Genomic DNA, 288,358 nt, shown 5'->3' with positions numbered 1-288,358 from the left:
TTAAGGCTCCCCCCTGGGGGTTTGGGTTTTCGAGGATGTGTGGCATGGAACTGCCTGATGAAGTTTTTATAAAGGATATTGGTGGCAGGCTCCCAACTGTTCTCTTCAGGCCCAAAGCCCTCCCATGACAAGAGATATTCCCACTTTTTCCACGTTTCCTCACATCAAGGACATCTTGGACTTGGTATGTGATGTCTGCTTCAGATGTCAGTGGTTGACACTCCAGTGGTTTTTTGGAGAAGCAGGACAATACCAAGGATTTTAGTAGCAATGTGTGGAAGGCATTGTGGATTTTGAGAGAGGAAGGCAGCTGGAGTCTGTAGGTGACTGGACCTAAACGGTGGAGCACTGGAATGGGACCAATGTACTTGGGTGAAAATCGAGCCGAAGGCAGCTTAAGTCGGATAAACTGGGTGCTGAGCCACACCTTGTCACCCAGTTTAAACTGGGGGGCTTCATGATGGTGTGCATCAAAGAATCTTTTTGACCTTTGGGCTGCTTGTTGTAGCAGCTGCTACGTGCTGTTCCAAAGTTGATGCAACTCCTGTGCGGTCAACTGTGCCACTGGTGAAGGCAAAGATAGTGGAAGTGGAAGCGGTGGCAAAGGCTGACGTCCATAGACCACCTGGAAGAGTGATGAGCCAGTGGATGCGGACTGATGAGAATTCAGTGCGAACTCCGCCCAGGGAAGAAGTTCAGCCCAATCATTCTGCCGTAGATTAACGTAGGACTGTAGAAATTGTTTCAGAGTCCTATTCGTTCTCTTTGTTTGTCCACTGGCTTGGGGGTGATAAGCTGAGGTGAAATCTAATGAAATGTTAAATTTTTTGCAGAGAGATCTCCAAAAGTGTGTATTGAATTGGAATCCTCGATCCGAGAGGATATGTTTAGGAAGTCTGTGGAGCCGGAACACATGATGGATAAACAATCTTGTAAGCTGGGGTGCCGAAGGGAGACCAGGCAGAGCACAAAGTTGGCCATTTTAAAAAATGGTCGAAGGTGACCCAAATGGTGTTGCCGCCGAAGAAAGGAAGGTCCACAATGAAATCCATCGCGATATGGGTCCATGGCTCACTCGGAATAGGCAGCAGTTGCAAGAGTCTCCAAAGACACCCCACAAGAGGCTTATGGCAGGTGCAAGTGGGACAAGACTCTACATGGGAGGCCACCAGTAAAACCGCTGGAGTATAGAGAGAGTTCTATCCTGCCCTGGCTGTCCTACAGTCAGGGAGTCGAGAGCCCACCGAAGGACCCTCCGTCATAATTGGCAAGAGACCACAGTCTTTCTAGGTGGCACCAGAAACGTGGCAGACCAGGATGACCTTAGCAGGATCAATTATGTGCCATGGAGTGTCGGGGACATCCTCTGCGATGAAGGATCTGGAGAGAGTATTGGCTCGGCAGTTTTTGTTGGCGGATCGGTAGCGCAGTAGGAAATTAAATTGGGTAAAAAAAGAGGGCCCAATGGACCTGACGATGGTTCAAGCGCTGAGCACAGTGTAAATACTCAAGGTTTTTGTGGTTGGTATACACTGTGATCTGGTGTTGGGCTCCCTCGAGCCAGGGACACTATTCCTCAAAGGCTAGCTTAATAGCTAGCAGCTCCTTATCCCCGATCGTGTAATTTCATTCCGCTGGAGAGAAGCGTCTGGAAAAAAAGGAACACAGGTGTAAGGTATGGGTAGTCGAGTACTGGCTTAGAACCACCCCATCTCCCATGTTGGAGGCGTCAACCTCGACAATGAATGGGCATCTGGAATCCAGATGGTGGAGACACAGCTCCTGGAGAAAGGCGGTCTTAAGATCCTGAAAGGCGGTCATGGCTTTGGGTGACCACTGGGAAGGATTGGTGCCCTTGCGAGTCATGGCTGTGAGTGGTGTGGTCAGAGTTGAATAATGGTGAATAAAAGACCAGTAGTAATTGGCAAAGCCAAGTAATCTCTGTAGGGACTTGAGGCTGTAAGTTAAGGCCAATCACGAATAATTTTCAACTTCTGGGGATCCAGAGGTGCTCAGTTAATTGTTTTAGAATAAAGTTCCCACCAGCTCCAGAGTCCAGAGTGTGGAACTCCTGATTGTCCAGCTTGATTGTGAAGGGTAATGTCAATGGAGGAGAAGGCGAAGTCAGGCCTAGGAGCAGTCCTTCTGCTGAGCCTAGGCCTGGGAGTTTCCCGGACAGATGAGACATGTGGTTATGGCATGTCCGGATTTGCCACAGTATAGGCAGAGACCAGATTGCTGGTGAAGACATCATTCCTTGGGAGAAAGTCTGCTCCAACCCATTTGCATTGGCTTATCCTCAGCTTTGCTCTGGCCGTGTTCAGCCTGGGTGAAGATGAATGACGAATTCGGGACAAGCTTGGTGTAGATTTTCTGGATGCTCTAGACTCCTGTGAACGCTTCTGCAGGCGACAGGCTACGTGACCAGCAAGGTCTATCAATGAGTCCAGGGATGCAGGCAATTCACGAGCCACCAACTCATCTTTGATCCGGGAACTCAGTCCTTCGAGAAAAATGGATCATAAGCAGTCTGAGTCCGGTACTGAAGTCAGGCTCACTGGTCTATAGTTTCCCGGATCACCCCTGGAGCCCTTTTTAAATATTGGAGTTATATTGGCCACCCTTCAGTCTTCAGGTACAATGGATGATTTTAATGATAGGTTACAAATTTTAACTAATAGATCAGAAATTTCATTTTTGAGTTCCTTCAGTACCCTATGATGCATACCGTCCAGTCCAGGTGATTTGCTACTCTTTAGTTTGTCTATCTGATAGGGATGTGAATCGTTTTTGAACGATTAAAATTATCGTCAGATAATTTTAAAATCGTCCTAAATCGTTAGAGTGCACGATACAATACAAATGCCCCCGATTTATCGTCAGGGGCATTTGTATTGTATCGTTAAATAGGGCACGGGAATTATTTGGGGGAGGGCGGGAAAACCGGCACACCAAAACAACCCCTAAACCCACCCCAACCCTATAAAACCAATTCCTTACCCTCCCCCACCCTCCCGAACCCCCCCAAAATGTTAAATTACCTGGTGGTCCAGTGGAGGGGGTCCCGGCGCGATCTCCCGCTCTCGGGCCATCGGCGCCATTTTGGCTGCCACTAATTAAAAATGGCGCCGATGGCCCGATAAAAAAAAACCCCACCCGACCCTTTAAATCGACTCCCCTTAGCCTCCCTCACCCTCCCGACCCTTTTTTTTTAGGGAGGCCTGCGCCGCAAAAAAAAACAACCCACCCGACCCTTTAAATCGACCCCAACCCCCCAAAACCTTCTAAAATTACCTGGTGGTCCAGGGGGGCCTCAGGGGGCCTCAGGGAGAGATCCAGGGGGGCCTCGGGGAGAGGAGAGATCCAGGGGGGCCTCGGGGAGAGATTTCCTGTTCCCAGGGATCAGCTGTTCTAAAAGAAAATGGCGCCGATGCCCCTTTGCCCTTACCATGTGCCAGGGTATCCGTGCCATCTTGGCACCAGCCATCCAGTGCTCCTACCATGTGACAAGGGCCGGCCAATGGCACGGATACCCTGTCACATGGTAAGGGCAAAGGGGCATCGGCGCCATTTTTTTTTAGAACAGCTGATGCCTGGGAACGGGAAATCTCTCCCCGAGGCCCCCCTGGATCTCTCCCCGAGGCCCCCCTGGACCACCAGGTAATTTTAAAAGGTTTTGGGGGGGTCGGGAGGGTGGGGTCGATTTAAAGGGTCGGGTGGGGTTTTTTTTTTTAGTGGCGCGGGCCTCCCTAAAAAAAAAATTAGCGATGTGAATTGGAATCGGAAACGATTCCAATTCACATATCTTAACGATCAGATTCCCCCCCCCACCCCAGCCGAATCTGATCGTTAAGACGATCTGGTACACGATTCACATCTCTACTATCTGACCTACTACATCTTCCAGGTTCACATTGATTTGGTTCAGTTCATCTCACTCATCACCCTTGAAAAGCATCTCCGGAACTGGTATCTCCTCAACATCCTCATTAGTAAACATGGAAACAAAGAATTTTATTTAGTCTTTCTGCAATGGCCTTATTTTCCCTAAGTGCCCCTTGTCTTTCTGCAATGCCCTTGACAAAATAAGTAGCTAACCCCTATTCACTAATGTGTTAATGTAGCCCCATAGTACCATGCTAGGCTGAAGACCTTGAAAAGACAACTACGTCACCAAGAAAGAAAATTTAGGAAACAAACTCCCTGAAGTCCAGGAAAGATTACAGCAAGATACTAAATATTATCTCTTGGAAGTTAAGCAAGCTAAAATAAATTACTACAATAAACTATTAAACAAAGCCAAAAACAGACCAAAAAAACTCTTTCTGCTGGTATTTCATCTTTCTGGCACTAACTCAGAACACTTGCCTGGTGCAACTACTTTGTCTGCAGACAGTTTCACACATGCTTTTTATTATAAAATGAATACTTTTCTTGCTGACTTTTCTCATACTGGGTCATTTTTATCAATAGCATCTCTCTCCTCCGATGTTCTTTCAGTTCCCACACTTCTCCAAATTGTATTGCAGCAAACTGACTTCTTTCAATAAAATTGCTGTAGCCAGTTTGCAGTTGATCTTCAGACAAATAAATGAATGCTCCCTCGTCTAGCATTGACCATCACACCTCAAATTCATCAAACATGCAGCAGTAGGATTTCATTCATTCCTGCTGATCATTATCAATACAAATTTAGAGCAAAGTATACTATCTAAAACCCTCAAAACCACCACTGTCCATCCTATTTAAATTCACCCCCCCCAAAAAAAAAAAACCAAACAAACAATGTTTGAATCAAGATCAGCCAGAGAATTATTGCCCAATCTCTAATCTGCCAGTATTGTCAAAAATCACTGAGAAAGTGGTTCAGGTACAGCTTTCATGTTTTCTGGAGAAAACATTTGTGCTTCATCCCAGACAGTCTGGTTACAGGAAAGGTTTCAGTACAGACACAGCTCTTATTGCTCTTACTATATACATTTCTTTGCATCTTGATAAAAACTGTACTGTACTGCTAGTCAGTAGAGATGTGAATCGGAACCGGAATCGGTTCGGATTCTGGTTCCAATTCACATATGGGTTTTTTTGCATCGGGCCCGATCGCGGTTTTGTATATTGGCTGCGCCAGAGCTGATAAACAAAAAACCCACCCCGACCCTTTAAAACTAACCCCTTAGCTTCCCCCACCCTCCCGACCCCCCAAAAACATTTTACAGGTACCTGGTGGTCCAGTGGGGGTCCCGGGAGCGATCTCCCGCTCCCGGGCCGTCGGCTGCCACTAATCAAAATGGCGCCGATGGCACTTTGCCCTTACCATGTGACAGGGTATCCGTGCCATTGGCCAGCCCCTGTCACATGGTGGGAGCACTGGATGGCCCGTGACATTTTTAAAGATGGCACGGCCGTCCATTATGGCCGGCGCCATCTTTAAAAAGGGTTGGGGTGGGTTTAGGGGTTATTTTGTGTACAGATCAATATCATAGGGTTTTCCTATCGTTTTGGGGGAGCCCCCGATTTCTGACGATTTTGAAAATATCGTCCGATATTTTCAATCGTCTGAAGCCCGATTCACATCCCTACTAGTCAGTCTTGATGTGACTGCAGCTTTTGACACAGTCGATCACCAGCTCTTATTGAACAGACTGGTTGATATTGGCTTAGGGGTTCAACTACTGAACTGGTTTAAATCTTTTTTCAGAGGACAGAGACTACCAATTAAATTGGAATTCTTCCACTTCTCAAAGTAGCAAATTATATTGTGGTGTTCCACAGAACTCTGTGCTATCTCCTGCTCTTTTGAACCTTTACCTGGCACCATTAACAACATTAATTCAAAGTCTTGGGTTCTTTAGTTATCTGTATGCTGATGATATTCAGATTCTAGCCTCTTGTGATCTCCATCCTACTGACTTTGTGAAATTTCAATGACCGTTTGACTAAAGTTGCGAATTGGTTAGCTTCAGATTAATCCATCAAAATCAGAGGCCATTTGGTTTCTTAAGAACAAAAATATTAATCATCTTCCTCCCTTTATGGCAGGAAATTCTGTTCCAATTAAAGAGTCTATTCATGTATTAGGGATCTGGCTAGAATCATCTTTGAGCTTTTCTCTTAATGTAACCAAGGTTATTTAAAACTAGTATTGTTTTTTATGGTTTCTGTGTCAAATTAAACCATATTTAACATCTTCAGATCTCAAGACTCTGACATGCTCATATTTTAAGTTGTATCGATTATTTTAATGCTCTGGTACGTGGACTTTTCTCACAGCAGTTCAGATGCCTTAAACTAGTATAAAGCACTGCGGCAAAATGAATTTTTGGAAAAAAGAGGTATGATGATGTCACTCCTTTGACGCAAGATTTACATTGATTTCCAATAGCTTTACATTCAATTAAAATAGGAAGTCTAAAGTTTTATTCTCAGGTGTTTCCCACTACCTCACCTGTTTTATTATACCTCACTGCTCTTTGCATCCACACAGATCCTCTTACCCTCCCCAAGGGATATTAGATTAGAAATGACCAGAGAAAAGTTTCTCTTAACTTGCACTTAGCCTATGGAATTTCCTACCATTGGCTATTTGGCTAGAGAAGGATTACATCAAGTTTAGGAAAGCATTAAAGACTTTCCTTTTTTTAAGGTCTATGACAATTGTTAGTTTATCTTTTATGAATATATTTCTGGTTTTTTATTAGAATTTGTGTTATCGTAATTTTTATATTATTTTAGATTTACTCAGTTTTATTTTATTTATGATTACTTTTAATGTTAGTTTATGATATATTATTGATTGCAATTTTAAGAATTATCTGTGATTTCATTACTTTAAATTGTAATTTGTAATTTTATTAATTTCATTGCTTTGATTTACTTTTGTAAAATTTTGCGATTAAGAAAATAAATAATAATAACTTTCAAACATTATATGCGATCTCATATTCGCACACATATAGGCTCATTCACTCATCAGCATGTATTTTATAGGGATGTGCATTCATTTGCAATGAAATAGGAAATAAAGATGATATTTCCTATTTCATTGCGTTTCAGGGAGGCCGACGAAACAATAGGAAAACCCACAAAATTTTGTGTGGTTTTCTTATCATTTTTGGTGGGGGGGGGGGTGAGAAAGGGCCATAAAATTCCCCCCCAAACCCACCCCAACCCTTCAAATTTAATTAATTGCAACCCCCCACCCTCCCGACCCCCCAAGACTTGCCCAACACCTCCAAGACTTACTAAAGTCCCTGGTGGTCCAGCGGGGTCCCGGGAGAGATCTCCCCCTCTCGGGCTGCCACCTAGCAAAATGGCACCAATGGCCCTTTGCCCTTATCATGTGACAGGGGCTATTGGTGCCATTGGTTGGCCCTTGTCACATGGTAGGAGCAATGGATGACCTGCACCATTTTTTTAAGATGGCACCGGCCGTCCATTGCTTCTACCATGTGACAGAGGCCGGCCAATGGCACCAATAGCCCCTGTCACATGAAATTTCCCACGGCAGGCCGATAATGAAGGCCAAACCGAAAGGTTCGGCCGAATCACATCTCTAAGTATTTTATATCATGTACAACTTTAACAAACATGTTGTGCGTGGATATTTGTGAACATTTGTGTGTGGTTGCACATTGAAACACAACTTTGCAGATACAACATGCGTGACGCACAACTTCTGGTTTTTCCAGGTTTATTCAGCCACCAGCGAGGCAGCCCAACCTCATCACTAGTGACACCCCCTACCTGTCAACTCTGGTGATAGAGCATGAGTGGAGCCTGTTCCCCAATCCCCGGGTTTCAGCAGAACCTGTGCCATAACAAGGAGGCCTGGCACCTCCTTAGACATCTATTCAACCAATGAGCTGCCTACCCACATAGGGTAAATAGAATGTGGGTATTGGGGGTGGGGACAGGTGACATGTGGGGGCACTAATGGGGGTTCTAGGAGTGTGAGGATGTGAGGGCAGATTAGGGTGTGCATGTGGGATTACAAGGGATGGCCCAATGTGGCCTGCAAATAGGAACAAAATTGGTTTACTCCTATACTAGGTATAAGAACAAACCACTTTTGTTCTGGGAGGAAACATAATACAAATAGTGTAGGTGTATGATTTGGTTTCATTTAGTACTATGGGGAGACTAGGCAGTTCGGAGGAGAAAACTACATGGAGAGATAGGAGATAAATAACTGTGCATTTAAACAAATATCTAAAAATGGATTTCACTTTTAGTACTTTACCCACATTGGGAGGGAAGTATAAAACTTACCCTTTGCCAATGGGATGGGAGAAACATCAGATTAAAGACTAAGTCAATTGGCTTTAATATCTTAAACTTAAGCAAGACTGTGAGAAGTCACAAATTCATTTAAAGCATTTGTAACATCGAAAAGTGAACTGAGTCACTGTAAAGAACATTTTCATCATTTCACACTATAGAAGTAAAAATGTTGCTGGAAACCAAAGTCAGCTTCCAGTTTGCTTTTGCTGCAAAGTGATTTTAGTGCTTATCTGTGCTGTATACAAAAACTGTGACCTGGGAACTAAATGTTACAAGGTGAAGGGTCTTGAAAGCTATCTTTCCCTCAACTCAGGGAACCCTGGAGTGTAAGACATTTTAATGTTATGAGCAGTTTACCACCTGAAATTGTGATTTGACATATGGCCTCTGATACCACTATCCGAGTACAACTAGCCCAGGGGTTACATAGGTCAAGAGTTAATAGGTATGTCCGGATACAGTAATATATATACATTCCATTAACAGCATGATCTATATACATGTGTTGCCAATGTAAAATAAGGCAAGAGTGAAATTGCTGGCATAGATGACAACTTAAACCAATATTCACAAGTATAGTAAAAGTGCAAATACAAGCTTCCTATGGGACATGTCATATATTTAATAGTGGCCCCCAAAAGCAGAGAAAATTTATGGCCTCCTTGTAGATGGGAGAGATATGGTCCTGTCACCCGATTTCTGTTACTCCCCAAAGCTATGAGTTCTATGGAAGCATTGGCTGTATTGCTTCTGTATGTCAGGCAATTATTCTATAGCCTTGCTACTCTAGGCCAGGGAACCACTAGGCGAACTAGGCCTGGGCCTAGGTCGCTGACCATTAGGGGGCACGAGCCATGTGGGGCCGCAAGTGGTGGCACCGCCACTCACGGCTCCACATGGCTCACGCTCCCTAATGGGGGTGGCGGTGCGACTGGGGGGGAGGGCGCAAGGCAGAAGGTGTCTAGGGTGCCTAATTCCCTTGCATTGGCCCTTTTGAAACCCCATATATGATGTGGGTGTCCTTTAGCTAGGAGCACTTCCCTTTGCCTACACCTCTCCCAAAAAAGGAATGCCATCTGCATGTATGATCATACACATCACACCCTGGAACATATGAGCACACAAAATGATACACATTGGCTTTTCTCTTCACAGGTGACAACTCATCATTGCTGTCAGAGGAGGAGGAGGCAGAAAAGGAAGAGGAAGGCAAGGTTCCTGCCACTTCTGATGCCACTGCTGAGGAGGAGCAGGATGATCCTGCCCCACCTTTCTGCAAATGGGAGCCCTGTGGTGGCTGTACAGCCCCTACACCCCCAACCAGTATGCCCAGGTCCAGAAGAACACCTTATCTCTATCCCCTACCATGTAGGGCATTCTCTCTGTTCTGTCCCAGAATTTAGGGATATTGGGAATTAGATTGGCCAGCCCTTGCTGCCCTGCCAGGGGCTCCTAAGCCTGGCTCATTGTCTGCAACACCTACTCCAGGTGATGAGCCAGTGACTCAATGGGCTATTAGGGAGGGCATGCAGATGATGGTGGAGAAGATGAGAGGAGGCTGCTCGGTATGGTGGGATGCCTCAGTGAGACTCAAGAGCACCTCATGGTTGTTGTGCAGTTCCTTGCCATGAGGCTTCCACCACACTGGTTCTCGAGCCCTCACCCCATGGAACAATCACTTACTTTATCCATCAGGTATCCAATGGCCAGGCCAGGTCCCAATGCCTGGGCTTCGGCCTAGGCCAGAGCATGGACCCAGGCCTGTTTCAGTGACCTGGCCCGGAGGCTGGGTCTTGATGCAGGACCTCTGACTGGACCCAGACCCAACACTGCAACTCAGCCCTGAGGCAGAGTCCCAATGCTGGGCCTCGGCTGGACCAGGTCTGATGCCAGGACCCAGTTCAGAGACTGGGTCCGAAGCCTGGGCCTTGGCCTATGGTCAGGCCCAGGCCCAGGCCCAGATCCCAAGCCTCGCAGCTTCTTGGATGATGTCCTCTTCCTTTTCTTTCTTCTGACACTGGGTGTTGGGGTCGTGCCAGAGTTAATTAACTCCGGTGCATTCAACCCAGCAGAAGGCACCATTTTGTTGTGTATTAATTGTACAGTAATGCCGCACATCAAAATGGCAACATCTGCTGTGGTGAATGCCCGGAGTAAATTAACTCTGGTGTGACCCCTGCAGATGGCAATAGTTGAAAAAGAAAAAAGTGGATGAAGGATATGCTTTGAGGCCTGGACTCCGGGCCTGGGCCTAACCTGAAGTCAAGGCACAGGCATCGGGACCCTAATGTTAGTCTGTGGGTGGAAGCTGGAATTCTGGTGTCCGGACCCGTAATTAAGATTTTATGTGCAGAAAATATGCTTTGTGCATAAACCATATTTTTCTGTATACTGTGCCTTTTCTTTGCACACATTTTCCACTTCGTGTGCATTTTTTAAACTCCTGATGTATTAGCATGCCATTAGCTTATTGCATTGGATGTTTAAAAAAGTTAGCTTGTGTGTTAAAAAACTGTATGCTGACTTTCAGTGCACAGTTTTAATGCTCAGCTTAAATGCTCATTGGCCCTCAAGTCAGTAAACTACTTTCCCTGCCTGTGCCAGGGTTAAATCTTGTTACAATATTTGCTTCAGCAAATACATAAACTGCTGTTTTTAATTTACATACTACTAAAAACAGTTCCTCTTTAAAGTGGGAGCACTGAGAGGAGAGGATCACCTTGCCGGTTGCTGGAAAGAATCAGTAGGTACTGCTTGGAGAAACTTTTAAAACTTAAAAGAATTGGGGAGAAGTAAACTATTGGGGTATATTATTTGGTGTGTTTGTGTGTTTTGTTTTAAATAGGTAGTCAGAAAGTCAGGCAACAAACAGAAGTTTGTGTGTTTGTATTTACCAACCCTCCCACCCACCCTTAGCTCACCCTTTAATTTACAGGTGTTATGATCAGGATTGTGAACCCTTGGACCCATGGGAGGTTGAATCACCTTAGGAGAAGGCTCCTTAGGTTCCCCCGTCGGGTGGTGAGGCGGAACAGAAGATGGGACTGGCTGACCCTCGGCACTGAAGACTGCGCCGGTCGTTGAGAGAGCGAAGGGTCGTGACGTCGGAGCAGAGCCCACTGGATCTTTGCCACTGGAAGCCCACGGTCCCCCCGGGAGGAGCCCGTAGGGACCCAGGCCACTGGGACTTAGGTGGATCTTTGAGAGGTCGAGGAGTCGTGAGGTCGGTGCAAGGGCCAACTGGATCTTCGCCACTGGAAGCCCGCAGTTCCCCCGAGAGGAGCCCATAGGAACCCGGGCCACTGGGACTTAGGTGGGCCCTTAGAGACGATGGTCCAGAAGACGTCCGAGGTCGAGTACTAGAGGGTCATCGCTTACCAGTCCAAGGTCACACGCCGAGGGATCACCACTTGCCAGTCCGAAGTCAGACACCGAAGAATCACCAAGAAGATGCAGGAACCAGGAATCAGGAACTCGAGGAACCAAAGGACTCACCGAAGCAAGCAGACTCGAACAACAATGTTGCCAAGTCAAGGAGTGAGTGGAGGAAGTCTCCTTATATACTTCCCCTGGTCTGGTCCATTGGAAACAGGTGCAGGCAATTAAAGGGACAAGGTCCCTTTAAATCAGTTAAAGAGGCGCAGCCTCACGCCTAAGGGCAGGGCGTCCATCTTGGATCCTTGGGAGCCCTGCCGACCGGCCCAACGCCGCGAGGGGAGGTCTGGGGCGTCTACCCTGCCAGCCATCGGTGCAGCAGGGTGTGGGGCTACCCGAGCTGGGTTCCTCTGCGCTGCTGCGGCGGCCCGACGCTGCGGTTCAGGTAGAGGGTCGAGGCTGCGGGCGGCCGTGGCACACAACAATAGGCAGGTGTCACTTTCACACTTTACAAATAAAAAAAAAAAAAAAATCAGCCTTTTAACTTAAACTCAGAAATTCCCCATATCTTATCAAGCGTTCAATCATTCTCATGTAGGTTACTACCAGATATATAGTGGCAGATTTTCAAAGACCTATGCACGTAAATCCAGGAGGATTTACATGCGTAGGGGGGTTATGCGCGCTGGGCCTATTTGCAAAAGCCCCGGGACATACGCGCGCCCTGGGGCTTTTCTGAATGGGCGGGACGGGGACGGGGCAGATGGTCCAGGAGGCGTGGCTGGCGTAACTTCCAAAACAAAGGTACGGGGGGGGGGGGGGGTTCTAGGGCTGGAGTGCAGGACAGGCAGGGGAAGGGAGGGGAAGGTGGGGGGGGGGGGGGGACGGGGAAAGCCAGCAGGGCTCCCCGAGGGCTTGGCACACGCAATTTGCACAAGTGTGCACCCCCTTGTGCGCGCCGACCCCTGATTTTATAACATGCGCGCAGCTGCGCACGCACGTTATAAAATCGGGCGTACATTTGTGCACGACGGGTTGCGCGCACAAATGTACGCCCACGCGAATGTTTTAAAATATGCCCCATAGTGAATACACTAATCCATTTAAATGACCCTAATTTGTATGCAATCCTATACCCATGGCAACCTAAAACTTAACTAGGAACTGAACAAATTTAAGATGAAGGCAGCAGTCCAGCAGCAAGAGGTAGGGTATCCCAGTCTTATGCATCGAATGATACATGTATGATTTTTTACCCGCCAGTGAGAAATTGTATATGTGCATCCGATACAAAGAGCTACTGTCTCTCAGAGAATGAGTGGATATCTGGCGGTTAGAGTGGCAGACCTGGAGGAGCTGAGGCCGACAGAAAGGTATATAGATGAGACCTTCAGGGACATAGTGGCCAAGACCCAAATCCAGTCTGGCATCCCTGGAGCTGCCTTGGAGGAGGAAAGTCTCATGATCGGAGAGCATCAACCTGGTGCAGCAGGAAATGATCCTGTAACAAGGATCTGCTCTTCAGGTGGTGCATTGTCCTCCCACACCAAGGATGGGTCTCCCAGGGCTTCTGCCAAGGAGGGAAGGATCAGGTTGGCCGTCATAGTTGGTGATTTGATTATTAGTTTTGTAGACAGCTGGGTGGCTGTTGGGCATGAGGATCGCCTCGTAACATGCGTATCTGGTGCAAAGGTGGCCGACCTTACGCATCACCTAGATAGGATTTTAGACAGTGCTGGGGAGGAATAGGCTGTCATAGTACATGTGGGCACCAACACAGGAAAATGTGGGAGGGAGGTTCTGGAAGCCAAATTTAGGATCTTAGGTAGAAAAGTGAAATCCAGAACCTCCATGTTAGCATTCTCTGAAATGCTCCCTGTTCCACATGCAGGTCCCCAGAGACAGGCAGAGCTCCGGAGTCTCAATGCGTGGATGAGACGATGGGGCAAGGAAGAGGGATTACGTTTTGTAAGGAACTGGGGAACCTTTTGGTGAAGGGGGGAGTCTTTTCCGAAGGGATGGGCTCCACCTTAACCAGGGTGGAACCAGGCTGCAGACACTAACCTTTAAAAAGGAGATAGAGCAGCTTTTAAACTAGAACAAAGGGGAAAGCCGACAGGCACTCAGCAGCGCATGGTTTGGAGGGAGGTATCTCCAAAGGATACGAATGAAGCATTAGAGTTAAGGCACCCAACAGAGAGGTTCCACTAATAAAAGTCCTGTGCACATGCTAGAGGGATTTCTCTTGGTGGAACTGTTTACTGCATTGTGAAATCATCATTGTGGCTAAGTATTTTCTGCTTATTTTTGCTTATTGCTCTGAAGTTGTGTAGAAAGCTTGTGTAGAAAGCTTCTGTGATTATTTCCTGTCTGTGTTTTAACTTTCTTTATAGTCTGTTTCATTTCTTATAGTAAGTTATTATTCTAGTAAGTTTTGCTGTTTGCTGAATAACGTTAGAAAAGAAAAAAAAACCCACAAACAAAGCTATCAGCTTTTAAACTGGTAAAATCTCTCTAGTTTGGGGTTAGCTGGCACAAACTAAAAAATTGGGGCATAAAGACTGCGAGGCGCCGGAACCCTCGCTGAACGACCTCCTGCAGTCGATCTCCTGCCGGCGCCATTTTCCGTACGAAAACGATTCGCGGCGGGAAATCGCTCCCTGACCCCCGCTGGACCTCCAGGAACTTTTGGCCAGCTTGGGGGGGGGGGCCTCCTGACCCCCACAAGACTTGCCAAAAGTCCAGCGGGGGTCCGGAAGGACCTCCTGCCGTCCAATCGTGTTCGTCTATGGCCGCTGCCATTTTTCGGCGCCATTTTGGAAAATGGCGCCGGCTGAAGACAACAAGATTCAGTAGCAGGAGCCCGTTCCGGACCGCTGCCGTTCCGGACCGCCACTGGACCCGCAGGTTATTTAAGTCATTTGGGGGGGGGGGGGGTTCGGGAGGGTGGTGGATTTAATTTAAAGGGTCGGGGGTGGGTTTTAGGGGGTTTTAATGTGCCGGTTTTGCGATTTTACGTTTTTTCGATTTTTCACGATTTTTCACGATATTTTACCCCCCCAAATGGCAACAATACGATTCCCTCCCCCTCCCAGCCGAAATCGATCGTTAAGACGATTGAGGACACGATTCACATCTCTAATATGTAGACCAAGTGCCTATAATTAAAAACTCACCTGAGCTAAAAAATTCCAATTTATCCCTGTCAACTGAAAAGCAGAATGTAAATACAAACAAAAAATACACTTTGAAATATTTGTATGGTAATGCCAGAAGTCTAAGATGTAAGATTGGAGAATTAGAGAGTATAGCAGTGAATGATGACATAGACTTAACTGGCATCTCAGAGACATGCTGGAAAGAGGATAACCAATGGGATATTGCTATACCAGGGTACAAATTATATTGCAATGACAGAGAGGAGCATCTTGGTGGTGGGGTGGAGCTTTATGTCCAGGATGGAATAGAGTCCAACAGGATAAAGATCCTGCATGAGTAAATATACAATGGAATCTTTATGGGAGAGATCTCTTGTGTGTTGGGGAAGAGAATAGTGATAGGAGTGAAAGGAATAGTGATGGCCAAAATGGTGAGATGGACAGAGAAATGCTAAGAGAAATTAGGGAAGCTAACCAAACTGGTAGTGCAGTAACTGAAGAGTAGTAAATCACCTGGACTGGATGGTATACACCCCAGGGTTCTGAAGGAATTAAAAAATGAAATCTCAGACCTATTAGTAAAAATTTGTAACCTGTCATTAAAATCATCCATTGTACCTGAAGACTGGAAGGTGGCTAATGTAACCCCAATATTTAAAAAGGGCTCCAGGGGTGATACAGGAAACTACAGACCAGTTAGCCTGACTTCAGTGCCAGGAAAAATAGTGGGAAGTGTTCTAAATATCAAAATCACAGAACATATAGAAATACATGGTTTAATGGAACAAAGTTAGCATGGCTTTACCTAAGGCAAGACTTGCCTCACAAATCTGCTTCACTTTTTTGAAGGAGTTAATAAACATATAAATAAAAGTGAACCATTAGATGTAGTATATTTGGATTTTCAGAAGGCGTTTGACAAAGTTCCTCATGAGAGGCTTCTAGGAAAAGTAAAAAGTCATGGGATAGGTGGCGATGTCCTTTCGTGGATTACAAACTGGCTAAAAGACAGGAAACAGAGTAGGATTAAATGGACAATTTTCTCAGTGGAAAGGAGTGGGCAGTGGAGAGCCTCAGGGATCTGTATTGGGACCCGTACTTTTCAATATATTTATAAATGATCTGGAGGGGACTGAGAGGAGAGAGAGAGAGGTAAAGGGATCCACAGAGGCCTTTCCGGGAGACCAGAGCTGCCTATCTGGTCCCCGACTGGGCTCGTTGGAGGACGTCCTGACGTCTGACATCATCAACGCGAGACCATCAAGGAGCTTTAAAAATTGCCCTATTGTGGTGAAAAGATGGGACTGAGAGTAGAGAGAGAGGTAAAGGGACCCGTCGAGGCCTTTCCGGGATACCAGAGCTGCCTATCTGGTCCCCGACTGGGCTCGTTGGAGGACGTCCTGACGTCTGACGTCATCAAGGCGAGACCATTGAGGGGCTTTAAAAACTGCCCCATTATGGCGCCCAGCTGCCGCCGGCACATGCCGAAGCCGTGCACCCCCAAAGGGACGCGCGGCTTACTCTCATTTCCCCTCTACCAAAACAGATTTCATCATTAATGAATATTCAACTTCTTATTACATCGATCTTCTCAAGTAAGTGCAACTGTCTCTCCTCATTTCAATTGTTAAAACTTTCAAGTACGTATGGGGAAAAAGAGGAAAGGAACTGTACGTGTGTTTCCCTCCAAACCTACAGTACCTCCTTTAAGATCCCAGTCGACTACTGAAGGTTTTATGCAATAAATTACTACCAGCACACCTTCAGGAATGTTGGGAATTGGCTTAGAATCATCTATGCCTGCATCCCCTGGGAATTCTATCTCCCTCAGTCCTGAACTCTGCCTGCCACCAAACCAGGACCCTATGTTTTTGCAGATCTGCAGGAGGGTCAACTGCAGCCAAATGGAGCTGCATTAGATCCCCCAAGGGAGGAGGATACTGCTACATTGAATCCCCAGGCAAATATTGAAAGGCCTGAGAAACCATCGGTGATAACCTTGGAAACACTGTGGACTGCAATAAAAGGCCTAGAAGCTTCTCTAGGGGTTAAAATTGAAAATATTAATAAATCTGTTGGCATGATTCATTCTCAGGTTCAGGGGCATGACACTGCTTTTAAGAAAAATATTGAATCTAACTAAATTGGAGAAGCATTGTGACAATTTGGGGAAAACTGACTTGGCATTGATAAAAGGTCAAGAGACTAATTCACGTAGATTAGAAACTTTAGAGAATTACTCCAGAAGATTAAATTTAAGGATATTAAATTTTCCTAAATCATCAAACATCACTCCTGTTGATATGTTAAGGAAATTTTATGCTGAGACACTTAAAGTATCTCAAGAGGCTATTCCCCCTATAACAAAAGCATTTTATATTCCTGTAAGAACTACAGAAAATCAAAGTATTCCCCCTATACAAACAAATCTGTTAGAAAATTTGACAGATTTTCTACAAGACTCTCAAATCAATATTGAGAGTCGTGCTACATTACTAGTAGTGTTTGCCCTTGAACCAGATAAAATATGGACAATGAAATTGTTCTTTCGGGCTTCAGAGAAAAGGTTTCTTGGTCAACAAATTACAATATTCCCTGATCTTGCTAAACCTACACAGATGAGACAGAAAGCATTTCTATTGAAAAAACAACATGTATTAGATTTAGGTGCTACATTTTTGTTACAATATTCTTGCAAATCCTTGATAAAATTAGGCTCTACTAAATATATTTTCTTTGATCCAGATCAACTGGAAGGTTTTTTACAGAATAGGATAACCCCTATAAATATTTCCTCATAAATGTGTTACCAAGTGTTTATTGGAATAAGAAAAATAATGGATATTGATTATAATATCTGGTTTATTTCCTAATCTCTATTATAAGTATATTAACAGTCCCCATTTGAGGTCTCTTTTAACTATTTCCTAGGTTATTGTAAGTGAACAAGAAATTGTTACATTCTTCTAAATGTTCAACATTTTATTTACGTCAATGTTGTTGGCTATAAATTGTAAAAACTTTGAAAATAAATAATTTTAAAAAAATGATCTGGAATGAAATACAACAAGTGAGGTAATCAAATTTGCAGATGATAATCGTTCAGAGTAGTTAAATCAAAAGCAGATTTTGATAAATTGCAGGAAGACCTTCTGAGACTGGAAAATTGGGCAGATGAAATATAATGTGGATAAGTACAAGGTGATGCATATAGGGAAAAATAACCCATGCTATAGTTACACAATGTTAGGTTCCATATTAGGAGCTACCACCCAAGAAAGAGATCTAGGCGTCATAGTGGATAACACATTGAAATCGTCGATTCAGTGTGCTGCGGCAGTCAAAAAAGCAAACATGTTGGGATGTTGGGAATTATTAGAAAGGGAATGATGAATAAAACGGAAAATGTCATAATGCCTCTGTATTGCTCCATGGTGAAGACCGCACCTTGAATACTGTGTACAATTCTGGTCACCACATCTCAAAAAAGATATAGTTGCGATGGAGAAGGTACAGAGAAGGGCAACCAAAATGATAAAGGGAATGGAAGAGGTCCCCTATGAGGAAAGACTAAAGAGGTTAAGACTTTCCAGCTTGGAGAAGAGACGGCTGAGGGGGGATATGATAGAAGTGTTTAAAATCATGAGAGGTACAGAATGGGTTAATGTGAATAAGTTATTTACTCTTTCGGAAAATAGAAAGACTAGGGGGCACTCCATAAAGTTAGCATGTAGCACATTTAAAACTAATCGGAAAAGTTCTTTTTCACTCAATGCATAATTAAACTCTGGAATTTGTTGCCAGAGGATGTGGTTAGTGCAGTTAGTATAGCTGGGTTTAAAAAAGGATTGGATAAGTTCTTGGAGGAGAAGTCCATTACCTGCTATTAATTAAGTTGACTTAGGGGTAGATTTTCATACTCCGCGAATAGGCCTACTTTTGTTGGCGCTCCAGGCGCAAACAAAAGTACGCTGGATTTTAGTAGATACGTGCGAAGCCGCGCATATCTGCTAAAAACCTGGATCGGCGCGCGCAAGGCTATCGATTTTGTATAGCCGGCGCGCGCCGAGCCGCACAGCCTACCCCCGTTCCCTCCGAGGCCGCTCCGAAATCGGAGCGGCCTCGGAGGGAATCCTCTAACGCCCTCCCCTCACCTTCCCCTCCCTTCCTCTACCTAACCCACCCGCCCGGCCCTGTCTAAACCCCCCCTTACCTTTGTTGGGGGATTTACGCCTCCCGGAGGGAGACGTAAATCCCTGCGCGCCAGCGGGCCTCTTGCGCGCCGGGCCGCGACCTGGGGGCGAGTACGGAGGTTGCGGCCACGCCCCCGGACCGCCCCGGGCTGTAGACATGCCCCCGTACCTGCCCCCAAAACGCTGCCAACACGCCCTGAAAACGCCACGCGGTTCGGGCCCGCCCCCGACACGCCCCCTCTGAAAACCCCGGGACTTACGCGAGTCCCGGGGCTCTGCGCGCGCCGGTAGGTCTATGTAAAATAGGCTTCCCGGCGCGCAGGGCCCTGCTCGCCTAAATCCGCCCGGATTTGGGCGGATTTAGGCGAGCAGGGCTCTTAAAATCCGCCCCTTAGAAAATAGCCACTGCTATTACTAGCAACTAGGGATGTGAATCGTTTTTGAACGATTAAAATTATCGTCAGATAATTTTAAAATCGTCCAAAATCGTTAAGAGTGCACGATACAATACAAATGCCCACGATTTATCGTCAGGGGCATTTGTATTGTATCGTTAAATAGGGCACACCAAAAAAGCCCCTAAACCCACCCTGACCCTTTAAATCGACCCGACCCGACCCATCGCTATTTTTTTTTTACGGAGGCCTGCGCCGCAAAAAAAAAACCAACCCATCTGACCCTTTAAATCGACCCCCCCCCTCCCGACCCGACCCATCGCTAATTATTTTTTTATGGAGGCCCGCGCCGCAAGAAAAAAAAAACCCATCCGACCCTTTAAATTGACCCCCCCAAAACCTTTGAAAGTTACCTGGTGGTCCAGGGGGTCCTCGGGGGGCCTCGGGGAGAGAGCCAGGGGGGCCTCGGGGAGAGGAGAGATCCAGGGGGACCTCGGGGAAAGATTTCCCAGGCATCAGCTGTTCTAAAAAAAAAAAAAATGGCGCCGATGCCCCTTTGCCCTTACCATGTGACAGGGTATCCATGCCATTGGCCAGCCCCTGTCACATGGTAGGAGCACTGGATGTCCGGCGCCATCTTTACTCATCAGTCCCTATTATACTATGGGCTGATGGCCGGCGCCATGTTTAAGGATGGCGCCGGCCATCTTTACTCATCAGCCCATATTATACTATGGGCTGATGAGTAAAGATGGCCGGCACCATCTTTAAAGATGGCACCGGCCATCCAGTGCTCCTACCATGTGACAGGGGCCGGCCAATGGCATGGATACCCTGTCACATGGTAAGGGCAAAGGGGCATCGGCGCCTTTGCCCTTACCATGCGATATAATTTGTACCCCGGTATAGCACTGTCCCATTGGTTATCCTCTTTCCACCATGTCTCTGAGATGCCAATTAAGTCTATGTCATCATTTACTGCTATACATTCTAATTCTCCCATCTTACTTCTTAGACTTCTGGCATTAGCATACAAACATTTCAAAGTTTGTTTTTTGTTTGTATTTTTATTCTGCTTTTTAATTGATAGGGATAAGTTAGAATTTTTTAGCTCAGGTGAGTTTTTAGTTACAGGCACTTGGACTACATTTCTAATTATTGGAACCTCACTGTCGGGATGCCCTAATTCTAATGCATCATTAGTATCCTTTAAATATACATCTCTCCGAACCATGCGCTGCTGAGCGACTGTCGGCTTTCCCCTTTGTTCTAGTTTAAAAGCTGCTCTATCTCCTTTTTAAAGGTTAGTGCCAGGCTAAAAGAAAATTTGAAAAGAAGTTGGCCATAGAGACAAAAACTCACAATAAAAACGTTTTAAAATATATCCAAAGCAGAAAGCCTGAAAGGCAGTCACAGTTGGACTATTGGATGATCAAGGGGTTAAAGGGGTACTTAGAGAAGATAAAGCCATTGCAGAAAGATTAAACAATTTCTTTGCTTCACAGTTTACTGAAGAGGATCTTGGAGAGATACCCATTCTGGAGAAGGTTTTCATGAGTGATGATTCAGATCAACTGAACCAAATCACAGTGAACCTGGAAGATGTGATAGGCCTGATTGACAAACATTTGCTATCCTCCAGTCTTCAGGTACAATGGATGATTTTAATGATAAGTTACAAATTTTTACTAATAGGTCTGAAATTTCATTTTTTAGTTCCTTCAGAACTCTGGGGTGTATACCATCCGGTCCAGGTGATTTACTACTCTTCAGTTTGTCAATCAGGCCTACCACATCTTCTAGGTTCACCGTGATTTGATTCAGTCCATCTGAATCATTACCCATGAAAACCTTCTCCATTACGGGTACCTCCCCAACATTCTCCATTGCAGCTATATCCTTTTTGAGATGTGGTGACCAGAATTGCTCACAGTATTCAAGGTGCAGTCTCACCATGGAGCAATATAGAGGTATTATGACATCCTCCATTTTATTTACCATTCCCTTTCTAATAATTCCTAACATTCTGTTTGCTTTTTTGACCACCACAGCACACTGAGCTGACGATTTCAATGTATTATCTACTATAACACCTAGATCTCTTTCCTGGGTGGTAATTCCTAAGATAGAACCTAACATTGTATAACTACAGCAAGGGTTATTTTTCCCCTATGTGTATCACTTTGCACTTGTCCACATTAAATTTCATCTGCCATTTGGAAGCCCAAACTTCCAGTTTGCAAGGTCCTCCTGTAATTCATCACAATCCACTTGAGATTTAGCTACTCTGCATAATTTTGTGTCATCAGCAAATTTGATCACCTCACTCATCATATCCCTTTCCAGATCATTTATAAATATAATAAAAAGCACCAGTCCAAGTACAGATCCCTGAGGCACTCCACTGTTTACCTTTTTCCACTGTGACAACTGACCATTTAATCCTACTTTCTGTTTTCTGTCTTTTAACCAACTTGCAAACCACAAAAGGACATCACCTCCTATCCCATGACTTTTTAGTTTTCTTAGAAGTCTCTCTTGTGAGACTGTGGAGAAGCCTTCTGAAAACCCAAAATACACCACATCTACCAGTTCAACTTTGTCCACATGTTTATTCACCCCTTCAAGAAAATGTAGGAGATTTGTGAGAGAAGACTTTCCTTGAGTAAATCCATGTTGGCTGTGCCCCATTAAACCATGTCTATCTAAATGTTTTGTGATTTTATTCTTTATAACAGTTTCCACGATTTTTCCTGGTACTGAAGTCAGGCACACTGGTCTATAGGTTCCCGGATCACCCCTGGATCCCTCTTTAAATATGTGTTACATTAGCCATCTTCCAATCTTCTGGCACATTGGATGATTTTAATGATAGGTTACAAATTTTTACTAATAGTTCTGAAATTTCATTTTTATTTCTTTCAGAACCTTGGGGTGTATACCATCCAGTCCAGGTGATTTACTACTCTTCAGTTTGTCAATCAGGCCTATCACATCTTCCAGGTTCACTGTGATTTGGTTCAGTTGATCTGAATCATCACTCATGAAAACCTTCTCCAGAATGGGTATCTCTCCAAGATCCTCTTCAGTAAACTGTGAAGCAAAGAAATTGTTTAATCTTTCTGCAATGGCTTTATCTTCTCTAAGTACCCCTTTAACCCCTTGATCATCCAATAGTCCAACTGTGACTGCCTTTCAGGCTTTCTGCTTTGGATATATTTTAAAACGTTTTTATTGTGAGTTTTTGTCTCTATGGCCAACTTCTTTTCAAATTTTCTTTTAGCCTGGCGCTAACCTTTAAAAAGGAGATAGAGCAGCTTTTAAACTAGAACAAAGGGGAAAGCCGACAGTCGCTCAGCAGCGCATGGTTCGGAGAGATGTATCTTTAAAGGATACTAATGATGCATTAGAATTAGGGCATCCCGACAGTGAGGTTCCAATAATTAGAAAAGTAGTCCAAGTGCCTGTAACTAAAAACTCACCTGAGCTAAAAAATTCTAACTTATCCCTATCAATTAAAAAGCAGAATAAAAATACAAACAAAAAACAAACTTTGAAATGTTTGTATGCTAATGCCAGAAGTCTAAGAAGTAAGATGGGAGAATTAGAATGTATAGCAGTAAATGATGACATAGACTTAATTGGCATCTCAGAGACATGGTGGAAAGAGGATAACCAATGGGACAGTGCTATACCGGGGTACAAATTATATCGCAATGACAGAGAGGAGCAGTCGGGAGGAGGTGTGGCGCTTTATGTCCGGGATGGCATAGAGTCCAACAGGATAAACATCCTGCATGAGACTAAATACAAAATTGAATCTTTATGGGTAGAAATCCCTTGTGTATCAGGGAAGACTACAGCGATAGGGGTATACTACCGTCCACCTGGTCAAGATGGTGAGATGGACAGTGAAATGCTAAGAGAAATTAGGGAAGCTAACCAAATTGGTAGTGCAGTAATAATGGGAGACTTCAATTATCCCAATATAGACTGGGTAAATGTATCATCGGGTCACGCTAGAGAGATAACGTTCCTGGATGGAATAAATGATAGCTTTATGGAGCAATTGGTTCAGGAACCGACGAGAGAGGGAGCAATTTTAGATCTAATTCTCAATGGAGCACAGGACTTGGTGAGAGAGGTAACGGTGGTGGGGCCGCTTGGCAATAGTGATCATAATATGATCAAACTTGATTTAATGACTGGAAAAGGAACAGTGTGCAAATCCAAGGCTCTCGTGCTAAACTTTCAAAAGGGAAACTTTGATAAAATGAGAAAAATTGTTAGAAAAAAACTGAAAGGAGCAGCTACAAAAGTAAAAAATGTCCAAGAGGCGTGGTCATTGTTAAAAAATACCATTCTAGAAGCACAGTCCAGATGTATTCCACACATTAAGAAAGGTGGAAAGAAGGCAAAACGATTACCGGCATGGTTAAAAGGGGAGGTGAAAGAAGCTATTTTAGCCAAAAGATCTTCATTCAAAAATTGGAAGAAGGATCCAACAGAAGAAAATAGGATAAAGCATAAACATTGGCAAGTTAAATGTAAGACATTGATAAGACAGGCTAAGAGAGAATTTGAAAAGAAGTTGGCTGTAGAGGCAAAAACTCACAGTAAAAACTTTTTTAAATATATCCAAAGCAGAAAGCCTGTGAGGGAGTCAGTTGGACCGTTAGATGATCGAGGGGTTAAAGGGGCTCTTAGAGAAGATAAGGCCATCGCGGAAAGATTAAATGATTTCTTTGCTTCGGTGTTTACTGAAGAGGATGTTGGGGAGGTACCCGTAATGGAGAAGGTTTTCATGGGTAATGATTCAGATGGACTGAATCAAATCACGGTGAACCTAGAAGATGTGGTAGGCCTGATTGACAAACTGAAGAGTAGTAAATCACCTGGACCAGATGGTATACACCCCAGAGTTCTGAAGGAACTAAAAAATGAAATTTCAGACCTATTAGTAAAAATTTGTAACTTATCATTAAAATCATCCATTGTACCTGAAGACTGGAGGATAGCAAATGTAACCCCAATATTTAAAAAGGGCTCCAGGGGCGATCCGGGAAACTACAGACCGGTTAGCCTGACTTCAGTGCCAGGAAAAATAGTGGAAAGTGTTCTAAACATCAAAATCACAGAACATATAGAAAGACATGGTTTAATGGAACAAAGTCAGCATGGCTTTACCCAGGGCAAGTCTTGCCTCACAAATCTGCTTCACTTTTTTGAAGGAGTTAATAAACACGTGGATAAAGGTGAACCGGTAGATATAGTATACTTGGATTTTCAGAAGGCGTTTGACAAAGTTCCTCATGAGAGGCTTCTAGGAAAAGTAAAAAGTCATGGGATAGGTGGCGATGTCCTTTCGTGGATTGCAAACTGGCTAAAAGACAGGAAACAGAGAGTAGGATTAATGGGCAATTTTCTCAGTGGAAGGGAGTGGACAGTGGAGTGCCTCAGGGATCTGTATTGGGACCCTTACTGTTCAATATATTTATAAATGATCTGGAAGAAATACGACGAGTGAGATAATCAAATTTGCAGATGACACAAAATTGTTCAGAGTAGTTAAATCACAAGCAGATTGTGATAAATTGCAGGAAGACCTTGTGAGACTGGAAAATTGGACATCCAAATGGCAGATGAAATTTAATGTGGATAAGTGCAAGGTGATGCATATAGGGAAAAATAACCCATGCTATAATTACACGATGTTGGGTTCCATATTAGGTGCTACAACCCAAGAAAGAGATCTAGGTGTCATAGTGGATAACACATTGAAATCGTCGGTTCAGTGTGCTGCGGCAGTCAAAAAAGCAAACAGAATGTTGGGAATTATTAGAAAAGGAATAATGAATAAAACGGAAAATGTCATAATGCCTCTGTATCGCTCCATGGTGAGACCGCACCTTGAATACTGTGTACAATTCTGGTCGCCGCATCTCAAAAAAGATATAATTGCGATGGAGAAGGTACAGAGAAGGGCTACCAAAATGATAAGGGGAATGGAACAACTCCCCTATGAGGAAAGACTAAAGAGGTTAGGACTTTTCAGCTTGGAGAAGAGACGACTGAGGGGGGATATGATAGAGGTGTTTTAAAATCATGAGAGGTCTAGAACGGGTAGATGTGAATCGGTTATTTACTCTTTCGGATAGTAGAAAGACTAGGGGACACTCCATGAAATTAGCATGGGGCACATTTAAAACTAATCGGAGAAAGTTCTTTTTTACTCAACGCACAATTAAACTCTGGAATTTGTTGCCAGAGAATGTGGTTCGTGCAGTTAGTATAGCTGTGTTTAGAAAAGGATTGGATAAGTTCTTGGAGGAGAAGTCCATTACCTGCTATTAAGTTCACTTAGAGAATAGCCACTGCCATTAGCAATGGTTACATGGAATAGACTTAGTTTTTGGGTACTTGCCAGGTTCTTATGGCCTGGATTGGCCACTGTTGGAAACAGGATGCTGGGCTTGATGGGCTTGATGGACCCTTGGTCTGACCCAGTATGGCATTTTCTTATGTTCTTATGTTGTTATGCAGAGAAGGGCGACCAAAATGATAAGGGACATGGAATGGCTGCCATATGAGGGAAGGCTAAAGAAGTTAGGGCTGTTCAGTTTAGAGAAGAGACAACTGAGGGGGATATGATAAAAGTCTACAAAATCATGAAAGGACTTGAACAAGTTAACATAAATCAGTTATTTACTCTGTCTGATAATAGAAGGACAAGGGGGCACTCCATGAAGTTAGCAAGTGGCTCATTTAAAACAAAGAAAATTATTTTTCACTCGGTGCATAGTTAAGCTCTGGAATTCAGTGCCAGAGGATGTGGTTACAGAAGTTAGTGTTAGGGTTTAAAAAAGGTTTGGATAAGTTCCTTAAGGATAAATACATAAACTGCTATTACAGTAATTAATTAGCAATAGTAACTTGTGATCTATCTAATGTTTGGTTACTTGTCAGGTACTTGTGACTTGGATTAGCCACTGTTGGAAACAGGATACTGGGCTTGATGTTCCCTTGGACTGACCCAGTATGGCATTTCTTATTTTCTTATGTTCTAAGTAGTTATGCATGAGAGTGTGGACCAAAAAGGCAGGAGATGGTTTATGTACACGTAACTATTAAACAGAATTTATTTATTTCAGTTTTTCCCAAACCTGTCCTGGGGGAACCCGCCCAGGTGAGTTTTCAGGATACCATCAATAAATATGCATGAAGTAAATTTGCATGTAATGGAAGAGGTGCATGCAAGTCTATGTCATGCATATTCATTGTGGATGTCCTGTGAATGCAAATAGCTGGAGACTCCCCCACAAAAGGTTGGGAACCACTGTTCTTTTTCATCTTATTTAGTTGGCCACTGCCATTTTTCTTTATATATTGTTGTTTCAACTACATTGATCTAGTTTTATATTATTAATTATCATGTTTGCCTTTGACTTCATTTTCTACCCTGTAATGTAGAGAATTACTCATGTCTAGTGCGATCCTTGTGAATTCCTTTACGAGAAGGTACTGCTGTCTCCTATGAAAGCGTATCTTGTCACTACATTGTAGCCAAGTATTAAACCTCTGAGATACCCATCTGATTCTGCTTGGCGAATGCCTTTAGTCGTGTACTTTACCCATTACCAAGGAGAGGTAGAAGCGTTTCTCGGAGGCTCTCGGACCAGACACTACTGTCCTGGATCCTTGCCGCTCTTTAGGGAATATGTGAAGCCAGATCAGCCAAAGTTACATGAGAAATACTGGATGCCAGGTCAATGAAAGTATCAGATGACTTATTTTGCTTAGCTGTACTAATTTGTGTCCTTTCCCATCTGCCACCACTCACAAAAATAAAATAATTTTGTTTTGTATCATTATCATTTGAATTTTAGCCTGCAAATTTTTTTTTTTTTTTTTTTTAGCAAAAATGAAACAAGCACTAAAATGAAACAAGCATAATGATCCATAGTGGAAAATAAAACAATAGATATGCCATAAATCCAAATCAAAAAACATAATGAAATGAAACTCATTTTTTGTACATGTACATCCATATTAGTTGCTTATACAAGGAAATCATTGGTTTTTGCATAGTGACACTGAAGGACTGTCAAATAGCCCCTTTAAAAGCCTGTTCTTAATTTAGGGCACTTCTGCTTGTCCATCTGATAAATAATCTTTGGATGAATACCTTGAATATCCATGCAACAACAGATTGAACTCGAGCATCAAATAGCCATATGACTTTGTGTACAATGCTAGCCAAATTCTTCTTCTTGCAGAACTTGAACATTTTATTTTAGTAAACATGTAATGATGGATTACCTTTCATACCTTGTGTTTCCTTATTCAAAGGGAAGCATTAGTGATTTATTCTATTTATATCCTCCCTTTGAGTTCATGTTCAACTAATCACCAGTTCATTGCTGGCGCATGCTTCTCCATTTATAGATGGAGGAATTAATGTCAGAATTGTCTGCCTGTGCAAAGCAAACCCTACAACTGCAAATCTAATATTTCAAGGATAAGGTTTGCAAATGTGTTTGCGTAAAGCGGAAACTTAACCAACCCATCATGGTTTCCTCCCTCCCCATCAAGATTGATTTTGTTTACATTATATTAACATCCCTCTCTCCCTGTTCCACCAAGAAACAGATTCAAATTCGAAAAAACACAGTGTTGCATAAACTACATTCTGGAGCAAATTATAAAATATCATTTATGCAATGCAACTGACCATCAGACAATAGCAATCTTTGCTCTTATTTACAAAGGTATATTTTGTGTTAACGTGGCAAAACATGTGCTGTTTACCATGGGTCCTATTATTGTCAGTAAGGCTTATTCACTAAGAAAGAACATTTTGGCAAATTAACACTAAATGCACTTTCATGCATTTTTTTTTTTTTTTTTGCAATTTTTGCAATTTGCTGACATGTCCGAAATTCACTTTAAAGGTTAATCACTGACATTCACTACTACAAACCTCGGCTGTGTGCATGTGATTGCGCAAACATTGTTTGTGCTTAGATTTTATTTCTGATGCATCGAGGAGTTTTGCATGCAAAAAATGTGCGCTCAAACCTATGTAAAACTGTGTGCACAATTTGAATTCTTCCTTTTAAATTCCATGTTAATAAAGGCATTAACTAACTACTACACCCCAATGCATAGAGGTAGATAGGCTTAATGCTGGAAATTGAACTCCTGATCAGAGGTGAAGGAAAGTTAATCAGGCTGTTAGAAACGGGGGTGTTTAGTGTGCCCTTGGGCCTCAGCCCGACCCCAGACGGATCCAGGACCGAACTGAGGGTTGACTGCGTGTTCCAGCATGGCTGACGGTCTCACCCTCTGCCAGGCCTGCAAGCTCCCAAGGCCAACAACAAGATGATGTTGGAATGTGAATGGTCCTCCGACCATTCTGAGCCCTTTCGGACCTGCCGCTTGGATCGGCATGGAGCAGCAGGCTTGGCCTGAGGATGAGGACAGATGGGCCTTGACATGAAGACATGACACCAAGGTCGATGCTATGGTATCGCAGACGAAGACATGACACCAAGGCTGGTGCGGACTGCATCAGAGACGAGGGCTGGCACAAGACATGACACCAAGGCTGATGCGAAGACATCACGAACCAATGGTCAATGTGACGGTATCCCGGACCAGGGTCGATGTGACATCAGGAACAAGACGTTGAGGCGAAGACATGACACCAAGACTGATGCAATGGCATCCAGGACGAAACGAGGAACTTGACAAAGTCCAGACGAGATGAGAGCTGGGAGGGTGAACATTGGCACTGTCTCTCAGGGCACCCTACACAGTCAACCCGCGGGACTGGTCGCAGACCACCCTGTCCCACTGCACGCCCTACACAGCCCAAGGAGGCTGGTCACGGACCACGCTGAGAATGGGACAAGTGCAGGGAAGAATCCAGTCGAGGTGGGACTCCGACGACGAAGTCAGATGTCATCCGGAGCTCCACAAAGGCTGGCAGGACATGACGGCTCAGGAGCACAGGGACAAATTCCACCTGTAGGCAACTCCATGCTCAGGAAACACGACATCCGAGAGAGCAACGGCCTAACAGGAGCAGAAGGCTCAGGAGCGCTGAAGACACAGGAGCAGGACACCAAGGAACTTGGGACATCAGGAGACAGAAAATGAGACACCAGGACACCTGGACGAGGATCTCAGGCACGAAGACTCGACTTGACTTGACATGACAAGAAGATGAAACGAAGAGGAGCTCCACGAAGAAGACCTGACGGAGCTCTGGCAGGCAGGAGCCTCCAGAGTAAAGTAACTCTGATGCAAGGCGAAGACTGAAGTAATGGAGCAGCCCTTTATAGGGCTGGAGCAGGAAGTCCAATCAGAGGTGGGGCCAGCACACTTCCTGTGTCTGGCCCTTTAAATATTGAAGAGAGACGTGCGCCGACGCCTAAGGGGAAGGAAGTAAGAAGCTGGCTGTGCAGGACCGTGGACAGCGGCCTGCACAGTGTTAACGTCACAGACGCAGGGCTGGCCTGGAAGGCAGACCCCGAAGAAGGCAGCGGCTCCAGCCACTGCAGGAGACCCCGGGGGCGGCTCCAGCTGCCAATCGAACCCGGGGCTTGCGGCCTCCGTGCCACGAAGATGATGTGGACGTCGGGGGCGGCTCCGGCCGTGAAGAGGAACATGAAGCACGGCTTCTGGGCCGCGAGGGGAAATTAAGTCCACGGCTCCTGCCGCGTAGGCAAGCCCAACTTCAGCGGCGTCCGGCCGCATCGGGTGAAGGCAGCATGGGGGAAGGTGAGTGTAGCCTGCTTGCAGGGAGACCCGCGGGCAGCATTCCATAACACAGGCTAATGTTAGTCTATGGGGCTGATTGGAGTTTGTGGTGTGGAAGTCCTGTACTCACAATTTATGTGCATAAAACACAATTGTGCAAAAATATAGTTTTTGTTCATAAAGTGCATTTTATGTGCAGAGAATTTGCTTTAAGCAAAATTTTTTTTGCTGCCCACAAATTGACAGTAACTTTAAAATGAGTGCACGGGCGCCCGTATATGTGCATATGCACGCAAGTGCACATATATAGGAATTTTAAACCATGCACGCAATTGCATGTGTATGATTTAAAATACACCAAGTGCGAATATGTGTGCTTCTAATTTTAAGTGGTCATACAGGCAAAAAAGCACATCTTCATTAGGACCTCATCAGCTTTTACCATGCGCAAGTAAGTGGATTTTAAAACATGTGCACTCGAAGGACATTCCCAGTTTTACCAATTAGTCCACCAGTTTGCTCAATCTGTCTCGAGGTCATCAAGACCTCTCTGCACTCCCCCAGTTAATCAGACCCCTCACCTAGTCGTTTTATTTATTTATTTTATTTTATTTATTTAAAAAATGTTTTTCTATACCGTCGTTTAGTAATATACCATCACAACGGTTTACATTTCGGCACGAAATAGGTTGGTTTGGTTTCTAAGTTATCCATGGTGTGCCAATATTTTACGGTTACATAGTTCAGTAATATACTTTAAATGAGAGATGGGTTGGGGTTACCATTTATATGATTTTGGGATAATTATATGTGTATACTGTTTCAATTTAATATTTAATAATGGGTTACAAATAATAAAATTGTCAATTTTCTGTTTGTTGTTTTAGGCCTAAAAAGAGATTTCTGCAAACTTGCACCTCGTGAAGAGCAGAAATAAATATACATGGCTAACAGCTGCGATCACCAGATTTAAAATATGGATTTATGTGCGTAAGAATTGGCCCCCACCCTGGAACACCCCGACACACCCTGACTCCACCCCTTTCCCCTGTGTATTTTGTTGTTCATGCATGTGCATATACACACATAACTGGGCCATTTTAAAACGAGTTGCTCGCGCTCGGCCGAGATACTTGCATATATATAGGCCTTTTAATGTGAGTAACTCTTATAAAATTCATCCCATTGTATTTTCTTCTTCTTCTTAAGAACATAAGAAATTGCCATGCTGGGTCAGAGCAAGGGTCCATCAAGCCCAGCATCCTGTTTCCAACAGAGGCCAAACCAGGCCACAAGAACCTGGCAATTACTTCTTTCTTTTAAGATGTATATTCCACTTTTCTGCACTTCAAAGCAGATTACATTCAGATACTGTAGGTATTTCTCTATCACCAAAGGGCTTACAATCTAACTGGGTCATTCAATCTGTGTTAGGGCTCTAACACATGTTATATCACGTCTATCGTGTTTTATATATATATATATATATATATATATATATATATATATATATATGTATCCAAAAATGCGTATAGTGAGTTTCAGTGGAGATAAGTTTTGCAGTGAATATTGATCGCTGTACACAGTGCATTACTTTGAAGATTGATTGTGGCGGAATCTTATAATCCCTTTAATAGACCAAAATTCACAATATTGAAATATAGAACATAAACATTTCTAAGAAGCCCCTGACGCAGCCATTGTGCAAAATTCGGCCAAAGTTGGGCTCTTTTCAAAGTTTTATGAGCAAATAAATATCTCCTATCTAAGGCTACTGGTCTGCTTCGCTTTTTGTTTTGCCCTTGTCCAAATATGGGTAGTTTCACAATTGGCCCCCCTGAGCTAGATTGACAAAAATGTGCCACTCATAAACTGGCTTATTGATCTTTATTTCTAGTTGTAGGCACAATGTCACAAACTTCAGTTAGGCCAAGAGCCATTTTCTCTGAACCAAACAAAGAAAAACAGCCAGGACTTTGGCTTTTCTGCTATGCCTTAAGACTGGAAAATGCAGACGTTAAAGAAAAACAAATTTGGTTATAAATGTTATTGGACAAGGTTTCAAATTGTTTTAACCCATCATTGTCAGAAACAAAGAGCTAGGATACTGGTTGGACACTACTTATCTTAAAGCCATCCTAAGAACATGTGGTCATTAGGCAAAGATGAACTCTTCCCTTTTCTATAAATGAGAATCCTCCTCATCCATACGCATGCCCGATGTCTGTTCACGTCCTATCAAGTAAAGCACAATTCTGAGTTGCCTCCAGCATCAAAGCCCACTCTGATCATCATGAACCTTTTATCATCCTGGTGCTCAGCCAGTTCATGAACAGACTCTTGAGATCAGCATTGCCACTGCTGATAGTCAAACGCAGGAACTGCCGTGTTTGAAGAGAGACTCCCCTACATCGAATCAGTGAGCTAAACATTTCAACAGCATGTCAGCATCTCTGCTTATCTTCAGTGACAAGCCTACATCTGCTGACAATGAAATTCCTGTTCTCCTTGTCAATGAAAAGAGACTGCACCCTGCTTCAATCACTGATTGCTTATAAGTGTAATGAGATAAACTCCTAATTACGTTGAAATTTTCTGAGCATTAATTCTGAGAATCTGGAATTAGTTAGCCAGTAAGACTTGTGAAATCTGTGCAGACTTTCAGTTGATCGATCTATTAAATCAATTTAGATGTTGTGAAATAACTAAATAACTCTTTGAAGTATTATTCATGTGACAAAATAATAAAATGAATCAGTTATTTTTAATTGATAAAAACATTTGGAAATTTACTCCTTCATGCACACAAAAAGACTTGCTATTATATGCTGAAGGAAAGAGCAGCCACTTTTAATAACCTGGCAGCCTGGACACCCATGGGCTCTAATCCACCCCCACCCCCAGTCCCACAGGACTCCACCACTTACACACAAGGGAGACGCGGCACATAATTTGGATGCAAAGGCCGCAGCCATTTATTAGAATCCCTAACATGGGAGTCTAATTAGGTGCCGAGTCTGTTCCATAATGTTTACAAAATTGCTGCTGGGCAGATGCTGATAACTCTAATTTCTGCCTAAGCAGACCTGCGTGATCTCACACGTAGTGAGCTCCCAGAACAGGCGTCGTGACCGCCAAGCACTGGATGGGATCTCAACTCGAGCCACCACAAAGCAAGTCCCCTGCTGGAGCCCATCCGCTGAAGGGGATCCCGGCCCGACTGCCACAAAGCAAGCCTTGCCGGAGCCCCTCCCCATGTATCAGCCCTTGATCCATTGAGGACCTGAGCCCGGGCCCGACATTGATCATCCATGGCAAATAAGAGAGTGCCCTTAGGCCACTCATGTATATATCAGCACCTCCCAGCTTCCTTCTGAAGCCGAGGAAGAGGATGGACCAAGGAAAGCCCGTGAGATTTAAATTTCCCGCCGGCCACCCTCCCCCTGACATCACTGATGCGCACTCCCCCAATCCAATCGAGTGAACCTGCATTGGGACGCATCTTAATGATGTCACCACTCCCAATGTTGAGCCCATCGGGTGGGAGCGACGTCATCAGCAACGCTGCTGTGCCAAGGCACCCCACAACGCCGGTAACACAAAGCCGGCGCCATTCTCGTGGAGGAGATCTCTCCCCCCATAGAGCGGAGGTACGGCGTTGGCGCAGTGGGGGCGGCCGCCTGCATGGGTTCATCAGGTGCCCGGTTATTCGTGGCACCTGCACATCCGTGCAGAGGGGGGGCTGCCCATTTTTCTCAGCATGGGATAGCGGTGCAATCAGAGCCATTCTGCCCTCTTTGACAGAGGAGTTTTCTCTGAAACTGAAAGCACTAGATCAATTGATCTTGATTCTGTTATTACTCATCACTATAACATGCAAGGTAGTCAGTAAATCCTTGAGCTGTTTGGTGGAGCTAGCGAAGGTGAATGGGAAGTCAGTGCTGCACTGAAATGAATGATTAATACAGGTCAAACTGGTGAAATAAGTTGCTCCAAAGGGTATATAACCTAAGAAAGAAAGAAATAAGCCCCTGTTTTGAAGGGTTTCCACTCATTTCGCTCCTTTAAAAAAGAATTGCACATCCCTATTAACTGTTGTGTCAAAATCAAAATGTGCTCTCTTGGCTAACACTCACACAATAGTCTCTAGAAGTAGTCCAGGTGTTGGAATGAGTTAGGCCCTCGAGGAGCGAGTACCTGGTTCCAGGGAAAGCTCAGAGAGAGATGGTAACTCACTGGTGTAGTAGGCAGCAATGACTTCCAGGCAGAGTAAGTATTCCGCAAGCAGTCTGGGAACATGTGCCCTCGAGGAGCGAGTGCTGGTTCCTGACTGTGACTTGAAAAACAAAGAGAGAGCAAGGCCTCCGAGGAGCGGGTACCCCTGGTAAGTCCGAGGAAGCAGTGTAGCTAGGAGAGTGCGAAACTGGTCCTTGCTAACTCGATTAGTTAGCGATTTCTAAGACCTTATATATCTGATACTGCTGATGTCATATCAGGGGGATGCCCCTGAGGTTCGCGCCCTTGCTAGTACATCAGTCGGGGCCGCGCGCGCACCCTTAGGCCCTTGTGAAACATGGCGGATTGCAGCATCGAGCCGCTCCGGAGATGCCAGAGGAAGACGGCAGAACGACGCCGCGGCAGCCAACCCTCCACCCGAGCAAGAGGGAGTCACCAAGGAGGTGAGGAGGTTGGAGTGCAGACGTCGGGCAGCGACTGTCGCAACAGTACCCCCCTTCAAAGGGCGATTTCCTCTTCGGGTACTAGGCTTAGGTTTAGAAGGATGCGCGAGGTGGAACTGATGAAGCATCTCTTTGTCCAAAATATTGGTCTGAGGCTCCCAAGAGTTTTCTTCAGGACCGAAACCTTCGCACTTTAGAAGGTATTCAAATGTCTTGCCTCTTTTATGAACATCCAGGACCTCTTCAACTTTGAATTCTAAGTTGTCTTCTGCACTGAGGACAGGTGGATCATTTGGATGAAATTTCGCTGAGTATGAGTGGTTTCAGATGAAAATGTGGAAAGCGTTATGAATATCAGCAGCAGTGGATGAGCTGCTGGGATGTCACTGAACTTCAGTGGAAGTGGCAGTGTTGGGAAATGTCCATAGACCACTTCAAAAGAGGACACAGTAGTGAATCTTCCAGCTTGATGGAGGGACTCCTCACGTCTTCCACTAGACATCTGAAATTGAAGTTGCCTTCTGCCCCTGGGTCCATCGGGGCAGGAGTCTGAACCATGACCGGTCTGTGAGTCCAAGAGACTAGAAGAGAAAGCGGAGGAGTGGGCGTGTTATGGCCTAAGAATAGTCCTCCTGCAGGACTTAGGCCTGACCATTTTCTGGATGAATGGAGCATGTAGAGACATTATGGCCAGGCTTACCACAGTACATGCAAAGACCGTGCTTCTTCCGAAGTCTTCTTTCTTTGGAAGTTAAATGTCCATGACCAAGTTGAATTGGTTCATCTTTATCTACAGCAGGAATTACTGGAACCATCCAAGGTCAGATATGGCACTAGCCTGTTTCAATCCAGGTAACACCTTGGGCCGTAGTTCCTTCACCTTGTCCCGGAGCCAATGATCAATCCGAGTGGCTAAGGCTACTAATTCGTCCAGCGAGTCAGGTGTTCCACGAACAGCCAGCTCGTCTTTTAAACGGGTATCCAGGCCTCTGCAAAAGAGTGTCTTGAGACATTTGGGGTTCCAGCGAAGTTCTTCCGCAAGAATTTTGAACTCGATGGCAAATTCAGCCAATGATCTGCTGCCTTGCTTCAATTCCACCAAAGCAGAACTGGCTACAGCAGTACGAGCAGGGTCATTGAAAATGGATTTAAACAAGTCCATAAATCCTTCTATGTCCTGCAAAATGGGGTCCTTGTGCTCCTACAAGGTACATGCCCAAGACAAGGCCCTACCATCCAGGTATGAAAGGATGTAGGTAGTCTTGGAAAGAGCCGTTGGAAATAAAGATGGCTTAAGGCAAAGTGCATGCAGGACTGGTTTAAGAAGCCCCGGGCCTTCTGAATTTCACCGGAAAAGCGGATAGGAGCCACCAGTGGTACAGCAGTTTTTAAAGTTACCTCCTGTAACTGACCTTCTTGGTTGGAAGCTGTGCCTTGAATCTTCTGTGTGTGTAGCTGATGAAACGCTGAAGTAAGTTTCTCCAAGGCGTCTTGCTGCTCCACAATGCACTGGGCCAGGCCTGGTATGGCCTGCAAAGCACTGAGTTGTGCCGGATCCATGGAGTTAGCAATCTGTTGGTGTTTGAGATAGTTGTGGGTGGATCCTTGGGCCGGTGGCAGATGACCACGCCCCCGGGGGAAGATCCCGAGAGGGACCACCGGTCAGGCTCAGAGTATGGAGACAGACACACACTAGTTCTTTTATTAAACAGTATATTGAACCACTAAAGGTGGTAGAAGTGAGCTGGAAGAGCCCAGCAGGGCTGTAGTCCCTCAGGTACTGGAACAGCGATCCTGGATAACTGAACTGTAGAGAAACTGAATATAGTGAGTAGGCAGAGTATGCAGAGTTCAGGAACAGATCCTTGATGGTAACACTCACACAATAGTCTCTAGAAGTAGTCCAGGTGTTGGAATGAGTTAGGCCCTTGAGGAGCGAGTACCTGGTTCCAGGGAAAGCTCTGAGAGAGAGATGGTAACTCACTGGTGTAGTAGGCAGCGATGACTTCCAGGCAGAGTAAGTATTCAGCAACCAGTCTGGGAACATGGGCCCTCGAGGAGCGAATGCCTGTTCCTGACTGTGACCTGAAAAACAAAGAGAGAGAGAGGCCCCCAGGAACAGGTACCCCTGGTAAGTCCGAGGAGGCAGAGTAGCTAGGAGAGTGCAAAACTGATCCTTGCTAATTCGATTAGTTAGCGATTTCTAAGACCTTATATATCCGGTACTGCTGACATCATCTCAGGGGGACGCCCCTGAGGTTTGCCCCCTTGCTGTTACATCAGTCGGGGCCACGCCACGCGCGCGCCCTTAGGCCCTTGTAAAACATGGTGGATTGCAGAGTCAAGCCGCTCTGGAGATGCTGGAGGAAGACGGCAGAATGACGCCGCAGCAGCCAACCCTCCACCCGAGCAAGAGGGAGTCACCAAGGAGGTGAGGAGGGCAGAGTGGAGACGTCGGGCAGCGACGCTTGCAACAGTTTGATTTGTACAATGCTGCTTCTACTAGCTGCATTGTACAAATAACTCCTCTTGTTATACTTTTCATCCATTATAATGACTACAAATGTTTAGTGATGTCAATATTATTATGAATACCTCAGAATGTTTTTGTTATACCACCACCCCAAACCCCACCCCACCTTCTGAAACCCACCTCGATTTAAAGCGCCCCTCTACAATGATACATATATAGAATGTCAGACTGAGTCTTTCTCTCTCTCACTCTCTCTCTCTCTCACTAATTAGTGCACTGCACAAAAAATACTGCAGGTGTAATATATATCTATATCATACATACCCTAACCATGCCCCCTTTTTTTTTTTTATCACAGATGCTATTCTCTCTATATTTATAGCATTTTGATAAATGTAGGGGTAAAATTGGGATATCATGTGCTACTACCACCTGTTACTTTGGAACAGGGGCAAAAGGCAGAAGAGTCATTTGAGGTGGCATTAGCAAGACAGGGTCAAGAATAGGGGTAGCAGAAGTTAACACTCCAAATCAGTAACACATTCCTCCATGATTACTATTTCTGAGGTAATGGAGGCAGTTTTTTCAAAAACTGATTCTGAGGATGAAACATGTCTGTGATTCCCTGAATCAGAAGAAATCGAAGAGCAAGTAATTGAAGAGAACGTGGGAGTTCTAGTCAGTAGTATTTCAGCCTCCAGTAAGGAAGCAGGGAGGTAGAAGATACTAGAGGTGTGAATCGTGTAATCAATCGTCTTAACGATCGATTTTGGCTGGGGGGGAGGGAAATCTGATCGTCGAGTCTTTTTTTTCTAAAAATCGTTAAAAATCGTAAATCGGGGGAGGGCGGGAAAACCGGAACACGATAATTTTAATCGTTCAAAAACGATTCACATCCCTAGAAGATACTGATGGTATTGAGAACAACCCCCAGGAAAAGCAGGCAATGTAAGAGAGCATGAACTTCCTCGCCTTTTTCCTTATGGTGCACTTTCAATCTCAACTCTAGTGCCATCAGCAGCAGCAGCCCCAAGCATGTGAGAGGAGATTGTGAAAGTTATCTGTTGTATGAATGCACTTTAAAGTGAGAGAGGACCCACATTTTGCTCAGTTTATTCACTGCATCAAGGCCACCAATCAAGGGAAAATGCAGGGACATCTGACAAACCCTGGTATGCAACATTACCTACAGAAACTCCACCCACTAGCATTGTCATTAAGGGAAGGTGGTAATCCTGGCCTGGGGATTCTCTCTGCCATTCAAAGCATTGCACATGGAAGATCAATTTTCAAAGGGCTTAGGCTCCTAACGTTTGGTTTAGGATCCTAAATTTCAGATCCTAAAATGTGGGTGGCTATGGGGCAGAGTTAGGGCAGAGAAACAAAGTTAACAGCTTAGCACTAATTTTTAGAACTAGGCACCTAACTCAGGACCCTAAATCTAAGCAAATGAATAGCAAGCCTAGATTTTGGAGCCTAAATTTATGTTAATTTTCAGTTCAAAACTTAGGCCCCTTTCAGCTGAAAATAGGTTTCTAACTTAGGGGCCTAAATTTAGCAGCCCAGTTTTATTTGAAAATTGGTCTCTTATATATTTAAGAACACATTTAAATGAAGTCAAGCTGTGACTGAAGCTTAGGCAAGTGCTTTTTGGTTTCTTACTCATATTTCACACTGATATAATACCATGAGCACACTACTTATACTATCTTAACCCAGATGTTGCTGATGTCAGCAGAGTGAAAAGGAATAATGTGCCTTCTGGACATTGTAGGGAAGCTGATAATGTATTGTCCTGGAGAGAGGGCACTGGCCTAAAATACTGACTAGAATGGGTTGATTCAGATTTTCCGGGTTGCCAGCATCACTCAGCAGCCTTTGTCAAATGGAGGATCTAGATAAAGGTATTCTCCCAAGAAGATGACCAACTTTTTTTTGCCAGAAGCATTTTTAAGTACTAGTCAAGGATGAATAGAGTCCTCCCTGACTGCTGAAAAGTGAAATACTTTACATAAAACTAGTAGGGATGTGCAGAAGGAAATAATTTGTTTTGATATGGTTTTCATTTCGCCGGGACCTAAATTCGTTGCATTAGTTTCATAGGGGGGAAAAACCAATTTGTTGATTAGTTTTATTCGTTTTCCATTTTCCCATTACAGTCAATTGGGGAAGTATTTGCAGCCCTATTTTTTGCTGTAGAATTGGGGTTTTCTTATCAATTCTGATGAAACGTCTGGGGAGCAATCATCAGAATGAGAAAAGAGCGCCAAGGTACTTAATCTGTGGCAACGTGGCACCAAAGTGGCATGAATAGCCTAAGGCACTGTAAAGGAGCAAAGGGGTACCAGGAGTGGAAAGAGTGCTTTAACAGAGGTGCAAAGCAGCAGCGAGAGTGTCAAAAACACACCACAGCTTCAAAAGAGAGCACTGATAACTAGGGATGTGAATCGTGTCCTCGATCGTCTTAACGATCGATTTCAGCTGGGAGGGGGAGGGAATCGTATTGTTGCCGTTTGGGGGGGTAAAATATCGTGAAAAATCGTGAAAATCGTTAAAAAATCGAAAAATCGAAAAATCGAAAAAACCAGCACATTAAAACCCCCTAAAACCCACCCCCGACCCTTTAAATTAAATCCCCCACCCCCAAATAACTTAAATAACCTGCGGGTCCAGCGGCGGTCCGGAACGGCAGCGGTCCGGAACGGGCTCCTGCTCCTGCATCTTGTCGTCTTCGGCCGGCGCCATTTTCCAAAATGGCGCCGAAAAATGGCGGCGGCCATAGACGAAAAAGATTGGACGGCAGGAGGTCCTTCCGGACCCCCGCTGGACTTTTGGCAAGTCTCGTGGGGGTCAGGAGGCCCCCCACAAGCTGGCCAAAAGTTCCTGGAGGTCTAGCGGGGGTCAGGGAGCGATTTCCCGCCGCGAATCGTTTTCGTACGGAAAATGGCGCCGGCAGGAGATCGACTGCAGGAGGTCGTTCAGCGAGGGTTCCGGCGCCTCGCTGAACGACCTCCTGCAGTCGATCTCCTGCCGGCGCCATTTTCCGTACGAAAACGATTCGCGGCGGGAAATCGCTCCCTGACCCCCGCTGGACCTCCAGGAACTTTTGGCCAGCTTGTGGGGGGCCTCCTGACCCCCACGAGACTTGCCAAAAGTCCAGCGGGGGTCCGGAAGGACCTCCTGCCGTCCAATCTTTTTCGTCTATGGCCGCCGCCATTTTCGGCGCCATTTTGGAAAATGGCGCCGGCCGAAGACGACAAGATGCAGGAGCAGGAGCCCGTTCCGGACCGCTGCCGTTCCGGACCGCCGCTGGACCCGCAGGTTATTTAAGTTATTTGGGGGGGGTTCGGGAGGGTGGGGGATTTAATTTAAAGGGTCGGGGGTGGGTTTTAGGGGGTTTTAGTGTGCCGGCTCACGATTCTAACGATTTATAACGATAAATCGTTAGAATCTGTATTGTATTGTGTTCCATAACGGTTTAAGACGATATTAAAATTATCGGACGATAATTTTAATCGTCCTAAAACGATTCACATCCCTACTGATAACAGTTGCATGAACCCTCGAAGGCAGCACAACAGGCAAAGTGGCAAGACAAGTGGCATCAACATTCTACAGCACAATGAAGGGGGAACATAGCAAGCAGAAAGAGTGTCAGAAAAAACCACAAGGTGCCGATAAAGGGACAAAGCAGCAGAAAGACCAGCACCAACACACTGAGGAACCATGATAGTGGCAAGAACACCACAAGGAGTAGAGGGAGTCGTCTAGTGTATGGCAGCAAAGCAGAGTGGCAGAAAGTTGATAGGGGCAAGACAGGCTGGCATAGCGGAGGTAGTCTGGTCCCTGTGGTTTTGATAGGGGCAAAACAGGCTGGCCATGGGGACAATTCCCTTTCCTTTGTGCAGGAAAGGGCTCCCTAGAATGGGTTCGCCCCTAAAGTGGGGTGTTTCCATTGGTGTCTAGTGAACTCTTGCTGGTCTTTTAAAATCTGGTGGATGTAGCAGATATACAAATGAGAATTTTCAAGGCTGAGGTGGAGGAGATTTCTATTTGAACAGCGGTTCAACATGGGTCAGAGGGTGCTAAGAGATAGGTGGGCTACACCCGTGGAGAGTTCCCTTTCCTTTGTGCAGGAAAAGGCTCCCTAGAATGGGTTGTTGGCCCCTAGAGTGGAGCACAAGCCTTCAAGTGTGGCGAGTCGACATGGAGGAGGTTTCCATGTGAACAGCGGCTCTGATTCCACATGGGTCAGAGGGTGCTAAGAGAGAGGCTGGCTACACCTGGGGAGAGTTCCCTTTCCTTTGCATAGGAAAGGGCTCCCTAGAATGGGTTGGCCCCTAGAGTGGAGCATGAGCCTTCAAGCATGGCGAGTCGACGTGGAGGAGATTTCCATGTGAACAGCGGTTCTCATTCAACATGGGTCAATGGGTGCTAAAAGTTAGGATGGCTATACCCGGGGAGCGTTCCCTTTCCTTTGCGCAGGAAAGGGCTCCCTAGAGTGGGTTGGCCCCTAGAGTGGAGCACGAGCCTTCAAGCGTGGTGAGTCGACGTGGAGGAGGTTTCCATGTGAACAGCGGTTCTGGTTCAACATGGGTCAACAGGTGCTAAGAGATAGGCTGGCTACACCCGGGGAGAGTTCCCTTTCCTTTGCGCAGGAAAGGGCTCCCTAGAATGGGTTGGCCCCTAGAGTGGAGAACGAGCCTTCAAGTGTGGTGAGTCGATGTGGAGGAGGTCTCCATGTGAACAGCGGTTCAACATGGGACAGAGGGTGCTAAGAGATAGGCTGGCTACACCCGGGGAGAGTTCCCTTTCCTTTGCCCAGGAAAGGGCTCCCTGAAATGGGTTGGCCCCTACAGTGTGGTGGTTCTGTTGGCGTCTAGTGAATACCCAGAAGCTATTAACTGTACTTATCCACTTCAGTTGATGACAAAGGAATTTGAAGAGCTCTCAGAAATAAGAAAACTGCTACTCAAGACCAAATCTACAATATCAACCTATGTTGACTTTGTACCCTACAGTGCCTCTGTAAACTATGGAAACACAGGGGATGAACTAGAGTACAACTACCACCAGTTTTCTATTGTACTAGAACGATTAATGTTGACACCTAAGAAACATCTAGGGAAAATGGCCCATATTATGAAGATTATGAAAACTATTGAGCATATGAAATATCCAAGCTCCAAATATCTTGTCAGCTTTTTATGTTCTTACATTCCAAATGTTGCAAAACAGGAAAAAGAATACTCTGGATATAAGTGATGCACAAATACATGAAACTGAAATTAGAAATACTAGAATTTATTTATTTATTTATTTTATTTATTTAAAAATATTTGTATACTGTCTTTACAAACAGTGTTTAATCAAATCGGTTTACATAACTAAATAAAATAGACGTAAACAAAAATAAATTAAAAAACATAAAATTATAAAAGGCATAAAATTACAAAAAATGATCAATTGAAAATAAAAAAGTATCTAAAAATAATGGTTAATATAAGACAAATCAATATATAATAAATGTCATGCCATTTTATTTACAAGCATGGGAAGAGAGAGATTATGTTATTTAGTAAGTGATATATGAAATGCAGATTGAAACAGATGTGTTTTTAAGGATTTTTTGAAACGTTTTGAATTGGATATGGATCTTAGGGAGTCCAGTAGTGCGTTCCACAGGATTGGACCAATGACTGAGAATGCCCTTTTTCTGGTGATATCAAGACGGGCCTGTCGCGGTGATGGGATATCTAGAAGGTTTTGTTTTTTTTTTTCCAGAGAGGCACAGTGTTTGAGGTCAGGCCCTTGTAGGGACATATGGCCTGGACAGTGGACAGACTGGCACAGCGTTTCAGGTCAGTTACATGTGCTGATATTATCTGAAGCATAGGAGGCAGTTGGAGCTGCTGCAAGGCTTTCAATTATTTTTATTCATCTTGCCATTCACAGGGAAAATTTGGAAACCCAAGCAAAGGCAGGTTTATTTTCAAAAACAGTAGCATTTCCATCAACTTTGTTGACAGCCTTGAGCAGTGAGGGCTCATGATATCCCCTATCATTGAAAATACATGTTCACTGGGCACACTGGTTGGTGGACATGACAGATATCACTGAGCCACTTTGGCTAGGTGTGGCCAGACAATGTGTGCCCAATGTGCCAGCGGATCTGTCTGCATGTCCTCTGTGGGCTCTGAGAGATACCGTGTCACTGACATTTGTGATGGTGTCTCCTTTGCTTGTTCCAGAACAGATGATTTTTTATGGGCAACATGGCTTTGGCGTACTGAAGTGGAGGAGGAAGTACTTGCTGTCGCTGACAGAGTGCTGCTGTTGCTTGGGCTAGCTCTACTCTCTGAAGCGCCCACTGTTTCCTCCTCTGTTTCATGCCTAATCTGTCTCTGCCTATGGAGCTCCTGTTCTTGGACTTTTACTAACAGCAGGTCCTTCACCAATAGGAGACAATCGTACTGTAGGGCGAGTTTCCTTTTCACACGGGGATCACAGACTGTGGCGAGCATGTATGTGTGGTCTTCTGTTAAAGGCCTTAATCTCTCTTGCACCTGCTTCTGCAAAAAGTCCAGACAATGCAGCACCTCAGCTATCATTCCCTCTTCCTGTTTAAAGCCCTCCAAACTTTCCTCCAGAAAATTAACTATAGGGATGATGTCAGTCAAGGTGGCACTTCTAGAACTCAGCTCCTCCGTGGCATCATTGAAGGGTGCAGGATTTCTACCAGCTGACTCATGACTAACCAGTCATGATGCCCTAGGGGACTATGCACACACACACCTATCCCATTGCTGCAGAAAGTTCATGAAGGGGTGTCTGCTGTTCCACTAAACTCTGCAGCATCATATAGGTGGAATTCCACTGGGTGGAAATGTCTTGAATGAGAAGCTTGTGAGGCATCTCCAAATCAGTCTGCTTTTTTCGGAGAACCTGCCCCGCCTTCACACTTCTGTGGAAGTACGCTGGTATGTTTCTGCACTTGTGTACTAAGTCCTGCAGGTATTCATTCTCTTGGTGCTTGGACTCCAACCCCAGATCTGACTTCACTACCTGGTGCAGAGTGTGTGCAAAACATCAGATGTTCTGAAAGCCCCCTTCACATATTGCCTTTACCATGTTTGCACCATTGTCTGTGACAAAGAACCCTGCCTGAAGATTCCTGTCTCGCTGGTGTAGCTGCCAGCCCGCCAGCATCTGTCTGATGCATGCTAGAATACTGGCTGAGGTATGTTCTCGTCAGTCAGGTGGTTATGCAGTAAAGACCAACTCCACCCTGATACTTGTTCACTAATAGAGCTGCTGCCTGCCCCTGCCTCAGACAGGTCCCAGCAGTGTGCTGTCAGGGAGAGGTAAGAGTGTGCAGCATTCAGTGAGGTCCAGATATCACAGGTGAAATGCACTCCCCTATGCCTTAGCTAGCAGCGCTTGAATGTGGCTGCAACACTGGTTGCACAGGCTGGGGGTGACCTTTCTGCTAAATGTGGTTCTGGAGGGGACTTTGTAATTTGGAACTAAGATCTTCAGCAAATGCTTGAAACCCACATTCACCACTATCTGCAAGGGCTGGTCATCAAGGGCAATCATTTCCCCAATGCTCCTGGTTACAAATGTTGAGGCTGCCTGCCTCTTTCCCTGGGATAGTGTTACCGAACACCACCCCATTTCCTCCATGGTGGGTTGTCGCTTCTGATACATGGCAGGGGGCTGCTGGTCTGCCATCTGACTGCTAGAAGGGGCTGAGGGCGTGGGGTGACTCTGCTCCTTTTCAACCACTTTACGCTGTCTGGAAAAAGGGGTCCCCTGACTGGTACTACCACCATCCCCAGATGGCAGTACTGTTGGGTGTTGCTTCTGCATATGATGCATCATGCCAAAATTAGTTAGATGCCCCATTTGCTTGTCTCTGATAATAGCCCTGGTACAGTAATTACACTGAGCAAAACTCGGGTCCTCTGTCACTTTAAAGTGGATCCAGATCGCAGATTTCTTTCATGATCCCTTCTCTAAAGCCTTCGGGGTGGATGCTGGCACTGGAGCTAAAGTAGTGGGTGCACACTGAGAAGCAATGCCAGGGACATCTGTCACACTCTGTGCCTGCGCTGACTGCTCTTTCTCCTCATCATCATCAGTTTCATCTCTCCCCTGCAGTACTGAAGTGGAGACTAAGTCAGAACTAACTAATCCTCCTAAACCTTCTTCAGCTATTACTTCTCCCATTTCTGATGATGAGAATACCACACAAGATGATTCTTCATCGGAATCAGAAGCAAACAGTGCCTGCGCTACATTTTCAATGCTAAATTGAGTCTGCTGTTGCACTGCTGGTTTTGGGTCTCGCCCTTTTGTTTTGCATGACTCAGCCTCCCCTTCCCTCACCTCCAAAACTACAGGGTCATAAACAGGTGGTGGCGATGCATCATCTTTAAATTTCAGTTTTTTCTGGATGGAACTGCCTGCCCCTCCAGAGATTTTAGATTGGAACAGGTCCCTTTTTAACTTTAATGGGGGGCTGGCACTGCCTTTTGAAGTGCCTCCTCTGCCAGTGCCTCCTCTGCCAGTCCCAATCACTCAACCACGTCTAACTTTCCCTGACATCATGGATTTAATGTCACTGCCTACTAGGGATTTCAATTAAAAGAATTATTTCCAAAAGAGGCCTACTGGGGATTTGGCTTCAAAGAGCACCGCTGTCCCAATATATGTGAGTTTGTAAAACTGCCCACAGGCCCACGAGGCAGTGAGTGGATGCATACTACTACTGGGACTGCTGTATGTGCACACACCAAACTTGTAACTACTAAAGAGGCCTACTGGGGATTTGGCTTGAAAGAGCACCACTGTCCCAATATATGTGAGTCTGCAAAACTGCCCACAGGCCCATGAGGCAGTGCCTGGATGTACACTACTACTGGGACTGCTGTATGTGAACACACCAAACTTGTAACTACTAAAGAGTCCTACTGGGGATTTGGCTTCAAAGAGCACGGCTGTCCCAAGATATGTAAGTCTGCAAAACTGCCTACTGACACCAAGTGCACTGCCTTGTTGGCTTAAAAGAGCACAGAGAGACAGTCTGAGTTCAATAAGAAAAAACTGCAGCTAAAAAAAAGCCTGGCTTGCACAGCAGCAAAAACAAAGAAATATCTTTTTCAATGGAAAATTCTATCAAACTAGCTAGAAATTGAATATATCTCCCACCCACAACACCCAAATCCTGCTTGCAACCTACCCCAGGGGGTAAAATAAGCAGCAAAATGCCACTGCTAGCAGCTTGCTCAGTGGGACAGACAGCGAGACCATCTGAGATCAATAAAAAAAAGTGCGGTCAAAAAAAGCCTGGCTAGCTGGCACTGCAGCAAAATCGAACAAATATCTTTTTCAATGGAAAAAAAATCAAAGCAGCTAGCAACTGAATACAGATTTGAGACACTCAGACTAGCTGTGATTACAGCCATCTTCCCGGACCACCCCGCAAAGAAAGAGCATGGTATGTCGCGTGCTTAACGTATAAATAGTATAGCGTCACCAGGAAAGGTGTCACAGAACACTGAGTGAGAGTGGCAATTGACTGCATTAGAAAAATGCTTATCTCTGATAGGTTGCATTCTCGTCTCCTTGCCAACCTATCTGACCCACTCTATGACAGGGCTGTGAGGTCACTTATGACTCACAGGAAAGGGCTGGTTTTTGCTATGGATACTCCCACATGGCCTTCTCCTATTTCAAATGGCCGCTAAGAAATCACTGCAAACCAAAAGAATGAAACTAATATGATATGTTTTATTTGTGGGGGATTGCGATGCATTTCGCGAACCCATGAATACAACAAATAGGGACTTATGCGCTGCGGATTGCACATTTGTTGAAAACGAACCCTAAAAACCAGCTTTGAGAAGTTTCCATACAATAAACTACACAATTATTCCCAAATTGTACAAGGTCCATATTCAAAAACATTTAGCCCGCTAACTCAGATGTTATCCATCCAAATGAAGATTTGGGCATTTATGCTGCTAAATTCTAGCCAGCAAATAAGTTAGTAGACAAGACTTTAGCTGAATAAATTAGGGGTGTTCTGGGGGTATAACTGGAATAAGTTGAATTAGCCAGCCAAGTTAACTAGCTAACTCCAATATTCAGAGTTAGGTAGATTACATAGCCGGCTACGTCTGGTCAGGCTGAAGAGCTTTCCTAAACTTAGCTGGATAAAATTAGCCAGTTAACTTTGAGATAGCCGGATCTATTAAATAGTGCGGCTGCTATCCAGACAGTGACTGAATATGAATCTCTACATACCTGACAATTTATCAAAATACTTAATATGGACGGAGGACAGATTGCATTTTCCTTTATCTACCACTCACTTTATGCCCTAGACAAGAGCAACTCATTTCACTTTTTGTATCCAGTCAAGGATTATACATTTGTTGGGGTATGGACGTTCTAGCCATGATTGATCTTGTGCAGTGAACACAGTCACTGTACAAATATTGCTGCATCAAAGGTGTGGGTATGAAAAAGCCTATAAATATATGGCTAAAAATAAAAACATATCTTTAAGATTATCCGAGGACTTTTACAAAACATACTTAATTTAATCCCCCAAAGTCGTAATTAGGGTGCCTGAATTCGACTGGCATGCAAACATGTTTTCTCTTATACTTTGTCACATCATCCCTCTTGATTACGCTGGCTTAGTCTGTGAAACCATATGAAATCATAATGTTAGTATGGTAGTTTCAAGGAAACTAAAGTGATCATGTATCCATCCATCCTGTTTCATTATGGGTTTTTTTATTTAGATTTAGCTCATGCCTTTTAATTGGTAGGTTCAAGGCGAGTATTTCTCTGTCCCCAGAGGGCTTACAATCTAAGAACCCTATTTAATAAGCATTTTTCCCATAGACACAAAATGGTACAAATCCATTGGTAAATAGGCTCCTAAGTTTAGACCTAAAGCAATGGAGGGTAAAGTGACTTGCCCAAGGTCATAAGGAATGTCAGCAGGATTTGAACCCTCGCTGCCATGGTTTGCAGCCTGCTAACAATAAAGGGGCCGATATTCAATAAAAGAAGAGCTCCTATTTAGGCCATTTCCAGCCACATTTAAGAGCCTACTTTTTCAACTGAGCATTCACATAAATTTAGGCTCCCTAAATTTAAGCCTGCTATTCACTTGCATAGATTTAGGTTTCTAAATTAGATGCCTAGTTCTGAAAATCTGTGCTAAGCTCCCAACTTTGTTTCCCTCACCCAAACTCCGTCCCTGTAGCCACCCAATTTTTAGGTCCCTAAATTTAGGATCCTGATGAAACTAGGATGTATGCATTCAGCCCTAGTACATTTTCAAAAGGGCCAATTTAGGTGCCTGACTCCAAAAGTTAGGGTCCTAAACCCTTTGAAAATTGGCCCTGGAAAATTTGGAGCACTCAGTCTTCTTTTGCATCTGCCAGTGAGAGCTAAACAAGTCCTCCCTTCTTTTCTTGAATTCACTCAGTACATCATAATCTACCAAACTTTAGAAAATAAGCAATCATCCAAGAACAACATTGTCTAAATCATAATTATGTGTACAGAGGATTAAATCATTCCCATACCTCCATACAGCTGCGGCTTAGTCATTTGAGATGATCTGACCTTAAACTGAAAAGATTAAAATTAGTCAAATTACATAAGAGAAAAAATAGACTCCAGAATGTCTGTCTCAGTCTCTATCATTCACAAACACTGAAAGAACATAACACAATGGTTCATTCAAGGAAATGTGTATTGGAAAGATAGAAACAAGGAAAGAGAAGATATGCGAGTCCAGAGATACTATTTTTCATAAAAACGTTATCTGGCTAACTGAATATTGAGGTTAGCTGGATAACTTATTTGGCTTACTTAACTTTGCCTCAGAATACTCCTGGAATACTGCCACGTTAGTCAACAAACTTTTAGCTGAATAATGATTTATTCAGCAAAAATTAGCTTACGTTCCTAAATCTAGGCAAATGAATAACAGGCCTAAATTTCTGTGAATTTTCAGCTGAAAACTTAGGGGGCCAATATTCAATAAAAGCTGAGCCTCTACATTTAGGATCCCAAATTATGTTTCTAACAGGCCGATGCAGTAGTGGCACGCAGGAAATGGGCACTCATGATTGAGCGCCCGCTCTCCTAACGCGCACCGATCTACCTCTCCAGGGTGCCCGATTTAATATTTAAATCGGTTGCCGTGGTATAAAGGAGGAGTTGGGGGAAATTGTACCACCGAGTACCTCCTCGGCAGCGGGCACCCAGCAGAGGCGGCTGTCAGCGGGTTAGGAAAAGGGACGCTCAATTTCACGAGTGTTCCTTTTCCTAACTTGGGTTCAGCCACGGGCTAGATAAATGGACGCTCGTTAATTGAGCGTCCCTTTTTCTAGCCTGGCTGCTGGCACACTTTTAAAAAAAAAATTAAATTTTTTAACGTTCTCCTCCTTTTTGTTCCTTTGACTTAATATCGCCACAATATTAAGTTGGAGGAAGTACAGAAAAGCAGTATTTTCTGCTTTTCTGTAAACTTTGGCAGGCGTTAATTTTGGCGAGTAAAAATGTACACGTCGGGCGCACATTTTTTTTTTTTTCTGCATCAGGGGAGAATAGCTAATAGCCTCATCAACATGAATTTACATGTGATGAGCGCTATTAGCTTTGATGGGGGTTGGACGCATGTTTGGTCTCGCTAATCCCCTTATAGCATAAAGGGTTGTGGACGCACGTCCAGTCACTGGTTAACCAGTGCACCCGACTAAGTACACAGTATTGCATCAACCTGTAAGTTAGGAGCCTACTTTCAGGTGAATTTAAGGGACTAAAGTTTTCAGCTGAAAATTCACATATATTTAGGGGCCTAAAAGTTAGACCTGCTGTTCATTTGCCTAGATTTAGGCTCTTAATTTGGGTTCCTAATTCTGAAAATCTGTGCTAAACTCCTAACCTTTTTTTACCTGCCCTCACTTTTTATGGTACTAAATTTAGGCACAGCCCTAGTAAATTTTCAAAAGGGCCAATTTAGGATCCTAACTCCAAATGTTAGAAGCCTAAACCCTTTGAAACTCAGCCCCAATAAGACTAATTCTGAATCGGTGTGTATGAAATAATAAGTGAGCCCCTAGATTCCTTGGCACAGTTAATTGGCTAATTAGAATCAGGTGCTTAAAAAAATTAGGTAACGAGTAAACCACTCTGCAGAGTAAAGCTGCAGGACTTGAGTTTGGCATCTTGTCATATAAAAGTCTTAAAGGGTTTGAGTTTGGTCTTCACCATAAAAATTAGTGGGAACTCAAAAAAATGTCAGGAGACCTACAAAAAAGAGAAATTGATGCTCCTCACTCTGGACCAGATTACCAGACCATTCTTAAATGTCTGGGGCTCCGTTCATGCAGTGTCAGACAGATAGTCTACAAAAGGAAAACAGTTGAAGGCCGCAATGGCTCTAACCAGGAGCAGTCATTCTGCCAAGATCACCCCAAGAACAAACTAGAAAATCATCAATGAAATTACAAAGAACCAATGCTAACATCTAAAGATCTAGAGGCCTCTTTCACTGACACTGATTTGAGGGTTCATGTGCTAATCAGCTGGAAAAAAATAGATGGAAGAAACTGCTGCTCTCTAAAAAGAACATTGCTGCCCATCTCAGCTTTGCCAAAGAGCATCTGGATGACCCACCAGACATCTGGAATAATTTGAAGTCAAAATTTGAACACTTCAGTCACAATAACAAACTTTTTTTTTTTTTTTAAGGAAAAAAAGAAACATTGCCTTCCAATGTAAGAACCTCATCTCAATTGGTCTAGCAAATTACTGTATATAATCCAACATTATGTAGCCCCACCCAGAGAGGTGTGGCCTGTATAATAATGAACAGTGAACAGACTTCTGAGGGGAACTGTCCCTAAAATGAGTTTTCTAGTTATGCACTCAGCCCTTTACCTGTGAGCCAATGAACCCACAGGGCAGAACATGAGTGCAGCTATTATTATTACAGCATCACTGATGTTGGGGTTTGGTGTTTGACACCCAAACCCCAACATCTTCCAATTTTTCAGAAACCTTTTGCATGTAAAATTAAAAATAAAAATTACAGAGAGGTTGGACTACTTGTTTTACTGTTATACATACTGTCTGCTGATACTGTATGTTCTTGGCTTTTGTTGGATGTGTTCATATCTATGCAGTCTTGTGGGAGATGGGGGGGGGGGGGGGGGGGTGTCTATAAATTAGAAAATGACTAAATAAATAAGTAACTTGCAAGCTAAGTGACCAGAATGAAAAAGGTGCACCCCTACTATGAGTTTGGGAAAAGGAAGGAAAGAGAAGCGGTTTAGAAAAGTAAATAATACAAACGCTGCCCCAGTCCTAAGTGGCCGGCTCACCAATCAGATCGATGGGGGAGGGCGGGAGCAGAACAGAGCAGCAGGGACAGTGAAAGCAAAGGGTGCATCCCAGGGCGCAGCGATCCGTGAATGCACGGTTAGTACCTGCCTCAGATTCAGGTGACCACTCTCGTGCATGTCACGGTAACCCGGCTTTCCTTGTTCGCTTACACATGTGAAAACTGCAGCTGGATGGAACAAAGGTGAATTCCCCCACCCGACTTTATGACAATTCACAGTCTGCAGACAAGTTTGTAACATTATGTTTGCATGCGTGCAGCAATTAGGTCTGCAAGGTTGCCACCAGCCTTTGTGATTCTGTTTGTTTTAGCTTTATAGGGGTGGGCGCTTTCTCGGAATCCAAACCTCTGTAGTTTAACAATGCAAACTCTTGACCTTTAGCTCTCCAGGGGACCTTGAAAATAATACAGAGTCGGAAAGCCAACGTGCATTACAACTGCATACATAGCCTCTCTCGCCGCAAAAAAAAAAAAAAAAAAAGTATTTCCCCCGTTTCTTTCTCTCTTGAGCACAAATAATTAAATGCGTGCGGGGAGGGAGGGGGGCAGGAGCGGTGAGCACTGGCTGAACTCCCCTTGTATCATTTTCCCTTGCCCTACAATCCTAGGAGTAACGGTGCCGGCTGGAAGCTGCCTGCTCTCGCACTTCGCTCCGGCTGGCTGCGCCCCCCGTGGAACCTCCATCGCACTATTTACTTAGGGGCGGGGATCCCCCCCCCCCCCCTTCGCTCAGCAATGCGGGGACTGCTTGGCAGAGCACTTACGGTGGGGATACCGAGGTGAGGCAGACTTCTGCTGCCCCCATCGCACTGGACGATCGCTGCTGGAAAGTCAAGAGGCAGCAGGTCTGAGGTCAGCGGACAGTCCCTGTCCGTCGGCCGCTTCGCGCTGTTCCCCTCCCCGGCGGTGCTGGGTTACGCATCGGCCAGATTCCGCTCCCAGGGGCCGTGGGTTACCTTCTCCCAGCGCTTGCCTGGGGAGGCGCTTGGCGTTTGTTGGCCATGCCCTTGCTCGATGCTTGAGCTGCAGGACGACAGGCGCGGAACAGCTTCACTGCTGCCCCCCCACTCCCCTACCTCTCCATTGTACAGCAGCGGGCTGCAACTTTCCTCAAAGATGGCTTTCTAATTGCTCGGTGATGTCTATTTACGTTATCAAACTTCTCCGAAATATACCTGGTAAGTTGGGGGCTGGGGGAGGGGGAGACGGAATGAGGATTCCTTCCTTAAATGTTGAGGGTTTACTTGATAACAAGATAAATCAATGGACTGAAACTGTGCAGACTGTGATAGACGGAAATAATCATCTTTGTAAGAAATTCAGACTAAAGCTTGATTTCTTCCATAGACCAGCTCTGAAATCTGGCCACGGGACGCTGTTTGCCTCTCGCAGTTACATATCGTAGGTGTTGCACGCTCCTGAACTCACCTTTCCTCTAATAGCACACGCTCAGCCGAAACTCCATTCTTGTTGCAGAGCTTTTGCCTTCTGTTCAATCCAAGTTGAAAAGTGATGCTATAACATTGTATTGAACGCAGAGAGCCTGCTGGTTTCGGTGCTCGTTATAGCGCTTGACACAGCATTACATGACAGCAAGGAAACAGTGCCTGAAATCGCAGATTATTACTTTGTATTAAGAATATCATATTTTAGTAAGGCACCTACAGGTGGACCGAGCTGCAAAGCCCTTTTCTGGCTGCAGCTAAGGCACTCTTAATAACTGTTTTACTTAACATTGGTAGTGGAACTGACATTTGAAGTGCTTTCCGTGTCCTTTTTAAGTATTTTTTTTTTAAGTAATGTAATTGCAGTGCTCAGGAAAGTAAAATCTGATAGCACCAGTTGTAATCATCCTTCCAGAATAGAAAATTAAACAAACAAACAAACAAAGCAAAACAACACTTTTCTTGCTGGCTGCCTTCAGAGCCCCCGCTGCCCTAATTCCTAAACTTCTCTAGGGCAAAGACTTTGAACTGTGCCAAATCACAGATGATAGGTTTCAGTTGTCAGCAGATTTCTGCAATGAGCAGCACTGAGGCTGTTCCCGGGTTTCGCCAGTAGCCTTTACTCTCACTACATACTTGTTTAACTCTTGTTAGGGTGAGCTATGTCAGAGTTTCACAGAGGCAAGCTCTATATCAGGATGCCTCTTACTCCGATGTTAGGATTGCATGTAGTAATGTCTGTTATCAAGGACCATCATCCAGAGAACTGCAGTCACTAAAGAGTTTACATTGCTTGCTCTAAGCCTTCATCTACAGCTATTTAATGATCACAGAATGTTTTGGAAATCTACTTGAATTGTTCTTAGGCCTACTATTGATGTGCATGTAACAAATGTACACAGAGGGTTTGTTTGTTTTAAATAACTGTATCTTCTTTACTACACATTTTTAATACACAGGCATTCTCCAAACAGTCAAAGTTTTGAATGGACCAGTAGGTAGAGCAATTCTCCTGCAGAAACACACACTTTATATATATTATATATATATATATAATATATATATATATATATATATATATATATATATAAAGCTTAAGTGTATAGGGGAGAGAGAGAAAATTGTAACTGTGACTGTGTATTTTTCTTTAGTGTGTATGAGAACAAAATGTACACTGTCCAATGTTTTTCTTTATTGTAATGAAAAGTTTCAACATTAAAAAAAAAGGTCAAGTATTTCAAAATAAAAGATGTACATTAAAGTAAAAGATAATTGTTATGTGAAGACTTTCCCAGTATGGAAAAAAAAACCCATTGCTAAGTGTGCGTAGAACCAGTCACTAACTTGGGGGCCGTTGCAATAAAGTGCGCCCAGCTAGCAGACAGGTCTACACATGGTTGGACGTGCTAGACTAGTGCCGGGTGCATTAAGGAGATTGGCGCATCCAAAACGTGTGCCCTAACAAACATAAACCCGATAGCACCCGTCAGATGTTAATTGCATGTAGATGAGGACATTAGTGATTACCCCCTGGGTGCCCAACCTGCACTTTTTAATATGCAAATTTAATTCCACTCTCGGAGGTGGAGTAAAGTTAGCTTGCAGTCACGCGTTCATGACAAACATAACAAAATACGGTCCTCTGTGTGTCCTGCTACTTAGTATCATTGTGACGCTTAAATGCTTGTGGTGTTGGAAAATAAATGTATATTGGCTTGATTAAAAAAAATTCTTATAGGCACATAATTGAGATGCCCGTAGCAAGGGGTGCTTAGCTATGGGTGTCTTCAGTAACCTCAGCAAAATAATACAGAAATTGGCCTGAAGAAGCGGGTTAAAAATGGATACTCGTACTGCGTTGCAAGTGTGGGTGCCCAATGCATTTGAGCGCTATGAATGCCCAATTCTTCCCTAGCGCGCCCTTTTTTGCGCAGCCCCTCATTTAAATACTGCATCAGGTGCCCAGGGGATGTGGCTGTGTGCGGGTTAGGAAAACAGGGCTCTCAGTACAAGCCCCTGTTCTCAGCACACCTCTTATTTCATCAGCCCCTTGGTGTATTTACTGGAAGAGGAGTCCTGGTCATTGCAAAACAGTGACACCTAGTGACTATGCTCAGGGTACACACGTAACGGGTGCCAGAAGGAGTCAGTCTGTGGCTCTTGGCTAGGAATGTCGCTGGAAGCGGGAGAAAAGAAATAAACATATAGAAACATAGAAACATAGAAATGACGGCAGAAGAAGACCAAACGGCCCATCCAGTCTGCCCAGCAAGCTTCACATTTTTTTTCTCATACTTATCTGTTTCTCTTAGCTCTTTGGTTCTATTTCCCTTCCACCCCCACCATTAATGTAGAGAGCAGTGATGGAGCTGCAACCAAGTGAAATATCAAACTTGATTAGTTATGGGTAGTAGGGGAAGTAACCACCACAATAAGCAAGCTACACCCATGCTTATTTGTTTTACCCAGACTGTGTTATTCAGCCCTTATTGGTTGTTTTTCTTCTCCCCTGCCGTTGAAGCAGGGAGCTATGCTGGATATGCGTGAAGTATCAGTTTTTCTTCTCCCCTGCCGTTGAAGCAGAGAGCTATGCTGGATATGCGTGAAGTATCAGTTTTTCTTCTCTCCTGCCGTTGAAGCAGGATATGCATTGAAAGTGAAGTATCAGGCTTATTTGGTTTGGGGTAGTAACCGCTGTAACAAGCCAGCTACTCCCCGCTTTGTGAGTGCGAATCCTTTTTTCTTCTCCCCTGCCGTTGAAGCAGAGAGCTATGCTGGATATGCGTGAAGTATCAGTTTTTCTTCTCCCCTGCCGTTGAAGCAGGGAGCTATGCTGGATATGCGTGAAGTATCAGTTTTTCTTCTCCCCTGCCGTTGAAGCAGAGAGCTATGCTGGATATGCGTGAAGTATCAGTTTTTCTTCTCCCCTGCCGTTGAAGCAGGATATGCATTGAAAGTGAAGTATCAGGCTTATTTGGTTTGGGGTAGTAACCGCTGTAACAAGCCAGCTACTCCCCGCTTTGTGAGTGTGAATCCTTTTTTCTTCTCCCCTGCCGTTGAAGCAGAGAGCTATGCTGGATATGCGTGAAGTATCAGTTTTTCTTCTAAAAGTCCCTGGATAGCTGCAAAAGAATACTTGTGGTGCTTTTAGCCCCTGTTAGAGACTGGTTTCAATTCATCAGGATGCCCAAAGGAAGAGGGCTAGAGGAACAAAAAAATCATAATCTTAAACAAACGAAAACTCATATAAAAAAAAATAAAATTTACAATTTTTGCTTATTTCCTAATCGGCCTTATCATTTTCTGCATCCTAAAGGAAGCAGGGATCCTGGAAAGGAAGAGTTCAGAGTTGTACTCTCTGGCCTCACAGAACTGCTCTCTAGCACTAGATTAGTACATAAACACCTCTTTGAAAAGGTAAGAGGTGCAGCACCAATGCAAAACTGGATTGTGAAATGAGAAAATGGATGAGTAAAGTGACTTGCATGGTTTACAAGGTACAGAACTTTGCACATGGTTACGACAATGCTCGTAATGTGAATTTCTGTGCAATAATTAGTGCATCAGTAATCATTAGAGAACCAGGCAAGAAACAGAGCCAGCTACTGACCACAGGAGCTAGCCAATGATAGGGCAGCTTTTAAAGATGCCCAGTGTGAACCAATGGCACAGCAACTTTAAAAATGTTCAATGAGCGAGGGGGTGGGGGGAGAAGATGGGATGATCCAAGATGTACTGGTTCTGTTGACTGTTTATACAATGGTTTGTATGTATCCATTTATAAAACCAAATAAAAATATTATACAAAAAATAAATGTTTGATGACATGACATTGTGCTCTGACTTCCCTGAGATTTCAACTGCACTAAACTGGCCTGTTTTGCTACCGGGATATAAAGGAATTACAAGGGCCTGATTTACTAAGGCTTTTCCCATTCTTCTGTGTCTATGGGAGAAAAAAAAGTTTTGCAAATCAAATCCTAAACTGTGGGTATGTGAAAGGCACATGAAAAATGAGAGACAGGGGACACTATGGGCCAGATTTTCAAAGAGTTACGCGCGTCGCCGGGCCTATTTTCAAAAGGCCCGGCGACGCGCGTAAAGCCCCGGGACGCGTGTAAGTCCCAGGGCTTTACTAAAGGGGCGGGAGGGGGCGGGGCATGGGCGGGGTCAGAGGCTCCCGGCACAGAGACCTTTGCTGCTGTGGCAGGGATCGCGCGCTGGCAGTTGGCCGACGCGCGCAACTTACTTCAGCCCCAGGACTGAAGTAAGTTTTCTAACAAGAGTGAAAAAAAGAAAAAGGTAGGGGGGAAAGGGCGGGGGAGGTAGGGGAAGGGAAGATGGGGTGGAGGTAGGGAACGGGGGAAGGCAGTGCAGCTCGGCGTGGGCTCGGCGTGCACCCCCTTGCACGTGCCGACCCCCGATTTTATAATTTGCACGCGCCTGCATGCGCAAGTTATAAAATCAGGCGTACATGTGTGCGCACCTTTTAAAATCTACCCTTAAGCGCTCTATTATCTGTGACACATATTTGAGTGAAATTGGATGAAGGGTTCAAAAGTTAGGAAGCATAGATGCAATGGGGGCCAGTTTTCAAAGGGGTCAGTATTCAAAAGTTTTCCATTTCTCTAAGCTGGATAGACATATCCGACTAACTTAGATGGGATATTCAGCAGCACGACTATGCTTCTGAATATCCCCAGACAAATCACTACTTAGATGGATAAGTATTATCCATCTAAGTTTAGATCTGCTACTGAGCAGGTCTAACTTAGGTGGATAAGTTATCTGTCTAAGGCTGAAGATCATTACTTAGCTGGGTAACTTATCCGGCTAAGTAGTGCCACCCCTGATCCATCCATTGCCCGCCCACAGATTGACTGGCTAAAAGATAGCCAGATAAGTGCTACTTATCTGGTTATCTGCCAGCTGAATATCGGGCCCAAAGAGTTTAGGCTATTAACCCAGTATTAGGATCCTAAATTGGCCCTTTTGAAAATTTGCTGCCAAAATTTAGGCTCCTACTTTTATTAGAATTCTACATTTTGGATTCTAAAAAGTGGATGGTTACAGGGGAGAAGTTAGGGTGGGGAAACAAAGATAGGGACTTAGTATTGATTTTCAGAACTAGGCACCTAATTTAGGGCCTCATTTTCTAAAGTATCGCATAAAGTATGTGATACTTTAGAAAATTGCGCTACTCTGGGGCAGGGGTGCGGTCCTGTGCTAGTCGGCAGCGATCGCACCGTCGCGGTGCGATTGCTGCCGGCATCGCGCCCAATAACTATACCATAGAAGGTGTAGTTATTGGGCGCGAAATAGCGAGCGAAAAGGGCCTTACCTTTCCGCTCTGCGCGCTGTCCTCGCGGAGTCGGCCCCGGTGACGCCCCTGACTCCTCCTCTTCCGGAGCCAACTCCGCCCCGATTTCAGTAGCGCAGGCCTGCGCTACTTTCGCTATCTATCGCAGGCTTGCGCTGTTAGCGCAAGCCTGCGATAGCTTTGGAAAATGAGGCCCTTAGGGTCCTAAATCTAAGCAAATGAATATGTGACTTAAATTTAGTTGCCTTCTTTTGCAGCCCTTAAATTTATGTGAATTATCAGCTGAAAACTTAAGGGTAAATTTTTAAACCCCGGCGTGCGTAAATCCCGGGGTTTACGCGTGTGGCCGGACCTATTTTCAAATGGGCCCGGCCACGCACATAAACCCTGGTGCGTGCTTGAGTGCCAGGGCCTGAAAAGGGGGCGGGGCCGGGGGCGCTGGTACAGCGGACATTTGCTGCTGTGCCGGGGACGCCCGCGCCGGCAGTCGGCTGGCGCACACAAGTTGTTTCTACTCCAGAAGGAGCAGCAACTTAAACAACTGCAAAAAAAAAAAGGTAAGTCAGATTAGGCTTAGGGGGTGGGGAGGAGAGGGGGAAGGGGAAGGGCGGCTAGGGTAGGGGGTTGGGAAGTTCTCCTTAATTGGAGCAGACTGGGAGGAAACTAGGGAAAGCTGCAATGCACTGCCACGCAAAACTAGCTAAAATCTGTTCCCCCTTGCAGGCGCTGCATGCACATGTGCACACAGATTACAAAATCCGGCACGCATGTGCGCACAGCCCACCGGTTTTATAACATGCGCGTACTGGCGCACGCTTGTTATAAAATCACGCGTCCATGTATGCACACATGGAGGTGCGCATGTATTTTTTTTTTAAATCTACCCTTCAGGCATCCTCATTCCGCTGAAAATACATTCCTAATTTAGGAGCCTAAATTTAGGGTGTTCAGGGTTGTTTTTTGGTTTTTTTTTTTATATTGACCCCAGTGATCTTGTAATGCCAAATTCCCTATTGGAAACTAGGCTATAAATGCTATTAATATGGCCAATGACCTTTTTAAAAAAAAAAAAAAAAAATTAAACTTAGTATTTTATCTGAACTGCAATGCAGCACTCAGGTAATTTTCTTAACAATTTGGAAACAGTTTTCAAATAGATCTGAGGACTGGTACATTGAATTAAGTTTTATAGGAGTACATTTAAAACCAATATGAAATTGATTAGGCAAGATTATTTAAATGTGGGCTGTACTGAATTTTTATTTATTTTCTTTACGAAGGAATTGCTTTCCATAAAGCTAACCTGTAACTTCCACACAGTACAGGTCATGCCATTGTGTCATCAAGGCGAATCCCTTAATCATTGATTGCTAAAAGATTAAAAATAGAAAGACAAGTCAAGACAAATTGCTGCACTGATCTTTGACACAAGGCTAAAGATTGAAGGACCAAGTTTATTTCTTGCAGAGCACACGGGGACTTTTGCTCACTTGCCTCTGTGCTGTGAAACCCGGTGGTGTGATTAAAACCAAGTATGTGTCTGGATTTTGCAAGAGTTGTTGAATCTTTTTTTTTTTTTTTTGTTTGCTCTTGTTTTGTGATTTGATGTACCAAGAAAGAAAGTTCTATAGGTTTTTATTGGCTGATTTCACTTTTTATATCATTGCAAAGCTGAAGGGGCGGGAGGAGGGATTCATTGTACTTGTTAACTAGAAAATGGAAACTATTGTTTACTTTTTTCAGAATTAAGGTTATGGGCAAGTCAGAAAGTCAGATGGATATAACTGATCCTAATTCTCCAAAACCAAAGAAAAAATCACGATGGAGTGCCCTGGAAATAGGGCTTACAGTAGTTGTAGTTCTGCTAACGATATTGGCAATCACGATGATCATCCTCTATGCAACATATAAGGGTAAGTGCACACTCATAGTTTTCCCCACCTCACCTTCCCAAAAAAGGCAATCAATGCTAGCAAAAAAATTAGCAAATACTAGTAAATATATATATATATATATATATATACACACACACAGTATATATGTATTAACCTGAAGATAATGTGATTTGAAGAAAAAAAGTAAGTGAAAGAAGAACATGTAAAAGTAAGATTATTCTATGGGTGTAAATTCCATAGGAATGGGAGTGGACTATAATATAGCATTCACTATGATACACACACTAAAAAGTGTAATCGCAATACATTTATTAATACTGCTAGCACTTTCCTAATACTGAGAATGCTGAGAAATGTCATATTTGTACAGTGAAATCCTTTTTGAAGTGGGTTTTGCGGTAGTGAACTGCTTATATTTGAACACTTCATAAATAACAATTGTTTTCAGTGTGCTTTGCCAACGAGAAAAAAACCCAGCACGTTATGGCAGGTTTCTTTCAACAGAAGAAAAATTATATTTTCACTCGCTTCTGCTTTTCTTATAGAATTCTGCAAATTATAACTGGAATTAAAAAAGCAGGGTTTTCCACATTAGTATACATGTGCTACTTGTACCTTATTTACTAAAATGTGGTTCAGTAAAGCTGCTTATTCCTATTTAGTGAAAAATCTTCAGAGGGACAGCCGTGTAACAAAAAATGCCTAATCAGATTCTGACAAAGCACATACTACAATAAAGTGGTTAGTCTATAAGTGCCATGTGATTCCAGCCGATTTTGCTATTCCTATTTAACTAGTAATCAGGAAGAAAAGCTTTAGAGTGACTCTGGTGATCATTTCTGTGGCAAACAGAAGTTCATTATAATAAGGTTTCACATTGTTCTTGTACTGATGTATCTCAATATCTTAATCCAGTACAGTTTCATTCACTTTTTATTAACCTACTTTCTGAAGGGAAGAAGTATTATGAGAATAGATGTGTGTGTGTGTTTTCCCTTAGTAACTTTGATGTTTAGTGTTGTAGCCACACCAAATCTTCAGGGAGGACATGAGGGGGAGTGTTCTATTTCAAATCCATGCATTTGCCCAGACAGTGGATGTCCACACATTCCTGAACGGGGGCTCTATTAGTTCTGGATGGAACTTCTTGTTAATGATACAAATAAAGTGAAATATAGAATCCCTTGTTATGCCTGTGTAAAAATCTAGTTATACGTTTAAATAAATTGAAATTACTGGATTAGTTAACGGTTTGTTTGTTTGTTTTTTAAACATAGATGGTGTCTGCAAGTCTTCAGACTGTGTAAAATCAGGTACGTGACTATTAGTTTGCTACTGCAAAGTCATCTCCACTCCCATGTCTATCCTTTCACTGGGTCTTTGGGAATAATGTTGCATGAAGATACGAGCATGGAGACTTTTGGCACTTTTTCCTGTTTATCTGGGTTCTTGCACATTTCTTTAAAGCGTACCTGTCAGATGAGCCTTGACAAATTGTCTTTGGATCCAGGAGCCAGCCCAAAAATCTAGGAGCCACTAGACAGGAGGGATGGATGGATGGATGAGTCTAAAGAAAGAGCCAATTGTATAGAACTTTCTCAACCTCTCTCTCCTCATCTGTCACCCTCTCTCAATCCCACACCCTGTCCCTACTGGTCTCCCTATCTCTCACTCTCAAGTCCCTCTCCAGCCGTTTCCTTCTCTCTCTCAAACCCTGCCCTATGACCCCCAACAGTCTCCCTCTCTCTTTCAAACTCCCATTCCCAGCAGTCTCCCCATCTTTCTCAGTCCCCAACTCTATCTCCAGCAGTCTCCCTCTCTCTCAGTATCTAACCCTGTCCCAAGTAGTTTTCTTCTCTCTCTCTCTCTCTCTCTCTCAGTACTCCACTCTCATCCCAGCAGTCTCTCTTACCGCATTCTTCCCAGGGCCATCTGAAGAAATGGACTACACAGGCACCTACTTGGGGTGCCAGGCTGGGGAGAAATGCCATATTGCTACCACTGTCATTACAGCAGCAGAAGAAGCAAGAGCAACCACGTCACTTGAAGGGAGCAAGTTGACTGCCTGTGTCAACAAGATGGACCCCAATCCCCCTGGGTCAGCTGTGATATTAGAGGGGGGACTCACTGTCCTCCAACTGCCCAAAGAACAGGTCAGCCTGGTGCTAGTCCTGGCTTCAGCATTAACAGTCAGTAGTTCTGCTCCTTCTCTGGCCTGATAATTAAAACAGCTCTCTTCAGTCCGCACAGGCCACTGATGATGTCTGATACCTCCTTCTCTTCAGCCCAGGTGGGTGCTGGCATCACCACTGTCTCTTTTACTAGTTCCCTCTCCCATTGGCCTGCTTCCCTTCAGGTACTGAAGGATAATGACTTCCTCTTCAGCCTGCTCAGGTGCTCACATTATTCTATGCCTCTCCCCCGACCCATTGGCATGCTTTGATGCTGCATCCTCTTCTTCGGCCCATGCAGGCATTGACATCAGTGCTTCCTCTTCCCATAGGTTTGATCCTCTTCACCCCTCATATGCCACTGTTGCTGCCTTTGCCCATTCCCTGATCTCTGCCAGAGGTGCCATTATTCAATTTCTGGTCACCATGGTAACCTTGTGCCCGGGGTTTGTCAAGCCCTGCTTTAAGAAACATTACCATGGGTCCTATCTATCAAAACATGATAATGTATTAATGCAGATTGTTGTGTATTAATTCGTTTTGCTAAAAAAAAACAACCAAAAACCCACATCAGACTAATGGGATGTATTTAATAAGAATGTGTGTAGACATGGATTAGCTCATATTTATAAACAGTAGGGATGTGAATCGTTTTTGAACGATTAAAATTATCGTCAGATAATTTTAAAATCATGCAAAATCGTTAGAGTGCAGATACAATACAAATGCCCCCGATTTATCGTCAGGGGCATTTGTATTGTATCGTTAAATAGGGAGCGAGAAAACCGGCACACCAAAAAAACCCTAAACCCACCCCGAACCTTTAAAAGAAATCCCCCACCCACCCGACCCCCCCAAAATGTTTTAAATTACCTGGGGTCCAGTGGGGGGGTCCCGACGCAATCTCCCTCTCTCTCTCTCTCTCTCTGGCCACGGCTGCATTGAGAAATGGCGCCGGTGGCCCTTTGCCCTTATCATGTGACAGGGCAAAGGTAGCGCCGGCGCCATTTTGTTTCCTGGCTCCCGACGTCACGCCTGCTGGAGATCGCCCCCGGACCCCCGCTGGACCCCCAGGGACTTTTGGCCAGCTTGGGGGGGGGCCTCCTGACCCCCACAAGACTTGCCAAAAGTCCAGCGGGGGTCCGGGAGCGACCTCCTGCACGCGGGCTGTATTGCCAATCTTCAAAATGGCGCCGGCGCTACCTTTGCCCTCACTATGTCATACAGGCGAAACCGTACCCCCGCTGGACTTTTGGCAAGTCTTGTGGGGGTCAGGAGGCCCCCCCAAGCTGGCCAAAAGTCCTTGGGGGTCCAGTGGGGGTCCGGGGGCGATCTCCAGCAGGCGTGAAGTCGGGAGCCAGGAAACAAAATGGCGCCGGCGCTACCTTTGCCCTGTCACATGATAAGGGCAAAGGGCCACCGGTGCCATTTCTCAACGCAGCCTTGGCCAGAGAGAGAGAGAGGGAGATCGCGTCGGGAACCCCCAATGGACCCCAGGTAATTTAAAACATTTTGGGGGGGTTCGGGAGGGTGGGGGATTTCTTTTAAAGGTTCGGGGTGGGTTTTAGGGTTTTTTTGGTGTGCTGGTTTTCCCGCCCTCCCCCAATTTACGATTTTTAACGATTTTTTAAAACAAAAAAACCCGACGATAAGATTTCCCTCCCCCCCAGCCAAAATTGATCATTAAGACGATCGATCACACGATTCACACCTCTAATAAATAGGCCCCAAGTTTGCTTCAGTGAGACAGTCTGCCTTTCATTCTTTACATTAAGCCTCATACAGAGTCAGATTGTTTTCTGGCTACAAAGAGGCATTTTATGCCTTTGGAAAACCTTTTTATACAGGTGAAATACAATTAGGTAAAGAGTTGAATTTGGTTCTACACCCTTTCTTTGCCTACATTTACATCATTCCATAAACCTCTGTCAGGTTTTTCCTATCATCTGACGTGCTCCTTCTTCCATACCCTCAATCTTTGTCCTAACTTGGAGTGTACCACACCATAAGGTCTACATTATTGCTAATGCAGATGTTCAACCTGCCTTAGCATCCAGCTTAAGTAATGTGCCACCTCACAGATGTCTAATGCTCATCATATTGACATTAACACACTTGTGTTAACCCTAATATGGGCATTACAGTAATGCTAACGTCTATGTTAATGAGTTGATGCAATGCAAATGTATGTTAATCAAATCATTACAGATTAAAGCAGGATTTGATAATGCACATGAAATCCCACATGGTTTAACGCAGCCTTAAAATAATGGCAAAAAAGTATATACTTCAAGAATAGTAGTTAACGTTTTTTGCATTTAAGTATTAACATGGATTTCTGGACAGCTGTGCACATCATTAGTTAGTATATACAGAGTTAACTTGGCTGTTAACACACCAGTATTATTATGCTTTAGTACATAGTTCTGCCCCCTCCCCCCTATATATTGAAGAGCACCAAAATTACTTTATAATAAAAAACAATAAATGGATTGTAAAAAGACAGAGCTGGACATCAACATTTTTATTTTTATTATTTATTCATTCATATTTTATGTCTTACCTAACCATTGAAAGAATGTTGAGGTAAGTAATAATTAGAGATGTGAATCGGAACCAGAATCTGTTCGGATTTCAGTTCCGATTCACATCTCTAGTAATAATATCACTGGGCAACAAATTTTCACAAAAGTCATGTTATAGAAATGAAATTAGTCAATTCTTATTCTTTTCCATGTGCTAAACACGAATGTGACTGTGAAAATGCAAAATTGGCTCTAGTTTTTTTGTAATATGCAATAATATAATTACATCTTGAACTGTATGCCAATAGCTCACTGGGCAACAAATTTTCACAAAAGTCATGTTACTGAAATGAAATTAATCAATTCTTATACATTTCCATGTGCTAAACATGAATGTGACTGTGAAAATGCAAAGTTGGCTCTAGTTTTTTTGTAATATGCAATAATATAATTACATCTTGAATTGTATGCCAATAGTAGGAGACCTACGGTTAATACCGTTTGAAAAATGAAGTCATAGACTATGTCTTAGATTTCTTTGCTTGTCTCTTGTACACCTGTTCGGGAGCATCTCTGCGGAGTGTCCAGCAGTAGTCAGCCAGCATGAATATTTCAAATGCTCACCCTTTCTGACTGGGCTTCATATAGTACACTGCTGACGTCAGCTTACTCAGCAGCAGCATGGCAGTAGAACTGCATTGCATCAGAAAATGATGTAATAAACTCTGGATGATGTGTGCATGATGGTATTATGCAATATGATGCAATATTACATCATTCTGGGCTTATTTACAGTCCTACTGGATAAACTTACACGACTAAACATAGAACGTGAACTATAATAAATATCTTCAAAACGAGAGCCAATAAAAACTTTTCATGGTCATATTCGTGTTCAGCACATCAAGATACTACAGAGTAGGACCTTTTTAGGTCAGTAACACTTTCATTGTTGCCCAGTGTATTAAAACCATAAAAACCTAAACCAGACAGACAACTCACAATAAAACCAAGGACTAACAGCCATTAAAACACATAGGGGCGGATTTTAAAAGGGTTGCGCGCGTAATATACGCGCGAAACCCTTTTAAACCCCTTCTGTGCGCGCCGAGCCCGGGGGGTCGAAAAAAGGGCCAGGGCATGGCAGGGCAGGGACGCAGCCAGAGGCCTCCGAAGGCCCACTAGGTAGGTGCAACTTAAATAATAAAGGTGGGGGGGGGGGGATTTAGGTAGGGCTGGGGGGCAGGTTATAGATAGGGGAAGGGAGGGGAAGGTGGGGGGGGGTGAAAGGAAAGTTCCCTCCGAAGCCGCTGCAATTTCGGAATGGCCTCAGAGGGAATGGGGAAAGCCATCGGGACTCCCCTAGGGCTCGGCGCACGCAAGGTGCACAAGTGTGCACCCCTTGCGCACACCGACCCGGATTTTCTAACATGTGCGCGGCTGCGCGCACATGTTATAAAATCGGGCGTAGATTTGTGCGCACCAGGTTGAGCGCACAAATCTACGCCCGCACGTAGGTTCGAAAATCTGGCCCATAATGCATGGACCCGGAATAGGAATTTCTGTACGTGTTCTGTATTTAAGCAAATCTGCATTCTGACTGGAAATGCCTTTTTATTTTTTATTTAGATACTTTTCAGGCAAATATTCAGTTGTTGAGTGGCTGGGTAAGTTAGCCGGATACATATATCTGACTAACTTAACCGGGATATTCAGTGGCCAACTTTACACCTGCCCTAAGGCACATCTAGAGTTAACCGGTTAAGTTAACCATCTAACTCTGCTCCTCCCTGGAACACTTTCCTCCCGCCCTAGGAACTCCTCAGACATACCCGGCTAAATTCCTGCCGGATAATTCATTATCCAGCTAGAATTTAGCCAGATAAGCCTTTTAAATATGCGGCTAAGCCGTTTAGACGAATAACTTTCTCATTATCTGTAAATGGCTTTTGAATGTCTACCCCTTTTATGTTTAATGTTATTCAGACTTTACATTTATTTGTCCGATTTTTTTAAACAAATTTTAATTTATTTGGAGTATAGTGTTATGCGATATAATTTTTAAATGTCTATTGTTAGGTTATGTACTGATGTTCTCTGCTTTGGGCAATATGTTGCGCCGGGAGGTGGACCCTTGGCCTGGTGCAGGATTGGTACGGCCCTCTGGTCGGACCCAGAGAGCGCCTGCCACCAGGGGGCGGAGCACAGGAGGAGACAGAGGCTAGCTGGAGCTTCACCAATAGCAACCCGGGGTTCCCTCAGGTTGAGCCCTTGGATACCCGGGCCGCCTGGTCTTAGGTGGGCCTCACAGGATCTCTGAGAGATAAAGTTCAGGGGTGTGCCCACCACGAACAAGGGTGCGCGGTTGATGTTCAGGTCAGGGAGTCCAGGAATCAGAGAAGGCCAGAACAGAGTCTCTGAATGAAGAGTGATGATCAAGGCCAGAGTCAAGGATAGCATGGTCAGCCAAAGCAGGGGTCAATACCAGTGGTCAGTCCGTGGATGGTCAGTCAGGCAAAGGGCAGGTTCCAGGCGGTGGTCAGACGTGGTCAGTGGACAGGCAGAGGTCAGTTCCAGGCAGCGTGCAGACATGGTCATTGGACAAGCAGAGGTTAGTTCCGGGCAGCGTTCAGACGTGGTCGAGGAAACAGGCAAAGGTCAAATCCAGGCGATGATCAAATGTGGTCAAAGTAACAGGCAGAGGTCAGTACTGAGAAGACAGTCCGAATGGTACTACCTGGGGAGATGAAGGAACAGGAGGACGTTGGAACAAGACACTGGAACAGAAGACTGGAACAAGACACTGGAACAGGAAAGCAAACTTGCTATCACAACGTGATCGACCCGATTGCCAAGGCAGGGATCATGGGTCTGAGCCCTGCCTTATATACTGTGGAATGGATACGTCATCGAGGAGCATCAGGTCCTGGTTTCCTGCGCTTGGCCCTTTAAATGTCATGATGCTGGCCGCGCGTGCCTAGGGGCGGGGCCGAGGAGACGCTGGATGCGGAGCCCTGGCGGGAGCTCCACTGTGAGGCCTGTGATGCTGCCGGAGCCGCCACGAGTAGAGGAGAGCGACGGGGACAGCCGGGGCCACCAGCAGAACGGAGGCCTGCGCTTGTGGACGGCCGAGAGAGGTGAGCAGCCCCGGCCGCGGAGCGTACGTGGCCGGGAAGCGCAACACAATATCAAAAGTGAAGAAATAAAAAATGTTAAGTTTTTTTATTTTATTTAACATATCTGTGGTTCTACTTACTTCATTACTGCTACGTTTTTTCTCCCTTATTTCTTCCTTTCTCTCTGGTTTTCTAATTTATTTGATTTTACCAGATTATATGCTTGATATCCATCAGTCCAGAGACCTCTCTCACATATCTAGTCTACCTGACCATAGTGTAGTGACAAACTCTTATTTTCACACAACTTCTCCAAAGTTTAGGTGTTTTATCCTTGTTCTGGCTCATCTTCCTCCATATGAGCCTTCACCTTCCTTTCCACCTAATTGGAACCTGTATTAAACCCACTCATGATACTGAAGAAAAGGCCCCATTGGCCTTCATTCACGAACACCTGGGGCTTTCCTCAATTCATTCCTCTCTCCACCTTAACCAGAGTAGAACCAGGCTGCTGGAGCTAACTTTTAAAAAGGAGATAGAGCATCTTTTAAACTAGAACAAAGGGGAAAGGTCATTCAGCAGTGCATGGTTTGGAAGAAGGTATCTTTGAAGCATACAAATGAAATAGGAGAGTTAGGGAATCCCAACAGAGAGGTTCAAATAAAAACAAAAGTAGTCCATGTGCCTATAAGTTATGAATAGGAGAGTTAGGGAATCCCAACAGAGAGGTTCAAATAAAAACAAAAGTAGTCCTTGTGCCTATAAGTTATGAATCACCTGAGATAAAGAATTCCAAATTATCCAAATCAAATGAAAAGCAGGTTGTTAATACAAACAAAAAACACACTTTGAAATGTCTGTATGACAATGCCAGAAGACTAAGAATTATTATGGGAGAGAAGAGTCTATAGTAGTGAATGATGATATTGACATAATTGGCATCTCAGAGACCTGGTGGAAGGAGAATAACCAATGGGACAGTGCTATATCAGGGTACAAATTATATCACAATGATAGGGAGAATCAACTTAGTGGGGGTATGGCACTTTATATCTGGGAGGGTATAGAGTCCAACAGGATAAAGATCATATAAGAGACTAAATGCTCAGTAGAATCTATATGGGTAGAAATCCCATGTGTGTTGGGTAAGTCTATAGTGATAGAAGTATATTACCATCCACCTGGCAAAAATGATCAGACAGAATGTTGAAATGCTAAGAGAAATCAGGGAAGCTAACAAATTTGGCAGTGCAATAATAATGGGAGATTTCAATTACCCCAATATTGACTGGGTAAATGTAACATCAGGACTTGCTAGGACATAAAGTTCCTGGATGTAATAATTTACTGCTTCATGGAGCAATTGGTTCAGGAACCAACAAGGGAAGGAGCTATTTTAGATTTAATTCTTAGTGGAACGCAGGATTTGGTGGGAGAGGTAACAGTGGTGGGGCCCACTTGGCAATAATGATCATAACATGATCAGATTTGAACATGGGTAATTGCCAGGTTCTTGTGGCCTGGTTTGGCCTCTGTTGGAAACAGGATGCTGGGCTTGATGGACCCTTGGTCTGACCCAGCATGGCAATTTCTTATGTTCTTATGTTCTAACTAATGACTGGAAGGAGGACAATATGTAAATCTACACTCTAACACTCAGGGGCAGATTTTCAAAGGGGTACGTGCGTAAGATATGCGCGTACCCCCCGAAAACCTGCCCCATGCTCCCCCTATGCGCGCCGAGCAAGCCCCGGGATGCGTGTAAGTCCTGGGGCTTTCCTCGGGGGGGCATGTCGCGATGGCGCATCATCCAGGGGCGGGGCCGCGGGCATGGTTCTGGCCCGGGGGCATTTCGGGAGCGTGGCTGAGGCCTCTGAAACTGCTCCCAGGCCAGGGAGTCGCATGCCGGGCGGCTGGCCGGCGCGCATGAATTACGCCTGCCTTGGGCAGGCGTAACTTTTGCAATAAAGGTAGGGGGGGTTAGGTAGGGGAAGGGAGGGGAAGGTGCGGGGGTGGAAGGAAAGTTCCCTCCGCGTCCACTCCGATTTCGGAGCGGCCTCGGAGGGAACGGAGGCAGGCTGCGTGGCTCGGTGCGCACAGGCTGCTGATTTTGCACAGCCTTGAGTGCGCCGACCCCGGATTTTAAAGGATACGTGCGGCTACGCGCATATCTATTAAAATCCGGCGTACTCTTGTTTGCGCCTGGTGCGCGAACAAAAGTATGCACGGGCATACTTTTTTAAAATCTACCCCTAAATTTTCAAAAGGGAAACTTTGATAAAATGAGGAAAATAGAAAAACCTGAAAGGTGCTGCTGCAAATGTTAAAAGTGTACAACATGCATGGACATTGTTTAAAAATACAATCTTAGACATGCAGTCCAGATGTATTCCACGCATTAAGAAAGGTGGGAGGAAGGCAAAATGTTTACCGGAATGGTTAAAAAGTTGAGGTGAAAGAGGCTATTTTTAGCCAAAAAAATCCTTCAAAAATTGAAAGAAGAATTCATCTGAAGAAAATAGGAAAAAGCATAAGCATTCTCAAATTAAGTGTGAAACATTGATAAGATAAGCTAAGAGAGAATTTGAAATGAAGTTGGCCGTAGAAGCAAAAACTCATAATAACAATTTTTTAAAATATATCTTAAGCAAGAAACCCGTGAGGGAGTCAGTTGGACTGTTAAATGACTGAGGTGGTTAAAGGGGCTCTTATGGGAGATAAGGCTATTGCAGAAAGACTAAATTAATTATTTGCTTCTGTGTTTACTAATGAGAGTATTGGGGAGATACCAGTTCTGGAGATGGTGTTCAAGGGTGATGAATCAGATGAATTGAACCAAAAACACCGTGATCCTGGAAGATGTAGTAGGCCAGATTGACAAACTAAAAAGTAGCAAATCACCTGGACCAGATGGTATGCACCCCAGGGTTCTGAAGGAAGTAAAAAATGAAATTGAAGATCTATTATTTAAAATCTATAACCTATCATTAAAATCATCCACTGTACCTGAAGGCTGGAGGGTGGCCAATGTAACCCTAATTTTTAAAAAGGGCTCCAGGGGCGAACTGGGAAACTATAGACCAGTGAGCCTGACTTCAGTGTCAGGAAAAATAGTGGAAACTATTCTAAATATTAAAATCTCAGAGCATATAGAAAGACATGGTTTAATGGAACACAGTCAGCATGGATTTACTCAAGGAAAGTCTTGCCTTACAAATCTGCTTCATTTTTTTTGAAGGGTTTAATAAACACGTGGATAAAGATGAACCAGTAGATGTAGTGTATTTGAATCTGCAGAAGGTGTTTGACAAAGTCCCTCATGAAAGGCTTCTAAGAAAACTAAAATGTCATGGGTTGGTTCGGTTTCCTTTCGTGGATTACAAAGTGGCTAAATGACAGGAAACAGAGAATAGGATTAAATAGTCAATTTTTTCAGTGGAAAAGGGTAAACAGTGGAGTGCCTCAGGGATCTGTACTTGGACCGGTGCTTTTCAATATATTTATAAATGATATGGAAAAGAATACAAAGAGTGAGGTAATCAAATTTTCAGATGATACAAAATTATTCATAGTTAAATCACAAGCAGATTGTGATAAATTGCAGGAGGATCTTGCGAGACTGGAAGATTGGGCATCCAAATGGCAGATGAAACTTAATGTGGACAAGTGCAAGGTGATGCATATAGGGAAAAATAAATCATGTTGTAGTTACACGATGTTACATTCTGTATTAGGAGCTACCATCCTGGATAAAGATCTAGGCGTCATAGTGGATAATACATTGAAATCGTTGGCTCAGTGTGCTGTGGCAAAAAATCAGAGTGTTAGGTAGGGATGTGAATCGTTTTCCATATCGTCTTAACGATAGAAATCGTATGGCAGGGCAAGAAAATCGTGTTAGGCACGATTTTTTAGTTAAAAAATCGTTAAAAATCATTTTTTCCGATTAGTGCGCACTAACTCGAGTTAGTGCGCACTAACGGGAGTTAGTGCGCACTAACGGAGAGTTAGTGCGCACTAACTGAAAATGATACAATTTGACACTTTTCAGGTCAGTTAAGGTCAGTTTAGGAATGAATATGTATTCCTATTGGCTGCCCTCTTATTTATTCATGTTACCAAGCTTCCCACTGACAGTATATGGGGGATGGGAAATGGAAACAGTTGGTAGCTTGACAAAACAAGTAATGTGATCAGTCAATGTGACTAGAACTTGTGCCCTAACCCTGATACCAGGGGTATTGTGATCTTCCTGCACACAGTGCCCTATTCCTGATACCGGGGGTGTTGGGATCTTCTTGCACACATCCCGGTATCAGGGATAGGGCACTGCATGCAGGAAGATCACAACACCCCTGGTATTAGGGATAGGGCACTGCGTGCAGGAAGATCACAACACTCCTGGTATTAATAGGGATAGGGCACTGCATGCAGGAAGATCACAACACCCCTGGTATCAGGGATAGGGCACTGTGTGCAGGAAGATCACCCCGGAGGAGTGAGGGTCAGGCAGCTCCCCCCTGTCTGTGAAGCCAGCCTCTCACTAGTAATGCAGGGAGGGAGCTGTCTCAGACTTCACCATCCTCCTCCCCCCCCCCCTCACCCACACACCATTCACTAGCTGGGACATGGGGGAAGTCAGGAGTGAGGGTCCGGCAGCTCCCCCCTGTCTGTGAAGCCAGCCTCTCACTAGTAATGCAGGGAGGGAGCTGTCTCAGACTTCACCATCCTCCCCCCCCCCTCACCCACACACCATTCACTAGCTGGGACATGGGGGAAGTCAGGAGTGAGGGTCAGGCAGCTCCCCCCTGTCTGTGAAGCCAGCCTCTCACTAGTAATGCAGGGAGGGAGCTGTCTCAGACTTCACCATCCTCCCCCCCCCCCTCACCCACACACCATTCACTAGCTGGGACATGGGGGAAGTCAGGAGTGAGGGTCAGGCAGCTCCCCCCTGTCTGTGAAGCCAGCCTCTCACTAGTAATGCAGGGAGGGAGCTGTCTCAGACTTCACCATCCTCCCCCCCCCCTCACCCACACACCATTCACTAGCTGGGACATGGGGGAAGTCAGGAGTGAGGGTCCGGCAGCTCCCCCCTGTCTGTGAAGCCAGCCTCTCACTAGTAATGCAGGGAGGGAGCTGTCTCAGACTTCACCATCCTCCCCCCCCCCCCCCTCACCCACACACCATTCACTAGCTGGGACATGGGGGAAGTCAGGAGTGAGGGTCAGGCAGCTCCCCCCTGTCTGTGAAGCCAGCCTCTCACTAGTAATGCAGGGAGGGAGCTGTCTCAGACTTCACCATCCTCCCCCCCCCCTCACCCACACACCATTCACTAGCTGGGACATGGGGGAAGTCAGGAGTGAGGGTCAGGCAGCTCCCCCCTGTCTGTGAAGCCAGCCTCTCACTAGTAATGCAGGGAAGGAGCTGTCTCAGACTGGTATCAGGGTTAGGGCACTGTGTGCAGGAAGATCACAACACCCCTGGTGCCAGGGTTAGGGCACTGTGTGCAGGAAAATCACTTAAAATCTACACTTACCAACAATCAATTACATATATTTGAACTGTGTACAGTTCCAGCCAGGACCACCTTTCTAAAATGCACATTGATTGGCAAATTCAACATGCACTAGCATTTCAGGTGCCTGCTAACAAAAATAATAAACAAACAAGTTCTAGTCACGTGAGTGCTGATCATTACATTACTTTTTTTGTCAAGCTTCCAACTGTTTCCATTTCACATCCCCCCAACCATTACCTCAGTGTTATCCTTGGTAACATCAATAGATAAGAGCACAGCCAGCCAATAGGAATACATATTCATTCCTAAGTGACCTTTACTGACCTGGGAAGTGTGAACACTTTGTTTCATTTTCTGTTGGTGTTCGTTAGTTTCCAGTTCCATTTCCCATCCCCCCAACCATCACCTCAGTGGTAACCTTGGTAACATCAATAGATAAGAGGGCAGCCAGCCAATAGGAACACATATTCATTCCTAACTGACCTTCAGTGACCTGGAAAGTGTTTATTTGTATCATTTTCAGTTAGTGCGCACTAAATCGAGTTAGTGCGCACTAACTGGGAGTTAGTGCGCACTAACTCCCGTTAGTGCGCACTAACACGATTTAACGATTTTTAACGATAAATCGTTAGAATTTCTATTGTATCGTGTTCTATAACGATTTAAGATGATATTAACATTATCGGACGATAATTTTAATCGTTGAAAAACGATTCACATCCCTAAGTGTTAGGAATTGTTAGGAAGAGAATGGTGAATAAAACGGAAAATGTCATAATGCCTCTGTATCTCTCCATGGTGAGACCGCATCTTGAATACTGTGTACAATTCTGGTCGCCGCATCTCAAAAAAAGATATAGTTGCAATGGAGAAGGTACAGAGAAGGGCTACCAAAATGATAAGGGGAATGAAACAGCTCCCCTATGAGGAAAGACTAAAGAGGTTAGGACTTTTCAGCTTGGAGAAGAGATGGCTGGGGGGGGGGGGGGGGATATGATAGAGGTCTTTAAAATCATGAGAGGTCTAGAATGGATAAATATAAATCGGTTATTTACTCTTTCAGATAATACAAGGACTGGGGGGCACTCCATGAAGTTAGTAAGTAGTACATTTAAAACTAATCGTAGAAAATTCTTTTTAACTCAATGCACAATTAAGCTCTGGAATTTGTTGCCAGTGGATGTGGTTTTTTAAACCTAGCAATTAGTGTAGCTGGGTTTAAAAAAGGTTTGGATAAGTTCTTGGAGCAGAAGTCCATTAACTGCTATTAATCAGGCTGACTTAGGGAATAGACACTGCTGTTATTGGCATCAGTAGCACGGGATCTACTTAATGTTTGGGTACTTGCCAGGTATTTGTAACCTGCATTGGCCACTGTTGGAAACAGGATGCTGGGCTTGATGGAAATTGGTCTGACCCAGTATGGCATGTTCTTATGTTCTTATGATCTCCTTCCCCTGTAATCCAGGCATAATAAAGACAATCCTCAGTAAAGTGCCATAGAGAGTGGATTCTTTCACAACCCAGTGAAAATGAACTCCAAATCCCAATACTCAGACACTGGTTCAGGAATCAAACTCATATGTTCTGCCATTGGTGCACAGTACTGCAAGTGGTATATACTGGTTGTAATGTATGAGCACAAGTCTAACTATAAGGCTAGCAGCCCTACGTGTCCTTGCCTAGGAGCTCTGTCTGGAGTTGCTACCCTTCACCCCATCCCCAGATGGTCCTCAAAGGAAAAAGATCTGCTTTTATAATAGAGCCTTACCTGATCTCCATTGGGCGTGCTGATTAATGCTGCAATCTGTGCAGCGATGGCAGCATTTCTTTGGAAGAGGCAGTGTTTTAACCCATTCCTGACCCTTGGGGATATACAGTACTTCATTAAGCAGAATATTGTTCATGCTAGGACTTATGTTAAATAAACACCATGCAAATTACTTTATACTGCCGATACTATACTGTCCATCAGTTTTAATTATGTATGTAATAATGAACTATTTGAATTTTGTTTCTAGATTTGACAAGTCAACCAAGTTAATTATTTCTATGCCAGGGCATGGAACACAACATGTGGTAGAACACAAAATAGTCTTTTTTTTAATGTGGTGACTTGTGAAGGTTTACTGCTTTAATACTGATGTGGCAGTATTGGGCACTGCTGTGCAGGGGGACCTATATTTGATCCCCAAGTCAGTTCTTTTATTCCCTGATTTGGCTAGGGCTTTGAATGCTGCAGAGAAGGGAGTCTAAGCAATCCCTCAGTGGTGACACCCACCCCACACTGAACCGAATCAGGATATATACGCACTGGGCTCCAGAAGGCACCTGGCCATGCAGTGCTAATTCAATGGTACTGTTGCAGTCCTGGCCGCGAGCACCGCGGCCAGGTCCTTACCTCCTTGTTCCCGGATCTGCTCCCGCCTCCCGAGCCCTGGCTTGCAGCCTGTTTAGCAGCGTCCTCGCTGGGGCTGCGCCGCCGCGAAGGTGCCTGGGGACGCCCTGCTCCTAGGCGCACGCCACTTGGGTGCCTTTCTAGCCCGGTTCCCGCCAGTGGTGACTCCGCCCAGTTCCTGACATCAGACGCCGCGGCCTTGATAAGCCGGCCGCGGCCATCCAGTCCTCGCCTTGCAACAGGTTAGCTTCCCGGTTTCCTGTCGCGCTGTGCCCCGGAGTGACTCGCTTGGCTTCGTCGCTCCGTTCCTGCTACAGTACCCGCTTGGTTCCTGCCTGCCTGCTACAGCACCTGCTTGGTTCCGGTTACCTGCTACAGTACCAGCGTGGTTCCTGCTCGCCAGCCACAGAGCCTGCTTGGTACCTGCTTGTCAGCTACAGTGCCAGCTTGGTCCCTGCTCGCCAGCCACAGAGCCTGCTTGGTCCCTGCTCGTCAGCTACAGTACCAGCGTGGTTCCTGCTCGCCAGCCACAGAGCCTGCTTGGTTCCTGCTCGCCAGCCACAGTGCCTGTTTGGTTCCTGCTCGTCAGCCACAGAGCCTGCTTGGTTCCTGCTTGTCACCTACAGTGCCTGTTTGGTTCCGGCTTGCCACTTACAGAGCCAGCCTGGTTCCAGTACCTGAGTCTTGCCACAGTTCCTGCCTGGTTCCAGAATCCGAACCCAGTTACAGTATTGCTACTGTCCTAGTCTGGTTCCAGTTACCTGTCCTGATCCACAACCTGCCTAAGTCCCAGCGGCCGGGCCCCTACAGGCTCCTCCCGGGGGGGCTTCGGCTTCCAAGGGTGAAGCCACATAAGACCCAGCGGTTGGGCTCCTACGGGCTCCTCCCGGGGGAGTGCCAGCTTCCAGGGTGAAGAGCATCTACGTCCCGCCTGAACATCTGCCTCCCGGCCTGCTATTCATTAGAGACACTGACCATCTATTCCCAGTCTCCAGCAGGTCGGCCCAAGGGACCACTAAACTGAGACTCCCACAACAGATTGGGCTAGGTAAGGGTTAATAAAAATAGGGGATGGGGAACCCCAGTTGCAAAAGAAGCCTCATGGCACCATAATCCTGTAGAGGAGAGTTCTGAGTGAGCTGGAAGCGCAAAGAAGCAGGAGGAAAACTAGTGGACCAGAAATATAACAACCCCCTCCAAAAGCATCAGGGTCCATGGTTTTATTATTGATCTTTCATTCCTTTACCAGATTCCAACAATTTAGCATACATAAATAGCACAGACCTATTACTTATTACATGTATGAATAAAGGGTGGCAAAAAAAATCATTTTTTGTCATAAGTGCTGTTACGATTTGTGGGTGTGTAAACCCTTGGTCCGAGATGCGAGTTGTTACTGCCTGTGGGGAGGAGTCCCACAGGTCTGGACTGTCAGGAGGCGAGGTATAGGCACAGTGGGGAGTTCTGGGCACAGTGATGGAGAGATCCCCAGGGACCAGGAAGTTACCCCCGTAGGATGGCAGACAGGAGGCAGTACCTGGACCCTGAAGGGAGAGGTGCCAGACAGACCGTGAAGTGGAAGGCACAAAACTAGCCATGCAGAAGGTTCTCTGGAAAGGCAGCCCCGAGGGGCGGAGTTGTGCAGCGTAGTGGGCATAGATGTAGTGACGCAGGCCGATCCGCGGAGCAGGGAAGCCCGAGCCAGATCTCTGCTGCTGACGTAGGCAGTGACCCGAAGAGCGGTGGAATGCCGGCAGTCTAATGTAGACGCGACCCCGAGGAGCGGGGCAGCTGACAGTCACAGAATACATGAGAGCACAGCCCCGAGGAGCGGGGAAGCTCTGAAAGTCTCTTGAGCTTGTAGGCATGGCCCGAGGAGCGGGGAGGCACAGACAGTCTTGTGCAGGACACAGGCACAACCCCGAGGAGCTGGGAAGCCCTATCGTGGAACTTGCAGGTTGCCGCAGTGTTCCAGGGAAGACCCGAGAAATAGAAGGCCTTGCAGAGTAGGACCCAGGAAGTGTAGAGCCAGCCCGAGGAATGGGGTAGGCCAGGAGAGCAAGTCCCTGTAGAATCACACACTGACCCCCGAGGATCGGGTGCCAGACAGGGTCCAGGAGCAAGGGCAAGTAGCGTAGTCTCAGGAACATGAAGGCAGGAGTTGTAGACATGTATGGAACTTGTTGCCAAGTCGGTTAGCTGGGGTCGAAGGTGGAGCTTAAGTACAGAAGTCCGATGACATCATCAAACAGGGACGCCCCTGAGGTTCCCGCCGAAGAGGCTTCAAAGGCGGGGCCAGTGATGCGCGCTCGCACACCTAGGAAGGCCCAAAGTCAGTGTGGGAAGTGGCGGCATCCATGCCGCCATGAGGAGTCCCGGGGAACGCGGCGGTGTAGGCTGGCCCGTGCTGCGAGCAGACCCAGGGAGGGCAGGAGAGCGGTGCAAGAAGTAAGTACATGCGGTCACAGTCATCTGCGACCGACAGGCATAGCAAGTACATTACTTCAATAAAGTAATAATTTGTGTCTTACCAGCTAAGTTATTTTCTTTAATTACGCAATAGGACATAAATTGCAATGATTTTAGAAATCTTCATTTGTAAAGTAGGATTTACAGCACAAGTCTAATGGTCAACGCTACAATATAAAACAGGACGAAAGCTGCTCAGTGACCCAGTTCAAGGATATGGGCTTTTGGCCAATCCTGGTGTTTGAGCTTGCATCCCAGTGCATTGTGGTATTTGTAGTTCTGCAGAAACTAGCACTGCCGGCGCCATGTTACATCAGGATGGGGGTTGTAAGCATAGTTCCCTCTAAGCTGAGCGTGTGAGCGAATGCTCAAACAGATATGGAGCGCTAATGTTGGTGCTCAGAAATTATTGGTTTAAAATAATTGTTGTTTACATGAAAAAAAGATGTGCACACCTAGACACCCCTTCAAGGGAGCATTGGAGATATCTAGGATTGGTTTGAAGACCCCTCCTTGAAATGGAGCATTTGGCAGCTCTGTAAGAAGGTAACTGATGTTTTGATAGCTGCTCCAGATTTGGTTTTCACTGGTTTAATGATATTGTTTTGTATGCAAACATAATGGAATAGCTCTCTTCCAAATATTTGAAAAATATTAACTCCTATTTCCAAAATTGCACAAATTATTGGTAAGCAGGAGGCATAATCTGGCACTCAAAAGCTTTTCAAAAGAATATTTTTATGTGACCACTTAGAAATGTGGAAGAATTTGTTAGAATTCAGAAAATTGGGTTTACTCAGATGTAAAGATTTGTAAAGAATTTTATTGTTTAAAATAGGAAGAACATTTATGAATACATTCTTGAGCTTTTTCTGTATTTACAAAAGCATTTGCAAAATCAAATTGTATTTATGGGCATAGCCACACTTACGAGATGAGAGGCAAAGCAAAGAAAAGTGCAGCTTTCTCTCCCATCAATATGTACATCTTGCTGTGCATCATTGGGGGTCTGATAAATCCACTTTTTAGCCTCATAACAAAACTTGTTATTTCTGACCTGAATGTTCAAACAATACCTCAGTATTTGCACAGGATGAAATATATTTTCAAGCTCCCTAGTTCACTCTCTGGTGTGGACTTCCCAGAGAGTTAATCTCAGATTACAATGAGAGCATTCAAATGAGACTATTGCTTTTGTTCTAGCTCCTTTTAATGTTACAACTTATTTAAATCAAAGAAAGACTTCAACGCTTGCCCGCACAGAAAGAGATTTAGGAATGATAGATGCAATTATTTAAACAGGCAAGGCTCTGTTTCAAGAGAGATTCTTCTCTTCTGGTCATTGGCAAATTAGACTTCATAATTTTTTGTGGTAGGTTTAGTAGATTCAAATCTGCACTTGACAGAACAGACGCCTTCTTCAGGATTCCACTGAATACATGTATACAACGCTTTACTGACTGCTTAGTTTTTACATAAACAAATGGATTATTGAATGCAGTATTAGACAAGTAGCTGATTTCATTAAACAATGACTGTCCCTTTATCCAATAACAAAGAATACAAAACAGTACAACTACATTTTAGACAGAACTTTTCATACAAATGTATCCCAAACTGCTTTACCGAACACAACAGAATCATACCAATGATATTGGAAAACAAAATGACTTACTATTGTTTTGTTTTGGGAGAAAAATTATTCTTTTTTTCATATTTAATTTTGTTTAGGTTTTTTTTAAAATAGGATCTCATACAAAAAGAAGGAATGTGCGATATAAAGAAAGTGCTAACAATACTGTTTGTTTGTAAAGAAACAGAGAGATTTCCCCAGCAGTGCCACTGTTCTGGTATCTCCTTGTCTTCATCTGGGGAATTTGAAAAGTGGAAATGTTAATGCTTATGATTATATTTAGGAACTGTTAGGGCTTGTTTATAGCACACATTCATTCCTTTAGTACAGAGGTTTCCAAACCTGTCCTGGAGCACTCCCAGCCAGTCAGATTTTCAGGATATTTACCTATGCATAATGAATATGCATAGGTAAATTTGCATGCAATGTCTTCCTAACATGCACGTTTTTTCTCATCCATACTCATTATGGATATCCTGAAAACCTGACTGGCTGGGAGTGCTCCAGGACAGGTTTGGGAACCATTGGTTTAGTATGATACTCTAAAAAATAAAAATAAAACTAAAATAAGAAAAAAAAAAGTCACCTAGACAGGATTTTAGAGAGAGCTAGAGAGGAGCTGGCTGTCATGGTACATGTGGATACCAACAACATAGAAAGGTGAAGGAGGAAGATTCTGAAGCATAAATTTAGGATTTTAGGTAGGAAATTAAAATCCAGAACCTCCTGCTTTCTCAGAAATGCTCCCAGTTCCATGTGCAAGCTAAATTCCAGAGTCTCAATGCATGTGTAACCTCTGGGCTGTGGCTCTCATGAGGAGTCTATGGGCATAGAGTAAATCTTGGGGCTTACGTTACCTTCCAGTCCACATTATCCGCTAGCCCAAGTTTCTCCAGGATTCCCTGTAGGGGAGAGAATACTCTCCTAGGTGCTGGATGTTCTTTTGTGAAGCGGTAAAAATCAAGCTGGACTCAAGGATACAGTTACAACATAACTTTGCTGATAGGTTGTTGTGTAGTGGAATATGGTACTGCTAGTGCTTGCAAGACCTTTTCTTCACACAGTTCATAACAATTCTCACTGAAGGGAAATCTGTGACTTTGCAGCTCCTTCATTAATGCAGTTCCCCAATCAGATTCCCCAGCTTTGGGGCAGTTTTAAAGCATCCTCCTTAGGGATCTCTTGTTATGCGTCCCGTCCGCGCCTAGCCCGCGCACGGTCCTGCTCACCTTCATGGTTCCACGGCAGGTCCCGGGTCAGCCTCCCTAGTGGCTGTTGCTAGCATGTCCAGGCGCCGGCGTCCCGCGGTGGCGGTCGCCGGGCCTTCCACCGCGCACCAAGCCTCACGCCGGAGCTCAGCGGCCTCGGCTGTGTTGGCCACGCCCCTATGCGCGCGTGCGCGTGAACCACCGGGCCCCTTGTAGGGGCAAGGGCGGGTCCTAGTTTCCGCGGTGCGCCCTGATCGATTCCCTGTTATAAGGAAGTCATTGCATGAACTTCCTGGCCTTGGCATTCGGGTCGGCATTTGTGCTAGATTGTCACTGCGTGCTAGAGATGAGCTTCGTTTTTTCTACCGGGTCGTTTTTTGAGTCGGACGCTTCGGGGTAAAGTTCGTTTTCCCTCGGTTAGTTTTTTTGACAAACAAACAAAAAACTAAGAGGGAAAAATGAAACCGGTCCAAAAAACGACGTGGGAAAATGAAGCTAAAAAAACCCACCCCAAGCATTAAAACTTACTATAAATCATTAAATACCCCCCCCCCCCACCATCCTGATCCCTCCCCAAGACTTACCAACATCCCTGGTGGTCCAGCGGGGTCCCGTGAGCGATTTGTCCCTGGCAAGTCTTGGGGGGGGGGGGGGTCAGGAGGCCCCCCAAGCTGGCCAAATGTCCATGGGGGTCCAGTGGGGGTCCTGGAGCGATCTCCTGTTCTCGGGCTGTCGGCTGCCAGTAATCAAAATAGCGCCGATAGCCTTTGCCCATACTATGTCACAGGGGTTACCGGTGCCATTGGTCAGCCCCTGTCACATGGTAGGAGCACAAGATGGTGCCGATGGCCATGTGACAGGGGCTGACCAATGGCACCAGTAGCCCCTGTGACATAGTAGGTCAAAGGCTATCGGCACCATTTTGATCGAAGCAGGCCAGTCAACCCGATGGCTCAGAGGGAGAAATCCCTTGCGGGACCCCGCTGGACCACCAGGGATGTTAGTAAGTCTTGGGGAGGGATCGGGATGTGGGGGTTGTATTACAGTAAATTTTAATGCTTGGGATGGTTTTTTTTTAGCTTATTTATTTATTTATTTATTTAAAAACTTTTCTATACCGTCGCTAAGTTATATACCATCGCAACAGTTTACAAATAGGCACATAGACTAAGGTAAGTAAATGTAGGATATCGTACATTCTAACAGATGCCAATAAAGTTCGGTTACAATTTCATAAATAAAATCATTATTTGAGTAATGTTGGTCAAGTCCAGGTATATTATTGAGTTACTATCGTTTTGAAATATTACTTCTTAAATGTAGGATTGAGTAAATTCATTCTCATCTGCATCACCCTGTACTTTCATTCTCTACCCTCCACACTCTTTAGTGAAGGCTTTAAAGAGCCATGTTTTTAGATTTTTCTTAAAAGTTTTGAGATTATTCTGTAATCTGAGTTTGGGGGGCATTGTGTTCCATAGTATGGGCCCAGCCAATGATAAAGCCCTTTTTCTCACTTGGGTTAATTTTGCTGACTTTACTGAAGGGATTGTTAGTAGTGCTTTGTTTGCTGAGCGGAGGTTTCTTTGTGGAACGTGTACTCGTAAGGCTGTGTTTAGCCAGTCTGCTTCTTTATCATATATTAATTTGTGTATTGTGCATAAGGCTTTGTATTTTATTCTGTATTCGATGGGTAACCAATGTAAGTCTGCTAGAGTTTCGGTTATATGATCCCTCCTATTTTTTCCCGTTAGTATTCTGGCTGCAGTATTTTGAAGTATCTGGAGTGGTCTTATCGATGTGCTTGGGAGTCCTAGTAAGAGTGCGTTGCAGTAGTCAGTGCTAGAAAAGATAAGTGTTTGCAATACTGTTCTGAAGTGGGCAGGTGTGAGTAATGGTTTCAATCTTCTGAGGACCATAAGTTTTGCGTAGCCTTCTCTTACTTTTATAGATATGTGTTGCTTCAGGTTGATTTGTGGGTCCATTATTACTCCCAGATTCCTTACTTTTTTGGCTAGCTCAATTTTTTGGTTATTTCTTAGTGTTATCGGTGTTTGAATGATTTTAGTATGTTTTCTCTCAAGGTGAAGGAATTCAGTTTTGTCAATGTTGATAACCAGTTCCATCTGGTTTAGTAGTTGTTTAATTATGTATAGGTACATGTTAGCTAGACTTAATGTTTTTTCAATTGTGTCATCTATTGGTAGAGTTAATTGAATGTCGTCTGCGTAAATGTAATGTATTATCCCTAGGCCTGCCAGCAGATGACATAAGGGTAGCATATATATGTTAAAGAGGGTAGCAGACAGCGCTGAACCCTGAGGTACTCCTGTTTCAAGTTTAAATTTTTCTGATAATGTGTTTTTTATCTGGACTTGAAAGAACCTGTTGTTTAGGTAGGATCTGAACCAGTTTATTGTTTTGTCACATAATCCAATTTCTTCAAGTCTTTTTAGTAGTATTTTGTGGTTTACTGTATCAAAGGCTGCAGATAAGTCAAGCATTATAAGGATGTAATTTTACTGTTATCAAAACCTCTTAGTATGTTGTCTGTTAGTGAGAGAAGTAATGTCTCAGTGCTGTAGTGTTTTCGGAAGCTGTGTTGTGAAGGGTACAGTATGTTATTATTGTCTAGGTGTTCAGCTAGCTGTTTCTGTACTGTTTTCTCTATTAATTTAGCTAATAATGGGAGGTTTGAGACTGGGCCGTAGTTAATGAGGATTAATGGGTCACTGTTTTTCTTTTTGATGATTGGCTTAATGATTGCCCCTTTTAGTGTATCTGGCATTATTACTTCCGTTAGGGATAGGTTTATGATATGAGTTAGTGTTGGGGTTACTACTTTTGGTAATCTTTTTTATCTCATTTGTTGGTATTATATCGATTTTGTGTGGAGCAGGGTTTATATTTTTTATCATTGATTCAACTTCTTGTTCTGATATTTCTATAAATGAGGACCATATGTTAACATCTCTTTTTTGCATTACGATTGCATCGTTTTTTGGGCCGGCTTCATTTTTCCCTGTTTAGTTTTTGTTTGTTTTTCCAAAAAACTAACCGAGGAAAAACGAACTTTACCCTTAAGCGTCCGACTCAAAAAATGACCCGGTAGAAAAAAACGAAGCTCATCTCTATTTTCTTTTAACCAAGTCTAGTTTCCTGTATGTTTGGGATATGCACAAAACTGATGTCCCAAAGTACCCACAATTCTGGCACAATTTACACAAAACTCTGTGGGTGCTAATCTAGTTAAATGAGTAAACTTTTGAGAAAAATAGGCTTGCAGGACAAATTTATACTGTGTTTCCCATGAAAAGCAAGTTTGCTTACCGTAAACAATGTTTCCGTAGATAGCAGGATGAATTAGCCATGCTGTCATGGGATCTGTCAGTCAGGCCCGGGAGGTGGAGCTTGTCAAAGCAGAGAACAGAGCTTTGCTCTCTGCGGCTGCGCGTGTGTTCCCGCGCAGGAAAGTAACAGAATCTCCTCAGTCTGTGATTAAGCATCATTGTAGTCGAAGACTTGGTGACAGCCAGGGAGGAGGGTGGGTCAGCATGGCTAATTCATCCTGCTATCTACGGAAACCGTTTACGGTAAGCAAACTTGCTTTTTCCCGTCGATAGCAGGGCTGAATTAGCCATGCTGTCATGGGATTCCCAAGCTCCCGATCACTTCATTTATGATATATGTGTTTGTACGTGATCTTTGACAATGTGGCAGTCACCGTGGACTGGAGGATAGAGATTGCAGTATTGCATGCCCTATCTTCGCATCAGTGGCTGCTTGTTGGTCAAGGCAGTAGTGAGATGTGAAGGTATGAAGCGATGACCATGTAGCTGCCTTGAAAATGTCTATGGGTTGTACATTCTTTAGGTGTGCTCAGGAGGCTGCTACTGCTCTGACTTGGTGAGCTTTAGGAGTAGAATGTAATTGTAAATTCTGTTTATCATAGCAGAATTTGATGCACTGTACTATCCAGCTGGAGATGGTGCGTTTAGCCACTGGTAATCCAGGTGACTTCGGGTTGAAGGAGACAAAGAGTTGAGAAACACGGGAGTCCGAGTTTGTCCTTTCTTTGTAGTGTGTTAAAGCTCTTTTACAATCTAGTGTGTGCAGTAGTTTTTCCCTATCATTTGCGTGCGGTTTAGGGAAAAAAGTTGGTAATTCCATGGTCTGATTGAGATGGAATTGAGTAACTACTTTTTGTAGGAAGGATGGGTGAGTTTGGAGTACTACCTTCTGGTGATGAAATTGCAAATATAAAGGATAATGGACCAAGGCCTGTAACTCACTAACTCTTCGAGCTGATGTTACTGCAACCAGGAATAGCACTTTCCATGTGAGGTATTTAATGTGTGCCGAGTCCATGGGTTCAAATGGGAACAGCATGAGCTGTTCCAAGACTATGTTGAGGTTCCATGGAACTGGAGGTTTAGATACCAAAGGACGAATGTGAGTTAACCCCTTCATGAAACGAGTCAGTAATGGGTGATTGGATATAGGAATATCATTGATTGGTCTATGATAGGCGCCTATGGCGCTGAGGTGAACTATGATGGATGATGTTGCTAGACCAGCTACATATAGTGTATGAAGATAATCAATGAGCAATTCCGGTGAGCAGTCCAATGGTGGTATACCTTTGGAAGTGCACCAGGCAGAGTAACGTTTCCATTTATAGCTATAATTTTTCCTTGTGGAAAGTTTCTTGGATTCTAACAAAATGAATTGTGCTGAAGTGGAAACTCCTTGTTCTGTCAGATGGAGCCTTTCAATTTCCAAGCTGTCAAGTGTAGACCTGAGTGTAGCGGGTGTAGAAGTGTTCCTTGATCTTGGCAGAGGAGATCTTGTCGATTCGGTAATCGAATTGGATCCCTGATGGATAGTCGAAGCAGGAAACTGTACCATGATTGCCTCGGCCAGGCCGGGGCTATGAGTATCAGTTGCGCTTTGTCCGCTATGCACTTCTGAATTGTTCTTGTTATGAGTGGTATGGGAGGAAAGGTGTACAGAAGGCCTGTCGTCCACGGAATGAGGAAGGCATCTTGAGCGATCCTGAATTGGCTTGGTCTTATCGAGCAGAATTTGGGAACTTGAGCATTGATCTCTGTTGTAAAGAGATCTATTGAAGGTGTTCCCCACTGCATAAATATGTCTTGGGCTATTTCTGTATTGAGTGTCCATTCGTGGGGATGAAAGATGCAGCTTAGTCTGTCCGCTCTTGTGTTTGCAACTCCTGGTAGGTAAGTTGCTTGGAGATGTATGGAATTTCGGTGAGCGTGTTCGAAAGTTATCAGGGTCTCCTTGCAAAGGGACCATGAACCGGACCCTCCTTGTTTGTTGATGTAAAATATCGCCACTTGGTTGTCCGTGTAGATCATGACCGTGCGTCCTTTCAGGTGGTCTTGGAATACTCGTAATGCATTGCGAATCGCTCTGAGCTCCAGTAAATTTATTTGCAGGTTCTGTTCCGACATTGTCCATAACCCTTGTGTTTCGTAAATCTCGAGGTGTGCACCCCAGCCCTTGTGAGGCACATCTGTGGTTAGGACTGCGTTGTGAGGAGGGGGACTGAACAACGCTCCTTTGGACAGGGTGGGGTCTAGGAGCCACCATGTTATATCTTTTTTCATTTCGGCGGTCAGCGATACCTTCTGCGTCAATGGTTGTGAATGTTGTTTCCATTGGCGTTTTAGTCCCCATTGCAGGCACCTCATGTGTAGCCTGGTGTGGGGGACCGTGAAAATCGCAGCCGCCATGTGGCCCAGACTATCAAGACCTGTCTCGCTGGTGGTCTCTGAGTATGGTTCAAGGTATGTAGAAGGTGACGGAAGTGTGATATTCTGTCGTCTGGGAGGTATGCCCTGTTGCACATAGTGTCCAGGCATGCACCTATGAACTGTAACTGTTGTGTTGGTTGTAGGTGTGATTTCTGAAAATTGATCACTAATCCTAGTTCCTGTACACAGTGTATCACCCGATGGAGGTGATCTAGTAAGATGTTGGGAGTTGGACCAATTATGAGCCAATCATCCAGATATGGAAAGATGGTTATACCTTGTTTCCTGAGATGAGCCACCACCACTACCCTGCATTTGGTGAACACTCTGGGTGCAGCCGACAGTCCAAAGGGAAGAACTTTGTACTGGTAGTGTTGATGTCCGTAGCGAAAGCATAGATAACGCCACAAGGATGGATGGATTGGAATGTGTGTGTAAGCATCCTTCAGGTCGATGGAACACATCCAATCATTGGTTTGAATGAGAGGAAGAATTGACTTCAACGATACCATTTTGAATTTCTCCTTGGTGAGAAATTTGTTCAATTTCCTTAGGTCTAGTATGGGGCAGAGGCCCCCAGACTTCTTGGGTATGAGGAAGTATGGGGAATAAAATGCTGCTGATATGAAGCGTGGGTGAATTTGTCAAATTGTTTGTTGTTTGCAAAGCAAAGCAATTTCCTCCCCCAGTTGTGGATGGGGGTTGTGAATCTTGAGTGTGGAAAGATGAGGCAATATGGGTTTTGTGGCAAATTGGAGTTGGTAACCGTGACGTACTATCCCCAAAACCCATTGATCTGATGTTATTCTTTCCCAGGCTTTCAGGCAAGAACAAATTCTGCCTGGTGGAGCTTGATGTTGTGGTGGCGGCTGAGTAACTAAAAAGATGAAGTCGCTTTTGCTGCGGTAGTCGGCTGTTGTGCCTGCTGTCTCTGGTTACGTGGTTTACCTCTGCGTTGGTTTGAGGTATTCTGTTGTGGAGCAGGATGCTGGTAGGAAGTGTATGGTTGTGTACGAAAAGACTGATAAGATCTATAGGGTCTCCTGGCATATGATTGCCTACGAGTAGATCCGATATAACGACGTGTGGTCGAATAAGTAGGATGTGATGTTAATGATTGTACTGCTAGAGCTTCTTCCTTCAATTTACCTACTGTGTCCTGAAATCTTTCTCCGAACAGGTTATCTCCTGTACATGGGAGGTTTGTTAGTTTCTCGTGCAAGTCTTCACGTATCGAACTTGAACGTAACCATGCTAGTCTGCGGGCTGCAATGGCTGTTGCTGATGCCCTGGATGATGTTTCATGTGCTTTGTAGATTGACCTCAAAAGGTGTCGAGAACACTCTTCCATATCATGAAGAGGCGGAGGTATCTGTTCCGCCATTGAGGAAAGCATACCCTTCATAGCTTGCATGCACTCATATAGGTATTGTACCATGTAGAATTGATGGTGCATAATTCGGGCAGTCAACATCGAGCTTTGGTATATTTTCCTGCCAAACTCATCTAAATATTTGTTGTCTTTCCCCGGTGGATATGAGGAATGCGACTTTGTTTTCTTAAATCTTTGCATCGTCGACTCTACTACAGTTGAAGAGTGAGGTAATTGTGGTAGAGTGTACGGTGATGTTTTTCTCATACGAAATTTTATGTCTGTTTTCCTAGAAATGGCTGCAATTGCATAAGGCGCATCCTAGGACTTCTGTAAGACTGAATGCAGGAGCTCTTGTGGTGGAAGAGATGTTGGTTCCCCTGGAGTATCAAAAATCTTTAGGAGCCCAAGCGTTTCTGCTCTAGGGTCTGCTTCTTTCTGGACCTCTAGATGCAGTATTGTACCCAATTTTTCTAGGAATTTTGGGTATGTAAGGTCTTCCGGAGGGGAGTACAGTTCCTGAGGTTGTTCCTGCGGATCTGACGGGAATCCTGTAGATGTTGATGGAGATGTTTGTATTGAAGAGGAATCAAAAGATGTATCCTGTGTATGAGTTGGCGAGGCTGGTCGATTTATTATGGGAGATGTCAGCGGTTCTACTGACGGTTCTCTAGTAAGCTGTGCTTTGTGTTCCGGAGAACCGTCATCAGCAATATTAGTCATTTTGAATGATGACTGAAGCGTTTCATAAAAACCTGCTACAGATTGAGACAATTGATAAAATGCCTCTTTTGTATGAGAGGGCATTGTCATACGACCATCTGGTTCTCGTGAGACACCTGCTTTAGGGTGCATTGAGTTATTCTGAGGTGAAGTATTAGGTACCTTTCTGTCGTTTTGTATTTTATTGACTGATATGTTCCTCGAATCTTTTGAATCTGTAGAAGTGTTAGAGGAAACAACCTGTATTACCTCTCTTTGTGAGAAGGTATTGGAAGGCGGTCTATGAGATAATTTAGAAGTCGAAGGGCTTATTTCCCATGTAGCACTCCTCTTTGCCAATTTTTTATGGTGAGAGTGTCGTGAGTGCTTATGATAATAGTTAGACGACAAGTCTGTATGACTTCTTCATGAAGAAGGTGATCGTTTCCTACGTTTTTTTGTAACTTCTCTGGTATCAGCTCCGGAAGAAAAGGAAATCCGTGAACAAGATGAAGTTATTGGTGAAGAAGCTGAAGAAGAGCTTCGTGAAGGGTAACTCATTCTGAGTTGGAACGACGAGATGAGTAATTATGTCTTTTATGCGTAGATTTAGATCTATGCACGGATTTAGATTTATGCGCGGATGTAGATTTATGTGTGGATGTAGATTTGTGCACGTATCCATCTATTTCCGTGCGCACAAGGGTTATCGGCGCCGATGTCTTCGGCGCCGTGCGCGTAGATCTCAATGGAGTCGGCGTCGTATGCGCAGATTTTGACGGCGCCGTGCGCGCATTTGGTCTGCGCGATGGCTTCTTCTGCACCGTGCATGCCAGTTTCTTTGTGTTGTGCGCCGATCCCTCTTCAGGCGCCGAAATAATGTGCGCCGATACTTTTTCGTGCACATATGGCACCTTAGGCGTAGAAGGTGTCGGCGCCGAGATTTCTGGCGCCAATATGGTACGTTGCGGCTCTTCAGGCTCTGTGGATTTCTTAGAATCCATTGGCCTTTGTCGTTTTGCGTTCTCCTTACCTCCAAGAGTGGAGGATTGAGGATCTGATGAAAATGTTCTCTTTTTTGATGGAGCTGATGAAGTCAGTGGGCCAGGCGACAAATGAGCCTCCGATGGGTCCCTTGAGGCAAAAGGTTCCTGAAGCCTGTTGGCCCCTTTATTTTAGTGCTCTAGGTGACATCCTAGAGCAAAATTCACAATCTTCCCGATTGTGATCTGGTCCTAGGCATCTGTAACATCGGTCATGTCCGTCTGTGACCCACATTACTTTGCCACAACGACAGGGTTTAAACCTCGATTTTGACATTTTATTACTTTAATGCTGAGGAGAGAACAGCTCTGCGTGCGATCCCGCTCGCGGAAAAAGCAGACTGAGGAGATTCCGTTACTTTCCTGCGCGGGAACACACGCGCAGCCGCAGAGAGCAAAGCTCTATTCTCTGCTTTGACAAGCTCCACCTCCCGGGCTGATTGACAGATCCCATGACAGCATGGCTAATTCAGCCCTACTATCGATGGGAAAAGGACATTACCTATTATAGACTGTATCTTAATGAAGCAACTGGCATATTGAGACTGTTAAATCCGCACCCAATTCCAATTTCCAAGACCTCATCTGTTTTTAGTAATTTAGCATATAACGCAAATTTTTATTTTAATGTCTGAATGTTCTATGTTATTTTATTTATCATAATATGGAGTAGGCATTTGTCAGCAACAGGTCGGTCAATTTTGTTTTTAGTAATTTTATTTTATAGTGCTTTCAACATTTTTGTGTAACGTTTTCTCTGTTTTATCTACATAGTGTTTTTTAACCATGTCCTTTGATTTTATTCTTGTATTGCTGGGGAGAGGAAAGTATAGTCCTGATTTCTGTGGGATTAAGAGAGTAGATTATTGACCTTGGTCTTTACTTTATCCATTGTGTGGGCAGCAATCATGCCCGTCCCCAGAGAAGTTATTAAACATCTGGTATTCCTTTTCCTGTATCAAAGCTCTGTCCATCAAGAAAAACCATGATATCTTTTTCTCTTATCTTGTTGAGTTTCAACTAGATTTCTTTCAGTAACTAAAAGCTGGCACTCTGCAGATGATAGTATTTATTTATTCATTTATTTATTTATGTATTTTGCATTATTTAAAAACATTTCTAAACCGCTTTCTTCATGGATTTTTCAATGTGGTTTACAAGTAAAGTAACATACATAATTCTTATAAAATAATTAATAATAAGCATTAGATAAAGGAAAATTCAAATAACATACATAAAACATTAACTAGAACAAAATAAATGGACATAAAACTGCATCTGAAAATATGCAAAGTAAATAAAAATTCATGAATACTACTAGATAAAAAGAATACAATGCTGGGGCTCAATCAGCATATGCTTTCCACCAATACATATATGATAACTAAATTCTAACTCTTTAATACTGAGAAACTCCTATTAACGTGACTAATAAGGAGAATTCACACCTACTCATATGCTTGTTTAAAAAGATATGTCTTCAAAGTTTTTTTGAAATCTTTTACATTCCTGATGTCTCTTAAGGGGGGATATCATTTCAGATTTTGGGCCCAGGAACTGAGAAGGCATGATGTCTGGTGATATCTTATCTTGTTATTTTAAAGGATGGAATTTCAAGTAAATTGTATTTTGGGAATGAAATTGTCTGTCTGGTCAGTTTATAAATACAAAGAGATGTATATAACCAAATCGAAGATTATTTATGTAATACATTTAAAATTAAAGTGAGTATTTTATATTGGATTTTGAATGAGATTGATAATCAGTGTAAAGAATGTAACATCGGTGGAATGTGACCCCTCAGTCTTGATCTGGTTAAAATTCTAGCTGCGGTGTTTTGAATAAGTTGAAGAGGACAAATTGAATATGTAGGTAAACCCAAATATAGAGTGTTGCAATAATCCAGGTTATTCAGAATCAGAACTTGTAATACAGTACGAAAGTCATGTGCTTCAAGTAGAGGTTTCAGACATTTTAACAAATGCAGCCAGCTTATAAAAGGAAGATTTGACTACTGTGGAAATTTGACAATGTATTGATAGATTTGTGTCCAAGATTACCCCTAGGTTTCGAACTTTTTGAGTAATTGGAATAATCTTACCTTGAAAATTTAGGGAGGTTAGAAAATCAAGTGGTATTGTTTTATGCTAGATAAAAGGATGACTTCAGTATTTTTCTTAGGTTCAGTTTAAGTTTGTTGTGAGAAAGCCAGTGTTTAACAGTTAATATATAAGATGACAAAGGCTAAAGTGTCAGACCAGGATGGTTATTCCTACTTTCATACATTTAGGGAGATAAAAAGGTGAGGGGCAGTTCTCCTGATTTTTAAGAATTGGTTAAAAGTGTCCTTATTTGCAGAGGCCATTACAGATAGTTGTGAATCCTTGGTCATTAGTGTTGACTCATGGGTGCTTTTTCTCATTTATTGGCTCCTGTGTTCCTATGCCATCAGCCCTACCTCAATTGAGCTTTTTTCATCACTTTGAGGCACACTGAAGTGGTGTTATTAGTGGATTTTAATATTCATGAGGGTAATATGCCCAAATCCAGTGTGGTTGTGTTTTTTACTTTTCTTGCATCTTTGGGTTTGTCTCAGCTTATTGACACTCTGACTCATTGTGCTGGTCACATGTTGGATTTATTATGGGTTCCTGAGGCATGGGCCTCAGGTGAGAAGATGATGGTCTCATACTTATCCCAGTACCATGGTCTGATCATTTTTTTGCTTTCATTTTCTTTGACAGTAGTTCCTCAAGCCCAGTCATCTCTAAAACAGCAATTATATGGAAGTTCATGGGCCTATTGATATTTAACAATTCTCTTTAGAATGGGCAACAGTTCTATCAAGTTTGGACTTAAAGGTGTTAAGCGCCAGGCCATTCTTTATGACGCTCATGTCCAGGGATACAAGAACACTTAGATTTTGGTAGAAAATATAATTTTTTATTTATTAATATAAGTATTCTTGGGAGATGCTGATGCCATGTCACTGACAAACAGACCACCAGCATCTCCTTGTATACAGGAAGTGATCCTTCTTTTATAGATAACATACAATATTGTTGAAGATTCTAGTGTTGCGTGTCTGCTCAAAGAATCATTTACATTGGTTGTCATGTCAACAGCATGATACGATCATCCCTAAACTGTCCTGATTACTTCTCCTAGGTGGGGCCCATTTACCATCACTCTCTAGATAGTCCTTTGTTCTGTTAGAATCTTGCTGGTCAGGGTAATTAACACATCTGAAATTGTGTTTACAGATACTCCTGAGAATAGTGCCTCTTATTATGACAGTATAGCCTGAAGTTCCCACAGTTGGCTTCTGCTTTGTGTGACCCTATGATTAGGCATCACCTTATGGAGCCAGCTTAACTGCCTGTCCAGATGTCCTAGGAATTCTGCAAGTCATGCTCAATAAGTCACTTAGAGTTCATACAGCCAAGGCAGGCTAAGAAATCAGAGGATTCTGGGGCATTTGCCTGTCTCCATGTTGGTTTTCTGTTCAGGCACACTCCTCAGAGCTTAATGATATTAATCAGTCTATACATTTGTTCAATAGTGCTCTTACTACAACTTTGGATCGTATTGCTCCATTTCAAGAAACCAAATTGCTCAGTTCAAGATGTGTTCTGTGGTTCTCATCTGAGCTTTTCAGCTCAAGCATTCTATGAGATGACAGAAAGTCTCTGGTGCACTCATAAGTCTATATACACTGCTACCAGCTATAAGGCACCTTGTGCTTCTTATCATGCTGCATTTGATTCATGAAAGAGATCATTCTATTGGTCTCATCTACAATCCTCACAAATCAACCTGGAGAACTTTTTTTGTTAGCCAGATGCTTGTCCCAGCCACCTCGATAGCTATAGGGTCAACATTGCCATAGATTGTGAATCCTTTGCTATCTATTGTTTGGACAAAACTATCTCTTTGTCAGATTCTGTTGGTCCTCCTTCTCCAGTTAAGGATATAATAACTGAGTCAGATTGCATAACGTGTTGCTGGACTGATTTTGAATGTCTGGGTTCCACTGAGGTAGAGGTGTCTCTTAAATCATTATGATCCTCAAATTTTTCACTTGACCATTGTTCCATTAATATTTTTATTGCATTGCAAATGGTTTTTGTGAGAATAATAACTAATATCCTGGATCTTTCTCTATATCAGGGTGTTGTTCCGGACTATTGTAAACAGGAAATTGTCACTCCCAATTTTGAAGAAAGCTAATTTGCCCATTAAGTCTGTCAGACCTATTTCTATGTGTTGAAGGCTTGGGGGGGGGGGGGTGTGTAGGGAGGCAGTTAAAAATACACATGTATGAATGGGTCAGTTTACTATTTATATCAATGTAACAGGGTACTGGCTAGATAGACAGTGCAGTCAACAAATTTACTTTTCTTTCAACTTTCAGCACTCCTAATGACACCATTAACTGCTCCCAGCCAAGCCTTCAAAACCCCCAACCCCTCACCTTGAATTTAAAGTTCCCCCTGTTACACTGGTACAAATAGTAAACACTCACCCATTCATCTATGTTTACTCTCTCTCTCTCTCACGCTCACTCTCTCTGGCAAAATTATGAGTGACCCTGCTTGCTTGTTGAGAGCAAGCATCTTTTACAACATAATCAATATGATTTTCAAGCTAATTACAGCACTGAAAAGTTATTATTGGGTATATCAGATTATATTTTGTTGCAGTTTGACCAGATTACTCTATTATTCTGGTTTCTTTGTACATCTCAGCTGCATTTGATTTTGTTGATCATTCCATCCTTTTAGCCCAATTAAGTTCCTTGGGCATTGGAGGTACCATTTTATCTTGGTTTCGTTCATATCTGTTAGGATGTCATTTTGATGTTAAGGGAAATCAATCATTCTCATCATGGAAGGCTCTTGATAAAGGGTATTGCAGGCCTCTGCTTTATCCTCCATATTGTTTAATCTCTATCTACATTTGAGGAAGAATTTAAAATTTATGCTGATGGCATTCAGCTTGTTTTTCTTGTTAACGCCCCTTTAGTTATGGTTTGTGAAACCATTGTGAACTACATTTCTGCCATAAAGTTGTGGCTTAAGCAATATGATATTACTCTTACTTTGGCCAAAACTGAAGCCCTGTGGCTGAGTAGGCAATCAGCCCAAATTGCTCGGCAGTCATCATTGTTGATGGGCTCTCACTCAATTTCTCTCCAGTTATTAGAGATCTTGGCTTTTTATTAGATTCAGATTTCTTCCTAAAACCTCATTTTAGCTTCTTATCCCTTTAAATTTTTGTTACCAGCTCCTGATTTTAGAATAGTAGTGCAAGCGTTCATATTAAACATATTAGATTTCCTTAATTTGCTCTATGTAGGGCTGCCAAATTATATGATTGAATTTCTCCAGTTGTTGCAAAATGCAGCTGCTCAGTTAATTATTCCTGTTCCATCAGAGAACATATCTCTCGTGCACTGTGTTAACTTCACTGGCTCCTAGTTAAATACAGGATCTTGTTTAAAGTTATGACTTTGGTACATAAGGCTCTTTATTCTGTTGTTCCTGTTGCTCTGGGTAATAAAATTCCAAGTACGTTCCACTGCAGTCCCTAAGGTCGGCAGGCAAGGGTTTATTTATTTGCTTAGACATTTTATATACCATTGTTCCATGTAAAGATCACAATGGTTAACAAAGTGACATTCATAGTTATAACTTGACAAACTAAGGAGAGAGAGAGATGGACTCTCAACCTGGGTAACACCAAGCTGAGAAACATCAAGCAAGGTTAGGAGAACATTGTACAAATCTCATCTTTGTGTGAGTTTCCTCACTCCGAAGGTAATCACATCTTCACAAGAGTGTACTGTTCAGTTCATATGTCTCATTCTGAATGTCAAAGTGGCCCCTAACCCCTACACTACTACCTAAACCTCACCTTGAGTTACTAGGTGATCCTCATATAGAGGTATAAATACCTAACTACTAGAATGGCCTTATAGCTAGTCTCTCTCTCTCTGTCTCGCTGTCTCTCTCTCTCTCTCTCTCTCTCTCTCTCCCCCCCCCCCCCCCCCCCCCAGTGGTTGTAGGTAGGAATTGCAACAATTGTTGTAATACTGCAAAGTGTGGAATGGTATTCATAGGTGGGCATTAATATCTATCAAGTTACATTTTCTGCTACATATTAAATTGATCTAGTACATATGGCAAAGAGTATGGTTAATTAAAATGAAATGATAGTTTTCACATCTTAGTGAGTTGGTTTGAGAATCTTGCATTCTCTCGTTTGATTTATTCTTTATGATTCTATTATTTTTTGTCCTTCTTTGTGGTTGTGTATATTCTAATGTTTTTAAGTTAAATTATATGTGTTTTTGAATAGCCATGCTTTTTTAAATTCACATTTAAATCTTTTTCTATCTGCTAAAATATGTAAAAACCTCAGGCAGAGAATTCCAGAGCTTTGGACCCGCTATTGAAAACACTCAATCTCTTATTTGTATCAGATGTGTGCTCTGTATTGTGGGAATAGTAAGCAGTCCTTTGAGATCTTAGTGTTTACTGAGGATTGTAAGGTTGTGGTGTCACTCCTAACAAGCTGGTGTTATTGGAATGAATGATGTTGAAAATTAATGTTAATACTTTTTAGTAGATTCTGGATTGTACTGGTAAACCAATGCAGTGACATCAGTGAGGGTGTGTGTTCATATTTTCTGGTTCCTAATAATATTTGTGCTGTAGCATTTTGTAATAGTTGTAGTGGTTTTAAGTGGCTTGCTGGAAGACCTAGTAGTAAGGAGTTACACTAGTCAAGGTTTGAGAAGATTAGAGTTTGCAATACAGTACGGAAGTGGTTTTAGCTGATGTAATATACACAACTTGGTGTTATCCTGTCTTAATTAATTTACTGATGTGCATTTTCATTGTGAGGTTCTCATCTAGTTGTATACTTAAATCCTGTATTTGATTTGAGGGATTAATTTGAAAATTACCCAAGTCTAGGGCAGGTGGTTTAACAATCGATGGGTTTCTACTCAGCCAAATGATTTGTCTTTTTAGCTCTAGGAAAATTAAATACATCATAGTTAGGATAGTCAATTTGGTTTAGGAGAACATTATTTCTGTCTTTGAGCCAAGTTTAAGAGACACAGAAAATGGTGATATTTTAAGTCCTCTAGCAGGTCATTAATCAGAGAGAATTTTTTGACAGAGACTGAGCGTTTAGTAGAAGCAGAGTAAACAATAAATAGGAAGAGGTGGTTGAAGAGTTTTTACTTATCTTAGGGTGGCCCAACATTATGTTCCTTCTGTGCTTATTTCTCTGGACGCTTCTTAGATCTCCATTCCGACCCTGTCCAAGCATGGGCTGTATGTAGTACTTTTGATCCATGCTTGTGGCAACTTGATTAAAGGTATAAGAACTTCAGGCACGCCTGAAGGGGTGCACAAAGGGGAAAGCTCCTTTGTTGTGCTCCTTCGTTCATGCACCAAGGGCATACACCCCCGAGCGCAGGCACCTTTGGCGTCGCTGCTGCAGTGTTCTTGGTCTTCTGTGAGTGGGTGGTGGGTGGGCGGTGGGTGGTCCCCACTGGCATGTCACCTCCTCTCTCCGCTGCTGCCACTGCTGCTGGGATCATTGGCTTAGAAGGCCCGATTGACTCTGCAGCTGCCGCTGTCTCCTCTGGTGAGGCCAGGTAGGTCTTGCCACACTCACCATTGTCACCGTGGTGTTCTCTGGTCTGTAGGTGGGTGGTGGGTGGTCTCCGCCGATGTAATGCCTCCTCTGTCCATTGTCGCTGCTGTTGCTGCGACCGCCAGCTTGAAAGGACTGATTGGCCCTGCTGCTGCTGCTGCTGCTGCTGTCTCCTCCGTTGGAGGCCAGGTAAGCCTCACCATCACCATCACGGTGTTCTTTGGTCTTTTGTGGGCGGGTGGTGGGAGGTCCCCGCCGGCACGATGCATTCTCTTTATACTGCTGCTGCCACGACTGGGACTGCTAGGTTGGAAGGCCCGATTGGCCCTGCTGCTGCTGTCTCCTCCGGTGGAGGCCAGGTATGCCTCGCTGCCCTCACTTTCGCTGCTGTGTTCTTCTCTGGTTTTCTTATCCCCACTGTTAATACCTATCAACTTCAGACCATTCATTCCAGGGCATTTGTTGTTTCCAGTCCCACGTTGTGGAATGAATTGGCCATGGGCTTGAGAATTCATTCTGATTAGAAATCCTTCAGAAAAAAGCTGAAAGTATGTTATTTTTGTTTGGCTTTGAAGTTTTTGTTATTGATCAGCTCCTCCCGAGGGGAGGAGCTATCGATCTGTGAGGCTTGGCTCCTGTAGGAGGAGGAGTTAGCAATCTGTTAGTGCTCACCCCACCAGGAGGGCGGAGTTAGTAAACTGTATGCTTTGTTCCTGTAGAAGGAGGAGCCAGCAACCTGTATGATCCCCACGGGGAGTTATCTATCTGTTATGGATCAGCTTCCGCAGAGAGAGGAGTAATGGTCTGATGTGGGTTGGCTCCCACAGAGTGGCAGATGATAATACCGCTCTATTAGTGTAAGGAGTAACACTTAGTAGAAATAGTGAATCCCTGGGCCGATGGCAGATGACAGTGCCCTCAAGAGGAGATCCTGAGAGGGACCACTGGCTAGGCTGGAGTATTGAGACAAACACAGATTTTTCTTTATTAGACTGGAAGTAGAACCACCAGAGCTGGCAGTAGTGAGCTGATGTGCCCGTAGTGAGCTGAAGTCCCTCGGATACTGGAATTACGATCTCTGAGTAGCTGAGCTGAAAGGAGAGACTGTAGGTAGTGAGTAGACAGGGTATGCTGGACATATAACCCGTGGTAGATGATACACTCACAATTGTAGATATCTGTAATGTCTTCTTATGCAATAGAGAGTCTTCAGTATTCAGGAACAGGAGCCGCAGGGTACTGCCTATAGGCAGTCTGAAATAGAACTCACAATAACTGTGTATGGGATAGCTTCTGAAATAGAAGAGAGGCTAGGAGAGATTTAGGAACATAGGCCCTCTTGGAGCGAGTACCGGTTCCTATCTGTTAATCTGTAATAGTAATCCATAAGATATAGGTATGCAATATCTTCTGAGGAAGAAGAGAGTCTGAGAAAGGTATTAGGAACATGGGCCCTCATGGAGCAAGTACCGGTTCCTATCTGCAATAGTAACTCACGATCTCCATACCTGCGATAACGTCTTAGACTGAAGGGAGTCTTAAAGATCGTGGAGCGAGTACCGGTTCCTGTCTGTAATAGGACTCACTGTGTTCACGTCTGCGATCGCCTCCAGGCAATAGGAGTCTTCTGAGTATTCGGGAATGTAGGCTCTCGAGGAGCGAGTACTGGATCCCGTCCAGCAATCTGAAATCAAGAAGAGAGAGAGCGGGACCCCCGAGGAGCGGGTACCCCTAGGTGAGTTTGTAGAGGCAGAGCAGTGGAGAAAGAATTCCCCGAGAATAGTGAAGAAGGGGTTCCTACCCTTGCCCTTGCTAACTTAATCCATAGTAGCAATCAAAGACCTTTTATGTTGGAAGCGGATGATGTCACTACGGGGGGACGCCCCCGAGGTTTGCGCCCTTGCTGGTACAAAGTCTGGAGTGCACGCACGTGCGCCCCTACGTCATCAGGAACATGGCAGATCTGTAGCATCAGGCCAGCCCGGGGATTCCAGGAAGAAAATGGTGAGGAGAAGCCACGGCAGCATCTGTCCGTCAGACCCAAAGGGAGTCGCCACAAGGTAGAGAGGGTGGAGCGAGGGTGAGAATAGGCACGAACGCAACAGTTTTATTCAATATGAATTTAATTTTATAATGTTTTTGTATTGTATTATTTTGATATGATAATATATTGCCTTGTTTTAATTGTTCACTGTTTAGCACAGTTTTTCTGTTATAGGCGGTATAGAAAAATCTGTAAATAAATAAAATGAATGCCAAGATGGGTCTTGAAAATCAAAAATTTCCACCAGGGACTCTGTGAGGAAGTACTCCTATTTACCTTTGCAGAACCAGGCTAAATGCCTGGTCTACCTTAAATTCCTTCAGAAGACTATGCTCTGTGGGTGGGATCCTGTGGGGCAGGTGGGGCTCAGAGGACATAACCAGAGACTTGGGAATAAGAGCTGGAATCCAGGTGGGGATAACCAGACCAGGCCCAGGTCTCCAGCAGAAAGGCAGCTCCTGTACATAACATTGTCCAAACACTGAGCTGAGATGAAGCAGTATCAGCTGTCACATGGTAGGAGCAATGGATGGCTGGTGCCATCCATTGGCTGGTGCCATTGGTTGTCACAGGGGCCAACCAATGGCACCAGTAGCCCCTGTAACATAGTAAGGGCAAAGGCTATCGGCGCCATTTTGAATACCGGCAGCCAACGGCGTGAGTGGAGGAGATGGTTCCCGGACCCCCCGCTGAACCACCAGGGAGTTTTGGTAAGTCTTGAGGGGGTCAGGAGGGTGGGGGGTTGGGGGGTTGTAGTTAATTCAATTTTAGCTGGGAAACAAATAAGAATGAATGCATGAACATATCGGGGGGGCCCCCTTGCCGAATGCAATGTATCTGCCCCCCCAACGAATACAAATTACGAATGCAACGTATGCCATCCTTCTGCACATCCCTACCTTCCATAGGGATATAAATACCTATCTAGCGTGAGGGCATTATGGCAAGGTGCTCGCTCTTTCTCTCTCTCTTTCCCCCCCCCCCCCCCAAGTACCCCAAATTGCAACAATTTGGGTACTTACCGCAAAGTGCAAAAAAGGTATCGCAGTTTGAGGTAATACCTATGCGAAGCACTAAGATAGCACACTTTGCAATAAACAGCCTATTACCATAAAACATGCCCCTTTTCCTATCGTGAATTTTGATAAATCCAGGCCTAAGATTGTAAAGCAGATTTGTGGATTCAAACAGCTGAGAGAAACTGAGCCTATACATTTTTGAGGGGTCTTTATGGAGTCTTATGCCCAGATATTTCACTGAATTTTCAGCCCATCGCATAGGAAAATGTGCACTCTATAGTTCCCGCATGGCATCGCTTATAGGAAGCACCTTAGATTTATCTAAATTGAAGCGGAAACCCGCTAGACTTTCAAAAGTTTCTAATTCTGATGGCAAAGCCGTTACTGATGACATTGGATTTGTCAAATGCATAAACAAATCATCTGCAAAAGCCATTAATTTAAATGGAGACAACCTCAATCGACCTATGGGAATTCCTTCTATGCCCTCATTAGCTTTAAGAGCTCTAAGAAGAGGTTCCAGTGTTAAAATAAATAGCAAACCTAATCTCTTTAGATTGAAACCCATTAACCATTACTGAGGCCATAGGGTCACTGTATAACACTCTAATAGCTTGGATGAAAACACCTTCTATACCAAAAGCTTTCAAAGTGTCAAACATAAAACCTCAATCTAGCCTGTCAAAAGCCTTTTCCGCATCTAAACTGAGCAAGACCAAGGGGATGTTTCTACTTTTATTGAAGCCCATAGAAACTAAACTTTTTCACACTTTCCAGACAGAGCTCCCCCCTTCACAAAACTAACTTAGTCCTTGCCCACCAGATCAGAATAAAATTTGCCAGCCTCACTGCCAAGATTTTTGCCAGGAATTTCACATAAAAGTTCAACAAAGATATTGGTCTGTTAAAGGCTGGAAGCATCAGATCCTTACCCTGCTTTGGTATTACAGTGATAAGTGCTTTATTGGAAAATAGAAAAAAAAAACATCCTGAATCCACTGCATAAACACTTCCCCCAACAGAGCACTTATTTTAAACACCATAAGCTTATAAAATTCAGCTGTATACCCATCTCGGCCAGGTGCTTTTTGTAATTGCACATCTTGAATTGCCTTTTGTATTTCCTGCAGCTGGATTGGTACATTCAGCTTGGCCATTTGGTCGGGAGTCAGCTTAGGTAAATTCGCCTTCTGGAAATATGCCTGAACTTCAGTTCTATCACTAGGTTCTGTTTATAAAGGAGCTGATAGAAGTCCTTGAAAATTTCACATATCTGCTTCCCCTAATTAACAATTAATCTAAAGCCTGACCGCATTGTATTTATGACTTAGAGGCCTGTCCAATTTTTGGTTACATTAGCCAGAAGCCTACTCATTTTATTGCCATATTGGTAAAATTTGTATTTATAATACAATAAACTCTTTTTTTACTCTCCGATGCAATAGTGTATTCAAAATAACCTGAGATGCCGAGAATATTTCCTTATTCGCCCCAGAGGGGAATTTTTCATAGAACTCTCTATCATTCTGCAATTGCTTCTCAAGTAACAATATCTCCTTCAATGCCGCTCTACATTACTCTGCTACATAGGAAATAATCTTGTCTCTCAAAACAGCCTTGGCTATCTCTCAGTATAAAACCGGCATACTTTGGTGATCCACATTATCACTCAAAAATAGTTCCCACTTTTTCTCAAAAAATCCCTGATCATTATATAAATAAGTGGGAAATCTCCAGGACTCCCCGCTCCCCTTTATGATGGAAACCTTACAGGTCACACCACACTGGAGCATGATCGGATAATGCCAACGGGCCAATCTCCATCATAGTCACTTTGGAAAAAAATGCCTATCTGAACTAAAAGATAATCAATGCAAGATTGAGAGTTGTGTGCTTGAGAAACGCGAGTATACCCTTTTTCCATGGGATGTAACACCTGCCAACCATCCACTAAATCGAAAATTTGGCACAGTTAAGATATTCTCCGATTCCCAGAAAAGAACTAGGCCCTCCTGTTGATCTGTCTAAAGTTTGATTATGAACACAATTAAAAATCCCCCACCCCCCTCCATTATTAAAGCCTTGCTTGTATATTCCATAAAAAGAGTGGCCAATTTAGGAAAGACATCATGGTCATAAACATTTGGGGTGCAAACCGAACAAAACACTACTTTTTGACCATAAAGAAGGCCGTCAGCGATCAGAAACTGCTCTTCTGGATCATCTATTACTTTGGTCTCCTGGAAGGAAACTTGCTTTCCAATTAATATTGCCACCCCTGCTTTCTTTGTGCCAGATTAAGAAAGAAAACTTTCCCCATCCACCGTCTTCATAGCTTTGGATGTTCTACCTTATCTAAGTGTGTTTCCTGAAGAAGACCCACCTGCACTTATAAATCATTATATCGCTTACAGAATTTTGAATCTCTTTATAACTGAGCCAAGCCCTGAAACATTCCTTGTGACTACTCTTACCACTGATTTAACCATAATTATCAAATGATAAAATATATAACACCTGTAATCTTCAGAAATGGCCCGGACTCCCCAGCCTGAATATTCCCTCAGAAAACCAAAGTCAACCCCAGCGCATAGGCAATGACCAATCTCACATGTAATAATCATGTGCTATCCATGGAAAACCCTTCTCTCAGTCTCTCCCCTCAGCACGCTCCCACTTCCTAACCTGCTTTCTTCCTGACCCCATCATCCCTTCCTCCCCCCCCCCCACCCCCATTACCACAAGCATAAATCCCTGCTTTGGGTTTAAAGTCACCACTACTGAGTGGAGCCCCACTCCCCCTTAACAAGAAAGAAAGAAAGAAAAAGAGGCAAAAGAAAATAATAAAATACAAAATAAAATGAAATGAAAATAAAAATGTGTCCCTTCGAGAGTAGTTGCCAGTCCAGTTTATTATTTTAAATTGTTACCATACTATGATGGCACACGAGTAATTTGTAATCTATACCACCCATATGTCTCTTTATCGTGCCCTTCTGTAAACCGTTGTGATGGTTATTTAACTTAACGGCGGTATAGAAATTTTTTAAAATAAATAAATAAAATAAAGTACTGCCAACATCTCCTGATATCCTATCGTCAGAGTTAAGAAAAAGAGAAAAAAAAACCCCCACCCAAGTCAAAGAAGAGATAATCTGAAGGTTTATTCAAACCGTTCCAGCTTTCATGAAGTTCAAAAATGAAAATGTCTTTCCACTTTGCTTGCTCAGAAAGTCATTCCAGCAGGGCTCCCAGTTCACTCTTCTCAGTAAAGACATTTTCTTTTCTGAATGCTTTGGAGAAGGGGCTGGGGGCTAGGGGGAGGTGGGGACCATCTGCAAGACCACCCACAGTTTTATGAAATTACTTGCATTAATGCCCTTTTGGGTGAATGGCCCAAAATGGCATTATTGCAAATCAGGGACGAAAGATTTAAAGGGGCCATAGGCTCTTTACAGCTTTTTGAATCATACATTCACAGCACTACTTTACTGGGTATCTTTTCAAGTTCTACAGCTGACCTAACCAGATATACTCAATATTTGGCTAGGTTAGCCAGATATCCTAGCCCCTCCCCAGAATTCCCTGGAGACGCCCCCTTTTTATGTGGCTAAATTATAGCCGGATAAGTAGTTATCAGGCTATAATTTAGCCAGATAAGCAGCTGAATATGTCGCAATAGCCATTTAGATAGATAACTTGTAGGTTATCTGTCTAAATTGCTTTTGAATATTGATCTCCAAATGATTATTTTAGGGGGGAGAATTTTCAAAGCCATTTACAAGAGTAAATCAGCCAGGCTGAAACTTACCCTCCTTCAATGTGCCTAAAGATAAGCACCTTGTGGGACAATGCATGTGCCTTTAGCTGCATTGCGAGGAGGAACCCTGAGCAGGGCCAGCACATCTTATTAGGCGAACTAGGCAAGCAGTTGCCTCAGGCGCTGACCATTAGGGAGCGCCAAAGAGCAGCCATGTGAGGCCATGAGCAGAGCCTATCCCACTCGCGGCAAAGAGGAGTAGAGATTCAGTGGGCTGCGAGCAGTGCCCATCCTGCTCGTGGCCCAGAGAAGCATACAATCGATGGGCACGAATGAGGTAGGAGTCGGGGGCCGAGACTGGGGTGGGGTGGCTTGATGGGGGGGGGGGGGGGGTGCGGGGGCCACAGGGGAGGGTGGGCGCAAGGCAGAACGTTTGCCTAGGGCACCTAATAACCTTGCACCGACCCTGTTCCCGAGGAAGGGGCAGCCGGCTTTAGGTCGGGAGAGGAAAATTTTGTCTGTGATAGATTGCATTTTCAACTCTTTGCAAGTTACTTTCCATGGAAAAAGCACCAACACAAAAAAAAAAACAAAAAAAAACCAGGTACAAATGTCCGCAGGTTCTTTGTACTTAGTGCAAGTTTCAAAGCAAAAGCTCACATGTACATTCTCTGTGACAAATGGGGCCCACTCTGTGCATAAAAAGTAACCGTAGATTTTCTACCATGCCAGACAGTCACCACGATTGGGTTTGTTCCTTATTTTCATGACAGAGCATGCGTTCCAAAACTATGCCAGAAATGTTTTCCAGACTCTGTGGTTTTTTTTTTTGTCTTGTCTGAATACAGCTTCCCGGATCCTTGATAATATGGACCCATCTGCAGAGCCTTGCCAAGATTTCTATCAATATGCATGCGGAGGTTGGCTGAAGAAGAATATCATTCCAGAGACCAGCTCCCGCTACAGTAGCTTTGACATTTTAAGAGATGAACTGGAAGTTGTTTTGAAAGGTCAGTGAAATGTAAGCATTTGTGAGGGCCACTCTCAAACAGTGCACAGAAGAGTAAAGTCTGTGGGTACTTTTGAACTGCAAACTTTAAGGCAATCTTCAAAGAGGAAAACGTTTAAAAATTGGGTCAGAAAAAAAGACACGTGCACAGAGCTGTGCCTGCTATTTGCATGGGTTCCTCTTGCAGTGAAATAGTACATGTACGCCTATGCACGTTGCAGTGCATGGGGGTAAGTGCTAACCCCTGGGCATTTCTCCTCTCTCTCTGCATGTTAATAAAGGGTAGCTGTTTTGCAAAGGTTCATTTCCGCATGTAAAAGACTATTTTACTGGCAGAAATTAGGGATGTGAATCATTTTTCTGACGGATGAAAATATCATATGATATTTTCAAATCCGTCAAGTATGGGGGGGGGCCCCGAAAGTGATAGGAAAACCCCACAAAATTTTCATGTGGTTTTCTTATCGTTGGGGGGGGGGGGAAGAAAAAAATACCCCAAACCCACCCCAACCCTTTAACCCCCAGCCTCTCGACCCCCCCCCCAAAAAAAAACTTTCCTAAAGTACCTGGTGGTCCAGCGCCATTTTTAAAGATGGCGCCGGCCGTCCATTGCTCCTGCCATATGACAGGGGCTGGCCAATGGCACCGATAGCCCCTGTCACATGGTAAGGACAAAGGGCCATTGGCGCCATTTTGTTTACTGGCAGCCGACAGCCCGAGAGTGGGAGCTCGCTCTCGGGACCCCTGCTGGACCACCAGGTACTTTAGAAAGTTTTGGGAGGGTCGGGGGGGGGGGGGGGAGTCTAAATAATTAGATTTAAAGGGTCGGGTGGTTGTTTTTTTTTTTCGGCTCGGGCAACCAAAAAAAAAGTGGTGAGAATCACGGGAAATGAAAATTTCCCCCGGTTCTACGAACACGATTCTGGAAATGATTCCGGAACCGATTCACATCTCTAGCAGAAATGGCTTTGGAAATTGCTCTCCGTACCTCCGAGCTGGAGCTTGTTCATGGCTTCCCTTGAGAGGCTTGTGCTTGGAAATACGCCCTGGTACTGGAAGTGTTGAACATTTGCAGTTTGCGCTATGATTCCGAGACATGGCTGTCCTCACCGGTGGGAGTACTAGTAAAATTTTGTGCCGCAGGAAAGGGGGCGACATTTGCAACACAGTGAAGGACGAATATTAATTAATAACTGGAATTTTCCTGTTACAAACACCCACCTGTTATTGATCAGTTATGAGCATGGCTGGCAGTTCTGAGAGCGTCTGGGTCAGGTAATTGATGTAAGACTCCAGGAATACAGAGTGTGCCGGGGCAGACTCAAGCAGCCTGAATAATGGTAAAGTCTGCCTGAACATTCCTCACACAGAAAGCAAACTTATGCACATATGCTTGCTATGACTAAAACACTTGTGGTATGTACACGCATCAAATCGCACAAAGTTATGCCTGCTCTTCAGATGGTGCAACTTAAGAGATGTAATGTATGCCCAGATTTTTTTTTTTTAACTTTTTATTTATGCATTTTAGTTAGGATCAAGAAATACAAACTTGAAATAGTAAAAGAAGAAGGAAAAGAAATACATATCCAAATACAAATAAACAAAAGAAATACAAAACACTTTCCTACAATTCCATAAGTCCACTATAAGGGATCCAATTACAAACATAAAAAGGAAAAGACCCCAAAAAGGGGAACATTAAGCAAAAGGTGTTAAAGAGCATTTATAAATATACGTGCCGATACCAAAAGAAGCGCGGGAGAGCCAGCGAGCGCCCGCTCTCCCGACGCGCGCACAGGCCAGTGTCCGGGGCGTGCAATTCAGTATCGGCCCGCATGCAAATGAGGGCCCGCGGTAAAAGGAGGTGCTAGGGACACTAGTGCGTCCCTAGCGCCTTCTTTTTGACAGAAGCGGCGGCTGTCCGCGGGTTTGACAGCCGACACTCAATTTTACCGGTGTGGGTTCTTGAACCCGCTGACAGCCACAGGTTCGGAAAATGGACGCCAGCTAAATTGAGTGTCCGTCTTCCAACCCATGGGCCGCGGGCGGATTTTAAATTTTAAATTTTTTTTTAATTTTAAATTTTTTTTTTATTTTGGGGCCTATCGCTATGATATTAAGTCGAAAATGCGCAGCCAAATGTGGGCTAACATTGTGCTCTGCCGGAGCGCACTTTACTGTATCGGCCCGATAGCGAGTAATATATCCAATAAACAGGGCACTCAACCATCTAAAGGAGGAATGGACTGAGCTAAATCAGAACTCCCTAATGGTAAGACAGGTTTATCAGAAAGAAAAAAAGATAATTGAGAAGGAATAAAGGAAACATAAGACAGGCCCTTATATTTAATCAAGCATTTGCATAGAAATTTCAAAGGAAAAGCAGCATCAATCTGCAAAACCCTTGGTCTCATCAAGAGGATCTGATGCCTCTTCTTCTGTATTTGCCTGGAGACATTAGGATACACCGTAACGATAGAATAAAGAAAGGGCTTGAGTCGATGTTTGAAAAAAAAAGTCTCAAAACCCAATCGCGATTAAATTCTAAAGCGAAGGTAACCACCATAGTGGCTACCTGTACAAGGGCAGTATCTGAGGTCTCTAGTAATGCTTTTACATCCAAGTCGGAAGTTAAACAGCCCATGGCTTGTATGCCTGCTTGGTTATCCTTCTTTATAAAAAGGGGGCAAATAGTACGATTTAGAAAAAGGAGGAACCGCTGTCTCAGGAACCTTAAGATGTTCCAGTAAATATCTTTTAAACATATCTTTTGCATAACATGCGAAAGTTTAGGAAAAGTTATAAAATGGAGATTTCACCCACAAATTACATTTTCCAGATTTTCAATTTTATACTGAAGCAATTGATTTTCCTTTACCAATGAATCTTGAGCAGATTTCAAAGTTTGAGTATTCTGTTTGACTTCTGCAATTTCTTTTTGAAAAGAAGCTTCTTATTTTTCCAGCGAGGTAAGACTGTTTTCCATAGTATTAATTCTATCAACAACAGGATTCAACTGAAGAGTTATAGTGGTTCCAAGATTTGCTACAGCCTCCCATATAGAATCAAGGTCTTACCAGAGCCGGGACAGAAATTCTCTTCAAGGGATTCAAAACTGGAGTGGAGATTTGCTCTTCCGAGATAAAAAAAACCAAAAAAAAAACCCTCCTCCTGTCAGTGAACCAACAAAGCCCCCATCAGGACCCGCACAGGTTTCTTCTCCAGGGCTCACAGGGCGTCTGACTCCATGTCGGGTCGCAGGGGTTCAGCATCATCGGCAATAGCCCCCTCCCGACACGCACCCAGGACTCTGGAAACAGCCGGGTTCGTCAGAGGAACCCTGACGATCGGGGATAAAGAAGTAGACATGTCCGGAGGGGAGGACGGTAATTCCAAACCTGTCTCCACTTCCAGGGGCGAACCTCCCGATCGATGTCCCCGCTGAACATGGGCATCCATAGGGCCCGAAATGGGGGAATCCAGAAGGACCGCGGGCCCAGTCCTTTCTTTAGCCCGACGTTTTTTGGCTGAATGCGGCATCGCAAAGGGAAAAGTAGCTCTGAAGTGAAAAGGAAAAAGACGCGGTGCACACGCAGCCTGCTCAGTAGCAGCCGTCTTGACTCTTGGATCTCTCAGTTATGCACAGACTTTTCAAACTAGAAAGGTCTGCATTCAAATTCCAACTCTGGCCCCACTCCATTTCCCCAGCAAGCCTCTCTGCAGTTCACAGAAAATTGCGGATCATACCAGGTTATACTTTTACGTAAGCTAAGCTCAGGTTTATTTTAATAGAATTATTTACAGTGATAAAACCCTGGTTTTCTATGTGCAAATAGATTTGGAAAATACATCCTAATTGTTTATAAAAAGCAAATTAAAGAAGAAAAAGAGGTCCGTATTCAAAAGCCTTTTGGACATATAAAAGTTGCCCATCTAAATGGCAAAACCAGCATGTTCAGCCTCGTAACCGGCTAAATTCTAGTCAGATGACGAGTTATCCATTCTGGGAAGGAGCAGAGTTAGCTGGATAAGTTATCTGGCCAACTTTGTTCCTGGCGCTGAGCTGTTCTATATTTAACTGGATAAACTTATCCGGCTAACTTTAAGATTGCCGGGTATATTCTGCAGTGCTGCCATGCCGCTGAATATCCCAGCTAAGTAAGCTGGATAAGTGCATTCAGCGAACTTGCCAAGATCTCAAAGTGGTTTGCATCGCGGTTCAGTGCAGCACCGGAGACTCCAGTTTGAGTATCCTTTCTGGTAGGGGTTGAATGAGCTCAAAGAGGTCTCAGGGAGGGAAGCGTGATGGAAGAGGTTACTGCAGTGATTCCTGACAGAAGAAGTAGTGTGGAGGATAGGGCAGGTATTTACCTGAGCAGACTTGCATAGCTAACTTTATCCGGGCAGTGCTGCCATGCCAGCTCTGCCCAGACAAAGTGAAACTGCACCCAGAAACAAACTCCACGGTGCATCATTTTACACAAATAATGTTTGTGCGAGCAATGAATTGCTGGGACAAAATTTAGCCAGGGAATGGAGAAAACATTAAAATATACAGTTTGGTCTGGCTAATTCCAAATGTTAGCAGAACAAGATTTTTGAATATTGACCTCTTGATTTCTCAGATGAGCTATACCCATAAAATAATCCCTCTTTTGTATTTATGATAATTTTTAGTCTTGTCGGTTTATTTTATTACAAGAATATACAAAAAGATATGGGCTTTGGTTAGTACAATCTCATTTATTGAAAAACGTCCCTGAGGACTAGAGCCCCCACCCTCCTGGACCTCACACTGAGGCTAACCAAAGTATCTCTGAGGTCTAGTGGAGACAGGAGTAATCCCCACTCACTCCCGCTAAGTTTGCCTTGGCAGCACCATTTTTAAAATGGCACCGGCAGACGTCATATGCTATTTTATCCCTTTGCGGCAGGCTAAACATCAGATGACATGTGCCGACCCCAGGCACCACCTGACATCATTGCTACTCTGATTCTGCACAGAGTCAGCTAGTGCCATTTTGAAAAATGGCACCAGCATAGCAGAAGCAGATACTCCTCAAAAAATCTGCCTTGGACCTTACCTGTCCTGCTAACAATCGACCCATCTCCCTCATCCCTTTCACATCCAAACTACTCAAACGTGCTTTTCACCTCTGCTGTCTTGACTATCTTTCATCTCAAACTATTCTTGATCCACGCCCGTCTGATTTTTGTCCTCTACATTCCACAAAAAGCGCCCTTTCCAAATTCTTCAGTGATCTGTTTAGGGCTGAAACCTAAGGCCTTTTTCTTGATCCTTATCGCCCTTAGATATTTGCTACTTTTGACACTGTTGATTGCCAGCTAGTTCTCAATACTCTATTCTCACTTGGATTTCAGGACTCTGTCCTTCTTAGTTCTCTTCATACTTCTCTCATCACACTTACAGCTTAAAGGCCTCCTTAAAAAAAGACATTTTCAGCTGCTTTTTAAATATTGTAGTGCATGGTTCTTTCTGGAGATTCTCCGGCAATGCATTCCATCATAAACTACTGGCAGCCATTGCAAAAGATGTTTCTAAATACATTGATACATGGCTACATCTTTGTCAGAAGAACAATCAGTAAAAGAAAGTGAGCTTCATTTCAATGTATTCATTCTTTATCAATCTGATTATCAAGAGTGGATCAGAGCTCTACTGACTTTCTGTGATCCTTGATAATAAACATTTGTGAAAACAAATAGAAGTATTCTTCAGAGAAAGACAAGTCATAAAAATATTTCTTTGTAGTGGATTTACATTTGCATGTACCTGATCTAATGCAGTATGTGGATAGGAGCACTAGGTCTGTTCCCTCAGGTGATTCACTTAATCATTTTCAAGCAGCAAAACTGTTCTTCCACTACTTTGAGGTGCAAGCTGTATCACCAGGGACTTATAGAGGGGCAATATTGCCCCCTTTTTCTGCTGAGCATCCCACTCTTTATGTACACATGTATCTTTCTGGTGTTTGCTGTTACCTTATCTACCTATTTGGCCAGTTTAAGATCATCAGATATTATCACCCTCAGATCCTGCTCTTCCTTTGTGCATAGAAGAAGTTCACCCCCTAGATTGTGCTGCTCTCGGGTTTTTGCAGCCCAAATGCATGACTCTGCATTTTTTAGAATTAAATCAACGCTGCCAGACTCTAGACCATTCCTCAAGCTTTGATAGATCCTGATTCTTGTTTTCCACTCCTTCCTTGGTGTCTACTCTTTGCAGATTATGGTGTCATCCTCAAAAAGACAAAGCTTTCTGTATAGTCCTTCTGCAGTATCACTTATTCAGTAGCGCCCTTGCTTTGGGGATGAAATCCATTTATCACAACCCTTTGTCACCTCCCACTCTAGTTGAGTTTCCAGTCCAGCCAGTCACTTTTGAGTCCATACCAAGGGTATTCAATTTATTTATGTCACTTTTGTGGAAGGGTGTCAAAGGCTTTACTGAAATCTACTACAAATAGCTCTCTCTCTCCTGATTAAACTCTCTAATCACCCAGTCAAAGAAATTGGTCAGGTTCATCTAGCTAGACCTACTTCTGGTAAAACCATGTGACCTTGAATCTTGTAATCTCATTGTATTTCAGAAATGTCACTATCCTCTGTTTTAGCTGCAATGACTTGAATTTACTTACCACAGAGGTCAAACTAACCAGCCTGTAGTTCCCAGCCTCCTTACTTTGTGAACAGGAACAACTTCTCCAGACCTACTCTTAACTCTAAAGAAGCACTGAAAAGGACAGTCAGCAGAGCTGCCAGAACGTCTCTAAATTCCCTTAATACCCCCGCATGCATCCCATCCAACCTTATCACTTTAAGTTTAGCGAGCTCATCACAAACACGGTCTACTGAAAATCGTTTGTGGTTTGCCTCACTTCCATTCTTCTTTTTGTCCATTTTTTGTGGTCCTACCCCTCACCCTTCCTCGCTGAACAGCAAACAGAAATATTTGTTAAGCTATTCTGTTTTTGTCTTGTCAGCCTCTAAATAGGATTTTCCTTTCTCTCTGTCTATATTAACCCACGGTGCCTCCTCCTTACCTCATAAGCCCCGCAGTACTGTTGCTTTAATATCATGCCAATCCTCCCTTTCTTTCCACCTTGCTTTCTAAATAGATTGTAGCCAGATATAACTATATCCCACCAAAAAACAGTAGCTGTCTCTTGTATTAATCAACGCTCATCCAAAATCAATAAGAGAGCAAAAATGCAATTACTAAATAAATCTTAAAAAAAAAAAAAATTCAAAGAAGAAAAGGTATCAGAAACAATGAAAGTGCTTTAAAATTAATCCCCTGTATCCTGTCCCCCTGTATCCTGTCCCACTACATCCATTTTTGGACTCGTATTGATTTTGGATGAGCCTTGATAACTTTATCCCAGTCATGATTTTCAATGTGCAACATCTTTGTGACAACCACTACATCCAAGTTATCCTCTTCCATGACTGCTTCTAGATCCAGAACATTACACATACATAAGAACATGCCATACTGGATCAGACCAAAGGTCCATCAAGCCCAGCATCCTGTTTCCAACAGTGGCCAATCCAGGTCACAAGTACCCGGCAGAGTCCCAAAAGGTTGATAGATTCCATGCTGCTTATCCCAGGGACAAGCAGTGGATTTCCCCAAGTCCACCTTAATAATGTTTATGGACTTTTCTTCCAGAAATTTGTTCAAACCTTTCTTAAACCAAGCTACACTAACAACTTTCACCATATCTTCCAGCAACAAATTCCAGAGTTGAGTAAAAAATGATTTATTCCTATTTGTCTTAAATGTATCACCTAATAACTTCATTGAATGTCCCCTAGTCGTTGTAAACTTTGATAGAGTAAATAACTGATTCCACTCATTGTTTTATAGGCAATTTCCTCACAGAGAACTAGTTCCAATGAGTTTTATCAATTCAATTGCCCTTCTCTGTAAATTTTCTAATTCTGCTATATCTTTTTTGAGATGCAGTGACCAAAACTGCAGACAATACTCAAGGTGCAGTCACGATACAGAGGCAATATGATATTCTCTGTTTTATTCTCCATTCGTTTCCCAAAACTTCCTAGCACTGTATTTGCTTTCTTGGCTGCTGCCTCACACTAGGCAGTGGACATCAACATATTATCCATGATGATGCCTAGATCCTTTTCCTGGGTGCTGACTCCCAATGTGGAACCTTGCATTGTGTAGATACAATTTGGGTTGCCTTTCCCTACATGCATCACTTTGCACTTGTCCACATTAAATGTCATCTGCAACTTGGATGCTCAGTTTCCCAGTTTCATAAGGTCTTCTTGTAATTTTTCACATTAACATAAGAAAATGCCATACTGGGTCAGACCAAGGGTCCATCAAGCCCAGCATCCCGTTTCCAACAGTGGCCAATCCAGGCCATAAGAACCTGGCAAGTACCCAAAAACTAAGTCTATTCCATGTAACCATTGCTAATGGCAGTGGCTATTCTCTAAGTGAACTTAATAGCAGGTAATGGACTTCTCCTCCAAGAACTTATCCAATCCTTTTTTAAACACAGCTATACTAACTGCACGAACCACATTCTCTGGCAACAAATTCCAGAGTTTAATTGTGCGTTGAGTAAAAAAGAACTTTCTCCGATTAGTTTTAAATGTGCCCCATGCTAACTTCATGGAGTGCCCCCTAGTCTTTCTACTATCCGAAAGAGTAAATAACCGATTCACATCTACCCGTTCTAGACCTCTCATGATTTTAAACAACTCTATCATATCCCCCCCTCAGTCGTCTCTTCTCCAAGCTGAAAAGTCCTAACCTCTTTAGTCTTTCCTCATAGGGGAGTTGTTCCATTCCCCTTATCATTTTGGTAGCCCTTCTCTGTACCTTCTCCATCGCAATTATATCTTTTTTGAGATGCGGCGACCAGAATTGTACACAGTATTCAAGGTGCGGTCTCACCATGGAGCGATACAGAGGCATTATGACATTTTCCGTTTTATTCATCATTCCTTTTCTAATAATTCCCAACATTCTGTTTGCTTTTTTGACTGCCGCAGCACACTGCACCGACGATTTCAATGTGTTATCCACTATGACACCTAGATCTCTTTCTTGGGTTGTAGCACCTAATATGGAACCCACCATTGTGTAATTATAGCATGGGTTATTTTTCCCTATATGCATCACCTTGCACTTATCCTCTTGTGATATAACAACTTTAAATAATTTTGTTTATCATCAGCAATTTGATCATCTCATTCATTGTTCCCATCTCGGTCGTTTATAAAAATGTTTAAAGCAGTGACCCCAGTACAGATTCTTGGGACAATCCACTATTCAAATTTCTCCATTGTGAAAATTGACCATTTAGCCCTATCTGTCTTCTATCTTTAAACCATTCTCAATCCACAATATTTCCCATACCATTTATTTAGTTAGTTATTTTATATACCATCATTCCAAGTGAAGATCACAATGGTTTACAAAAGTAATATGTGTCCTTTAGCTCATTACATTATGGTGTAATACATATTGGTCTAACACACTTTACTAAGGTACATTATGGGATTACAAATACTTGGGATACATATTTTGGTATGGCAGATACATTGGAAGAACTCAGTAGGGTCATATGAATCAGGAACAATAGGTTAGCAGGACAGGAAATCTGTTTAGTAATTTGCATGGTTGTTGGGGAGTTGTCATGAGCTACGTTGTTCTCTCATTACTTGTTATTGGTTTTTTGTTCATGTTATTGTTAACTCTGCATTCAGATAGAGTTTAGGTTAAGCTGTAAGTTCTCGTTGACACAGCATTCTGAGAGTATATAAGTTAGATAATAAGCATTTTTAAAAAGCCAAGTTTTTAGTTAACGTTTGAATGTCTTTCCTTCTGGGAGAGCATACATATAGTAGCTTTCCATATGTTGCCCTTTTTTCCCATTTATATGCAAGTGTTTAATGCTTTATTACCTAAAGACTTGTACTTAACCGAGAGTCTTATTACCTATCTCCGATGACCCTAATTTAAAGTCCTCCTCAGTAGGTTTGCCAGTCTGTTCTGGAAGACACTTCAAACCTTCTTCAATAGGGGAACACCATCTCTGCTCAGCAGTCCTCGCCATAATGTAATCCATGATAACATGGGTAGTTTAGAGGAAAAAAAAACCCAAAAGGTTATGAAGATTCTGGCTTAACCCTGTGGGAGCCACAAACAAATTCAGTAAACTCAATTGGGAGGTTTCCATAACCAAAGCAAAGTATGCAGCTTTCATAGCAGACCTTTTGGCCTAGAACAGTACATATGAGAAACAATTGGAAGTCAGGGAGTGCAATCTAAGACCTTTACCTGAGGAGGAGACTGGGTTGTGTATATGTGGGAGGTAAGAGGGAGACTGAATAGGGGAATGGAATAAAGATTAAAGGGAAAAAGGCAAAGACAGGAACACATCTCTAATATTAGAAATAGAGCCCTACATTTCCAAAATTCATTATTTGGTATTTCAAGTTAATCAAGTCCTCTAATAGGGATGTGCAGGCCAAAATGCAAAAAAAAAAAAGGGTTTTGTTTTCTTTTGGTGGGCATTTTCATTTCAATTTACTTCATTTTTTTGCTTTTTTCTTTGGTTCTTTCATTTTTGGTTTTCTACCCATACAGGCCAATTTTAAAATGGGCGCACGAGCGGAGATACATTGGAATTTTAAGTCATGTGCACATTTAAGATTTAAAATACGCCTAGTGTGCACGAATATACTCCTAATTTTAAGCCATTACTTGTACAAGCATACTTTGCGTATCTTTCTTAAGAAATTGACAGCTTTTGTGTGTGCTTTAAAACATGCTTGCGTGAAGGAGAGAGCCAGGTTTAGTTTGCCCAGTCTATTGCGAGGTCACCCAGACCCCTCTGGTTCTTCATCCTGCATTCCTCCCAATTGACCCAGACCCCTCACCCTGTTGTGTAGGCCCAAAAACACGAGATCTGCAGACTTGCTCCTCATCAGGTGCAGCAGTAAAGTTAACGTGGCTAACAAGCTGGTGTGCACTGCGGCCTCTGGTTTTAAAAAAATTGGATTTACGCGCATAACTGCTGGCCCCATCCCGGAGCGCCCATTCCCCGCCCCCGCCTCCGCTCCTTTTCAGCCCTTTTTTTGTAACTTGCACGCGCATATATACACGTGTAGCTTCCGGCTTTTAAAATATGTGTTGGTTTTGCATAGCCCACATACTTGCATATATGGCCTTTTTAGCAACGCTTTTAAAATGTGGTCAACAGTATGCCAATTTATGCGCGCACCGACTACTGCAATTAGAAAATTGTGCACACGCCTACTGAACTGTGGGCACGACTACCAAACTGTGCACACAAATTGCCGAAATGAACAAAGCTAACATTCTCATTCCGTTCGGAGGCACTGTCCAATTCATTTGGTTCATTCTGTTTGGAACAAACTGACCTCATATATATTTGTCTTCTAATCAGACAGAATAAAAGTACAACAATATGTTTTCCAGTTACTATCATAATGTAAGTCAGTTTGATCTGTCAGTTTCTTGAGTTCAACTCCCATTCACTGGCAGAGAGGCTGTGGCAACATAGACCTTTTCCTTGGATGACCTAGGGCTCAGATTACAGTACAGTTATTGTTATGACTATATTAGTATATGCAGTCTAAATGTATGCTAATGAGAACTGCACATTCATTAAAAAAAATAAAAGAGGCTGTCATCATAGAGAGAATTCAATCTTATAAAGAGACTAGAACTTGCTTGGGAGGAAACTTGCATTTTGTTGCTGCAAAATGTACTCCTGGATTGTCCCAGTGGTGTTACTACCTGCTGGCTGAAAGTGAAAAGCCATCCTTCAGAAATTAAACAAAAACCCATTTGTTCCCTCTAATCTCCATTATGTAGTTTTTGTCATGCTAATATTATTTTTATTTTGCTATATGCCTGAGGGGTTGCTGGGTGAAGGAAAATGAAATAAAATAGCTATTTCATGTGGCTTTCACTGAAATATATAGCATTTATAGCAACATGAAACTTAGAAACAAAGCAGAAAAAGACCATATGGCCCATCCAACCTCGCAGTATCATTCGTACCAACATGGTTGAGCAGCATCGCGGATAGTGCTCAGCAGGCTCGAGGATTCTCGGCAATCTCTCCGTAATGCCTTGGATTTTGGCACCCAGCAGACAGCACACTTCCCTGGACAACATGTCTGGTCAGCAGATGGATACCTCCCTGTCCCTCAGAAGCAAATCACCAACAACCACTACCCTCAGCCTCCTAGGTGCAGCGGTTGCTGTGTCCTCAGCTTTGGGGTTTGCATGTCATGGTCACTGCCCAACACAGGATGACATCTTCTCTTTCTCTTCCAGGACTACTTACTGGTTCTTCAAATCAGAGCCATGTTGTAGGGTTTAGTAGCCGTAGTAATCTAAGTCCAGCTGCCATCTTGTGGACTAGTTTCACCTGCCACTCTGTTTGAGTTCTGCATCTTAGATGCCTTGACAAGCATTTCATCAATGTAGTCCTCATTCCCAGATGCTTCTGAGTCTCGCCATCTCCTTTTTGAGTTCTGCTACCTCCTTCCTGAGGGAGTCGATTTGCAGACAACTTTCACACTGAACTGATTCCTCACTGTGGATCAGGACATCTGTCTGGACAGCAGTAGGACTGGAAACAGCGGTGACAGGTTTGGCAATACTATATTTCCCAGTCATCCTTCAATTACTGGTAGCTTCTGGAACCTATTGAAAGAAATAAGAAAGACCTTATTAACTTTTGTTTTGAATTCAATTCCTTCTGAATGAAACCTGCAGTACATTTATAAAGTAAGGTCTTGTGAAGTGTGCGCAGGAGTGGCACTTGCTTCTTGTCCTCTTCTGCTGCCAGGGGTGCAGGGCCTCTGGAAGCCGGGACTGTGGAGCCTGAAGCCTGGATTCGCTCGCATGACCTCTGGAGCCTTCTGGTTCTCTTCTGCTGCATTAGCAGCATTCAAATACACATAAGATAAATGCAAAGGAATCTTAGTTTACGGGAGGAGGCAGGGAGAAGAGCACAGTAGGCAAGCACAAATGAGCAGATTGGATGGACCAAGTGGTTTAATCTACTGACAATCTTTCCGTTTCTCTGTTTCTTTAAACATTCACTGCTTGAACCAGAGTCTCTAATTGGAATATCCAGGAAGTCATGTTGGTGTCTGTAAAAAGTTGTATAGTTTAAGAACTATAGAAGTTTTATAGTTTAAGAACTATAGAAGTTTATATGATAGGTTATGAGGCAACACGGGATAATTTTCAAAAGGAGTTTTGTGCATAAAAATTGCATATATTTATTATATTGCAGCAATTTTCAAAAGCCCATTTACTCACTAAAGTGTACTAATTTACTCACTAAAGTGTACTAATTTATATATTAGATATGTTTATATATATTTATATATTATTATTTATTATGTTTTATTTTACATTATGTTTTACGTTCTCTTAGTTTTCTTTGTTATCTGTAACCTATGTTCCCTGTACCGTCTCCGAGCGACTGTTAACGTTACACCGTAAACCGATATGATTTTTATATTTTATAGGAATGTCGGTACAGAAAAAATAAAAATAAATAAATAAAATAGTTACGCATGTAAAATCTATTGATAATTCAACAGCATACATCGTAGCAATTTTCAAAAGTGTACTAACACTTGTGTGACCCAGTTTTAAGCACATAAATCCTTTTGAATATTACCCCCAGAGAGTGTAGATAAATATATAGTGTATATATACTTTATCTGTATTTTTTTTCAGATATCCTGGAGAAGGCAAACACAGGAGACTTGGCTGCAGTGACAAAAGCAAAAATATTGTATAGGTCATGCATCAATGAGAGTAAGTTTCAAGTTAAAATACAGTGATTTTTGCACTGTTTTGTTTATATTGTATCATCTATGTAGGGAATTTTGCATTCATTTTTCTGTTTCACTTGCAAGCTACAATTGATAGCAGAGGTGGAAAACCTTTAATCCAAACGTTATCTGAAATATATGACTGGCCTGTCGCAACAGACAACTGGGAAGTTAATTTTGGTAAGCAGACGTGTTTCCTCTATATTTAAATCCTACTGACATTTGATTATCATTTTCGGTAGCGCCAGAAGAATGCGGAAAACAAAGTTCATCTTTTATTTCATAGGTGCTACATGGACAGCAGAGAAATCGATTGCACAACTTAAATTGAAATCTATAAAACAAATCCTGATTGGCTTCTACGTTGGTACAGATGATAAGGACTCCAATCGGAATATCCTTCATGTAAGTCTGAGGGGATATAATGGTTTAAATAATCTGCTCTGTACAGTTAACAATTTATGAAGTTATCAACACTTCCTGCAGCAAATGGCTGCACAAAAAAAGGTGTAGTTTAGTTTTACATGATCAATAAATCATCAAAATTACCCAAAAATACAATTACTCCAAGATCAAATATATCAAAATCAACAAAAGTGCAAGATCTCAACTATTTCAAAAGAGCATGACCACCTTATGTACTAATATTGTATGAAGGGCCGCCACTATATGTCAGTTAATACTAAATTTGTATGCTGAAATTCAACTGGTCCACTTTTTTGAATTAATTCAAAATCGATTTTGAAGTAGTTTACATAAATGACCAAGATCTTACACTTTTGTTGATTTAAATTTACATGAGCCATCTGTTTCTGAAAGTGAGTATGAAGGAGGATGTTCCCTTAAGAAAACTACAGAAAAATACCTTGAAAAAATGCTCAATAAAGCACTAGCGACTAGTGAGTAACTTTGAAAAATATATTATTAAAAGGAGGAAAAAGGACTTCAGATGTTCTGCCTTAGGCCTGCTGGCCCAAAAGACAATTCTACGATGCTGCTCCATGCTCACTGGCCTTTCTCCCCTTAAGTGGGGGAGAGCCACTGGGACCACCAAACCTTAGGGAGGCTGGACCTGCAGATCATATATCTGCAGGTCCCTATTCCCCACCCTAGCTTGGAAAGAGTTAACCAGAAGGGCAAACACCTGCCAAAAGTTCCCACCCTTATAGATCCCACTAAGCAATCATTTATCGCCCAGTCATAAAGCGCAAACCTTTAAGGGAACATTCATACTATTTCCCCCAAAGCCCATTATCAGAGTAGTACACTATAGTGCTCACACATCTCAAATGTCATCCAGGGGGTCTTTCAGCAATGCTGCAGTATAAATCAGCCAAACATTTCCCAAACATATCCAACATGATAGCTGCAGGGTCTCCCCCACTCAAACCATTTTGTGCACTAAAACTCCAAAAAGGAGGAAGATATTGGGGGGTTGTTTACATATAAAGAAACAAACATATATATATATATATATATATATATATTTATATTTATGGACATGGGCACAGTAACATAGTAAACAGCAGAAAAAGACCAAATGGCCCATCCAGTTTGCCCAGCAAGCTTCTTATGGTAGTAACTGCCGCTCTGTGCTGGTTATCCCCAAGCCTTATGTTAAGGGTAGTAATACTAACAATCAAAACCAAGCAACTGTCAAACCCATATCAAATAAGAAAATTACTGCTAGCAACATTTTTTACAGGGTGAGTAGCCGTCTTGATAAGTCAGACAATGTTGCTTGAACGTGCTTTGCTTTTGGACTTGGCCGTAGAAGCAGTCCTGTGCTTTTGCCCTAATGTCTGCATATCAGTACCCCAGACCATAAACGTGGGGGCTCAGCGTCGTCTGTTATCTGAATCCAATTCCCCTCTACCCCACTTCCATTCTGCACTTTCTACTGCTCACCTTCCTCCTAACTTTCAATCAAATAATGCAGCTTGCAAATTTCGAGGCAAGTTATTTTATTTTATTTGCATTCATTTAACTTGCAATGATCTGATTTGCATGAATTTGCATGTATTTCCATGTAAACCAGATTATTGTATTGCCAGCATTGTGTCAGGTTTTATTTGGGGGGGGTGCTTGGTATAACGGGGGCCGAATATCTACACCATAAAAGATGTAGTTATTCGGCGCGAAACTGGTGGCAATAAGGAATCTTACCTTTCGCCACCAGCGATGTGTCCGCAGCATCGACCCCAGTGCCGCCCCGACTCCTCTTCTGGGGCTGACTCTGCCCGAGCTAGCTCTCGCATGCGAAAAGTCCCTTTTCGCGTGCGAAAGCATTAGAGAATAACCCCCTTAGTGAGCAAGTTCTGGAAGTGAGCTAAGGCTGGAAGTTGGTAGAAGGGGAGCAGAAAGGGTTTTCATAAGCAGAGGAGAGCATAGTGTCATAAAACGAAAGTGCCTCTTCAATACACTCACAATGCCGTGGAAGAGAGGAGAGACGAGACAGTAGCTCAACATATGATTGAAATATTTTGTATTTAGTTTTTTTAATAAACCTTGTGATTTTTGCTTTGAATAATAATAATAGTATTTCCAGCCACTGGAAGAATTCTTTGTTTCAGTAGATAATGGCTTCATACTATGGTGCATACACAGGGATGGCAGATAACTACAGCATCTTCCATCTTTTAGTGCAGAGCTTTTCTATCTGTTTTGATCCACCTTGGAAGAAGGGACATAGGAGGTATTTAAAACTCAAGTGTTACAGCATCTTTTCATTATTCTTATGCCGATCCAAAACAAGTATCATAACCCACTAAGACTAACTTTTCTCCAAGACTAATACGGCTACTTGAACTTTGCATTAAATGCATGAAAAAAAACCCCCAAAACCAGACATGCCAATAAAATTCTCTTCTTAACATATTGTAAAACTGCTTGAGAAAAAAATGAATTATGAATGATCAGTATTAGAAAACTCAGATCTTAGAGCAGCATTATATGTTCTTTTTTTTTCTTTCTGAAGATTGACCAGCCAAGCCTTGGACTCCCTTCTCGTGACTATTATGAATGTAGTGGTGCATATAAGGAGGTAAGTCTTGTCCTAGAAGTAAAAGCTCTTGTTTGCAAATGAGCAGCGGATCACCATGTCTACATCTGCCATTCAAATTTACTTTGCATATTAAATTTCAGCTGCAGTTGCCATTTTCTTTTCTAAAAAATTGAACATTGCTGAATAAATCTGTTGGCCCAAATAATTAGACATTTGTATCCTAGTGCTCCAGTACATGCTACTGAAGAAAAGTAACTAGACAGTACTGAAAAATGAGCAGCAGGTGTCCAGCTGCAGATTACAATATGGCAGACGCTGAGGCTGGAAGTGTAACCACTTCATAGCTCATCAGAAAGTTTACTGGAATTTTTCAGGATTTGCTGGAGCTTTCCATTCATTACGTAATTACAGTTAGCGGTCACGTTACTGCAGATTCCAACCAAATGAAGACCACACGGAGCAAAAATGCAGGCAACTGCATCAAAATGTTTGAGACCTGGAGTGAATGGTTTAGCTTTATATGGACTCCCTTCCATGAACAATTAGCCTCTTGGGGCAAAAATGTGATGTGCAGTATTGTGGGAAGACTCTGTTAATGCATACATTATCCGGTGCCATTGTAAGCAGGCCTGCCAAGTGACCCACTTCCTTTCAATCATTCCTGGCCTTTCAGCTGTGGCATTTGTTGTCCTGTCTGCGGGTATCAAAATACATCAGGAGGCAGCTGTCACAAAGCCCAAGCAGGGCTAGAGGCTTCCTCCAGAATCCGGGTGGCTTTGCAGCTCTCCCTAAGCAAAGAACAGTTAAGGGTAGTAGGAGCTGTTGGTGAGGCAGAGGGATTTGAGATCAGCCTGAATGTTAGCTTCAGATGCTGCTTCTGCTTACTCGTTTGCCCTGGCATTGAAAGGATGATTTGTCGAACACTATTGAGGGTTGCTTTGTTTGTTTGTTTTTTTCCTTTTTTTTCCCCCTCTTATTTGTTCTCATGATTTGGATATTCACCACAATATTGGTAGACTATTTAGCCATGGATAATTTATCTTTTTTCCTTCAGTTTGAAATAATCTTAAAGAGTTTCCATTTAAATTTCTTTTGCCCTAGGCTTTATTTCTATATAGGTGTGTTGCTTGTTGTAATAAAAAAAAAGCCTAAATAAATAAACAGATAGATAGATAAAGAAATAAATAATCAAATATTGTGTCCTCACCTAACCTACATACGGCCAACGTATGCATGTGGAGAAAGCCTGGGCATGCTTTTAGCTGGACAGAAGTGAGCAAATTTTAGTCAAGGCAATCTAGGCACATTAATCCATTTTTAAGATGGATAGATTGCTTTGAAAATTGCTCTTTCCTGTGTAAAATGGATCATTTACATTTTTCTTGCTATTTTAAGGTAATCTTTTATTATCTGTTCTTCAAGATGGTGCTTTATAGATTGTGCTTATGTGCCTTGAGGTGCATTTTTTTTCTTTATTTATTGAGTTTTAGTCATAACAAAGCATCCATTTAGTGATAGAAACAGATGTGAAAAAACAAACAAACAGATACGTAAGCAATAATAATAATTAAGAAACAGAAACTTCTACTTTAGACCCCAAATAAGAAAATGTAGGGGGAGGAGAAGAAAATATTGGAGAAAATATATAGGACATGTAAAATTAGGATAATGACGTAGCCTAACAAATCCCGGTCCATTATGTAATAGATGGCTAATTAGAAACACCAGTGCGAATCATCAACTTCTTAGAATCAACAAAGGCTTTTAGCTGTTCCGGTACATAAAAAAAGCAGAACAATCATTGTCATATCTCACGATGCATTTGCAAGGGCACCTCAAGAAGAAAGTTGCACCCACTCCTAGGGTCCTTTCCTGTGTCATCTTAGAAAGATCTGGAAATATTCTAACTTTTTGTCCCATAAACAGAGCATTAGAATTCTTAAAATAACTTTTCATAACTGAAAGATCATATTCAGTAAAAAAAGGAGACCAATAAGGTAGCTCTCTCAGAGATTTCATAATCAGAGGATGCAAGGAAGGCAGTCAGATTAGCACTCAGTTGAAGAACAAGATTTCTTCACAGAGAGGGTAGTGGATGCCTGGAATGCCCTTCCGGAGGAAGTGGTGAAGACTAAAACTGGAAAGGATTTCAAAGAGGAATGGGATAAACGCTGTGGATCCATAAAGGCTAGAAGATGGGAATGAAGAGAAGAGCCAAGGGGGTGGCTTGCTGGAATGGAGGCTACTACCTGGTGATTACTACTCTTACTCAATAAGCCTTCACACGGTTAATGCAATGCCAACATTGCTCTCTGCTTCAACGGCAAGGGGAAATGTGGAAAAGAGTATTTGCATTCAGACAACAACCAACAAGGACTGAACTACACAGTCTAGGTATACAAATAAGCATGGGGGTAGCTTGCTTATTGCTGCAGTTACTACCCTAAACCAGTTAAGCCTGATACTTCACTTTGAATGCATATACAGCGTTATTCTCTGCTTCAACAGCAGGGAGAAATGTGAAAAAGAGGATTTATATTCAGACAACATCCAACAAGGCATGGATCTGTGCAGTCTGGGTAAACAAGCATCAGGGTAACTTGCTTGATGCAGCGGTTACTATTCATAACCATTAAGCCTTATGCTCACCTTTGATGCAACTCCTACATTACTCTCTGCATCAATGACAGGGGATGGTAGGAAATTTGAATCAAACAGTTACCAACAAGGGCCCGGAACTTGGTGGTCGGTGAAACAGATAAGTATGGGAAAATAAGTGTTGGAGCTTGCTGGGCAGACTAGATGGGCCGATTGGTCTTTTTCTGCCATCATTTCTATGTTTCTATGGCAAAAAATATATTTTATCCATGGTGGGGGTAGAATTTATCCAAAAGATATAATTTTAAATGTAGGATTTTCACCCACCACTCGTGGAAAATCTAACAAGCGCAGATTCAAATGTCGCAGTTTATTTTCAATATGTTCATATCTTCTGCTCAAGGCATTACAATCTTGAATAACAGATTGCACTCTTTTAAGAGATTGACTTCCACTTCTTTAATTTTACCCAACAACTCCTGATATTGAGAGGTTCAATTCTTGGAAATGCTTTCAACTTGATGAGAAACAACAGTTACCTTGCATCACAAGAAGTAAAGGCTTTCCCAAGGTGAACCATGAGATCCCACAAAGAGTCTAAAGCGACTACTGCCGGTTTCTCTGGAGATGAAAACCCCTCTGGACTGAAGGTCCAGAGGAGAGAGACAGGCTTCCTCCTCAGACACGATAGAAATCGTGCCTTGTCCAAGTGCACCAGAAATGCAGCCAACTGATAATGGAAACATTGGCAGTGAGGCTTGAAATGCCGCTGCTCCCTCTTTTCTGGTGACGAGCTGAACCTCGCTGGGACCCGCTTCCGATACCTCAGCGACAGAGCCTCTTACCACCAGAGGCAGCCGGTCATCGAGGGGGCTAAGAGATGTAATATCCACAGCTGAGGTAAGCTCTCCAACGCCGACCTCAGCAACAGGAGCCAAACCCTTTTCCGGAGCGGGGTGCAAGCATTGTTGAATAGTAAGTTGCCTTGAGGGGAGAGTGGGCTCCCAGGGAAAGAGCCTAACTCTTCCTTTACATTTAGGAGGCATAAAAGTCACAGAGGCAAAAGTTAGAAGCAAAATAGTCGAGGCAATAACGGGGCAGCATACAAGCTTGCAGTCAGGCCTCCATCTTGTGGTGCATTTTTAATGCATCGGTATCTACTTATTGGGGAGGGGGGTGCAGCTTTGTCTACATTGGAACAAAGAGCATGCATAATTCTAACCTATGGGCTTTGCACAAGTTCTTCAAAGTGAAAGTATGCATATGTTTTCACTTTGAAACTTGCTGTTGGTGCAAAGAACCCATGTACATTTGCACCTACTTTTTGTGTAGGCAGAATTTTGCGGGAAAGATTTGTGCAAAGATTTGAAGGGGCCATTTACATGTGTGCACATTTCCTCTCCCAACCTATACACAACACTGGAAAAGTCTTTCCTGAGGAGCAATGAATGGACTTGTAGCCATATTGAAGGAGGGTCTGATCACTGATAAGCAAAAGTTCCAAGCTTTTTAGCCACATTGTTTTGAAAATTATCCTCCCCATTTTAAAGGCGCCAATCTAAAGTCTACACTTAAACAACTGAAATCCAGTACCATGGGTGGATTCTAAACACTTCTCAAATAACTAGAAAAATATAAGTATTTGAAACCATAGTACAATGGGAAAAAGTTGATTAAAAAAGCTGGTGATTAAAACAAAGAAATAAGATGACTCATTTCTATTTCTCTGTTATTTAATTTCTAATCAGATATTAATACAGTGGCTCCCAAATCTGTTATAGTGACCCCACAAAGCCAGTTGGGTTTTCAGGATATCCACAATGAATATCCTGAAGATAAATGTACATATGGGAGGTAATTTTCCAAGAGTTACATGCATAAAAATTATCACATAAGTAGCCTGCACTCTTGCAATTGTTATTTTATACATGTTGAAAGTACGCGTCCACTTTGCATTTTGCACGCACATATACTGGAGTAAAAATGGTAGTCTAGGGGCATTCTGGGGCAGGGTAAACAGTTACGTGCCTAAATTGCTATTTTAAAACACATTTGCACGTATTCATTTGGCAACTTACTCACATAATTTTACACTCGCTAATTATCTTGCAGAATTAATTAATTAATTAGTTTATTTACTTATTTTTTAATACGTTTTTATAGACCATCATTCGGACTGTACCATCATCACGGTTTACATAAATAATTAGTTAAAAAATTAAATGAAATAAAACAAGATACAATCTTAGTAAAACAGTTATCACAAAATAAAGGGGCAATCAAGGGGGTGCACCTTGTATGCACCGATGCCTGCGGACTTCCCCCGTTCCCTTCCCACCCCTTCCCCCTAGCCCTACTCTAACCTCCCCCAATTTCTTATCTCACCTTTTGCGCCTGCCTTGAGGCAGGCGCAGGTTGCACGCGCCGGCAGCCTGCCGGCATGCGATCCTCCGACACAGCGGCAAATGGCTACTGTGTCGGAGGCCTCTGGCCCCGCCCCTGCCCCAGACCACCCCTTTAGTAAAGCCCCGGGTCTTAGACGCATCCCGGGGCTTTACACGTGTCGCCAGGCCTTTATAAAATAGGCCCGGCGCGTGTAAGGCACTCTATGCGCTTAAATCCACTGGATTTACACGCGTAGAGCTTTTAAAATCTGGCCCTTATTTTATAATATGTGCATATATACTACATACGGATTATAAAATACTGTCGTAGATCTACTTGTGGCCATATATGCAGTCATAGTTTTGAAAGCTATCACCATACTGTACTTGGTTGTCAGTGTATACAAATTTAATTCAAGTGTATTCATTGTGGATACTCTGAAAATCTGACTGGTTCTGAAGTAACCAGGACAGGTTTGGGAATGTTATGACTTGTGAAAGTGTGAATCCTGGGCTGAGATGAGAGGTGTCTCGCCCACAGGGAGGAGCCCTGTGAGCCTCACCATCGGTAGGCTCACAGGGCTCTCAGTGGTGCCAGACACAGCTGTGGAATAGAGTCTTTATTAAGGGAAGAGAAAAGGCACAGCCCGAGGAGCAGAAGGTGCAGTAAAGCAAAGTTCTGAGCAGAGGGGTATACCCAAGGGTGATACCTCCGATGAGAAGATCTGATAGTGGCCCACAGAGCGGGGTACACCGGAAAGGTGTCCCAGTGGTGGTAATGGGAAGGTAGTCGAGGTGCAGAAACCCCGATGAGGATCCTGAAGTGGGTGGTGCAGAGTGACCTGCAGCGCAGGGTATACCAGAGAGAATCCCACGAAGAGGCTGTTATAGTTGAAGTCCGTAGGATTAAGATACTCACAGGAGATGGTTCCAGGAGAGGACCCGGGGAGCAGGATAGACAAGTCCAAGGCAGAAGGCCCTCCGAGGAGCAGATGACCAAAGATGAGGAAGGGCCCCCGAGGAACGGGTAACCATAGCGTCTCATGCCAAGTGCAGAGTCTGGAACCGGAAGTCCAAGGATGAAGTAGAATTCAGCAATGAGGAAACTCCTTGCTAACTCGTCAAACCGAAGGGCCAGCCAGTTTAAGTACAATTGATGCATGACGTCATCCGGAGGGGACGCCCCTGAAGTTCCCACCATGACGTGTACAAAGGTGGCCCGTGCGTGCGACTAGGTAATTCTTGCAACAAGATGGTGGTTGGCAGCGCGCACGCCGACCCGGGAATGCCAGGCTGGTTGGCAGTGGGTGGTGGAGGCCGCCATTCTTCCCAGAGATGACAAGGCAGCACAGAAAGAGGTGAGCATAAGTGATCGCAGCTGTCTGTGACCGACGGGCGTAACAGGGAACCACTGTATTCATGTTTAGAGATCTTCTCACAGTTAGATTCATACTAATGGGAGCAAATAAGTAAATTAAGTGTAATACGCTGATCCATCAAAACCCTATCCAGGTATCACTGTGAAACATTTAAAATATATATACAGCATTTAAAAGTACAGAATGGGGGAATTTAAAAATCAAGGAGCATATTACTGAAAGTGTACTAACAAAAATTAATGACAAACAAAGGAAGCCTAAGAGCTAGGGATGTGCATTCATTTTGAACGAATGCACAATCCGCAACATATAGGTCCCTATTCGTTGCATTCGTGGGGTTCCGAAACGTATGGCGAACCCCCACGAATGCAACGTATCATTAATGAATAAAACCCCCACCATTCTGACCCCCCCAAGACTTGCCAAAAGTCCCTGTTGGTCCAATGGGGGTCCTGGAGTGATCTCTTGCACTCGGGCCGTCGGCTGCTGGTATTCAAAATGGCGCTGATAGCCTTTGCCATTACTATATCACAGGGGCTACCGGTGCCATTGGTCGGCCCCTGTCACATGGTAGGAGCACAAGATGGTGCTGGCCGTCCATTGCTCCTAGCATGTGACAGGGGCCGACCAATGGCACCGGTAGCCTCATGACATAGTAAGGGTAAAGGCTATCGGCGCCATTTTGAATACTGGCAGCCGATGGCCCGCGTGCAGGAGATTGCTCCAGGACCCCCGCTGGACCACCAGGGATTTTTGGCAAGCCTTGGGGGGGGGGTCAGGAGGGTGGGGGGTTGTAGTTAATTAAATTTAAAGGGTTGGGATGGGGTTTTATTTAACTTTAATGAGAAGCGGGGTCCCCCAAAAACGGATGCAACAAATTTGGGTCCCGACGAATACGAATACCGACTTGGACAAATCTGTCCCTGCTGCACATCCCTACTAAGAGCAGGATGAAAAGAGGAAGCAACAAAACCAAAGAATTAGCATGATAATATGACAATATTGCTATTTAAGCTGTTAATTTGCACTGACCCATATTCTTTGCAGTTTGCAGTTTGTACCTGAGCTATGGATACTACATATTGCTATTGAATACTTTTGCTTATACTGTGATTACTGTTATTTATTGTTTTATACTTGTTATGGTGCAACTTATTATGTTGTATAGTTTGTATTGATGTGGTAGGGGTTTTATTGTAATGATGATAGGAGATAGTGTTATTGTTTAGTTATGCAATGCAGCTTACAACTTCTCTAGTGAAAGTAGGGATGTGCTAGGTCTGTGCCAAATGATTTTTTTTGGTATATATAATATTATGCTATAGTGGTATATTATATTTTTTATATAAACCACTTTGGATCCCTATTTTGGGGGAATAAGGCAGTTTATAAAATAGAACAGAAGAGTAAGTCTCATTTTCCGTCTTCATAAAATGTATTACAAACTGCAAAGACCAGTTTCTTCAAGACTAATACAGCTAGTTGGACTCGGCACTGCAGCACAGAACAAGATATTTCTACAGTTTGTCTGCCAGTATTGAAGCAATGTAAAATTTCATAGTGGGGAAGATTATCTCTGAAAGAACAGCAATTCATGTAAAATAAAATGCATTTTTGAGGCATTTTGCATGTGTTTTTTAAAGCTTGTTAACTTCTGTTTGCATTTTTCCTTACAGGCATGCACAGCTTACGTAAATTTCATGGTTGCTGTGGCTAAACTTATCCGCCAGGAAAGAAATCTTACATCAAATGAAACCCAGATCAGAGCTGAATTGGACAATGTTATGGCGTTAGAGAAAGAAATTGCCAATGTAATTAAATCTTTCTCTTTCTTTAAGATGTTTACAAATGCTTCTAACATTTCGATCTGAAGTCACTTTATTTTCCATAGCTTCATCTACCTACCAAGATAGTAAGTTTCTTGGGGTTGTTATTTACTGTATTAAAATGTAGATACTTATACAGTGCTGAGTAGAGTACACTGCCAATATCCAACATAAGGAAAATAATGGGGCAGATTTTAAAAGCCCTACGCGCGCCGGGCCTATTTTCAAAAGGCCCGGTGGCGCGCGTAAAGCCCCGGGACGCGTGTAAGTCCTGGGGCTTGAAAAAATGGGCGGTCTGGGGGTGGAGCGGGGGCGTGACTAGAGGCCTCTGCAAGGCCACTGGGCCGGGAGATCGCTCGCCGGCAGTTGGCTGGCGCGCGCAAGTTCCGCCTGCCAGAGGCAGGCGGAACTTGTCAGATAGAGGTACGGGGGGGGGGGGGGGGGGTGTTTCAGGCTGGGGGGTGGGACAGGGAGGGGAAGGGAGGGGAAGGTGGAGGGGGAAAGGAAAGTTCAGAGGGGAAAGGAAAGTTCGGAGCAGCCTCGGAGGGGAAGGGAAAGTTCGGAGGGGAAAGGAAAGTTCGGAGCAGCCTCGGAGGGGAAGGGAAAGTTCGGAGGGGAAAGGAAAGTTCGGAGCGGCCTCGGAGGGAACGGGGAAAGCCAGCTGGTCTCCCCGAGGGCTCGGCGCGCACAAGGTGCACTAGTGTGCACCCCCTTGCGCGCGCCGACCCCTGATTTTATAACATGCGCTCGGCTGCGCGCGCATGTTATAAAATCGTGCGTACATTTGAGCGCGCCGGGTATTGTGCACAAATGTAAGCCGCGTGCGTACATTTTAAAATCTGCCCCAATATGTTCTTGGTGTTTCAGCTATAAGTTTAAATAAAAATACCCAATTGCTAAACTTTCATTTAAATCAAAGGTTATTTTAATTTAAAAACTAAGTAGTAAATACATAAATGAATAATACAGAAAGACCAATAAAAATTATCAACCAACACCCAACATGGTCCTGTTTCAGTAGATTGCCTACATCAGGGGTGAAATCTAAATGATCTTATTTAAGCTGAGGTGTCCAAAACAATCACAAAACATACATTAGAGGACACAAAAAAAATGTAAAAATGTAAAATTCAAAGTCCACTTTTAGAGTCTGACATGACTGCTTTATCTGATTACAGGCTGGTTGTCCCCATAATGTGTTCCTCCTTTTTATTGGAGTCATGTGGATTCATGCAGTCTGTCTTGAAACAGCTCCAGAAGATGATGGTCAAATGATGTAAACAAACAAATAGAAAATTTTACAGCAATATAATACAGAGAAATCATAAATCTAAATAGATTTAAAAAAATCAGGGAAAACCATACCAAGAAAATAATTGATAAAAATATAAAGAAGAATAAAGTTCTAATATTGATATAACTAAAATAAATAGAATCTATAAATGATAAATATTATACAAAATAAAAATACAAAGATATAGAAATAAAGCAAAAAAAAAAATAGATGTAGATTTTAAAAGCCCTGATCATGCAAAAATGACCACATAAGCGCGTAAGTGGGCTGCACACATTTTAAATAGCCAGGAAGGGCGTGTGTACATTGAGGTACTGCCGCAGGTGGGAAGACTTTTGCCAGCGGCCCTGTTGGGTTTTTTTCATTGGTCGTTGGCAGGAGAGTTAGTGTCGGTAGCCCCTCTGGGCCTTTTTCTCGGCCCTGGTTGGGAGGATTGGGGCAGATCCTTTCCAGGCCTCTTCTTCTATTGCTTGTTTGCAGGCTGTGGGAGCTGGGGACACTTTCTGCCGGCACTGCCTTGCAATTTTGCACCATGCCCGGCCCGTGGTTCTACAATTAGTCAGGGGCTGGGCATGGTGCAAAATTGCAAGGCAGCGCCGGCAGAAAGTGTCCCCAGCTCTCGAAGCCCGCAGACAACTCTGTGGTGCCTGCAGTCTGGCGGTTGTCAAATTAGGCAGGGCAGGAGCTGTGGGAGACCATGTGACTAGGCAGAAAGGCCCACTGGGGCATGCCCGATCCCCCGATAGGCCAATGCGCCCCTGGTCTCCTCCTTTTACCTCTTTGGCCATCCTTTCTTCCGCTTGACCTTTTGCTTTCCTTAATTCTTTCTTCATCTCCTTCAGTTTTAACAGATATTCTTCTCTGTGTTCCTTTTTTTGGGATCCTTTGTACTTCTTGAATGCTGTTCTTTTTGTCTTTATTTTTTCAGCCACTTCCTTAGAGAACCAGATCGGTTTCTTTTTCCTCTTACTCTTGTTTACTTTTCTAACATATAGAGTTGTTGCCTTTGTATTTTGTCTGCATTGTTATGGTGGGGTTTAGGTGAACTGGAGGAGAGTCTAAGTGACATGGTGGAGGTTTGGGTGAACTGGTGGATAGAAGTATCTGCTCAAGTAAATATTTCAAAAATGGGGTAGGTGCATACTGTATATCCAACTTTATAAAATACCTGTCTATGCATAAATTCTGGGTTATTGCACACTCATGTTACAACTATTTAGCATGTAAAATATATACGTCAACTTCTACAAAATGGGTGTAAAAACTATGCAGATCCCATACATATATATATGATTACAGTACCTGAATGTGATCTGCTGTGAAGTGCTGAAAGGTGGAATAGAAATAATAAAATAAAATAAAAATAAGAAATGGGTTATTTTATAGACTTGGTGGCTCCTACCAAGCAATTTATAAAATCCTGGTGTAACTTTAGGCACTTCATATTATGTGTGTATGTACTCACTTACGCACACTTGAAAATTACCCTCCGTGGATCCTATATAGCAATAAAAATGTGGCCATCTGGGCAGGTTCAATGATGATCATTTTTAAACTGTTAATTCTAATCTCTGTATTGACAAAATGTAATACTTAAGCACTTTTAAGCCTGTGTCTCTGGTTCTATTATCATCTCTTTCAGGTCCATGGTCCCTTATTTACTTTTGGCCACTTTTTTTCCTCCAAAGGCCACCTGCAATAGTCTTGATTTTACTGTTATTCTTCTGGATCCTTGCAGAGAGGTTCTTTGCATGGGTCTTTTCTGCTGGTAATATCCATCCAGAGGAGAAACCACATTCATGTTTGAGGGCTGCAGCTAATGATATTTTGAAAGCTGCATGCATGCCCATACAGATACACATCAGAGACAGTCCCTGCTCCATGGAGCTCACAATCTAGTCAAGGCAACATACACAATAAACGGGGCTATGGGGAAGTGTATTTATTGGAGACAAGTACAGGAACCTTCAGAAGGTTATTCAGGGCAACTTTTGAGGTTACAGGTTAAGATTAGACAGCGAGTGATTTACAGTACCTGTTATAGCTAAAATGTGTTGGTGACACATACATAAAATGTTATTGGCTTTTCCTCGCCACATGCCTGCTACTAAGAAGGCAGATGTCTACATAATGTGTCCTTTTTCTTTTTGACTGATGCCTGCCATGTATACTGGAACTTATGCATAAAATGCAAAGTTATGAAGCACAAACTTTGAACTCAGGTCCTTGGTGCTTTCATTTTACTCTCATTTGTTTGTTTTGTACTTTCACTTGCACGAGTTTGCAATTGTGCACATGCTTTTACAACCCCTTCCAAAATGATTAACATTACCAAACTGTTTGTGTTTATTTTCTGCAGATAACAGCTAAGCCTGAAGATAGAAATGATCCAATGCTACTATATAACAAAATGACATTAGCAGAAGTCCAAAACAATTTCTCATTGGTTGTCAATGGCCAGGTAAGTAGCAGCTAAAAACATACTTTGCAACTGATCCAATGCTGTGTAAATCATTATTAAAGTAGCACTGGTTAAAACTTTTAAGAACATTTTGAGTCTGAGAGGCTGTACAAACCACACTTGAATAGCTGGCACTGATCCACTTGCAGCATTAAACTGTAGGGATGTGAATCGTGTCCTCGATCGTCTTAACGATCGATTTCGGCTGGGAGGGGGAGGGAATCGTATTGTTGCCGTTTGGGGGGGTAAAATATCGTGAAAAATCGTGAAAAATCGTAAAAAAATCGAAAAATCGAAAAATCGAAAAACCGGCACATTAAAACCCCCTAAAACCCACCCCCGACCCTTTAAATTAAATCCCCCACCCTCCCGAACCCCCCCACAAATAACTTAAATAACCTGCGGGTCCAGCGGCGGTCCGGAACGGCAGCGGTCCGGAACGGGCTCCTGCTCCTGCATCTTGTCGTCTTCGGCCGGCGCCATTTTCCAAAATGGCACCGAAAAATGGCGGCGGCCATAGACGAAAAAGATTGGACGGCAGGAGGTCCTTCCGGACCCCCGCTGGACTTTTGGCAAGTCTCGTGGGGGTCAGGAGGCCCCCCACAAGCTGGCCAAAAGTTCCTGGAGGTCCAGCGGGGGTCAGGGAGCGATTTCCCGCCGCGAATCGTTTTCGTACGGAAAATGGCGCCGGCAGGAGATCGACTGCAGGAGGTCGTTCAGCGAGGCGCCGGAACCCTCGCTGAACGACCCTCCTGCAGTCGATCTCCTGCCGGCGCCATTTTCCGTACGAAAACGATTCGCGGCGGGAAATCGCTCCCTGACCCCCGCTGGACCTCCAGGAACTTTTGGCCAGCTTGTGGGGGGCCTCCTGACCCCCACGAGACTTGCCAAAAGTCCAGCGGGGGTCCGGAAGGACCTCCTGCCGTCCAATCTTTTTCGTCTATGGCCGCCGCCATTTTTCGGCGCCATTTTGGAAAATGGCGCCGGCCGAAGACGACAAGATGCAGGAGCAGGAGCCCGTTCCGGACCGCTGCCGTTCCGGACCGCCGCTGGACCCGCAGGTTATTTAAGTTATTTGGGGGGGGGTTCGGGAGGGTGGGGGATTTAATTTAAAGGGTCGGGGGTGGGTTTTAGGGGGTTTTAGTGTGCCGGCTCACGATTCTAACGATTTATAACGATAAATCGTTAGAATCTGTATTGTATTGTGTTCCATAACGGTTTAAGACGATATTAAAATTATCGGACGATAATTTTAATCGTCCTAAAACGATTCACATCCCTATTAAACTGATCAGTTTTGAAACCACAATTTATATCCTTTCAAATAATACACAGTACTAGTTAAAATCCCATGCCTGTTTTGGAATCAAGCCTCTGGTCAGGCTAGCCCATGGAAATTTTTCCACCGGGAATATCTAAGTTCAATGTACTGTATTATGTTATTCAACTTTTATCTTTATCATAGTTGATTTTATTTTGCATGTACAGCAACAATATTATTCTTAATAGAGTAGCTTATCTGCATAATTTAAGTGGAAAATGTTGCTCTCCTTTGAAATAAATAACATCCTTTTCAACATTATTGCTTAGGCTAAATCATTTTGTGAATATCTTACTTAGCATGACTGTTAAGCACTTTAATCTCAGGCTCATAAATCACTTTTCTAAGTAATGATTAAAAAGGAACCTTCACACACTTTAGACTTCACTGCAGGCCGTGTGTGTGAGAGAGAGAGAGAGAGAAAGAGGGCTATGTTGCAGCCTTTACCAGTGGAAGCATTAAATGACATTTTAAGGACTAAACAGAGAAAAGGTGTGATCCCCGACACCTGAAAGAACAACAAAAGAAAACAATCAGCTTTAAGTTAGGCATGCAGTAAAGACAGGATTACATAAAGGAAAAGAGAAGCTGACAAGGAGAATATGCCTTTTTAAGGGCTACATTATAACTCATTGGGGATTGAAAAATCAGGTTCAAAACTAATTATATTCTCTTTAGTCTAGGTGGGTGAAAGTCTGTTATTGAAAATAGGTGAAGATCCCTTTTGAGGAGAAGTTGAAAGTCGGGAAAATGTAGAGCTAGCTTGATTGAATATACATTACTTGTTCTCGACTAAGTATTGCCATGTTTACTACATTGAGTGAATTACACTCCTAAGTAGAAAGTAGCAGTAAGCTACAAATTTTCGATCCAAATAATCTTGTGTTTTCATGTTAGCATCTATGATTCTTTAGTTGTTAGGCAACATAAAACCTATAGTATCTGCAGAATTAAGCTGTCAGTGTTCAGTATTGTGACAGGGAGGTATAATAAGGAGATTGATATGAGCAACAGGACTCTTGATAGGATTCTCCAACTAACTTAGGACCTGAGTCTCTAAGCATTTTTCCCATAGATACAGAACGGGAGAAAAGCTTTAGTGAATCAGATCCTTAGGTAGCTAGCTAGCTCCTTTTAGGTAGGGGAACTGCTCCTTTAACACAGCAGTAAAGTCCCTGGTTTAAAACTAATAGATTATAAGTTCAAATCCAGAGATCACCAGTTTGGCACTATGGCATGCACAGTAAGTATGGAACCTTCACAAGTATGAATTATTTAATCTTGTTCAGATGAAGTCTGAACTCTCTCCATATGCTTATTGGAGAAAAAAGGCAGACTGCTAGTTTACATCACCCCAACCACCACCAAACCTCCACGGATTCTAAAGTAACCATTCATGGACTTCTCTTTTTTTACTAGCAATAACTTTGTCTCTAACCCCATGATGGGGTTAGAATAAGACTACCAGATTTCAGGTGTGCAAATTTGTGACATTTCTTCCCTATAGTGCCAATAGTGAGCAAGTAATTCATTTGCACAGAGGAGTGGTTATCTGATGGCCTATCCCCATGGAAAATTCAAGTAATCAACTCTCAAAACATACCTAAAAGCACATTCTTTGAAATTTAAAGCGACTAGAAATTTAAAGCGACTAGAATGGGTAAATGTGAATTGGTTATTTACTCTTTCGGATAATAGAAGGACTAGGGGGCACTCCATGAAGTTAGCATGTAGCACATTTAAAACTAATCGGAGAAAGTTCTTTTTCACTCAACGCACAATTAAACTCTGGAATTTGTAGCCAGGGTAAGAGATTAGTGTAGTTGGGTTTAAAAAAGGTTTGGATAAGTTATTGGAGAAGTCTATTACCTGCTATTAATCAAGTTGACTTAGAAATAGCCACTGCTATTGCTAGCATTAGAGGATGGGAAAGACTTCATTTTTGGGTACTTGCCAGGTACTTATAGCCTGGATTGGCCACTGTTGGAAACAGGATGCTGGGCTTGATGGACCCTTGGTCTGACCAAGTATGGCATGTTCTTATGTTAATGCTGATGGGTATGTCCTATACAAGAGAATTAAGTATATACTAGAAAAATTCAAATCATCAACAAAATCCAGCTGTTATCAACATGTAAATTCTAAAACAAATCAATAAAGAATAAAAGGGTAACTTTAAAACATGCAAGTGCGCCCATATACACAACTGAATGGACGCACCTGTGTATACACATGTATTTTATATCATACATACAAATGCAGGTATACAATATAAAATACACGGAAGTCTACCCAACATGTTTGCAAAATCAAAAAACATGTGGCATTATTTTAAACATACCCGCATACATATTGGCTTATCCGGCTAAGTGGTGACAAATATCTGGCATAGTGCTGTGGCGACTTATCTGACTAAGGAGAGCCGAAGATAGCCAGATAAATAAAAGGATTGGATGCCTTGACTAGTTGATTAATCTAAGAACACAGGACAAGACAAAAGCACTAGGTAGAATGGCCTCACTGATAACGTCCAAAACCAAGGAGCTGGATTGGTTGGAGGATCAGTGAAAAGGAGTTGCTGGAACAGAGATGTGTTCCCAGCAACTCAAACGCTGCCTAGCTATATATCACCACAGAACTTTAGCCCTTTGCTTGGTTCTGGATTGGACCTGCTTGCCTATGACCCATACCTGCTCTATTCCTGGACTAGCACATGTGCACCTGTGGACACCCATGCCCATAGTTACATAATAAAATGATGGTAGATAAAGGCCAATTGACTTCCCCACTTGATTTCTACCACTCTGGGTAGATAGGCAAACTGATTCCTAATAGCCAAATTGACACCAGCAGCATCCACCACACACCCCCCATTCAACACTTCCCTGCTCCTACCACAGCTCTTCCATATCTGTCTAAATCATGCTCATTGATAGCATAGAATTATTGGCTGCTTTGTGCAGGTTACCCAATCCTTGTTGTGAGCCTTATATAGCCATATCTCTGATTTGAAGGTTATATCCATGGCTGCTTCATACTGGTTACACCAGTCTTCTTGAAAGCTTAATGATGCCATACCTCTGAGGGTTTTAACCATTTCATGCTGTTTACCACAGCCTTTTTGGACACCCGATGCAATTGTACCACCATTCTCTGCCTCTTGGCTTGTATTTTCCCCTCTTTGACACTCCAAATTTTATGTAGAATATGAGAGCAGATGAGGACCATAATCCCCTTCTTATTTGCCCAGGGATTGGTCCTGGAGATGAACCTAGTCAACATCTTTGAGAATATTTCAGAGGGGAAGTTGACATTGTTATCCACAGAAATGGAGAAAGGGGAAGGTAGGTGGGTTTGGGGGAAAAGATAAGTGCTGTCTTGGTCATTTTAAATTTAAAGTGGTGGTGGTGGGACATCCGGGTGGAAATGTCAGAGAAGCAGGCTGAGATTTGGTACCAGGTTCCTGATGAAATTTCTGGTGTAGTCAGATAGTACGCAAAACCATGGGAGATCAGAGCACCAATAGAATGAGAAAAGAGGGCTTAGGACATAGCCATGAGACACATCAATTGATAGTGGGTCACTGGGTAACAGTAGAGGAGGATCTACCAGAGGTCACATTGAAAGTGCAATGGGACAGGCTAGAATAGAACACAACAAAACGGATTCCTGACAGGACAGGACAGATTATTAGGGAGTAGATGGTGTGCAGCAGTGTCAAAAGCATTAAATTGGTCAAAGAGGATTAGGATCAAGTAAAGACCCTTGGCTTTGGCCACGAACAGGTCATTAGAGATTTTAGCAAGGCGGTTTCTGTGGAATATAGAGAGTAAAAGACAGATTGAATTAAGAATGGTTTGAGATGAAAGAAAGCGAAGACAGTGGAGATGAAAGGAGTGCCAGTGGAAGTGATATTGACACTTAATCTCTCTCTCTCTCTCTCTCTCTCTCTCTCTCAAATTGCACACAACAAACAACCCAAGCTCCTCAAAGAAATACATACCCTAAAATGGAAAACGCCCTCTAGCTCCATGCCTCACTTGTGCCACTTCTCATCTTGTCCGTCCTTTCAAAACTGCCACCCTTAAAAGCTACTCTGCCACCCTGCGCACTTCCGGTGCCCTAGGCCACCACCTACCCCACCTAATGCTTCCACCAGCCCTGGATGAATGGTACATTCAAGTAGTTTGAATGTGAAAAGGAGGAAAGAGATGGGACAATAGATGGGAAGATAGGATCAAGTGAGGGTTTTTTGAAGAGTAGTATAATTGCTGCATGTTTGAAGGCAGCCAGATTGTGACAGATAGAGGGATGACTGCAGGGAAAATAGAGCAGAACGGCTGGGTGGGAATAGGTCAGAGGAGCATGCAGGAGGAGAAAAGATCACCAAAATTCCTTCTCTGTGATTTCAGAAAAGAAGGAGAGGGTGACAGGTGCCAAAAAACAGGAGGATAATAGGAGTGAAGGAAGTGACCTGGTAGACAACTCCAGATTAATTTTGTGAACTTTGTGAACTTTGTCATAGAAATAGTCATAATCTGGGCAGTGAGTGAAGGAGGAGGCAGTTTGAGGAGGGAGTTGAGTGTGGCATAAAGATGGCAAGGGAGTTTATCAGTATTCTTGCTTAGCAATAGAAACAGAAGACTGGAAGAAGGTCAGCATGAATTTGAAATATATGAAGTTGGCATAGCCATGGAATTTTAGCCAGAATCAGAACAAATACAGGAAAATAGGAAGCAAATTCTGGTGGTGAGTCAAGACTGGAGTTTGGTACACTTGACAGAAACATGATGGCAGAAAAAGACCATATGGCCCATCTAGTCTGTCCATCTGTCTAATTTATCTAGCCCTTACAATTCCCATCACTCTCTCAGAGATCTCCATGCATTTGTCACATGCTTTCTTGAATCGGGAAGGGATAGGGCAAGCGCAACTGAACCGAAAGTGAGTATAGTGTTATAAAAGGAAACTGCCTTATCAACAGATTCTGATAATATAGTGAAGGAGACTAGGGATGAGATAATAATGGAGAGAGAACAACATTCAATACCCTGGTGATTCCTAAAGATGGTGGTGATGACTGGGCAAACCTGTGGAGAAAAGTGGTTAAATGTGAAATTTATCAGATGATGGTCAGAAAATGGAAGAAGCTTAAGAGACAGCAGCTGAAAGAAAGAGCTAGGACAAGGGGCAGAAGAGCAGAGGTGGAGGTCAATGAGGAGATTAAAGCAAGGAGCTTTGAGGCATATGAGTCAGAGGGGTCATCAGTTGGGAAGAAAGTCCCCCAAGAATAAGGGAAGGGGGAGATAATTCAAGGAAAAAGGAAATCCAGGGGTCAAAATCAGTAAGAAAGGAAGCAGGGGGTCAATAAATGAAAACTATCTGGAGAGGTAGTGGGGCGAATAGGCAGATGAATTGGACTTTGAAGGAAATAAAAGGAGTGGGTTTAAGGTGGAGGTGGAGAAGATAAACTCCACGACAGAGTGCAGCAACTCAGCGGAAAGGCCAACTCAGTCAAGGTGAGAAGGTGAAGATTATGAGAGACAGAGGTCATGAATGCAGGCAAGCTTATTAGTAATAGAATAGGCATTCCCAGGGCCGGTGCTAGGTCTTTTGCTGCCCTGTGCGAACAATTACTGTGCTGCCCTCCCCCACATGATTCATTCAGTCTCTGTCCTGGCCCATCAAATAAAGCCCAGCTCCCTCTTACAATCTATATTTTTAAAAACTGATAACGCCCCCACCCCCTCATCTCGGTCACATACGCAAAACACGGACAGAACCTCACCAAATACAGAATGAAGAGTATCAAAAGTATAAAGTAGAAACCTGCTGAGAAGAACTGAACTGGAACCCACAACAAGCCAACCTCTACATGCAGAGCAAGAATGTAAAAACAGGAACATTACCATTCTTCATAAAACATTAAATAATAAAATCAAGAAATATAAAACATCAGTCATAATAGTAAAATCACATTCGTAAAAAGAATAAATATTTCAAACCAGTTAATGAATAAGAGTATCCAAAATTTCCCAAACTCTAATAAAATATTTCAAAACATCTGATGAATAAAAAATACAATAATTAAAAAATGTTCTATTTCCCCCAAAATTAAATATTTCAAAAGAGCAGAAACATCAAATTACTCCCAATAATTAAAACTAATAAGGATTTAAAATGCTCTCCATACCTGGTATCTTTTGATTTCCAGTCACCCTGAGATCATTGTGGATTGGGGAAGGAAGGGCTGTACAAATTTTTATCTTCCCTCTCACACATGCACAATAACACATTCATTCTCTCACATATTCTCTCTTTCACATACATAGGCTCCTTCTCCCTCACAGATACATTATGTATGTGTTATATGTGTGTGTGCCTGTGAGAGCCTTTATGTGACACATAGACTCTCACAAGCAGACACACAAGTACACAGGCTCTCAGATACATATGTGCTCACATAGACACATAGGCTGTCACACAGACACACACACACATAGACTTCAAATAGACACACAAACACACACATAGGCTCTCACACACACATATGTGCTCACATAGACACATAGGCTGTCACACAGACACACACACACATAGACTGTCAAATAGACACACTCAAACACACACATAGGCTCTCACACAGACACATATGCACTTGTACAGACACATAGGCGGTCACACAGACACACACACACTCACATACATAGGCTCTCACACAGACACACACAGATGCTCTCACATAGACACATACACACATGCTCTTACAGACACACACAGGCTTTCACTCACTCACACACACATACAAACTCACACAAATATATACCTTGTCTCCTATTGTCATCTGGTTGTGGTGAGATGAGCTTCACCACAGTCCAACGGCCTTCCTGCTTGGGGGGAGGAGCGGACGTTGTGCGCAGGCACAAGTGCACACAAAAATATGGGGCCTCTCCTTCAGCCGCCGGCAGGTTGAGCTCTGCTGGCAACCTCTCTCCTTCCTCACCACCAGTGCAACTTAACCGCCACTGGCCTCTCTCCTTCTTCAGTCGCCGGTGCCCTGCGGCCTCTCTCCTTCCTTGCCGCCAGTGGGACTTAACCTCAGCAGCGAGGATGGAGAGAGACCACAGGCCGCCGGCAGCTGAAGAAGGAAAGAGGCCGCCAGCGGAGCTCAACCCGCCGGTGGCCTTCTTCAGCTGCCGATGGGTTGAACTCTGCTGGTGGCCCTGCAGCCTCTCCTGCTGCCGCTGGCCCAGCGCCCCCCAGGTGTGCCGCTCTGTGGAAATGCATGGTATGCACACCTGGTCGTGCCAGGCCTGGGCGTTCCACGGGGAATGTGAGAAAATGAGAGAAGGAGGACAGAGGAGAGGATAAAGGTAAGGTTGAGGGATAACAGTTTGATGTGCACAGATAGAGTAACAGTTGCCTTGAAGGGCCAGGATTGGGATTGGTATCGCAGGCTGAAAGAAGGAGGGAGAGGAGGAGCAGGAGAATATGTAGAAGAGGGATGATGACAGTAATGAGGATGAGATGCCCTCAGGGAGAGTGGAGATGGCCAGATGAGAGGAAGAAGCCTTTGACGCTCAAGACCAGTGCACAGGGTAGAAGACAAATAGCTGAAGAGGCAAACAATGTAGAGAATAGGTAAAGTGGACTTGATATTTGTAGTGGCTTGCAGTAAGGAATAAAATTAGGGACAATTAATATCAGGAAGAAAAAAATGTAGTGAAACCTTAGTTCAGGAGAGGAATTGTTGGCTCCCTATTGCCAAAATCAAAGCTGATCTGTTTGTAGCTGTTACTTAGTATAACCTGGAAATAAACACCTAGATCCCATACCAGACCTGCTTATCTGTCTGTTCCTCAGGAACCTGTGAGTTTTCCCTCTTCAGCAGACCTGATATCAATTAATACCAAGCTCTTAGAAGACACAAAGGTGTAGTCTGTTATTTCTTTATTAGTTAAATAATGTTTTGTTCGTTGCTCACCAATAGTGATACATTCAAGAACTCACTTAAGCAATGTTTCATTTCAGTTCTAGCAGTTCATTAAAGCACCTAGTCTTATCATATTGCTACTGTTCAGTATATCAAAATATGTAAATTCCATTCAGAGCTGTGGTGGGACAGAAAACGGCAGCCCAGAAATGAATATATTCAGACTCAGACTGTCAACACAGCATTACTATAATTACTGCTTCTCAGGATACTTGAGGAACAAAACAGAAGAGCCCACAAGAAGGTCTGGTTCCACTTTCATGTCCTGTAGAGCAAGGATCAAGTTTAGCCCTAAAAAATATCACCTTGCAACCCTAAAAAGAAAAATAGGTTAGGTAGTACGACTGTTGTAGAGAGCTCACAGTGCAAGTATTTTTTCATACCAAAAAACAAACAAAGCAATTTATAGTCCTCCATTTTCTCCTGAAAGGAACATATCCTATTCCTCACTGAAGATTCCCGAGCAGTGCAAGGGCAGCAGAAAAATATCAGAGGTGCCCCCTGGCCAGATTATATATAATCGATGATGTGGTACTGAGTGACTATAATATAGACCAAGACAACTATTAGTTAGCTTTAAAGCAAAGACATTGCGGGGAAAGCTTCTCTGTAATTTGTGTGAAAATGCCCTGCAGTTGCCTAATGGGTTGGGTCGTGGCAGGACTGCCCATTTACTTTAAACTGTTACAAAATAGTTTGTCCTAACCCAGCATTTTGACCAGGATGTAATTATATCGTAAGCACTGTTCTGTCTCTTTGTATTGTAAAGGGGAGGGTCAGAACGGTGTTGCCTCCTACTGACTTTTGTGGGGTAGATTTTATAAAAGTACGCCCTCCAGGCGCAAACAAAAGTACGCCGGATTTTAATAGATACATGTGTAGCCGCGCGTATCTTTTAAAATCCGGGGTCGGCGCGCGCAAGGCTGCGCAAAATCGGCAGGCCGCGCGCGCCGAGCCGAGCCACGCAGCCTGCCTTCGTTCCCTCCGAGGCCGCTCTGAAATTGGAGCAGCCTTGGAGGGAACTTTCCTTCCACCCCCTGCATCTTCCCCTCCCTTCCCCTCCCTTGCCCTAACTAATTCCCCACCCCCCCCACCCCCTACCTTTATCGCGAAAGTTATACCTGCCCAACTTTCAAAAAACATCTGTGGTCCATTGCTCGACTTCACAAAGTCCACTCTGCTTCATCTTCTTCTCCCAGGATAGAGGCTCCTGTGAAGAGGTCTCCAGCCTCTCCTCTAGAGGAAATCTTTGAAATTCCCATGTCACCAGTGATGGATTTAGTTATCTAGCATCCTCAGACACTGTTGGTGCTGTCACCCCCCCCCCCCCCCATCCCCCCTATCCCCCCAATCTTCCCTTACCTCCCATCCCCCCACCCCCACAACAGGGAGCAGACCTGTGCACTCTCAGTTGTGCAATTTCAGTTTTGGTTCCCTTAGGGAAAAGGGTAGAACATTGTGAAATTATTGATAAGATTGTGCAAAAATTATACTAAGCCATATCACACTGTACAGAGCTTTCTATTCAATATATTATACACACACACACACACACACACATATATATATATATATATATATATATATATAATTTTATTTATCTACTTATATTCTGCCTTTCAGGCACTTCAAAGAAGATTACATTCAGATACTGTAGGTATTTCCATATAGATATCCGGTATGGGGATAATTTTGCAAATGTCCACATAGATTCAAAGTCAATTACCCATAGACTTTGTAATTTTCAAAGGGAAAGTATGCTAATTTGTGAGGGTAGCTTTTCTGAGGGACAATACACACATAATTTTGAAAATACAAACAGACATGCAGAAACGCGAAACCCTGCCTTCTGAAATGCCTCTTGTCACTGTGGGTAAAAGTAAGCACACAGAGCCCCAGGTGCATATTTTTACCTGCATGTAGGGCAGGCAATACGGTAAACGCCCATTTCTCTGGGGAAAGCACTGTTTTACCTGAGGAAATCCCACCCACTCTATGTATTTCTCAAAAAGACTTCTGCAGGAGAGGCTCTGCTTGTTATAAAGAACCCGGCGTGATCACATTTAAGAAAAATAATGAACTGAAAACTTATGGACAGTATGACCTACTGGTACTCCAGCGTGTGCCAAGTAGGACCTAGGCCCAGTCTGAAAGTCTTAGGACATGAATAACTTTTCACAAACCTCCATACCATGTTGACATCGGCCAGACTCTGTTTCTTGCACCAGGCACTGTTGAAAAAGATTTTATCAGTGGAAAAACAAAAGAGAATGGCACTTCCTTTTCTAAAGTGATTCCTTTACTTGATTAACAGAGTTCACAACAGATAACAAATGCACAAGAGATACAAAGTAATTCTATCACAAAATAGATTTTGTTCCCATTGGTACAGAAGACACAGAACTTTTCTGAAAAAAAAACAAAAAACGTTACATCATTTTGTGTAGTAATGCTGAGGCCCCTTCATATGTAGTGTGTGTGTGTGTGCGCGCGCGCACCCAGTAACAGCAGCCAGCAAGACAAAACCTGGCTAGGACTGTGTGGATCTGAACTCAGTGGTTAGATTCAACCTGGATCAAGTCTGCAAAAATCAGCAGATTTTCCAGAGGTGTGCAGGTAAAAATCAATTGGATTCTATGTTGGGAAAAGCCTCTAAAAGGACATTTTATGATCTGTGGCAGGTCCTGAGTACCCCTCCTTACAAAAACAAAAAGAAATATTTGCAAGCCCACAGAATTTCCATAAATAGTTGTGTGAACCTATTTTAGGGAAGTACGCACATCTCTTAATACTGACAATGGTGATAATAATAAAAATAATTTGAATTTTTAACCCATCTTTCCAAAAGATGATCCAGATGGCATACAGCCAGATAAGTTTGACTTAATAACAATCAGTCTAATTTATCACAGCTTGTCTGAGTCTCTCATTCTGTTGGAGGCTGCGGTTTAACCTTTTTGTTCAAAGTGAGTAGTCCTGTTGAAAGAATGCACACGCCACTTAGTAATATGTTCCAAAAAAACCCCAGCTATTTATCTGAGAAAACAAAACATCTATGTAAACCAAAAAAGCCTAGTGTCTCATTAGTAGCTGCAGCACTGATGCCGGGCAGATCAGAAGGTGAAATTGAGAGCAGCAAACAGGCAGGGATCTAGAGAGAGAGAGAGAGAGAGAGAGAGAGAGAAGCAAGGTTTGTCTTATGACATCAGCTCAACCCCCTTGTCTAGTCCCAAGCAGTAAGTGCTGAACAGAGAAAGAGAGAAAACATTGTAACATTACCTTATTTCACATAACTGTGCATTAGTTCAAATCACACTAATATACAAGAACCTTCCCTCCCTTTTGCACGTTTAGGAGTTGATGTTCCCAATTAGGGATGTGAATCGTTTTTTGATGATTTAAAACAATCGTCAGATATATTTTAAATCGTCAAAAATCGTTGAGTCACGATACAATAGAAATTCCCCCGATTTATCGTGAAAAATCGTAAATCGGGGGAGGGGGGAGGGCGGGGAAAACCGGCACACCAAAAAAACCCCTAAACCCACCCCGATCCTATAAAACAAATCCCTTACCTTCCCCCACCCTCCCGAACCCCCCCCCCCAAAGCTTTTTACGAGTACCTGGTGGTCCAGTGGGGGTGCGGGGACCGATCTCCCGCTCTCGGTCCATCGGCGCCATTTTGGCTGCCACTCAAAAATGGCGCCGATGGCCCGATAAAAATAAAACCCACCCGACCCTTTAAAAACGACCCCTTAGCTTCCCCCACCCTCCCGATCCCCCCAAAACATTTTAAAATTACCTGGTGGTCTAGTGGTGGTCCCGAAAGCGATCTCCCGTTCTCAGGCCATCGGCTGCCACTCATAAAGATGACCCCGATGGCCCTTTGCCCTTACCATATGACAGGGTATCCGTGCCATTGGCCGGCTCCTGTCACATGGTAGGAGCACTGGCTGGCCAGTGTCATCTTTAAAGATGGCCGCTGCCATATTTAACGATGGCCGCCGCCATATTTAAAGAAGGCGCCGGCCATTCAGTGCTCCTACCATGTGACAGGAGCCGGCCAATGGCACGGATACCCTGTCACATGGTAGGGGCAAAGGGCCCTCGGCGCCATTTTTGAGTGGCAGCCAAAATGGCGCCGATGGACCGAGAGCAGGAGATCGATCCCCGCGCCCCCACTGGACCACCAGGTACTCGTAAAAAGCTTTGGGGGGGTTCGGGAGTGTGGGGGAAGGTAAGGGGTTAATTTTAAAGGGTCGGGCCTCCCTAAAAAAAAAGTAACGATGTGAATCGGAACCAATTCCGATTCACATCACCCACATCACCCACGATCAGATTTTTCCCCCACTCTAGCCGAACCCGATCGTTAAGACGATCGGGCACACGATTCACATCTCTATTTCCAATACATCCTGTTCTGATGGCAAAACTTATTCATCAGGTCCATTGTTTCTATGGAGTGCATGTGGCAATTTGTGTGTAAATCAAAAAGGGAAAATAATAATAATTCACTGTGAAGAATCAAAAAGATTTTTTTTTTCCTTTTTGATTATATTTCATTATGGACACTTCTTGCTATTTTGTGTATAAATGTCATCTTTATTGACTTACTTGAACTAGTTATTAAGGTACAGAGCATGCTTTCTTGACACATTAGCAAACAAAGAGATCAATATTCAAGTTTTGAATATTATCAGCACTTATCTGGATAAATATTATCCGGATAAGTCATTAGCTGGACAAAATGTATCTCAATAAATGGGAGGCACTTCGGGGATGTTCCAGGATGTAGCTGAGTTAGCCAAATAACCTAACCGGCTAACTCCAATCTGTCCTGCAGTACATCTAGGTGTAAATTTTTAATACGTTTTATGAAAATAATATGTTTGTGTTATAGGCTTTTCCATTCGTCTGTAGTGGTGTCACATGCAGGTGCTAGTGCTACTGAAGGACAGGTTGATAATATAAGGGGTGGTGCTGCTGCCAGGCAGCCTCTACCAATGATGATCCAGAGTGGAGACTATCACTGAGGTGCCCTGGCAGAGTGCATCCCCCCCTTGACTGAAGACCAAAGTCTGCCACATGTGGCCCTATCAATGCTGCCAGACCCCTTTCCCTCTCATTTCTCCTCTGGCTCCTAACTCTGCTGCCTGGTGCCCATCAGTTGAACAGTGCATGGGGAAAAGCAGAAGAGAGAGCATGGGGAAGTGGCATGGGGTGGATGTAGAGAGCGGGGGAGAAAAAACTATGATGAGCAAAGAAAGAGCATGGGAGAAGGGAGTCTGGGGGAGTGGAATGGAGACTGTGTGAGAGAATGTGGAAATGGTGTGACAGAGAATGTAGGGGGAGATGGCATAGGGGATGGGGTGGAGGAGGAGTATGATGGTGTGAGAGGAACAGCTTGAAAAATGTAGGCATACAACCAATATTTCTGTTTTGTGGCTCCTGGGAAATTACTCGTAAAACATGTTCTTTTAAAATGCTAGACTTGTTTTTGTGGTCCAATTAAAACTATTGTAACTGCCACTATATCATATTTTTCCAATGATGCAACACATTTTCTAATTATCTTTAAAAAAAATTCTAGTCTCAATAAAAAATGGATTCGCAATAAAAATGGAGCCATAAGAATAAAAAAGACTAGCATTCAATTTTCAAAAGATTTGAAGTTAGCTGGATAAATTTAACCAGTTAAAAATTCCTCCCTCTGATCCACTTAGGGCCTCATTTACTAAGCATTTTATCTATAAATAAAGCCCTAATAAATCAGGCCCTAAATCTGTGCACCTTAAATTGCAAGATGCACAAATTCATCTGGTGAAAAAAGGGACAAGGCCAGAGGAGTTCTCGGGGCAGGCTTTTGCATTTTCGGCATTAACTGGATACATTTGGCCACACAGCTTCAATCATACAAATGACCGACCTAAATCTACTAGGGGTGTGCATTCGTTTTGAACGCATATGTAAAACGCAACTTATTTTTTTTTTAACTTAAAAAAGTGATGAGGCGCAACGATCGCGATTTCCAACTTATTCAACATAGCCATAGCCATAGCTGGACCCAACCGGAACTTTTGGCCAGCTTGGGGGGGTCAGGAGGCCCCCCCAAGCTGGCCAAAAGTTCCGGTTGGGTCCAGCGGGGGTCCTGGAGCGGAGGCGCGGTGAATCACGTGACGTCCGCGTGACGCCGACGTCACGTGCTCCTCGCAAAGGAATACAGGAATGGCTTCCTGACTCCCCGCTGGACCACCAGGGAGTTTTGGTAAGTCTTGGGGTAGGATTAAGGAGGGTGGGGGGTTTAAATTTTTATTTAGGGAACCAGTGAACGTATGGACATAGCCTCAACTTATGGAATTCTCCATATGTCCATATTGACCGAAATTGACCCTCACTTTCAACTTATGGACTTATCAACATAAACTTTTTGTCTGCACATCCTTAAAATCTACCTAAACAAATTTTTGCCGGTTAAACATAGGCAGGTTTTCATCCACAAATCCAATGGTTAGATGCAGCTGAAAATCCGGTAAAAGAGAACCAGGTAAATTGGTCATGTTATCTTACCCAGTATGTGAGTTTTTGAAAATGGATCCCTTAGCATTTATGATAGGAATTTAAACCAAGTTTAATCTGTAGCATATGATATGATATTAATGATCCCCAGTTGCAATTTGTGATATTTCCATTTTAACACCAGATCACTCATTTGAATTCTTAAAATAAGTATCTGTGGTTGGGCAACCAAATAATGCCATGAAGCTCTCACACAAGCATTTTCTTCTAGGACTTCAGTTGGTTAAATTTAACCAATGAAATAATGGCAGCCGTAGCAATTACGGTTCAGCAAGATGAAGACGTGATTGTTTATGCTCCAGAATACCTAACCAAGCTTAAAGCTGTTCTTACCAAGCGTAATGCTAGGTAGGTATACTGAGTAACTCAAATGTTATATGAAGGCTTTTCTTGTAATGTTAATCCGTTTGCAAAACGTTTGGCTACATCAACAGAGTGTCATTGTTGTTCCACTATACAGAGAAATACAAAACTACCTTGAATGGCGATACATAATGGATCTTGTAAGTAGCCTGAGCCGCCCATACAAGGACACAAGAAATGATTTTCGAAAGGTGTGGTAATCTATAATTTTAACTTCTTGTTCACGATAATGTGTCAGTTGAAAGATTCTATAATCATTTTCAGTTATATGACTATCAGAAATTGGATTTATAGCCACATTTCTGAAATTCTAATTTAATTGGGAAGCTTATACTTGAAATTTTGAGGCTCGGTGTAATAACAATAAATAAACACTTTTATGGGAGAAATGCAATACCATAACTACCACATGTTCCTGCATGTCAAGATTTGTAACTCTACCCTGACAGGGCATATAACATGTGAGAGGTGCCTGGTGACCGTTTAGGAGCTGAGCATTAATCTCTTGGTAGGATTCAAAAAGAAATGAATGGTCAAGCAGAGATGGTGTAGTGGGCCAGGCCCAGAGGCAAGGGTACCTCTTGGGCAATCAGGAAAAAAGAAAAGGAAATTTTCACAGCACAATTATTTTTTCCCATGTTGCCCTCTTCTAACTGTTTCCCCTGTCATTCCACCTTGATAACCATCATTTTACTAAGTCTGTACCTTGGGCTCACACCAGACATTGTCAAACTAACAAACATTTATTTCTGGGGTTGGCCAGCAGTCAGAGTTAACAAAACTATTACACGGTACTGATAAAACCAGGGCTCTCAGGTGTCCACAGTAGAGATGTGCATTCTTTTGAAATGAATGTTAAAAATGAGACGAATGAGGCCAATTCAGTTCATTACGATTGGAACAAACTGAAAAATGACCTCTCATGAATATTAACCATAAATTTGTGGATATTTTCGTATTCGTGTAAGGGAGGGAAGAAGTAATTAAAAAACAAAACCTCCTGGAGGCCCTCTAAACCCCTTTCCCCTCCCAACAGAAGCCTCAGGAACCTGGTAGGGCCTCTCCAGGCCTGTCTGACCCTTCTCCTACTGCAAAATAACTTGGGGCTTGGGCCTACCTAACTGGACCTAGCCATGATTCTCTGACTTCCCTCCCTCCCAGATGTCAACAGGGCTGCGGCCTGGGGACCCTCCCAGCCCCCGCCTACCCCTTCCCTGGGGATCTGGTGATTGTAAAGGCAAGGAGGGATGGCCACGCGCTCCTGCCTTGTCTTGGTTTCTTTAAAAAGAGCACCAGCCTTGTCTGTCTCGGCTGTGGCCAGCACCATGTTGTATAGCCCTACAAACATACTCAATAACTGCCTCAGATTTAGATACATAAGTTCTCACTCATTAGACATAATTTAATGTTCCTCATTGCCCAAGGAATACGATATATTCATCCCATATTGCTTCAAACTTCTCTTCCAGGCATTTCCCCTGTAACCCAAGCTCTCACTCCTCTGAAACTTCTCTACATTAAAGTCTTCCACCACCTGAGGGGTCCATAAGTCATTCCTCCACCTTCAGGACCCAGGTCGGGTCCCATGACTGGAATGAAACACCTCTCCAGCCTCAGACCTTTCCCCTTGAGGGGGAAGACCCCTGAAGAGCACTCTTCAGGATAGATACCCTGGGTGCCCCACTTTCCATGTGGGTTGGTCCCAACTCCTCTCACCAAACTTTGAACACAGGCTTTTATACTCTGAAAACTATCTCTGCAGACTTTCCCCCCCAAACTCCTTAAAGTGCACAGATGCAGTAGAAATCCAATAAACACTGCCTCCATAATTTTCTCATTAGTTAACATCCACCATATTCTTCTTGCCCTGCGCTCTGCCATCTAATGGCTGTTAAAGGCAATTATTTTATCCAAACTGGTGCATAATGGTTTACTGTCTGAACCACCTTCAGGAACTATTCACTTGCATCTGAGGAAAATATCAGGGTCTCCCCCACCCAGACTCCTTCCAATGCTATATTAAAATCACTTAGGGCCCCTATTGGGGGAGGGGGCATCATAGATGTTATAGCAATATATCTACATTTAATTGCAAAATTGTATTAACAAATAAACTCAATATACATAAAGTGTACTGATATACTCTTTTTTTCTGTTTTTTCCTTTTGTTGTACAACCTTCATGGGTTGTATATATATATATATATATATATATATCTAGCATATTTTTTTTAATCTTTTCATGTGTTGCTTCTGAAGTAATATCTGGTATTGCATTTTAATAGCCTTTAATGAATCCACCAAAAAGGATAATCGACCAAATCAACCAACAATACCATGGATCAATCACATCAAGAATCATAGCAAAAATCATTGATGTGATTGATCCATGCTATTGTTGGTTGGTATTTTTAACATTGGCAATACACAAAAACAAGTTTCTTTAATAAATATTTTTTTGTTAAAATGATTTATAACAGAGCAGATTATGGAATTTTTTTGTTTTATCATATTTCCAGGCATTATATCCAGTCATAGTAGTGCCTCTCTTGTGCTTTCTCTCTCATTCTTGCTATTATGTAACAATTTCCATACATTATAAATGAATGTTTTGTTTTCCACAGGCACTTTATGGCACAACATCTGAAACTGCTATTTGGCGTCGTTGTGCAAACTATGTCAATGAGAATTTGCAGAATGCTGTTGGACGATTATATGTACAGGAAGCATTTGCTGGCGAGAGTAAACACGTGGTAATGTTTTCAGTGCACTTAATGAATGGTGCATAAAGATTTAGTGTGCTCACAGTAAACAAATCAGAAATAGCAGGGTCATGCCATTCTCATTGCCGGAAACCCAAAAATACATTGGCTGAATAGCATGAGCATGTTACTTTCTGAGGGCATTGTAAATCGTGTGAGCACACTAAACTGAGAATGCTCAGTCTTCTTTTTCTTTTGACTCCTCCTTCTGGCTTCTAAGGGGTTTCCAACAAACTGTGGTACATGAGGGTTGCTTGTCAGTGCAGAGAGAACAGCTAGTACACTCCAGGTGAGGAGGTCAAAACAGAGGGGTGACTTCCACGATAGCAGAAAACTAACATAACTGCATGTTTAGAACTATTGCTTATGTGTCAGTTAGGACCTTTAATGAGTGTTACTAGAGAATGTGGTTGAGGATAAAAGTGGGAATGCAGGAGGGAGTAATCTGGCTGCTGTAACTATGAAGATCACCAGCATCTGGCCATTCCCCCTTCTCCGACCATCCTGCAGTGGCTCACAGATTTGAGCTCTTCACTCAAACTAATTGGTAAGTTGAAAAAAAGCTTGTAAGACTTAGACCTCTTCAGCCTCAAGCATCTGAATGCCTACAGTGAATGTCAATGACAGCAAAGACCTTTGCCCTCTGGGAACTTATTGCTTGATAATACATTTGCCTTGTGTAAAACAAGTTGAATTGTTTTTTTAATTGCTCAAGTGTGTGTCAATGTGTCTTCTCTGTGTGTTATCATCTACTTGTCATGATCCTGTCTGCTATGCAGCCTCCCTGACAGCATAGGTTATTAGTGACCCTTGCCCACAGTTGCTCTCACCACCACCTTGCTGATCAAATGACATGGCAATTCCAGATCTATTTAGCCCAGACACTCTCCTTAGCTCTTTATCACATTATCTTGGCTCCTTGACCTGGACATCCTTGCTTTCTTATCCTGCCTTGCCTTGTGGCCTATCTCAGCCTCCTGCTTTACCTAGTGGCCTTCCTGGTATGTCTGCCTTAACTTGTGGCCTTCCAGGCCTCCCTGCCTTGCTCTGTGCCTTTCCAGGTCTTCCTGCCTTGCTGAGTGGTCTTCAGAGCTTTTAGGTTTGCCTAGCCCAGCCTTGCACTGTTTATTGTTGGCTTGTTCTAGTCCTGTCCTTGTCCAGTCCTTGTCCAGTCTTGTCCTATCCTATCCTGTCCAGTCCAGTCCTTGTCATGTGTTTGTCCAGTCCTTGTCTCCAGACCAAACGTTGTCCTCAGTTTAAGCCCTTGTTTGCATTGCCTTCAGTACCAGCCTATTCAGTTCTTGTCCTTGTCCTGTCCATCCCAGTGCCTGTCTCCAGCCCTGTCTATTATACAGTTCCTGCCTACCATCAGTACCAGCCATGACTCCAGCCCAGGCCCTGCCTTCATATCCAACCTGTGCCTCCAGCCCTGCCTGTTTCCAGCTCTTGCCTGCCTCCAGTGCTAGCCTTGTCTCCAGCCCAAGCCTTGCCTTTGGTTCCAGCTAAGTCCTGCCGACCATAAGAACCCAAGGGCTCAACCTGCGGGGGAAGTGGCTGGTCCAGGCTAAAGACCGTCTCCAGTCCTGTCCTGCAGTGCTGTGCCACTCCTGTAGGGGTAATTCCCGATTGCAACCTGCCTGACCATGGCACTCCTTCTTTCTCTCTCTCTCTCTCTCTCTCTCTCTGTCATTCTTGCTGTCTCCTCATAATTCCTTGCCCTGCCCTGTGAAAGCTTTATTTGTACATTTGGGGTACAGTGGAAGGACTTTGAGTCCCACGTTTAGTTATTTGCCCCACTGCCCCCTGCATAGAAGGTCCCCTGATTTTGTAACAAGCCAGGGTGAGGGGCTGAGCCCCCCCCCCCCCCCCCTATACATACAAAAAGGCTGTCATGGATATATGTTTACATTCTAGTAGAGGAAAAAGACGTGCAGCTAATTCTTCTGCTATTTCTCACTTTTATGCAACCATACTTATCCTGAATATTGAAGAGGACAATGGATCAGTGCTACTGCTCACAAGTTTCCAGCTTGTGCTAATTCAACCCCTTTTCATGTCTGTTACCTTGTGTCCAACGTATTCACACAGATTTGTCTGTGCTACATGCTAGTAAACAACACCTGGTAAATTACTCAGTGAAGTAACTGTCTTACCGCATGAGAAAAAAAAAGTGCTTGGGGATGAACATCTCCAGATATTTAGGCATTTATGCAGCTCTGGAATTTTGCAGAACTAAAACCATGTTGCCTACACATTTGGAATTCTTTATAAACAATTGTAGTAAAGAAACCAGAAAAAATGTTATACATTAAGGACGTATGATTATTACTACTTGTATTTCTTGGAAAAGATCATACGCTAGCCTAGATCATAAATCAGAGCCTGGATGGATTTTTCTCTAGTCGTGTAAGATCAGTGAACTCATCATTGTCATGCTTAATCACTAAAACTTAGGATGATATTTGCCTGAACATCTGCGCAAGAACTGTTATAACCATTAAAATCCCCCAACTATGCACGAGTTACATACTCTGGGAAGCAGCTTGTTCGTAGCACTTTCTGAAGCCTTTTTTTTTTTTTTTTTTATTGAGAACAAGGGTCAGATCAGATGCCAAGTCATATCTACCCAGCAACTTGGTTGTGTGCCATTCAAACAAGTTTTAACTTTTTAAGGTAGTGCTAAAAAGAAATATCTTTGTATTTCAAGCTGGTAATTACTCTCCCTTTAAAAACAGCACACTCAAATCAAGTGTTTGCACATGTTAGAAAATGGCATTTTTCAGTTGTCTGCGTAAAGCACCAAATGCGCGTACAAGTAAGGAGCCACCCAGTTTATAAAATACAGAATATTTCTGCCCCGGAAGTGTGTATGTATATTTCAGTGTGGGTGTACATTTGTAATGCAGGAAAGTGCATATTTTTCTACCCGTTTCATAAAATTATATGCATATGTTTTACACCGATAATAATTATAGCATGCATGTAATAATGCAGAGTTACTCCTCTTTGAAACTTCCGCTCTGGAAAATTCTTGTGTGCCTTCTTGCAATCACCAGTTCACCGGCACCTCCACAGATTCACTAAGACCCTATGGCTCTTCACTCTGACCCCACCCCCCTACCCCCATCACTTAAATCCAGACCTCCCATTCAAAAACTGCAGACAAAATACAAGTGCAGTTTCACTTTTGAGACTTAGGGCATGATATTCAAAAGTATTTACACACTTAAATCTGTGTTGTTATAAATGAAAGTGCACTTTCCGCAGGTAAGTTGACTTTTGAAAATTGCTACACTACATGCCATTGAATTGTTAATAGGTTTTGCCCGCATGTAAGTGTTCTTAACATGGGTAAATGGCTTTTGAAAATTGCTATGACAGTATGTTACAATTACATGCGTAACTGCTTTCAAAATTCACCTGAAAATTAACAGGTGTAAAAGCATACAGACAATTAGGTAATGTATGCACATATACCACTAACAAATAGCATGTACATGAACTATCAAAGCCCACCCTGTAATACCCCTAAATCATCCCTTTTTTCCCTGTCAATATTTACACATGACACCGCAAGTTCATGCATATTCCTGATGTTTCCAAAATAGCATGTACGTTCTATATGGGATTGATGGGCCCTTGGTCTGACCCAGTATGGCATATCTTATGTGTGTACATACTACTTAAAAATGTAGATGCCAGTGTTACACATGGAAATCTTTTGAAAATTAACCCCATAGATAGCAGGAAAGTCAGATTCAGATGGATGGCTTGTTTTCAGCTGTGTCCTGGAAGCATAAGTGTCTATTCACTAATGAGTAAAAATCTTTTTTACTCCTAAAATAGAGTTTAAATCCAAAAATGGTATCACCCTATGCACTAAGGACATCACACTCTTTATTCATGCCTAAGCTCTTAAGCATGAAGGGTTTTGATTAAAATTAGATGCACATATATTGGACACATGGTTGCATTAACACATGTTCAACCCCTTTGTTGTGATGTGTATTTTCCTGCAATTACCAGTAAGCATCCATGTGGCATTCACTAAAACATGATGTGTTTGGCACAACAAATTATCATGGATTTTGGGCACCACCTTAAACATTTAGAAAAGTGCCTAGAGGGTTTTTTTTTTTCTAAAAAAAAAGTAAAGACTATGCAGTCTAACAGTCTAGATGTAGTTTATTGCAGGTCTTTATTTTATTCAAAAATAATTTTCTAAAGTTAACATGTTTTCTCTTTTTTTTGTGTATCCTCGCATATTACAATCATTTTAGGTTATAAAAACTATATATTAAAACTTCAAGAAAAAGAATATATTTTTATTGTTAATAGAGTAAAAATACTTAAGCATAATTATTTTTTCACCATTCTCAAGAAAAAAAAGAAAGTCATAAATATATGTACCAATACATGTAGAACTTCAGAAGATAATCACACTGTGGTTGTTGTGGGTAGTTTTGCTTAGGGATGTGAATCGTGTCCTCGATCGTCTTAACGATCGATTTCGGCTGGGAGGGGGAGGGAATCGTATTGTTGCCGTTTGGGGGGGTAAAATATCGTGAAAAATCGTTAAAAATCGTTAAAAATCGAAAAATCGAAAAATCGAAAAACCGGCACACTAAAACCCCCTAAAACCCACCCCCGACCCTTTAAATTAAATCCCCCACCCTCCCGAACCCCCCCCCAAATAACTTAAATAACCTGCGGGTCCAGCGGCGGTCCGGAACGGCAGCGGTCCGGAACGGGCTCCTGCTCCTGCATCTTGTCGTCTTCAGCCGGCGCCATTTTCCAAAATGGCGCCGAAAATGGCGGCGGCCATAGATGAAAAAGATTGGACGGCAGGAGGTCCTTCCGGACCCCCGCTGGACTTTTGGCAAGTCTCGTGGGGGTCAGGAGGCCCCCCCACAAGCTGGCCAAAAGTTCCTGGAGGTCCAGCGGGGGTCAGGGAGCGATTTCCCGCCGCGAATCGTTTTCGTACGGAAAATGGCGCCGGCAGGAGATCGACTGCAGGAGGTCGTTCAGCGAGGGTTCCGGCGCCTCGCTGAACGACCTCCTGCAGTCGATCTCCTGCCGGCGCCATTTTCCGTACGGAAAACGGCGCCGGCCATACGCGTATGGCCGGCGCCATTTTCCGTACGAAAACGATTCGCGGCGGGAAATCGCCCCCTGACCCCCGCTGGACCTCCAGGAACTTTTGGCCAGCTTGTGGGGGGCCTCCTGACCCCCACGAGACTTGCCAAAAGTCCAGCGGGGGTCCGGAAGGACCTCCTGCCGTCCAATCTTTTTCGTCTATGGCCGCCGCCATTTTTCGGCGCCATTTTGGAAAATGGCGCCGGCTGAAGACGACAAGATGCAGGAGCAGGAGCCCGTTCCGGACCGCTGCCGTTCCGGACCGCCGCTGGACCCGCAGGTTATTTAAGTTATTTGGGGGGGGGTTCGGGAGGGTGGGGGATTAAATTTAAAGGGTCGGGGTGGGTTTTAGGGGGTTTTAATGTGCCGGCTCACGATTCTAACGATTTATAACGATAAATCGTTAGAATCTGTATTGTATTGTGTTCCATAACGGTTTAAGACGATATTAAAATTATCGGACGATAATTTTAATCGTCCTAAAACGATTCACATCCCTAGTTTTGCTACCCATGGGGTTTGCCAGAATAATTGAAGCAAAACTACATCATCAGTGTTGCGCTCGGGGGTGGACCCTTGTCCTGGGCAAGGATGGAATGGCTCCTGAAGGGGAACAGGAGGTAACTGGCCCCAGGGGTGGAGCACTGAATGAGACAGAGGCTGGGAAGAGCTTCACCACTGGAAGCCCGAGGTCCCCCTGGGAGGAGCCCTTAGGGACCCAGACTGCTTGGACTTAGGTAGGTCTTGCAGGGTCTCCTGGGAGAATGGAAGTCCAGCGTGCCCACAGACGCAGAAGGAGCACGGTCAGGTTCGAGCTGGAGCAGAGAGAACCAGAACAGAGTTTGTGATGACAAGGCGAGGAGCAGAGCCAGAATCTGGAGGTGAGGTCAGGCAGGCAAAGGGTCAATGTCCAAAGGTTAGTTTGAGGAGTGGTCACTGGAGCAAGGGTCAGATACTAGAGGTCAGATGTAGTCCAGGGCAAGCAGAGGTCTAGAGGCAGGCGGCAGACAGACGAGTAGGTCTGGAACAGGCTGAGTTCTTGAGGCAGGTGGCAGATGGACGGACGAGTCAGGAACAGGCTGTGGTCTTTGAGGCAGGCGGCAGACGAGTCAGGAACTAGCTGGGAGTGTAGACAGGCAGCAGACAGGCAGACAGGTTAGGAACAAGCCGAGGTCAGTACCAGTGAGACAGTCCAGGGGTACTACCTGGGAAGGCAGTTAAATGAACACTGGAACAGGCAGGAATCAGGAATGAGGATGCAGGAACGAATCAGGGACAGAACTGGAACAGAAGGATCCTGGAACAAGACTAGGAACAAACAGGAATAGATGCGGAGACATTCTAGCATACAAACCGACTCGATTGCCAAGGCAAGGAAGTGAAGTCAGGAAGTTCCTTATATTGTAGCTCAATCAGGGCGCCCCACAGAACCCAGACCCGCCCTCGGCCTACAAGGGTTGGGGCAGGCTGCGCGCGTATGGGCGTGGCTAGCATGGAGAGAGATGCTGAACCTCGGCATGAGGCCTGGCGCACAGTGGAAGGCCCGGCGACCGCCGCCACGGGACACCGGGGCCTAGCTGGGCTGGCCACTACCACAAGGGAGGTCACCCTGGGACCTGCCGAGGAACTATACAGGTGAGTGGTCCCATGTGTGGAACGGCCATGGGCAGGGCGTGTAACAGTAGCCCCCCCTTCTAGGCCTCCCCCTATGCAGCTGTGGTTTCTCAGGGTGCATTCTATGGAAGGTCTTCAGAAGGTTCTTATCCAGAATATTCTGAGATGGTTCCCACGAATTCTCCTTGGCCCCATAGCCCTCCCAGGCTAAGAGATATTCCCACTTGCCTCGGCGTCGCCGGATGTCGAGGACCTCTCTTATCTGGAGAGACATGTCTGGTTCTGCAGTGACACGTGGAGCAGGAGGGTCTTTTCGAGAGGGCTAGAAGAGAACCAATGGCTTCAATAGGGACACGTGGAATGTGTTGGGGATACCCAAGGAACAAGGTAGCTGGAGTTGATAAGAAACAGCTCCTACTCTTCGGATTATTGGAAATGATCCGATGTATTTGGGAGCCAGGCTGTGAGAGGGTAGCCTCTGGCCAGGTCATCTATGAAGATCCGAGGCATGCTTGGCGCGTTCTGCAGCTTGCACCAGTCGCTCCTTTACTCGGGTCCACACGTAGCGAATGGTTTGAGCCGCTGGAGACAGAGCCGTCAAAGGTACAGGAAGAGGCAGTCGGGGCTGCCGTCCGAAGACTACTGCAAACGGAGAGGTGTTGGTGGCTGCTACGACATGAGTGTTGTGCGACAGCTCGGCCCAGGGGAGGAGCTCCAACCAATTGTCTTGCAGATCATTAACATAGGAACATAAAAATGTCTTCAAGGTCCGATTGGTTCTCTTGGCCTGCCCATTCACCTGAGGATGGTAGACCGACGTATAATTCAAAGTAATGTTGAACTATCGGCATAAGGAACACCAATACTTGGCGGCAAACTGTGGTCCCCGATCGGACACAATCTCCTTGGGGAGTCTGTGAAGACAGAAGATATTCTTCAGAAAAAGTCTAGCAAGTTCCGGGGCTGAAGGAAGACCTGGTAGAAGGAAAAAGTATCCTATTTTCAAGAAGCGGTCGATCATGACCCATAACACCGTGTTGTTCTGGGAAACAGGCAGATCTGTAATAAAATCTGTAGAAATACTGGACCATGGTTCAGTAGGTGCTAGGAGAGGCTGAAGCAAGCCCCAAGGCTTCCCCGTAGGTGGTTTTTGCTGAGCACAAGTAGGACATGAGTCCATGTAGTTTCGGGAGTCTTCTACCATAGTAGGCCACCAATAATGCTTTCTCAGCTTCTCCAAGGTCCGAGCACGACCGGGGTGGCCTGCCATTTTGGAATCGTGAGCCCACCATAACACACGCTCACGTAGTCAGTGGGAGACAACGGTCTTCCCAACTGGAACTGTGGTAGTAGCCACCAGGGTATTACAAGCAGGGTCAATAATGAAACTGGGAACCTCTGAAATGTCCTCCGGCTCAAAGGATCTGGAGAGCTCATCAGCGCGTAGGTTTTTTGAACCTGGACGGAAACAAAGGTTGAAGTTAAACCTCTCAAAGAACAAAGCCCACTGGGCCTGACGGGGGTTCAGAAGTTGAACTTCCTTGAGATGTTCGAGGTTCTTGTGATCTGTATAGATAGTAAACTTATGTTGCACCCCTTCCAACCAGGGGCGCCACTCCTGAAGCGCCAATTTGACCGCAAGGAGTTTGACCAACGGTGTAATGTTGCTCCATGGGAGAAAACTTATGAGAGTAAAACGAGCAGGGTACTAGCTTGCCTGTGGGAGAATGTTGACTCAGGACGGCTCCGGCACTGATCGCGGAAGCGTCAACTTCAACAATGAATGGATGTCTAGGATCGGGATGATAGAGACAGAGGCCGGAGCTGAAGGCCTCTTTGATTCTCTGGAAGGCAGCGATAGCTTTCGGCATCCAAACTCGGGTGTTGGCCCCCTTCCTAGTCATAGCAGTGAGTGGGGCAACTATCGAAGCTCCAGTAATAATTAGTGAATCGTAAGAAGTGTTGTAATGCCTGAAGGCCTATTTGGTGAGGCCAGTCGCGGATTCTCTGAAGCTTCTCTGGGTCCATCGCGAATCCCCGATCAGAAATGATGTATCCCAGGAAGAGTAAGCGGTTCCGCTCAAATAAACATTTTTCTAACTTTGTGTACAGGTGATTCTCCCTCAGACATTGGAGAACAATGCGGATGTGTTCACGGTGTGACTCTATATCCTTAGAAAAAATCAGGATGTCGTCGAGGTAGATGACTACAAAATTATACAGGAGATCTTGGAAGATTTCATTCATGAGGTGCTGAAAGACGGCTGGCACGTTGCATAGCCCAAAAGGCATTACCACATATTCATAGTGGCCGTCTCTGGTATTAAACGCTATCTTCCAGATATCATCGGGTTGAATGCGTACCAAATTGTACTCACCTCTCAAATCCAGTTTGGAGAAAATTTATGCCCCTTCCAGTCGGTCGAACAACTCGCTGATCAGGGTAACGGATAGCGATCCTTATGGGTTATCGTGTTGAGACCCCTGTAATCTATACAGGGACGGAGTCCACCATCCTTTCTCTTCACAAAGAAGAACCCCGCTCCTGCGGGGGAATCAGAGGGACGAATGAACCCTTTTTCAAGATTCTCCTTAATATATTCCGACATGGCCTGGGTTTCAGGCTGAGACAACGGGTACGTTCTGCCTTTGGGCGGCATGGTACCAGGCAGGAGTTCAATAGGACAGTTGAACTTGTGTAATGGGGGTAAGGTATCCGCTTTCTGCTTAGAGAACACATCACTGAAGTCAGAGTACTGCGGAGGTAACCCTGGAAGTGTAACTGATTTCAAAACAAGTATCACGGGGGATACTGGATGCAAACAAGTCTTCGGGCATTTCGGACCCCACTGTACCAACTGCAAGGACTGCCAATCGAACTGAAGTTTGTGGACCTGGAGCCAGGGGAGCCCCAGGATCACCGGATGACTAGAGTGTTTTAGGATGTAGAAGGATGTAGAAGGATGTTTCCTTGTGATGCAGAGTACCTACAGTGAGATGGATTGCCACTGTCTGGTGAGTAATGAAACCTGGCAGATGTTCCCCCTGAATGGAGGCAATACGAATACTCACTTCAAGGGGTTGAGGAGGTATTTTCAGAAGTTTGACGATGTCAAACTTCTCGCTCGCTCCAGTATCGATGAGAGCAGTGGTGGCGAAGGTGTGGGGCTTAATGCCCAAAGTTACAGGAAGCAAGAGTTGAGGGCCAGAAACAGTCGTGCCCAAGCTCGGGACCCCCGCCAGGCTCAAGTGTTGCAGTTTCCCGGACGGATTGGGCAACACTGCAGACGATGTCCAGAAGTGCCACAGTAAAGGCAAAGCCCCTCCTTCCTCCGACGGAGATTTTCGGTCGGGGATAATCGCCCACGATTCACCTCCATGGGTTCCACGGTGGAAGAAGATGGTAACACCGGATTCTTCACTGGAGAGTGAGATGCACTTGTGGGGCATGCAACAGAAGGGCGTGGAGCCTTTAATTCTAGGCATCTTTGCCGGAGGCGATGATCGATCCTACCGGCAAGAGAGATCAGATCTTCTAGAGACATGGGAATCTCACGGACCGCGAGCTCATCCTTTAGCGCACTAGAGAGTCCATCTAGGAAGATGGCTTGCAGACAATCTTCTTGCCACCCAAGTTCTGTGGCCAAAGTCCGAAACTCCACTGTATATTCGGAGAGGGTTCTTGACCCTTGATGGAGGTGGAGTAGACTATGACTGGCGACAGCCATTTATTTTATTTATTTAAGGCTTTTTTATACCGACTTTCTTGATACAAATCAAATCAACTTGGTTTACATCGAACTGAGCGGTTAACCGTAACCAATTAACAAGAAACAAAATTAGATGAAGCATAAAGTTACATTATAACAAGGGCGCAAAAACTGGGGAAAGGAAAATAAAGGGGGGAGAACAGAGATAGTATACTATATACAGGTAAGGGTGAGGGAGGGAGGCATTGTGACCTGGGTCTCCAAAGGTCTGCTTAAACAGAGTAATGAAGTCAGATAACTTGGACAGGATGGGGTCAGAACGTTCCCATAAGGGAGAGGCCCATGCCAGAGCCTTCCCTTCCAACCGAGACTAAATGAAGGTAACTTTGATAATCTCCTTCAAAAACAATGAGGGTTGCAGTGTGAACTGCATAAAACACTGATTAAGAAAGCCACAACAGGAGCGTGGATCCCCATTATACCTGGAGGGTGCAGGAAGTGCCAAAGTTGCTTTTGGAAGCAAAGAGGCTGAGAGGCCCACCGGATTGGCCATCACTGTATCTTTAATTGAGAGCGCAGTTCTTATACCGAAGAAGCAAGCATCTCTAAGGCTTGGTGATGTTGTTTCACTGTGGCGGCGAGTCCTGTAGGGCCCTGGAAGTGGGAGACTCCGTCGAGTCCATGGCCTTGGCAACCTGTTGCACTCGGGGGTGGACTCTTGTCTGGGACAAGGATGGAATGACTCCTGAAGGGGAACAGGAGGTAACTGGCCCCAGGGGGGCGGACCACTGAAGGAAACAGAGGCTGGGAAGAGCTTCACCACTGGAAGCCTGAGGTCCCCCCGGGAGGATCCCATAGGGACCCAGGCCACTTGGACTTAGGTGGGCCTCGCAGGTTCACCTGGGAGAATGGAAGTCCGACGTGCCCACAGACACAGAAGGAGCAAGGTCAGGTTTGAGCTGCAGCAGAGAGAACCAGAACAGTGTTGGTGATGACAAGGCGAGGAGCAGAGCCAGAATCTGGAGGCAAGGTCAGGCAGGCAAAGGTCAATGTCCAAAGGTCAGCCCGAGGAGTGGTCACCGGAGCAAGGGTCAGATACCAGAGGACAGATGTAGTCCGGAGCAAGCAGAGGTCTTGAGGCAGGCGGCAGACAGACAGACGAGTCAGGAATAGGCTGAGGTCTTGGATGCAGGTTGCAAACGGACAGACAAGTCAGGAACAGGCTGTGGTCTTTGAGACAGGCAGCAGATGGACGGACGAGTCAGGAACAGGCTGTGGTCTTTGAGACAGGCAGAAGATGGACGGACGAGTCAGGAACAGGCTGTGGTCTTTGAGGCAGGCGGCAGACAGGCAGACGAGTCATAAATTGGCTGGGATCGTAGACAGGCAGCAGACAGACAGATAGGTTAGGAACAAGTTGAGGTCAGTACCAGTGAGACAATCAGAGGGTACTACATGGGAAGGAAGATAAACAAACACAGGAATAAGGAATGAGGATGCAGGAACGAATCAGGAACAGAACTGGAACAGAAGGATCCTGGAACGAGGCTAGGAACAAACAGGAACAGACGCAGAGACAATCTAGCATACAAGCTGACCCGATTGCCAAGGCAAGGAAGTGAAGTCAGGAAGTTCCTTATATTGTAGCTCAATCAGGGTGCGCCGCGGAACCTAGACCCACCCTCGGCCCTACAAGAGTCAGGGCAGGCCGCGTGCGTATGGGCGTGGCTAGCATGGAGAGAGATGCCGAACCTCGGCATGAGGCATGGTGCACAGTGGAAGGCCCAGCGACCGCCACCGCGGGACGCCGGGACCTAGCTGGACTAGCCACTACCGCAAGGGAGGTCATCCCAGGACCCACCAAGGAACTATGCAGGTGAGCCGTGGGCGGGGCGAGTAACCATGAGTAGTTTTGCCTTGCTTATTTCTCTCTCAAAATGTTTTGTGCAGGTACTATGTTGAGCCAAAACAATATGCAATGATGAAAAATCATCCCTAAGTATTTTTGCTCTTCATTGTTTTGGTGTACATCGCCATTGGCCTTTGAGAAGCAGCAATAAATAAATGTAAATTATTAATAATAGACACTATAGGGATATAAATTTCAGACACTTAGGGGGTCATTTTCCAATGATATCAAAATCGGGGCGGAGTCGGGGTGGAGTCCACTTCGGAAGGGGAGGAGTCGGGGCGGACTCCGCAACGACTTCGCTGATGGCGAAAAGGTAGGACACCTTATCGCTGCCAGCAGCACGCCCAATAGTGCCACCTTTCACGGTGGTGCTATTGGGTGTGAAAGCCGGCAGCGATCGCATCGCGGAGGTGCGATCGCTGCCGGCTTTTGAAGGCCCTTCGCCCCCCCCCCCCCCACCCCCATTACTGCCAGATTTTCTAAGGTCTGTGACCTTTGAAAATCCAGGCCTTAGTGGTAGTCTTGAATTCATACCCCAAGAATTATAGACCTGGCTGAAACCGCAGCACCGCTCCTCTTTCCTAAACTCGGCTTTGTCTTGATTTTCATATGTTTGATGATTAAGGTTGAAGACATGATTAAACAGATCCGTGATGTTTTTATCCACACTTTGGAAGACCTCAGTTGGATGGATGCAGAAACAAAAATAAAAGCGGAACAGAAGGTTTGTCAAAAATGCATTTCATACATTATTTCCTTTACCTGTCCAATAATGATCTCTCATGTTACTCTGCTATGTTATAGATTATAGCTATAAGGACCATATGATAAAGACAGCTGATTTAGTAATACAGAGAAACGAAGAGACATAATCAAGTTAGATCACCATGGTTTAGAATTCCTTTACTCAAATGCTGAAATAAAGGTCAACAAACAAGTTACAGGAGTACCTTTTATTAAATTTACTTTACATTTATGAGTAGCTTATGAGAGTTATATCCGTTTTATGTTTTGGACATTCTTTAGCACTGCCTTTAGTGTCAGAGCATACGTTGTGACATCATTTGACGTTTTTGTTTGTGAAGGAAGGAAACCAGAGAGATGGAAACAGCTACTTCTTTCAATAGGTTTTTTTTGCATACAGATGCGAGCACGGCACCAATCCACCTGTAGCTGAGCTCCTGTGCAATGTTAGCTTACTGTGACCTTGGGTTCTCCTGGCTTCCTTAGGCCTGCCGCCTTTTGATGCCCCATGGCTGTGTGGGTTTCCTTCCAGCTGACTACTGTAGGTCACATTATCTGCCCATGTCGCTAGCTGCGCTGAAACATGGACACAGGCACCTCCGCACTGGGACAGTGCCTCAATCCCTTGCCTGCTGGGCCATTATGGGGTGATATCATTTACCCACACAACTTAAAAAATGGCACGGGCCATCCATTGCTCCTACCATGTGACAGGGGCCGACCAATGGCACCTGTAGCCCCTGTCACATGGTAAGGGCAAAGAGCCACCAGTGCCATTTTGATTAGTGGCAGCCGACGGTCCGAGAGGAAGAGATTGCTCCCGGGACCCCGCTGGACCACCAGGGACTTTTGGCAAGTCTTGTGGGGGGGGGCGGGGGGTATGTCGGGCAAGTTTTGTGGGGTTGGGAGGGTGGGGGGTTGCAATTAATTACATTTGAAGGGTTGGGTGGGTTTTGTGTTGTTAATGTGCCCTTTCTCCCCCCCCCCCTCCCCAAGAAATGATAGGAAAACCCACAAAATTTTATGTGGTTTTCTTATCGTTTTGGCGGCCCCTCCCGAAATGCAATGAAATAGGAAATATTGTCTTTATTACCTATTTCGTTGCAAACGAATGCACATCCCTAGTAACTTGTAGTAACTCATAGTATCACTTATGACTTAGCCAGATAAAATCTATCTTCTGTATAAGTATCAAGGATAACCTGAATACCTGTCTGGCTAGGTGTGCCCTTGCCTGGTGGTTAAAGCAACAGGCTATAAAGCAGGGAAGCTGGGGTCCAACTCCTACTCCTTGTGACCTCGGGCAACTTACTTTACCCTTCATTATCTCAGGTACAAACTGATTGCATAGGGAAATACCTATCGTGCTTGAATGTAATGTAATCCACTTTGACGTAGCTGAAAAATGGAATATAAACAAATGTGTCATGATGTCAGGGTCATGGCAGTTTGCACTTTGAATCTACTGGCAGATATGGATTTCAGTTGCTTGAACATAAAAGTAATTTGAATTTCAAAATTGGTCTAACACTACCGACAGTTGTAACATGGAATCAAAACGATTATTCCAGCTTAAAAGATATATAGATATATATATTTTTTTAAATTCTTTATCATTTTTCAAATAACAAGCCCAAAATGTTTGCACATAGAAATAATAATTGGATACTTTATAATCCTTTACCAAAAATTTATTTAGAAGTATTGGAGAGATACTTTATTAGTGTCTTTTATTTCTACTATTGATTTAAATAATGTCATGCGTACTTTCTTTAGGAAATTTCCGATAGTCTTTTATGGTCAAGCTGTGAGGATCTATCCTGATTTAGCTCAGGTTACGCAACAACGGAGAAAAGAGTTCCTTTCCCTTCGGCAGGAGATGGCCTCTTTAGGTTATTCCTTTACTTTACGCTACCCCTGTAAATGTATAATTAAGAGGGGCAGCGAATGTTTCATTTTTTTCACATCTGAGCAATTACGTCTCTTTACAGAACCCTATAGGCCTAATACCTCGTCCCCTGCAGTCTAAGTGAAGGTGAAATAAATAAATATGTAGCTGGTTTTGTATGCTATGTTAATGCCTTTTCCTATAATTATTTTCTCTTTCTCTGTTTGCATTATTTTCTCTTTCTCTGTTTGCATTTCTTCCCCCTCCTTTTATTTCTATATAATGAATTAGATTGGATAAATGAATTACAATATTTTTCTTTTATCTTTATCTTTTTTTCTTCTAATGTCTTTTTCTTTTTTGGTAAAAGATATATTTTTGTTTATTCAGCAAAGTATGCTCAAGCTTTTGTTTTCATGTTTGTTTACGCCTTTATGGGGGAGAATACAGAAAATAAACTAAACATTTTAAATTATTTCTATGAGCTCTTGAAGTACAAACTTCAATATTTTCTAAAAGCAAGAATTCATTAAATCCATACGAATCCTTTAAAATCATGACATAAGTGGCTGAATTTCTATTCCATGCCTGTAAGCACCACCTTTTTTAGCTAATCAGAAGTGCAACTGCCAATAAATATATCGAGTATGATTACTGTTCTAGCTGCAGATAATTTAGGCTCAAAATTAAAAATTATAATAATTATTTCCAGGCTAGAGCAATTAGAGAGAGGATTGGCTACCCCAATGACATCATGGACGACAACAAGCTGAATGCGGACTACAAGGATGTAGGTATCCATCAAGGTATCATGGGAACAAGGGTGTGCAGTAACTCACAAAGAGCTGACTCAGATACCATTTCCGAAATTTGTCAGGAGCTCAAGACTTCAATTGTTTTCAAAGGCTTTCAAAACCGTTTTCTCTGAGAACACTGCAAGTGGCATACAAACGCATTTCACCCACTTTGTGCCTATAATAAAACAATGTTTTTTTTCTTCTGCTGAGAAATGACATTTTATGTATACAGTGCAGTATTTGTTGTGCTAGTGTGCTTCTGAATAGCATGCATACCAGACAGATGATTATGTATCATCTTACCAACATTTAAATTACAGATTTTGGTCTCGTTCTTGAATATTGTGCTCTGTGGGATATTAATATTAGGCACATTGCAAAGCCATTCTTTCCATGCATGCAAAAGAAAAATGATAGCACATGTAAAATTATGGTATATGTCTAGCAGTAGTTCAGAGTCATTTTCTGTTCAGGATTCACTTAAGCACTATGATATGTCATTGGGCTCTTTTGCAGTAAGATCCGTGCCAAAACCAATGAAGCCACTAAAAAAAACTAATCACAGTCCTAATGAATGTTAATCTAGAACACCCTGAGGTCAATAATCACTTAATCAGTAGACTGACCAGTGGCAAAATTATCCAGATGAAGTCACTTTATGTGAATATTCAGTATTCAGTGGGTCTTATGCACATAAATCTGTCACTGAATAATCACAGATACTGTCCGGATAACTTTAGGCCTTCTTGTTTTCTAAGCTAACTTACATGAGTATCTTTTCCTGGACAGCACTCAATATGAGCAAGCACCAGCTTAGCCCTCACCCCTGGAACAACCCCAGTGCCATCTCTTTGTGTCCAGGTAGATTTGGTAATGCATAATGAGTCGTGTACACAAGATTTAGCCACTCAGCTGGGTGAAATGTTCAAATCTTGGCTTTTAACTGATTAAGTCCGGAGGTTAGCTGGACCAAAACCTTTGAATATTGACCTTCCCATATTCTCAGCTGGTACTGAATTCTATTTACTAAGCTGCGATAACACATTAATGCACATTAAATACCAATTCCCGTGCTTAATGCAGGTTAAAATGTCATTAACTCACACTATATGAAATGTGTGTGCGATATCACTTGAAAGCAAATCAGGTACGGTGCATGCCAAATTAATAAGCTGAACTGCATGAAAAACTGCAAATGCATGCAAAGCAGTTCATTAATATGCAAAAGGCTTAACATGGATCATAGGAAATGGCACGATGCACGTTAAGCCATGCTATTTAACTTCACCTCAATAGGTGCAGTTAAGTAGCTTCTGAAATCATCAGAAGGCTTATGCACCTGTCAATGCTCTCCCTCCCATCCCAACCCTCCCAAGAACTCCTAAAGGGGCCTGAAGGTCAGACATAGAACTCCCCTCCTCTGACAGAGAACCCCCCCATACTAAAAAATATATTTGTCAAAAAGACCCCTCCCCTCTAAAGGGTAAATAAATAAGCCCCAGCCTCCCTGGTAATAACCCCTTGGGTAATTTTGCTCTGATCACTGCCATGGAAAAAATACTCACAGAGATTTGCATCTGCTCTTTCCGCAGGTCCGTTTTTCAGGCAATATAATTTGTGTAGTTTAGAAAATCCAAATGTATCAATGTTGTTGCCTCCCCCAACCTAATCCCATCTATGGCGACACCTCTCTAGTATTTGGGTATTATAATTTTATTGTACTCTTACATAGCATTTTCCAAAGCTTGTCAAAGCAACAGATAATTATCCAAAAGTGAATGCAAAATCTAAAATAACATTTTATATTTATGCAGTGTACTTCCTCTCTGTGTAAACAACTAACACTTTTGGAGGGTCATTTTATAACTACGCAAGAAGTTATATGTTGTTGGACAACGTATGTAATGTTATCTGCACTGAGAGTGGGCAAATCTCAAAAAGGCCATTTCTGTGGATAAAACACAGATTTTCATGCAAAAATGGCTTTGATTAATGCTTTCCCTGTGCATTACTGTACTTACACAGTGCAGCTCAGCAAGTCTTCTATAATAGTGAACTAGAGAGAGTCTCAGAATTTAATAACATTTGTATTTCCTCTTTTTGTAGTTGAACTATAAGGAGGATGAATACTTTGAGAACATACTTCAAAATATAGGATTTACCTTAAATAAAGCATTTAAAAAGCTCAGAGAACAGGTGGACAAAGAAGAGTATGTATTATAATTTTATTGTACTCTTACATGGCATTTTCCAAAGCTTGTCAAAGCAACAGATAATTATCCAAAAGTGAATGCAAAATCTAAAATAACATTTTATATTTATGCAGTGTACTTCCTCTCTATGTAAACAACTAACACTTTTGGAGGGTCATTTTATAACTACGCAAGTAAGGGTTAAATCTGCATGTACCTTTTTAACATGTAGACTTTACTCCGTATTTCCGAAGCTAACTTAAATGCATCAGTTCATTTTGAGAATTCCCACATGGGTGCCTTAGTACATGCACAGACTCATCTGCACAAATTTACACCTGTTCCATCAAGGATGAAACATGTGCGGGTGGACTTACACGCATGCTTTGTAAAATATTAAAAGTGCGCACACAAGTTCCTACTCCGCCCCTTCCTTCCCTGAACTACCTCTCCCCACAGCACATCAAAATACATGCAATTCCTTTCTTTTGTGATTTTTCATAGCTGTCCTGCTCTCTGAATCTATAACTTTCTTACACATACCATGCCACCACACAATCTATCTCATCTGCACATATCAACTACTACCTTACAGTAAATCAATCTTCATAGGACAAATAGACTCTTCTTTATAAGAAATGTTCTTCTTTAGTTCTTCATTGCATGCAGAAGGAATGACTGCCATGATAATAGTTTTTTTTAACTGTTCTTTTGCAAAGAACAACTGTCAATTTAAAGAAATGGCAATGAAAACAAAAATAATGATTATAACTATGATGATAATTTATGAATTTTTCTTTCCTAGCCCACCAAATAAAGACCCAATCCCAAATATGTCCCAATCCCATTTACCAGTTGGGCGACTAAGCTAAAGATGCGTACAAATTAGATGGTGGAAAGGGTTGATATCTACAGTCAGAAATCTTTGTACACATTGATGGGGACGGACTATGCATCAAAGTACACAGTTTTGAAAATTGAAAATTGAACCCATAAGATTCTGAAGAACCTAATCAAATCTTTGAATAACTGAATAACCCTTAATCCTCCCCTCTGTCAGACAGTCAATGTGAACATGCAACTTGGGCAGCCCCACATGCATGAAATGGATAAAGTAGCCTTTCTGTCGCACAAGTATGTGCTGCAAATAGAATATGAATGCACTCTTGCAGGCAGACACACATTCAACCATGCAATGGTTTGAAAGCACAGACAAAGCTGTCCCCCTACTCTCTGATGAGCATTATTATCCAAAGCTGCCTCCCTATGGTAAGGGACCTGCCAGGGGCCTCCTGCAGAAGCTAAGGTGCCCTGTATCTACATGTGGCCTAGAATGAAATCCAAGTGGCAGGGTGCTCTGCTTGCTCTACCTCACCAAGAAAAGTGTGGCTACCTATTTTGCATCAATCTGACAAACAAAAGATTAAATAAAATATGCAATAACAAATACTGAAGGATCCCAAAAAAGTGGAGTCCAAAGATTTTAAAAAGTTGATACGTTGCAAGAAACTTTTCTTGAATCTTTGGATACTGTTTCTGAGAGTTGACTTTTGGCTTCTGAATTGTTTACACTCAACAAATACAAATACCTCAGACTTTACCACATGCTATTCTTATCCTGTGGTGCTCAAATTGGTCCTCAAGTTGTCCCCTACTTGATCTGGTTTTCAGAGTTTCCCTAATGAATATCCATAGGATTTAGTTTCATATATTTGGTTTAAGAAACAGATTGATGTATGCAAATTGCATATTCATTTCTCTGCGACCAGCCCATTGGGTCCACCTGTGAAGGTGGGCTGAGTAGGGCGCCCTGAGAGACAGTGCCAATGTCCTCCTGCCCAGCTTCTCGTCTCATCTGGACTTTGTCAAGTTCCTCGTCATATCTCTGATGTCGTCGCATTGACCCTGGTCCGGGATGTCGTCGCATCAACCCTGGTCCAGGATGTCATCGCATCGACCCTGGTCCATGATGTCTTCGCATCAGCCCTGGTGTCATGTCTTCATAGTCCTGGTGTCATGTCTTCAATAGCCTTGGTGTCATGTCTTCAACAACCCTTGTCTGTGATGCCGTTGCATCAACCTTGGTGTCATGTCTTCATGTCAAGGCCGGTCTGCCCTCATCCTCAGGCCAGGCCTGCTGCTCCATGTCGATACAAGCGGCAGGTCCAAAAGGGCTCGAAATGTTCGGAGGACTATTCAACTTCCAACATCATGTTGTTGGCCTTGGGAGCTTGCAGGCCTGGCAGAGGCTAAGACCGTCAGCCATGCTGGAACACGCCGTCAACCCTCGGTTCGGCCCTGGATCCGTCTGTGGTCGGGCTGAGGCCCAAGGGCACACTAAAAACACCCCACCACGTAACAATCCCTAATAAACATATCATTTCAATCTCATCAACTCTTCAACTCTGATAATGCAGGGAGGAGAACTTTCAAACAACTGCGTGCGGCAACATATATTCATGTAGATGGCCTTGTATAATTTTACTCCAGCATTTTAGAACATGTGTGTATCACATATGCACATTTTATAAAATATGCATTATGTGTAGGCCAATGCTCAAAAGAAATGTAATGCTTTGAAATCACATATTTCAATGCACTGAACATGTGTACCTTACCCACCTTTTTTAAAAATATATACACGTGAAAGTAACTAGAATTTACTTGTGTAAGTCCTAATTTACCATCTAAGTCAGCCAATTTTAAAACATGCACACATCAAGGAAATTAACCAGTTTGCTCAGTCCTTCTCCAAGTCATCAAGATATTCTTGGTTCTTTAGCCTGACCTGCCCCCAGTCCTCCCAGTCCTCCTGCCCAGTCAGTACTACACAATAAATATGTTTAATATCGATTACACAAGATAATTAGCAGATTTAAAAATATGCGAGGAAGTTGGAAAAATATGTGCATGTCTTTTAAAATATCAACTTGTGCATGCAAGTGTTCGCCCCGTCCCAGAACACCCCTAGACCACCCATTTTTACACGTGCGTATGTGCACACAAAAGTGAAAATATGCATGTTCTTTTGTCATTTCTAAAATATGGAATAAATGAGTAGTGGCTACTTATACACAGATATCCTAATTGTTACACTAGAAACATTTTGAAATTTTACATTTTAGGCTTGACAAATTTCTAAATTCTGCTAATTCAATCATTTTTGGTGTACTATATTTATTCAGTATTTACCTATGTATTTTTCTATCTAGTTCACTCAGATTTTCTAACTAGATTTCTTATATTCTTCATAGGTGGATAACTGGAGCTGCTGTAGTTAATGCCTTCTACTCTCCAAGCAGAAATCAAATAGGTAAGGATTACCGACACACCCATCATCCCTTGGAGCTGTTTTCTGCACCTTTCTAAGTCTTCCATTCTTCATACATACCTGCCTACCTACATATAGTTCGATTTACTATGGTGCCCTATACAGTTTACCTTCGCACAGATGTAATAACAGACAAAATAAAAGCACAGAGAAAATGGAATAGCTGAAGGAGCACTATGAGAAGAAGATGAAAGAGATGCAAAGGGACAGGATTTTTGGATAAGGTGGGAGATAATTCCAGAAGCGTCCAAGCAGTGAGAATGCTTAGAAGCAGGAAGGTGCCTGCTTGGTTGGTAGAAGAGCAAATGAGGTGGAGGAGTAGCCTAGTGATTAGAGTAGTGGGCTGCAAATCAGGGAAGGTAGGGTTCAAATCCCGCTGTCATTCCTTGTCCAAGTCACTTCACCTTTCATTGCCTCAGATTTAAATTTAGGGCCTCATTTACTAAGCATTTTTCCTATATCCACAAAGTGAGAGATAAGCTGTAGTAAATCAGACCCTTGGACCATGAGCCCTCAGGCGATAGGGAAGTATCTACAGTAGCTGAATGCAATCTACTCTGAAGTGGCGGAAAGGCAGAATATAAGTCAAAAAAATAAATAAAGTGTAAATATGGGATTGTAGGGAATGAATGGGTTTTCTAATACAAGAGAAGAGAGCAAAGTTTGGTGAGGAGGAACAGACCATTTACTCTAGGCATTTGTAGGTGTCTGACATTTTATAATGGTAATGGCTGTAGGATAGACATATAAAACTCCATTAAATGAGCCCTGCTGCTCTGATAATATTTCTTGAAAATAAATACGGCAATATTATATTTGCCTCATCACAGTTGTTGACAATACAGATTAGAAATGTCAGTTATTAGTGTTTCCATCTACTGTTATTGCTCTCTTGAAGGACTCCCTTGCCTTTCCTTTGCATTTCCAATTAAATTCATGTCACTAGTTGTATTAAGATGTGGTAGATTTGGAATTTAAAAATAGAAATAGCTAATTTCAAATCTATGAATAAGCAGAAATCATGTGTTTATGAAATGAAAATGATTTGACCTTTTATAATAATATTTATAGATTATTTCTTTTAATTGATAATGTTTTCGGTTTGATTAAAAAAAAAGTTAAACGTGTTGAATAGTAAGTCTGATATTGGATTTGGAACTTAATTGCAATGTATATACCACTAGAAACTGTTCAGTAAAATATATTTATCATATTTGTTGGAGAATCTTGTGCTAATTATATATCAAGCTATAACGGTATTGCAAAACTTAAGTTTATATATACACTATTTATTTATTTTATATGATTTGTAGCCCATGCCCTGAAAAGTTCGGCGCAGGTAACACAACTACTTATTTTAAAAACAGCAGAGGTTAAACGTCAACAAGCAATAGGCATAGTTCTAGACAAATTAGAATAAATTAGCACTTTTCATTCTATTTCTGCCTGAAAGGCACGGTATCAAATGAGCCTGTATGACAGAGGTGGAGCATTAAGCTTTGCTAAGAGGAGGTTGACTCTCTGTTACTGACAGGGAGAAGGCGCCTGGGAATAAGTGAGTTTTTAAAGATCTTTTAAGCTCCTCAGTGTCAGTCATGTTATGTTACAACTGCAGGAGGGAGTTCCAGAGGGAAGGCCAGAAAGAGAGCAGGTGCTCATGTGTAAATGGCAGTCTGGCAGCACGAAGGGAGGGGATTTCTAAGAGGGACTAGGAGGCAGAGGGACATGATCTCCTAGGGATATAGAGTTTAAGAATGTAGCCAATCCAAGGGGAAGTGATGTAGTATAGTAAATTGTGTGCTATCAGTGCAAGTTTGTATTAAATACTGTACTTTATGGGGAGCCAGTGTAGTGCTTGTAGGGTTGGAGTAATGTGATCCCCTTTTTTTTTTTTTTTAGGCCTGTTAGGAGCTTTCCTATGGAGTTTTGCCTACTAGAGGCCAGGGCCTAAAGAAGGGTCATTAATCCTAAGTGCTAAGCTATATCTTTCAAACATTAGAGAGCCTGATAAAAATATTATTTCAAACCAACTGTAGTTTCTTTTCAAATGTTTTATTGATGTTTAAAACACTGCAATAACATGTTAATAGTGCCTGATAATTAAATGTACTTTGCAATGTTGATAAGAGATAAATTAAATACATTATTTTTAAAACAATCATCATAAAACTTTGCTCAATCAATTTTACTTCAAGTAGCTTTCTTGAGTATTATGCAGTGCAATGATAAGAACCTGGAATCTTGAAACTCATGACTAATAGTTCATAGAAGTCACTATCTTTGGATTGTTCTTTGGTGTGCTAGATTATAACGGAAATGGTACTAACTTTATATTTAGAGGCTGATATTCAGCGCCATTTGTCCAGCTAAGTTCTGACTGGTCCCAAGTTAACTGGAAAATTATTTGTTTGATTAAAATGTTATTCAGTTAACTCGGGAGTGGGGCGGGGTCATTCCAGAATGGACTTGGCTATATGGTTAAGTTAGCCAGACAAATACAGATTTTCTGCGTTATCTGGCTATCATAGCAGCATAACTTTAGGCCTTCCGTAGAGCTGTCCTAAAATTAGCCAGATAAACTTATCCAGCTAACTTTAGAATAGCCAGAGATATTCAACAGTGTGTCTCTATTTATCTGGCTAATTTTGCTAGCCAGCCAGCAGCTGAATATGAACCTTGTAATGTTTAACTTGGATAATATACTTCATTAGACATTTTCATTTAAGACACCAAAATTTTCACTAATTTTGACATGTCCTTTAACATGCATGTGGCAGTCATAGTAACATTGTCACATTGGGCAGCCCAAATTTCCCTATGCTAACTGGCCCAAAGTGAAAAGGATGGTTAGTGTGGGAACCTTCGTCTTCCAGGAACTAAAAATGGGCCTCTGAGCCCATTATAGTCTCCCCCCTCCCTGATCTCCAAAAATGCTTCTCCAGGCCTTCATAGACCCTGCCACCATAACCCTTCCAAACTCCAAAAGTAGGCCTTGGGGCTCACCATGTATCCTACACATGCCCAAACATTACCCATGTAGCCCCCTCGTAATACAAGGGTCACAGCAGAATGCCCTGGGGTTACTGTCTCCTGGATTACTCTTCTCTCGCACTCACACCATCCACTACACTGCAGTAATCCACCATGGGGGCCGGGGTTCAACCGGCAGGGAGGGAGGACAAGCCTCTGGGGCCCTAAGCTCCTGATGATAGGTACCTTCTACAGTATCTCATAGCCAGTCTCACTCCACCTCATATTCACATACGCAGATATATTTAGCTTAGCAGACTTGTTTTTTGGGATGGAAAAAAAGTAGTCAGAGAACTGGTATTGTGTTAAACAAAAAATGGTTTACTGCAATTTATAAAATGGATTTCAGACCAAAAGGTGAAATCATCAAAAGTTAAAAAAAAACAGGATGGTAGCTCCAAGCACCAAAATCTTTCCCTCGAGGCTCAGCTTCTGAATCAGTGTGCAAATTTCCAAAGTTCTTTCTATTGATGGAAAAAAAAAACCTCTCTTCTCTGACAAGCAGGATGTTAGTCCTTACACATGGGTGACATCATCAGATGGAGCCTGGCACAGAACTTTGATCTCAAAGAATCTAGTACTTTCATACATGCCCTACTGAGCATGTGCAGCTGTAGTCACCCTGCCCCCCAGGCAAAGTCCCTCAGTCTTTTTTTTCCATGGAGCTGTGTGGTTGTGGGAGCTGTGTGCTCACGATATTCAGCTTTACTCTCTTCCTGTAAGGTGTTTGTAAGAGATTTCTTCTAGAGCTGCAGCTATTTTCTTTCCTTTACCTTATGGTAATTTTCTTTATCTTTTTCCTCTGTCTGCTGGCCACTTGGTGGGCCTTAGTCACTGTGCAGTCTGGCAGAGTCTATATATATATACTGCACCTATAGTTTCTGTGTCCCCTCCTTGCTCTGTTTTTGTACCTTTTGTCCGGTGCTGGCAGGACTGACTGAGTGCAGTCCGTGGGAGATCCGTGTAGGCCGCTGAGCCTGGGGACTCGCCTGAGTTCTATCCGAGCACAGGTTCCATGTTGTTTTACCGATTGAGCAGCATCATTGGAAACATAGAAGCATAGGAATAAAGGCAGAAAAGAACCAAACGGTCCATCCAATCTGCACAACAAGCTAATAGTAGCATCAGCCATGCCATCCAGGTCTCCCCTATAATGGTAGCATCAAGGGGTGGATCTGCTGTGGCATACAAGTTACCCCCATACTTAGCTTCCCAAACTGTTAAAGTCAGGGCCCTTGTTGGTTACTGCCTGAGTCCAATTTCCCGTTATCTCTTATCTCTTGTGTTATCTCTTGTTATTGAAGCAGAGAGCAATGTTGGAGTTACATAACAAGTTTAAGGCTTATTGGTTAAGGGTAGTAACAGTTGCATCAGCAAGTTACCCCCATGCTTATTTGTTTTCCTAGACTGTAAAATTCAATGTCCTTGTTGGTTGAAACTAATTCCCCTTTTCCTCTTTTCCCCCTGCTGTTAAAGTAGAGAGCAATAATGAGTTGCATCAACAGTATGAAGGCTTATTGGTTAAAGGTAGTAACCGTCACATCAGCAAGTTACCCCCATCTGATCTTTCCCTCATTTTCATCATCTATCCTTTAGGGATCCACAGTGTTTATCCCATGCCCCTTTGAAATCTTTCACCATTTTTGTTTTCACCACCTCCTCCAGAAGGGCATTCCAGGCATCCACTCCACCACCCTCTCCATGAAGAAATATTTCCTGACGTTGGTTCCAAGTGTTTCTCCTTGGAGTTTCATTTTGTGATCCCTAGTTCTACTGATTTCTTTCCAACGGAGGTCAGACAGTGAAGAGATTGAGGACCATACCATTCCTGTTGGGGGGAGAGCTCACCCCTCCACACCGAAAGGAACTAGTCTCCATGGGCAGAAGCCCTGGATGACGTAGCCTCCCCTCCTGCTTTCTGGTGATGGCAATATAGTCTCCCTGGGAGAGAGGGTGAGCAGGAGCCTGGGCAAACAGCTTGCTGCCGCACCTTTGGTGCCATGCCCAGTAATGGCTGCCCGTGCACTTTTGTGACCAGAACACAGTTAATTTGAAGCATTGATGTCAGGACCGCATCAGGGACCAGGACTGCCATTGAGCGCTGTGGTCACCCTTGATGCCATCAAGGTGCTGGGACACCCTCGATGCCATCGGCGTATGTGACCCCCTCGATGCCATAAGAGCCTTCCGTGCCATAGACATTTGTGGACTCGAAGCCCTGCAATCATCGAGCGCCTGGGGCTTCGAGATGGCAGACCCATCAATTCCATGGATGCCTCTGTTCCATTCTATGCCATGGATGCCTCGAATCCATTCCATGCCCTCAGTGCCATCCGTGGCCTCAATCTCATCGAGGTGCACGAGTGGCCACCCCCATTGCCATCGAGGTGTGGGAGTGGACTCCCGTGATACCGTGGCTGCCCTCAGGGCCATCATGATGCACGTCCTCTTTGCCATTGTGGTGTGGAGCAGCCCCAATACCATCGATGCCTTCGATGCCATCGAGGTATGGGGCCGCCATGGAGGCCATTGGCCCTGGTCATCCCCAAGGCCATCGACCGCCAGGGTTCTTGGGAGCCCTCAAGTGCTACTGAAGCCCTCGAGCAGCAGGGATTTCAGCTTTAAATGGATTAAGTAGCGGGGTTGTCCTTTACTCAAGGCATACCAGCATAGTGGTCTGATGCCCTTGAGGCACCTTGATGGTGTCCCAGTGGAGCACTGAGGGGCATTGTGCTGTCCCATCACTGGCCTATGGCTGTCGGGCACCATGGATGCGGATGATCTTGTGGGCCCTGAGCCACTTGAGTCGGGAGGCATTGGAGGCCCCACCTGGATTCGTGCACCATTTGTGGTAATGAGTGCTAGCGAGGCTATTGTCAGCTATAGCCGCTGGCAAGAGATTCCATCGAACCCTCAGCATCGATGTCCTCGAATGGATAGGTGAGCCAAGGGGAACAGTTGATGGTGCTGGCATCATCGGTTCCTCTGGGCATCGATGAGGCATGTCGGAGCCTCTGCCTGAAGGAATCCCTGGCATCCTTGGTACCAGCGGTCTATCAATGCCTTTAGGTACTGGGTTCTCTATTAGTCAGGTCTATCCAGTACCGAGCGGTAGGAAGAGCTGCGTTAGTGCCCGGCGCACCCGCGGTTGCCGCACGCACAGTGCAGCTCACCTACCGCTCGATCCTGTATGTAAATAGCTTGCTAATGCAAGCTGCGTCTAAGAAGCGTCCGTGAAGCGTTGGCCCGCGCAACCCGTTTTACTGTATAGAGCGCTATACAGCGCCTATACAGTAACCTGGGTGCGCGGGCCTAACGCTTCACGGACACGCTGGTATCTGTCATTTCAAATGTAATTTCAAATGACATTTGAAATGACAGGTACTAGGAAGTGGACAGTTCTCCGACGCTCTGGATTGTCAGCCCTCTCTCCCCTCCTCCCGAAGCAACAAACGCGAAAAGAAAAGTTGCAAGAGAGAGAGGGGAGAGAGGACGGGCAATCCTACTCTCGGGATGGCCAGTCCCTCTCCCCTCCTCCCGAGGCAAGGCGTGAAAAGCAGCCTTGCTCCGGGAGGAGGGGAGAGAGGATTGGCAGTGTGAGGCGACCAAGCGACTTACTTTTTTTTGCAGCCCTCCGGAGGAGACGGCCATCAGCAGAAACGGATCGCTGCTCCCGGCGAAGATGTACGTCTGCACGGGGGAAAGCGGCCCCTGTGCATGCAATTGGCCGCTCAAGACGTGACGTCACGACGTTTGGCGTCACGGCATGTGACGTCACGTCTTGAGCGGCCAATTGCACGCACAGGTGCCGCTTTCCCCCGTGCAGGCGTCCATCTTCGCCGGGAGGCAGGGGAGGGGAGCCGCGATCCGTTTCTGCTGATGGCCGCTCAAGACATGACGTCCATCTTCCTGAGCAGCTGGAGGCAGGAGAGAGGAGCCGCGGTCGTCTTCGCCGATGTCCGGATGGGGGGCTGCAAAAAGTAAGCCGCTTTATACTGCCAGTCCCCTCCCCCCTCCTCCCGGAGCAAGGCTGCTTTTCGCGCCCTGCTTCGGGAGGAGGGGAGGGGGGACTGGCAATCCCATCCTCGCCGATGTCTGGAGGGGGGGCTGCAAAAAGTAAGTCGCTTCACACTGCCAGTCCTCTCTCCCCTCCTCCCGGAGCAAGCCTGCTTTTCGTGCCTGCCTCGGGAGAAGGGGAGGGAGGACTGGCAACCCCGAGCGTAGGATTGCCCGTCCTCTCCCCTCTCTCTCTTGCAACTTTTTTTTCCGCTTTTTTTTTTTTTGCTTCGGGAGGAGGGGAGAGGACTGGGGCTGCCCCGGAGACCAGCACCCATGGACACGGCCAGGGCAGGAGAGCGGGGGCTGGGGGAAAGTTTGCCGCCTACCCTTACCCCTGCCTCTAACGCAGGGGTAGGGGTAGGCGGTAAGTTAGCAGGTTAAACACGCGGCAAAACGGCAGGGTAAAAAAGGGATAGTCGGGGCACGCGTTACTGGATGGAAGGGAATAGCTAATTTGCTTGTTTACATGCAATATACATGCCGCGTGCGGAAAGGGTTGCCCGGGGATTTTAGGACGCGGTAGGAGTAGGTTAAAGGGGATTGGGGATCACAGGAAGTGCTAACGCGGCCGGAAAGTGAGTAGAATGCGGGTTAGGAGCGGGGTAAACGCGGCCGCACTTTACTGGATAGACCTGAGTGTCACTGGGCTGTTAACACCATGGAAGCTCTGGGTGTAGTGTCATCTGTTGCCCTGGATGTGATCCATTGTTGAAGAATGTGAATGCGCTATGGGCTGTACGGGCACCGTCACAACTGTGTGCACTAGTGGACTTGGTCAGTTGCCATATGAATGACTGCAGAGCACCATTAACTTCGCTGCTGTCATTCCATGAGGGAAACGGCGGTGAGCCATTCCCAATGCAGTTTCAAGGACTGTGGTCCAGTCTCTTGGAGTGTTATCAGGTACTGGAGGGAGAAACGCCATAGAACGCTACCCACCACCATACCATATCTAGAGCCCTAGTGGTATTGGAGACACTATCACCACACTGTCCCTATGCACTTCACTGGGAGTTATGGTGACAGTGGAGCATAGGATGCGCAGCCGGGCACAGCAAGGCATCTACTCCAAGTGCTTCAGAGGATGGCAGGCAGCATTCTCCCTGTCTGTGCAGTTCTCAGCCAAGCCAGGGTCCTGCCGTAGGTACATCAGGGTCTCAGCCTCCTCATCGGTTCTGCACCGCAAAGTGCTGGGGAGCACTGGAAGGGAAGGTGTCCTCACACATTGTTATTTGCCTTTTACCAGCACGTTGCTACCTACTCCAGCAAGTGGATACCACTGTATTATTGGTCAGCATGTTTTTACAGCAGAGGGCTCTTTTTTCCAATTGCCTCTGCTGTATGGGTGTATCTGTGTGTATGTTTCTCTCATGGTGAGCTCAACAGGTTGTGCGCCACAGCCACAGGACTGACCTAGTACTGAGTTACTGATCAAACCCTAAGGGGAGTAGACACTGGGATACTAGTGTCGGAGTCTTCTCCTCCCTTGGAAGAGGATGATTTCGAGCCCTCTCATGTCACAAACCCCTTTTGTGGGGAAGCCCCTGATGTTCCGTCCCTGGCATGTTTATCTCTGACACCACAAACAACAAAGAGCACTCTTGCGGTCCTGTATTTCAATAACCAACGTTAAAAAAGGCACCGCTACTAATGATTAATGTCCCACCAAGGAGTAAGAGATGTATTTGAAAAATATTTAAGTATGGGTATGTGCCGCATCAGAAAGTCAGGTGGCGTGTTCTATGCACTGAAGAACCATCCAGTCTACTAAACATTTGCAGCACATACCAAATTTTAGAATGCTGGAGCGCTTAATGATGATTTTTAAACACAATAAATTTTTAACCAATGTCCCGACTTGGAGTGATTAAACCATGAACATGACTTTTGTTTAAACATGAACAATGTTCAATCAACTGTGTTCTCAAAGATCGTTGAGTCTTCCTGACATACCAGAGGTTACATGGGCATTGTAAAACCATGAACAGGAAATATTCAAGACCCGACAGCGGCCGGTGTTTCGCTATAGGGCATAGCCTCCTCAGGGGTATTTGAAGAATTTAAATATCTCTGTAAACAATATATCCAAAAAACTTTTTAAATTAGTTTCGAAAGTGATTTTAAAAGAAGTATTACTTAACTTATTCGATGGGAGAAAGCACCTCTTGAAGATGGACGGAAGGACTCGCAAAAGATATCCAAACCACGGGACAGAGACCCGCATCAAACTTGATGTATGGATTAAACAGCCCGTGCTCAACCCACGGAATAACATCATGACATAACAAAATAAAGTCATCTTGGAAACAATAAACAACAATGGCTGATTCAAAGAAAGACATGAAGATCCAAAGATGTATTCAATCTTGCAGGATGTAATATATTTAACCGGTGAATCCAACATTGCTCAGCTTACAGAAGTAATGTATTAAAGTCACCGCCCCGCCATTTGGGATGAAGTTGCTCTAAAACATAAGCTTTTAGAGTGTCGAAGGGATGTGAAAATTCCAAACAGTGGGCTACAAGAGGAGCTGTCAAATGACTTTTGTTTAAACATGAACAATGTTCAATCAACTGTGTTCTCAAAGATCGTTGAGTCTTCCTGACATACCAGAGGTTACATGGGCATTGTAAAATGTAAATGATGCCTGTAGAGGAGCAATCAGTATTATGTTTCAAAACAAAAGTAAAATTGAGTCTGGAGAAAAATAGAGCCGAAGTATGGATCATGATGCCGCATACTGAACAAGAACCGCAGGCTGTATGTGAACCAACAGCAGAAAAAACTTGTCGGATGGATGAATCAGAGTGGACCAACTGATCTTGTAAGTTGGTACCACGAGTGAAAGAAAACCGAGGAGTGTCTTGAAATTCTGGGTGCAGCTGTAAAATATGCCAATTCTTCCAGATGATGTTTTTCACAATATGGGTCATAGAAGAAAAAGGTAATAAGCAGGTCAGGATATCCGTAGAATCAACAGCTCGTGGGAGAAATAACCATTCTCTGTGTGCAAACGTGGCTCTTTTTTATGCACGTTTAATGCATTGTAGGAGATAGCCTCTGGCTTGAAATCTTGCACTGAGAGCCCGTGCTTGAATTTGATAATCGGATAATGTAGTACAGAGATGTCGAATCCAAAAGAATTGACTTACAGGAAGGTTTTCTTTTAAGGAGCAAGGATGAGCGCTAGCGAAATGTAAAAAGGTATTGCTAGAGACAGGTTTGCGATATAAAGTGGTAATGAACTTCTCAGGAGTTTTAATAATGGTAATGTCCAAGAAGTGAATACTGGTTGCTTGGATGTCAGCAGTGAAATGTAAATGGGGATTGCATCTGTTTAACCAAGTCCTTGATGGGACATTAATCATTAGTAGCGGTGCCTTTTTTAACATTGATGTTTATCTCTGAGCCAGAGCCTCAATTCTTTGAATCTCTGCATTTCCCTGGGAGGCCAGGGCCAGGGAACAGCAGCAGCAGTCATTGGACCATTTTTGCTGGGGCTCCTCTGTTGATTATTGTGACTTACCCCATCTGAGGGTAGCTGTCTGTGGTAGATTGGTCACTTCTGAACCTCAACGATCAGTGATTATAACTCAACTCTCAACAGGAGAGTTGAAAGGTTTTTGGGATCAGGAGGCCCCAATTCCCATTACTCCTCTCCTTTCAAGACGGGCAGATTCAACTGGGTTCCCATCTGGATGTCCAATTGTTCACCCCCACAAGGGGTGTCTTTCATTCTTTGTTTCTGGGGAAAGGATGTCACTGCTTCTGGCTGACGGTTGCTCACGAGCTCCAAGAGCCGGTCGAGTAGTAGCGCTGTTCTTAGGTTGTTCTAAGGCACAGCAGGTCTGTTTCATGAGGGAGCCTTTCCAGAGTATCTCCCAAGTGAACCTTAAGGGTTTCTCCCATCCGGGAGTCACCTTGATACCTGCTGAGCTCAATGGGATGTTCTGGCCAATCATTCTCGCCTGCGTGATCCTTTCTCAGTGAGGTGGGCTCTAATCCATCTAATTGGCGCGTATGCCTTTCAACCTATCACCATATCCATGGCTAAGGGAGTTGGGGGATGAAATACCCTGCAGCAGAGGTGCTGCTCTTGCCGAGGAGTTTGGGAAGGCAGCTGGATTCTAACAGTTTCAGAGGCCTGAAGGGTCAATTCTTGGTGAGGACAGGGAGTTCAAGCCAGAAGGCCAGATCAGAACTGGCCTGTCTAACACAGACCTTTTAACTATACTTGCTACATTCCAAGGACTGCATTAACCCCTGCAGACATTAATGCTGGATTGTTTGTCCAGCATTAATATCAGTGAAGGCATAATTCTGATTATTATGCCCTTATTTGCATGCATGTTAGTGTTACCATTTGGAAACAGGTGTAAAACCAGCATGCAAATAGCAAGCGTTAAGTTGGTTAGTACATTGGCTTAGCTATTTTAATGCTCACATTGATACACGTTTAACACAGATATTAATGCTAATACCCGTTACCACATAGACCCTTAAGTGTTAGGTTTCTGTAACCCTAAAATCTAAGACTAAATATCTATGTAACCATTTTCTCCCATAAACTAATGCCCTATATCATTAGAAAGCAGAACTTTTATCTTTCTAAAGGTATATTGCCTTTAATGGAAATTACTTTCTCTTGCAATATCATTATCTGAAAAATGTTGTTTCAAAAAAACTGATAAGAAACTCAACACTCACATTTAAATAAATGGAAACTATTATACTTTGAAATCTGAAAGCCCATTATAAGTAGCTCTTGAATTGTTTTCTTTCTTTTTCAGTTTTTCCTGCAGGTATTTTACAGCCACCATTCTTCAGTGCATCACAGCCAAAGTCGTTAAATTATGGTGGCATTGGCATGGTCATTGGTCATGAAATCACACATGGATTTGATGATAATGGTAGGATTCCACAGTGACATTTTCTCTTTCATGCAGTATTATTTATTTTATTTTTTATTTAAAGCTTTTTTTATACCGGCATTCATGATAAAATCACATCATGCTGGTTTACAGGAAACAGGGGAGTGATAACATTGAACGAAAAACTGGTGTTTATAGGTAGATATAAAATTATGGATATAAAATATAGGTAAAATATATATAAAATATATATAAATATATAAATATATTTATATATATTTTATATATATTTTATATAAATATATATATATATATATATATATATATATATAAATATATATATAAATATATAAATATATTTATATATAAATATATAAATATATAAAATATAGGTAGATATAAAATTATGGACACACCTTTGTTGTTTGCAGACTCTGGCTACTCAAATAATTAGAAAACAATGCCTAAAGAGCACAAACCAACTGAGAAAAATATCCTCTGAATTTTCATGGAAGATCACTTATCCAGATTTTATTACGTATTGATATATTATACAAACACTAGTTCCGTTTCTCCTTTGGACACAGGAAACACAAAAACTAGAATTTATTTTGGCCTATCAAGAAATGGGACACAGGGAGCCCAATTTCTATTGACTCTGGGAGCCGTGACTTCCTTTCTGGCTCCCTTCGGCATCCCACTCCCCTTTCCCATCCCCAAAAAATTTCATGTTACACCGTGATCTTGGTATTAAGTGGCCATAGCTTTTATTAACATAACAATTAATATGAACTAAACATAGTAACTTCACCCACCCAGGCCAATCCTTCGATTCCACCGCTGCCGGGACCATGCCCCTTTCGCTGCCCGCCACAATTCTAGCAAGGCGACATTACCTCCGACCCCCCCCCCCCCCCCGCCATGTTTACAAGCAAGGGGGCCCTGCCTCTGGGCATGGTCCCCACCCCTCCGACAACATGCCTTTCGTCAGCCCTGCAGCTGACCTATGTCCAATAGGGATGTGAATCATGTGCCCGATCGTCTTAACGATTGAAATCATCTGGCAGGAGAAGAAAATCGCGTTTTTTAGCTAAAAAAATCGTTTTTTCCGATTAGTGCGCACTAACCGAAAATGATACAATTTGACACTTTTCAGGTCAGTTAAGGTCAGTTTAGGAATGAATATGTATTCCTATTGGCTGCCCTCTTATTTATTCATATTACCAAGGTTCCCACTGACAATATATGGGGGATGGGAAATGGAAACAGTTGGTAGCTTGACAAAAAAAGTAATGTGATCAGTCAATATGACTAGAACTTGTGCCCTGCCCTATCCCTGATACCGGGAGTGTTGTGATCTTCCTGCATGCAGTGCCGTATCCCTGATACTGGGAGTGTTGTAATCTTCCTGCATGCAGTGCCGTATCCCTGATACTGGGAGTGTTATGATCTTCCTGCACGCAGTGCCCTAACCCTGATACCAGGGGTGTTGTGATCTTCCTACATGCAGTGCCCTATCCCTAATACTGGGAGTGTTGTGATCTTCCTGCACACAGTGCCCTATGCCTGAAACTGGGAGTGTTGTGATCTTCCTGCACACAGTGCCCTATCCCTGATACCGGGAGTGTTGTGATCTTCCTGCACTCAGTGCCATATCCCTGATACTGGGAGTGTTGTGATCTTCCTGCACACAGTGCCCTAACCCTGATACCGGGAGTGTTGTGATCTTCCTGCATGCAGTGCCCTATCCCTAATACCAGGAGTGTTGTGATCTTCCTGCACACAGTGCCCTATCCCTGATACCAGGAGTGTTGTGATCTTCCTGCATGCAGTGCTGTATCCCTGATACTGGGAGTGTTGAGATCTTCCTGCACGCAGTGCCCTATCCCTGATACCAGGGGTGTTGTGATCTTCCTGCATGCAGTGCCCTATCCCTAATACCAGGAGTGTTGTGATCTTCCTGCACACAATGCCCTATCCCTGATACCGGGAGTGTTGTGATAAGGCACTGCATGCAGGAAGATCACAACACTCCCAGTATCAGGGATAGGGCACTGCGTGCAGGAAGATCACAACACTCCCAGTATCAAGGATAGGGCACAAGTTCTAGTCACATTGACTGATCACATTACTTTTTTTGTCAAACTACCAACCGTTTCCATTTCCCATCCCCCCAACCATCACCTCAGTGGGAACCTTGGTAACATCAATAAATAAGAGGGCAGCCAGCCAATAGGAATACATATTCATTTCTAAACTGACCTTAACTGACCTGAAAAGTGTCAATTTGTATCATTTTCTGTTAGTGCGCACTAACAATGGTTAGTGCGCACTAACTCCCGTTAGTGCGCACTAACCCGATTTAACGATTTTTAACGATAAATTGTTATAATTCCTATTGTATCATGTTCTTTAACGATTTAAGACGATATGAAAATTATCGGACGATAATTTTAATCGTTGAAAAATGATTCACATCCCTAATGTCCAATATGTCTCTATTGGCCTGAGTACCTGCCACCAGCACCAGATAGTGTTTACACTTGCCTGGTGCCCCAAACCAAACCTTAGCTGCAGCCCTTTTACACCCATGCGCAGTTCCTTTTGAGTGCCTTCTGTATTTGGTTATTGAACAGGTCATATCCGATATCCGATAGATGTACTCTGTCCTGCCGGTAAAGGCCCTCGCACTGTCCATCCCCCCATTCGTGCCATATATGACACCCCCCATGCGCACTAACCATCCTCCAATCTGTCTGTTCAACTTCCTCCGGGCTCTCCCCCATAACTTCTGCTTTGCAAATTTAATGCGTGATATGATGTTGGACCAGCAACTAAACACTCCCGGGAACCAAGATTGTATTTCCTGTAGGTCCCTCTTTACCTGCCATAATAGCTGTCTGCATGACACAGCACCCAAATCGTTCCCACCCAAGTGTATTATTATGATGTCCGATATTGCAAACGACTCCCTCTTGACCTGCAGTATGGGCAGTAATTGCCACCAGAGCATTCCACGCTTCCCCATCCAAGTAATGTGCACCCCCTGGCATGCCAAACCTAGATGCGGGCCGTATCTGCGCTGCTGTGCCCTCTATGCCGCCCAATGCACGAATGAATGCCCCATGATTCACACCTGTACCGGCCTAGGACACGATTCTGCAGTTGAAAAATACTCTAATTAATCAATATGTTATAATGTACTGGCTCGATCCAACCTGACGTAAGAATTTACCGCGGATGAACGCCATCTCCCTATCTGTTGAATGACCTCCATTGTCAGCTCTGCCCGTGCTGCGCTAGTGGCCGCTCCTATTCTAAAGGAGTGTGTCTCAAAGCTATCCACGTTCTCTCCCACTTCGTATAGGCGCTTGAGTATCGCTGAAAACTGATATCGCGTTAAGGGGGCCCCATCCACATGTATTAGTAAATGCTCCCCCCTGTTGGTCGCACGACTCGGTATGTCTCCAAGTTCACCACTGGGCAAGTGACCTGATTGTGCAACCGTCTCAGAGTTACGGTAGTGCCCCGCCCCAATTGATCTGTTTTGGACCTTGGTATTAATAGCCTCAGCTTATTACCCTGCTTCGTGACATTCCTCATGAACATTCCCGTGTGACTGACATCCTTCTTAGATAACACCACCAGCTCGCCAATGCGTAGCGCACCAAAGAAGGCCAATGTAAAGGCTAGTCTAAATAACTGTGTCTCAAATACCGAATTGCATGCGTTGCCCAACCTATGCCATATCAACACTAGCAAATTATGCGTTATGAGATGCCGCCCATCCCTCTTGACCCCCAGCCTTCTTCCCTAACCCTTCAACATTTTCCATGTCAGAAATCCTTTGGTCGGATCCCCCCAACCCTGCACTCCTAAGAAAAAGGCCAGGCCAGCTAGATGTTTCACCACTATGCCCCTGGACAGTCCAGCATCCTTGGCCCACGATATGTATGCTACAATCAATTCTTCCGCCACCGGACCTTCTTTCCAGCCATGCTGTCTCAGGAAGGAGCGCACTCTCCCGTATCCCCTGCAATAAGCATCCTATGTGGTGGGAGCCACAGATCTCTGTAACAGATCTACCGTGGTTGGAGACCAATTGACCATACATGCTCCGGTACTGGAGTCGCCACCTCTTCACCGTGTTATTAATGTGCAGACTACTTAGCACTCCCTGCCGAAACAGGTCCGCCACCCATGGACATTTTGCTGACTGCCTGTTGATGACAGAAACCACGACTTGATTGTCATACCAGAAGACAATATGTTTGTCCCGCAACTGCTCTCCCCATATTACCAGCACCACCCAAAGGGGGAAAAGCTCTAGGAATGTTATATTGATTGTTCACCCATGACGTCGGCCATTGCGTGGCGGACCATGTACCTTGACAGTAAACGCTGAATCCCCAACCCCCTGAAGCATCTGAGTAAATGTCCAAGTCCTGGCTTGACACTGGGGGCTCCTGCCACACTGATATGCCATTGTAACTGCTGAGGAATGAGGCCCATATCGTAAGATCCTCGCATATGGGTTTCGATATTCTGATGAAATGATGCGGATGGCGCACCCCTGCTGTAGCAGCGGTTAGTCTGCGCAGGAAGGCTTTACCCATTGGGATTACTCGGCCAGCAAAGTTAAATGCTCCCAACATTGCCTGTACCTCCCGGAGTGTCATCATCTTAACTTCGATGCCTTGTCCAATAGGTCTCGCAATTTTTGGAGTTTGTCTGCTGGCAGCCTGGATATCATTCTCTTGGAATCCAACTCGATGCCAAGGAAGCACATGGTAGTAGTTGGCCCCTTTGTCTTCTCCTGTGCCAGCGGAGCCCCAAAATCCTTCGCCACCTCCTGAAAGGTACGTAACAGACGAGCCGCCGCCTCTGTTCCTGCCAGGCCGGTGAAAAGGAAGTTGTCCAGGTAGTGGATTATATTGTCTTACTGGGCCCTTTTTGCCATTACCCAGTGTAAGAATGAACAGAAATCCTCGAAATAGGCACAGGACATGGAGCACCCCATTGGCATGAACTTGTCGAAGTAAAACATCCCACAGAACTTGAAGCCCAACAATGGGAAGCTAGATGGGTGGACTGGCAGCAGCTGAAATGCCGACTTGATGTCTGTTTTTGCCATGACTGCTGCCTCCCTGCACCTCTGAAGCAGAGCAATCGCACTGTCAAATGAGGCATATTGCACGGAGCATTCTTCCTGTGGCAGGTGGTCATTAATCGAGAGCCCCGGTGGAAACGATAGGTTTTGGATCAATCTGTACTTCCCTAGCTCCTTTTTTGGTACCACCGCCAGGGGAGATAATGCCATGTTTTGGAATGGGCCTGCCATTCTGCCCAATGCCAGCTTGGTGTTTAATTTGGCTTGTACTATTTTGGGATGTCTTGTCGTCGATGCCGCATTGTTTACTGTGAACTCTCTGATTGGTAAGGGATTCCAAATCCCTTGGTAAGGGATTTGGAATCCTTCCTTAAATCCTCTGGTGATCCTTCCAGCATTCTCCCTCCTTGGGTACTTGTCCAGCTATGCCAACATTCTGTCCAATCTGATAGGCGAGGTGGCTTTTTGCCATTGCCTTGCTTCATTTTCTTGGTGGAGAACTCCCCGTGGCCACCTTCTTTGCACATTTACTCGCTGGGTGAGGTGCCGCGCAAATCAAGCAAACATGCTTGAACCTGCAATCTTTGAACGTGCAGGTTGATTTGTTAAATCTCAAACAGGTGCTATTCTGAGTGTTATTCGATCCACCGTAAGCTGCTCCCGTGGCTGGCGTCCTTGGTGCTGCTCTTCCGCGCCCACCGGCGTCTCCGGCCTTGTTCGTCATTTGTTTTAACCATAGATCGATGTCATGGGTCCCCCAAGACATCGTGCCGCTCTCCTCCATCTTGTCCCAGAAGCACTCATCATAATTTAGCCACGCCCATCCTTCATATGGTCTGTATGCTTCCAAAATTGTGTCTGCATACCCGAGCATTGGCCCGCATTGCGATGGATCGTCTCTCGTTATGACACTCATCATCCTGAGGTATTCCCTGGTCTATTTTAATATGTTGTGTGGTATATTCTTGCCGTCTTCTGGCTGTGTATCCCTGCCCTTGTTTCTTTTCTCTTCTCTTGTGCCTCTCCTTCCTTCCATAAGCCAGAATATATCGATGTACTTCCTTTTTCTAATTCGTTTTCGTAACTTCCTTGGCACACTTACCCATAAAGGGGTGATGCTGTTCGATGCCGTCGAGGCTGTTCCTGTCTCTCCATGTGCCAGCAGTGGCCGGGTTACACTGTTCTCCACTGCGCTATCGGAATCAGAAGAGGAGCTATTGGAACTTGAACTGTTCCCTCTTTCGCTTTCCGCTCCCCTTCCTTTTTGATGCATGCGCTACCGCCATGTCAGCAGGGGACTGTGCTGTTATAACATTAAGCTCGGATAACTCAACCAGCTGTTGTGGTTCCTGCCTTGCTTCTGCCGCAATGGTGTCCCCCGAATCCTCTTCAGGTACTATCATGTCAGTCCTATCGCTCCCTGGTCCCTTGGCTGTTCCGCATGCCCTGCTGCCCTGGCCAATATCCCAAAGGATATACCGGGTTCGGCATCCCTCCTGCATAGGCCGTGTGCAACCATTGCGGGAATATGCTCGGCCCGGGGTTGTTGTTGCTGTCTCTGGTGCTGCCTGGCAGCATCCATGGACCGCAGGCCCATGGGGGAGGGAACCCTGGTAAATATGGAAAACCCATACCTTGTGACTTCTCCCCTGTGCCTGGGTTTGCAACTGTGGTTGGCGGGAACTGCAGTGTGGCGGTGTTACCTCTGCCCGCTGCTGGCTGTCCCATGGGTGTGCGATGCTGACTCCGACAGCCGGGTTCTTGCGGTTTACTGCCGTCGTACTCCGTCCCCTGTTTCCTTGTGTGGCTTGTGCCCTCGATGGCCGCGACCCTTGTCCGCCCACTTGCACTAGCGTCATTCGTGCACTTGGTACCGTCTTACGGGGGGACCCTTCTACGACCTCCCCCCTCCACCATCCTTGTTCCTCCGCGGATCTGTGGACCCCGCGTAGAGGCGTCCCTCTGCTGTCCCCCGGATAGGGGTCTCGGTCCCCTTCCCATGCTTGGTTGGGTACTCACTGCGCTGCTGATCCTGGGCCTCTTGCTCCCTCTTCTGCGCTTGGTGCCTTCTTTTTCTTTTTCCCTGCCTGGTGGTGCGGCTGCCTGGCACTGGATCCTGAGCCGTGCTTCGTCTGCTCGTGCAGGGTCTGAGCAGTTTTTAAAAGTCTTTGTTGTTGGGTTTTGTTTTTTTTTATAGTCCTTTTGTTGTGTGGTGCTCTATCTTCCCAAGCACTACGTGGTTGATGGCCCGCCTGGCTGACACTGGAGTCTTCAGTCCGCATTTTCTTTTTTTGTTTGTTCTTCTTTAATTGCCTTTCTCCCTCTTCAAGCAAAATCGCCACCTCCGCATGCGATTCACCGATGTATCACGCGTCCCTGCAGAGCTCCAAGTTGCGCCTCAGCCGAGCCTCAAAGTTGGTCCCCGGAAAGAAAAAAAAAAGAAATGTGCAGGCATGGCCCTCCCCCTAAATACTCGGGCTGACGTCATCTGGACCAGCCACGGCTGACCCCGATGACGCCGGCTCCCCGGGAATGCTCCTGCAGTGTGTGGCGATGCCACCGACATCAACAGGGCGTGCCGGAGCACCCCGATGCCATCTGCCAGCGCCACCAGATCACCAGTCCTCGGCCCACAGCCCCAGGTAAGCCGTGGGCCTTTGCATCCACCTCGGGCCCACCCATTAGTATCACCCAGTTTGTAAAATACTATGGATTTCTTCCCCAAAAGTACATATGTATGTTTCATTATACACACATATATTTGAATGCAGGAAAATACATATTTTCTCTACCCGTGTTATAAAATGACATTTTTATATTTTATGTGCATAATAAGTATAATGTGTGAAATAACCCGGAGTTAGATGTGGATGCATATATTTTATAAAGAATGGATGTACTCCACTTCTGAAAATACTTGCAATATTTGCAATCACTGGTTCGCCGACACCTCCACCAGTTCATCTAGACCCTCCCACTCTTTACCCCGATCCCCCTCCACCACCACTTAACCCAGAACTTCCACCCAAAAATAGCAGATAAAAGATAAGTGCAATTTCACTTCTGAGACTTAATTAGCAGGTAAAAGCAAAGATGCTTACAAAATGGCATCTTGTGTGTGTACGTCTGATCTCATCCCTGGACACCTTTAAGTTGCTCCTTTTTTCCCCCGTTAACATTAATGTGCAACACCCACTAAATCGCATATACGCGTTTACATGCTCTTACAGGCTTATATGCTGATTTTACACGCGGAAACCTTTTGAAAATTATCTTCATAGAAGACAAATTTCAGAAGCCATTTACTAAGTAAATCTCTAATTACCCAGTTAAATGGACAGTCTGAAAATCCTTCATCTCTTAGGTAAAATTATATGCGGGGATTATCAAGAGAGTCAAAAGTAGGCATACCTGGGGATGGAAACTGCACGCTAAGATAACATTTTCAAATCTAAGCATGTTATTTTCAAAGGAAAAAGCACCCTCAGAAAAAGACTATCCAAGAGTATTATAGTTCACATGTTATCCACCAATGAATAGTGGCTGAGGATGAACCCATGGCATAGAAAGTGAAAAGATCCAGCCTTGGGATATTATGTATGTGGTTTAAACATCAAAGAGCAGTGACTGATTAAAGAAAAGTGCTCAGCCTTGAGAACAAAGGGTTTCATTTGAACATTTGCATCTTTGTTCTCAAGGCTGAGCACTTTTCCTTAATCAGATAACATGAGAACCATGATACTCTTTGATAGTCTTTATTTATGTTATTTTGTCTGCAGTTACAGTTTGTGATTCTATATCCTTTGTAAAAAAAATTTTGTACAAACATTTTTTTATGTTGATGTGATTTTTGGATAATTATGTTTTCTACGTAATTTGTAAAATAAAATTTTAGGCTTTGTTAAAAATAAAAATAAATATCAAAGTTTTACTTTTTGGGATATAAAATGGTTCATTAGTGTTCTTTTTTTTGTTATTTGGTAATTTATATATATATAATTTGGTAATTTGGTAATTTATATATATATAATTTTTTTTTCACAAACCATTACATCTAATAAAACATTTGTAAATATTAATATTATAACATATACATACAAAATAGAAAATGTAATATAAACAACATAGTACAAGAGTGGCCATATCTGGTCCTCAAGAGTCACAAACAAGTCTGGTTTTCCTCAATGAGAAAAGGCTTCTGTTACATGAAAATCTATCTCAGTCATATTTGTTGTGGATATCCTGAAAACCAGATCTATTTGTAGTTCTTGAGGACCAGCATTGGCCTCCACTAACACACATGATGACAAAGAAAAAGACCAATTAGCTCATCCAGTCTGCCTAGTCATTCTTGTCCACACTCCTAACTGCCAACTGTAGAACCTGACCATTTGAAGGTTATCACGCCCTATCCAAATTAATTTGTATTTTCCTCTTTATTGGTTCTATACCACCCTGGGGACATACAAAATCCCACATTTAATCCAGCACCTAGCCCCCCATCCTATATTTAACCACAAAGAATTTTTATAATAAATTATAATAAGCTTTAATTCCAGCAATGAGTTCTAAAATATTAATTTCACTCTATAATGAGTCAGATAAGGTTGTCATTGGTTAGAAAGAAAAAAATGCCCTTCCCCACTCCTCCAATTATAAGGACTTTAAAGTGCTTATTTTTCAGACCTGGCAAAAATGTATTTATTTATTATTTGTTTTAACATTCTTATATCCCACTAAATCCAAATAAATTGTCCAGTGTGAGTTACAAAAAAACACACACATAGTAAAATGCAATAAAAATTTAAAAACAATCAACACTAAAAAAAACCCCAATAATATCAATCACATAAAAGAATCTCTAAAATACAAACTTTTTATTAATTTCCTCAAACTTTTTTGTCCTCCACCTGCCTGATTTCAACTGGAAAATTATTCCACATTATGGACACTACAAAAGAAAAGGATCATAGTCTAGCCTGCTGTAACCTAAAATCCTTATTTAATGGCGTTATAAAAATGCTGTTACAAAAATGCTGTTCAGTTACATTTTTATGAAAGTCCTCTGAATTGTCCCTATTCACGAAGCCGCAAGGCGAAACACGGCCTGTGTCATAGGATGGATCTGTTTAAATACATGTAATGTTGTATCACTGAATAAAGAAATCTTTTGATTTTTTTTCAATTTAAATACTTTTTGGATTATGCCTTTTGGCTGGACAGATCTAGATATATCCAAAGTACACCCTTTGTTTCAGATATATTAGAACTGGCCCATAAACAAGTTTGGTTGTCAGGATATACACAACTAATATTCTTTCAGATATATTTGCACAGTGTGGTTACAGTAAAAGCCAGATCTGTTCATAATTCTTGAGGACTGGAGAATCTAGATATTAGAATAATTGTAATAAGAATGGAAATGCAGGGAGTATTACAGCCTAGAGCTAGTTTATAGTTAAACAACAACTTTTAATAATATTTGATCATCAGTCCATTCCTGCTTTAATATTGATATTTGTTAACTTGTTTGCTGCTTAAATTTATTTATTTATTTATTTATTTATTTATATTACAGGTAGAAACTTTAATGAGAATGGAGATCTTGTGGATTGGTGGACTCAAGGTTCTGCAAAACAGTTTAAAGACTTATCTCAGTGTATGATTAACCAATATGGGAATTTTTCATGGGATTTGGCAGGAGGACAACATGTATGTTACTAGTTTCTCTTAAGTTATATTCACTTCATATAATTTTATGGCAGTTGATGGATACAATCCCATTAGCTTAAATTTAATATCTATTTAACTTAAATATCACAATTTTTGTTTAATTTAGCAGTAATTTAGGGCACCAGAGACTCTACGGATTAATGACTAAATGCATTTAAGGTTATTTTCAGCTGTCTAAAACCATCTGGGGTAGATTTTAAAAGAAGAGCGTGCGGCCTACATGTGCGCGCGCTACCTGGCGGCGCACATGTATGCCCGATTTTATAGCATGTGTGTGCAGGCATGTGCATGTTATAAAATCGGGGGTCGGCGCACTCAAGGGAGTGCACAATTATGCACCTTGCGCGCGCTGAGCCGCGCTGCCTTCCCCCATTCCCTTCCCCCTAAACTGACTTCCCACCCCTTCCCCTAACCTATCCCCCCCCAGCCCTACTCTAACTCCCCCCAAATATTTTAATTTTACTTTTTGTGCCTGCATTTGGGAGGTGCAAGTTGCATATGTCGGCTGACTGCCAGTGTGCGATCCCAAGCACAGCAGCAAATGGCCGCTCTGCCTGGAACCTCTGACCCTGCCCCCAGACCGTCCTGCCCATGCCCCGCCCTTGCTCCACCCCTTTAGTAAAGCCCCGGCACTTACACCCGTCCCGGGGCTTTACACGAGTCGCTGGGCTTTTTGAAAATAGGCCCGGTGCACGTAACCTTTTTAAACTCCAGCCCTCTGTGTAAGTCCATAAATGTATACATTCATCCATGTTAAAGAAAAAAAGACATTTAGGGGATATTATCTTATGAATTAACACAAGTAACTAAAATTTTCAAAAGTATGTGCGTTATCAGTGTGCCAATAATGCACATAGCTTACGCTGTATTTTTGAAATGAGTAAAATTACAGGTGTGCATTTTGATGACTAACAAACCGAAATTCAAACACAATTTATGCAAGTACAGTGTATTTGAAATCAGGTTTTATGTGTGCTTAAATATATGTGCATAAATGTATAATGAGGTGACTTATTGAAAATGTCTGCATAAATTAGAATATCTCAGTAGATGCTGTAACACACTTGAGTCTTACTCAGGTATGATTATCAGCATAACACAGAAGACCATCACAGGCCGATATTCAAAGGAAGCTGAGCATCTGACCTCGGCACCTCCATTTCAGGAGTCTAAAGTATGGCAAATTTAATCCAAAATCAGGATCCTAAGTTTTAGGAAGAAAATTTCATGTAATTTAGGAGCATGAAATGGAGACAACCTCATTTTAGGACACCTATTCATTTTCCTAAATCTAGGCATTTAAGTTGGGCGCCTTGCACTGGATATCACCACTGAGCACCTAACTTCCTTTCTCCATTCTGGTCTCATTCACTTTTTAGCTGCATTTGACAACTGACCTCTTAGTTTATAGGGTCATAATAACTTTTTTATTTCCTCACTGTGAGTGAAGCAATTCTTAACAATAACTTAAAACTATTTGTCATCTTTAAAGTCCTCCGGTGAAGAGAGTGTGCTGGGCAGGAAGGATAAAATGACATTTCTCGATGAAAAAGAAAGGAACATTTTAGCCATGATAGGTAATTTTTCATCTAACCTTTAATACTACCATGTAAGATTCTCAGTAACAGAAAAAAATTACAAAATACATTGAGAAGAACAAAATATCCTTAGATTGCACACACTATCATTCAAGCCTATTTAACTGCTACAGGATAAAAAAATAACAAGCAGGGAGAAGAGAGGATTGTCAAAAGGAGGCAGACCAGATGAGCAGATGTGTGTCTTTGGGACAGATGCTTAGTGCAGAAGTCCCATAGACACACAAGAAAGAACCTTTAGTACTCAGGCCTTAGAGCTGTAAATTTAGGAATGTCTTTGTTCAAATAGTTGGCCACCCATTAATGTCATTTTCTCTGATACATTGTTGGATTTTACAGTCTTTCGAAGAACTCAATTTAAACCTTTCCACTTCTTCATTCCCTCATGAGGTCAGAAACGTTGAAGTCCTATGTTTTCTGCCTATGTCTTCTGCCTCACAATTGACAGAACTTGCAGTAATTAAATCTTCTTTAATTCATTCTCTCAACTTTTCAATACAAAAATCTAAAAGACATGTAAACCCCCTCCTCCCTTTTGTTGGGTGTCACCTTTGGCAGCTGCAGAGGTGAGAGAAAACATTTTGGCAGCTCCAGAACCAGGATTCAGTCTAGTTGGGGACAGCAAAGCTGTAAGATCTTAGGGAAGTCACACCCCAAACTGGAAAAATAGAGATCCACACCAAAGTGTTATCCCAAAAAGAAAAATATTAGAAGAATGTGTACTTCAGCTTTAAAACTGTTCAGTAATAAGAATAGATTTGTCCAATTTCAAAATAGCCGTTTATTCTAAATGCTTGTCACAAATATTTTAGTAAAGCTTTATAGTCCCTCAACACGACCGTGTTTTGCCAAGGGGCTGCATCAGGAGGAATCAATGAAGGAATTTCACATCATTTCTGATAAAAAGGTTATCAAGTCTAATGAGCATTCTTGTGATTTTTTTCATCAACAGAAGTATTCACATAACAGGTTTGGCAGCATTTTCATTATAGAAACGTCCCAAAAAGAAAGACATAATTTATTCTAGAATTTAAAAAGATCACAATCTAATTTGAGAAGACTAAAGATGAAAACAATTTCAGCAGTATAATTCCAGAATTAAACTTCAAAACAGTTTTTCAATTTCAAAGACCCAAATCTTCAGAAGGTTACTCACCAACATAAAAACATAAGAACATAAGATATGCCATACTGAGGACAGACCAAGGGTCCATCAAACCCAGTATCCTGTTTCCAATAATGGCCAATCCAAGTCACAAGTACCTGGTAAGTACCCAAACATTAGATAAATCACAAGCTACTATTGCTTATTAATTACCATAATAGTTTATGGATTTTTCCTCTAGGAACTTATCCAAACCTTTTTTAAACCCAGTTACACTAACTGCTATAACCATATCCTCTGGCAATGAATTCCAGAGCTTAACTATGTGCTGAGTGAAAAATATATTTTTTTATTTGTTTTAAATAAGCTACTTGCTAACTTCATGGAGTGCCCCCTGGTCCTACTATTATCTGAGAGATTAAACAACTGATTTATATTAACTTGTTCAAGTCCTTTCATGATTTTATAAGCTTCTATCATATCCCCCTCAATGTCTCTTCTCCAAACTGAACAGCCCTAACTTCTTTAGCCTTACCTCATAGGAGAGCTGTTTCATGCCCCTTATCATTTTGGTTGCCCTTCTCTGCAGCTGTATCCCTTTCTCCAGTGCAACTATATCCTTTTTGAGATGTGGTGACCAGAATTGCACACAGTATTCAAGATGCAGTCTCACCATGGAGCAATACAGAGGCATTATGACATCCTCCATTTTATTTACCATTCCCTTCCTAATAATTCCTAACATTCTGTTTGCTTCTTTGACTGCCACAGCACACTGGGCTGATGATTTCAATGTATTATCCACTATGATGCCTAGATCTCTTTCCTGGGTGGTAACTCCTAAGATAAAACCTAACATTGTGTAACTACAGCAAGGGTTATTTTTCCCTATATGCATCATTTTGCACTTATCCATGTTAAATTTCATCTGCCATTTCAAAGCCCATCTTCCAGTCTCGCAAGGTCCTCCTGCAATTCATCACAGTCCACTTGAGATTTAACTACTCTGCATAATTTTGTGTCATCCACAAATTTGATCACCTCACTCGTCATACCCCTTTCCAGATCATTTATAAATATATTAAAAGGCACCGGTCCAAGTACAAATCCCTGAGGCACTCCACTTCTTACCTTTTTCCACTGCCTATTAATCCTACTCTCTGTTTCCTGTCTTTTAACCAACTTGCAATCCACAAAAGTACATTGCCTCCTATCCCATGACCTTTTAGTTTTCTTAGAAGTCTCTCATGCAGGACTTTGTCAAACGCCTTCTGAAAATACAAATACACCACATCTACTGGTTCACCTTTGTCCACATATTTATTCACCCCTTCAAAAAAAATGTATGAGATTTGTGAGGCAAGACTTCCCTTGGGTAAATCCATGCTGGCTTTGTCCCATTAAACCATGGCTATCTAAATGTTTTGTGATTTTATTTGTTATAACAGTTTCCACAATTATTCCCAGCACTGGAGTCAGGCTCACTGGTCTATAGTTTCCCAGATTACCCCGGATCCATTTTTAAATATAGGGGTTACATTGGCCATCTTCCAATCTTCAGGTACATCGGATGATTTTGATGATATATTACAAATTAATTGAAATAGGTCTGAAAAAATTTCATTTTTTAGTTCTTTCAGAAGCCTGGGGTGTATACCATCTGGTCCAGGTGATTTATTACTCTTCAGTTTGTCAGTCAGGTGTACCACATCTTCCAGGTTCACCATGATTTGATTCAGTTGTTCTGAATCATCACATATGAAAAGTTTCTCTGGAACGGGTATCTCTCCAACATCCTCTTCAGTAAACATCGAAGCAAAGAAATTGTTTTATCTTTCCATGATGGCCTTAACTTCTCTAAGTGCCCCTTTAACCCCTTGATCATCCAATAGTCCAACTGACTCCTCGCAGGCTTTCTGCTTTGGATATATTTTAAAAAGTTTTTATTGTGAATTTTTGACTCTATGGCCAACTTCTTTTCAAATTCTCTCTTAGCCTGTCGTATCAATGTCTTACATTTAACTTGCCAATGCTTACTCTGTATCCTATTTTCTTCTGATGGATCCTTCTTCCAATTTTTGAATGAAGATCTTTTGGCTAAAATAGCCTCTTTCACCTCACCTTTAAGCATGCCGTTTTGCCTTCCTTCCACCTTTCTTAATGTATGGAATACATCTGGACAGTACTTCTAGGATGGTATTTTTTAACAAAGTCCATGCTTTTGCACATTTTTTACCTTCGTAGATGCACCTTTCAGTTTTTTTCCAACTATTTTTCTCATTTTATCAAAGTTTCCCTTTTGAAAGTTTAGCGTTAGAGCCATGGATTTACTTAGTCCACCTTCCAGTCATTAATTCAAATCTGATCATATTATGATCACTATTGCCAAGCGGCCCCACCACTGTTACCTCTCTCACCAAATCCTGCACTCCACTGAGAATTAGATCTAAAATTGCTCCCCTTCTCATTGGTTCCTGAACCAGTTGCTCCATAAAACTGTCATTTAGTCCATCCAAGAACTTTATCTCTCTAGCATGCCCTGCTGTTTCACTTACCCAGTTAATATTGTGGTAATTGAAATCTCCCATTATTACTACCAGTTTGGTTAACTTCCCTAATTTCTCTTAGCATTTCACTGTCCATCTCATCATTTTGGCCAGGTGGACGGTAGTATACTCTTATCACTATACTCTTCCCCAACACACAAGGGATTTCTACTCATAAAGATTCAATTATGCATTTAGTCTCATGTAGGATCTTTATCCTGTTGGACTCTATGCCATTCCGGACATAAAATGCCACCCTGCCACCAAGATGTTTCTCTCTGTCATTGCGATATAATTTGTACCCTGGTATAGCACTATCCTATTGGTTATTCTCTTTCCACCATGTCTCTGAGATGCCAATTAAGTCTATGTCATCATTCACTGCTATACACTCTAATTCTCCTATCTTACTTCTTAGATGTCTTGCAATAGCATGCAAACATTTCAAAGTGTGTTTTTTGTTTGTATTTACATTCTGGTTTTCAGTTTATAGGGATAAATTGGAATCTTTTAGCTCAAGTGAGTTTTTAATTATAGGCACTTGGACTACTTTTCTTATTATTGGAACCTCTCTGTTGGGGTGACCTAACTCTAATGCGTCCTTAGTATCCCTTGAAGATACCTCCCTCCAAACCATGCACTGCTGAGTGACTGTCGGCTTTCCCCTTTGTTCTAGTTCAAAAGCTGCTCTATCTCCTTTTAAAGGTTAGCACCAGCAGCCTGATTCCACCCTGGTTAAGGTGGAGCCTATTCCTTCGGAAAAGACTCCCCCTTCCCCAAAAGGTTCCCCAGTTCCTTACAAAACTGAAAACCTCTTCCTTGCACAACCATCTCATCCACACATTGAGACTACGGAGCTCTGCCTGCCTCTGGGGACCTGTGTGTAGAACAGGGAGCATTTCAGAGAATGCTACCCTGGAGGTTTATGGATTTCAGCTTTCTATCTAAGAGCCTAAATTTGGCTTCCAGAACCTCCCTCCCACATTTTCCTATGTCGGTGCTCACATGTACCATGACAGCCGGCTCCTCCCCAGCACTGTCTAAAATCCTATCTAGGTGATGCGTGATGTCCACCACCTTCGCACCAGGTAGGCATTCTAGCAAGTTTCCAGGCGATCCTCATGCCCACCAGCTACCCAGCTGTCTACATTACTAATAATCGAATCACCAATTATGACGGCTGACCTAACCCTTCCCTCCTGGGCAGTAGCCCTGGGAGTCACATCCTCAGTGCGAGAGGACAGTGCACCACCTGGAGAGCAGGTCCTTACTACAGGATCATTTCCTACTGTACCAGGTTGATGCTCTCCGATCATGAGACCTTCTTCCTCTAAGGCAGCACCAGGGCTGCCAGACTGGAGTTGGGACTTGGCTACTATGTCCTGAAGGTCTCATCTATATACCTCTCTGTCTGCCTCAGCTCCTCCAGGTCTGCCACTCTAGCCTCCAGCGATTGAACTCGTTCTCTGAGAGACAGGAGCTCTTTGCATCGCATGCACAAATACAATTTCTCACCGGTGAGTAAAAAATCATACATGTGACACTCGATGCAAAAGACTGCTAGGCCCTTCTCTTGCCACTTCAAAGCTGCCCACTTTTCACAGGGCCTTTTCCAGTCCAACCCCACCAGGGCTGTTTACCCCTCAGGACCTCAAAGAGAGTAATGGAAACTTGTCGCCTCACTAAAAGAAAATCTCTTTTCTAAGCCATAGGCTTCCCATGACAGATCAAAAATATCCATTGACTGAGGGATTATTTTTCTCCTTGTAAACCGTCCTGGGTTTCTTCAGCTTTTCCAACAATCAGATCTTTTCTAACACAAAACAAATCTAAGCTCCAACTAAGGTGCAAGCTGCAGCCTTAGTCTGTAGACTTCTTGACCTGTGATAGCCTCAGCCCACTTTGCGTTCATGGCTCCAACTCATTAACTCCCCCCTTGGGCTTGTGTAAGCCCTTTAAAATCTTTCTTCCAAACTCCATCCCCTTTGGGGAGGCAACTCCCTTTCACTCATACCTTATGCACACATCCCAGAACCACCCATTAAATGAAAATGTCTTATGTTAAACACAACACATAATTCAAAGTTATAGTAAGGCCTAAGTTGCCTTACAGAGAGAGAAGTTATAAATCCATAGAAATTTGCTAAAATATATATGCAGAGGTCGTGTGTGTGATTGTGTACATATATATATATTCTTCACTTCCTTGCATCTTCTCCTCCCACTTATAACTACACACACACACACACACACACACACACACACTCACAATACAGACACTTACATACATTCACATACCCATTCTCATTCCCTCCTTCATTCCTTTCCTCTCTGAGGCCCTTATCACACCCTGTTGGCTAGTGCCTCTGAAAACACAAATATGCTAAATAAAAGCCCAAATCTGGACTACCCAATCTCTACCTTCCCATGGCCCCTCCCTCCCTCCCCACCAGTTAGAATGGAGACCACTACGTGCTGCTCTTGTTATCGTCAGGGTACTGAGGTGGTTGGGATGTAGGATCTTTTATTCACATGTCACAAACACAGAAGTACAATTGGAGGATAGATCGGTGTGGGTCCCCATATTCTTTTCAGAATATGTGGAAGGCTCCTGCAACCTTCTAGTGAAATGGATGGCTTCGGTGTCAGAACTTGCTGTAGAACTTGAAAACATCTGCGAGTATCCATATTCATGGATACTGGAAATGGCACAGCTTTTGGGGTAACAAGATTTATTAGAATTTCTATGCCAGAAGTATAGTTCATTGTGGCATGGTCAAACACAAGTGAAATGCTCTGTGTGCTCTTTATTAACAGTACACAAAGGGCAGTGAGTAGAAATAGAAATCAAACCAATTTATTTAACCAAAAAAAAAAGACTTAAAAAAAACCCCAACAATATGAAAAACTGTACATATACCTGTACAGTGCTGACATCTGCCAGACTGAGATTCATAATTAGGACTTCCTTGCTGAGCATTTCCCACATTTCTGAGGCTCAGGAGTTACAACTAGCCTTTATAAGGCTTTGATCCTACTCCTAATTCAAGCAACAGTTTTGTATTTTACTTTCTACCATTTTTTCAGGTCAGCTAGAAAGAAGGGAACAGCATTTCAAACAGACAGTCCTTCCCAAAGTTAAGAGACAGGAAGCCATGCTAGCCAGCGTGCTCCCCTGTTGGGTGGCCACAGTACTAGAATATCAAAGCCAGAAGGGTCGTTATTGATGGCTAGCCCAACTCATTCCCAGCAGCTTGGAGACACAGCACGGGAACAGGAAAAATCCTCTCTGGACCACAGTGCACCCAGAGAAGACAGGAGGAAAGCTTTTAGGCTGAATAGCCTTAATTTCATTTAAAAAAAAACAATTTTCAATGAAGGTTATGCAGGGAGCCAGACCAGGTATGTGTGTATACTCTCTGGCTGTCCCGGGAATTGGCTGGGGGCTGGGGGATCAGTGACCTTTTTCTGTTCCAGTGGTGCTAGCAAGTGCCACTGGAACTCACAATCGGCCCGATAGCAGGTTAACAGTGCGCTCCATCGGAGCGCACTGTTAACCTGCCAGTGGACGCGCGTTTTCCCTTACCCCTTATTCAGTAAGGGGCGGAAAACGTGCGTCCAACCCGCCGAACCTAATAGCGCCCTCAACATGCAAATGCATGTTGATGGCCCTATTAGGTATTCGCGTGCGATTCAAAAAGTAAAATGTGCAGCCAAGCTGCACATTTTACTTTCAGAAATTAACGCCTACCCAAAGGTAGGCGCTAATTTCTTCCGGCACCAGGAAAGTGCACAGAAAAGCAGTAAAAACTGCTTTTCTGAGCACCCTCCAACTTAATATCATGGCGATATTAAGTCGGAGGTCCCGAAGAGTAAAAAAAGTAAAAAAAATAAAATAAATAAATTTAAGTCAGCTGGCGGCTGTTGGGTCAAAAACCGGACGCTCAATTTTGCCGGCGTCCGGTTTCCGAGCCCGTGGCTGTCAGCGGGCTCGAGAACCGACACCGGCAAAATTGAGCGTCGGCTGTCAAACCCGCTGACAGCCGCCGCTCCTTTTGCCCATTTCTACCGCCGGGCCTCATTTAAATACTGTATCACGTGTACAGACGAGTGGCCTTTACTAAATCGGCCCGAATGTACTTGAGACTGATAGTGAAAGAAAATTGAGTGTCTGACCTAGCTACCTTAGTTTTAGATGTAGGTGAAATTTCAGCTGAACATAAGTTCCTAAGTTATGGGCTGAAAATTCACCTACTTTTAGGTACCTTAACTGAAGTCCCTAAATGTTGCCCTGCTATTCATTCACTAACCTTTGGGACCTAAGTTAGGAACCTAGCACTCAAAATCAGCATTATGCTAATTTATTTCCCGCAACCTGATCCCCACATTTTTTAAGAGCCAAAATATAGATGCCAAGTAAAATAGTCATCTAAATTTAGGTGTTCAGTCTTAGTCAGTTTTCAAGTTTAGGGACAGCATTCTTTGAAAATTGACTCTGCAAGGACTGATGTTCAAAAAATGCTGAACTAAAATTGGCACCTATATTTAGATAAACTTAGTTCCTAACAGGGTCATTTATCAAATCGCGTTAGGACCTTATCGTGGGTGTTAGGGCCCTAACACCCATGATAACGCCATAACACAGGCGATAACGCATCACGAGATGTGTATGCAAATTTTGAAAATGTAGTCAAAAGGGAGGAGTTTATGAAAATGAGGGGTGTTTAATGTTACATGCACTATCTACCTAGCTGCTATCAAGCTAGGGTGAGAGTACATTGTAGAAATCTCATCTTTGTGTACCTTTCCTCACTCCAAATCACATCAAATCTTCACTGATGTGTACTGTGTTGTTTGTACCTCTGACTGTGCATGTAAAACTGCCCCCCAGACCCTAGACCACCACCAAAACCTCACTTCAAGTTACTAGTTGATAGGGATGTGCAGACAAAAAGTTTATGTTCATAAGTCCATAAGTCGAAAAGGGGGGTCAATTTCGGTCAGTATGGACAAATGGAGAATTCCATAAGTTGAGTCTATGTCCATACGTGCACCGGTTCCCTAAATAAAAATTTAAACCCCTCACCCTCCTTAATCCCCCCCCCCAAGACTTACCAAAATTCCCTGGTGGTCCAGCGGGGAGTCAGGAAGCCATTCCTCTATTCCTTTGCGAGGAGCACGTGACGTCTGCGTCACGTCGGAGTGATGCGGCCGTCACGTGGTCCACCGCGGTTCCGCTCCCGGACCCCTCGTTGGACACAAACGGAACTTTTGGCCAGCTTGGGGGGGTCGGGAGGCCCCCCCAAGCTGGCCAAAAGTTCCGTTTGTGTCCAACGAGGGGTCCGGGAGCGGAACCAGCTTGGGGGGGGGTCACGTGGTCCACCGCGGTTCCGCTCCCGGACCCCTCGTTGGACACAAACGGAACTTTTGGCCAGCTTGGGGGGGCCTCCTGACCTCCCCAAGCTGGCCAAAAGTTCCGTTTGTATCCAACGAGGGGTCCGGGAGCGGAACCAGCTTGGGGGGGTCAGGAGCACGTGACGGCCGCGTCACGAGTGACACGGCCGTCACGTGGTCCACCGCGGTTCCGCTCCCGGACCCCTCGTTGGACACAAACGGAACTTTTGGCCAGCTTGGGGGGGCCTCCTGACCTCCCCAAGCTGGCCAAAAGTTCCGTTTGTGTCCAACGAGGGGTCCGGGAGCGGAACCAGCTTGGGGGGGTCAGGAGCACGTGACGGCCACGTCACGAGTGACGCGGCCGTCACGTGGTCCACCGCAGTTCCGCTCCCGGACCCCTCGTTGGACACAAACGGAACTTTTGGCCAGCTTGGGGAGGTCAGGAGGCCCCCCCAAGCTGGCCAAAAGTTCCGTTTTTGTCCAACGAGGGGTCCGGGAGCGGAACCGTTGTGGACCACGTGACGGCCGTGTCACTCCGACGTGATGCAGACGTCACGTGCTCCTCGCAAAGGAATAGAGGAATGGCTTCCTGACTCCCCGCTGGACCACCAGGGAGTTTTGGTAAGTCTTGGGGGGGATTAAGGAGGGTGAGGGGTTTAAATTTTTATTTAGGATCAACGATCGCGATTTCCAACGTATTCAACATAGCTATGTTGAATAAGTTGGAAATCCGATCGTTTTCGCCTCATCACTTTTTTAAGTTAAAAAAAATAAATAAGTAGCGTTTTACATATAAGTTCAAAACGAATGCACACCCCTACTAGTTGACCCTCCTACAGTGGTATAAATAGTTGACTTATATGATAGCCTTATATAGAGTCTGTCGCTCTCTCTCTCCCTCCCTCTCTCCCTTCCTTTTATCACAGGTGCTATTCATGCAAAATTAATAGCAAAATGGTAAATCTAGATCTAAGTGTTCAGCTGAAAATTCACATAAATTTAGGACCCTAAAGGGTCTAAATTTAGACCTGCTATTCATTTGTCTATATTTGGGTCTCTATGTGGGATGCCTAGTTCTGAAAAAAGTGCTAAGTTTCTAATTTTTTCTCCCTGCCCTCACTCTACTCCTGTAGCCACCCACTTTTTAGAAACCTAAATTTGGATGCCTACTGAAATTAGGATCCTAAATTTAGGAACTCAGCCCTGGTAAATTTTCCAAAGGGCCAATTTATGAGCCTAACTCATACATTGGAGCAATAGTGTTCATCCAGGAGCATTTATTGATCTGGCTATCACATAAGTTGTTTTGACTTGTTGGAGCTCACCAGTGAAAGGTTAACTAACCTAACAAGGCAGAAAACACTCCACCCACCACCACTACCATCATCATCATCATCATCATCATCATTGTTGCTTCTACCCCATTAGAATTGTATAAATGAGACACAGGGAGGTAAAATACCCAAGAATTGGCAGAGAGTCATTGACAGAGGGAGTTTACATCTCACGATCTTTCCTCACTAGTTCAGTGCTTCAACCAATAGATTATCATACCTCCTCTTTTTGAGTCAGGAGGAATGGACTGTGTGAGATGACAGCAAGCCACTCACTGACTGAATTTAATTTTGTTTTTTGTTTTTTTTCCTTCAGCTCAGTGGAGTCAGTACTCTTGGTGAAAACATTGCAGATAATGGTGGTGTCAGACAAGCGTACAAGGTATGAACTCATTTTCCTCTCCACGCTACAGCAGGACAGCATTGCTGTGGCTGAAAGCAGATTTTGTGTTGCTGTGTCTAGTTCAAACAAGTACAGTCATTTTTCAGCTCACAAAAGTTCAAAAGGGGAGTTAAGTGGCTTATGTCATGTCACCACAAGATCTTACGAAAGCAAAACTGTGATGAAAATACACTGCTTTGCAAACTAGGAATAGCAACATTCATTGTAAATGATGGCAGATAAAGACCAAACTAATCCATGAAAAATCATTTGCAAGTTTTAACAAACGTTCCTCTGCATCTTAGCAATTATGTTCTTAGCAAGCATGAGAATTTGATCACCAAGTTCATCTCTAAAATTTAAATCAGCCGTTCCTTCTCCTGCAGGCTAAATTACAGTATGCCAACAAGAAGAAAATATTTAAAAGAAAGACTGCTCGCAATATATAGACGTTTTGATTAGCAGGTCTAGAACTTACGAGTCCTGAGCAGTAATAACATGTCACAGCTAACATCAGATATGTGCAAATTCAACCACTTTGCCAACCATATCCATGGGTAACATGCAATGCAAATCACTAAAAATGATAGATTACTGTGTAAATTTGTGGACTTTATATTGGTAGCTCCAACAAACCTGTGGTTCTCAACTCGTCCTTGAGGTTTCCAAGCAGGCCTACTTTTCATGGGGATGCAAATAAACCTCACCTTTAGAGCAACTGTATACAAATAGACCTCATGAATATTCATTCTGTTCATTCAGAATACCACATTTTTTCAGCAGCCTTGACAGCCACTGAGGTAAAGCAATGGCGATTCCTTCAAATCGACATTTTAATAGTCTGCACTGTATTGGATGTTATCTCTTTCAGCATCTCTAAGTATCAATAAAATCAATGACCTGGACTAAGTTTACTCAACGGTTCTTGGGCTTTACGAACTGTTATCATAGTTTCATTGCCAACTACTCCAATATCGTTGCCCCTCTTACAGCGATGATTAAGAAGGGGGCCAATACCCGAGTATGGACTCCTAAAGCCATCGCAGCCTTTCAGAGACTTAAAGAAGCCTTCACCTCTGGTCCATGCCTTCATCATTCGGATCTCAAGCGTCCCTTCATAGTAGAGATCAACGCCTCAGCAATTGGTGCAGGGGCGGTCCTGAGTCAACATCATCCACAGGCAAGCTAACACCTTGCTCGTTCTATTCACACAAGTTCTCCCCCACAGAGCAACGATATACTGTGGGTGATTGTGAATTATTGGCAGTTAAGCTGGCTCTGCAGGAATGGCGCCCCTGGTTGGAAGGGGTGCAACACAAGTTCACGATATTCACGGATCACCTCAAAGAGGCTCAACTTCTAAACCCCTGTCAGGCCCGATGGTCTCTGTTTTTTGAGAGGTTTAACTTTAACCTGTGCTTCTGGCCAGGCTCCAAGAATTTGCGTGCGGTCACTCTTTCCCGGTCCTTTGAGCCCGAGGACTTGCCGGAAGCTCCCAGTTATATCATAGATCCTGCTTGTATCACCCTCGCAGCAACCACTACTCTCCCAGTCAGGAAGACTGTAGTTCCACGCCGATTAAGAGAGCATGAGCTGCGCAGGGCCCACGATTCGAAATTGGCAGGCCATCCCTGGCAAGCCTAGACTTTAGAGATGTTATGCCATCACTATTGGCCCACTATGACTCAAGATTCCCAGAAGTATGTGGACTCTTGTCCCACCTGTGCACAACAAAAACCACCCTCTGGGAAACCCTGGGGCTTGTTACAGCCGCTTCCTGTGCCTACGGAACCATGGTCTAGTATTTCGACAGACTTTATCACAGATCTTCCTCCATCCCAGGGTAATACAGTGATTTGGGTCGTGATCGACCGCTTCTCAAAAATGGGCCACTTTATCCCTCTGCTGGGTCTTCCATCCCGGAGCTTGCAAGACTCTTTTTGAGGAATATCTTCAGACACCACGGACTCCCCAAGGAGATTATTTCCGACCGCAGACCCCAGTTCGCTGCCAAGTATTGGCGTTCCTTATGTCAAAAATTCAATATAACTTTGAATTACACCTCGGCCTAACATCCGCAAGCTGAGAGAACTAACCAGACTTTGAAGACATTTTTACCTTCCTACATGAATGACCAACAGAATGATTGGTCCAGTCTACTTCCTTGGGCTGAGCTGTCACATAACACACATGTTGCAGCAGCCACCAATTTTTCTCCATTTTCAGTGGTCTTCGGAAGGCAGCCCCATCTGCCTCTACCTGTTCCTGTGATGGTTCCATCCCCTGCGGCACAAGATATGGCTCAAAATATCCGCCAAGTATGGACACGAGTAAGAGAACAACTGTCACGAGCCGCTGAACGTGCCAAGCGCACCTCATATCATCATCGACATCCTGTTCCACTCTTCCGACCTGGCCAGAAGGTATGGCTGAGTGCCCGCAACATCCGCCTTCGACTTCCTTCTCATCGGTTGGCCCCAAAATATATCGGTCCCTTCCTGGTACTTCAACGAGTGGGCAAAGTCTCCTATCAGCTTCAGCTACCCCGGACCCTAGGGATCCACAATACGTTTTACGTATCATTGTTAAAACCTCTGGTTTTGTCCTGGCCCTCAAGAAAAGAACCTCCTGCTCCTCGCATCTCGGCAGAGCCTGATACTCCTCTGCAGGTAAGAGAAGTCCTCGATGTCCGGTGACGACGAGGTAAATGGGAATACCTCTTAGCTTGGGAAGGCTATGGGGCCGAGGAAAATTCCTGGGAACCTTCTCAAAATATCCTTGACAAAGATCTTTTGAAGACCTTCCATAGACAACACCCTGAGAAACCACAGCCGTGTAGGGGGAGGCCTAGAAGTTGGGGTACTGTTGCGCGCCCTGCCAGCGGACGTCCCATGCATGGGACTGCTCACCTCTGGGCCCACGTGCCAAGTTCCAGCGCTGCCTCCCTCGCGGCCCTAGCTAGCCCAGCGAGACCGCGACATCCCACGGTGATGACTGCCAGGCCTCCTGCGATGCGCCAGGCCTCACGCCTCACGCTTGTGCCATCAGCCTGTCTAACCACATCCCCAGGCGAGCATGCACAGACCAGCCGCGTTGAAGTAGGAACCAGGGCGGGGCCTAGCTCCACGGCGCTCCCTGATTGAACCCCCGATATAAGGAAGTGATCGCCTTCACTTCCTTGCCTTGGCGATTGGGTCGTTTTGTTCCTGAGATTGTCACTGCATATTCCTGCTTGCTTGTTCCTAGTCTGTTCCAGGATCCTTCATTCCAGTTCTGTTCCTGTTGTTCCTGATTCCTAGTCCTGCTTGTTCCTGCTTGCTCGTCTGTTCGTCTCCCTGGTCTTACCTTGGACTGCCTTCTGGTAAAGACCTCAGCCTGTTCCTGACCTGCCTGCCTGCTTGCCGCCTGCCAAAGACCTCAGCCTGTTCCTGACCTGCCTGCCACCTGCCAAAGACCTCAGCTTGTTCCTGACCTGCCTGCCTGCTGCCTGCCAAACACCTCAGCTTGTTCCTGACCTGCCTGCCTGCCGCCTGCCCAAGACCTCAGCTTGTTCTAGAACCTGTTGGACCTCTGGCTCTTGACCCTTGTTTCGTTGACCACTCCTTGGACTGATACCTGGACTTGACCTTGCTTGCCTGACCATGTCTTTGTTCCTGGCTCTCTTCCTCGCCTTGTCTTCACCATCCCTGTTCTGGTTCTCTCTGCTGTCTTCAGTTTCTACAGTGCTCCCCTAGTTCCTGTGGGCACATTGGACTTCCATTTCTCTTGGAGACCCTGCGTGGCCCACCTAAGTCCAAGCAGCCCAGGTCCCTACGGGTTCCTCCCAGGGGGACCTTGGGCTTCCAGTGGTGAAACTCGACTCTGCCTCCGTCTCCCTCAGTGCTCCGCCCCCTGGGGCAGTCCCTGCGCTGTTCCAGGACAAGGGCTCCACATCCGAGCGCATCTTGTCTCTGACATGGCAAATGCAAGTCATAAATACCCAGCAGACCTGACGATCAGATAAAAAATAGATCCAGTTCTTCTTGCTCACAGCCAGGGATATGCAGTAGATTTCCTCAAGTCTACATGACCAATAATGGTTTATAAATTTTAATAGGAACTTTTCTAAATCCTTTTTAAACCCAGCTTTCACCACATTTATGAAAACAAATTCTACAGTTTAATTGTGCTCTGAGTGAAAAAGATACTTTCTCTGATTTGTTTTTAATGTGCTACTTATCTTCATGCAATATCCCCTAGTCCTAATATTATTTAAAAGGGTAAATAACCCTTTCACCCCTTTTCTGTAGACCTCTATCATTTCTCCTCTCAGAAGACTCCTAACCTGTTTAGCCTTTCCTCATAGGGGAGTCATTCCATCTCCTTAATCGTTTTGGTCGCCCTTCTCTGAATCTTTCCCAGTTCCACTATATCTTTTTTGAGATGGGGCGACCAGAGCTACAACAATACTCAAGGCACAGTCACACCATAGATCAATATAGAGGTATTATTGTTATGGTTTTGTAGAAAATTGTGAAACCCGGGCCGAGATGAGAGATATCTCCGCCCATAGGGAGGAGCCCCGTGAGCCTCACCATTGATGGACGTGGTCTCAGCGACATAGGACACAGCTGTGAGAGAGACTATTAGAGAGAAAAGATAAGGCATAACCCAAGGAGCGGGAAATGCAATAAACACAGTTCTTGAGCAATAAGATATACCCAGGGTGGTACTGTAGATGAGAAGGTCTGGTAGTGGCCCGCAGCGTGGGGTACACCAAGAGGTTCCTGCAGGCTGGTGGAGATACCTCAGAAGTGCAGATCCGGTAGTGGCCCGCAGCGCGGGGTATGCCAAGGATGACTGTACTGTAGGTGACGAGGTAGATGAGGTCTTGAGATACAGGAACCAAGCTCAGGATATGTAGAAGCGAAATGCTGAAGAACGGTAGTGGCCCGAGGCACGGGGTACACCGTGGAGGCTTCAGCAATGCTGGTGTCATAGTAAACTGAAGAAGGTACTCACACAAGGAAGTTCCAGAGGAGAGACCCGAGGATCGGGTCAGGTGAAGTCCAAGGCAGGAAGGCCCTCCGAGGAGCAGATAGCCAAGACGTGGAAGGGCCCCCGTGGAGTGGTTACCCAGAGCATCCGAATGCCATGAGGAGATACTGGAACAGGAGATCCAAGCGTGGAGCGGATTTAACAATGAGAGAACTCCTTGCTAACTCGTCTTAGCAATGGGCTGGTCAGCTTAAGTACACCAGCGGGTTGACGTCATCGGGAGGGGACGCCCCCGAGGTTCCCACCATGACGTATATAAAATGAGGCTCTGCGCACGCGCCTAGGTGATTCCGGAAGTAAGATGGTGGTTGGCAGCGTCCATGCCGTCCCGGGGAGGTCGGCGTTGGTTGGCGGAGGCCGCCATTCTTCCCATGATTGACGGTGCAGGGAAAAAAGAGGTGAGCATGAGAGGTTGCAGTCATCTGCGACTGACGGATGCAACAATTATGATATCTTCTGTTTTATTTTCATTCCTTTCCAGCTATAATTTAGTTGGATAAGTGGCTGAACATGGCAAAACTAGTCATCTAAACAGATAATTTGTGAGATGTCATGCACCTATTGGTTAGTAAACTGCATTGACCTATTGTGATAATGTAGTATAGAAATGCATTTATTTATTTTAAAATCTTCTGATCAGCATCTTCCAGAAAACGTTCAATGTGGTTTACAATATACACTCATAAAATCACATAAAACACATAAAATGATTATTAAATAAATAAATGATTATTAAATTATTGTTATTATTAGATTATTAAATAAATAAATAAATACCTAACATTCTGTTTGTTTTTATGATTGCTACCACTCACTGGGCTGAGGATTTCAAAGTATTGTCCAAGATGATTATAAGTTCATTTTCCTTGGTGGTGATATATAATATGAAACAGAGCATCGTGTACCTATAGTTCAATTTATTTTTCCCTATGTGCATCACTTTGCACTTGTCCATGTTAAATTTCATCTGCCATTTTGATGCCCAATTCCCCAGCCTCTCAAGGTCCTCTTGCAATTTCTCAGAATCAGTTTGTGATCTAACAGCCTTGAATAATTTTGTGTCATCTATGATTTTGATAACCTCATTCATCACTCCCTTTTCCAGCTCATTTATAAATATATTAAAAAGCACCATTTTCAGTACAGATCCTTGCAGCATGCCACCATTTACCTTTCTCCATATTATGATCCAAAGAATTTGGGGAATTAATAACAGAACCATCAACATGATCATCATATCAGGGGCTTGGTTATTCATTCTCCAATTTATTTCTGATCATTCTTATCAGATTGGATAGCAAGCGTTTCGAGCGGATTTCTCCTACTTTATGCCAGTTACCGAGCATATTGTGTTTAAAATTGGCATGATAGTCTATAAGCTTCTTGCTTCAGATTTGGATTTAATTAAAACTGTAACCTCAAAGGATCTTCTTTTCACCTGGTTTCTGTCCGTTGAGATATACATTTGTAAGACAAAAGCTTACATCCTGGCTTCATACGAACCAAGTTTCCTTGTATTATGAAGTAAATGTTGCCATTGAATAGGCCTCTCTTGTTGGTGCCAGTAGGTCTATCTCAGGGACATTCTGCAAGTCATGCTCAGAAAGGCACTCAGAGTTCATTCACCTCTGACAGGCCACAGTACAGCAGAGGCGTCTGGGTATTTTTCCTTCCTAATATTGTGTATCTGATCAATCATATTCTTCATGTCCCTCTTGGGACACCGTTAATGGACAGGTGTCCCATCAACCAGTCTTCGATGATGAGCCATGACAAAGGAACTTAAAGTGTGTCCTAACCACTAACCTTGGTATTTATCAGGTATAGTGCATAGGTGTGTGTCCCTCTAGATTCCTAATTAATATGAATGATACTCCCACAAGCATTCACTAGTTAATCAAACACTAACATTCAAACTAATTTTCACTAGGTAGCTATTAGCTCTATAATGGAGCTATACAAATACCTGCATTATAAAAAGGACCTACTTCATAATAGCATGATCACATATGTTATCTTTCAGAGTCAAGTAATTACATACTAGTGGTATAACATATAAAGATAAGTACACAGAGAGACCAGTATGAAAGTACTATATTTTTCATATACTACTAGGTATACTGGGCAAATTTTTTCAATGAATATTGTTGTTTTAAACAACTACCCAGGATAATATTTATTAAAATGGCAAGCAGGGATATAATCAATGCACCTTACCAGAAAAGTAAAGGAAACCAATAGAATAGAAGAAAACCAAGAATCAATAGAAGAACTCATACTGTGTTGTGCATACATGATGTGGGATGAATTATAAAAGTGTTGCAAAGCATAAGACATATTCTAGTCATATGCTGCAGTGATGGAAGATCAAATACAAAGGCATATGCATGATAGGCAAAGGCATAGCAAAAGTCCGAAACATCATACTAATTCTGTAGGGTATTTATAGTGCTATCCAGTATTATGACAAAACCCTGTAGCAGTGAAAGCCCTCACTGTATGGACAGTCCTAATTCACTTGTGGCAGTCATATGTTCAAGAGATAATACAGCTGTGGATGGCAAGGTTTCTAAACCAATGTCAGTCGAGGGGTATTAGTTATTAAGGTAGATGATGGCTAGTAATACTGCTTCGTCTTCAGGTACTTCTAGAAAAGTGGGGCTAATACCCTTCTTAAATGATGGTAAGTCTAAGTGTAATTGGGAATAATCATAAAAACAAGTAAAAGCTGACACTATGAGAAAGTCTTTAGCATATTATGTGAACTAAAACAAAATAATGTACTTTGCAAGATTGATAAACCATCAGTGTGAGTCTTTGCACAGGGAAAGGAAGAAATGTAATACAAATCGAAAACAGAACTAAGAAAAATTATATCTTCCCCTTTGGAATCCTAAATAGAAACCAACTAGCTTATAAGTCACAGATAGAGTTTATAGTGAAAGGGCCAAGATAAGAAGAAAAGAACAATGAGCAATTAATATGCCGAAAGATATAGTAATAGAATGTTGCAGATCCCCATGACAGAGCTCCTCATATGTAAGGTATGTATTTGTTCAAGGAGAACAATCTCATAATAAGCATCACAGGCTACACTAGTGAGAAATCTTTGTGAAAGAAAGTGAAACAGTCATTAGGTAAAATCTAGTAAATAGTGTCATAATACAAAGATATTCAAAGACGGGTTCAGCGAAGAAGTTAGAATAAAAAATAGAATATTGAGATATTAAAGATCAGCAAAGTGATTACCAGATTCTTCATATTGGCTTAATGCATTATTACGGATTTATAAACCTGTAAGATGTTTGAGATCTTCTCAATTGAATCTTTTAGAGATCCCTTCAGTTCGACATGCTAAGTTGTTTAGTACGAGGGAGACCTCTTTTTCCATAGCAGCTCCTACTCAGTGGAATCTCATTCCTGTGGAATTTGAGGTCTTTGGATGATGTTAAAAGATTTAAATTAGAATTTAAAGAGTTTTTACTCCGCCTGAAGTATGTGTAATTCAGTTTTCAGTGAAAAGAATGTGAGAATATGGTTATTAGAAAAATGAGAATAATGTGAGTAGAGTAATTGCTATGAGCTTTCGTTAATGTCAACTGACAAATAATAAATAACTTGATCTAGGGATATAGATACCATTATTTGGTAGTATTTTTCCCTCAGTTTCTGTGAAACTAAAATTTTTTGTCTGAAGTGTGTGTTTATTATTGTTTTTATTATGTATGCATTTTTTGTTCATCGCCTAGGCCTATTCTGTGTTAGGCAATCAATAAATTTTAATAAATGAAAAAAATAAAAATGAAAAATGAAAAACCCATTTGATAAGGAAGGCTTAGATTTGTGATCCAAGATTGTCAGATTTTTGCCCCATCTCTAAATGTGGCAGCCAAATGCAAGATCTTGCCTTCCATAAAATAGAAAAAGAGTGAAAATGTTAAACATTTTGATTTCTTTTTCAGGCCTATGAAAATTTTGTCAAAAAGAATGGAGAGGAAGAAAAGCTTCCTGGGCTCAATATGAACCATAAGCAGTTATTCTTCCTAAACTTTGCTCAGGTACAATACTAGAAGTAAGATTGGAAATATGTATTCTATAGAGCTCCTTACATCCAGCATTTACTCGCCAGAGATAAACTGCACTTCCCTTGTACTTCCAGCTCCCCTCCCCCTGCTCCTCAATAACTTTATTCATGCAGAAGCACATAGAAAAATGGAAATATGATGGCAGAAAAAGACCATATGGCGTATCTAGTCTGCCCATCTACACCAGTTCTACAATCCCCACCATTCTTTCAGAGATCATCTGTGCTTCTCCCATGCTTTCTGATGAGTGCGGCACACCTCCCCGCCCCAAGATCATGTAGCCCTGTCTCTTTCCTTCTCCATTCCCAAACCTATCCTAGTACAGTTTTCTCTCTCCCCATCCACTCACTACTGAGCAGTCCTTTCCCCAACCTATTCACCCCCATGAGCCCTTTTTCCCAGCCACTCACCTCACTACCCTCTTCTCTCCCCAACCCCTTACTTTCTTCTTTTGTTGACTTGCAAAGGCGATACAAATATTAAATGCCTTCCAGGATCTTCAGCTGGTAGAAATGCAAACCAGATAATCAGTGCAATTATAGGAGAAAGTAAAGACTCTAATATCAATGTTATCATCCATCTGGGGACCAACAACCTCAAAGAAAACAGTAACCAAGGAATACAGAAAGATTACCAGTGTCTGGGAAGAAGATTAAACCCATGGTGAAGAATATTGCCTTTTCTGAAATATTATTTGTTCACGGAAAGGGAAAAAGAAAGGAAAGGATAAACCAGATAGAAAATTTTGATACATGGCTCAAAACATGGTGTAAACAAAGTGGATTTGGATACATTGGAGGCTGGAGTCATGTATGGAGCAGTTAAAGACTATACAGTTAGGATGGCCTACATTTCACAATGGCAGGAAAGAAGATCCTAAGCTAGAAATTCTGGTCATATATCATCAGGCATTTAAACTACAAGATGGAGGTAGCAGAAGGTGGCCAATGAAACTGGAATGCCACCCACAAGCAAAAGTCAATAATAACAAAATCAATCAGCTCTGCATTCCATGCTTAAGCAAAGAAGCAGAAAAGGTGACTATGAAGATAAGCAAACAAACAGGGTCATGTATCAAATCGTGCTAAGGCGTTATCATGGGCGATAGGGCCCTAATGCCCGTGATAATGCCATAACACCTAGAGAATTGGATAAAGGAAAAGCACTCAATATGATTTACTTTGATTTCACCAAAGCTTTTGATACAGTCCCACATAGGAGGCTTGTGAATAAAATGAGAAGCTTGGGAGTCAGCGCCAAGGTGATAAAGTGGATTCAAACTGGTTGACCGACAGTGACAGCAGGTAATGGTAAATGAAACCTACTCTGAAGAGAAAACGGTGTTAAGTGGAGTACTAAAAGGATTGGTATTGGGACCAGCTCTGTTCAATATATTGGTGGGCAACATTGCGGAAGGGATAGAAGGTAAAGTTTGTTTATTTGCGGATGATACTAAGAGCTGCAACAGAGTGGACACACCTAAAGGAGTAGAGAGAATGAAAAGTGATTTAAGAAAGCTTGAAGAGTGGTTGAAGATGTGGCAGCTGGGATTCAATGCCGGCAAGAAGTGCAGAGTCATGCATCTGGAATATGGTAATCCAAAAGAGCTGAATGGATTGGGAAGGGTGTGTGTGTGTGTGTGTGAAAGACTGATGTGCATGGACCAAAAGAGGGATCTTGGGGTGATAGTGTCTGTTGATCTGAAGGCAATGATGCAATGTTCATAAGAACATAAGAAATTGCCATACTGGGTCAGACCAAGGGTCTATAAAGCTCAGCATCCTGTTTCCAACCGTGGCCAATCCAGGTTACAAGTACATGGCAAGTACCCAAACACTAAGTAGATCCCATCTTACTGATGCCACTAATAGCAGTGGCTATTCTCTAAGACAACTTGATTAATAGCAGTTAATGGACTTTTACTCTATGAACTTATCCAAACCTTTTTTAAACCCAGCTACACTAAATGTACTAACCACATTCTCAGAAAAGAAATTCCACAGCTTAATTTTGCATTGAGTGAAAAATAATTTTCTCTGATTAGTTTTAAATGTGTTACTTGCTACTTCATGGAGTGTCCCGTAGTCTTTCTGTTATATGAAAGAGTAAATAACTGAATCATATTTACTAGACTTCTCATGATTTTAAGACCTCTATCCTATCTCCCCTCAGCCGTCTCTTCTCCAAGCTGAAGAGCCCTAACCTCTTTAGCCTTTCCTCATAGGGGAGCTGTTCCATCCAATTTATCATTTTGGTCACCCTTCTCTGTACCTTCTCCAGTGCAACTATATCTTTTTTGAGATGAAAGCAATAGCAAAAGCCAGAAGAATGCTGGGCTGCATAGAGAAAGGAATAACCAGTAAGAAAAAGGAGGTGATAATGCCCTTGTTCAAGTCCTTGGTGAGGCCACACCTGGAGTATCGTGTTCAGTTCTGGAGCCCATATCTCAAAAAGGACAGAGACAGGATGGAAGTGGTCGAGAGAAGGGCGATCAAAATGGTGTGAGGTCAGTATCAGAAGATTTATGAGAGGCTGAAGGATATGAATATGTACACCCTTGAAGAGAGGAAGTGCAGGGCAGATATGATACAGACCTTCAGATACCTGAAAAGTTTTAATGATGCACATACTTCAAATCTTTTCCATTGGAAAGAAATCAATAGAACTAGGGGTCACGAAATGAAACTCCAGGGGCAATGACTCAGAACCAAAACAAGAAAATAATTCTTCATGAAGAAGGTGATGGATGCCTGGAATGTTCTTCCAGAGAAAGTGGTGAAGACAAAACAGTCAAAGAATTCAAAGTGGCATGGGATAAACACTGTGAATCACTAAAGGCTAGAGGCTGAAAATGAAGAAAAGATGGCATGGGGTAACTTGCTGGTGCGGCAGTTACTACCCCGTCACAAATAAGCCTTGATACTGTTGATACAAGTGCAATATTGCTCTCTGCTTCAATGGCAGGGGGAAAGGGGGAGTTGGATTCAGACAACAACCAATGAGGGCTCCAACTTTTATGGTCTGGGGAACTGTTAAGCATGGGGGTAACCTGCATGGTTACCCCCATGCTTAATATGGGGGTAACCATGCAGCAATAATTACTACCCTTAATAGAAGGCAAGGGATTACTACCCTTAAGCAATAAGCCTTGATGCTTTTGTTGCAACTACAACAACACTCTCTGCTTTGATAGCAATGGGGGACAGGGGTGGAAGTGGAATTGGATTCAAATGACCACCAACCCAAGCCCTGACTTTTACAGTCTGGTGTATTGATATACAGATGTAAATAAAAAAAGTACAGGACTGCTTCTAAGGCCAACTCCATAAGCAAAATACATCAGCACTGTCTGAATTTTCAAGATGGCTCATCTAATAAACCGCACAGAGAGGTAGCTGCTAGGGATGTGAATTGGGCTTCGGACGATTGAAAATATCATCGATATTTTCAAAATCGTCAGAAATCGGGGGCTCCCCCAAAACGATAGGAAAACCCCATGATATTGTTCATGGGGATTCTCTTATCGTTTTGGGGGAGGACGGGAAAAACGGCACACAAAAATAACCCCTAAACCCATCCCGACCCTTGAAAACTAATCCCTTAGCTTCCCCCACCCTCCCGACCCCCCAAAAAAACTTTTTACAGGTACCTGGTGGTCCAGTGGGGGTCCCGGGAGCGATCTCCCACTCCCGGGCCGTCGGCTGCCACTAATCAAAATGGCGCCGATGGCCCTTACCATGTGACAGGGTATCCGTGCCATTGGCCGGCCCCTGTCACATGGTAGGAGCACTGGATGGCCCACACCATTTTTAAAGATGGCACCGGCCATCCAGTGCTCCTTCCATGTGACAGGGGCCGGCCAATGGCATGGATACCCTGTCACATGGTAAGGGCAAAAGCCATCGGCACCATTTTTATTAGTGGCAGCCGACGGCCCGAGAGCGGGAGATCGCTCCCTGGACCCCCACTGGACCACCAGGTACCTGTAAAATGTTTTTGGGGGGGGTCGGGAGGGTGGGGGAAGCTAAGGGATTAGTTTTAAAGGGTCGGGGTGGGTTTTTTGTTTATTGGCTCGGGTGCAGCCGATAAACAAAACCGCGATTGGGCCAGACGAAAAAAAAAACTCAATGTGAATCGGAACCGGAATCTGAATCGATTCCAGTACCAATTCACATCTCTAGTAGCTGCTACCCTTAAGAGAAACATGGGGTAATCTGCACAGTGTAACATGTACTACCATATGAAGCTTGCTGGGCAAACTGGATGGGCCATCCTTTTCTGCGAGATTATTATGTTACTATGTTACTTTCCTTGTATTCCCTCTCTTACTTTCTTTCTTACCTTCTCTCCCACTGTCTGGTTCTCTGTCCACCCCCAGGCTTCTCACTTTGTTTCTCAACTCCCCCCCTCCCCCCGGCTCCAGCTGTAGCCCTCTCATGAACATGCTATGCATAATATGCAAATGAACTGGTATTACAAGATACTTTCTACATTACTAGGCCATTCCCACAGATCCCTCTGCAGGTAAGTACATCGTCTCCTTAACAAGAACATTAAGATGGTCCCCTCAACATATTAATGTGGGCATGCCGAATATAAATCAGGGAAGATCATATGCAAATGAGACACAGTTATTAGCATAGTATGTTGAGCTCCACTTGCTATTTACTATGGAACTGATAAAGCCAAAAAAAAATAACACTTGCCGCAGACCAAGTGTTAACTATTTATCAAGCACACTGCCACAAAACCCCTCAGTGCTAACCAGGCTGAAGTGAAAGGGTTGGTTTGCAGGGGAATTTCCTGACTTTCCCTCCCAAGTCCCATAAAAATTCTGCCAACCCGCCCCCTCCTCTCCCGTTGCACGTCCTTGGTAAAATTTATTGACTAGCATGTTAAGTCCCATTTTAACCTGCATGTTAAAATTTTGCCAAGTTGCACACTAAAACATATTTTGTGTACGCTTTATCATGTAGGCTTCAAAATGGATAGTAATCTACAAAGGATCCAGCTTTCACCGGGACTAATATGACTTCTAAAACTCTGCACTAAACCTAAGTTGATTTTATACAAAACAGTGAGTTCCATAGTGATTCACTGTCGCAAGTCATACATAAATATCAATCATTTTAGATTAAATAAAAAGCAGAATCTCTTTTCAAAAACAATTTGGAGCTTGGAAAACTGGTTAATGTCATTTTCTTTTTCATATGTTGGTAGGTGTGGTGTGGAACATATAGACCGGAATATGCTGTCAACTCCATAAAAACAGATGTACACAGCCCAGGAAAATTCAGGTTTGTAGAGTTTAGAGAGTAATTATAATTAATCATTATTAGAAACTTCTTAAGTAGGTGCTGAAATACAAGGGTTTTTTTTTTCCTTTATTAATAATTATGAGGGTAATATTCAAAGGCATTTAGCTAGAAAACTCACAAGTTATCCAGCTAAGTGTCAATTTTATACATTTTAGCTGGATAAGTCATTATCTGGATAAAGTCTAGCTGAATAAGTAAGGGGCATTTTGGGGGTAGAGTTAAGTTAGCTGAATAACTTACCCAGCTAACTCTGATATTTGGAGTAAGACAAATAACTTATTTGGCTAATTGTAGACGTCGGCAAGAGCAGGGTTAAAGTGATCTGAAAACATGTTCCTAGAAATTTTACCCTTATTTATTTTATTTATTTAAAAACTTTTTTATACCGACATTCATTTGCATATCACATCGGTTTACATGTAACGGGGTTATAACAAAAGAATTAGAAAATGAAAAGTAAGTTACATGAAACAGGGTAGCAAAGGAACAAGATGGGAGATAAGTGGAAGGATAAAGGATAAGTGGAAGGATAAAGGATAAGTGGAAGTGGAAGGATAAAGGATAAGTGGAAGTGGAAGGATAAAGGATAAGTGGAAGGATAAAGAATACTTCTGCTACTGAACGGAAGTAAGTAACAAAACAAAAAAGATCAGATTGATTAGATGGGGATTAGAGGTCATGGTGGAGAGGGGAAAAGGGAGGAAGGATAGGGGTTTTTAAATTTATTTATTTATTTATTTATTTTTAATTTTTATATACCGATGTTCCTTTATAGCATACATATCGCACCGGTTTACAAGGAACTGAACATTCGCCTCAGGGACGGAATACATTAAAACAGTCACATTAAAACAGTCACCTCAGGGGCGGGAAACATTAAAACAGTCGCCTCAGGGGCGGAATAACATTGAACAGTCGCCACAGGGGTGGAATACCTTAACAGTCGCCACAGGGGCGGAATACCTTAACATAGGTGGACAGGGAAAAGCTTTTGGGGAGACATTCATAAACTCGATTAAATGTAACTGGGTGCCAAACTCTGAAACATAAGTACCGAGGTAAGTATATCGTCTATCGCATCATCCGGATTTTAGCTCTCAGGGAAAAGCTTGGGTGTATAGCCAAGTCTTTAGTTTTTTTGAATGTCCGAATGCACTGTTCTTGGCGGAGGTCTGGTGGGAGCAAGTTCCAGAGAGGGGGACCTGCCGTTGACAGAGCTCGTTTCCTCAGTGAGGTTTTCGCCGGCTGGGTATGAAGCATGTTCTGGTATGCACTTCTGATTGGTTTCTTGGAAATGTGTTGCTGTAGTTGGAAGGAAAGGTTGAGGGGGGAGATGTTGTGCAGAGCCTTGTGTATCATCATGAGGGTTTTGAATTGTATCCTAAATTTTATCGGCAGCCAGTGAAGGTTTTGGAGGATAGGTGTGATGTGGTCCCGTTTTTTGGTGTTAGTGAGGATTCTGGCTGTTGCATTCTGTACCATCTGAAGTGGTTTAATGGAGCTGGCGGGCAGGCCCAGGAGGAGAGAGTTGCAATAGTCCAGCTTGGGGAGGATGAAGGATTGTAGGACCAGGCAGAAGTCTTGGAAATGAAGAAGAGGTTTTAATTTTTTTAAGACTTGCAATTTGAAGAAGCAGTCCTTGGTAGTATTATTTATGAACTTGGTGAAGTTGAGTTGGTTGTCTAAAAGCACCCCGAGATCTCTTACTTGCGGCGTGTGGTCAATTGATGTGAAGGAGAGTTGGGAGGAACTCGGGGGGTTGAGCAGAGTGCAATTGTCTGGAGCTATTATGAGGATTTCGGTTTTGCTAGTATTTAACACGAGGTTGAGGTTTGTTAGCAGGTTTTTAATTGCTGAAAGGCAGCTGTTCCAGTACGACCACGTCTTGTGGAGGGATTCCACTATTGGGATGAGGATCTGAATGTCATCCGCGTATAGGAAGTGTGTCAGCTTGAGGCTGGATAGTAGATGGCAGAGTGGAAGGAGATAGATATTAAATAGTGTCGGTGAGAGGGATGATCCTTGGGGTACTCCCAGTTTTGATCTGATGGGGAGTGACTCTTTGTTGTTAATCCTAACCTTGTATTGCCTGTTTTCAAGGAAGGAATTGAACCAGTTGAGAGCTGTACCTTTTATACCAATATCTGCTAGACGCTGAAGGAGGCAGGAATGGTTCACGGTGTCGAACGCTGAGGAGAGGTCCAGTAAGACGAGAAGGAAAGGTTGACCTTTTTCCTGATTGATGAGTATGTTATCAGAAAGCGAAGCTAGTAGCGATTCCGTGTTCAGAGATTTTCGAAAACCGAATTGGTTTGAAGTTAGAATGTCATTTTCTTCTAAGAATTCAGATAGTTGTCTGTTTACAACCTTCTCCATGATTTTAGCAATCATTGGGAGGTTGGCGATTGGTCTGAAGTTAGCTGGGTCAGTTGGTGGAAGGTTAGGTTTTTTAAGGAGGGGTTTGAGTATTGCAAGTTTGAGTTGGTCCGGGACTTGGCCTTGTGAAAGCGAGCAGTTTATGATGTCTGCTATCGGTTTGGCGATGATATTGGGAATGGAGAACAGTAGATTGGAGGGGATGTGGTCTAGTGGGTGGGATGAGGGCTTCATCTTCCTTAGTATGTTTTCGATTTCTAAGGCAGACGTCTGCTCAAGGGAGGCCATTGAAGCTGTGGTTATTTTTTGTTGCTGGGGGATATGGTGTGCTTGATGTGGGCCGGTGGTGGATGAGTAGTTTGGTTGAGGAGAGGGCCCCTTGAGAGGGGCGAGGAGGGTGTCTATTTTTTTCTCGACGTAGAGCGCCAGTTCATTGGCTTTGTTGGATGCTTGTGCATCTGGAATAAGGGGAGTAGTTGGTTTAGTAAGGGCAGATACATAGGAGAACAGAGCTCTAGAGTCGAAGATAAAGTGGTGGATCTTTCTTGAGAAGAATTCTTTCTTGGTTCTGTTGATGATGTTTCTGTAAGAGTTTAGGCAAGATTTGTACGCCAGTAGGGTAGTTGTGGACGGGTTTTTTTGCCACCTGTGTTCCTTACATCTGAGCTCTTGTTTGAGTGACTTCAACTCAGGTGTGAACCAGGGTTTCCTGTTGTCCTTTTCTGGATGGAGCATTTTTGTGATCATGGGGCATACTTGATCAGCCACCCTGTTAGTGATGTTGATCCACGAAGAAGTGGCTGTGTTGATGTCAGAGAGGTTTAGTTGGGCTAGTTCTTTGGATAAATGAGAGCTGAGGATTTCTCCAGAACAAGGTTTTCTGATGAGAGGACCAGGAGGGAACTGGGCAAAGGCCCGATTATGTAGCCCGCATTTTTCATAAAATACCCCCCCCCCCCAGCATGCACGAGTCGGAACCTATAAAATCGGGTGCACATGTGCATGCGGGTATCGGATTTTATAACATGCACACGGCAATGCGCGCATGTTATAAAATTGGCATGTCCATGTGCGCATGCCGGGAACCGCGTGCATATGGACACCCATGTGGCCCTTTAAAAATTTACCCCTCTGACTTTAGTCCAGTGTCTGCAAGTTAGGTGTTCTGTTTGCACTTTAACAAAAGATCTACAACCAACTCATTAAGGAAAGTAGTTCAGTACTAGTCTCTGATCTTCCCCACCCTTAATTCTTACCAAGACAATTGTTAAGAGACACCAGATATCTTTTGAGCTTATCTTAACTATCAGCTCATTGGTGCCAGGGAGTCTCAGGAATGAAGGGGAAACAAAGACAGTGATAGTGTCATGTCTTTGCAATCCTTGTACTTAAATTTTAGATAATGTATATTTATTGATCTACAATCATCAGTCCTCGGGGCCTGTTCTGATCCATTAGCTCTCCTCGCTTCACAAAGTCTTCTGGGAATCTAGCTAAGCTGCCTAAAATTATCTTCTTACAAATAATTACAAATTATGCTGAACCAGGAAGTGGGATGAAAGCCAGCCCCAGATCCCTACCATTGTTATTTTTAAAATGCTATCAGAGGGGTTTGGGGGAGTGGGGGGGAGGCTCAGGCCAGTGCGATCCATGTGTGATATATTGGGTCAGGGTTTGTGCCACCAGGCCCACAAGGGACCTTTTTTTTTTTTTTTTTGGGGGGGGGGGGTGAATTGTTGACCACTTAGCAGCTATTTTGTTTTGAATATAGACACTTAAGTCTAAAGTTACAATCAGGCCACGTAAGGCTGCATAAAGAGTACTGTTTTTAACCAAGATAATGCAAAGATTATGCAAAGATAAGTCTCTTCAAGTTTTAATTTGCTTTAATACAATTTTTTTTTTAAACTTTGGAATACAGTATCCGAAGCAGAAAGCCTGTGAGGGAGTCAGTTGGACCGTTAGATGATCGAGGGGTTAAAGGGGCACTTAGAGAAGATAAGGCCATCGCGGAAAGATTAAATGATTTCTTTGCTTCGGTGTTTACTGAAGAGGATGTTGGGGAGGTACCCGTAATGGAGAAGGTTTTCATGGGTAATGATTCAGATGGACTGAATCAAATCACGGTGAACCTAGAAGATGTGGTAGGCCTGATTGACAAACTGAAGAGTAGTAAATCACCTGGACCAGATGGTATACACCCCAGAGTTCTGAAGGAACTAAAAAATGAAATTTCAGACCTATTAGTAAAAATTTGTAACTTATCATTAAAATCATCCATTGTACCTGAAGACTGGAGGATAGCAAATGTAACCCCAATATTTAAAAAGGGCTCCAGGGGCGATCCGGGAAACTACAGACCGGTTAGCCTGACTTCAGTGCCAGGAAAAATAGTGGAAAGTGTTCTAAACATCAAAATCACAGAACATATAGAAAGACATGGTTTAATGGAACAACGTCAGCATGGCTTTACCCAGGGCAAGTCTTGCCTCACAAATCTGCTTCACTTTTTTGAAGGAGTTAATAAACATGTGGATAAAGGTGAACCGGTAGATATAGTATACTTGGATTTTCAGAAGGCGTTTGACAAAGTTCCTCATGAGAGGCTTCTAGGAAAAGTAAAAAGTCATGGGATAGGTGGCGATGTCCTTTCGTGGATTGCAAACTGGCTAAAAGACAGGAAACAGAGAGTAGGATTAAATGGGCAATTTTCTCAGTGGAAGGGAGTGGACAGTGGAGTGCCTCAGGGATCTGTATTGGGACCCTTACTGTTCAATATATTTATAAATGATCTGGAAAGAAATACGACGAGTGAGATAATCAAATTTGCAGATGACACAAAATTGTTCAGAGTAGTTAAATCACAAGCAGATTGTGATAAATTGCAGGAAGACCTTGTGAGACTGGAAAATTGGGCATCCAAATGGCAGATGAAATTTAATGTGGATAAGTGCAAGGTGATGCATATAGGGAAAAATAACCCATGCTATAATTACACGATGTTGGGTTCCATATTAGGTGCTACAACCCAAGAAAGAGATCTAGGTGTCATAGTGGATAACACATTGAATCGTCGGTTCAGTGTGCTGCGGCAGTCAAAAAAGCAAACAGAATGTTGGGAATTATTAGAAAAGGAATGGTGAATAAAACAGAAAATGTCATAATGCCTCTGTATCACTCCATGGTGAGACCATACCTTGAATACTGTGTACAATTCTGGTCGCCGCATCTCAAAAAAGATATAATTGCGATGGAGAAGGTACAGAGAAGGGCTACCAAAATGATAAGGGGAATGGAACAACTCCCCTATGAGGGAAGACTAAAGAGGTTAGGACTTTTCAGCTTGGAGAAGAGACGACTGAGGGGGGATATGATAGAGGTGTTTAAAATCATGAGAGGTCTAGAACGGGTAGATGTGAATCGGTTATTTACTCTTTCGGATAGTAGAAAGACTAGGGGACACTCCATGAAGTAAGCATGGGGCACATTTAAAACTAATCGGAGAAAGTTCTTTTTTACTCAACGCACAATTAAACTCTGGAATTTGTTGCCAGAGAATGTGGTTCGTGCAGTTAGTATAGCTGTGTTTAAAAAAGGATTGGATAAGTTCTTGGAGGAGAAGTCCATTACCTGCTATTAAGTTCACTTAGAGAATAGCCACTGCCATTAGCAATGGTTACATGGAATAGACTTAGTTTTTGGGTACTTGCCAGGTTCTTATGGCCTGGATTGGCCACTGTTGGAAACAGGATGCTGGGCTTGATGGACCCTTGGTCTGACCCAGTATGGCATTTTCTTATGTTCTTATGTTCTTATGTTCAATGAGTTTTACCTGAATGCACTAAAACAAGAGCCATAGAATATGTAGAGATTTTGTGCTTGCTGTTTGAAGGTCACAGGCATCACCTGTAGGTGCTGTGGGTTGTGAGCTAAAGGTTGCTGGATACTTTTAATCAGGAATATGGAATATTTATCCCACTGAATATACAGGATAATTTATCTGGCTACATTTAGCCAGATATCTATTCTATTCTATGTTTTTCTGAATATTGTCATCTATGGGTCTTAATATATAGCAAAAGGTGTTTAATATTATATCTTCACATTGCCAGCAATGGAACCCAATAAAGGTTTTGAACAGTTCACAAGGAATGTACCGGAGTTGAACTAAACCTCTTTGTTTATTTGCAAGTAGATATGTTGGAAGCAGAAAACTACAATCACAGCAAAACAGTATCTGCAGGCTCCATATCACTGGCACCAGAGTGGTGCAGTAAAATCTTTCCCAGTCATCTATAATCAGCAAACTACTGTAACGTTTATTATATTGTTGACATCCTGCTTATATACAGATACAATTACTTCCTTCCAGGAAAGGCATATAAAGTAAATAAAGAACAGTAATCTCTTATTCTACAACTAATGACTTTTTCTAAGGTTTGACGTTGCAAAGGGCAAGCACATTTCTGCTATTCTCTTTTCATTTCCCATTTCCTCTGTCGTTCCATCTTTCTAGCTCCTCTCCATTTTGCCTTGGGAGAAGGGAGGCAATTTTGAGAAGGATTCTCCCATGGTAAATGAATGTTTTCCTACAGAGAAAGACCCTCTCAAAATGGTTCTGTACCCCACTTCAGCAGCATCCAGAGTGTGCATGCTTTTCCCCACAGGAAATGAAGCAGGGAGAGGGGGAGTGAGGCTAGAGTGGCCCTAGGGCCATCCCAGCAAAGTATGTGTAAGTAATTTATTTTGACTGCCCCACATGTACTTCCCAATGGGGAGCTTGCAACTGCAAACTCTGTAGGTGCTTGTGCACCTCCAGCCCTCACTGGACAAGACATTTTCAAAATGAACTTGCAGGCCCCCAATCCTCTACAAAGAACCTTCTCAAGGTTCCAGTAGCAAAACTGGCTAGACTGGACATTGCACGGAAAAGAGCCTTTTCGGTTGCTGGCCCGCAGTTGTGGAACTCTATCCCAGATCACCTGGGATAGAGAAACCTTGCTCCAAAAGGTTTAAAAAGGCACTGAAGACTTTTATCTTCTCCAAGCCTTTTAATCCAGAGCACTGAAATACTTTTTTCAAGGCTTTTAATCTGTTCTGTCCAAAGCATTGAAATACTCTGACTTTTTGTGATGTAATTCACACCTAGTTGCTTTCAGTTATTTTTAGAGCATTGAAATAGTTTGTACTGTACTGTGTGACTTATACCTGTTTGTCTTTCATTGTGAATGTTTTTAATAACATAAGCCGCCTCGGGCTAAAAGTTTACTGAGATTTAGAAATTTTACAATGTAAATAAAAATAAATAAATATAAAGTATCCACTGGCCTTCTACCTCCCCATGGGATTTGAAATTCTGGTGAGGGTATGTATTGTTTTCACTATTGTTCTGCTATTTCTTTTTTCTTTCATAGAAACAGCAGGGTCCATTTTCAGCCACTGTGCAGCTTGGCTAGTTAGCCAAATAAACCGGCTAACTTAGGACAGCCCTAAAGCCTGACCAGAGTTATCCGCGTAGGTTAAGCAGCTAACTCTGAATAACAGAGTTAGCCACATAAGTTATGCGGCTAATTCTACTCCACCCGGAAATGCTTCTTGCATGCACCCGAAATGACCCTGACTTGTGTGGCTAAATTCCCTTATCAGAAAGCATGGAGTTTACTATCCTTAACCAATAAGCCTTGATGCATTTAATGCAACTGCAACATTGCTTTCCACTTCAGCTGCAGGGGAAAAGGGGAATTGGATTTAGGCAATAACCAAGAGGGCCTGACTTCTATGGTCTGGGGTACTGATACGCAGACATAAGGGAAAAAGCATAAGACTGCTTCAATGGTCAAGTCCATAAGCGAAGCACATCAAGCAACAATGTCTGAATTTTCAAGAAAGCTCATCACCCAGTAAAAAATGTTGCTAGCTGCAATTTTTATGGCTTATCGTAAGGCTCAGGGATAACTGCATGGAATGGCAGTTACTATCCTTAAGAGAAACATGGGAGTAAACTGCACAGCCTGCCAGTTACTACCTTAAGCTTACAGGGCAAATTTGATGGACTGTTTGTCCTTTTCTGCTGTCATTTTTATGTTTCTATGTTTAACTCATTATGCGGCTAGAATTTAGATGAATATAGCTTTCAATATTGCAGGTAGCCTTTTAGATGGATAATTTTTCAGTTATTCATCTAAATGGCTTTTGAATATCAACCTCAGGGAGTATAACATTCAAACAAATGCATGTGATGGCATATACATGCATTTATGGCCACAAAAAGATCTATTTAAATATTTTATAACACGTGCATGATATACGCACGTTTTATAAAATACATGTATCTCTACCCCAGAAGGTATGCTCATATGTAGGTGTGCACACGAATACATGCAATGCATTGAAACCATATATATCAGTGCCTTAAGCATGTGTACTTTTCCTACCTATTTTAAAAATGTATGCATGTATATTTTACGTGCAAAAGTAAAGTAAGACTTATGTAAGTCCCGATTTACATGCGTAAATCGGGTAATTTTAAAACATGCACGCATAAATTAGATTAACAGGTTTATGAAATAGTCCACCAATTTACCAGTCCTTTCCCAGGTCATTGAAACCTTCTTGAACTCCTTCCCCTGCTCAATTCACCCAGATTTTCCACCCAATCACTAGGGATCCCCATTTGTTTAAAACGAATGGCCATTCCAAGATAAATTGGGTCCAATTCATTTCTTTTGGGAGTTCCTGAAATGACTTGAGAGGGACTCTCAAATTAAAATGAATCCTATTAATTTCATTTGTTTTTTCCCCTCTATGGCCATTAAAGTCTATGAAGAATAACAGGTACAGTCTACGTTTTTCCTTTCTATGGCCATTAAAGTCTATGAAGAATAACAGGTACAATACAATCAGATAAGCATTGTTACAGTATAGCTATTAGCATGCAGCCCAGTGAGTCATATATGCCTTATCAGAACTTGGCAGGACATGCTGTCAAAGAGACAATGTATCACAGTAATACACTTTTTCGAAACCAACCTATTGCTGCTCTGTAATCCAGGGACACTGATCTTGAAAACTGAGCAGATCTGAGATGTGCTGTACAAAGTGTGCAATCCTTCTGTAGTCATTGTCATGTCTGTCTGTTGCTTGATGCCCAGCTGCCATATCCCTAGTTCCACCATAGGAGACTTGTTCCTTGCACCTACCTGCTATACCCCTGGTGCCACCATAAGGGGCTTTCTGAATCATATATAGTTGTCATACCCCTAATACCAACATGGGAGACTTGCTGGCACATGCCTACCTATCATGCCCCTAATTCCACCAAAGGGATCTTGACAGCATGCCCTTGTACCATCATAGGGGACTTATTGCTTTAGGCTTACCTGCCATACTTCAAGGACCATCATAGGGAACTTGATTCTGATGTCTAGCTGCCATGCCCTTAATTCTACCATAGGGGACTTGCTAGCACATGCTTACCTGCCATGTCCCTTATACCACCATAGAGGACTTCCAGGCGTATGCCTTGCTGCATTTCCTCTTATACCAACATAGGGGATTTGCAAGGTGCTGCCACATGCCTACTTGCCATGCCCTTTATACCACCACAGGGGCCTGTTAATGCTCTACCTGCCTGCCCTGCCCCTTATAACATCACAGAGATCTTGAGACTACTGCTCTGCTTATTTATGTCTGCCTAATATCATGGGAGTATTGGTGCTTCTGTGTTGTTTGCTGCTGTTTCTTCTTTTTGTGCTGGGGTATTTGCTTTACCCCAGCAAAAAAGTAGAAAATTTAGAAAAAAAAATCTCTTCCCCTACATCTATTTTATGGTTCTTTGTTTTGTTCTAACCGCTCTGCAATGATCCCAGCCTGGTTCTTACACCCTGTTAAGAAAGAAATACAGGCAGAATGGAAAACATAGAGGAGAGAAACCATTTACACTTTCTGAGCATGTTATAAGTATCAGGCACAGAGAACTTATACAAGACCAAAAATCAGGAACTGGAACAACCAGATATAGAATATGAGAAATATTTTCTAAAACAAAAACCTAAAAAACATTCGACTTACTATAAAATCTTACCACACACTTGTAAAACTATTTGTGTGTACTGAATATGATATCAATTTCATTTGGAAGAGAATACTGGCAGGCTAGGGGGTCACTGCAGGAATATATATACTCTGACATCAGCTTGCTCCATCTCCATTTGCTGGCAGGGGAGAATAAACCCACTAGTCCTGAAAATGAAATTATCAGGTAAATAATTTCTCCAATAATGCAGTAAATATTCAAGAATGTATGTATATTCAATAACTTGAATGTACTTATATTCAATAAGAGGTAGATTTTAAAAGGTGTGCACGCTACCCAGCGCATGCAAGGGGATGCACAATTGTGCACCTTGCGTGTGCCGAGCCACGCTGCCTTTCCCCGTTCCCTCCCAGGCCCCTCCAAAATCAGAGTAGCCTCGGAGGGAACTTCCCTACCTCCCACCCCACCTTCCCTTCCCCTACCTCCCCCACCCTTTCCCCCCTACCTTTTTCGTTTTCTTTTTTTGTTACAAAACTTACTTCAGCCCTGGGGCTGAAGTAAGTTGCACACGCCAGCTGACTGCCGGTGTGTAATCCCCAGCTGACCCCGCCCCCGCGAGTAGAGACAGAATACATGACAGCGTTTTGCAAGTAATCTTTCAGCGTTGGTTCATAGTGACCTTCCTTTGATGATTTCACACCACTTTCATTCATCTGAGATTCTTGATTGTCTAAGCCCCTGAGGCAGCGGCTGTTGAGTTGTGAAACTCGGCCTGAGTTGGGCATTTTTATGAACACGTCTCTACTTTAATAAATATTTGAAAAAGATCAAAGCATCTATTCTTTTTTGTTTACCAAGCTTCACTTACTACACTGCCCCATTTAAACATAGTGAAATGTGATTTTGTAGTCCTTCATAGGCCACAAAGGGGAAATGGGACAGTTAAAAGAAAATAGAAGTAAACTCTTTTTGGTTGAAAAAATGTCATAATAGGAAAAGTCCATATATAGTAAAAGTAGAAATGTAAGTAGTTGTCCAATTCCATCCCCTTGGCACATGTACCTTGCCCTCAGTCCCTTCTCGGTAGCATTATACATAAGGAGGCTAAATTTCAAAGGGACTTCTGCAGCTACAGTATTGCTTTGCCCACAGAAATGACCCTTTAGAAAACTGTGCAACGGATGCGTGCGTAAAATTGCACATATACATACTGCATGCATGTACATTTATGTTCATAGTGGAGACCTGTTCCAGGGGGTGGAGGTTGGACCTGCACAGAGGTTTTGGTTTCAAAAAGTATGCGCACTTATTCTCTTGGCAAAACCACACGTGTAATAAAGCAGGAGAAATTGTGTCTGTGTAGTTTTACCGGAATCCTTTTCAAAGCAGAATTATGCACATAAGCCCGCTTTGAAAATTGGAGTAACTTATGTAAGAACATAAGAACATGTACATATTTTCTGGCTAACTTGTGTGAGATGTTACAAATTTAGCCACCTAAGGGGCAATTTTCAAGTAGCCCGCAGAGCTGCAAACTATACAGACAATTGCAATGTGAGTATTTTATGTATTTTTAAAGGGGATATGATGTGCATTGTTCCCCTTTGAAAATTAGCTAGCGTAAAGTATGCGCACTTCAAACCTCCACGTAACTTGTACCTGCTATTTGTGTGGGTGGCCAAGTGGGGATGATGTGGTGTGCCGACAGTCAGAAATGTGCCTGGCCGCCTACTATTTCTCTCCCTTACTAACACAGGCCCACTTAAACATCTCTTGTTCAGTTGGCCAATGCATGATTTGGAAGCTAGAGTACTATTTAGCTGCATTTGAGAAGGGTACATATCTCTTTCCCTAGATAAATTCCATAGAAAATTGCCCTCCCCCTAAGGTCATCCTCTCACATCCCTGATTCCCACAACTTCTGAGGCCTTGTTCTATAGTTTACGCCGCCTACATACTGAGCAAACTATCCAGTAGGGATGTGCAGAGCAAAATTTTATGTTCATATTTTTTATGTCCGAAAGGGGGTCCCACTTGCGGCCAATATGGACATAAAAAAAATCCAATGAGTTGGGTATATGTACATATGTGCAAAAAAAAAAATTAAACCCCCTCACCCTCCTTAATCCCCCCCCCAGACTTACCACAACTCCCTGGTGATCGAGCGAGGAGTGAGGACGTCATTTCTGCAATCCTTGGCGAGAAGCATGTGACGTCGGTGGCACGTCGAGTGACGCGGCGTCACGTGATTCCCGGCTCGTTCGCGCCGGACGGCTCTTTCGGCCCAAAAAGAACTTTTGGCCAGCTTGGGGGGGCCTCCTGACCCCCCCAAGCTGGCCAAAAGTTCTTTTTGGGCCGAACGAGCCGTCCGGCGCGAACGAGCCGGGAATCACGTAGCGCCGCGTCACTCAGACGCGACGTCACGTGATTCCCGGCAAGTTCGCGCCGGACGGCTCGTTCGGCCCAAAAAGAACTTTTGGCCAGCTTTGGGGGGGGCCTCCTGACCCCCTCAAGCTGGCCAAAAGTTCTTTTGGGCCGAACGAGCCGTCCGGCGCGAACTTGTCGGGAATCACGTGACGTCGGCGTCACGTGATTCCCGGCTTGTTCGCGCCGAACGAGCCGTCCGGCGCGAACTTGCCGGGAATCACGTGACGTCGCGTCTGAGTGACGCGGCGCCACGTGATTCCCGGCTCGTTCGCGCCGGACGGCGCGTTTGGCCCAAAAAGAACTTTTGGCCAGCTTGGGGGGGTCAGGAGGCCCCCCCAAGCTGGCCAAAAGTTCTTTTTGGGCCGAACGAGCCGTCCGGCGCGAACGAGCCGGGAATCACGTGACGCCGGCGTCACTCGACGTGCCGCCGACGTCACATGCTTCTCGCCAAGGATTGCAGAAATGGCGTCCTCACTCCTCGCTCCATCACCAGGGAGTTGTGGTAAGTCGGGGGGGGGGGGGATTAAGGAGGGTGAGGGGGTTTATATTTTTATTTTGGCTCAACAATCGCGATTTCCCACATATCGAACATATCTATGTTCGATATGTGGGAAATCCGATCGTTTATGTCGAATCAATTTTTTAAGTAAAAAAAAAATATGAGTTGCGTTTTACTAATGCGGTCAATCCGAATGCACACCCCTACTATCCAGTGGGGTAGGGGCTGGTTAGAGGAACAGGTTAGTAGAATCTTTCTTTCCAGCCTCTGTCTCATCTGAAAAGCTTGACCATGTAGCATGATTTTCAGGAGGAGGTATTTGTGTGGTGCAGCAAACCGAACGATACAGGGAAAAGAAAGGTGTGAAATCGTGTTTACAAAGCACTTGGGTACTAAAGAATTCTTGTCTTTTTTTAACAGGGTATTAGGATCTTTGCAGAATTTTCCCGAGTTTGCTGATGCCTTCTCATGCACCCAGAATCCATACATGAACCCTGCAAATAAGTGCCGTGTATGGTGATGGATCCCCGGGCATGCAAAATCATCTATTGGGAAAAAAAGCAGCAAATTTGTATGGTCAAAAAATGTTTTGCAAATTTCAACCGATATTTCAAAGGAATGAAAAACCAAAACAGAACACAGTGTAAACAGATACTTCAAGCTAAGAATTCTACAGATAAAAAACTATAAAGTCAGAACAAGAGAGAGGTGCCATTTTGACAATAAAAGGCTTGCACGTGTACATAAAGAACCCAATCTTAAAATAGCCCAGGTAAGGCTGAAGTCTGTGTGTACTTTGTGCATGCGAATTTCAGCCCTAATTTTCAAATTCTCTGCATAAGCCCACTTTGAAAATCAGTGAAACCACATGTACCTTCGCGCGGCATGGGTGCACACATGCACGCCTGCTAGAGAGCAGGTGTAAATGCCCACATGAACATTTCCACGCATACTTTTGAAAATGGAAAGTATGTACATAAATGGTTTCCCCACCTTCAACTCCACCCCTGGGAATGCCTCTGTGCAGTAGAGAACAAAGTGCATGTCAAATTGCTTCAGTGCACACTTTTCTACCTACAATCCCGGGCCATTTTAAAAAAGCCCATTATACGCATCAATGCTTTTGAAAATTACTCCTATAAATTAAACAATGTAAACATTTATGTAAAGCTTGAATCAAGTAATGTAATATTTATGGCTTGATTCACTAAGGCATGTTTCCCTTACTTTGTCTACGGGGGAAAAAAGCTTAGTGAACCAGGCTCAGGTGATGGTAACTCTCAAAAGGGCATGCACTTGGTGCACACTCAGGAATGTGGCAATGTCATAATGCATGTGCACATACGCACATAAGTTATAAAATAGCCTTGGTATGCAGATATGTGCATCTAAATTTGCAAGTAGGCATGCCCAACCGCACAGATCAGGTTTTGGCCACATACATCAGGGAATTTTGTAACTGGCGTGCATCCATGCCAAGACCCACTTCATCAGTTTTTCCATCAGTTCATCCAGTATACAGCTAGATCTTCCAAATCCCCTGCACTCCCCTCAGTTACCACAGACCCTTTAAACCCCTCAGGACTGGCTTTTTTAAAATTATTTTTACACTTATACCTCCTCCATAGCAGAGGTAAAATTATGCGGCACTAGATCTAGGCACGCGCCTAGACAGTAAAGTATTTGATTGCACTTCTCTTGGACCCACTCTAGAATGCTCACGCCCCCACCCACTCCTTGCCTCATTTTGATTCTGAGTAAGATGATCATGCATCAGGAGATGTAGGCGTACATGTAGGCAGTTTTTAAAATACGGTTGGCGCGTGTAAGCCCTAGACGCTTGCATTCCTCCTGATTTTAATATATGTTTCCCAGTGGGAATGAAGACTTTTATTTTTACTGAGAAGCAAGCAAATTTCATGCTCTGAGAGTTTGTATCAAAAATTCCAAACATCGATTACGAAGCACAACTCATTAGCTTGGATCATAGCAGTACATAATAAAAATGTTGACCTTCGTCCGATTCTAATTAATGTATTCCAAAGTACAATATTATTTTAACTTGAACAATTTATACAAAAAATGTGCAAGGAAATATGTTAATTTTGTAAGTAAATTTAATTATCTTTTTAGTACCTAATTATTAAATGAGAACTGTTTTGAATTATTTTAAAATATGTATCAGGAACATAAGAAACCAAGGGGTATATTATGTATTACTATTGTGATCAAAATCTCTGTGGGATTTACAAAATCTCCCTTTGTTTTGCATAATGGATGATGTTCCGTAATGTCCTCTGAACAACTTTGTAAACTCTGAACCATGCTTTGCACTAGCTGCAGTTATGACTCAAAATAATTGTGGGGTCTATTTTCAGCCGCTGTGCGGCTCAGCTAGTTAGCTGGATAACTTTAGGACAGCCCCAGGGCCCGACCAGAGTAAGCCGCATAGGTTAAGCATCTAACTCCGAATATCAGCTATGCGGCTAACTCTGCTCAGCCTGGAAACGCCTCCCACCCGCCCCGGGGTAAGTCATTTAGGGCTACATTCATCTTTCTGTGCGGAATGATGATCTGCCGTGATAATGGGGGCGGGGGCTGAAAACTGGGGCGGGAGGGCACTAGTGTGCAGTCGGCCGCATCAAGGCTGTGTGGTTTCCCCTGCAGAGGTGCGGCTGTGCCTCACACTGTCGCCCCCATAGCGCCATGTTAAAAGGTGGTGCTATTTCCCACACTACTGCCGGCGATAATGTCCAAAACATTATCTCCGGCAGCGGTGCCGCCACCCCCTTTTCTTAAACCCCTCCCTAACTCCTCCCAAACTCCACCCCTTCCCCTAATTTTAATTTTACCGCCGCGATAAGCCCATTATCGCGTGCGTTAGGGCGTTATCGCTTCTAGTCTTAAATGCAACTAGTTCAAACATTATAATAGATATTTTACACAGCTATTTTTGTACGCGTGTGTGTATATCTGTGTATATAAAGAGAGAGATATACACATGCTGTGACAGAATATAATTATAACCTGGAATCAATGCTGTGATATAGGAAAAAATAAAAATCTCATGAATAATGTACAATATGTTTTGATGCTTAGATTTTATAAATTGTGACTGCAACTTGCTTTCTTTTATTTGTCATCTTACTAAAGATACAGTAATAATGTACAAGGATGAGCAAAGCTGGGGGCCATTTTGGAAGGGTTTTCCGCTTTTAAAGTGGATTTTTGTTGGGTTCTGTCCTTGCCAAACACATTTGGTTTTTTGATGTGGACTCATTCCAAAATAAAATATTGAGTTCATTTAACGAAAAAAATATATTGCTTCTTTAATCTCTTTAAATTTCTCTAAATTCCATTCATTGGAGCAAAATTAAAATCTCTTTGCTTTGTTTAGATATTTGCCTTCCTTTCCTTCCTGATATTAGTGGAGTGTTTGCATAGATAGGAGAGACTGTCCATGTCCTGTGCGATAAATGCTATGGGTATCAGTGGCTGTTGTTTCTTTAAGTTCGGGGAGCCTCTTTGTAGCACTGTATCCTTGATATGGGGCAGCTGTAATACCAAACACCAACACTACCAGAGCTCCTCTGTGTTGAATATATTTATTTATTTTATTTATTTAAGTTTTTTTTTATATATACCAACATTCAAGACGGTGGTCCCATCATGCTGGTTCACAAGAAACAGGGGTGAAACTTTACCATTTAACAAAAGTGCAGAAAAGCAGTTACATAAAACAAGGGAAAACAATAACTTGGAATATTGTATTGTAATAGGTGTCCTGTAGCCAAGCTTCTCCTGGATCTCTCAATAAGATAAAGAAATGCTCCCAAACTTTCTGCTGTCTTCAAAATACTTTGATCCCAGAATCTGATTCAGCTCTTGTAGAGATCAGATACAGTGGATACTCAATTTCCAACCAAGTTGAGTTCTATGGATTAGTGTGTGTGTATCTCTGATATTAAGCCTGCTATTACGTGGTATACTATATTTTCCAAGACTTTTATGTGAAATGTTAACTATAACACACAATCTAAAGCTTAGAATGTTCTCGGGAATAAAGATGCATATGTTGTCATAACCACCAGAAAAGGTTTTGGAACCAAGGCAGATTGTTTACGCTTACTGAAGGTTTTTGGTCTTTCAGCATTTTGCTCTGGCTAGCAGGGATGTCCATTCTTTCTAAAATGACATGAAGGAAAGCAACAAAACAGACTTTCATTTTATATCCTTTCCAAACAATAGAAAGCCAACAAAATTCATATTTTTTAGTTTGTTTTTCATTTTGGGCACTCCATTTGCACATTGCATGCACACAAGCAGAAAATGAAGCTACAATAATGGGTGTGCACATCCCTGCTTGCTAGTTCTTTTTCAGACTTTAACAATTTATTAACCCTCTCAATTCCTTTGGGCACTTTATAACAGGGGTTTAGTAGCTGAGCCCAGAAGAGAAAACATTTTATGCTTCTAAGGTTCATATTCTAGAACACCTCTTCAAGACTGCTGGAGTGTATATAATATAACTGTTCAGTTTCCTGTGACCAAAACTTTTCAGTAGGTAAATAAATACTGTGTTACTCTGCTCTGCTTAGAATGTATCAGGTTTTATTTCACAGCATGCTGGGCTGGTAGTAGGAAATACCAATATCCAGAAATAAGATACAGACAAATCTATTCTTAGGATTTCTTTGCAGCCTGTTACTTTGGGGCACAGTTCATAGTACCAATTTCTTTTGCTACCAAGTTCCCTTCAGGGTTTCTCCTTCACTTTTTCCTTAAGAACATAAGAAATTGCCATGCTGGGTCAGACCAAGGGTCCATCAAGCCCAGCATCCTGTTTCCAACAGAGGCCAAACCAGGCCACAAGAACCTGGCAATAACCCAAACACCAAGAAGATCCCATGCTACTGATGCAATTAATAGCAGTGGCTATTCCCTAAGTAAACTTGATTAATAGCCATTAATGGACTTCTCTTCCAAGAACTTATCCAAACCTTTTTTGAACCCAGCTACACTAAATTTTGAACCCAGCTACACTAAATTTCTACCTTTAAAGTTACATTGTAAACCGGTATGATGTATGCATACTAATACCGGTATATAAAAGTTTTTAAATAAATAAATAAATAACTGCACTAACCACATCCTCTGGTATTATTTATATTTATTTTATATATTTACAAATAGTTGATATTCCACTTTTTCCAATAATGATCTCAAAGCAAATTATAATCAGCTTAAACTAGACTCACAGATCCATTACTAGTAGTATCATGTGTAGTCAGCCTTGTATAAATGTCCCAGCATATTGGATATTATTAAATACTAGGGATGTGAATCGTTTTTTGACGATTTAAAATATCGTCCGATATATTTTAAATCGTCAAAAATCGTTAGGGCCACGATACAATACCAATTCCCCCGATTTATCGTCAAAAAATCGTAAATCGGGGGAAGGGGGAGGGCAGGAAAACCGGCACACTAAAACACCCTAAAACCCACCCCCGACCCTTTAAATTAAATCCCTCACCCTCCCGAACCCCTCCCAAATGCCTTAAATTACCTGGGGGTCCAGCAGCGGTCCGGAACGGTCTCCTGCAATTGAATCGTGTTGTCTTCAGCCAGCGCCATTCTGCACCGCCATTTTGCAAAATGGCGGTGCAAAATGGCGGCGGCCATAGACCAACACGATTCGACTGCAGGAGGTCGTTCCGGACCCCCGCTGGACTTTTGGCAAGTCTTGTGGGGGTCAGGAGGCCCCCCCAAGCAGGCCAAAAGTCCCTGGCGGTCCAGCGGGGGTCCGGGAGCGATTTCCTGCCGCGAATCATTTTCCATACGGAAAATGGCGCCGGCAGGAGATCGACTGCAGGAGGTCATTCAGCGGGGGTTCCGGACCCCGCTGAACGACCTCCTGCAGTCGAATCATGTTGGTCTATGGCCGCCGCCATTTTGCGCCGCCATTTTGCAAAATGGCGGCGCAGAATGGCACCGGCTGAAGACAACACGATTCAATTGCAGGAGACCGTTCCGGACCGCCGCTGGACCCCCAGGTAATTTAAGGCATTTGGGGGGGGTGAGGGAGGGTGAGGGATTTAATTTAAAGGGTCGGGGTGGGTTTTAGGGTGTTTTAGTGTGCCGGTTTTCCTGCCCTCCCCCTTCCCCCGATTTAGCTATGGACCGCCGCTGGACCCCCAGGTAATTTAAGGCATTTTGGGGGGGGGGGTTCGGGAGGGTGGGGGATTTAATTTAAAGGGTCGGGGGTGGGTTTTAGGGTGATTTAGTGTGCCGGTTTTCCTGCCCTCCCCCTTCCCCCGATTTAGCTACGGACCGCAGCTGGACCCCCAGGTAATTTAAGGCATTTGGGGGGGGTTCGGGAGGGTGGGAGATTTAATTTAAAGGGTCGGGGGTGGGTTTTAGGGGGTTTTAGTGTGCCGGTTCACAATTTTAACGATTTTCACGATACTCTAAACACCCAAACGGCGACGATACGATTCCCTCCCCCTCCCAGCCGAAATCGATCGTTAAGACGATCGAGGACACGATTCACATCTCTATTAAATACAAAACCTGACATTTTGGGCACCAGCAAAAATTGTCCTGAACAATGTTTTACTTAGGGTAATATTTACTAAAATGTGTAATGAACTATTTATCAGCTGATGCCAATACTTGCTAGATGTATTAATTTTAGATAGGGCCATTATCTACTAATAATATACGTTAGTAAGCATTAGTGCACCTTAATAAACAGGCCCCATAATGCCATATCTACTGACAACAATCACATCCATGTGCTCAGTTTCTCAATTTTGTTCAGTTTCCTAAAATGGCAATTGCATTTCCCAATTTCAAAAGGATTTTATGCACATATGTGGACTTTTGAAAATTGCTACATGCTTTTGAATTGTCAATAGGTTTTATTCACGCAAGTGCACTTTAAGTACATCAATGAGCTTTCAAAAATCGCTATGTTAGAAGCTATTTTTATGAGCATAAATCCTACTGAAAATTATGTCCTTGGCCATTAGCCAACATTTCCACCAACCAGAACAATAACAGCCATTTTATTTTGGTAACCGAGTTGCCTTTTCAATCACTTCTCACACAAGATGTCAACTATATTTTATGTAAAATAGCAGCTATGGGATCTGTATTATTACTAAGAAAAGAACACACATTCAAAACTTAGAACATTCTTAGGGAGTAAAATAAAGATGTCATCAAAACAAGAGATGGTACTTTGGAGCCAGGACAAATATTTTTTGGGTGTTTTTTTTATGTTTTTGGCTTCTCAGCATTTTGCTCAGGCTAGTTTCTTTTTTGCTTCTTATAATTTAGTTAACTCTCTCACTTTCTTCACTGTATTATGCCTCTGATTATAATAAAGAGGAAAGTTGCCCTGCATAGCCAATATGCAAATTGAACTTGCTCTCTCTCTACCTGTATTTTCAAGTTCTGCCCCTCTCTCTGTATGGGAATTGAGCTCCATCCTTCTATTTCCCTGTATTCTTCAGTTCTACCCCTCTCCCCAGCTCCCCCCTCTCTCTTTGAATTGTCCAATCCACTCTCTACTACCACATATGGAAATTGAGCTCCACCCCCTGCCGCCCCTATTCAGTCCATCCACTGTCTACTAACATACAGTACACCCTAGCTTAGCATGCACTGTCTACTACCATGCATCTCAATTATGCACTTCCCACACTTCACAGTTTCCTCCGACCATCCTTGGATGGGCTTTTACTTACTACTAATTCTATATATTTGCAGATTTTTTGTTGGAAGTCGCGATGCGTTGCGCATCAAACCTTTTTTTTCTCTTTTAAAAATATAAGTTGTGTTTTACATATGTGTTCAAAACGAATGCACACCTCTACTTGCCAGGTTCTTATGGCCTGGATTGGCCACTGTTGGCATTTCTTATGTTATGTTAACTTTCAAATCTGAAGAGGATAAAAGATTGACCTTGAGACTTTTTTTAAAACTCAAAGATGTTTGTTTTCTAAGTCATAAAATTTCTATATTTCCAGATTTAGTAACAGAGACTCAAAGCGTAGCGTTTTTCCTTTGAAAAAGCAAAGTTTTTGCCCTTGGGGCTGTTTCTTTTGAAATTTCCTTGCAGATGCTTATTTAAGTTTCAAGGGAATAATAATATGTTTAGTGATCCTTTGCAGCTGGAGGGCTTCCTGCAGAATAGGGAAAGTCTATGACTTATATATGGGCTGTATAATTAATATGTTGAGATTTATCTTTTTCTTTCGTTTCTTCTCTCCTTTATGTGGATTGTAAATTATATCTAAGTTCCATATTATTATGAGTCTTTGGTATGTATGTTTCTGTACAAAGTTTTTACTTTGGTGTATATCTATAAATTCATAAATAGTGAGTTAAAAAAATTCCCTCAGTCAGAAGCCACTGACATAACATTGAAGCATTATCTTCACATCAAGATCATTTGGGGGTTCCCATGGATTTTCTGGCAGAATTTACACAGACTGCCCTCACTAAGAACTTGTTTTCATTCAATTAAATATACCAGCAGATGAAGGGTGCCGCTATGGGGCTGTAATAACCCCCAACACAACCTGTCTATATGCTTCTGCATTTGAAAACAGGTTTCTTTATTCTTCTCATTTTTGGCCCTTTCCATAACATGGCTACACTACATTGACAAGTTATTTATGATTTGGAGTGGAACCAGTATCCAGTTTTATATGTTCCTTGACTGGCTCAACTCTTGTAGTAGTCACTTAAATTTTTATGCATGTGTTCATCCGTCTCAAGTTTCATTTTTTTACATCACAGTTACTATTACAAATAGCTCTTTTTTTATACCTCCATATTTAGAAAACCAAATGACAAGAATACTTTATTATTTTATATCAGCAGTCATCCACATTTTCTATGGGATAACATTCCAATTGGGCAGGTTTTACATCTATGCAGCTATGCTTCTCATGTGACTAAATTTTATTACAGTTTCATGATATGTTCACCAATTTTCTGTGAGAGCAGAAATACACAATAATCAACTGCGACCTCCTATTTTCAAGCACCCACACTGTTGATGAAGATACTGTTATGTGTGTTTTCCCCTATACACCCACAAGTTAATATGTTTGGTCTATTATCCAACACCGCTGATCATGTCTAAATCCCCACCCAGTTTTTCAGACACATCTATGATTCACCTTCCATTGATGATGATTTCCTTGTGTCTTCTAAATTCCATGTACACCATGACCCAGAAAAGGTTCTGGGTCATGGTGACCCAGAACCTTTTCTGGGTCACCATGACCACATGCCTTGTGGTCACTGTAAAGCTTATGACCTTTCTCTCACTCTCAACATTCATCCATCCTTCTACCGAAAAAAACATTTCTGTTACAGGTTTACTTGAATTGTTCCATCAAAGGTGTTGTGTATGTGATTCTTTGTTCTTGCCTCTTGCTGTATGTTGGCAAGACTTCCCATAGACTCAAGACACGGATGTATGAACATCATTCTTGCTTACATTCACAATGGTTAAATGCCTCTCTGGCCCAACATTTGCATGAGATGTCCCATTCGGTATCTGATCTTCATATTTTTTTGTTATTGATGTGTGTCTTCCCTCTGCCTGTGGAGGATATTTTTCATGATTTCTCTTATGGCGGGAACAGAAGTGGATAGATACATGTTCTCATCACAATTTCCCCTAATAATGGCTTGAATCAGAATATTGATTGGTTCGTTTTTCTGTAATAATTTAGCACATGTAAATTCTTTTCTGCATAATTTTCCCTTCCCCTCTTCCCCACTCTCCTTTTCCTCTTTCTTCTCTCTCCCTCCTTCCCTTCCCTACTACCCTTCAAATAAAAAATGTATATGGCTTATTTAATTTATACTTTCATCAGTTCTCAATTATGTGTTTCACTTCGGGTGTCTTTGCACTTTTTAGCAGTTTCTTTTTGCCTGATTGACTCGATTCTGCAATGATCCTCTTGATTTGTTCCTCTTGATGTACTATATTTCTGGAAAAATATGTTATTTATGTTAATCAGGTGACCTTAGCCTGGTTTTGATTGATAGCATCTGATGATATAATGTTGCGGTTCTGGCCGCGAGCACCACGGCCAGGCCCTTACCTCCGGGCTCCCGGACCTGCTCCCGCTTCCAGAGGCCTGGTTTGCAGCCTGGTTGCTGGAGTCCTCGCTGGGGCTGCGCCGCTGCGAGCTCTCCCATGGACGCGCGGCTCCTAGGCGTGCTCACACGCCACTTGGGCGCTTTTCTAGGCCGTTTCCCACCAGTGGTGACTCCGCCCAACTCCTGATGTCAGACGCCGCGGCCTTGATAAGCCGGCTGCAGCCATCCAGTCTTTGCCTTGCAACAGGTTAGCCTCCTGGTTTCCTGTTGCGCTGTGCCCCGGAGTGACTCGCTTTGCTTCGTCGCTCCGTTCCTGCTACAGTACCTGCCTGGTTCCTGCCTGCCTGCTACCGTACCTGCTTGGTTCCAGCCTGCCTGCTACAGTACTTGCCTGGTTCCAGTACCCGAATCCTGCTACAGTACCTGCCTGGTTCCAGTACCCGAATCCTGCTACAGTTTCTGCCTGGTTCCAGTACCCGAGCCCAGTTACAGTATTGCTACTGTCCTAGTCTAGTTCCAGTTACCTGTCCTGATCCACAACCTGCCTAAGTCCCAGCGGCCGGGCCCCTACGGGCTCCTCCCGGGGGGGCTTCGGCTTCCAAGCGTGAAGCCACCTAAGTCCCAGCAGTTGGGCTCCTACGGACTCCTCCCGGGGGAGCACCAGCTTCCAGGGTGAAGAGCATCTACGTCCTGCCTGAACATCTGCCTCCCGGCCTGCTATTCACTAGAGACATTGACCACTTTTCCCAGACTCCAGCAGGTCGGCCCAAGGGTCCACTAAACAGAGACTTCCATAACATATAACCCATGTTTTTGTGCATTTTTGTCCATTTAATTGTTTTCCAGCTGTTTTGGTCAATATGCTGCCTGACAAACTCTGCATTGCATCTAAGCCAGTGGTTCCCAACCCTGTCCTGGGGACCCCCCAGCCAGTCAGGTTTTCAGGAAATCCACAATGAGTATGCATGAGAGAAAATTTGCATGTGCTGCCTCCATAGCTTGCAAATGTTCTCTCATGCATACTCATTGTGGATATCCTGAAAACCTGACTGGCTGGGGGGTCCGCAGGACAGGGTTGGGAACCACCAATCTAAGCTATGATAAGTATTTCTTTGACTTCTGTTTATAAAATAGTGTATTTCTCACATTAGGTAATCATTCTGATTTGTTATGGCTTGTTGGTGCCTTATTTCCTTGTTCTTATTAAAAAAAAAAAAATTAACATAGCATTCAGGCTGTTTTAACTTCCAGGTCCCTCCTGATGCAATCTCTTTGAAACATTGTCTGTGCTGGGGAACAGTTTACCTGGTTCACAGGAAGCACTAAATTGACATTGTTGAAAATCATAAAATAAAATTCTATGTGGAAGAATTCTATCAGAGACTGGACAAGTTGAATGTTTTACCATTCCTTCCATAGTTTGGTTTCTGAAAGTTTCAAAAGACACTTGAATACTCAATAAAATGAAATCCTGAAATAAATGGATAATACACCTCTGATCCATGCAAAATGTTTTGAAATGCAATGCTTTGTAATACAAAGTGCAAAATCTATAACCAGAAACAAAATCTGACTTTTTCATTTGTAAAGATGCTTAACATTCAATAAAATGTTTCAGAACTGAATATAGCAATATTTCCTTTACTCAGTTTTCTGTTGGATTCAAACTATTTGAATATGTGGAGCTCTGGTACAATTCCTTTCCTGACTATAAACAATCATTACAAAGAATTTCCATGTAGACTAGAATGTATTGTAACTGTAATTTTAGATTTAGAAAACAAAGAGATATAATTATGTTTTTACATTTCCCTCAAACTGGTAAAATGAATTAGCAAAATTGCTCTACTAGCAATCACAATCAAATTGTATATTCCTGAATAAATAGTTGCTAAAAGAGAAATGCTAGGTCCTGTTGATTGTAAACATTATAAATAACCAAACTTTCATGGTCTGGAATTAAATAAAATATTAACAACCATGAATACTTCCTTTTAAGGTTTTTAAATATAATCTATAAATAATATTATAACTTTAAGTATCTTAAGTTGTACTAATTTTAGAATCATATTAAAAACTCATTAGCCATCTGCACAAAGTGCCACTGTAATCTGAATCTAATTTTATATATATATATATATGGACCTCTTGAGATCCCCACTAAAATTAATGTCCTTAGTACAGGGATTGTAGTGGTATATTCTAGGTATAAAGCCACCCCTTTGTGTGAGCTTGGAATGGAGTTGTCCTAGAGGGGAATAGATACCCCTAGTAAAAGAGAGAGAGAGAGAGAGAAAGTGAGATTCATACAAGAATAGCTTCAGGGAGGAGGTGAAAACAAGGACTCTTATTCCTAAGAATAAAAAAGTCTTGGTCCAAAGAAGGAACAAAGAGAGATCCTTCTCACTGTTATAAGAACCATTCAGTATTAGAATTGCAGATGTATTTTGGGATCCCAAAATGGCAGCCAGCTATATACCAAGAAGGGGTGAAGGAGAAAGCGAGTGTGAGTAATCTGCATCATACTTTCAGTGCATCATTCCAGTACAACCAGTGATGAAAAAAGGTTTGCTTGCAGTGTGAGAACCAGTCAATCTACGGGTATTGGGATCTGTGGAAGGACAGTGTAACCTTATGGGAGCAGTCCATCTAAGAAATAGCCAGTGAAGAGTAGTGATAGGCACCGATATTCCCAGCATCATCCCGGGACCTTAAAGTAACTGGGCCAAGAAGCCATGGGCACAAGGCATAGTCCATGATTACTCTCTGTATGGTGTTTAAGCCAGCAAGTTAGCTTTACAAGTGCAGTGTACTATAAATAGAGTGTTTGGGCTCATGCCCCTCCTAATGTGTTGTATGTGAAATCATTTAAATAAAAAAAAGCTCATTTTTAATAGTCTTTTTCTTTTTAAACAACAACTCCTTGTGGAATGTGGTGTTTTGTACATTGGTGATACAAGTTTGTGATGAAGACATCAGTTGGGTCTTGAAGTTTACTTCCTCCTAATGGGAATACCAAGGACTAAAATGCTTGCTCAGGGAGGACAAGAAAATAGCAGAAAAATTGAATGAATTCTGTGCCTCAGTCTTTACTGAGGAGGATGTTGGAATCATACTAGAAACCTTCTTTATGGTAATGATTCTGAGCAACTTAAACAAATCTCTAGGACCGATGGTCCTGCCTTTCTGGCTAACAAATTGGTGAGGTATGTTCACCAATGTTCCTTAAGATCTGCAGACAAAGGCCTACTTATTGGCCCCACTGTTAAGACCTATCGTCTCCAGACAGTTCGCACCAGGAGTTTTGCTGTCACTGGTCCCACACTGCAGAACGAGCTACCTAGGGAGCTGAAAATTCTTAATGATTACAAATCCTTCTGGAAGCACCTGCAAGCATACTTCTTTTGTTTGGCCTATTCCTGAAGTTTTAGGTTTTATTCTTTTTATAGATGGTCATGTGTTTTGTTTTGTTTTATGTGATCATGTTTGTTATATCTTGACATTATATTGCCTGTAGTATTGTTAACCACTTAGCACAGTTTTTCTGCTATAGGTGGTATATAAAAATCTGTAAATAAATAAATAGATACATAAAAATAATGGAGAATGTAATAGATCAAATTGACAAACTGAAGAGTAGCAAATCACCAGGACCAGATGGCATTCATAGAAACATAGAAATGACAGCAGAAGAATACCAACGGCCCATTCAGTCTGCCCAGCAAGCTTTCACACTTTTTTTTTTCTCATACTTATCTGTTACTCTTGGCCCTTAGTAACCTTTTGGTTCTGTTTCCCTTCCCCCCTCCATTAATGTAGAGAGCAGTGTTGGAACTGCATCTAAGTGAAATATCTAGCTTAATTAGTTAGGGATAGTAACCATCGCAATAAGCAAGCTACACCCATGCTTGTTTACCCCGACTATGTAATTCAGTCCTTGTTGGTGGTTATCTGTATATAGATCCACTTTTCTTCATCTCCCCCTGCCATTGAAGCAGAGAGCTATGCTGGATATGCATTGAAAGTGAAGTATCAGACTTTCTCCCTTGCCATTGAAGCAGAGAGTAATATGCATTGAAAGTGAAGTATCAGACTTTCTTCCCTGCCATAGAAGCAGAGAGCTGTGCTGGATATGCATGAAGTATCAGTCTTTTTCTCTTGCCGTTGAACAGAGAACTATGCTGGATATGCATTGAAAGTGAAGTATCAGGCATATTTGGTTTGGAGTAGTAACTGCTGTAACAAGCAAGCTACTCCCTGCTTTTTTGTGAATGGAAATATTTTTTTTTTCCCCACATTACCTCTTGCCGTTGAAGCTTAGAGCAATGTTGGAGTCGCATAACTGTGTATGTTTATTGAATAAGGGTATTATCTCCAGTAGTAGCAGTCATTCCCGCGAGCCACCCACTCTTCATACACATTCTTTAGACTTTATGGATCCACAGTGTTTATCCCACGCCCCTTTGAAGTCCCTCACAGTTCTGGTCTTCACCACTTCCTCTGGAAGGGCATTCCAGGCATCCACCACCCTCTCCGTGAAGAAATACTTCCTGATATTGGTTCTGAATCTTCCTCCCTGGAGTTTTAAATCGTGACCCCTGGTTCTGCTGATTATTTTCCGACGGAAAAGGTTTGTCATTATATTTGGATCATTAAAACCTTTCAAGTATCTGAAAGTCTGTATCATATCAGCTCTGCTCCTCCTTTCCTCCTGGGTGTACATATTTAGATTCTTCAATCTCTCCTCATAAGACATTCGATGAAGACCCTCCACCTTTTTGGTCGCCCTTCTCTGGACTGTCTCCATCCTGTCTCTCTCCCTTCGTAGATACGGTCTCCAGAACTGAGTACAGTACTCCAGGTGAGGCCTCACCAAGGACCTGTACAAGGTGATAATCACTTCCCTTTTCTTACTCGATATTCCTCTCTCTATGCAGCCCAGCATTCTTCTGGCTTTAGCTATCGCCTTGTCACATTGTTTCGCCGACTTCAGATCATTAGACACCGTCACCCCTAGGTCTCTCTCCTGCTCCGTGGACATCAGCCCTTCACCCCCCATCGAATACAGTTGGATTTCCACACCCCATATGCATGACTTTGCACTTCTTGGTATTGAATCCCAGCTGCCATATCTTCGACCACTCTTCCAGCTTTCTTAAATCCCGTTTCATTCTCTCCACTCCTTCTGGCGTGTCCACTCTGTTGCAGATCTTAGTGTCATCCGCAAACAGACAAATCTTACCTTCTATCTCGTCCGCTATGTCACTCACATAGATATTGAACAGGACCGGTCCCAACACTGATCCTTGCGGCACTCCGCTCGACACCGCTCTTTCTTCAGAGTAAGTTCCATTTACCATCACATATTGTCATCTGTCTGTCAACCAGTTTGCAATCCAGGCCACCACCTTGGCACTCATTCCTAAGCTTCTCATTTTATTCACCAGCCTCCTGTGTGGGACTGTATCAAAAGCCTTGCTGAAATCCAAGTAGATGACATCGAGCACTCTTCCTTGATCCAATTCCCTAGTCACCCAGTCAAAAAAATCAATCAGATTTGACTGACAGGATCTTCCCCTGGTGAATCCATGCTGCCTCTGGTCCAGCAATTCTTCAGACTGTAGATAGTTCACTATTCTCTCTTTCAGCATCGACTCCATCACTTTACCCACCACTGAGGTGAGGCCAAGTGGCCTGTAGTTTCCAGCCTCCTCTCTGCTCCCACTCTTGTGAAGCGGGACCACCACCGCTTTTCTCCAATCACTCAGCACCACTCCCGTTTCTAGTGATCTATTGAAAAGGTCACGCAGCGGACCTGCCAGCACATCTCTGAGCTCCCTCAGTATCCTGGGATGAACCTCCTCAGGCCCCATGGCTTTGTCCACTTTCAGTTTTCCCAGCTCTTCCCACACATTCTACACTGTAAATGGAGTAACATCTACTCCACTCTCCTCCAGTTTTTGTTAACTAGTGACGGTCCTTCACCTGGGTCCTCTTTAGTGAACACCGAACTGAAGTATTCGTTTAGTATTTCTGCCATTTCTTCGTCTCTCTCTACACATTGATCCTTTTCACCTTTCAATTTCACTATACACTTTGCTCCTTTCTCTGATGTATCTGAAAAATGTTTTGTCACCTCTCCTTACCTCTTTGGCAATCCTTTCTTCTGCTTGACTTTTTGCAGTCTTGATTACTTTCTTTGTCTCCCTCAGATGTACCAAATATTCTTCTTTGTACTCTTCCCTTTGGGATCCGATTTCTTGAATGCTGTTCTTTTAGCTTTTATTTTGTCAGCCATTTCCTTTGAGAACCATATAGGTTTCATTTTTCTTTTGCTTTTCTTTACTTTTCTAACATATAGATTAGTTGCCTTGATAATTGCTTCTTTTAGTTTGGTCCACTGTTGATCTCTCTTATTCACCCAGCCTTTTAGTTCTTCCTCCAGGTACTTCCCATTTCCTCAAAGTCTGTGTTTTTGAACTGCAAAACTCGGGTCTTCGTGCTTCTTCTACGCATCCTTTGTACGATATGAAACCATACCGTTGATGATCACTTGTGCTGAGGTGGGTGCCCACTTGGACATCACAGACATTATCTCCATTAGTGAGCACTAAATTGAGTATAGCTCCCTCTCTCGTGGGTTCCAATACCATTTGTTTGAACAAAGCCCCTTGCAGGGAATCCGCTATTTCTCTACTATTGTTAGATTCAGCAGAAGGTATTCTCCAGTCTACATCAGGCAGATTAAAGTCTCCAATGATCACCACTTCTCCCTTCTTTCCCATTTTTTGATGTCTTCAACCAGATCTCTGTCATGCTCTTCCTTTTGATTTGGAGGCCTGTAAACCACTCCAATATAAATGGATGCCCCATCATCTTTTTTTAGGTCGGCCCATAGTGCTTCTACATTGCCCCATCTTCCTTGCAGCTCAGATGCTTGGATATTGTTTCTGACATAAAGAGCCACTCCTCCCCCTTTCCTATTCTCTCTGTCCTTCCTTAACAAGTTGTAGCCCGGTATGGCCGTATCCCAATCATGAGATTCCGTGAACCACGTCTCTGTGACAGCAACAATGTCCAAGTCCGCCTCTACCATTAGGGCTTGCAGATCTGGGATTTTATTGCCCAAACTACGAGCATTTGTGCTCATAGCTTTCCAGCATTTCTCATTCAGATTCCTGAAAGAACTCAAACATGAACTCAAAAACTTATTGCCAGTCAACTATAACTTATCAAGTAAAACAGCCACAGTGCATAAGGACTGGAGGATGAGCGATGTAACAATGATTTTTTAAAACAGCTTCAAGTTTGATCCAGGAAACTATAGATTAATGAACCTGATGTCAGTGCCAGACAAAATGGTAGAAGCTTTTCATAAAAACAAAATCACTGGCCATGTAGATAAGCATGCCTGAATGTGGAAGAGTCAACATGATTTTAGCAAAAGCAAGTTTGCATTACTAATCTTTTACATTTTTTGAAGGTATAAATAAACATAGAAAAAGACTATATAGTCAATCTAGTTTGCCTTCCTCCCAATTAATTTAGCATTATAATTCCCATCACTTCCTCAGAGTTCCCTTGTATTTATCCCATGCTTTCTTGAATTCTCTTATCACTTCCACTGGGAGACCATTCCATACATCCACTACCGTATCTGTGAAGAAATATTTTCTAGGATTACTCCTGAGTCTATCCTCTACTTCAACCCATGACTCCTCATTCTAGAGCCTCCTTTGCATTGGAAGAGACTCATCTCTTGTGCATGGAAACCTTTGCGATATTTAAATGTCTCTATCATATTATCTCCTTTATCTCGCCTCTCCTTTAGGTGTACATGCTTAGATCTTTAAGCCTAGCCCCATATGGTTTATAACAAAGAAAGGGATCATTTTAGTAGCTAAAGATGAGCTGGTTGATGTATTGCATTTGGATTTTCATAAAGTATTGACAAAGTCCCTCATGAGATAGATACTCCTAAGGAAATTAAAAAGTCATGGGATTGGAGACATTATCCTACTGTGGATTGATTCAACGAAAAGAAACAGAAGGTAGGACTAAATGGTCAGTTTTCCAAATGGAGAAAGGTCACAGGGATCTGTACTATCAGCTGTGCTTTTTAACATATGCATAAATGATTTTAATAGCAGTTAATTGCCATGAATGGCAGAAAGGCCTTGTGAGACTAGGAGACTGAGATTCTGAGTAGGAGATGAAATATAATGTGGAAAAAATGCAATGTGATGTACATAGGGAAAAATAACCATAACTACAGATAACTAGATTTCTAATTATGTTGAAATCTATGACATCTAATTTGGATGTCTGCTCCAGTTGGTTGATTAAATTTGACTTTACTGTTCTTATTCAGTTCCTTGTATGATTAGTAAAGTCTTCTCTTGCTAAACGTATTGTGCATTTATCATTGAAAAAGCAGTTATGTAACAAAAAAAATCAAACACGACTTCACTTTAATTCTTCATAAGAGTTGCCATACTGGGTCAGACAAAGCATCCATCAAGCCCAGTATCCTGTTTTCAACAGCGACCAATCCAGATCACAAGTACCTTGCAGAATCCCAAACAGTAGATAGATTACATGCTGCTAATGCCAGGGATATGTAGTGGCTTTACCAAGTCTATTTGGTTAATAGTTTATGGACGTCTCCAAGAACTTATCCAAATTTATTTTTAAATCCAGCTACACTAGCTGCCTTTATCACATCCACCAGCAATGAATTTTAAAGCTTAATTGTAAGTTAAGTAAAAAATAATTTTCTCCAATTTGTTTTAATGTGCTACTTCATGGAGTTTCCCCTAGATTTGTGTTATTTGAAAGAGTATATAAATGATTTACATTTACCCATTCTATTTCACTCATGATTTATAGACCTCTATAATATTTCCCTTCAGCCATCTCTTCTCCAAGTCAAATAGTCCTAATCTCTTTAGTCTTTCCTCATAGGGAAGCCATTTCATCCACTTTATCAGACATTTTGGTCATCTTTCTCTGTACCCTTTCCAGTTCAGCTACATCTTTTTTGAGATATGGCAACCAGAAATGCACACAGTACTCTAGGTGTGGTCTCACCATAGAGTGATATAGAGGCATTATGACATTCTCTGTTTTAGTCTCCATTCCTTTCCTAATAATTCCTAACATTGTTTGCTTTTTTGAATGGCAGTGCACACTGAGCCAAGGATTTGAAAGTAGTCCCGATAACGATGCCCACATCCTTTTCCTGGGTTGTAACTCCTAAATATAATCTAATATCATGTAACTATGGTGTGCATTACTTTTCCCTATGTATATTAGGGATGTGAATCGTTTTTTGACGATTTAAAATATCGTCCGATATATTTTAAATCGTCAAAAATCGTTAGAAGCGCGATACAATAGGAATTCCCCCGATTTATCGTCAAAAATCGTAAATCGGGGGAAGGGGGAGGGGAAGGGGGAGGGCGGAAAAACCGGCATTCTAAAACAACCCTAAAACCCACCCCAACCCTTTAAAATAAATCCCCCACCCTCCCGAACCCCCCCAAAATGCCTTAAATTACCTGGGGTCCAGAGTGGGGGTCCCGGTGTGATCTTTTACTCTCGGGCCTGCGGTGCGTTGTAGAAATGGCGCCGGCGCTACCTTTGCCCTGTCATATGACAAGGCAAAGGTAGCGCTGGCGCCATTTTGTTTTTTGTCCCCCGACGTCAGGAGCGTAGGAGATCGCTCCCGGACCCCCGCTGGACCCCCAGGGACTTTTGGCCAGCTTGGGGGGGGGCCTCCTGACCCCCACAAGACTTGCCAAAATTCCAGTGGGGGTCCGGGAGCGACCTCCTGCACTCGAATCATTTTGTATGGCAAAACGACGTCAGGAGCATAGAAGATCGCTCCCGGACCCCCGCTGGACCCCCAGGGACTTTTGGCCAGCTTGGGGGGGCCTCCTGACCCCCACAAGACTTGCCAAAAGTCCAGCGGGTGTCCGGAACGACCTGCAGTCGAATCGTGTTGCCGTACGGCCGGCGCCATTTTGCACAAAATGGCGCCGGCCATACGGCAACACAATTCGAGTGCAGGAGGTCGTTCCCGGACCTCCGCTGGACTTTTGGCAAGTCTTGTGGGGGTCAGGAGGCCCCCCCAAGCTGGCCAAAAGTCCCTGGGGGTCCAGCGGGGGTCCGGGAGCGATCTTCTACGCTCCTGACGTCGGGGGACAAAAAACATTTTAAAGATGGAGAGTAGGGGGTGGGGGAGGGGGAAATAGATGCCATTGGTCTTGCGGCGCTGATATTTTTTTAAGTCTAAAATCATAACAGTTTGGGGAGGCAATGGCAAGTTTGGCCCCGCAGAGCCTTTGAAGTTCGGATGGAAGGGAGGGGGGGACAGGTTTGGGTCTGCAGACCAGTAATTTGTGTGTGTGTGTGGGGGGGGTTAATGGAACCTAACTTAACCGGCTATATTCTTTTGAATATAGTTGGTTAAGTGTAAAGTTATATGGCTAATTATAGCTGAATAACTTTATACATAACCGGCTAAGGGCCTTATTTTCCAAACGTATCGCACGCGGTAAGGGACGTTTCGCACGCAAAATGTTCCTTTTCGCTTGCGATACCAAAATGGGGGCGGAGTTGGCCCCGGAAGAGGAGGAGTCGGGGTGTCACCGGGGCCGACTCCGCGACGACGGCGCGCACAGCGAAAAGGTAAGTGCCTTTTCGCTGCCTTTTTCGCTCCCAATAGCTACACCTCCTATGGTGGCGCTATTGGGTGCGAAACCGGCAGCGATCGCACCATGACGGTGCGATCGCTGCCAGCTAGCGCAGGCCCGCCCCTCATCTTCTAAAGTATCGCAGGCCTGCGATACTTTAGAAAATGAGGCCCTAAATTCTAAAGATTGTCTTGTTGTGTTTAAAGTTATCCAGCTGTGGTTAGTCTAGCCACATATAACTTGTCCACGAAACGGCCAACTGAGTATCCAGATACTTCCAGGGTTCTCAGATTTACATGAGACAGGATTTGCATGTTCTCTAATTCTGTGGAAATATCCCTCCAGGCAGTGGCTTGAAACATGAATATCCTCCATGGTAAGGAAAGATAATTATCCCAAGGATGCTGGGAAATCCTAACAGTGACTGGGTCCCTTCTCACAGTACCTGAGATCTACGTTGAATCCCGAACTTTACCTGGCAGTAAAGACCCGAGGTGGAAGCTCTAGTTGGGTGGTCTCCCGATGTTTCTCCCTTGATGATCCTCTTCAAAAGACAGAAGCTGGCCTCCCAGGAGGGAAAGCCTATGCTAGAAACTGTTACCAAAAGTCTCTAGCTCAAGGGGCAGGGGGGGGGGGGGGGGAAGGGGGCAGAAAAAAATCTCCCTTTTACCCAATGGAAAAATACAACTTAAAACAGGATCTCTTCTCAGTCTGAATGCTGCAACCTCCTTTTATGCAGGTCAAAAAGATGTACAATCCCTCCTGCCACCCTGAGCAGGGGATTGAGCCTGCCAGGAATGGACCAGGTCAAAAATGATGAAAAGCGAATTGTGTGTTTCGATAACACTTATAGTGGATAGTGTGTGTGAGAACAATGAAACAAAAAGCATAAACAAAGTGAATATAATTTAACAGACAGCAATTTAATTAGAGATACTTTTGAGAACAATTTTCACAAATCTAATTAAATGTACAAAAAAGTCACCTAGATTGATATTAGTAAGTTCAGTCACCCCAACAGAGGACCGAGTTTCTCAGAGCTGCACCAGGAGGGACAAACGCTGCCTTTAAAAGTGTAGTATATACAATCTGTAATAATCGAAGTGAATGCAACCAAAGAATAACTGCTCGTAGACTCGTGCTGGGATGATAAGAACATAAGAACATAAGAAAAAGCCATACTGGGTCAGACCAAGGGTCCATCAAGCCCAGCATCCTGTTTCCAACAGTGGCCAATCCAGGCCATAAGAACCTGGTAAGAATCACATAAGCTTCCCACGTGGAGTGCTTGAAAGGTGTGGAAGTAAGGCTTTCTCTGCAGCGAGTTGAAAAAGCACTGAGAGGGGTGGCTGAAGAGCCGCGTCAAGCCAGAGTGAAATGCCTCTGGAAGAAGTAAAGCCAGGTACCACCGTCCAGAGGTGGAAGCATCGGGTGAAGCTGAAACAGCTTAGCAACCAGATGTGCATTCAATTAGACGCGGCAGCAGCACTGCATAGCCTCCACTGAGCGACGCTAGCCTCAGTGCAAGAGATCTTGAAACACCAGCGCTCAGCAACCTAGGGAGAGGAAGGAAAGGGAGGACTGATTAAGCCACGCCTACCTTCTTCTGATCAGGGAGTTTTGAAACCCATTCAATTTTTTTGGGCAGCTTTTGTAATGGTCTGCTGATATCTCCAGCTTAATTTGGTTTAACCAACCTCTCTAGGTAGCCTCCTTTCTGCAGAAGAAAAAAGGAGAGGTGAATATCTTGCTTGCTTGCCTTATTGTACACACTCCTTCCTAATATATGACTATATACGTATGTTGTATTGGAAGCCGATTAGCACTAGGAATAATGCATCCTAAACATGTTCTAGATAAATAAATAATATGTATATGAAGATCTGCTCATACCTTTTTTTTGAGACAAGATATTGAGCCTTCTAACTACAAAACCTGGCAAGAAGCTGGAAATAGAACTTGTAATTCACAACCAAATTTCAGGATTATAATCTGCTGCTCTGCATTTGAGTCCAGCCAAGGAGGGGTTCCTAAAATACAAGAGAAATAATCAGCCAACAGGCAGCCAGCTGCATAGCCTGATCAGGAGACCTTCTGCAGCTCCTGCCTTTTGGAGACACCCTCAAGAACTCCCAGCTGTGAACTTGTTACTGCAATCACTGAGCATCGCTACCATGCGCTGAAGGCATCTCACAAAGTTCAATGGGTATGATAGCCCAGGAAAAACATTCCAACATTTTCTTGTACATTAGCTGACATGGTGATTTCCTCAGCCTTACCTTACCTGGTGTTTTCTTCTCCTTCTTCAATTCTTCCTCCTGCCAGGGACAAACCAGACTCTATGCCTGCTGCCCTGGGAGCCCACTCAACCAGGGAAATCAGTGCTCCTTACCTGAAACCCTGGGAGTCTGTTTTTATGTGCTGATGCATGCTTAGGGCCGTGGGTCCCATTTCTTTTCAGCATCTTCCTTATAATGCCACCACATTGTTTTTCCTTTCCCATTGATCTGTGGAGCTAAGGGGACTTTGCAGCAGCCTGACTAGCTCTGGATTTAACGAGGGCCTGCTGTCAATGTTACTCTGGGAGCCTGTTTCCACCAGGATCTTCAGTGCACTTTGCCTGCTTTCCTGGGCTTCTGCTTCTAACAGGATTCTTCAGGACTCTTTGCCTGTTTTCCTGAAAGCCCGGACTGAAGACATCACAGAAACAAGTTACTACATATCCATCTATCTGTTGCAGCGCCAGCCAACACGTGTGCACATCGGCTGAAGTAGAGTCATACTGAGGAGCTGAAGTAGCACCAGACCTTTTATAGAGAGTGCAGTCAGCTCTTGAATTTTTGTCTCTGCCTCAATCTGCTGGCTGGAGGACACATCCCACATATATGGACTGGTCTGCAGGATGTGGCGGAAACATTATTAGCTGGATAGACTAAAGGAAGATAATATTGCTATCTCTGGGGATGTATAACAGGAAATAAATCTATTTTGGGGGGATCTGTCAAGCACTTGCGTCCTGGACTGACCATTATTGGTGACAGGGTGCTGAGCTCAATGGTATGACCCAGCATGGTATTTCTTATGAAAGGTAAACCAAAAGCCCCTCTTCTGATAAAGGACATAGGAAGGGTAGCTATAGCTAGGTAGGTAATTCAAAAATTGCAAGAGAAATCAAAACGTCTTACACAAATAAGCTTTGAAAATGTAAAAAAATAAAATATTACTCCAAAACAAATCTCAATAATAAAACATAGCCCAAAGTTTAAGTACACCAAAGGAACATGAAGGAGCAAGATCATAATAATTTACAAACAAAATTATAACAGATAATCAAACTATCTAAGAGAATAACACAAAAAGATTAAAATTTGCCAAAATACAAGTCAAATCCAATGATAAAAATCTCACATGGAGCCAGTAAATCTGAGTGCTCAGAAGAAAATAATTAGCTATCCAAGGCTGAACTTGCTAAAACCATTTGCTGTTTATCATTCAGAAATGGAGTCACTTGATCGAGGGCACAGGTAATATTATTATTCCCAGAGTAAACACTTTTTCCTTTAGCTAGGTAGTGATGTGAAAAAGGATCTCCCACATCAAGGACCTCTTTTCTCAACTGCAAACAAAAAAAGTGCCACCTTTTAGGCTGAGTCGCCTGAGCAACATCAGTAAACATATTAACTTTGAAACAACTCTGCATTTCAGTCTGACTGTAAAATAAATGAAACAAGCGAAGTAGCAGATTTCAAATCAGTATCCTGTCTGGAGATATTTTCTAATGAACTTAGAATTTAAGGAATCAATCCCTTTTAGCTACGTCTTGTGGCTCCTCAATAGAAAGCAAAGAATCTCATCAAATTCATTTTTAGGTGGGTATTACATTTGATTAATTGGTGGAAGTGATTCCTTGGGCATATGCAAAACCTCAAACAAATATGTTTTAAAACATTTTGAAAGCCTATTACTGTTTTTTTTGGAAAGTTAATAATATGCAGATTTCTTTTCTTTTGGCAAGATTTTCAATGCTTCTTCTGAAACATTGCTTTTTACTATTCATCTGTGAACTCAAAACTTTGCTCTCCAAAGCCTTCACCTGTTTAAAGTTACCAACAAATTTCTCTTCCTAGGATGTTAAATGTAAATCATAAGAAGAAATTCACAAGTTTGTCAGTCTTAGTAGTACTTGTAACCTTCATTCTCACTTTCATTTTACACAGAGATGCCACAGTTTTTGACTGAGGCACATTTTATTTATTTATTTATTTATTTATTTATGCATTCTTCTATTCCACAAATATTGAATTAATTACTACATGTAGATTATATTAAAACATTCATAAATGACTAAAACAGGACATGGCATTAAAGCAAACCTATAAAATCAACATCTAAAAATATTCTTGTAAATGGTTAAAATATATAATAGTGTCATACAGAATTGACCCAAACCCAAGGTTATTTTTATAAATGCATGAAGAAAAAAGTCTCCTAAAAATCAAATAGACAAGTTCATCTCTAATAACATTCAGTAGTGCTTTCCAACTCATTGGGCCAATAAAAGAATGTGCTCTTAATTGGGTTCCCTGCAACTTTAAATTCCAAAAAGCAGGGGTCAGCCTGCTCCTTTGAAGATCCAGGCTAACCCCGGTAGAGGATCCCATAATGCCTGTGGTTCCTCTAACATGTGTGCCAAATCCTGAGAGTTGGAGCTGGAACAGAGCACCTGCTGGTGACCGTGCTCCTGACCACTGTCCAATGAGAGAGTCGAATGAGAGATCCTGGGCTAGAGATAGTATAAAGGCTGCTATAAAATCTTAGCAACCTTCACGGGCTATGCTGAGCTGAGTGTCTGCATGTCAATAGGACAGTTGTCTGATGGCAGTTGCAGGTCCCATTGCTGAAGTCCCAAGAACAACATGATCCATTGATCCATGGGCTGGTCCTCTATGAGAAACACCAACTTGTTCTCAAAGTATTCTTACATATTGGATATTCTTTTTAGAAATTGTGCAGTTATGATTTAAAAAAATACCACACTAAAAAAAAATTGTTTTGGACTATGGCTGCCAATCACAGAAAATTGAACAGGAAGCTATATTAGAGTACAGAATGAATCAAATGCAATATTTTATTCACTTTAATTGTTAAAATTTAGTCATGCTGGGGGTTACGTGATGTGGTGGGCCTGATCAGACATGAGTCTTAAGGCTCTGGGTGCCATACCCTGGGAATTGCAAAATATACACACCAACTTGCATTATATACATCTGTTTTTTACAGAAGTGAAAGCAGCATATGTCGATCGACAAATATGTGCACAAGTCTCTGAGTACGATGCCCTTAAAAGGGGATAAAAAGGAGAAAGAAAAACCATGCATGGTAATTGATAAAATGGCCACTAAACGGAGAAATCAAACAGGTCTAGTCAGGATAATAAGACCATTGCTGAACTGACGGCAGCAGCAGTCACCACTTTGGAGAGTACACTGAGTTCTATTTCAGAGCAGATTGTGGACCTTAAAAATACATTGTCCGAGTTTGGGCCACGAATGCATAAGTAGAAGGAAGAGTGTCCGTTTTGGAAGATGACTCAGTGGCCTACAACGGTAGACTACTGTCTTTAGAAAAAATAGTATCGCAGTGAGAAGAAAAAATAGATGACCTGGAAAACAGGTCTCGTAGGAGCAATATTTGATTGGTGGACCTGCAAGAATCCATAGAATAATGCGATTTGCCATTTTTTCTTGAAAAGTGGCTGCCTAAGGCACTAAATTTGGCGGAAATTACTGGCCTTTTAAAAATAGAAAGGGCACATCAGCTAGGCAATAAGTGGGAGGGAGATAACCAGACCCATATCATGATTGCTAAAATTCTTAATTTTGGCAATAAACTACAAATTATGCAAGCTTATCACAAGTGTAATGTGCAATACCAAGAAAGGCAGGTTCACGTATTTCAGGACTACTCGGCAAAAGATTCCGCTCAATGGAAGGAATTCATCCCTATGTACTTGGCGCTGGTGCAAAAACAAATTAAATTTACCGTGCAATACCCAACATGGCTTCGCATATGGCATGCAGGAGTATCTCATTTATTTGATAAGATGAGGGTGGCTATGAAGTTTATTGACAATCTGCCATAGAGTGCAAAATACCAAATATCTATGTTTCTCCATAAGAATAAAGTTGTGTAATAGCCTAATGGCCGAAAGATGGGAAACGTTTTCTGCACTGATGAAGACTTTACAAACTTGGGAAGTCTTTTGATTTGTTTATTATTAGACTGTTGGAGTTTGGTTCATAATTTAATTATCAGGACCACTGAATGTCATGGCAAAACATGCTTGACATACTCGATAGCATGCGGCGGACAAGGGGCTGGGACTTGGATCTAGCCTTAAGTGGAGTATGCTACCAATTGCTGAGGTGATGCACAAATGAACAATCTTGTGTGCAGGTCCCAACCAGGTGTTTGCTGTTGGCAGAAATGTTGAATAAAGTTGTTGCAATGGCCTAATGGCTGAAGAATGTAGAAAGTTTGTACTGGAACACCTGCAGTTGTTGTCATATTGGTGTACACCTCAAATGTTTTTCATTTACTTCAATACCTATTGAATATAGTTAATGTAATGTATTCGTGTTGATATACAATCGGATACTGAGCAGCAACAAAGCTGGGAAAGCTGCAATTTGGGGTTTTGGTGAGGATCCATGTGCGGGAGGATGAGAGGGAATTTTGGAATTAATAAGGGAACCGAAAGTCACAGATGCCTAATTACATTTTGATTTTTTTTACACTGGGAGGAGAAAGGTGGCATTAAGGCTGGGAAACACCTCCTGGAAAAATGAAAGACTGGTAATGGAGTGTTTGATGTTGATATATAGCACATTATGCTTAAAACAACAAGATTAATAATATGGAATGTTTGTAGGATAGGCGCAGCTGTCAAGATATAAGTTACTCAACTCCATGAAATGTTTCAAGGCAGACATAATATTTTTACAAGAAATCAAACTTACAGATGTGGAACATGATAAATTGCAAAAGAACTGGGCTGGATGAATATTTTGCAAGTCTTCTGGCTCCCATAGAGCAGGAGTAGCTATTTTGCTTCATCGCTCGCTCTCTTTTCAATTAATCAATAGGATACAAGAACCTGAGGGGAGATATATTTTTATAGAAGGGCTACTATATGGAAAGCCAATAGTTTTTGGTAATGTTTATGCACCAAATTCGAACACTGATAATTTTTTCGTAAAATTAAGAGATATCCTTGCACAATATTCACATATTCCTGTCCTTTTAGGAAAAGATTTTAATACTACACACAATCTCCAGCTAGACAAGTCATCTACACAATCCAGCATTTTCATGTCGCTGAACAAAGGGATTTCTTATCTTTATACTTTTTGAATCTATTAGATCAGGGGTGGGCAATTCTGGTCCTCGAAGGCTGCAAACCAGTCGGGTTTTCAGGATATCCTTAATGAATATGCATGAGAGAGACCTGCATACACACTGCCTCAGTTGTATGCAAATCTATTTCATGCATATTCATTAGGGGTATCCTGAAAACCCGACTGGTTTGCAGCCCTTGAGGACCGGACTTGCCCACCCCTGTATTAGATATATCGAGGTGCCTGCATCCTATTGAAAGGGATTATACCCATATTTTGAGGGCACATGATTCTCAGTCTCACAAGTAACTGGCTCAGAGATTGGCCCACTAGAGATTTTGGATCATGCGCCAGTATGGGTAGATCTTGAAGGGATTACCCCTCATCCTCAATCTCATTGGTGGACGTTCCCTGGTTATTTATATGAAGATCTTCAATTTCAGGATTATCTAAGACAGAAATAGAAGGAATTTAATACTTTTAATGTTGCACATGGGGGTGGACCCTTGTCCTGGAGCAGTGGAGAATGGCTCCCTGGTAGGGACCAGGAAGCACCTGCACCCAGGGGGCAGAGCACTGGAGGAGACAGAGGCTAGGATGAGCTTCACCACTGGAAGCCCGCGGTCCTCCCGGGTGGAGCCTGTAGGGACCCGGACCACTTGGACTTAGGAGGCCCTCGCAGGGTCTCCTGGAGAGATGGTAGACTGGCATGCCCACGGACAGCAAAGGAGCGCAATTGGGTTTGAGGCTGGAGGTCAGATGGAACAAGGAAGACCAGAACAGCGTAGGCGATGACAAGGCAAGGGACAGAGCCAGAATGAGGACGTGGCCAATCAGGCAGAGGTCAAATCTGAAGATCATTCTGAGGAGTGGTCAATCAGGCAGAGGTCAGGTTCCGGAGGTCAAACGAGGTCATAGGCAAGCCGAGGTCAGAAGGCAGGCAACAGGAAGAGTATTCAAGGAACAGGCCGAGGTCAGTACTAGAGAGGCAGTCCGAGGGTACTACCTGGGGAGATGGACAGATGAATGCTGGAACAGTAGGATCCTGGAACAAGGCTGGAACGAAGCTGGAATGAGACTAGAACAAGGCTGAACATGCAGTGACAATCTAGCACACAATACAATCCCGACCCGATTGCCAAGGCAAGGAAGTGCAGGCAGAAACTTCCTTAAGTAGTTCCTTCTATCAGGATGCGCTGCGGAACTAGGACCCGCCCCTGGCCCTACATGAGGTTGGGCATCTGCGCGCATGCACACATAGGGGCGTGGCCAATGCCATAGACGCCGCCGAACTCCGGCGTGAGGCCTGGTGCGCAGTGGAAGGCCCGGCGACCGCCTCTGCGGGATGCTGAGGCCTGGAGGAGCTCGCAGCTGCTTTTTGGGAGGCCAACCTGGGACCTGTAGAGAGGTGAGCAGGCCCATGCACGGGTCGGACACAGACGGGGCACGCAACATTTAATAAGCAACATCTCTTGGATCCATTCTTATTTTTGGAAATGGCTAAGGCTGTGTTAAGGGGAGACATTACTGTATATGTAGCACATAAAAAGAAGTGTATAGCTATTGACATTCTGCAATTAGAGCATCAATTAAAGCTCGATAAGAGAAGATTCAATAGGAACCCGAATAGGAACAATAAAGCTCAATTTTTTAATAACGCAAATTACATTAAAACCCCTAATCCCACCAAAGAACCAAAAAAAGGCTGTTTTACAAAAAAAAATGTTTTTATATGGTAACAAATCTGGCTATATGCTGGCCAATTTAGTTAAAAATAGATTAAGCACAACATATATAACAGCTTTGAAAGATAAAGAGGGGAGACTGGGGTATGGGGGGCAAGATGGCATCCTGAATGGGTGTGTGGAACAGAGCTGCTCCTAACTTTCATAAAATTTCCTTAGAATGCCGGCGAAAAGAAAGGGGAAGGTGAGGGTTTTTCCCTCTATACCTACCCAACTCACGGAGCAAGCTCTGATTACAACTTTCCTCGCCCAGGGAGCTCAACAAATCGTGGCGGGGAGTCCGGTTGTGAGCGCGCCGAGAGGAGAGGCAAACTCACCTGGGACAGAGGTTTCCCTGTCCCAGGTGAGTTTGCCCCCCCGAGACGCGTCCACCGGCCATCAGAGGAACTTCGACCCCGGACTCACAGCAACCATCGCAGACTGATGAGGTCATTGCGAATGAGGAGCTGGGAGAAGTGCCGGTAAGCGCCGAAGGAGAATCAGGAAACGGAGCAGGCTCGACGAGGGAAGGAGTGTCGGCCCAAGTTGAACCACAAACAACATCCTTAATCTCCGGAGTGACCCCTACAACATCGGAGGCCAGACCTGAACCTCTGGTAAGACCAACGGTCGTAACCCTGGAAAATCTATGGGAACTCTCAGCGGGGTTAACTTTAGCAGTACGGGACTGTAACGCAAAGTTGGACTTATTTGCTTCGCAAGTAAATTCTAAAATTGCAAATCAGGAGAATTCCCTCATTTCACTTCAGACATCAATGGGGAAAGTAGAAAACGAGATTTCACATATTAAAGAATTCAATATAGCTACTATTCGTGACAGAGCTGCCCTTTCCAGAAGACTGGAGTTGCTGGAGAACTGGAACCGCTGTCTGAATATAAGATTAATTAATTTCCCGAGAGTTATGGGGGAAATGCCTACTATTACCCTGAAAAGATACTTTTCAGAAGTTCTTCAGTTGTCTGAAGCACAGTTTCCCTTGATAAATAAGGCTTATTTCCTCCCTGCAAGAAATTCTTCAAATCAACAAGCGGCACCATCTTTGGATTTACAAAATCTAACTAACTTCCTAGAATCGTCTGCTATCGAAATTATAGATTTTTCCACTTTGTTAGTATCCTTGATACTTGAACAGGATGTTAGTAGATTAATGATTTCCTATTTTAAAAATTTAAATATTATGTTTCATGGCAGTAGGGTCCGTATGTTTCCGGACATTTCAAAAATAACCCAAGAAAGACGGAAAGGGTTTCTGTCTATGCGTCAAGCTGTGATCTCTCTGGGGGCTACTTTTCTCTTAAGATACCCCTGCAAATGTATAATCAAAAAAGAAGCAGATACATTTATTTTCTTTTCCCCAGAGCAGTTGAAACTTTATTTGGATTCAACAAGCCCCTCCGAGGCAACTGTAGACCCAGGGGAATAAAATAGATAGCTCCCTTTATTCAGGTTAAGTCCTATTAATTAACCTTTTCTTATTTTCTCCTTGAAAGTGATACCCCCCTTCTAGAAATTGAAGTGAGATTTGGTTACAACATTGGAATTGTTTGCTTTGATCAGTTAATTTCTTATTGATTTATTTCATTCAATGTTATGTAACAAGTTACCTGTAAAAGTTTTGTGATACAATTGTATTGGAAAAGTCATAAATAAAGAATTAAATTAGATTAGAGATTAGTCAACTTTTTCTTGACTTTTATAAAGGTTTATACACAGCAGATAAAGCTGATTGCTTAGCAAAACAGTGCTACTTAGATGAAACATTATTTTCTAAGCTAACTCTAGAGCAATTAAAAGTTTTGAATTCTCTGGAAAGCATGCAGGAACTTTGGGGAACTATTAAACAATCAAAACTGTTCAAATTCCTGTTGTGCCAGAGGTAGACCCTTGGGCCGAGGTGGGGTTGATGCAACCCGTAGGTAGGGACCTATGGATCCCCACCATTGGCAGGCAAAGTGGACTAATTAAGGAGGTCAGCTGGCGCTTCACAAATACCAGCCCTCATTCCCTGCGGGTTGAGCCTTTGGGTGCCGGGGCCGGCTGGACTTAGGTAGGTCTCTGTATGTCGTCATCAATGGAGGGATCGAGGTCAGCCCAGAGACAGCAGTAGAGAGATGGTACAGTCTTGTACTGGATGAGGTAGTGTCCTGGAGACTCGTGCGCCAAAGGAACAAAGTCAGATGGGGGCACCCGAACAAGAGCAGGCCGAAGCCTGAATAGGCCAAGTCCAGGACATAGGCTGAAGGGGCATCATAGAGCAAGCTTGAGTCAGGGCTAGCGGCAATCTGGAAATAGTGGTAAGCAATGCTGAGGTCTGGTCACAGAAATAGTCAAACATAGTCAAGCAATGCAGAGGTCCGGGCTTGGAGAGAGGCAACAGAGTAGTCAGGCAATGCAGAGGTCTAGGTCTGGAGTGAGGCAACGGAGTGGTCAGGCGAAGCAGAGGTCCGGGCTTGGAGAGAGTCAACAGCATGGTCAGGCAAAGCAGGGGTCGAGATCCAAGAAGGCAATCCAAAGGTCGAGGACTTCATGTATCTTGTAGGTGATATCAGTCTCAGCCACCAACGGAGATGGTTCAGGAGCCTTCGTGAAGGCCAGGACAGGACCACTGGTTTTAAAAGAGATATGTGGAACGTAATGTGGATTCCTAGCGTAGGCGGCAGCCGAAGCTGATATGTAACTGGTCCAATGCATCGAGTGATTGAGAAAGGTCCAATGTACCTTGGTGCAAACTTTTGAGAGGGTATCTTGAGCTGGATATACCGAGTGCTCAACCAGACTTTTTGGCCAGGAAGGAATTCAGGAGCCAAGCATCAGTGACTGTCAGCAGATCGCTTGGCCCAGGAAGCGGCTTGGCTTAAGCGAAGGTTCGTCTGTTTCCATAATGCCTTGAGGGAATCAGCAGTGGCCTGCACACCAGGGGAAGGTACTGATAACGGTATGGGCAATGGTGGTCGCGGTTGCTTCCCATTATGTTCTTATTAGTATAGCTGTGTTTAAAAAAGGATTGGATAAGTTCTTGGAGGAGAAGTCCATTACCTGCTATTAAGTTCACCTAGAGAATAGTCACTGCCATTAGCAATGGTAACATGGAATAGACTTAGTTTTTGGGTTCTTGCCAGGTTCTTGTGGCCTGGATTGGCCACTGTTGAAAGCAGGATGCTGGGCTTAATGGACCCTTGGTCTGACCCAGTATGGCATTTTCTTTCTTTTTCTTATAGACAATGGAGAATGGTGACGTACCTGTAGCAGTAGCGATATGGGAGTTGTGGGAAAACTCCGCTCAAGGAAGGAGTTCAGACCATTTGTCTTGACGATCGTTTATGTAGGCGCAAAGAAAAGCCTTTAAGGAGCAATTCATACGCTCAGCTTGTCCATTGCTTGAGAGTGATAGGCTGTTGTCAGACTGATGTTAATGTTGAATTTACAACAAAGGGTGTGCCAATATCTGGAAACAAATTGTGGACCTCTATCAGAGACAATGTCCTTGGGTAGGCCATGTAATCTGAAGATGTGACAAAAGAACAGGCGTGCCAACTCAGGAGCAGATGGTAGGCCTGGTAGAGGGACAAAATGGGCAATCTTTGAGAATCAATCTATTGTAATTCATATAACGGTATGGCCCTTAGATGGTGACAAGTCCACGATGAAATCCGTAGACAGGTGGATCCATGGTTCCTCGGGAACTGGAAGTGATTGAAGCAAACCCCAGGGTCGACCGAACAGGGGTTTTTGTTGAGCACAAGTGTTACAGGATTTGACGTATGCTTTAGCGTCAGAGACCATAGTGGGCCACCAGAAGAACCACTGGAGTAGCGTCAAGGTATGTGCTCATTCTGGGTGACTAGCAAACTTCGAGTCATGTGCCCACCGAGGTCTCTTTCTCGGAATCATCGGGGCACAACAGTCTTCCCAGTAGGGACTGGGTGAGTTGCAGACAAGCAGATACAGGCTGGATCTATTATGTGACTGGGTTCTTCCGGAGTATCTTCTGGCTCAAAAGAGTGTGATAGGGCATCCGCCCGGAGGGTTTTCTCAGCTGGACGGTAATGAAGTTCAAAGTTGAACCTGGAAAAGAATAATGCCCATCGGGCCTGGTGGGTGTTGAAATGTTGGGCGTGGCTCAAATGTTCCAGATTCTTGTGATCAGTGAATAACTTGTGTTGAGCGCCCTATAACCACGGGCGCGATTCTTCAAGGACCAGTTTAATGGTGAGTAACTCGTTATCTACGATACTATAATTTGTTCTGCTGATGAGAACTTGCGAGAGTAGAATGAACACGGGACTACAGATCCAGAAGCGGTGCGTTGGCTCTGGACTGCCCCAGCCCCAATCGTGGAGGCATCCACCTCGACCAGGAAGGGGCGGTTTGGGTCTGGATGATAGAGACAGGAAACAGCTAGGAAGGCTTTTTTGAGGCGGCGAAAGGCTGTAATAGCTTCCAGGATCCAGTTTCGAGTATCTTGGCCCTTATGAGTCAATGCAGTCAGAGGGGCTGTCAGGGTTGAATAATGTGGAATAAAATGATGACAATAACTTGAGAATCCTAAGAATCATTGTAGTGCCTTAAGACCCATGGGCAGCGGCCAATCTTGGATTCCTTTGAGCTTGGTGGGATCCATTGAAAATCCTTGTTGTGAAATGATGTACCCGAGGAAAGACTGGACTTCTCAAACAAACACTTATCCAATTTTGCGAATAAGTGATTCTCACGAAGGTGTTTAAGGACAGTAAGAACGTCAGTGCGGTGTGTAGCCAGATCATTAGAAAAGACAAGGATGTCATCAAAGTATGCCACAACCTTGGTATATAGTAGGTCTTTGAAAATTTTGTTCATCATTTGTTGAAATACTGCAGGTGTGTTACAGAGGCCGAAGGGCATCACCAGATATTCGTAATGCCCATCTCTGGTGTTGAAAGCTATCTTCCAGATATCATCAGGGCAAATCCGCACCAAGTTGTACGTCCCACATAAGTCCAACTTGGTTAATATGGATGCTCCGTGCAGATGATCAAATAGTTCCAAGATCAGAGGCAGAGGGTACTTGTCTTTGCGGGTAATCGAATTCAAGCTACGGTAGTCGATTCACGGCCTGAGAGGCCCATCCCTCTTAGTCACGAAAAAGAATCCTGCACCAGCAGGAGATGTAGAGGGACGGATGAATCCCTTCGCAAGGTTTTCTTGGATGTACTCCATCATGGCCTTCGTCTCGGGAAGAGACAGAGGATAAGTACGCCCTCGGGGAGGCATGGTCCCTGGTAGGAGTTCTATGGGACAGTCAAACCTCCAAAGAGGTGGAAGAAGGTCTGCTTTTTGCTTAGAAAATACGTCTTCAAAATCCGCATAGGAAGTGGGTATACCTGAAGATGTGGCTGCCAGAGGAACCACAGGTGGTGGCACCACTTTACATAGATAAGACTGATGGCAGGTGGAACCCCATTCCACCAGCTGGAGTGACCCCCAATCAAATTGAGGGGAATGATGTTGGAGCCAGGGTAGTCCTAAGACTACCAGGTGAATGGATTTCTCCAGTACCAGTAATTCAATTTCTTCCATGTGGAGGGCGCCAGTACAAAGTTGAACTGGCTCTGTGGTCAGGAATATTCGACCGGGTAGCGGTTCTCCATAGATGGAAGCAATGCCAAGGAGATTTCCAGAGGATGGGTTTTTATACCCAGTAGTTGAACTAGATCCTTGAGGATAAAATTGCCTCCTGCTCTGGAGTCCACCAGAGCAAGAACTGGAAAAGACTGGGAGTCCCAGATCAGGGTGACCGGTACAGATAACTGAGGGGCCAGTGATGTTACACCCAAGTTCAGGACCCCAAGTGAACTTAGGCCGGGAAGTTTCTCGGATGGATGGGGCAGACCTGTAGATGGTGGCCAGGTGCTCCGCAATACAGACACAGACTTGTTTGTCTCCAGGGACAGCCGCCCACGGCCCAACTGCATGGGCTCTTCCGTCTTGGCCACAACAGAGACCCTACCGGAGGCAGGGCTGGTGGTGGGTGGTGAACGGGAATGAACCCAAGATTACATCTTGGGCATCCGAATGTTATGGTTTCAAGGTGTTTGAGTGGATTCTTGGGTGCTGTGGAAGATGACCACGCCCACAGGGAGGAGCCCCATGGGGAACCACAGTACTGGGCTAGACTCAGGATGAACAAACACAGAGTTTTATCCTTTATTGTACAGCTGATGTATACCACCAGAGGTGGCAGTAGTGAGGTGATCCAGAGGTAGCAGTCCAGGGACCCTCGGCAGAGGGAACCTGTCTCACCAAGATGGTATAGGGATATCCATGTGTAGGTTTCCCAGCACGGCAGATCTGTAGATGAATCAGACTGAGAATAGATCACTCACTAGATGGTAGCTGTAAGGTTGTCGATTCCACTAGGCAGATGGTAACAGGCACCGATACAGGGAGAGCAGGCCCTCAAGGAGGAGTACCTGATCCCAGTAAGGGACCCGAAAGAAAGCAAATCCCCGAGGAGTGGGTATCCAGGTTAGAGAATACCCCGAAAGGCAGAGAGAGCTTCCAGCAGCAGCAAGGAAGTGGCAGAGTAGCTTAGACCGAACGAATCCAATCTATTCCAATCCTTGCTAACTAAATGAGCTAGCAAACAAGCGAAGGCTAAATACCCGGATGGTGTGACGTCACTCGAGGGGGATGCCCCCGAGGTTCCCGCCATGATGTGGATAAAGACGTGGGTGGCATGCTCGCGTGCTCCCTAGGAGGCCCTTAGGAGAAACATGGTGTGAGGCTTTGCCATAGCCATTCTGGGGACGCCAGAGAATGCGGCTTGCAGATGCGGCAGTAGCCATCTTCCCAAGGCTAGAGGAGAGAGCAGAGAAAAAGGTGAGGCACAAGGGTCGAAGCCGTCTGAGACCAATGGACACAACAACTATTTTCCCGGTGACGCTCTTGGAGATGATGATCAATTCAGCCCGTCAAGTCTATAAGGTCCTCGGGAGCTCCCGTGCAGCCAACTCATCCTTCAGCTGCATGGATAGTACATCCAGGTGGCTAGCTCGTAGGCAGTCTTCCTGCCAAGCGAGTTCAGAAGCTAAAGTCCAAAATTCAATTGTGTAGTCAAATAGACTTCTTTGAATTTGAAGAAGGTGTAACAAACTAGTGCTTGCCACGGCATGCTACCCAGGTTCATCAAAGGTCCATCAAAACACGGCCACGAATTAAGATAGTTCCCTTAGAAGGGAGTCTGATCACTCCCACAAGGGAGAAGCCCAAGCCAGCGCCTTCCCTTCAAGATGAGACAAGAGAAAGGTGACCTTGGTTAATTCATCTTGAAAGACGGAGGGCTGCAGAGTGAACTGCATGTAGCATTGGCTGATAAACCCTCTGCAGAGCTTGGAGTCACCATTGAAATGCGGTGGAGCTGGTAGGGCCAACAAGGCTCTAGGAGTAGAAGGAGATGGCTGTTGATGAGAAGAAGCCGGAACTGGAACTGGGTTGTTGGCTAGGGCATCAGGCTGGGCATGAAGATGCTAAAGGGAGGAGGCCAGTGCCTTAAGAAACTGCTACTATTCTTGTACTTTGGAGGCCAGACCAGGAATGGCCTGGAGGGCACGCGGCTCTGCCGAGTCCATGGCCTTTGCAACCTGTTGCGCTGGAGGTGGACCCTTGGGCTGAGGTGGGGTTGACGCAACCCATAGGTAGGGACCTACGGGTCCCTACCATCGGCAGGTAAAGTGGGCTGATGTACGGAGGCCAGCTGGTGCTTCACCAATATCAGCCCTTGTTCCCTGCGGGTTGAGCCTTTGAGTGCCGGGGCCGGCTGGAACTTAGGTGGGCCTCCATATGTCGTTGTCGATGGAGGGATCGAGGTCAGTTCAGAGAGCATTAGAGAGATGTTACAGTCTTGAACTGGATGAGGTAGTGTCCCGGAGACTCGGGTGCCAAAGGAACAAAGTCAGACAGGGGATGCCTGAGCAAGAGCAGGCCAAACCCTGAATAGGCCATGTCCAGGATGTAGGCTGAAGCGGCGTCGTAGATCAAATTTGAGTCAGGGCTGGCGGCAACCTGGAAATAGTGGCAAGCAAGGCTGAGGTCAGGTCATGGAGATAGTCAAACGTAGTCAAGCAACGCAGAGGTCCAGGCATGGAGAGAGGCAACGGAGTAGTCAGGCAATGGAGAGGTCTGGGTCTGGAGAGAGGCATTGGAGTTGTCAGGTGAAGCAGAGGTCTGGGCTTGGAGAGAGTCAACGATGTGGTCAGGCAAAGCAGGGCTCGAAATCCGAGAAGGCAATCCATAGGTGGGATGAAGAACAGGAACACAGGAACAGGGAAACTAGGAACCGAAGTCAGCAAGGATCAGGAACACAGGAACGAGACGAATCTCTCAGGAGGCAACGAGTACTCGACCAGCGAGGAGACCTGTTGCAAAGGCAAAGCTAGGGAGTGAAGCCTGGGCTTAAATACCAGTGCTCCACTGACGTCATCATCCGGGGCCGCGTCTCAGTTCCCTGTTAGCAAATGTTCATGAAGTGCTTTTGACAAACATGGAATTGCCTTATAACACAAATAGAGCCACTATAATCGTGTTGCCCAAGCCAGGATCATATTGAACTATTTCTTTACTGAACTATGACAAAAAATTATTTGCTAAAATATTGACAGACAGACTGGCACTTATCTTGCAGAACTTAGTAACCACGGATCAAGTGGGTTTTGTTAAAGGATGTGTACCGATCATAAATGTGCAGAACATTTTAGTAACTATATACCAGATATTTAGTCAAAAATTGAAATCCCTCCTTATAAGTTTTGATGTCAGAAAGGCTTTTGATAGACTGGAACTTTTTGTTCGAATTGTTGAGAATTTGAGGTTTTGAGGGCCCCTTTCTACAATTTTTAAAAATGCTATATATGAATCCGAGAGCCCAGGTTTTGTTTGATGGGAATTTAACTGCAGAATTTATTCTACAAAGAGATACCAGTCAAGCAGGCCCCTCGTCTCCATTATTGTTTGTTTTAGCTTTAGATCTGTTAATACAGAATATAATTCAGAACCCTAGACTTCATGGTGTTTGGGTGGGAACTCAGTCTCTTAACTTATATGCTTTTGCAGATGACCTTCTTTTACATATTTTGTAACCAGAGGTCTCCCTGATCACCCTATTGGGTGAATTTGACCAGTATGGAAGACTCGCTGGTTTCTGACTACATTTTTAGAAATCTGAAGCTCTTCCCATTGGAGATTAGAGTCAACAGCAGTGGATGGGTGTATTTCCTTTGAAGTGGGTCGATGGGGTGAAAACGTACTTGGGGGTTCTACTGCCAAGGGATTTAAATATTTTGTAGCACTCTAATATACAAAGATTACTAGTAAACACTAAAACTAGGTTGAGAGTGTGGACACCTTTGAATATCTCACTGTTAGAGAGAATATATATCTTCAAAATGGTCATTTTACTGAAGTGGTTGTATGTTTTCCAGTTGTTTCTTCTTTACTTAGATAAATTCTCATACAAAATTTTTATAAAAGAAATATCTATGGAGGGGGGAAAAAAACCTCAAATAGCATTTAATCAGCTTATGAAGCCTTGGGGGAGAGGAGGACTGAGTGTGTCAACTTGAGATTATACAATATGGCAGCTACTTTATGGCATTAAGATGTTTGGCTTCAGGGAACCAATTATTATTCATACTTTCAATTGGAAACAGGTCTGGTAGCTCCCTTGTCTCTTCCATTTCTTTTTCTCATTAACAATAGAGAGTTACCTTTTCATTTACAATGCCATTGTTTGATCTCCCACTTACAAAAGACATGGTGATGGCTCACACATAGACTGCAACTTCAATATTCTGGTTACCCCTTTCTGTCTTTTGAAGGGAATGAACAATTTTTCCAGGTATGCAGAAGGGTATAATCACAAGCTGGAGACAGAAAAGACTGATAGTAATTGGGCAATTGTTGAATGATCAAGGGGAACCTTTAAAATTTGCTGTTGCAAGAAGCATTTACTTTACCGGGGAGAAATTATTTTACTGTCTTCAGGCCCACCATTATTTGGAATCAATACCCTAAGCTGAATTTGACCAAAGAAAATCGGGCAGTGTTGAAGAATAGTTTGATGTACAGGATCCAAGGAGGTCCACCAAATCTTCATTTTATAAATCTTTGACCCATATCGAGAACTGTAGAGATTTAACTCCTTTATGGAGTAGATGGGAAGAAGACTTGGGTATAATGATGCCAGCACCAACTTTTAATGCCTGCTTTATGGGTGTTGCTAGGCCACCAAATAATGTGCAGCTACGAGAAACTCAGTTTAACTCAGACTTGCACTTTCTATTAGTGGAATTGTAAGGAGGCATTCTTGGGAGCATATACAGTATTGTACTTCACTTAGAGTGGCTATGATCATTGAGTAAATAATAAATGTAAGGAATAAAAATGACAATAATTTACAAAAATCCATGCACGATTTTACACATCTTGGAGTCCAGCATGAAAGCACAGGGCAAATGGGACAGGCGGTTTTAATGTGCACACTTTACCTGCATTTTCAAAGGGAACATGCCTATGTGGTTTCCTTTTGAAAATTTGGGTAAACATTACATGGTCTGTTTGGAAATCGCCCCCTATGTGTCCACCGCATCTAGTGGTAAATCAGCTTCTAACATGATAGTTTAAGGATTTAGGGCCTCATTTTCAAAAGTATCGTAGGCCTGCGATACTTTAGAAAATTGCGCTAATGGGGGGCGGGGGGGGTTGACCCGGGGGGGGCAGTCCTGCGCTAGTGGCAGCGATCGCACCGCCGCGGTGCGATCGCTGCCAGTTTCGCACCCAATAGCGCCACCATAGAAAGTGTAGTTGTTGGGCGCGAAATAGGACGCGAAAAGGCCCTTACCTTTTCGCTGGCGACGCCGTCTTCACGGAGTCGGCCCCAGTGACACCCCGACTCCTCCTCTTCTGGGGCCGACTCCGCCCTGATTTAGGTAGCGCAGGCGTGCGATAGCCTTAGAAAATAAGGCCCTTAGTTTGTTTTTTGACAGTAACTGTAAGTAATTCAATATATCCTACCTCAAATTGTTTTGAAGACAGGGTTCTAGACTATGAATCGTTTTAAGCTTGTACAACATCGCTATGCACATTTCTTACAGTAGACAGCCAAACTGAGATCTTCTCAACAGCAGAAATTGGAAAGGAGGAGAGGATGTCCTTCACACAATTAATTGCAGCTGGCGTGTCCTTTCACCCCCATTGCTCGATCAAATCACTAAGGACCCGTCTTCTTTTCTCTAAGGCTGAGAACGTGATTGTGGTTAATGCACATGTCCAGTTTCAGGAAAACAAATTTATAATTTGAGACAGACTGGAGAGGCAGCAGTTTGGAAGAGGAGGCCCCGTAGGGATGTCCCCCTCCCCCTCCTGAAAAAGCACATTATAAAAGAAGATTGCTCTAGAAGAGATCCTGAATATATCAGAGGAAAAATTAAAGCTCTTAACAAAATGGGCCCATTTGGGTGGAAGTCAGGCAGAACAGAGTGGGTTGCATCTAGGATTTAAATCAGATTATTCATTCATACCTGGAGCAAGAGATGGTAACAGGGGATTTACGCTGCATGAGAAAAGTAATAGCAGAGATTAAAACACTTATCAAAAAGCAATATATTCCTAAGCAGCAATAATGAAAAAAAAAAAAATCTTATTAATTTTAGTGCAACAGGGGTATTCTGCAGCACCGCTTTTGTTGAATGCATTTTTAAGACATTTCATAACAAGCTGGATTAATACTAAACAAAATATTGACTGTATTGCATGGTATTGATAGGGTTTGATCACATCCTTTTTGAAGGTTTTAACTAATCAAATGTGATTCACTTGTAACACAGAATTTTAACAACTCTGTACCACACAAGTGACTTGCAACTCAGTAATGAAGGCTCAAATGAAAATACTCTGGCATGTTGAGATTTTTGATCAACCACCCAATGAAATAATCAAAAGGAGAGTTGAAGTTATTCGTTTTCAGACTTTCCCTCCATTTCAGTTTTTGAGTCAGAACCTTCAGAGCGATTGAGAGCCCGATTTTGGAAGCCTTTCCTCCCATTCGGTGCCAACAGGGAAGAAGCTTAGTGAATAGGGTCCTTGGCCTGGTGACTAAGTAGTTACCTAGGCAGGATTGCTCTGGTTGAAAATGATCCTCCCCCCTTCCTCCCCGCAGTGGCAGCGATAAGCTATCTTGTTTTTCAATGGGTAAACATAAGGGAAAAATTTGAACTTACTCCATGGCTGAGATTTTTTTGCCTCCAGGTATGAGGGAGAGCTTTCTAATCCATTGGTCTATGTCAGGGGAGGCTTTAGATGCTGAGATGATGCTGCACGCAGAAGCGGCAATGTCTGTGCCAACAAGCTCTCCCCCAAATTTGGATTTGTCACAGCCAGCCAAGCTATCACATTTGGCCATGGCTTCTCCCATTACCAATGGAGAATTTTCAGCACTGCCCAGCCCAGTTTCAGCTTCTGTGCCATTCAATGAGGAAGCAGTGGCTTCTGTGGCAACTCTGGTAGGAGCTCTTCTTAAGTGCAGAGGCTGGAGAAACTGTGATGATGGAGACAATTGAATGAAAGCACCAGGTTCTGATCTAATGCCTGGAAACTGGGATCAGCACGGGAATCTGGACTAATGCCTGGAAATCTGACAGATGCAGAGAAATCTGGAGAAACTGTTTTAATATGTACACCACTTTGTAGACTCACTGGGAGAGGTAATCAATAAATAACATCTGAAATAAATAAATAAACCAAGGAAGTCAAGGTTCAAATCCCCCGATGCTCCTTGTGATCTTGGGCAATTCACCTCACATGCTATTGCCTCAATTACAAACATAGGGAGTCATTTACTAAGACGCATTACGGTTTTAACACATGGTAAACACCCTTAAAAAAAAAAGGTGCAAAGCAGGAATGGAGATGGGCTGACTACCATCCAACTACATGCAAATTAGCTCATTACTAGGCAATCCAATGCAAATTGAATAATGCGGCTTGCCTGAAAACTTAGAAGCCGTATAATTTTCAGGAAACTTAACCACAACTAAAAAGCTGTAATTAACTTTCCCTGGGAGAATTGGGATGTTAATGAATGCCCCAGTGATTCCGAGCTTCAGTCTTAAAGAGGCTAATGTGTGTCCAGTGGGTGTCTATATAAAACCCCTCTCCCACCTCCTACTCCAGCCATCCTGTGCTTGGGGGAAATGGACGCTTGAGGCTAGCCAGCGCTGTTTTGAAAATGGAGGCCATGATGAAGCATATGGAAACTCTGTCTTTGAACACTGGAACACAAGGTCTACTAGTAAGTGCTTTGAGGGGGGAGGGGCCTAAAATGCCTGGAGGGGCCTGGGGGTGTAAAAAATTTAAATCTTCCTGAGAGAGCTCTGCCACCAATGAAATGTTAATGGAAATTTGGTGGCTAATCCTGGCCCAAGTCAATAATGATGAGATAAGTATTAGATAACTCAGAGATGAATCTGTCTAATATTTTGGTTTAATTTGTTTGTTTAGCTCATGCCTTTTCCTTGGTAGTTCAAGGTGAGTTGCATGCAGATACTGTAGATATGCCAAACAATATGTGTCGTTTAAATTCTCCTGAAGCTATTTTACAGGATTAATTTGTTTTTCACCCAGAGAATGGGTTTTGAACATAATTTTTAGTTAAAAGAGAAATCTTTTTGAGAGTATGTTCCTGATGTGGCAAAACTCACCCTTCTTATAGGGTCTATCTGTATGCTTGTGACTTTAATTTTTATGGCATTTTATGTTTACTGTTTTGTTAACTGCTTTGAATCTGTCTTGAGGGCTTAGACATTTTTTAAATATAAATAAATACATCTTTTTTAATGTTAGTTTCAGGGCAGAAATATGCAGTATTTTCCAAACTGTGTGGTTCCTGCCACACAGTTCATAAAAATACTAGCATAACTCTCCATGGGCCCACTTACATGCACAAACGGTATACCGCGCAGACAGGTCTGAAAGGGAGGAGGAACGTACATTAGTCCCTTTTGAGTGCAAAACTTAAATGATAAAATATGCAGTCACAGAATGGTTGGCGCATTGCAGCTCTTGTTTATACCTTGTCTCCTTCTTTTCCTTCTGTTCACCAAGATTTCCAGTTTGAACTACTAGACAGTCAATCCATGTACCACGTTTGCCTCAACTCTTTGCTGCCATAAATTTCAGTAATTACAGACAAAGGGAAATAATAGATACACCATCCATTCCTTTGGTTCTTTCCAGTCTTGTCACTTTAGGTCACTGAAGTTAACTTAATTTTGAATGTGCTCGGCCGACAGCAATTTTCCTGTATGCAGGAGCTAAAGCTGAGAAGCAGAGTTGTGAGATTAGAGAAAGAGACTTTCTTCATTTCCACAGGTGCTGATTTCAAGCAGAGGTCAAGTAACATAATTATTGTATTACAATGATTACATTAATCTTACCGATGGCTGAAAGAATAAATGCTGAGAGTATACTGCACCCTGTAAAGTTCATTACACAAAAACAATGCGTAATTTAGCGAGAGTTCAAATAGTTACACTGTTGTAGCAGTTCATTTATGTTTCTGTTGTACCAATCACATCATCGGAAACAATAAAGCAAAACTTATCATAAAGGGAATAATCTTCAACACCGGTGTGCCCATGTGCCACTATATAGGTGTGTGTCAAAAAGAATATTCAGAGTTTGTCCTGGTTTTACTTCAACTGCATCTATAGATTTTGTCACTCCAGCATCTTAAAATATAATAGGTCTGTCACTCCAGCATCTTAAAATATAATAGGTCTTCCCAAAGTGACTTTTGCTAATAAAAGAACTGAATAATTACTCTTCTTTTTTTTTAATTTGTGTACAACACCATAGCTGCCATTTAAAAAATGAAAACTCCCAGAGGGCAGATCCTACCATGAGGACATTAGCAGTAACTCCTGCTTTCCTCTTCCCTATAACATTTGTCATGGTGTTTGGAGTCAGCTCATACTGAGATTTCATTAGAGATTTCATCTGTCAATGTCAGTTCTTTGATTTGCAATGCCAGAAACAACATGTTTCCATTCCAGCATCTATTCAACATTCATTGCACATTCTTAGGAGAGGATTTGGAACACCATTTTCATACCTCCTAAAGGCAGAAGGATTACTGGGGCGTGCAGAGGAATTCTTGTGAACTCAGTCTCAAGGAGGAGGCAGATTTCCTGGGTTAACCTATCCAGCTAATTACAGTTTGCATATATTTCATCCCTATTTCTATTTCTCCATAATCATTAGGGATGTGAATCGTTTTTTGACGATTTAAAATATCGTCCGATATATTTTAAATCGTCAAAAAATCGTTAGGGCCACGATACAATACCAATTCCCCCGATTTATCGTTAAAAAATCGTAAATCGGGGGAAGGGGGAGGGCAGGAAAACCGGCACACTAAAACCCCCTAAAACCCACCCCCGACCCTTTAAATTAAATCCCCCACCCTCCCGAACCCCCCCCAATGCTTTAAATTACCTGGGGATCCGGCGGTGGTCCAGAACGGCGGCGGTCCGGAACGGCCCCCTCAATAGAATCGTGTTGTCTTCAGCCGGCGCCATTTTTCAAAATGGCCACCGCAAAATGGCGGCGGCCATAGACAAAAACGATTCGACGGAGGAGGTCGTTCCGGACCCCCGCTGGACTTTTGGCAAGTCTTGTGGGGGTCAGGAGGCCCCCCCAAGCTGGCCAAAAGTTTCCTGGGAGTCCAGCGGGGTTCCGGGAGCGATTTCTTGCCGCGAATCGTTTTCGTACGGAAAATGGCGCCGGCAGGAGATCGACTGCAGGAGGTCGTTCAGCGGGGGTTCCGGACCGCCGCTGAACGACCTCCTGCACTCGATCTCCTGCCGGCGCCATTTTTCGTACGGAAACGATTCGCGGCAAGAAATCGCTCCCGGAACCCCGCTGGACTCCCAGGAAACTTTTGGCCAGCTTGGGGGGGCCTCCTGACCCCCACAAGACTTGCCAAAAGTCCAGCGGGGGTCCGGAACGACCTCCTCCGTCGAATCATTTTTGTCTATGGCCGCCGCCATTTTGCGGCGGCCATTTTGAAAAATGGCGCCGGCTGAAGACAACACGATTCTATTGAGGGGACCGTTCCGGACCGCCGCAGTTCTGGACCACCGCCGGATCCCCAGGTAATTTAAAGCATTTGGGGGGGGGGGGTTCGGGAGGGTGGGGGATTTAATTTAAAGGGTCGGGGTGGGTTTTAGGGGGGTTTAGTGTGCCGGCTCACGATTTTAACGATTTTTCACGATAGTTTACACACCCAAACAGCAACAATATGATTCCCTCCCCCTCCCAGCCGAAATCGATCAAGACGATCGAGGACACGATTCACATCTCTAATAATCATATCTCAAGAAGATCATAGTGTTGCTATTGTCTCTAAAGTGGAACAAACCATTGGGAAGAAGTCAAGGCCATTCAGCAAGGAAAAAGGGTAAACATCTTTGATGAAGTTCTTTACTAACAAGATTAACACTTTCAGAAAATGAAATAAAAAAAAAAAATAAGAGCATGATTTAATGTTACTCATATTTTTCTTAAGTATTCTTCATGTGCAAGTTTGAGCTGATGTCTGTCAAACAAAGCCCCTAATTGCTCTATATTCCTAAATTCTAAACAGCATGCTCTGTTTTGTTACCCGATTTACCAACATAGATAAAAGGAGGAAACTGGAAGGTTAACTCATTTGTTGATCTTTTTTCTGAACTTGGCATCATTTTATACTGTCTCAGCTTTGCAGGCTATTTGGTTGCAGCAAAGACAGTGGTAGGGAAGCTTGGCAGAACATTCTAGGTGTATTTTGTAGGGATGTGCATTCATTTTTCATGAATTAGACAATGTCAACGATATTGTCTAATTCATCATGGTTCAGTAGCGCCAATATATGAAGCAATTTTTGCCGAAATTTTGGCAAAATTCGTATTTCGTGTTAGTGCACACTAACGGAGTTACTGCGCACTGCATATCTCTTAGTGCTCAGTAATACCAATAAGTGCACACTGTTTTTCTAACTAACAAACTCCTCTGAATTGATACTTTTTAATTTTTAAGTTGCATTTTTTAGAGCGCACTAACATTAGTTACAGTGAGTGCACTACTACATACTTAACTAACGGGCCTTAATGCGCAGTAACATCTAGCTAGTGGGCACTATCTCGTTTGGTGTACTGTGCACTAATGCTGAGATAGTGCGCATTAACTGGTTGTTAGTGCACAGTAAGGCCCATTAGTGCGCACTAACGCACTTCGTCGAAAATTGCTGAAAAAAAAAAAAAGAACTGTGGGAAAACGAAAGTTTCCGCGGAGCGCCCGAAACGAAGCCCAAACTGATATCTTTAAACGAAGCACATCTCTAGTATTTTGCAAATTTGTCATGCATTAAGAAGAGTTAAAACCCTACGACCTGTGCTTTTCTGCTTTTCTTGGGCAAAGTTTATAAAAATGTCTCACAACCTGACTATAAGGGAATTACTCTTGGTAACCAATTCCTCATGAGTTGCAAATCTAATATCAGAGTTTAGCAGTATGGTAGGGATTTCTTTCTTTCATACCATTCTAGGCAGAATTAAAAACCACTGTTACCTGGGTCATATTTGAAAGCCAAGTGTCTATTAAAATTAAAAGAATGTGGGAACATGTTGTCATCCACAATGATAGCTGTTTTAACTAACAGTTCCAATGTGGGTCTTCTGAATTCACAGCTTTTATATCCCTCCGCAGCAATTAAAGAGTAAGATTTCACTCGGGCTCAGAAAGCTACTGCCATAATGACCAACAGAAGAAAAGAGTGGACCTCAAATCTTATATGAAGGGAAGGCTGTTTCGGAACCGGGCCATGCCCCGGTCCCTCCACCTACCTTGGGGCCGGCCCGGCCTGCGCAAGTCCGTCTCCGGCCTCCCAGGCATGTTCCGCGGCCTGCCGTGGCGTCCCCACTGTGAGGAAGACACCGCCGACTCCCCGTTGCTGGCCCCGCCCCCTAGGCGCGCACGCAGGGGCTCCAGTCTTAAAGGGGCCAGTGCGGGAAACCAAGGACAGCTCCTAGGATGATATCAGACGCTGCAGGGCATATTACCCTGCAGCTGGGATGGGATCCTCACCTTGCAACGAGGTTCCTCAGGTTTTCCTGACTGCTAGTTGCTGCGACTCTTGGATTGCTTCTCTCTTCGACCCAGCTTGCTTCCTGAACTTGTCTCCTGCTTCCGCCCCTTGGATTTGGTATCGACGTCTGACTCTTGGCTTCTGACCTGGCTCTGTTCCATGACTTCGGCTTCTGTTCCTGGCTTGGTATTGACTTCTGACCTTCTGGCTTCCGACCCGGCTCCATCCATTACTCCGTCCTCTGCTTTGCCCCTGGCTTTGGTGTGGATCTCTGACTCCTGGCTCCCGAACTGGCTTAGCTCCTGGACTCCGACTTTGGCTTCTTCCTCTCCTCTTGTATCCGGTGCGTGCTGGCCCAGAGGATTCTCCTAAGTCCCAGCGGCTCGGGCTCTCACAGGCTCCTCCCGGAGGAGCCGTGGGCTTCCGAGGGTGAAGACTCTTCATCTACCTGGGTCCAGTCCTCGTCCATCTCTTCAATCGCTGCCTGGGTCCTTGGTCGCATAGGACTCCACCTAAGTCCAAGAGGTCCAGGTTCCTACGGGCTCCTCCTGGGGGGACCTCAGACTTCCAGTCGTGAAGCCTCCTCTGGGTCTCTTCTGAGCCGCCTCATCTACTGTCCCAACCGGCCCAAGGATCCACGACCATAACAAAGGCACAACTGCCGCCTTCATCTATGTGGAGCATGGGTACAGCAACCAGCAACATGTGTAAACTGCCTTGAGCTAACCTTGGAAAGGCAGTCTCTAGAAATACAAATTATTACTATTACTTTAGCTCAAAATGATCTAAATTTAGCAGTGGCCTAGCTGCTCCAGGTCTACTCCAACTAGGGATGTGCATGGGCAAAAATGTTCATTTGGGTACTTTTTTCATGTTGTTGAGGGGGTTTTTTTGTGTGTGTGGGTTTCGGTTTATTCAATATTTATGTTGAAATATATTTCCTGAATCAAAATAAACATCGCATTTTATAAAATGAAAATAAATTAAAAAAACAAAGCACCCCCTCCCCCCACCTGCACTCACATGGCCACCACTTTTGTGGGGGTCTCTGAAGGAGAAAGGTGCAAGAGTGATTACTAATCACTCGTGTGCCACTGGCTCCTGGTTCCACAACAGCACCAGCCAGCCCTGAGACAGGTGCCAATTCATTTTATGGCTGTTAAGCACACACCCGAAAAACAAAATGGCACCAGTCAGATCTCTCCTGCCCCATTCTACTCAGATATCCCTGCAGAAGAGGTAGGCGGGGACCACAAGGGTATGGGGACCGCAGAAGAGAAGGATGTTTACAAATAGTCAGGCCGATACAGTACAGTGCTCTCCAGTGGAGCGCACTGTTAACCCGCATTTGGACGCGTGTTTTCGATGTGCTAGCTTTACCCCTTATTCAGTAAGGGGTAATAGTGCGTCGAAAACACGCTTCCAACCCCCCCGAAACTAATAGCGCCCGCAACATGCAAATGCATATTGATGGCCCTATTAGTTATTCCCACACGATACAGAAAGTAACGCCTGCCCAAAGGCTGGCGTTAATTTCTGCCAGCACTGAGGAAGTGCACAGAAAAGCAGTAAAAACTGCTTTTCTGTGCACCCTCCGACTTAATATCATGGCGATATTAAGTCGGAGGCCCCAAAAGTAAAAAAAAAAGTAAAAAGTAAAAAAAAAAAAAAAGTAAAAATCGGCCTGCAGCCCGCGGATCGGAAGACGGAAGCTCAATTATGCCGGCGTCTGTTTTCCGAACCCGTGGCTGTCAGCGGGTTTGAGAACCGATGCCGGCAAAATTGAGCATTGGCTGTCAAACCCGCTGACAGCCGCCGCTCCTGTCAAAAAGGAGGCGCTAGGAACGCGCTAGTGTCCCTAGCGCCTCCTTTTACCGCGGACCCTAATTTGCATAGGCCACCCTCCTGAATCGCACGCCCAAATCAAAAATGACTTTGCAAGAAATCACAATGTTGAGACACCCACCCACTCTCATAGTCTGGGATACCTTCAAGGCTGGAGGTTTCCTAGTAGCAACTGAATACTTCAGGCACATGCATTCTGCCTGAAGTATTCAATTTATTTATTTATTTGAATTTATTATTTGCCTAAGTTTCAAAAAACTTAAAACACAATTGCTACTTGGAAAAGTCTAAAGGCATGAATTACAGCTGGAGTTAAAATATAATGATAAATCAGGAGGGCCACTAGGCAAGGGTATGCATGATTATCCCTATTGTTTGCTTTGGTGATGAAACGCCTTGCAAAATATTATAAT

At 43.4% G+C, this 288,358-nt stretch overlaps 1 protein-coding gene across 3 annotated transcripts; it reads left to right on the top strand.

Annotated features, from left to right (window-relative positions):
- The first annotated feature begins 51,812 nt into the window (after window positions 1-51,812).
- Window positions 51,813-241,373, top strand: MME (membrane metalloendopeptidase). 3 transcript variants are annotated; one of them, XM_029615303.1, is made up of 23 exons: window positions 51,813-51,940; window positions 60,266-60,435; window positions 61,695-61,730; window positions 105,695-105,856; window positions 119,654-119,734; window positions 119,836-119,931; window positions 120,038-120,156; window positions 122,729-122,794; window positions 130,793-130,927; window positions 134,596-134,697; window positions 150,799-150,935; window positions 151,048-151,141; window positions 153,574-153,702; window positions 166,709-166,807; window positions 169,428-169,505; window positions 171,619-171,722; window positions 174,959-175,017; window positions 186,916-187,035; window positions 197,685-197,818; window positions 210,133-210,198; window positions 219,198-219,293; window positions 224,541-224,617; window positions 238,396-241,373. In XM_029615303.1, the coding sequence occupies exons 1-23, from the start codon at window positions 51,930-51,932 to the stop codon at window positions 238,493-238,495; spliced, it is 2,271 nt and encodes a 756-aa protein (XP_029471163.1). In that variant the 5' UTR covers window positions 51,813-51,929; the 3' UTR covers window positions 238,496-241,373. The 3 variants fall into 3 exon arrangements, with proteins under 3 accessions (XP_029471163.1, XP_029471165.1, XP_029471166.1); XM_029615305.1 differs by lacking the exon at window positions 51,813-51,940 and adding an exon at window positions 52,354-52,935; XM_029615306.1 differs by lacking the exon at window positions 51,813-51,940 and adding an exon at window positions 59,963-60,054.
- Window positions 241,374-288,358: the final 46,985 nt, after the last annotated feature.

This window comes from Rhinatrema bivittatum, chromosome 9, assembly GCF_901001135.1.
Source record: "Rhinatrema bivittatum chromosome 9, aRhiBiv1.1, whole genome shotgun sequence".
Classification (NCBI taxonomy): Eukaryota; Metazoa; Chordata; class Amphibia; order Gymnophiona; family Rhinatrematidae; genus Rhinatrema; species Rhinatrema bivittatum.
The sequence above is the reverse complement of the archived record's forward strand: the minus strand, read 5'-3'. Positions and strand labels throughout refer to the sequence as shown.

What these genes read in the sequence shown, in the direction of transcription:
- MME (XM_029615303.1), top strand. An exon ending in GTAGTGGTGCATATAAGGAG is followed by an intron (nt 122,795 to 130,792) that starts GTAAGTCTTGTC and finishes TTTTCCTTACAG; the next exon opens with GCATGCACAGCTTACGTAAA. An exon ending in AAATAAAAGCGGAACAGAAG is followed by an intron (nt 166,808 to 169,427) that starts GTTTGTCAAAAA and finishes AATTATTTCCAG; the next exon opens with GCTAGAGCAATTAGAGAGAG.